This window comes from Crinia signifera, chromosome 12 (assembly GCF_055691185.1).
Source record: "Crinia signifera chromosome 12, ASM5569118v1, whole genome shotgun sequence".
Classification (NCBI taxonomy): Eukaryota; Metazoa; Chordata; class Amphibia; order Anura; family Myobatrachidae; genus Crinia; species Crinia signifera.
In genome coordinates this window covers 13,251,123-13,496,644 of record NC_139228.1, presented here as the reverse complement: position 1 = coordinate 13,496,644, position 245,522 = coordinate 13,251,123, and the positions used below count along the sequence as shown (strand labels likewise).

Below are 245,522 nucleotides of genomic sequence, written 5' to 3'. Positions count from 1 at the left end.
CTTTTCTCTTTCGTCCATCCTGGTGACACGGTAACATTGGGACGTTCACGAGCCGGTCCTTTGGGAGGGTACGCTCAGACTGACAGTTCTCATCACTGCCCGTCCGAATGAAGCGTCCTCCGACGCAAACTCATGAAACCTGTAGAATTTGGTAAAGGTGTGAACAGAGTACCAGGTGGCAGCCCTGCACAACTGCTCCGCCACAGCCCCATGGCGCACAGCCCACGAGGAAGCAACTGACCTGGTGGTATGGGAATTGATCCGTGAAGGAACAGGTCTTCCTGCCTTACAGTAGGCAAAGACAATCACTGACCTTAACTAAAGAGCAATGGTCTGCTTAGAAGCAGGCCATCCAATCTTATGCAAAACATTCAGTACCAGAAGAAAATCAGATTTGCGAATGTCCTTTACTCTATCCACGTAAATTTGCAAGGCACGAACCACGTCCAATTTCTTTAATTTGTCCCTATTCCCTCCCTCAGGAGGAGAAAAAACCGGAAGTACAATGTCCTGATTTAAATGAAAGGAAGACACCACCTTGGGTAGGAACTTAGGCACTGTTCGAAGCACAGCCCTATCATCATGAAAAACCATGTTGAAATGCCAAGGAATTGTCATGGCATCCACTGCCCAAGCTGTCGGGTCCCTTGTCCGAGAACAAAACCTTGGCATCTGACATTTGCTCCTGGACTCCATTAGGTCTACCGCTGGTAGACCCCAGTGGTCCACAATCTCCTAGAAAACGTCCTGATAAAGTGCCCATTCTCCCTCCAGCAGATCCGCCCTGCTGAGGAAATCCGCTTCCACATTCCAGATTCCCGGAATGAACACAGCAGACAACACGTGAATTTTGACTTCTGCCCAGATGAAAATCCGCAATATTTCCTTCATTGCAATCTTGCTGCGAGTTCCGCCCTGGTGGATCAGATAAGCCACTGTCGTGGCATTGTCGGACTGTACTCATAGGGGTGAGCCTTTCAGAAAATCTTCCGCCTGTAGCAAAGCATTCCAGACCGCCCGAATCCCGACTGGATTCTTCCCGGGCCAGAGATCCTTAAACCGTAGGTGAAGAACTACCGCCCCCCAACCCCTGAGACCGGCATCAGTCGTAATGACCAGCCAATCCCAGGAGCAAAGGGAATGTCCCAGCTGCAGAGTCTCCACATCTGTCCACCAGTTCAGGGATTCCCTCGACTCCTGAGACAGAACCAACTTTTCCTGCTTCATAGTCTTTGCATTCCCCGACCAACACGGCAGGATGTTCCACTGAAATATCCTCGAGTGGAATCTGGCAAACTGAAGTGTCTCGAAAGTTGCCACCATTTTCCCAAGCAACCGTACTCCCTGCCACACCGTTGGTGCAGGCACTTGTAAAATTGTCAACACCATCTGACGAATCTCCGTCGCCTTGGATTCTGGCAGAAACACCCTGCGAAGGTGTGTCCAAAATCACCCCTAGAAATTGCAGACTCTGTGTGGGTATCAAATGAGACTTGGGAAGATTTAGCACCCACCCCTGATCTCGTAAGAATTGTGTCGCGATGCTCAGATGTTCCTGAAGCTTCTCCGCCAACTCCGCCTTGAATAAAAGGTCGTCCATATAAGGTATAATTATTATTCCTTTCAGTCTGAGGGCTGCAGCCATGACCGCCATCACTTTTGTGAAGACCCTCAGAGCCGTTGCCAGACCAAACGGCAGAGCTTGAAACTGCAAATGGTTCTCTCCTATTGCAAACCGGAGTAGGGACTGATGTTCCTTGTAAATGGGTACATGGAGGTACGCATCCTGAATATCCACAGATGCTAGAAACTCTCCTGGCTCTATGCTTAAGAGCACTGAGCGCAGAGACTCTATGCGAAGGTGATCCACCCGTAGATGAAGATTTAAAATTTAGAATAGGTCTGAAAGACCCGTCTGGTTTGGGAACTAAGAAAAGGATTGAATAAAACCATTTCTTTCTCCTGAACTTTTTATAAATATTTACTACAATTTATATCTATCTCCCCCGGCGATTCCATATGGGAAAAACCAATACACATATTTGCCCAAAATGTCCTCAAGAGAATGCAGACACATACCATTGCTTGTGGGCCTGTCCTATAATCCGTTATTTTTGGCACCTCATTAGACTATATGCAGAAGCCAAATGAATCACATTCGTACCCTTTACCCCAGAATGGGCGATACTGGGGGTGTTCAATCCTAACCTTCGTATGACAAAAGAAAGTAAAAAATTACTATTAGCCCTTAGCGCAGCGGGTAAGAAGACTATTCTTCAGGGCTGGATTGAAACCACGCCCCCACAGTTCCCATTATTACTAACAAAGTTTCATTTCCTGTTTCGGATGGACTGGGTGGAAGCCATTGTGGACAGAGGTAAACGTGTGGAATCTTTTTTCCTATTTTGGGAATCTTGCATTACCACACTCCCACTTACCACCCGACAGCAGATACATACTAGCCTGAAAACAACTACATGGTATATGACTAGACTGGCTGCTCAAGACCCTCCTGTTCATTTAGATTAATATTGCGGGTATAAATTTCAACCTATCTTAGTCCCCTTTTAGTGTTTGTGGTGGTTAGACATAAAATGTTTCGCATATGTTCACTATTGACCTTATTATCTGTTATTCTGAAATATGACAAGTATATACATAATATTTCCTTTTTTCTGTGAAGATGTCTCAATAAAGGGGGGAAGGAGAAGGAAAAAAGTTGTTAATGGATGCACTCTTGTTAGCTAGAAGAAGCTTTAGCGAAACACGTGTCCTATCCTATAGGACGGATTGTAGACTGTTATGTAGGCTGTAGAAAATGTTTTGTTTGTGTATATGACCACCACTATTATAGACCTAGTCTCTGCTACCAGACCTATTCTGCCAGTCTAAAACAGATAAAAGACTTGTTTATATGCTTAACCCATATAAAGAGCCAATAGAGCAGCACCCTGAGTGACCCACGGCGTTTATAATTTAGTGCAATTTATGCACATCGCCTTACTTGGTACACACCAGCAGAGGCCGCCATTGCTCTCAAGATGTTGGAACCTGTACTATTTAGTGGCCACTACCAATCATATGTGCAGAATCTGGGCTCTCAGCCAATAATTAGATACAATCTTAAACTTAATACATTTGTATCTACATGAAGTGAAGTATCAATCTGCAGTGCTGAGCATATATCTAAGCCAACAGAGAATAATACACATTGTGGCACTTTTCAAATAAATCTATAAAACAGGATTCACTAACATCTGTTATCATTTGTCATGATCATAATGGGCAGTATTCAATGAGAAAAATTCGCCCTGTTACGGCGAATTTGTGTATTTTTCGCCTTGGACGGAGCATTTTGCTCTCCAAAAGTGAACCACCCTATTCAATGTTAAATATTCGCCGTCTTTCTAAGTGATTTTCGCTGTCTCTCTTCGTGTAGCAATTCTCCATCTTTTCATGGAGAGCTGGAATGTGAGCTTTTAAACTAAAAGGTTTTTTTTTAATTTTGGTGTAAAAAAATCAGGATTTTTTTTCTGTGAAGGGGCATGTTATTTTTATTCATGTGCTTATAGCACATGAATATATATTTAATTAAAAAAATATATATTTTTTTAATTTTTTTTTTTTTTTTTACACAGAGCAGCCAGCAGGGGGCCGGAGCACTCGAGACGCTCATTAGATATTCATATATTCACTGCATCCGATCCTTACATATGCACGATCGGGTGCAGTGAATACTTGGTCCCCCGCTGGCTATAGGGGGGGGGCAGCTTGTGCTGCCTGGGTCCCGGGGAGCCCCCTCCCCTCCACATATGTTCTGGGGCATCCAGCGAGACTTTAATCTCCCTGGCTGCCACCGTCCCACGGCTCCCTGCCAGCTCCCTGCCGTGGATGCTCGTCCGCTGCAGGGGTTAAGATTCGCCGCGAGTGGCAGCGAGTCTTAACCACATTGAATAGAGCGAGCAGGAGTGGCAGCGAGCCCTCCGGAACACGGCGAGTGCATGGCGAGAGAAAAAATCTCTCGCCATGCACGGCGAATTTTTCACATTGAATACTGCCCAATAAATACTGGCAGTATTGGTAATAAGTCATTATAGACTGATTGACACCTTCAGCCAACACAAATTGCCCCGTGTGTACATAAGCTCTTATCAAGAGCAAACCAAGCGACACCCTGAGTGTTTAATAGTGTCTACAACTTAATGTAAGTGTGGCACACCTCCATATTTGGTAACCACCAGTAGAGATTATTATAAACACTCAGGCGATCTTAATACGTGTCTCTTAAGAATTATCACTTCTCTGTGGGCAATACCTAGGCTTGAGGCCAGAAATTGGGTACAAGTCTACACTGTCCCTACACGTATAGAGAAGTACAAGCAGAGTACTAAGTCCTAGTGTAATACAGCATCAAGCCTATTAAGGCAAAATTATTTTGGGTCAGGCTAAAAATAGCCCAGAACAAAACCTACAAACACCTCACGATACCCTATGACATATACAGGTATTGGCCGTGCTTAGTGGGAATATACCCAGAGATTTCCACATTTCAGCTACATCCGCCTATATTTTAATCTTTAAAAACACATCCTTTATTTTCCTTGTATCACTAAGTGTATGTTTATTGTCAAAAATCTTTTAATTCTCATTTCGCTACGACAAGTGGGTGTCTCCGTACCCAAAGTTTAACAATAAAGATAAGAGGAGCCCCCACTTTTTTACATTCAATGCCATGATGGTTTTCCATTGACACTATACATAAAGTGTCCAACAAGAGTGCATCCATTAACAACTTCTTTCCTTCTCCTTCTCCCCATTATTCGTTGTTCATTGATCAAGTTGGCCAGGATAGCACCCCGCGATTATTGCAACATCAATAAGAAGAAGTGGCACATTGCCCGTACATTCAAGGGCACAAATTCCATTTGTGTGCAGAATCCCCACAAACCCCCTCTCTATGATTTCTCAATAAAGAAAGTAAGGCTGCATTTACACAGACCCACCAGAGGCGGCTCGTATCAGTACCCCCCTTTTGACGAGGGGTCAAGGGACCCAAATAACAGGTTTTCCACAACAAGGAATGCATCCGAAAACCTGGCATGCTGGTACAAACAACAAGATGAGACAAACAGAAACAAGCTGTGGCTGTAGCTTGTAACATAGTGGGGGAAATTTACTAAAGGAAATTTGTAAAAAAATAGGTGTATTTGTATCCAGAAATACACTCATTTTTGACATTTACTATCCCGAAAATACGGCAATTCGTATTCGTATTGATAGCACATCAATACGAATACATATTGCCGTATTTTCGGGAGAGTAAATGTCAAAAATAAGTGTCTTTCTGGATACAAATACACCTATTTTTTTTACAAATTTCCTTTAGTAAATTTCCCCCTGTGTGTCACAAACCCCAAAGAAAAGGATTAGTAATTATGATAATTCCAAGGGGAATTCATATGAAGTACTAATTTTAGTGATGCAAAGACCATCTGTGTTCATCATGCATGAAAAAAAAACATCCCCCGAGAAATTACCCTTATTTCAAAAGGAGCAATACCAGCACCTGTTCTCTGACAGTCCCAGGCTATGCCCACCCCCCCCCCCCCCCATGCCCTCTTCTTTCATCTACTATAAAGAACAAATCCAATCTGCAAATGCCCAGAGTGCATTTCCTCCGTCAGTGATGTTATGGTCTCTTGAAAACAATACAGATGTTAAACTTGTGGTTCTGCGCTTAGGCCAAGTAAACCCTGTATGAGTGGGTATGTGATAAGATATACAGGTGGTGAAAGAGGTGGTAAATAAAGCAATAATTATACTTCCATGTAATAATGTTCCATCAGTGACCAGGTAAGCAGATAAGTGCATTTTATATAGGTGCCTTTGAGAGGTGAACGCCTTTGTGACAATATGAACAGGTAAGTATAAAATAAAGATGCCAGAAAGTAAAATATGTGTGATCATTTTAAATATTGGGAGGTTTATAGATGCAATATACAAAGCTTACTGTAATAAAGTTGTATAAAAACTAAATTTTATCATAATGAATTAAATACATGAATATAAGCGATACTGCAAATTTAAACAGAACTAAGAAATTAAACTTATCAAGCAAAAGTATAACGGTCTAGGGTTACTGAGATGACCTAGTAGCAGCTTTTACAAGATCACTTCTGTGTCTTCACATCCTGGTGGCCATTATGAACTTCCTCACCAAGTCCTGTTGATTGGTCTTTATAATTAAAGAGGAATGTGAATGGAACATGGAAAGAGGTATTGCTGTAGGTCAAGATTTAAGGTCCATTTAGCCAATTTGCAGATCTTGGCTAGATCTTGTTTTTTGGGGCTGGAATTGAATTATACTGCACCCCTGAAAAGAACAAAAAAAATGACATTGCTTCTAATATTAACTCAAAAAGATATACAACCTTGCAAATGTAAAAAAAATTGCATTATTTAAAGAACCCGCCTCTTTCCCGATTCATGAAGTCGCATTGTCATAATCCGCACAAGAAATCTTTTATTTTGTTCCACCAACATGAGCAACATCTCAGGTTCTCCTACTTAACATCTAGCCCAGGCTAACTAATGGGAGATCTACAATTCCATGGTAAGGCAATTGTCCCATCAGATCCATGGACAACCCAAAGATTCATTGATTTTCCAACATGACTTTCATAAGGTGAAGTGTCAAGTTTAATGCACAGGTCTAGCAGCCATAGCAGGGGTCACTGGGGTAGCATTTATACAAAGAACTGGTCTTGATATTTGTATATAGTCATACCTCCGTGATTGTCTTTCCCCCACCCAAGATGACGTATTGGTTAAATGTAAAGATTGTCATAGTTGGTGGAAGGGAGGTGACATTTAATCTTAAATATTTAACTGTGGAGTATATCTTTACCAAAAACTCCCTTATCGACTAGTTGGGAACAGGGAATTAGACATTTGTACAATGTTAAATTTTTCTGATGGCTTGCCGAACATCACTGGCCCTGATCCAAATGGCACTGGATCGGTGGATCCAAACGGTTTGAGGAATCGGGGCATGCTGGTGAATGATATATCAGGGACTTCATTTTGCTACATTCACTGGTGGAAATATGAATTTTGGGACACCTGACAGTTGGGACTTGTCATTTGTCAACAATACCAACTAGGCGGTGGCAACACATGTGCTCAATAAGGTTTGTGCTCTCAATCTTGTAGGATTAAATCAAGTAGTGGTTCAGGTGGGGTGTGACCAGATGTACAGCATCATTAAGTGGCTACGATGGCCCTGTAATTACGGACAGGTAGCAACATATTAGGGCAGGCATGTCCAAAGTCCGGCCCTGGGGCCTATTGCGGCCCGTGCCATCATTTCAAGTGGCCCGCAGCCTCCAGCCAGAAGTGGGCGGAACATCAGAAGCAGGATGCACAGCACAGGACACTAAAGGTGGGGTCACGGAGAGCATACCTTTACCTTGCTGTCTGCAGCAGTGAGGAGGTGCCGGCCGCCACAGCGAGATGTGTTTGCCGGCTTTCGGGTGAGTATGTGTCCTACCCCTGGCATTCAGAGAAGGGGGGGCAAGCTACGGGACAGAGTGAATGGGTGCAAAGTGGGGAACATACAGTGAATGGGGGGCATACAGTGAAGGAGGGGCAGGCTGGGGGACATACAGAGAAGTATGGTCAGGCAGGGGAATATAATGTGAAGGGGCAGGCTGGGGGACATACAGTGAATGGGGGCACACTGGGGGACATAAAGTGAATGGGGGCAGAGTGGGGGACCATACTGATGTGATTAATGATTCAAAGAATGTCAGGCTGAATGTCGGCCCCCCACACATTTTCAACTCACCAAATCTGGCCCTCGTCGCAAAAAGTTTGGACACCCCTGTATTAGGGAATCTCTCTAAACTCTACACTACTTAAAGCTCCACATTGTTATATACACATCAGAGGAGGAACTATAACATAGGAAAGAGGACCGTGCATCCTAGCAGCATTTACGGTCTGCAAAGTAAAGGCTAAAGGGAAAGTAAGGCTGCAGAAACCATCCAATCCGCGATCTGCTTATAGAACAAGCCCCTGATATGCCAAAAAGTCCCAAATATCTGGGGAACCGAACCAGCCAATGAACAGGCTCTAGTGCAGTGGTGGCCAACCCGAGGCTCTTGAGCCTCATGCGGCTCTCCCCCTTGTAAAGTGCGGCTCCTGCTCCCACTGCTGCCTGCCGCCCACCGTCCGTCCCAGTCCCCACTGCTCCCGGTTTCCTGAATCCCTTCTCCTTCTGAGGGGAGGAGAGCGCGCATTGCGCATCTCTCCTACCCCTTACTGTGCATCCTTGTGACTGGGCCGTGGCCAGCAGCCAATCAGGAGCCGGCCAGCGAGCTTTGATTGGTGGATGGACCAGTCACAGGGAAGTGAGGGGGGAAGGAGACGCGCGGTGTGCTGTGCTGTGCTCTCCTCCCCTCGGTGACATGACAGGAGTCGGACTACAGGGGGACGCCAGTCCTCTCCCTGCCCGGCAGCAGCTGCAACAACGGTGAGTGCTGCTGCTGGGAAATTTGCACTGTGGGGGCATAGCAGTTTGTGGCACTGTGGGGGCATAGCAGTTTGTGGCACTGTGGGGGCATAGCAGTTTGTGGCACTGTGGGGGCATACCAGCTTTCTGGCACCGTAGGGGCATATCCGGCACCGTGTGGTGCATACCTGGCACCATGGGGGCATATGTATATATGGCACTGCACTATTGGGGGCATATTTGTATCACACCCACCCAAGGGGTCAAAATAGACTACACCCCTTTTTTTGGCGCATGCGCCTTCGGCGCGCGCATGATGTCGGCTCTTTAGCTTGACTACCGATATTTTTCGGCTCTTTACCTCTGACCGGTTGGCCACCCCTGACCTAGTGCGTGAGGACTGTATGAACAATAGATATCCCAGACACTATGGGTGAGATTTAATAGGATGAGAGATTCACAAAGTGAGAGATTTGGTGAGAAATCTCCAGTTTTTTTAAAGCGGCAATCATTTACACTGCAAAATCAAACTAATAATCTGCCATTATGATAGTTGGGGGGATTGGAGGGGGCGGTTAATATTTAAGGCGGTACTTGTTTCCTAGAACGGCCACAATCGTGAGTGATCGTGGCTCTTAATTAAGGGACACGATCCTCACGATGTGGCCGATTTTTTACATTTTTTTGCCTTTGATTGACAGAAATCGGGTCAATCGGTCGGTCGCGACCAATTAAAATCGGCCGCGATGCGACCGACCGATTGACCCGATTTTTCCATAGACTTCAATGTTAAAAAATCTTTTAACATTGAAATCGGGAGGATCGTGTCGGTCTTGTGCCATTATAATGGCACAAGATGAGATGGACTTGATTAAGTCCATCTCACATAGGGAAAATTGATAAAAAAGGTGAAATGGGTCAATATGACCCATTTCACATTTTTTATGTGCCCGCCATGACCCCACGATAGACGTGAACCCGAAGCGTGGCGAGCGCAGCGAGCCCGCGAGGGGCGGCGGTACGCGTCCTCCGACCTTTTCATTCCCCTACTATCCACTAGGGCGTGGAGTGAGAATAGAATAGTGTGGCGAGCGCAGCGAGCCACCGAGCCCGAAGCGTGGCGAGCGCAGCGAGCCCCGCGAGGGGACGCGTATACCTGTGAAGTTATACGCGTCCCCTCGCGGGGCTCGCTGCGCTCGCCACGCTTCGGGCTCGGTGGCTCGCTGCGCTCGCCACACTATTATATTCTCACTCCACGCCCTAGTGGATAGTAGGGGAATGAAAAGGTCGGAGGACGCGTACCGCCGCCCCTCGCGGGCTCGCTGCGCTCGCCACGCTTCGGGTTCACGTCTATCGTGGGGTCTAGCACACTTAGTAACATTTGGGGGGGCAATTAAAAAAAATCTGGTGAAAAAATAAAAAAATCGGGTGAAAAATCGGCAGATCGGATCGGTCGCATCGTATGCGACCAAATCGCATGCGATGCGACCGATCCGATTTTTTATCTTCCGACCACAACGATCTAAATCGTTGTGGCCGTGCTAGGAAACAAGTACCTTTAAGGCACTTATCCTTCAAAAACTCTCTTATCGACTAAAGACTTTGCCATGTTTTTGTATGTTTGCAACCACTATATCTGGTAATATCTTGCTGTATTCTAGTGTTAATGACATTTCATATATATATAAATATATTACATACTACATGATCGCCAGCATCCCGGCTTTGTATGATTGCTCCAGAGGCCTCTCTGCAAAACAATACAACTGGAAATACTATGATGTCTGTAGCATATTATTGTAGCGGGATAGGACATTGTTGCTTCCACCCTGTGTGATGGAGACAGTAGCGCAGTGCCTAGCCGTAGGCTGCATTGTCACTAAGAAAACATGTTTTGTATGTGTAAGGGATGTGGGTGATATCTCATTTCCTATTGTGCTTCTCTGCGTCTTTGAAGTTGACTGTTACAGTAAATGGAGCCAAAGAGATTATATTCTCAGCCCAGGTAACAAGCAGCCTGCTAATACTTGGGGGGGGGGGGGGGGGTATTAGGGCAATTACATTACAGAACGACAATATCTTACTTACCACAGACAGGTCTGATATCATAGGACAGGTTCCTCTCGTAATGAAATTGCACTACTGGGACCAGCAAGCTCATAGATAGTACAAACTTGGATGTCATCTGCTGCGGCCACATTATTACTTAGAGTCTTGAGAACACAATAAAAGGCATAAAGAACAGAAAGGTTATTAACAGGTGCCAAGCTGGATGGTTAAACACTATAGTCAGACAATGATGGCCAGCATATGCGTGCAGGCACAAGATAGGGTGTGCTATACTGGGGGTGCGGGCTTGTTAGATTTGGAGGCTCTGGGCAGAGTTAAGGGTTTAACATATTGCATTCATGACCCAATTTATGCGGTTTCTATATTATCTCCTATGTTACTGTAGCAGTAATGCGTCCATCTGCAGTGGCAAACGCAGGATTTCTAGAGGGGGGGGTTCCAAATGTAATACGAAATCTCCTACTATGCAGTGCATTGGAGTAAGTACGGGAGTCTGGGGGAGCGGTAACAGCCCTGAAAACTGGTCTTTTTTATACACCGGATACTGTATGGAATAGAGTAATAATATTTAACAGTACAGATGGTCTATAGTACAGGCTGTTTCAAACATTTAAATAAGATAAGTGGTCAGGAAAAGGTTAAACATATAATAAATAAACACAAACATAATAGAACCAGTACTGCACACACTAAGCTCACAACCTCCCACTTCATGGTAAGGCTCCTGTCTCTTCCTCCTGGCAGCTGCTCTCTGGTCCATTGCGATGTTTGAGGGCTCAGATCCACACGTACAGTAAATGTGGTAGAAGAAGCTGGTACACTGGGCATGTGCAGCAGCTCCGCTCTGTCCCTTACACTGCATGATGTGGTGGCAGCTCTATTGATCATACCAGTGCTATTGTCATAATTGAAGTCACTTGCCAAGAGGAGGAGGGTTTCCGGCCAACCAGATGACAACCAACATGGTGTCATCTAATGAACATATTGATGAACGGATTGCATCTGTCGGAGTGGTCGTGTATTAAATAGGGTGACAGCGAAAGTAACTCCAGAGGGTGGTAATATGATATCCTATTGGTAACCCTACAGGTGGCAATCAATATACTCATCCCAATGTACACATTTATCATACAGTGGCGTAACTATAGCACCGCAGCCCCCGCGGTCGCAGGGGGGCGGTGTGCATATGGGGTGCCGAGGGGGCTGCAGTGCTATAGTAATCCCCCCTCCCCCCATCCCCCGCATGCTTACCTGTCTGCGCGTCCCGGCTCCCCTCCTGGCTTCAATCAATGCTATGGAGACGGACCACGATAAAATGGCCGCCCCATAAAGCAGACTGTTCTCTGAAACTGTCTGCGGTATGGGGGCGGGGCGGCCATTTTATCGTGGTCCGTCTGCATAGAATTTATTGAAGCCAGGACGCGCGGACAGGTAAGCATGCGGCAACGGGGGCAGGCACGGGGGGCAGGCACGGGGGGGCAGCCGGGCGGGGAGGGCGCCCCCCCATTAACGGCGTGGGGGGCCCCCAAACAAAGCTACGCCGCTGTTATCATACCTCTCTTTTCTGGACTGTGGAATAAATTGTGATTCCTTGTTCTGGTGCTGGCCCCAGTGTTGGTGGTCTTCTTGGAGCAATCTCTGGAGGTTCTGTAAAATGAACTTAAAAATAATTGTATAGATGAATCCTTTTTGTATAGAAATATGTTTTTGCTACTAGTTACCGTTTGATCTAGCGCTGTGAGTCGTCAACTTCTAACACAATTGGCTACAGATTAGCTTGGCTATATGAGTGTTATAATACTCTGATTGGCTAGAGGTTGTCATGGCCACGTGAGTGTTATAATACACTGTACACTGATTGGTTAGAGGTGTTCCGTCTTTGTGAGTGGCCATCCACCAGTGCGATATGGCCACTTTTTATGTGATTCTGATGCATTTCTGCGATGGATCACATAAAAAGTGGCACATCGCATGTCATTTATCTGCGATTGTGATGTGAGGCGTGTTCCCGAGCGCCTCGCATCGCAGATCCTACGGGCTGCCATGAATAATTGTCACAGCCTGTAGGCCCTGCTAGGATCACACACTATACATTGTATGGAAAAGGACTGCATGCAATGTATCTGATGCGATTCAGCCTCCCGGCACCTGCCGGGTGTGGTTGCAAGGTACCGCATGTGATACCTCCCACTAGTGGATGATGGGGGCCTTAATGCTCTCTCACATCACATGTGGCATGGAGTAAAATGAATTAGTTTGTTTTTAAATAAATGTAGAAAAATGTTACAAGGAAAGTTTTGGGGAAAAAATGCTGAATGTCTAAATATTTTTGCTTTATTTGATTTTAAAATAAAGTTGGGTAACGGCTTTGAACATTAATGTGACGCATGGAGATTGCACTATAACAAACAATCAGATGTTTGATTTATTTAAAAAGGGCAGTGGAAGGACAGGAGGATTTTTGGGCCTAGATATGAAGGATCTTTCTGGTAGTTTGTATTCGCTGGCGATTCCTCCATGGACTTTAAATAAATATGCAGCATCGATGTCAGTGTGTATGTTAACGGTTAAAGGTCATGGAGGTGGAGGAGGTCCGTGGGTGTAATCAAACGTGAAAGAAAACAGCAACGGAAAAACTGACGCTTAAGAAACTTTTGACAAATTCCGGGGAAAAACTGTAATTGAATTGCATGGGATGCAGCGTAGTGGCTGTTATTAACTGCAATTGCAAAAATATTCATTTGTTGGAGATGTATAGAAACACACAATGACACATACAATGCGTAATATGTGTGCGCTATATAAGAAACTAATAAATAAATACAATGACTGAATAACAAAACTAGGTTTTCTATTGTAAAATCCCATAAGGTGCTCATTGAATTATTATGATTGACCTTTAACACTAACTTAACTCTATATTACCCTAGAAATAAATCACAGGGACACATCTTATCACTAAAAATACAGACAGGGACAACAACTGCATAAGCTAAAAGGTCACGGATATGACCGTCACAACTTCGGAAACCGCAAAATTAACTTTCTGCCTGGCCCTATAAATAGCTGACAAATCACGACAGCCTCTCCATTGGAAACAATGTTGGACCACACGACATGCACCGCTGGCCAGCTATCCTCTCCGTTGGCCTCTACTTTCAATATGAGACCCGCGCCGGTCACCCGGCCCAAATCATTCCCACCAAGGTGAACAACAACACATCCGGGCGGCCCCACCGGCGCTCCTTAGTGCAGAGCAAACTCCATAAACTGTCCCAGCTCAGGCCCCTGACACCGAACCAATGCACAGTTTGCACACGTAACAAAAAAGACGCCCCGGCAGCTAAAGGATGATCATTCTAAGCCCATAAAAGTAATGCCCAATGAACCAAACCTGAGCACGTGTTGTTGAGGACGGGGGGGTTGAAAAAGAGAACCCTAATCGGTTAACATCAGCAAAAACTGTAATGTTAGCATACACCAAAAAATGTTAGAAGGACCCAAGTGAAGGTGAAAACCTTAAAAAATCCCCAGTGGACTTGAGGGAGAGCCAATTGTAAAATTGTAATCAGTTCAGGATTTGAAGGAAAACATTTTTAAATTCCCTTCACATCCCCAATTCCTGAATGACAGATGCTGGAAGCCTGGATGCCGCAGTACTGGTGGCAGCACCAATACGGAATGATTGAGTACCGTAATCGGCCGCCTACAAGCCCAAAGCTGCTAAACAACGCTTAAACACAGCAGCAAACTGAAAGCGCATCAGAGCATCATCATGTACCAAAAACTGAGAGGCTGCAGCAGGCCTATGAGGCAAATAAGCCATAGGTAGCCAGTGCGGCTGGGCAGATGTCACTGGAAGCCTGAGCTTTCCAAGACACCCAGCGACCCTTGTAGATAACCAGCCCATCCTGAAAGACCACAAACGTGAAGTATCAGCAGACCTCTTATTAGCCACCACTAGCTGATACTAAAGGCGCCAAAAAAACATAAATGAAAATGCAAATGCACCCTGAAACAGGCCCACTTCAAACTCGCTCTCAGCAACCCCGGGTAAGCTGGTAATCAAACTACGCAGCAGCTGCAAATTGATAGGCTTGCGAGAGTCTGCAGGAAATGGCTGCTCCCTAGCCCAAACCCTCAGAGCCTTCTTGAGTATGAAAGACCTGGTAGGATCGTGTTTGGGCATGGAAGGAGATGGCGGCCAAGGCAGCCACCATGGCCACCTTGGACCTACCATGTTTGTAGTAAGCCCACACGAAAGCCAGCCAACAGTCATCGGCTTACCGTAGCCCTCCCAGGCCGTCTGAAAGGCAACCCAATTGTGCCACGCAACTGAAAAAGGCCCTAAGAGCCGAAGGGGTCTTCTTGGTTCAAAATTTCTCATTGTTATCCCTCCAGGCACAACCTTTGTTTGATAAAAAGGTATTGTTCACTAGAAACATTTATGTGCTCCTTGGGCCTGGTGTCCAAATAACACGTGGCAAATATCAAGAACCCCTTATGCCAGTGGTGAAAACTCCTGTAGAAGTTATCCCCAGAGCCTGCCGCTTTTTTAGCCTTGTCGAATTCCTTCTTCATGTCTGTAGTCAAGGTGAAGATATCAACAAATTTGCCCTTCTTAATTTTATCCTTAATCCCCTTATGCAAGACTCTAGTGACAGCTGTGTTCGCGCAATGCACCATATCTGAAGAGGGCAGAGGTTCAGCGGGATCCTTATCCCTCTAAGGGTGCTGTTACCACCAACTTTCTACACCACTTTGCGCGCAACCAACCTAGCAAACTTGCAATGGCGCTTAGGGGAGCCAGATTCCTCGCTACTGGCGGAGGAATGGGACGAAGAAGAAGAGGTAACCTCATGCTCACCAACACCAGAAAGCTCACCCGATTTCAGAGTCCTTTGATCCTGAGGCGTCCCGACTACACCAGCTTTTGCTGAGCCCACGATGGCATCACCACGAACGACATCCGCACTGGAGGCCAGTGGGGCGGCCGATGGCCGGACAGTTGATGACCCCAAAGCTTCGTGCGGTCCGGCCTGGGTACCTTGCAGAGATGACTGTGCTGCCGCGGGGTTGGCACAACCGGCTCCAACTGTGAGTTCAGGAGAAACATGGACATGAAACGGCCCGGTTACCATCCCCCACACGCCCACTTCCTGTTAATCACCGAGCAATTTGCAGGACCTGATCGCAGACGACCGTCACGCACGTGCATTGTGGTCCATGCCAATGCACAGTCTATGATTAACCGTCCACTGTGCGAACCGCGCCATCAGGTCTCAACTCAGCTTACTGCTGCCACCACCACCCACACAACTATACCGACTGGGGAGGAGGCGTCTTAGAAGTTCAGCACCTGAAGTTTGCATTTAGTTCAACACAGTTCATACTTAATTTTGTGATAGTCAGACTCAGAGGCACCCCCTAGATTTTGAGCCCCTAGGCTGCTGCCCAATGGTCGAGCTGGCCCTGTGGTGAAAATTACAGCCCGAGCAGATTACGAGTGAGCTTAATAAGTGACACCCCAGTGTGACACGTACTTACCTACTTTGCGGAGGCATACTTTCATTATGAAGACTATTGCGATAATCAGCATAATGGCAACTGCCGCAGATATAATATATATGGTCTCCATCCTCAGTGAACTCTTAACTAGAAACAAAACCGAAATCAGACAATAAAAATATTGCAATATATACAAGCGATGATAATCTATTGAATTCATAATATCACTATTAAGTGTGAGTTATGACATCATCACAACTAGAATATTATAAAGGATGATGTCACCTAGATTATTACAGATATTATAAATATGGTCATGGACTCAATAACCTGCAATACCTTTATGAATTACCGTAGTGTTTTAACTTCGGATCGGAGGTAAAACACATACGATTTGTGGGTGTCCTTACACACACCAAAAATATAATAGTAGCTTAATGGGCTTCTGATGATTGGGAATGTAGGACCTGTCGTGGTGCATTCGCAGTGTGACTTAGACGCATGTCCTGACCGCCGATAATCGCTCAAGATTGTAAGCTCCAATGGCTCAGGGTCTGATGTCATGATGTCACTGTAGCTTTTGCTTTTTCTCTGTAAGATTCAGAGGGATATGTGTAAAATGAATCCGCCCTGCCACGGTTTATAGACACGTGTGCTTGAAAAGTACAGAGGAGCTGTGGTGAGGCGGAAATCCAGATGTTTAGCACAATAGGCAAATAAGGTGGTCTGCTTAACCTGATAAACCCCCCCCCCCCCCCCCCCCCATGTGTCTTGGTCACATGACAGCTGTGTGGTTAGTGGCAATCAGCAATAATAGTAACAAGTTACCAGCTGCACCTCTGCAGGGTTAACCTTTGCCTGACTGCATTTTCCCACACACACAAAACCCATCTTCTCGCCCCTAAAATCTGGCTTCCTGTCAATCAAACTGACTACTCTGCGACTTGTATGTGTCTGGATGTTTATTCGCTAACTGCGGGCAGGCATGGTCTTTTAATAAATAAACGGATTGCAAAGTTTCTGATTAGCGAACCGTGGTGAATTAGGCACGCAGTCCTGAATATAGGCTAAGCTCCGGAAGGATCTGACTGCTTTACTGCCCCCAGAGAAACTTAATGAAAATAGGGAAGGGGGAAGTGGAATGAGTTCCGCACTGAAATCCTTTTGTTCGCCTGATAAATCTTATATCTGCATTTACATTATATTATTGTGTTTATAGATTGAAATATTTTTATTCTTGGTTCAAATATGGAAGTGGTGCTACCCGTCTCCTATCGTTAGATAGCGTAAGAAAAAAGAGAAAAAAAGTGGAGACTGTGTGGGTGCACACTGCAAATAATTCTATTAGGCGTCCAACTGATAAAGGTCACTTAAAATTTAACTTTTATTAATATTTTGTTAAAAGAGAGATGTGCTAATTACATCTTCTCATTACAAAGATAGTAGATGTGAATAAAGGTAAGAAAAAGTGATTAAAAAAATGTCGTGATATAGATGTTCTGTATTTATTGAAACTTACTGGCTCTTAAGGTCAAATCCCTTATTCTGGGAGCTTATACATTTTTGTGTGAGATTTATTGGTCAATTAATCACACTGTGTCCCTTTATTTCCGGGGACGTGCTTCGCTGTGAATTCTTACGGCGCTATTAATGCATCTTAGTAATTTTCAATTTATTAGAGGCACACAGAAAAATAAGAGTACACTTGGCTTTTGGATTTTCACACTGTTTATTGGTGTTTACCAATACATGTAGTAATTATCGTTGGAATAGTCCACTCCTTAAATATGTGATTGAATATATCAGATATACGCACTACCTAATTTTGGAATGAAAGTACACTTGACTTTAAAGTTATGCACTGTTCCTCAATATTTCTCCATATTGGTCAATGCGGATAATAGTATTTATTGGAATGATCCGCTTATCAAGCGTGCGGTTGGATATATAGGGTATACACTCTATCCAATCTTGGGGTATCAGTCCCTGCAGATTTGCTCTATTTCTTATGGCAGAATCTGTTGATTGTTATATAACGTGCGTACACACTATCCAATCTTTTAATATTTGTTCCAAAGTTGTATAGTTGTGCAGTGTTTTATATTGGGTATTAGTGGTATTCCTTCAAGTTTCTTGGTGTCTCTTATTATTAATACTGTTAGACAAACTGTGTGCCTAGTCACTGATTCCTCTTAGTGGGGATGCGCTGTTGCCGTTTAATATATCTTCTTGTGAGTATTGAATAAATGTTATCTCACTGAGGCATCCGCCTTTTATGTGTCTGCCACTTTGCTATTATATTTTCAATTAGCGGTCACTGGTTCACCTTACTCAGTGTGCGCTATTGTAGATCGTTTGCCTTCTGTGAGCACTGCTGCATAATCTATCACCGGCTTCTGCTATTATCAGTGCCGCTTGTTATGACATTTTCAATTAGCGATCACTTGCCGGTTAATAGATGCGTTATTACAGTCACACAGTGGGTTTTTACTATTATACTCGTGGTCACTGGTTCCCTTTTACTGGGGGTACATTGTTTGCAATTGGAGGTAATAATTGCACAGTACGGCAGACATCAGTCTGTATTAGCGCAGTGTATCGCCGCTACTTTTCACAATAAAGCAAACAATGAGACAAACACCAGTCTGTGTTTGTGCAATATACAGCTGCCACTCTAAGTAATTGGTAATGATATTTTTACAGTAAGGCAGGCATCAATCTGTGTAGGCGCAGTGTATCGCCGCTACTTTTCACAATGAGGCAAACAATGAGACAAACACCAGTCTGTGTTTGTACAATATACAGCCGCCACTCTCAGCAATTGGCAATAATATTTTTATAGTGAGGCAGGCATCAGTCTATGTTGGCGCAATGTATAGCACTGCTGCATAATCTATCACCGGCTTCTGCTATTATCAGTGCCGCTTGTTATGACATTTTCAATTAGCGATCACTTGCCGGTTAATAGATGCGTTATTACAGTCACACAGTGGGTTTTTACTATTATACTTGTGGTCACTGGTTCCCTTTTACTGGGGGTACATTGTTTGCAATTGAAGGTAATAATTGCACAGTACGGCAGACATCAGTCTGTATTAGCGCAGTGTATCGCCGCTACTTTTCACAATAAAGCAAACAATGAGACAAACACCAGTCTGTGTTTGTGCAATATACAGCCGCCACTCTCAGTAATTGGTAATGATATTTTTACAGTGAGGCAGGCATCAATCTGTGTAGGCGCAGTGTATCGCCGCTACTTTTCACAATGAGGCAAGCAATGAGACAAACACCAGTCTGTGTTTGTACAATATACAGCCGCCACTCTCAGCAATTGGCAATAATATTTTTATAGTGAGGCAGGCATCAGTCTATGTTGGCGCAATGTGTAGCCGCCATTTGGCACGTGTGTGAGTACAGACGCTGTCCGCATCTACCAACACTGGTGCTGCGGTGACAGCGCACGTATCTTCTCGCTCCTGTTTATTATGCCTGAATTCACAGTATTTAATGAGCACAGTAAGTATTTCAAACATTCATTTGGTACATTCCTATTATTGTTAGAACTAATCTATATCACGCGCCTATGCGCATTTCACCGGTTGTACCGGCTTCCTCAGGACAAGCCGAGTGATACCTTCAGGAAGATATTTATGCAGAGTCCCTGGTGATTGTTGCCAGGGGGCGGGTCTGAGCCCTTTATTCCGTTGTAGGTCAATACGAATTCATATCTCTTCTTTTTCTTGCTTTTTGTGCAGATAAGTCGCCTTATTTATTCCTTATAGCAGATATGATTACTCATGTTTTATTAGTATAAGCACTTTCCTGCTGTACATGTCTTGTTATTTAAAATGTTACTTGGGGACCATATTTCCCTATTATACGTGTATTCCTCATGGATTAGATTAATCCTTGTTAGTATTATTGTTATTTCTCTAATTCCACCTTATTTATTGTTTACAATAAATAAGGTGGAATTAGAGAAATAACAATAATACTAACAAGGATTAATCTAATCCATGAGGAATACACGTATAATAGGGAAATATGGTCCCCAAGTAACATTTTAAATAACAAGACATGTACAGCAGGAAAGTGCTTATACTAATAAAACATGAGTAATCATATCTGCTATAAGGAATAAATAAGGCGACTTATCTGCACAAAAAGCAAGAAAAAGAAGAGATATGAATTCGTATTGACCTACAACGGAATAAAGGGCTCAGACCCGCCCCCTGGCAACAATCACCAGGGACTCTGCATAAATATCTTCCTGAAGGTATCACTCGGCTTGTCCTGAGGAAGCCGGTACAACCGGTGAAATGCGCATAGGCGCGTGATATAGATTAGTTCTAACAATAATAGGAATGTACCAAATGAATGTTTGAAATACTTACTGTGCTCATTAAATACTGTGAATTCAGGCATAATAAACAGGAGCGAGAAGATACGTGCGCTGTCACCGCAGCACCAGTGTTGGTAGATGCGGACAGCGTCTGTACTCACACACGTGCCAAATGGCGGCTACACATTGCGCCAACATAGACTGATGCCTGCCTCACTATAAAAATATTATTGCCAATTGCTGAGAGTGGCGGCTGTATATTGTACAAACACAGACTGGTGTTTGTCTCATTGCTTGCCTCATTGTGAAAAGTAGCGGCGATACACTGCGCCTACACAGATTGATGCCTGCCTCACTGTAAAAATATCATTACCAATTACTGAGAGTGGCGGCTGTATATTGCACAAACACAGACTGGTGTTTGTCTCATTGTTTGCTTTATTGTGAAAAGTAGCGGCGATACACTGCGCTAATACAGACTGATGTCTGCCGTACTGTGCAATTATTACCTTCAATTGCAAACAATGTACCCCCAGTAAAAGGGAACCAGTGACCACAAGTATAATAGTAAAAACCCACTGTGTGACTGTAATAACGCATCTATTAACCGGCAAGTGATCGCTAATTGAAAATGTCATAACAAGCGGCACTGATAATAGCAGAAGCCGGTGATAGATTATGCAGCAGTGCTATACATTGCGCCAACATAGACTGATGCCTGCCTCACTATAAAAATATTATTGCCAATTGCTGAGAGTGGCGGCTGTATATTGTACAAACACAGACTGGTGTTTGTCTCATTGTTTGCCTCATTGTGAAAAGTAGCGGCGATACACTGCGCCTACACAGATTGATGCCTGCCTTACTGTAAAAATATCATTACCAATTACTTAGAGTGGCAGCTGTATATTGCACAAACACAGACTGGTGTTTGTCTCATTGTTTGCTTTATTGTGAAAAGTAGCGGCGATACACTGCGCTAATACAGACTGATGTCTGCCGTACTGTGCAATTATTACCTCCAATTGCAAACAATGTACCCCCAGTAAAAGGGAACCAGTGACCACGAGTATAATAGTAAAAACCCACTGTGTGACTGTAATAACGCATCTATTAACCGGCAAGTGATCGCTAATTGAAAATGTCATAACAAGCGGCACTGATAATAGCAGAAGCCGGTGATAGATTATGCAGCAGTGCTCACAGAAGGCAAACGATCTACAATAGCGCACACTGAGTAAGGTGAACCAGTGACCGCTAATTGAAAATATAATAGCAAAGTGGCAGACACATAAAAGGCGGATGCCTCAGTGAGATAACATTTATTCAATACTCACAAGAAGATATATTAAACGGCAACAGCGCATCCCCACTAAGAGGAATCAGTGACTAGGCACACAGTTTGTCTAACAGTATTAATAATAAGAGACACCAAGAAACTTGAAGGAATACCACTAATACCCAATATAAAACACTGCACAACTATACAACTTTGGAACAAATATTAAAAGATTGGATAGTGTGTACGCACGTTATATAACAATCAACAGATTCTGCCATAAGAAATAGAGCAAATCTGCAGGGACTGATACCCCAAGATTGGATAGAGTGTATACCCTATATATCCAACCGCACGCTTGATAAGCGGATCATTCCAATAAATACTATTATCCGCATTGACCAATATGGAGAAATATTGAGGAACAGTGCATAACTTTAAAGTCAAGTGTACTTTCATTCCAAAATTAGGTAGTGCGTATATCTGATATATTCAATCACATATTTAAGGAGTGGACTATTCCAACGATAATTACTACATGTATTGGTAAACACCAATAAACAGTGTGAAAATCCAAAAGCCAAGTGTACTCTTATTTTTCTGTGTGCCTCTAATAAATTGAAAATTACTAAGATGCATTAATAGCGCCGTAAGAATTCACAGCGAAGCACGTCCCCGGAAATAAAGGGACACAGTGTGATTAATTGACCAATAAATCTCACACAAAAATGTATAAGCTCCCAGAATAAGGGATTTGACCTTAAGAGCCAGTAAGTTTCAATAAATACAGAACATCTATATCACGACATTTTTTTAATCACTTTTTCTTACCTTTATTCACATCTACTATCTTTGTAATGAGAAGATGTAATTAGCACATCTCTCTTTTAACAAAATATTAATAAAAGTTAAATTTTAAGTGACCTTTATCAGTTGGACGCCTAATAGAATTATTTGCAGTGTGCACCCACACAGTCTCCACTTTTTTTCTCTTTTTTCTTACGCTACCCCAGAGAAACTTGCCTGGACTGCAGCCGCTGTCAAAAAAAGGAGGGACTACTAAAAAACTATGGGGTGGAGGGGGTGCTAAGAGGGATCCAATTGCATCATGTTCGTACTGGGTGATGCCGGCTCCAGGAGACTTGTCTGCCCATCTGGGGGAATTTCGGTATTGGTGGGACAGACTGTGGCCAGACACCTGTTTTGTCTATTCATTTCCTTGGTGGTTTCTACAAGTGGTGGTTACACGGGGCAGGGTTGCAGTACAGTTCAAAATTCAAATAAGAGAGCCACACCCCCTGCCACCAACTGCCATTCCAAGCTGACTCACTGGCCGACAACTGTGCTGCAGCCCTGCATCTGGAGCTGCCACTGGTAAGTAGTGATCCTGCCATCTCTTTGTATAAGCAAGATTGGCATAAGAAGCAATTGCCCACTTCACTCCCATCCCTAAATATTACACAGGAGACCCTTTAGTCAGTCATACCAGCCATAGCCCAACATGTGATGTGCATTGTAACTGCCCCATATGTGATCACGGGAACATTACCTTGTGCCGGGCCGCACATCTCTGCCAATCTCAGTGTTCTGGAGTCCTTGCTTACAGGGTTCTTGGCCGTACAAGTGTACGAGCTGTTAGCGCTGTCTGGGGTGATGCCAATCACTAATGTGCTGCGGTTGTGACTTAAAGTCTTCTGGTCTTGAGTCCAGCTGAAAGAGACGTCCTCTCCCGTCCTCACTGAGCAATTCATGGTGACCACACAGCTGCCGTTCTGCAAACCAGGCGTCACGCTGACCAATAACCCGGAGATCTGTTCTGTTACAGTAAATATAGGATTGGCGTCGTTACACCTTGATTTAGGGACGAGTGTCTTCTGCAGTTATACAAAGGGCTCTGCCAGCCTGTAATATCTGGTCACCTCTGTAGCAGAACTGCAGAGAGTCTGATGCTCTAGTGCAGGGGGGCCAACCAATCAGAGGCAAAGAGCCAAAAAATACAGTATGTTCTGGTAAGACAAAGAGCCAATACCATGCACAAATGAGCGTTGCCTATCTCCCGAAAGGCCACGCCCACTTTTAAAATGGGTTGTGGCTTAGCTGGCACAAGGCCATGCACTCCAAACAGCTCAATTGAATGTTATACAGGGGCGGTGCCAGGTACGGGGGAGCGCCCGCATACCCTCCCCCCCCCCCGCCGCTCACCTGGGGGGTGGTGGTGGTGAGATGCGGCCGCTGAGTCGCTCATGACAGGGGGGGGGGGAGAGGAGGAGAGTTGCGGCTGGTCGCGCTACCTCCCCCCACACACACACTACACAAGGGGGAGAGTTTACAACCGAGGAAGGGGAAAGGGAGGGAATGCGGCCGCTGCTGCCGAGTCCCTCCATGAGGGGCGGGGTGTGGGGATGGTGCGGGCGTTGCTAACTCACCAGGCTCCACGGGGGATTGTGGACGGTGCGGGCGCCGCTGTCCTCACCCGGCTCCACGGGGGGGTGGGGGATGGTGCGGGCGCCACTGCGGGCACTACCTGTGAACTTGCTCCATGAGGGGGGCTCCCAAGTGCCGCCCTCCAGTGGCCGGCGCCCTAGGCAAATGCCTAAGGCTGCCTAGTGGTGGCGCCGGTCCTGATGTTATATATATAAAATTAACAGTGTCCCAAGGAACTTAGAGGTGGCACTGAATTTTCAAATGGTCCTTTATGAATTAAAAAAATAGATGGTCACAGAAACAGGCAGGTTAACATTTCAAGGCCTGCAGGCCTCTTTGTTGGGACAGCAGCCTGTGTACACAGGAAAGTGTGGTGCAAAAAGACCACACTTTCCTGCACACACAGGCTGCTGTCTCAACGAAGAGGCCTGCGGGCCTTGAAACGTTAACCTGCATGTTTCTGTGACCATCTATTTTTTTCATTCAGAAAGGACCATTTGAAACCACTGACACCTCACTCCGGAGAGATGATTGATCATGAATCAGGCCCATAATGCCCCCTGTGTTGCTGTGAATACATATAATGCCCCCATGGTGCCGCTTATCCATATAATACCCATAGTGCCCTTTACATATATAATACCCCCTGTGGTGCCCAGTAATACAAACAATGCCCCCTGTGGTGCTGCTAATTCCTGTAATGCCCCCTGTTGTGCTCCCCTGTGGTGCTGCTAATACAAATAATGCCCTTGTAGTGCCCCTAATACATATAATGCCCCCTGTTGTGCTCCCAATACATATAATGTAATGTGTGGTGCCCCCCTGTAGGACTCTTTGTTGATAGCCTCACTGTCCCCAGCTTTCTCCTTAGTGCTGCACAAGTCTTCTGTGTGTGGATAAGAAGGGTGCTGCCGGCGGCCGGGAGGGGAGGTGCGGACACGGCCGATGAGGGGGGGGTATGAAGTGGACGCGAATGGCGGGAGGGGGGGGATTGCGGGTGCTGACATGGACGCTGGGGGGGGGGGGTACAGCCAGCGAGGGTGTGCGAATGCTGCCGGCGGGGGGGGGGGGGGGGGGTGTGGATCTTTGGTGTCACCCCACTGAAGGCCCTGATTCAACTTCACTCCGGACAGGGCAAATTCGGGCCCGTTCCGATCAGTAAGTACTATGTTTGAAGGCAGGTGGCGATGCTGAGAAGAGTTGGTATTACTATCGTGTGCTTCCATCTTCCAAACCATGCCATACTAAATTTTAGATTGATTTATAGGTTAGTTTTTTTTCCACCATGACAATGCACCGGCTCCCTCATTCGGAATTGTTGCGGCCAAATTGCATGAATTGCACTATGAATTTTTTTTTTTCCTGCGAGCCATGTTTTCAGGTATGGGGAACAGAAAGAAGTCGCAGGGAGCCAAGTTGGGCAAATACGGTGGATGCAGGAACAATTCATAGCGCAATTCATGCAATTTGGCCGCAACAATCCTGGATGAGGGAGCCAGGGCAATGTCATGGTGTGAAAAAAACCTAACCTATGATCAATCTGTAATTTGGTAGGGCGTTGTTTGGAAGATGATAGTACACGATCGTAATGCTAAATTTCCTCAGCAACGCCACCTGTCTTCAAAGACTTATTGATCCATCCGTGTACATTGTAATGTCCAATAACCTGCACATACTGTAAATGGTTAATATGCTTGCTCAATATTTATTTTGTATTAACAAGTGTCTAGCGCGTCATTTGAATTATCTGTAGTTTAAATGTTATCTCATTGGCACTCCAGGGCCACATATCCATGGTAACCTTTCCTATATAAACATCTCCTCGTTGCCAACCGGGTCCACTTTTCATAGATCTTACCGTAAACTTTGAGGTCAAACTTGCAAAACTGTTCTGTATTTCTTGACTCAACTGTTATCTCGTACAATCCTTCGTCTCCCCTCTGTACCTGGAGCAGAGTGACCCTGGCACTGCTGTCATTGTACTGGAATCTACCGTCCCCCGGATCCACCTCTTTGGTCTTGAGATTGTAATGCAGCATTCTCGTTCGTTGGTTTCCATGCTCCCTCCGAATGACAAAGCTTTTGGACCCTGCAGTTATATTCAGTTGGACCAATACTTGAGACTGTCCTAGGGTTCCATGTAGTGTGCTGATCTTATTTCCACATAGAGCCACGTTACCTTCATTTAAAAAAGACCCCCCTCCCAAAAAAAACACATAAATGATCAGTTTAACAATGTTGATTTCCAACATACAGAAGTGTCGCTCCAAGAATTTTAGAGTAGCGTCATATTCATATCACAAAGAAGCACCACCCACAGACACTGCCACCAAGAGGCGGGGAGCAAGTACTAATTTACCAGTACTGAGGCTGATGAAGGGGCCCCTGGGTCTGCTTACTGTGCCAGGTTGACCCTAACGATCCAGGTTTTAAGTATATCCATGGATGAGCACAGATAGTTAAATCAAATTGATTGCGTAATATTTAGGGAGTGTATTCAATGCGGCCGGTGAGGGGGTGGACGGCGAGGATTCCCCCAGTCCTCGCCGTGTATTCAATGCGGCCGGTCAGAGGACGGCGAGGATTCCCCCAAACAGCGAGGGTCGCGGCTAATGCAGGGAGCCCGCTTCATTTAGCCGCGAGTCTCACTGTTTTTCAGCGGCCGCATACGCTGGTTCCCCCTCGCTACAAAAACGCAGCAAATGGGAAACAGCGTATGCAGGGGGGTCCGTCGAATCCTCACCCTGCGAGCTGTGACATCACACTATTTTGTTGCCATTGTTTTAATTCCCACCATGCACCATAACACAATGTGGGAGATGTGTGAAACCTTGGAAAGAGATAAAGTATGAACCAATCAGCAGCTGACATTGTTGTAACATGGCAGTTAGATGATGGTTAGTTTGAACTTTATCTCTCCAATGTTGTATATATCTCCCTCTACAAAGAACATTTTGCATGCCAGTCCGTAAGTCCAAAGCAACGGCCTTAAGAACAATATTTGGAACCAAGACTTTTGTTTTGCTACTGATTTCATACGTACTAGTCCTATATTCAGATACGAGAATTACTAAACTGTATTTGTTTATTATTGTTCTTTTGAATACTTAATTATGCCCCAAACACGAAGGTTTATTAGATCTACCACTGGCTCTTGGTGGTAATCACCACACCGCACTTTCTTGTGTCTTATGACCCAAAGATATGAAGACCACCTTTGGGATTACATTTTAGTTAGGGTTCTGGTGAAACCATATATACAGCCTGATACTAAAATTGGCAGTCGGAACATCTGCCCAAATTCACTGGACTATACGACAAGACCATCAATCCAAGGTCATGCTACTCTTTATGAAAGTCCTACTGGCTCTAAGGAGAGTGGAGGTTGCTGTAGTGAAGGGGCCTCGGGGTTCCTTGTAAAGTACTCAGACCCATGGATAATATAATAACAATTCCGCTTACCTGAATATCCTTTGGTCACCAAGCACAGAAGGAACAAGGCATAGAACATGTTTAATAAGATTCTCCGTCACCCTCTCTCTTCTCCTTTGCAGAGACACATCCTGTTGTACATAGCACGAAGAGAGCTTAACAAACATCATTTGTGGGTTTTTCAGCCTACGGAGTAGAAAAATATATTTCCATTTAACATTTGCTGTGTAGATAAGAAAGTTTCTTATTCTATTCCGGAAATGACAGTTGTGGTTGTTCAGCTTGCCAGTTTTGAGTTTATAATGCACAGAACAGTGGTGTTCCCTTGGGTACATGAGGCACACAAATATATACCCATATACTGACACATATGCAATAAGTTCAGGATGGCTATAGCAGATACAGTACAAAAACTATGCTACAAAAATATAGCATAGGGAAACAAGAGGGTCAGAAGGGACAGGCACGACATCTCGGATCTATCACACCCGAATAAATTCGCCCGGTTGGACGAAGTTTTGGCAGAGGATAGCGACGAAATGACGGAGCTGGAGGATACTGCTCCCTCCAACAACCAGAGGAGCGGACCCTCTAGCTCAATCGGGATGACAGAAAGTGAGGTACCAAGGCAGATAGTGGTGGTAGGGGATTCTATCATCAGGAGAACAGACAGGGCAATCTGCTATCGGGACCGTGATCGTCGCATGGTCTGTTGCCTCCCGGGTGCTCGGGTACGACACATCGCGGACCGAGTAGACAGATTGTTGGGAGGGGCTGGGGACAACTCGGCGGTCTTGGTACACATTGGTACCAACGACAAAGTTAATGGTAGGTGGGATGTCCTCAAGAAAGAGTACAGGGATTTAGGTAAGAAATTAAAGGCGAGGACATCTAGGGTAATTTTCTCGGAAATATTACCAGTGCCACGTGCTAGCCCAGGGAGGCAGAGGGAGATCAGGGAGGTAAATGTGTGGCTCAAGGACTGGTGTAGGAAAGAGGGATTCGTGTTTATGGAACACTGGGCAGACTTCTCGGTCAGGCGCCATCTTTTTTTGCCGTGATGGATTGCACCTGAATTAGGAGGGGGCTGCGGTGCTGGGGGGAAGGATGGTTAGAGGGTTGGAGGAGATTTTAAACTAGGAGACGGGGGGTGGGGGTAGCAAGACATTACGGGCCCGGCAGTGAGAGAAGATGGATTGGGATCAAGAATCATCTGGGGGATGGAGAAGGGGGGGAGGTCAGAGACATAGGCAATGTCCTGGGAAATAACAAGGGTATAATCGGGGGTAACTCCCAGGGTGCATCAGGAATGTCATGTAATAACAGTCATGTTACCCCATTACAGTTCTTAGGTACAGATGACTTTATTACACAGGAAAGAGTGATGGCCAGAGGAAGTATTTCCAAAAATTTTAATAGGTTGGAGAGTGAGCATAGTGGGGAAGGCTGTAGTGAGTCCATTGAGGGGGAGGGTAGGAATGAGGAATTTAGTAACGAATGTGAATGCAAATGAGCCTAGAGGAGAAATTAAACATAAGGTTAGGGACACAACTAAAAATAAACAAATAAAATTGCCTACTGGCTAATGCAAGAAGCTTGGCGGGTAAAATGGGGGAGCTAGAAACTGTGGTCAGAAAGGACGATTACGACATCATTGGTATTACAGAAACATGGTGTAATGAGACGCACGACTGGGCAATAAGCATGGAGGGATATACTCTCTACAGGAAAGACAGGGAAAATAGAAGGGGCAGGGGTGTGTGCCTATATGTAAATAATAACTTAACATCGTGTGAGAAAAAAATTAGCACAGATACAGAAGAAGACAACTCGGAGACAGTGTGGGCAGAGATAACCGACAATAATAAAAAAACAAATAACAAAACTATAATAGGGGTATGCTATAGACCACCGAACATAAGCGAAAGGGAAGAGTCTTTTCTTTTAAATCAAATCAAACAATCATCAGATCAGGGACAGGTATTAATTATGGGGGATTTTAATTTACCAGACATTGATTGGGAAAACGAAACAGGTAAATCAGCAAGAAGCAGTGGGTTCTTAAGCTTACTTAAAGACCAGTTTATTACACAAACGGTAGAAGCTCCAACTCGTGATAAGGCATTATTGGATTTGGTATTAACAAATAACATAGATCTAGTTTCAAACACAAAAGTATTTGAACATCTAGGGAACAGTGATCACAATATGGTTTCATTGGAAGTCAATTTCAGTAAATTACATCATAAAAGATCGACAAAAATATTAAACTTCAGAAAAGCGAACTTTGAATTATTCAGGGAAGCCCTTAAAGGAATAGGGTGGGAAACGGTTATGGAGGGGAAAAATGCAGAAGAAATGTGGGATACTCTGAAAAATTTACTCGAATCATTAACTATTAAATTAAATTCCTAAAGTAAACAAGGGTAAATACAATAAAAAAAAGTAAGGTCAGCTATCAACAATAAAACAAGAGCATTTAAATTCTATAAAAATAACTTAAATGAGGAGGCATTCACCAAATACAAAGAATCAAACAAAACTTGTAAAGGGGCAATCAAAGCAGCTAAAAAATTATATGAGGAGCGCATAGCCACTGAAAGCAAAACCAACCCCAAGAAATGTTTTAAATACATAAATAGTAAGCGTATAATTAAGGACAACATAGGTCCACTAACTGATATCAGTAGAAAAATTGTCACTGAAGATAAGGGAAAAGCAAAACTGTTAAATTAGTTCTTCTCATCAGTATTTACTAAAGGAGAGCAGACTAAGGAACGAACATCTTCAACAAATGGGACAAATAAGCCTGATCTCATTGTTGATTTCACGCCCAAGGAAATAATTCTGAAGCTCAGCAAAATAAAAACAAATAAATCACCAGGGCCAGACGGAATTCATCCGAGGGTACTAAAGGAATTAAGGGATGAACTAGCTACCCCCCTACATTATATCTTTAACAATTCACTATCGTCAGGTAAAGTACCAAAAGATTGGAGAATAGCAGAGGTAGTGCCGATATTCAAAAAAGGAAAAAAGGACGATCCCGCTAATTACAGACCCGTCAGTTTAACATCAATAGTGGGTAAACTATTTGAAGGATTTTTAAGAGATGGGATCCAGGAATATCTAGACCGTCACCGTCTTCTCAGTACTAACCAGCATGGGTTCGTTAAAAATAGTTCATGCCAAACTAATCTACTAGGGTTCTATGAGGAGGTTAGCAAAAACTTTGATAATGGAAACGCAGTAGATGTGATTTTCCTAGATTTTGCTAAGGCCTTTGATACTGTCCCACACAAGAGGTTGATAAATAAAATGGAGGACCTAGGACTGGGGGGAAATATCTGCAGATGGGTAGGGAATTGGCTGTGTAATAGAGAACAAAGAGTGGTTGTAAACAGTGCCGTATCAGATACAATACCAGTACTAAGTGGAGTGCCCCAGGGTTCGGTTTTGGGGCCCATTTTGTTTAACATTTTTATTAACGATATTGGGATAGGGTTACTCAGCAATGTATCCATCTTTGCGGACGATACAAAACTTAGCAAAGTCATCAGAAGATGTCACCACGCTTCAAAAGGATCTTGCAAATCTAGAGGAGTGGGCTAAAAAGTGGAAGATGAGGTTCAATGTAGATAAATGTAAGGTTATGCACCTTGAGAGACATAACCAGTGTGCTACTTATAACCTTAGCGGAGAGGAATTGGGTACTTCAATACTCGAAAAGGATCTAGGAGTCCAAATAGACAGCAAACTGGGGTGTAGTGCACATATTAATGTAGCAACAAAAAAGGCCAACAAAATTTTAGCATGCATTAAAAGGGGCATTGAATCTAGGGACTCAAGGGTAATTATGCCACTATATAAAGCATTGGTGAGGCCTCACCTCGAGTACGGTGTACAATTCTGGGCCCCGCATTATAAAAAGGACATCATTGAATTGGAAAAAATCCAGAGACGAGCAACAAAGCCTATTAGGGGAATGGAGAATTTAAGCTACGAGGAGAGATTAAGCAATTTGGGACTATTTACATTAGAAAACAGATGTTTAAGGGGGGACATGCTCAACATGTACAAATATATCAGAGGCCAATATAAGGAATTAGCAAACACCCTTTTTTCAACAAGAGAGGAATCTAGAACACGAGGGCATGAGTATAGATTAGAAGAAAATAGATTTTGGTCAGCTAGAAGAAAAAATTTCTTTACGGTCAGAGCAGTCAGACTTTGGAACTCTCTTCCTGGAGAGGTGGTGTCGGCAGAGACACTGAATACGTTCAAAATAAGGTTGGACAATCACTTATTGGTTAATAACATCCATAGGTACAAATAAGAAATATAATCTGTCTTTACAAGTCTGCTTTCAATAAACAACCTAGGCTGAACTAGATGGACGCAAGTCTTTTTTCAGCCTTACCTACTATGTAACTATGTAATAGTTAACTATTTTTGATGAATCTGCATCTAGAAGCCCGAGACGGACCAGTAGCCCATCTGTGACCCGGAATTTTCCTAATAGCCCTCCTTCTACAAAAAAATTTAAGTTTATCACCACAATGAGCATTTTGATACCCCATTCATATCGCCAAAATAACCCATGTAATTATTGGGTCGCTGACGCATTGACCCGGGTCGAGGTGCGGTGCGCCTAATAACCCATGTATATCAACCAAGCAATTCCACCTGGTTTATAGGAAGGGTTCAACCTGGGTCACCCTCTGTATAATGGGCGACCAGCGTCTAATGTGAAAGTGCCGGAGCCAGTGCGGACCTGGGATAAAGTTCCCGGGTCTGACCCGGCATAGTGATGTGAAAGGGGTATAAGCCACTAATCTGTGACTGAGACGGGCTGGAAGTGGTCATCACTGTACGTCACAGACTTTTTTCTGACACACCCCCACCCCCAAACGTAATCTTCCTGTCAGTCAAACTGCAAATGGATTGCATTTAAGATATTGTGTCATCAGACGCTTCGCTATCCTCGGACGATGATGTGGGATAGTGTCTTCAAGTCACAACCACTTCTTATCTCCACACCTGGCCTCTATATCTTCCAGGAGGTAGGTAAGCATGGGCATTTTCATGCTGGTCAGCAAGGATACAGGGGAAATTCTTGGTGGGCCCCATGGTCCTAGGGGGTCAGGTTCCAAACTATGGACTTAAATTATACTTTTTTTACTCTATTAGAGGGTCAGTTACCTGGTGGAGCAGGACTATGGATGACCTACCACAAGACTCACCCCCTAGCAATCACACTCAGCTGTCCCGATACTCCATTGTCCTTTCAAATGGTTGGCAAGTTTATAAAATGTCTGGCCAAAACCCCTCTGGAGACTGGACACTCATCTCAAGCATGGGATCCTACCACTGAATTTCCCAGAGGGCCCATCATACATCTCATACCTTTCATATGAGGCCTACATCTAACCTCCTTTAGACATGAACACTCGGATCCATCAAGCTCCTCCTCTCATTACAGGATGCAAATTTGGCCACCCCTTGCAGATAATGCCCACTTTATGTGCCAGTCTGGGAGCATCCCATCCAACCGGGAAATGGTCAACAAAAATGCATAACTTTTTTTTTTTTTAAATATGTTTTATTGAGCCTCACCAATCACATAGTGTACAGGTAAAAAGAACATAAGACAATAATATTAGATGAGAAGCAATCCACATTTTCAAATTTTTCCAAACAAATATCAATAAAACTTAAAGTAAAGAAAAAACAATTCCAATAGAAAATTGGAAACATGATATGGTGACCTCAGTGTCTGAGTGGTAATATTAACGATATTATTATAGGATTGACAATGACAGCCGCACAAAAAAAGATGCCACCAATCAATCCTAGGAGAGGCACCATAGTATAACACGAACATGAATTAAAAAGGTAAAACAGATAGTAAAATAAAACAGATCAAAACAAAACATTCGCCCGTTCCTAAAGCTAAGCCAGCATCCCATCCATGGACCGATCCGACCATCCAGCAGGAGACGGAAGGAGAGATAAAGGAAGGGAAGAGTGGAAGAGGGAGAAGGAGAGGGGGGGAGATGAGGGTGGCATGGATATAAGTAGTTAGGTTGTAATAGGGGTCTTATTTTGGAGAAGTTGTAAATTATACCATGAGGTAGACTGGAAGAATGCTTGAATTGCCGTTTTAGTCCTAAGAGGTAAGGATTGAATATATCTGTCCCAACACTTAAACAGGGCTGGGGTCATAGATTCTTTATGAAGTGATGTCTCCAGCCAGTCCATGGTAAATAGAAAAGGTAATCTGGAGGTTCCCATTTCCAGAGAAGGGGCCAAAGTATGCAACCACTGCTGTAGGATGGCTTTTCTACCAACCGCTGAGAGATCACTAGGAGTTTCTTATCACATTTAGGGACAGAAAGTTGATCCGCGACATAGCCGAGTAATGCCCAACATTCATTAAGTTGAAAGGGTCATTTTAAGGAGGAGGAAGCGTAGGTGTGTAAGGAGCTCCAAAAAGTTTGGATGTGGGGGCAGGTCCAAAAGCAATGGTGGAGATCTGCGTCACAGGAGTGGCACTTTAGCCAGTCAGAGGTGATAGCTGTTCCCATTAAGTGACATTATTTAGGGGAGAAATATGCTCTAGAAAATATTTTGTATGACATCTCTTGGTATGAGGGATAAGTTTAAAATGTGATAAGAACATTGACAGAATGGTCTCGGGATCCAAAGTTGAGGTTTGTGAATCCCACTTGTGGAGTCCCGGGAGGTCTGTGGCAGTGTCCAGCTCAGGAAGTATGTGCGTGCATATATTGTAGAGATGGAGTGTGTGCAGGTGCGAATAACGGAGTCAAGGGTGTTTGTGATATCCTGGGGTTGCAATTTAGCTAGAACAGAGTGAAGGTAGTCTGTAGCTTGAAGGTAGGCAAATTTGTGTTGTGGGAGTAGTTGAAAGCGCGACATAGCTTCATCAAAGGTTAATGGTGTGTGAGAAGTATTTAACAGATGTCGCAAAGATAGTGTGCCAGAAGAGCGCCAAGCCGTAAAAGGAGATAGTGCTTTGCCATTTTGGAATTCAAGGTTTCCAACAAGAGGGAGGGATAAAGAACAGTAGCACTGTAAATGCAAAGATTTTCTGGCTCGCCTCCATACGAATACAGTGGAAGACAGAAGGCGGTTGTCATACTGAGTTGATTTCAATTGAGACGGTTTAGCGTGTAGAAGAAAACTAGGGGATAGGGGATAGCAGAGTTGGGAGTCAAGAGAAACGTCTGTGTAAATGTTGGAGTTAGGAATATAATCTACTGCAAAGCAGAGAAGACAGGCCAGGTTGTAGTATTTAATGTTAGGTAGATTCACGCCCCCTCTTTGAGCAGTTTGGATTAATTTATAGAGATTAATTTATAGAGATTAATTAAAAAAGTTTTTTTTTAGTTCCAAATAAATTTGGTGATCATGGTGTTGAGGGATGATAAATCAAATTTAGTGAGTACAATGGGGGTCATTTATAGAATATATAACAGTTTCGGGAAGCTGGCCATTTTAAAGAGATTACATCGCCCCAGAAAGTTAAGAGGAAGATTCTGCCAGAGATTAAGTTCCTGGGGATGCGGGGGGGGGGGGGGGGGGGGGGGGAGGACAATGCCTAAATAGGTAATGGAAGAGGGAGCCCATTTAAAGGGGAAAGGGGTGGACCATCCTAGACATGCCTGGCCATATATGGCGAGAGCCTCAGATTTATTAAAGTTAATAGAAAACCCAGCAAAAGATGAAAAACAATTGATCGTATCAATAAGAAAAGGAACAGATTGTTTAGGGTCAGATAGAAAAAGGAGGATGTCATCTGCAAATGCTACTATGCCTAGTTCCCTAGAACCTATGGATATACCTTTGAAATGAGGGGACGATGAGATTTAAGGAAGAAGTGGTGCCAGTGCTAAATTAAAAAGCTAAGGGGAGAGGGGGCAACCTTGACGGGTGCCTCTTTCAAGGTAAAATGAAGGAGAGGTAACATTGTTAACCCTCATCTGGGCCATAGGGTTAGTATAGAGGGACCTAATAAGAGCGCGGAAAGGCCCATCAAAAAGCTGACATTCAAGGACTCTATGTAAATGGGGCCAAGCAATTTGGTCAAAAGCCTTTTCGGCATCCAGGTTAAGAAGGATATTTCCATGGGTTTGATGGAGATGTGTATAAGTGATTGCTGCTACAGCGGCATGGATGCCCACTACGGATTGTCTACCTTTAACAAAGCCTAGTTGGGCAGGTGACATTAAGCGGGGTAAAAATTTTTGAATGCAGAACTTTTTGACAAAAGCAGCTACATCGTTTCACAAATGGAGATTCTCCTCAACCTCCAGTTACCATAGAAATAGAAGATAGCGCCAGGAATGGGCCACTATCAGAGAGAGGTCTATAGTATGTAAGTCTTCTATACTTACACATAGAAGACTTCTATGGCGGATGGACGATGACATATAAAATAATATATAAATTACATGGATTATTATCACTGTCCCATATACGCTGATTATAGTACAATGTACCTTCAGGGAATTATGCCTGGCCACGGGCCAAATAGGAAACTACGGACCCTTCCTGCTTTTTATTTAAAAAAAAAAAAAAAAAAAAGACAATACAGTAAGTAACAGCGGTCTTCTGTGGGGACAGACTATCTCCGCAGAGCAGTGCACTAGGACATAATGGTGTTGTTCCTCATTCTCCTGGTACCAATATGGGGTAAGTGCATCAAATTGTGACCGTCCAATGTTTGACGTAATGGAATATTGCATAGAAATGTTTTACAAAACGGAAAAATATATTTGAATCGTTAAATTGCCTTTATTTTCTCTGTGCACGTATGGAATATTTAGACGTACAGTATAAATTCATTTGAAGTTAATTCCCGTTTAAACGATTGCTAGTCTAAAGAAGACCCAGTGGGGTTTCAGTTGCAAATTTTAAGAGGAATTTACAGTAAGGGGGTCCCTTAATGCCACCCAGCCGAACCCCCGCCGCTGAATACCCTCGGTACCACGCAAGAGGATGTACGCAAATAAATCCCCTCGCATGCGGCCGAAGGGGACAGAAATCATCCGATAATCGCCGACAATCAAATGATTTATCTCCCCTTAATAAAATTCAGTCTAAACTGACTTATTTCCATCGGAGTCCACCGAAGAGGGGGTGGGTGCTGACTTCGGCCCCTTTGAGTGATCCTGAATAAGTGAATTCTGGCGGTCTTTAATTTAATGTAGGTGCCGCTTTAAATTTGCACCTGAAAGGCTGATTTCAGAAGCCGCCGTTATGTAAAGTAAATGTGACAATAGTCCAGACAACGAGATGTTAATATACATTTTGTAATATTATTGATGATGTTGCCTATTTGTCCAGTTCTGTAAAGAGCTGTCATTAAGGGCATACTTGTATAATCTCCCCATTTCTACGGGAGGCTCCCATTTTTTTAGGTAGTCTCCTGCACCTCAGAGTCACCACTCCCACATACTGCTCATTTCCTAGTGAAGTGGACAGAATAGAATAAAATAAATACAGTGAACCTGTGGTCCTGGTACAGGGGGTAGGGCCTAATGATGCACTTCTATTCAAATCATGCCATTTTATCCCCACCCCTATGAAAATACACTCCATTTTCCCAAGAGGAGGCTGGGCCTAATGACGCAATTGCCCTGACCCATCACCGACCACCTACTTTACTTCTCGGTGCATCTCCTGTTGAGGATATGATTGATGTAGGCAAGTACGCTTAGGGCTCTGATACTGAGTTGAGGACCTCCAAAGTTTATAGCAGGATTGACATGTTGCTACTGTTTGGGGAGCGGTGACCCAGTAGCAACAGGGAATGTTCCAAAAAATTGGGGCATTTTCTTGGACATGCAGAAGCCAGTGGCGCATTATCGGCTACATCAACCTGAATTCACCGGGCATCCTACTAACCTGAGGTTTACCTGAGTCATCAGAATTCAAAGAGATACCAAGGCTAGTCAGTGGAAGTCCTACTATTTTGTCATGCGTTGCCCACTGGCGGTGTACTAATTGTTTACATTTTTAGGTGGATGGCCCCTTTAAAAAATTATATATTAAAAACAAAGTCACAGAAAACAAGAGAAAGTATATTGTACCCATTATATTTTATTACAAATCCAGGAACTTTTTTACATTGTGTTCTATATTTTTTGTGGCACCAGGTGTCGCCTCGGAGGTGTCCCACCATACACTTTCTGCAACTTGCGGGGGATCCACCGTGTTCCAAGTCAACCTATCGAAACATTTAGAGGTCAACAGTGTATTTTGGATTCGCCATGCATCAGGATATAAGAGCATGTTGGCCATCGGGAAGTCGGGAAAACTTCAAGTCATTGACAATCGAGTCCGCAACCGGGCTTCCCAACAGCCGGGATTCTCGTTATGTCTCAGTGATTTGCGAGAAGAGGACAATGGTATTTATGAAGCAAAGATTTACACCAACGAACATACCGTGTATATGTATTTCCATCTGCAAATCTACGGTAAGTGAAGTTATAGGCGGAGCTAAATGATTCTCAGACCCCCATAAGATAGGTGATCTACTGAAATTTAGCATAAGCTGGGTACACGCTATACGATTTGCATGAACGATATGCATGATAACGATATTGTGTGTACCCACCATATTGTTAACGATGACTCCAATCATCTGAACATGCAATCTGACAATATCGTCAGTGACTGCATGTTCGGCGGGGGTCCCAATGACTGCGAAAAAAGACATTAGCAACCCCTCTGTATTACGTTTTTGTGAACTCTCTTTCATCGGGTAAGGTACCAAAAGACTGGAGAATAGCAGAGGTAGCGCCAATATTCAAAAAAGGAAAAAGGGATGACCCAGCTAATTCCAGACCTGTGAGCTTAACATCGAAAGTGGGTAAATTGTTTGAGGGATTTTTAAGGGATGGGATCTCCATAATTTAATCAGTATTACCCAACATGGGTTTGTTAAAAAAAAAATAAAAAAATAAAAAAAATCGCTCATGCCAAATAAATTTACTAAGCTTCTATGAGGATGTCAGCAACAACCTTGATATTGGAAATGCTGTAGACGTGGTCTTTCTAGATTTTGCGAAGGCTTTTGATACAGTGCCTCATAAGAGGTTGATAAATAAAATGGAGGATCTGGGACTTGGGGAACGAATTTGTAGATGGGTAGGGAACTGGCTGCGAAACAGAGAACAGAGAGGGGTGGTGAACGGAGCAGTATCAGATATGATACCAGTACTAAGTGGAGTGCCACAGGGGTCGGTACTAGGGTCCATTTAATTAACATATTTATTAATGACATTGGGGTGAGAATACTCAGCAATGTTTCCATCTTTGCTGATGACACAAAACTGAGCAGAGTGATTAGATCACCCGAGGATAACTCCACGCTTCAACGAGACCTTAATAAATTAGATGAGTGGGCAACAAGGTGGAAACTGATGTTCAATGTGGATAAATGCAAAGTTATGCATCTTGGGAGACATAACCAAATAAGGCCAACAGGATACTAGCAGGTATAAAAAAGGGGAATGGAGACTAGGGACTCGAAAGTAATCATGCCACTGTACAAAGCATTGGTTAGACCACATCTAGAATACGGAGAACAATTCTGGGCCCCGCACTATAAAAAGGACATCATAGAACTAGAAAAAATCTAGAGAAGAGCAACAAAGCGAATAAAGGGAAAGGAGAATTTAAGCTGCGAGGACAGGTTGAACGAATTGTGATTGTTTACACTAGAGAAGAGACACTTAACGGGGGACATGCTAAACATATACAAATATATCAGGGGCCAATATAAGGAATGGTCAGGCGCCCTTTTTACTGTAAGGAAGGACTCTAGGACATGTGGGCATGAGTTTAGATTAGAGGAAAAAAAGATTTAAATAATTTTTACGGTCAGGGCAGCCAAACTATGGAACTCTCTTCCTTGCGCGTTGTTGACGGCAGACACAGTAAATACGTTTAAAATAACATCTATTGGTTAAAAACATCCAGGGGTACAAAAAATAATCATTATCTGTCTTTAAAGATATCAGAATACGCTACGTATAACAAGGGATGAAGCTAATAGATCATACTCGCTAATGGTGGAACTCGATGGCCGCAAGTCTTTATTCAGCCTTAACTACTATGTAACATCGTTAACAATATCGGGTACTCTTTACCTAGCACGGCGCCCACGATTTTGATCGTGGGCATCGCAGGTAAAAAAATCGCGGGCATCGCGGGCATGGAATGCACTAAAAATCGGGTGCGACGCAACCGACGCGATGCCCGCGATTTCCCATAGGGAACAATGTTAAATGTCTCAATTGACCCGATTTTCCTGTTCAATGCCTCGATTGACCCGATTTTTCTATAGGAAACAATGTTAAATGGCCCACAGAGGCCAAATAGCCACCCTGAAGTGTGAAATGGCCCCCACAATTGTTAACGCCACCCCACGATCAACGTCAACCTGAAGCGTGGCGAGCGCAGCGAGCCCGCGAGGGGCGGCGGTACGCGTCCTACGACCTTTTCATACCCCCACTATCCACGTCGGCGTGGAGTTGAGGAGTTGCGAATAGAATAGTGTGGCAAAAGCAGCGAGCCCAAAGCGTGGCGAGCGCAGCGAGCCCCGCGAGGGGACGCGGATACCTTCACAGGTAAACGCGTCCCTTCGCGGGCTTCACAGGTATCCGCGTCCCCTCGCCATGCTTCGGGCTCGGTGGCTCGCTGCGCTCGCCACACTATTCTATTCTCAACTCCACGCCGACGTGGATAGTGGGGGTATGAAAAGGTCGTAGGACGCGTACCGCTGCGCTCGCCACGCTTCGGGTTCACGTTGATCGTGGGGTGGCGTTAACAATTGTGGGAGCCATTTCACACTTCAGGGTGCCTATTTGGCCTCTGTGGGCCATTTAACATTGTTCCCTATGGGAAATCGCGGGCATCGCACCCGATTTTTTAGTGCATTCAATGCCCGCGATGGGCGCCGTGATAAGTAAAGAGTACCCAACATTGCTCAGTGTTTGACTTGCGAATCATTCATTGCAGTATTGCAGGGATTCCACGGCAGACATCAAAGTTATCAGCTGCATCTTCCTTGTTCCTATCGCAAAATCGATAGCGTTAACCATTGTAGTCCATGAGTACAATTTACCAGGAGATGGATTTCCCAGATCCCTACCCTGAAGTAAGGTGATCCCTGATGCAAGCACTTTGTCTTACATATTGCTGGGATGGGCTCCGATCAGGACGCCTGACCCTCGATGTGATTTTTAATACACAATGTTTCTTGATCAGATTTAGTCTAATTGTGGTCAATCTTTTTCCAGCCAAAAACGAGTCACATCGGACCCAGTGGACGTGGAGGAACTTGCTCGGATCGATCAGTCTGGGAATGGTCACGGCCTACACAGCCACAAAGCTGTAACTGGGGACATCTCAACGCTGCCACCTGAGATGTGCCCCACTATACTGTATACAGGGCAAGAACCGAGCTCCACCAAATCAGACCTGGTGCAGAACAAATGTCCTGTAGCAGAGCGGAACCGGATTATCACTCGGTTATTACGCCATCGCTCCACCCAATGTCTCCCCTCTGCCTGTGCCCACGTTCTACACAGACCTATGTGCACCAACGTAAATCTGGTGGCAGTTACAGAATCGGGATCCACAGGGGATTCCAACGCTGCTAGTAAATGACCAGCTACATGGTAACAGGTATCCTATTGTGTTTGGTTGGGATACGGTCCACACTATGAAGGTCGAAATACATTAGGTCGACACATGAGATAGGTCGGCATTGGCTAAGGTCGACACGGTCATAGATCGACACAAGCATTAGGTCGACAATGGGAACGTCAACAGTCCAAAGGTCGACATGAGTTTTTCACCGTTTTTTTTTCGTCGACATGTGCCGACAGGTGTTATTTTACACCCTACCGTCCACTAGGGCATGGTGGGAGAATATAATAGTGTGCCAAGCACAGCGAGGCACCGTGCCCGAAGCATGGCGAGCACAGCAGTACACTGGTACGGCGTCCATGTTGACTTTTTCCATTATCGACCTAATGCCTGTGTCGACATGCTGGCCCTGTCGAACTTAGCCATGTCGACCTATGTCATGTGTCGACCTTCAGTGGCCGATTCAATGTATTTCAACCTTCATAGTGACGACCCTGTCACCCATACCCGTTTGGTTAATGTATAGAAAAACAGAAATAATAAATACGTTTATCCTATGTGTTTAAGTCATATTCTGCACTTCTTACATTTCACTAATACACTTGTCCTCAAACTCGGTCCTCAGGACCCCGCACAGTGCGTGTATTGCAGGTCTCCTCACAGAATCACAAGGGAAATAATTAGCTCCACCTGTGGATCTTTTATAATGTCAGTCAGTAATGAGCGCACCTGTGCACCTGCCGGGTGACCTGGGAAATGTGCACTGTTGGGGGTCCTTAGGACCGAGTTTGACTCATCTGACTTTCCACATCCCCAAAGCACAATTTCACACTTAAACTTATGACTAGAGTATATTGCATGTATACATAGCGTTCCTTGGAGATAGAGTCATTCACCATAGCCTTAAAACTAGAAAAAGGAGCTATGCACACTTTAGCCAAAGCACAAAAATTGTGGGCATATAATGCCTCTTAGACAGTGACCCAGACCCCTCAATCCCCAAAATACAAAATCTAGAAGTGAGCACATGCATGGGTATCCCTGAGTACCCCAGAACTGACCCGGGATTAGAACGCCTACACGGGTGGGGGGGCATTCCCATAGAAGATGCCAAAACGTACCGGCACCCGAAGCACACTTTGTGACAGTACGTGGGTACCCCAGGGCACAATCACGCCTCTGAACTTTATGTGCGATAATAAAATTGGGGTTAATAAGGGAGTCAGTATCTCAGATGGGGAAGGACGTCATGTCTGCTTTGGTGCACTAGATGCAAATTGAGAACAAATAAAAAATTACTTTTATCCAATAAAATAATTGAAAAACCAGCAAAATGTACTGTATATTAGTGGTGTACACAGCATACTGACTACATACAGTGCGTGCTTCACAGAACAACGATCACATAACACTGGTCACACAATCAATGTACAGGCAGATCACAGGTGCAGCTACAGTGGCAGACATCCTACATAATAAGAGAAATGCAGAGATCTCACATGCATACCATTGGCAAACATAGGGTAAGGGTGCCCACACGGTGCCATTCTCACACGCGATATGAACTTTTTAGTTCAAATTGCGCGGTGTGTATATTTTGCAGTATGTGCTGGCAGGTGTTTTTACTACATTTTTATACTACATCGCATCGTGTCTACTTCACACTGTGGAATCGCATGCGATATGTACTTTACATATTTAAATAATATATTGTAGTGTAATTCAAACTCTATGTACTGTAGTTCAAATAGCAGAGTGTGTGAAGTTCAATAGGTGCCCATACACTGTCAGATGCAATCTAGTTAAAAAAAGTACAGGAAGCAAATACTTTATGTGCTGTACGATGGGATGTACGCAGGAGCGCGCATTGCATCCATACATCGCACCGTGTGTGGGCGGTTAAAGAGAGTTAGTTTTAATAACCTCATGAGCTATTAATTAAGAGTCCAGTTTTACACTTTTCTTGACAGCTCCTCTGGGATGATCGGGTTACCACCAATCCCAACATGACCCTTCCCAGGAGGGACACAATGCTCTGTTCCTGGACTTCCCTGGTAATGTATGATTGCCAGCACCTGTGCTGAGCTAGGTAATTGATAAGAAAGGTGCTTTACCACAGGTGATGGCAATCAGAGCAGGGACGTCCAGGAACAGACAGTTGACAGCAATCATAAATTCAGAGGGAAAAGCAATATCAGAGCATTTTGTACCTGATAGAAGGTGTGATGTTGGAGGGTCTCATGTAGTTCTCCTGCGTGCTACAAGAATGCATAATAAACACTGCAGACATGAATGTGGCCTAATTCCAAACAACATGTGTATATTATGTGTCATTTGACTGCAGGACCACAAAGCTCAGCAAGCCACTGATCATATTCTTAGCTCAACCTAAAGAGAAAATAAAAGCTTACCCAGGGATGGGGAACCTTCGGCCCTCCAGCTGTTGTTGAACTACACATCCCAGTTTTGCTATTTAGCCATGCTAAAACTCTTGCAGCGCATTCTGGGATGTATAGTTCAACAACAGCTGGAGGGCCGATTGTTCTCCATTCCTGTTTTAAGATAACCGCTTCTGATACCAGTGGTACTACAGAGCCCAGCCAGCCACCGTTTACAGTTTCTCCTATAGATAAAGGGAGGAGTGGAGTGGCTGACACATCAAGAACCAGTTCCCCACTGGGGAGATGGAAAGTGACAGCGGATTTTAACCGTGAAGTTTGTGAGTGGTGTGGGATCTGCCACCGATCAGAGCAGTTAGTGAATAGAGGCCCACGGTTTCTATATGCAGGGAAGGAAGAGCCTTGGTTCGCAGCCACAACCCTTCCACAGAGTTCCACCCCCTATGCAGACTGCCTCACCATCGTCGTGACCAGGATCCCACTCTCCTCCCCAGCGTTGGGACTTGCCAGAGCTAAGCTTGTGAAATTCAGGGGAACACTAAACCAAAGCTGAGCATCAAGGTCCACTCTATCTGGACCCAACACAGACTGAGCTTATGCGATCCAACCTGAATTAGACCCTATGTCTAACGAACACAAATCACAGATGTACAGATGTAATCAGACCACAAGATGGCGCCAGACGCTCAGGATGAGTTTGTCACATAATGGTAATCTGCACTTAAGCTTCATCTATGGAAATGATTTGAAATACTGAGGGTCTGATTCTAAGCAGCCTTCTTTTGGGTAAACACTACCCCCCAGTACACTGACACAACCATTTGCATGTGGGCATACGCATGCAAATAAAAGTCAGTCTAGGCTGACTTATTTACCTCAGATATTGGCGGCCGTCTTTGTGGGCATGCCCAGATTATGCTGGGTGTCCCCATGTGACAGCTCCCTACCCGCCCCACAGAGCAGGTCTGCGTATTTTCATCGATGCGCAGACCTGCAAACTCAGATCTGCAGCGAATTCCGGAAAGACCGGTCTGAATTTGGGCCTGAGTTTATTATAGGATTCAGGGGCGGATTGGCCATGAAATTCACCGGGAAGTTTCCCAGGAGGCCGACCACAGTGAGGCCAAAATAAGCGGGGCTGGTGTGTAGCGCGCCTGCGCTACCCACACAATTCGGCCGGGTGCCATTACATATTGTATAGCTGAGCCGCAGCGGCAGGTTGCAGCCCATGTCCCAGCCCAGTTCGGCCTCCTCTCCTCCCCCGTGAGGCCTCGCCTCCTCGCACCCGCTGCTGAGGAGTCGAGACTTTCCTCCTCCCGCTATATATAGATAGAGACCCGAGTGTGGCTCACCAGCGCTGCACTGTGCCCCTGCCCAGTTGCCGAGCCGATCCCAGCCACATGACATCTGTCATCACCAACACGTGCTCTGTAGAGCTGGAGAGAGGCTCCACCCGCTGACAGAAGCCGGGGCTGAGTACATACAGATTCCACCAAGCCGGCCCCCACCCCCAAACCGGGCCACACTGCATCACAGCGCAGAGGACCACAGACAGCCACATCACAAGCACACTGGTGTGCCCGCCCATACCCCAGCAGCAGAGCCGGGTGCTATATCAAAGCATGCTGGAGGAACAAGTCTGTGGGACCAGGTATTCCAGGAAGAAACACCAGCACGCACCAACAACTCCAGGTCAGTGCTCCTTCCCTTCACACTGTCTGCTCATTCACCTGCCCAGTTACCCCTACTGTTACTGACTCCCCCCATCCCAGTGTCTCCCCTCCTGCCAGCCCAGTTTCTACCCTCTTCCCCCTCCAACCAGCCCACTGCACCTAGAAACTTTCCCCAAAACAGCCCCCTTTCGCGGGACCCGATGGGGCGGAGCTAAACGTGACCCTGTAGGGGGGCGGAGCTACATGGTTTGATGGATGCTGCTGCCTGTGCCAGAGGGAAAGGACTTGGAGATCCTGTGTCATTTCTATGTCACTGTAGCGCAGGGTTGCCGACTTTAACATTTTCCTCTCCGGAGAGTTTCAGCAGCCGCTCAGGGGGCGGGGGCTTACGAGTGACATCACTAAGCCCCGCCCCCATACTGTTAAAAGCAGCGAATTCAGGGATCTCCATGGAGGGGGCGGGGCTAAAATGACGCGATTGTGCCGTTTTAGCTCCGCCCCCTCCTCTGAGACCCGAGGATTGCGGCATTTTAATTCCGGGAGGGTCGGCAACCCTGCTATAGCGATTCAGTTTTTCTTTTACATAAAACCAATTGATTTGTGCTCAACAGCGCTTTTTGCATCTAAAAACACCAGCTAAGCCGGTCTAAGGTCCTGGTTAGGGCCCCCAAATTGCTGTTTGGTCCCCCAAACCATAGACTTTTTAAAAAACATTTCCGCTCCCTGTCACCTCCCTGGTATCACCCACTGTTTCTCACCCTCTCCTCTGCTGCCTGTAACCCTCTGCCTTGCATCAACCACTGCCTTTCCCTTTACCCATTGCCTCTCCTATCATCCTCCCTCTGTCCCCTACTGCTGGTCACCCTCTCACTGGCCATCTACTGCCTCTGGTATCAGCCACTGCCTCTCCCCTTTCCCCTCTTCTTGTCACACAATGCCTGTCACCCTCTCACCAACTTTATGTCTTCCTCTCCCTGACATCACCCATTTACAGTCCCTGTCACCCTCTCCAGTCACAGTTTGCTTATCTTTGTCACCTAGTGCCTCTCTGCCTCTCCCCATCATGATGGTCTCTTCCTGTCACTATCTGCATCTCCATCACCATATTTTTGTCATCCTCTTGCCCACAGCTTCTCTTTTTCTTTTTTCCTTTTTCTGTTCTCACATCTGTGGATTGTGTTATTGTAACAGGGACACCCGAAAAAAGGTGCTCTCAATGGGGTTTTAATTATGGGCTGTTACCCATGGGCCAGTCATTTTTACATGCCACACAGGCTAAAATTTGCCAGTCAGCCCCAGTGCATGTGTAATGTGCGACGGTGCGTCATGACGTCACCGCGCACATTACTACATGCAAAAACTGTGCTGGGGCAGGACGGGTGGATGCCCGCCAGACCACGTGAAAATGTCTGAGCACCCGCCGCAGCTAAATATAAAGAGTTGTGCACACTGTCTGCAGTGTGCTGGTGCAGAAGACTACCAGAGGTAACTAGTAAGCAATAAGCACTTAAGGTGAACCAGCGCTTAAAATGAACTGATAATACAGTCCTTGTAGAGGAGTAAGATGTACTCCAATATATACACTTATCAGGTAGTATAAATCTTGCAGGGACCCGATGAAGAGGAGCGATGGTCTAATGCACTCCCTGAGACAGACACTTACTTTAGTGTTCTGTCTCGCGTTCCCATAGCGTTTTCTTTATCAGGTATGCACACAGATCCCACAATGGTGTAAATATTGCAGAACCTACTTATTGTTTATATCCCGCGTTCACGTAGCAGGTACTTGAATCACAGAGTCCACGTTCCACAAGCAAAAGATTTAATGGATAAAAACATGAATACAAAACATCATAGCGATGCGGGACGGCTGGAACAGAGGGGTGATGTAGATGGTCCGGTGTCAAGCACTGCAGACGCTGTCAGCCTTCGGGCACCTCCTGGTCTCTATCACAGCTTTCCTCACCACTGAACAAACTGCCAGAGTGGGCAGTGACGTCATCAACGCGTTTCGGAAATAACTTTCTTTTTTCAAGAAATGCGCACAGTCTCCCGGGCTTCCTTTTAAAGCTGGTGTGTTTGGTCATCTGACCTTGTTCAACCAATAGGATTCCCTATAACCCGGCTTTTGTATTTTAATACATTTATACATAATACGTGTCCAATAAAATACTACATCAATGTTAAAACAGCAGTATATACAACAAGGGTAATCCAATATCGTATATATATACATAATTCATTTATTTAAAAGCAATTTTAAAACTAAATCTCTACAAAACTTTTCCGTGCATAACATATTAAGCCGGGTTTTTGTGGAGATAAAAGGAGAGAGATAAAATACAGAATTAGTATTGTATATAAAAATATAGAAACCTAGAAAAATTATTGCATGTTATAAAAACCACTTATATTCAAAGTCCAGGTTTAGACCCTCTGGTGTTAAAGTTTTTAGATCGAATATAGTTCTCATCTATTGTTGTTACAGAGTTTGATCCCACAAAACATTTTCAAAGACCTAATATCGCAACAATGTTTGTCTTTGAAATGTGAGCGGTATTCAATGTGAATACCTGCGAGGTGCAGCGAATCCTTTTTAGGATTCGCTGCACATTCGCCACGTTCCGAAGCCTCGCCGGCTCCGGTATTCAACGAGTCAGGGGCTCGCTGCCCCTGACCGGCGAATATGAGCTCCTGCAGCGAACGCCGCAGGGAGCCTGAGGACGGTGGCAGGCAGAGAGATGGAAGTCTCTCTGCCTGCCCCAGAGCGTATGTGGGGGGGAGGTGGGCTCCCCGGGTGCCAGGCAGCACAGGCTGCCCCCCGGGGGTGCCAGCAGGGGACCGCGTATATTCACTACACCCGTTCGTAACGATCGGGTGCAGTGAATATATGAATATCTAATGAGCGGCTCGGCTCCGGCGCCCCCTGCTGGCTGCTGTGTAAAAAAAAAAATAATAATAAATTTTTTTTTATTAAATATATATTCATGTGCTTACAGCACATGAATAAAAATAGCATGCCCCTCCTCAGAATAAAATTCCTGATTTTTTTACACCAAATGTAAAAACAAAACACTTTATTTTAAAAGTTCACATTCCACTTCTCCATAAAAAGATAGCGATTGCTACTCGGTGAATCATGGCGAAAAAACCTTCAAATGTATTCGCCATGTGGTCATTGAATAGGGTGATTCACTGTTTTAGTCAGAAATTCGCCAAACAGCACAAATTCGCCATAAAAACATGGCGAATCAGGCTCATTGAATACCGCCCACTGTGTAGGTCATATCCCTTTTTCACGTTTCGTAAATGCTCTGCCATTCATTCTTTTAACATACGGCTAGTGCGGCCGACATATTGCAAGCCGCATACACATTCTAATAAGTACACCACATTTTTAGATCCGCATGTTAGGAAATCCCTAATAGTATAGGAGCATTTGGTGACATTAGATGTGTAGCTAATAATTTTTTTATCAAAAGGGACCGCTTTACACATGTTGCATTGACCACATCGAAAGAAGCCCTTTGATGTGATTCTCGATGGTCTCTTATCGATGGGGATGGCACTTTTTACCAGAACATTCTTTAGATTATCAGCTTTTCTATACACAAAGCATGGTTTATCCTTCAATACTGTCTTTAAAACCGGGTCCTTGATGAGGATACCCCAATGCTTTTTGATGATTTTTTCCACTATTCGATGTTGAGAAGAGTATTTGCTGATAAACAGCACTTCTTCACCTCTTGTATTCCTAGTGGGTGCTTTACTTTTTAATAGATCAGCCCTATCTAAGATACTGCAGGTTTCCATTGTTTTATCAAGATTTGCTTGATCATATCCTCTTTCTTTAAAATTATTAACCATGTGACTGGCCTGTAATTTAAATGTATCAACATTGCTGCAGTTCCTCCTTAGTCTTTGAAACTGACTATTGGGGATGCTGCGGATCCAGTTATGATGGTGATTACTGTCAAACCCAATATATGAGTTGCAGTACGTTGGTTTTATAAAAAACTTTGTTTTAAGAATGCCCTCCTTTATGTATATTGTAAGGTCTAAGAAGTTTACTTCCATAGCGCTTATGTTAAAAGTGAGTTCTATGTTCAAATGCTTTCTGTTAAGGTAGGAGCAGAAATCCGACAATGATTGATCATCGCCGCTCCATATAAACAGTACATCGTCTATGTAGCGGGTCCAGAGGACCAAACTGGCACTCCAGGGATGCCCATCCCATACATGAAGGTCTTCCCAGTGGGCTAAATAATATAACATGCAATAAAAAATACAGACAGGGACAACAACTGCATAAGCTAAAAGGTCATGGATATGACCGTCACAATGTTGGGCCACACGACAAGCACCGCTGGCCAGCTATCCTCTCCAAGTTGGCCTCTGCTTTCAATAGGAGACCCACGCCGGTCACCCGCCCCAAATCATTCCCACCAAGGTGAATAACAACACATCAACACAAAGTGAATCACAACTGTCCCAGCTCAGGCCCCTGACACTGAATCAATGCACAGTATGCACACGTAACAAAAAAGACGCCCTGGCAGCTAAAGGATGCTTCTAAGCCCATACAATAAAGGAATGCCCAATGAACCAAACCTGAGCACGTGTTGTTGATGGGGGGGGGGGGGGGCTGAAAAAGAGAACCCTAATCGGTTAACATCAGCAAAAACTTAAACTGTAATGTTAGCATACACCACAAAACGTTAGAAGGACCCAAGTGAAGGTGAAAACCTTCATCTTAATCTCCGGTGGACTTGAGGGGGAGCCAATTGTAATTAGTTCAGGATTTGGAGGAAAACATTTTAAAATTCCCTTCACACCCCCAATTCCTGAATGACAGACGCTGGAAGCCTGGATGCCGCAGTACTGGTGGCCGCACCAATACGGAATGATTGAGTACCGTAATCGGCCGCCCACAAGCCCAAAGCTGCTAAACAACGCTTCAACACAGCAGCACACTGAAAGTGCGTCAGAGCCTCATAATGTACCAGAAACTGAGAGGCTGCAGCAGGCCTATGAGGCAAATAAGCCCTAGGTAGCCGCACTGGGCAGATGTCACTGGAAGCCTGAGCTTGCAAAGACACCCAGCGACCTTTGCTTAGTCTTGGAACGTCGGATCTTGCACATAACCAGCCCATCCTGAAAGACCACAAACGTGAAGTATCAGCAGACCTCTTACTAGCCGCCACTAGCTGATACTAAAGGTGCCAAAAAATGTAAATGCAAACTGAAACAGGCCCACAGCAAACTCGCTCTCAGCAACCCCGGGTGAGCTCGTAATCAAACTACGCAGCAGCTACAAATTGATAGGCTTGAGAGAGTCTGCAGGAAATGGCTGCTCCCTAGCCCAACCCCGCAGAGCCTTTGTGAGTATGAAAGACCTGTTAGGATTGTGTTCTGAGCGCAGTCGGGCATGGAACGAGATGCCGGCCAATGTGTAGTAAGCCCACACGAAAGCCAGCCAACAGTCATCGACTTACCGCTGCCCCCCGAGGCCGTCTGAAAGGCAACCCAGTCGTGCCATGCAACCGAATAAGGCCCTAAGAGTCGAAGGGGCCTTCTTGGTTCAAAATTTCTCATCGTAATCCCTCCAGGCACAACCTTTGTTTGACAAAACGGTCTTGTTCACTAGAAACATGAACCTTAACACATTTATGTGCTCGTCAGGCCTGGTGTCTAAATAACACGTGGCAAATTTCAAGAACCCCTTAAGCCAGTGGTGAAAACTCCTGTAGAAGTTATCCCCAGAGCCTGCCGCTTTTTTAGCCTTGTCGAATTCCTTCTTCATGTCTGTAGTCAACGTGAAGATATCAACAAATTTGCCCTTCTTAATTTTATCCTTAATCCCCTTATGCAAGACTCTAGTGACGGCTGTGTTCGCGCAATGCACCATATCTGAATAGGACAGAGGTTCAGCGGGAACCTTATCCCTCTTAGGGCGCGTCACCACCAACCTTTTTCACCACTTTGCGCGCAACCAACCTAGCAAACTTATGCTGGCGCTTTAGGGGAGCCCGATTCCTCGCTACTGGCGGAGGAATGGGATGAGGAAGAAGAGGTAACCTCATGCCCACGCCCACTTCCTGTTAATCACCGAGCAATTTGCAAGACCTGATCGCTGACGACCGTCACACACATGCATTGTGGTCCATGCCAATGCACAGTCTATGATTAACCGTCCGCTGTGCAAACCGCGCCATCAGGTCTCACCTCAGCTTACTGCTGCCACCACCACCCACACAACGATACCGACTTTCCAGAACGTTTGGAGGAGGCGTCTTAGAAGTTCAGCATCTGAAGTTTACATTTAGTTCAAAACTCACACAGCTCTCTCATACATAATTTTGTGATAGTCAGACTCAAAGACACCCCCTAGATTAGTGTCACCCCAGTGTGACACGTACTTACCTACTTTGCGGAGGCATACTTTCATTATGAAGACTATTGCGATAATCAGAATAATGGCAACTCCAAATAGAATATATATGGCCACCATCTTCAGTATCCTCTTAACTAGAAACAAAACCGAAATCAGACAATAAAAATATTGCAATATATACAAGATAATCTATTGAATTCATAATATCACTATTAAGGTTGAGTTATGACATCATCACAACTAGAATATTATAAAGGAATGATGTCATCTAGATTATTACAGGTATTATAAATATGGTCATGGACTCAATAACCCGCAATACCTTTATGAATTACCGTAGTGTTTTAACTTCGGATCGGAATCGGAGGTAAAACACATACGATTTGTGGTTTTCTTACACACACATATACACCAAAAATATAATAGTAGCTTAATGGGCTTCTGATGATTGGGAATGTAGGACCTGTCATGGTGCATTCGCAGTGTGACTTAGACGCATGTCCTGACCGCCGATAATCGCTCAAGATTGTAAGCTCCAATGGCTCAGCGTCTGATGTCATGATGTCACTGTAGCTTTCGCTTTTTCTCCGTAAAGTTCAGAGGGATATCAACAGATGTTGATGAACTACACATCCCAGCATGCCTTGCATCAGTTTCAGCATGGCCACATAGCAAAACTAATGCAAAGCATCCTGGGATGTGTAGTTTATTAACATCTGGAGGGCCATGTTGCCCAGCCCTGGTTTATAGACACGTGTGCTTGAAAAGTACAGAGGAGCTGTGGTGAGGCGGAAATCCAGGTGGCAGATGTTTAGCACAATAGGCAAATAAGGTGGTCTGCTTAACCTGATAACCCCCCCCCCCCCCCCCCCCATGTGTCTTGGTCACATGACAGCTGTGTGGTTAGTGGCAATCAGCAAGTTACCAGCTGCGCCTCTGCAGGGTTAACCTTTGCCTGACTGCATTTTCACACACACACACACACAAAACCCATCTCTCCGCCTGTAAAATCTGGCTTCCTGTCAATCAAACTGACTACTCTGCGACTTGTACGCATATGGATGTTTATTTGCTAATTGCGGGCAGGCATGCGCACGCTAAGTCTTTTAATAATCAAATGGATTGCAAATTTTCTGATTAGCGAACCGTGGTGAATTAGGCACGCAGTCCTGAATATAGGGTACGCTCCGGAAGGACTGCTTGGCTGCCCCCAGAGAAACCTCCCTGGGCTGCAGCCGCTGTCGAAAAAAAGGAGGGACTACTGAATAACTAATGTCCGGCTTGCAGCACGGTTGGAGTAGTGGTTAGCACTGCCACCTGACTACTCTGAAATCGTCAGTTCAATTCCGGGCACAGCAGCTGTACGGGGTGGAGGGGGTGCTAAGAGGGATCCGATTGCATCATGTTCGTACTGGGTGATGCCGGCTCCGGGAGACTTGTCTGCCCTTCTGGGGGAATTTCGGTATTGGTGGGACAGACACCTGTATTGTCTATTCATTTCCTTGGAGGTTACTACTTACCAGTGGCAGTTACATGGGGCGGGGTTGCAGCACAGTTCAAAATTCTAATAGGAGAGCCACACCCCATGCCACCAACTGCCATTCCAAACTGACTCACTGGCCATGGGTGTGGCTCCCCTATTTGAATCTTCAACTGTGCTGCAGCCCTGCATCTAGAGCTGCCACTGTTAATCTCTTTGTATGATCGAGATTGGCATAAGAAGCAATTGGCCACTCACATTCCCATCCCTGCTGCATATTACACAGGAGACCCTTTAATCAATCATACCAGCCGTAGCCCAATATGTGATGTGCACTGTAACTGCCCAATGTGTGATCACGGGAACATTACCTTGTTCCGGGCCGCACATCTCTCCCAATGGCAGTGTAATGGAGTCCTCGCTTACAGGGTTCTTGGCCGTACAAGTGTACGAGCTGTTATTGTTGTCCGCGGTGATGACAATCACTAATCTGCTGCGGTTGTGATTTAAAGTCTTCTGGTCTTGAGTCCAGCTGAAAGAGACGTCCTCTCCCGTCCTCACATAGCAATTCACGGTGAACAAACAGTTGTCATTCTGAAAACCAGGCTCCAAGCCGACCGATAACCCGGAGATCTGTTCTGTTACAGTAAAATATAGGATTGGCTTCGTTACAAACTCTACACCTTGATTTAGGGACGAGCGTCTTCTGCAATTATACAAAGGACTGCCAGCCTGTAATATCTGGTCACCTCTGTATTAGAACTGCAGGGAGTCTGACGCTGGGTACGCTCTAGTGCAGGGGTGGCCAACCAATCCGAGGCAAAGAGCAAAAACATATGTTCTGGTAAGACAAAGAGCCGATACCATGCATAAATGAGCGTTGCCTATCTCCTGAAAGGCCACGCCCACTTTTAAAATGGGTTGTGGCATAGCTGGCACAAGGCCATGCACTCCAAACAGCTTGAATGTTATATATATATAAAATTAACAGCATCCCAAGGAACTTAGAGGTGGCACTGAATTTTCAAATAGTCCTTTCTGAATTAAAAAAATAGATGGTCACAGAAACAGGCAGGTTAACGTTTCAAGGCCCGCAGGCCTCTTCGTTGGGACAGCAGCCTCTGTACACAGGAAAGCGTGGTGCAAAAAGACCACACTTTCCTGCACACACAGGCTGCTGTCCCAACGAAGAGGCCTGCGGGCCTTGAAACGTTAACCTGCATGTTTCTGTGACCATCTATTTTTTTAATTCAGAAAGGACCATTTGAAACCTCTGACACCTCACTCCGGAGAGATGATTGATCATGAATCAGGCCCATAATGCCCCCTGTGTTTCTGCGAATATTTTTAATGCCCATAGTTCCCTTTAATATGCTTGCTTAATATTTATTTTGTATTAACAAGTGACTAGCGCATCATTTGAGTTATCTGTAGTTTAAATGTTGTCTCATTCGGAGCACTAGAGCGCACTCCAGGGCCACAATCCCATGGTAACCTTTCCTATATAAACATCTCCTCGTTACCACCAGGGGCCACTTTCCATAGATCTTACCGTAAACTTTGAGGTCAAACTTGCAAAACGGTTCTGTATTTGTGGACTCAACTGTTGTTATCTCGTACAATCCTTCGTCTCCCCTCTGTACCTGGAGCAGAGTGACCATGGCACTGCTGTCATTGTACTGGAATCTACCGTCCCCCGGATCCACCTCTTTGGTCTTGAGATTGTAATGCAGCATTCTCGTTCGTTGGTTTCCACGTTTCCTCCAAATGACAAAGCTTTCGGACCCTGCAGTTATATTCAGTTGGACCAATACTTGAGACTGTCCTAGGGTTCCATGTAGTGTGTTGATCTTATTTCCACATAGAGCCACGTTACCTTCATTTAAAAAAGACCCCCCTCCCAAAAAAAAAACATAAATGATCAGTTTAACAATGTTGATTTCCAACATACAGAATTGTCGCTCCAAAAATTTTAGAGTAGCGTCATATTCATATCACAAAGAAGCACCACCCACAGACACTGCCAACAAGAGGCGGGGAGCAGGTACTAATTTACCAGTACTGAGGCTGATGAAGGGGCCCCTGGGTCTGCTTACTGTGCCAGGTTGACCCTAATGATCCAGGTTTTAAGTATATCCATGGATGAGCACAGATAGTTAAATCAAATTGATTGCAGTAATATTTAGGGGGTGTATTCAATGCGGCCGGCGAGGGGGTTAAATGGGGGGGGGGGATCGCAGAAAACAAGCGAACCCCCATGCCGGCCACTCACCCTATTCAACGTTCCGGGGGCGAGGTTCAGAGGACGGCGAGGATTCCCCCAAACAGCGAGGGTCGCGGCTAATGCAGGGAGCCCGCTGCATTTAGCAGCGAGTCTCGCTGTTTCAGCGGCCGCATGCGCCGGTTCCCCCTTGCTCCAAAAACGGAGCGAGAGTGAAACAGCGTATGCAGGGGGTCAGTTGAATCCTCACCCTGTGAGCTGTGACATCACACTATTTTGTTGCCATTGTTTTAATTCCCACCATGCCCCATAACACAATGTGGGAGATGTGTGAAACCTTGGAGAGAGATAAAGTATGAACCAATCAGCTGCTACTGCCCTCATACATACTAGTCATATATTTAGTTACGAGAATTACTAAACTGTATTTGTTTATTATTGTTCTTTTGAATACTTAATTATGCCCCAAACACAAAGGTTTATTAGATCTACCACTGGCTCTTGGTGGTAATCACCACACCGCACTTTCTTGTGTCTTATGACCCAAAGATATGAAGACCACCTTTGGGATTACATTTTAGTTAGGATACAAAGCTCTAGTTCTGGTGAAACCATATATACAGCCTGATACTAAAATTAGCAGTCGGAACATCTGCCCAAATTTACCGGACTATACGACAACACCATCAATCCAAGGTCATGCTACTCTTTATGAAGGTCATACTGGCTCTAAGGAGAGTGGAGTTTGCTGTAGTGAAGGGGCCTCGGGGTTCCTTGTGAAGTACTCAGACCCATGGATAATATAATAACAATTCCGCTTACCTGAAGATCCTTTGGTCATCCAGCACAGAAGGAACAAGGCAGAGAACATGTTTAATAAGATTCTCCGCCACCCTCTCTCTTCTCCTTTGCAGAGACACATCTGGTTGTACATAGCACGAAGAGAGCTTAACAAACATCGTTTGTGGGTTTTTCAGCCTACGCGGTAGATAAATATATTTGCTGTGTAGATAAGAAAATTTCTTATTCTATTCCGGAAATATGATAGTTGTGGTTGTCCAGCTTGCCAGTTTTGAGTTTATAATGCACAGTGGTGTTCCCTTGGGTACATGAGGCACACAGAGATATACCCATATACTGACATATACAGTATGCAATAAGTTCAGGATGGCTATAGCAGATACAGCACAAAAACGATGCTATAAAAATATAGTTAACTATTTTTGATTAATCTGCATCTAGAAGCCCAAGACGGACCAGTAGGATCAGTAGCCCATCTGTGACCCGGAATTTTGCCAATAGCCCTCCTACAAAAAAAATAAAAGTTTATCACCACAATGAGCATTTTGATACCCCATTCATATCGCCAAATAAACCCAGGTAATTATAGGGTCGCTGACGCATTGACCTGGGTCGAGGTATGGTGTGAAAGCACCACGCCTTATAACCCATGTCGACCAACCCAGCAATTCATGAGGCCTACATCTAATCTCCATTAGACATGAACACTCGGATCCATCAAGCTCCTCTCATTACAGGATGAAAATTTGGCCACCCCCCTGCAGATAATGCCCACTTTATGTGCCAGTCTGGGAGCATCCCATCCAACCGGGAAATGGTCAACAAAAATGCATAACTTTTTGACAACCGCAGCTACATCGTTTCACAATCGGAGATTCTCCTCAACCTCCAGTTACAATAGAAATAGAAGATAGCGCCAGGAATGGGCCACTATCAGAGAGAGGTCTATAGTATGTTAGTCTTCTATACTTACACTTAAAAGACTTCTATGGCGGATGGACGATGACATATAAAATAATATATAAACTACATGAATTATTATCACTGTCCCATATACGCTGATTATAGTACAATGTAACTTCAGGGAATTATGCCTGGCCACGGGCCATATAGGAAACTACGGACCCTCCCTGCTTTTTATTTAAAAAGAGAAAAAAAAAAGACAATAAGTAACTTTTCCAGTAAAAGAAACAGCGGTCTTCTGTGGGGACAGACGATCTCCGCAGAGCAGTGGGCTAGGACATAATGGTGTTGTTCCTCATTCTCCTGGTACCAATATGGGGTAAGTGCATCAAATTGTGACCGTCCAATGTTTGTTGGGAGTAACGTAAAGGGAATATTGCTTAGAAATGTTTTACAAAACAAAAAAATATATTTAAGTCGTTAAATTGCCTTTATTTTCCCTGCGCACGTATGGAACGTAAATATTTAGACGTACAGTATAAATTGAAGTTAATTCCCGTTTAAATGATTACTAGTCTAAAGAAGACCCAGTGGGGTTTCAGGTGCAAATTTTAAGAGGCACTTACAGTAAGGGGGTTATTTCCGTTAGCTTTCTAGGCAGCAGTCATTAGCTGCTTAGCGAGCCCCTCAACGCCACCCAGCCGAACCCCCGCCGCTGAATAATCTCGGTACCATGCAAGAGGATGTACGCAAATACATGTAAATCAAATGGTTTATCTCCCAGTTAGAAATAAAATTCAGTCTAAACTGACTTTTATTTCCATCGGAGTCCACCGAAGAGGGGGTGGGTGCTGACTTCGGCCCCTTCGAGTGATCCTAAATCACCCCCTAAGTGTATTCTGGCAGTCTTTAATTTAATGTAGGTGCCGCTTTAAATTTGCACCTGAAAGGCTGATTTCAGAAGCCGCCGTTATGTAAAGTAAATGTGACAATAGTCCAGACAAGAGAGATGTTTATACATTTTGTACTATTATTGATGATGTTGCCTATTTGTCCAGTTCTGTAAAGAGCTGTCATTAAGGGCATGCTTGCATAATCTCCCCATTTCTACGGGAGGCTCCCATTTTTTTGGGTAGTCCCCTGCTCCTGCACCTCAGAGTCACCACTCCCACATACTTCTCACTTCCTAGTGAAGTGGACAGAATAGAATAAAATACAGTGAACCTGTGGTCCTGGTACAGGGCCTAATGATGCACTTCTATTCTAATCATGCCATTTTAGCCCCACCCCTATGAAAATACACTCCATTTTCCCAAGAGGAGGCTGGGCCTAATGACGTAATTGCCCTGACCCATCACCGACCACCTACTTTCCTTCTCGGTGCATCTCCCGTTGAGGATATGATTGATGTAGGCAAGTACGCTTAGGGCTCTGATACTGCGTTGAGGACCTCCAAAGTTTATAGTAGGATTGACATGTTGCTACTGTTTGGGGAGCGGTGATCCAGTAGCAACAGGGAATTTTCCCAAAAATGGGGGCATGTCCGGCCCATTTTCTTGGACATTCCGAAGTCAGTGGCGCATTATCGGCTACATCAACCTGAATTCACCGGGCATCCTACTAACCTGAGATTTACCTGAGTCATCAGAATTCAAAGAGATACCAAGGCTAGTCAGTGGAAGTCCTACTATTTTGTCATGCGTTGCCCACTGGCGGTGTACTAATTGTTTACATTTTTAGGTGGATGATATATTACAAACAAAGTCACAGAAAACAAGAGAAAGTATATTGTACCCATTATATTTTATTAGAAATCCAGAAACTCTTTTACATTGTGTTCTATATTTTTTGTGGCACCAGGTATCGCCTCGGAGGTGTCCCACCATACACTTTCTGCAACTTGCGGGGGATCCACCGTGTTCCAAGTCAACCTAACATTTAGAGGTCAACAGTGTATTTTGGATTCGCCATGCATCAGGGTACACGGGATTCTCATTATGTCTCAGTGATTTGCGAGAAGAGGACAATGGTATTTATGAAGCAAAGATTTACACCAACGAACATACCGTGTATATGTATTTCCATCTGCAAATCTACGGTAAGTAAAGTTATAGGTGGAGCTAACTGATTCTCAGACCCCCATAAGATAGGTGATCTACTGAAATTTAGCATAAGCTGGGTACACGCTATACGATTTGCATGAACGATATGCATGATAACGATATTGTGTGTACCCACTATATTGTTAACGATGACTCCAATCATCTGAACATGCAATCTGACAATATCGTCATTGACTGCATGTTCGGCGGGGGTCCCAATGACTGCGAAAAAAGACATTAGCAACCCCTCTGTATTACGTTTTTGTGAACTCTCTTTCATCGGGTAAGGTACCAAAAGACTGGAGAATAGCAGAGGTAGTGCCAATATTCAAAAAAGGAAAAAGGGATGACCCAGCTAATTACAGACCTGTGAGCTTAACATCGAAAGTGGGTAAATTATTTAAGGGAATTTTAAGGGATGGGATCTCCATATTTTAATCAGTATTAGACAAAATGGGTTTGGTGCTAGGGCCCATTTTATTTAACATATTTATTAACGACATTGGGGTGGGTATACTCAGCAATGTTTCCATCTTTGCTGATGACACAAAACTGAGCAGAGTGATTAGATCACCCGAGGATAACTCCACGCTTCAACAAGACCTTAATAAATTAGATGAGTGGGCAACAAGGTAGAAAATATCAGATTATTACCTGGTAATATGTTTTCCTCTACTCCACCATGGCAGCCATTACAAATGGGTTCCTCCCCACTGGGTAGTGCTTCAGAAAGGGAAAAAAAAGACACCAGCCCCTATAAGAAGGCACCTCCTCCTGGCCTCAGTGTCTTTGCATTCTCCAGCTTTAAGACAAAAAAACATCATTAATCCGCATAACACATGTTAACAGTCATAACACATCGGGACAGGATATATGCTGTCATGGTGGAGTATAGGAAAACATATTACCAGGTAATAATCTGATATTTCCTCTACCTCCCCCATGGCAGCCATTACAAATGGGTAATACCCTAGCAGTTGATATGTGGGAGGGCATACTCACGAAACCAGAATTACTTCACTCCAGACTTCAAATTAAATAATAAGGTACTGCTTCAGCCTCTTTTCTTATATCACCGCACTAAGGACGCTCCTCCCGACCTTAGCATCTGATGACAACAGCACATCCACATGATAGTGCCTCGTGAAGGTATGAATGGATGACCACCCGGCTGCTTTGCACAACTCCAATACTGAGGCAGATCCTTTCTCTGCCCAGGAAGATGCAACCGCCCTTGTGGAATGGGCCTTCAGACCCACTGGAGGCTCTCTTTGCCTAATCTGATATGCTCTGCAGATACAGGCCTTGATCCATCTAGCCAATGTGGCTTTTGATGCAGCTTGACCCTTGTTTACTCCTTCCGTTAAAACGGATACATTCTTCGATTTCCGGATGCTTTTCGTATTCTGTACGTAAATCTTCAGCGCTCTCACAACATCTAATCTGTGTAATCGCTCTTCTTTCACATTCAACGGATTGGCACAAAAACAAGGTAGGATTATATACTGGTTGATGTGAAAGTCTGATACAACTTTAGGTAAAAATTCAGGGTTAGTTCGCAGCACTACCCGGTCTTCAAAAAAATTCAAAAAGGGCTCCTCCACCCAAAGTGCCTGCAACTCCGACACCCTCCTTGCGGAGGTTATTGCCACTAAAAAACTGACTTTCCAGGAAAGTAACTTAAGTGTAGCCTCTTGTAGCGGCTCGAACGGTGCTTCCGTCAAAACCCCTAAAACTAAATTTAAGTCCCACGGTGCCACTGGCGACCTAAATCTTGGTTTGATCCTTTTCGCAGCCTGGACAAACCTGCGTATGTATCTGTTCTCTGCCAGATCCCAATCTAACATTGCTCCCAATGCTGATATTTTTACTTTCAAAGTACTTACTGATAAGTCCAGTTGTAAACCTGCCTGTAGAAATCCAAGTACTGAAGCAACTTTACTCGGTATTTGTTGGTTTGAACTACACCAGGACAAGTATCTCTTCCACACTCAATAATATATTTTGGATGTCGATTGTTTCCTTGATTTAAGCAAAGTGTTGATCACTAAATCACAGAAACCTTTAGATTTTAATTTAGCGGTTTCAGAAGCCAGGCTGTCAGTTTCCATGCTGGTGGCTGCGGTTGACATACTTGGCCTTGGACTAGATCATCGGCCCATTCGGGCAGGAACCATGGTCTGTCCACTGCCATTTGCATCACTGTAGCAAACCACGCCCTCCTTGGCCAATACAGAAGTATTGCTATCACTTCCGTCTCCTCTCTCTGTATCTTTCTCAGTAGGCGCGGAATGACTGGAATCGGCGGGAAGACATGCGCTCTGGACATGTTCCACTCTGCTGTCAGGGCATCTACCTGCTCCGCTTGTGGATCTCTGAACCTTGAGAAGTACCTTGGGACTTTTTTGTTGCGACTTGTGGCCATAAGATCCACCGGTGGCCACCCCCATTTCTCTACTATCATGCTGAACAGGTTGTCGTTGAGCGCCCACTCGCCCGGTAGGCACTCTGTTCTGCTTAATAAGTCCGCAGCCAGATTATCTTTCCCTGCCAGGAAGACTGCCGAAATGCTGTGTACATGACACTCTGCCCATTCCAATAACTGGGATGTTATTTCCATGAGGCGTCGACTTCTCGTCCCGCCTTGACGGTTTATGTACGAGACTACCGCCCGATTGCCCGATCTTATGTTTATGTCTCTGGCTATCAGCTGATCCTGGAACTCCTGACACGCCATGACCACCGCCTTCATTTCCCTGAGATTGGAATGTGCGGCTTGCCACCTTGGAGACCACCGTCCTTGTGCAATGGACTGACCGCATGTCGCTACTGTCACACGCAGCCGCGACGGAGCGCGGCGGGTACAGTACTCACCCGTCCGCGCCCGCCGCCGGCTAGCGTGTGCAGGCTCCACTCTGAGGCGGGCAGGTGGGGGCAGCGCTGGGTAGAGGCGGCAGCGACGGAGCATCAGGTAGCAGCGTCCTTGACGATTGCGGCGCCGGGTGGCCGGCGGCGCCATCTTGAGTAAGGGCAGGTAGCGGATTGGGCCAGAGTAGAGAGTTCCTCCTCATCCTGCACGGACAGCCAATGGCAGCCACTCCCTGGGGATATAGTGGAGCTGCCCAGGCTGATCCGTGTCAGTGCAATGAGTCTTCTGAGTCGTTCACATCTCCGAGCTGACTCCTGGATCCTGGTTCTCTCTCCTGACTCTGGTGCCTTGCTCCCTGCACCTTATCCAAGGAAGGTTTTCTCCTGACACCAATGCTGCAAGCGCTATCTAGTGCTGGCTCCTGCTTGTTCCAGAATTCCCTTTCTTCATCATCCATCCATTCCATCCTCTTCCAGTCTTCCGGATCCATTTCTTCCATCATCAAATCAACCTCTTCCTGCATCTTCTTCTATGTACTCTGGCTCACCTAAAGACTGGTTCCAGAATTACCACTGGCAGTATATTGTGCTGGACTTATTGATTTATTCTTTTGCCACTTAAAGAAGTATTTAAGTGAACTTATTATTTATGAAACCAGTTATTAAACCTGCACGTTTCAATCCTACTCGCCCTGGTCCGTCTCCAGCTTCTGTGCACCACACGACTCCATCCAGCCCTTCTGCTGTGACAGTTTGCACTGACCCGATGGAATCGGGTGAAGCACAGGCTTCCATGACGGATGTTCTTCAAGGCATCATGGCTCGCCTGGAACAAGTAGAAACCACCCAGCGTCAAGTGGCTCACTTCCTCCAGTCCTTGTCACCACCTCAGGCGGCTCCCTCAGCTTCGGCCGCACCCACTGCTGGAGTCTCTGCCCCTCCTGCTCCTGCGAGTCCATCTGTTCCTCACCATCTACAGCTGTCGACACCCAGTAAATATGACGGGTCTCCGAGAGGATGTCGAGGATTCCTAAATCAATGTGACGTGCATTTTACCCTCCAGCCTTCCAATTTCCCTTCGCCCAAAACCCGGGTGGCCTACATCGTATCCCTACTGGCTGGTCCAGCCCTGGAGTGGGTGTCCCCCCTCTGGGAGCGTGCGGACCCTCTTCTCAATAATTATGAAGAGTTTGTGGCCTCCTTCCGTCGTATATTCGACGAGCCCGGCAGAGTGTCCTCTGCAGCCACGGAGATCCTGAGGATTCGTCGCCCAGTGGGACAATATGTCGTACAGTTCCAAACCCTGGCGTCCGAACTTCGATGGAACGAAGAGGCTCTCGTATCTGCCTTCTGGAACGGTCTGGCTGGGCGCATCAAAGACGAGTTAGCAACTCGCGATCCTCCTTCCACCCTGGCAGAACTCATCTCCCTATGTACCAAAGTCGACCTGCGACTCCAAGAACGCCAACTTGAGAGGAATCGTTCTGATCGCCTTCGTCCTCGTTTCTCTCCCAATGTTGCTCCGGGTCCCAAGGCAATTCCTTCGCCTGCTGCACCAGCTGATGAACCCATGCAAATCAATCGTTCCCGCCTGTCCCTCGAGGAGAAGTTCCGAAGACGGCGAGAGAATTTGTGTATGTACTGTGGCTCATCTGCTCACCTATTGGCTGCCTGCCCACTGCGGCCGGGAAACGACCGCTCCTAATCCCCCCGAGGGAGGTCCGATTAGGAGTATTGTTTTCATCTCCCTCTTCTACTGACTCTATTATTCCAGTGACTCTTGTGTGTCCCCAAGGCGAGAGAAGACTTCAGGCCTTATTGGATTCTGGAGCAGCGGGGAACTTCCTTTCTTCTTCTTTTGTCAACCAGCATGCCCTGCCTGTGCAACCTCTGGATCATTCGCTGGTCCTCACGGCTGTGGATGGGAGTCGAATTCGGAGTGGACAAATCACTCATCAAACCATTCCGCTGAAGTTGCTCATCGGAGCCTTACATCAAGAGACCATTCAATTCTTCATTCTTCCACAATCTTCTCATCAAATGGTCCTGGGTCTTCCCTGGCTCTCCAAACATAATCCACAAATTGATTGGACCACTATGGAGATCAAGGCCTGGGGAACAGTCTGCCAGTCTACTTGCATTCCTCAGATCCTTCCGGTCTACCAGACCCATCCACAATGTGAGGATAACTGCTCTTCATCTTCTTCAGCTCCACCCTTGTCTATACCCGTACCGTATCGTCCATTTACAGATGTCTTCAGTAAAGGAGGTGCTGACACTTTACCTCCCCACCGGCCTTGGGACTGCCCAATAGAATTGATGGCTGGGAAATTTCCTCCTCGTGGCCGCATCTATCCTCTGTCGCTACCCGAGACTGAGGCCATGTCCTTGTACATCCAAGAGAACTTAAACAAGGGGTTCATCCGACCTTCTACCTCTCCGGCCGGGGCTGGGTTTTTCTTTGTGAAAAAGAAAGATGGCGGTCTTCGGCCTTGTATCGACTATAGAGGCCTGAACGACATCACTATAAAGAATCGCTATCCCTTACCCCTTATCACAGAACTGTTTGATAAGATCAGAGGAGCGACTGTCTTCACCAAATTGGACCTACGAGGGGCCTACAACTTGATACGAATCCGTTCCGGTGACGAGTGGAAGACGGCTTTTAATACAAGAGACGGTCACTATGAATATCTGGTGATGCCCTTCGGCCTTTGCAACGCCCCTGCCGTCTTCCAACAGTTCGTGAATGATATCTTCCGGGACTTGCTGTACCATTCCATTGTAGTCTATCTAGACGATATACTCATCTTCTCCTCCAATCTTCAACATCACAGACAGACCGTGTCCGAGGTGCTACGACGTCTTCGTCAAAATCAACTATTCTGTAAGTTGGAAAAATGCGTTTTTGAAGTCACCTCCATTCCATTCTTAGGCCACATTCTCTCTGCTACTGGTATCGAGATGGATCCAGAGAAGGTGAGAGCGATCCAAGACTGGGCACCTCCCACGACACTCAAGGGAATTCAGAGATTTTTAGGATTCTCAAATTATTACCGGCGATTCATCCGGAACTTCTCTACCATCGCTGCTCCCCTCACAGCTCTTACCCACAAAGGAGTTGATCCAAGTCAATGGCCGCCAGAAGCATTCTCAGCCTTCCAACAGTTAAAGAGGGCGTTTATGACGGCACCCATTCTCCTCCAACCAGATCTCGACAAGCCCTTCATCCTCGAGGTGGACGCATCCTCGGAAGGTATTGGGGCCATCTTGTCACAAAAAGGAGAGGATCAAGAATTACATCCTTGTGCTTTCCTCTCCAAAAAATTCCTTCCGGCAGAGAGGAATTACCCCATTGGGGAACAAGAGTTACTTGCTGTCAAAACGGCGTTAGAGGAGTGGCGATACCTTCTGGAGGGTGCGCGGCATAAGATCACCGTGTATTCAGATCACAAGAATTTGTCCTTTCTCAAACAAGTTCAATGCCTCACTGCTCGTCAAGCCCGATGGGCTATGTTTTTCGAACGTTTTAATTTTCAAATTAAATTTCGACCTGGCACCACTAATATTAAAGCTGATGCCCTATCCCGTTCCTTTGAAACGACTTCTGATATAGAGATTCTTCCTCGTCCAATCCTTGATCCAGTGGTTTTTGCTCAAGTGTCCGTACAGCCAATTCCTCCTCCAGGCAAGACGTTTGTTCCTCTCGAACTGCGAAAAAAAATATTATCATGGGCACATTCCTCCCGTTTCGCAGGTCACGCAGGAATACAGAAGACCTTGATGTTCCTGTCACGTTCTTATTGGTGGCCAACCATTCGTCACGACGTCACCAACTTCATCGCGTCTTGTGTAAAATGTGCTCAGCATAAGGTGCCCAGAACAACTCCTGTTGGTCCTCTCCGTCCTCTGGCCATTCCCACAGAACCATGGACTCATCTATCTATGGACTTCATTTGCGAGTTGCCTCCTTCCAAAGGTCATACAGCAATCTGGGTAGTGGTTGACCGATTCTCAAAAATGGTCCATTTCGTCCCACTAAAAGGTCTTCCCTCTGCTCCAGTACTGGCTCAGCTATTCATTTCCACCATTTTTAAATTACATGGTCTGCCCAAAGAAATTGTGTCTGATCGCGGAGTACAGTTCGTGGCGAAATTCTGGAGAGCTCTCTGTGCCACGGTAAAGGTTAACCTCAAGTTTTCTACTGCCTTTCATCCCCAGACCAACGGCCAGACGGAACGGGTGAATCAGGACTTGGAGGCCTTTATTCGATTGTTCATCTCGTCCTCTCAAGATGACTGGGTAGATCTCCTCCCGTGGGCAGAATTTATGCATAACAACTCCTATCACTCTTCCTCCGGAACCACGCCCTTCTTTACCGTATTTGGTAAACACCCACGATCTCCAGACTTCTCAGAATTACCCTCTTCTGAAGTTCCTGCAGCGACCACTTCCCTCCAACGCTTTGCGATTATTTGGTCGGATGTCCACACCGCTCTCCTTAAATCTTCTGCTCGATACAAGAGAATGGCGGACAGGAAAAGAAGAGCAGCGCCCAGATTAAAACTCGGGGATCGGGTATGGCTATCTACCCGTCATATACGCCTCCGTCTGCCTTCTATGAAACTGGCTCCCCGGTACATTGGGCCATATGCCATCACCCAAGTCATTAATCCAGTCGCTTATAGACTTCAACTTCCTCCTTCCCTAAGGATCTCGAATTCCTTTCATGTGTCCCTCCTCAAGCCTTTAAGATTGAACTCTTATCAGAAGAAGGTTCCCAAACCACCCAAGATTAACTCCGAGAGTGGGATCGAATTCGAGGTAAGACGTATCATAGACTCTCGTCACCGCAATGCTCGTACTCAGTATCTGGTGGAGTGGGTCGGTTTTGGTCCTGAAGAGAACTCTTGGGTGGACTCCGTTGATTTGCATGCTCCAAAGCTGATTAAGCAATTTCTGCAGCGAAATCCTCACAAGGCCCATAGGCGTCCTGGGGCCACCCTGAAAAGGGGGGGTACTGTCACACGCAGCCGCGACGGAGCGCGGCGGGTACAGTACTCACCCGTCCGCGCCCGCCGCCGGCTAGCGTGTGCAGGCTCCACTCTGAGGCGGGCAGGTGGGGGCAGCGCTGGGTAGAGGCGGCAGCGACGGAGCATCAGGTAGCAGCGTCCTTGACGATTGCGGCGCCGGGTGGCCGGTGGCGCCATCTTGAGTAAGGGCAGGTAGCGGATTGGGCCAGAGTAGAGAGTTCCTCCTCATCCTGCACGGACAGCCAATGGCAGCCACTCCCTGGGGATATAGTGGAGCTGCCCAGGCTGATCCGTGTCAGTGCAATGAGTCTTCTGAGTCGTTCACATCTCCGAGCTGACTCCTGGATCCTGGTTCTCTCTCCTGACTCTGGTGCCTTGCTCCCTGCACCTTATCCAAGGAAGGTTTTCTCCTGACACCAATGCTGCAAGCGCTATCTAGTGCTGGCTCCTGCTTGTTCCAGAATTCCCTTTCTTCATCATCCATCCATTCCATCCTCTTCCAGTCTTCCGGATCCATTTCTTCCATCATCAAATCAACCTCTTCCTGCATCTTCTTCTATGTACTCTGGCTCACCTAAAGACTGGTTCCAGAATTACCACTGGCAGTATATTGTGCTGGACTTATTGATTTATTCTTTTGCCACTTAAAGAAGTATTTAAGTGAACTTATTATTTATGAAACCAGTTATTAAACCTGCACGTTTCAATCCTACTCGCCCTGGTCCGTCTCCAGCTTCTGTGCACCACACGACTCCATCCAGCCCTTCTGCTGTGACAGCTTCCCCAGCCTCCTTGGCTGGCATCTGTTGTTACCGTGACCTGGTTGACTACTGCAAACAATTTTCCTGCTTCTAGTCGTTCCACGTCTGACCACCAGGCCAAATCTGACTTTGCGGCCCTTGTTAATATTATCTTCTGAGTAAGATCTTTGCTGTTCTTGTTCCATTGTGACAGGAAGCAACTTTGGAATTTCCTTGTGTGGAACCTTGCCCATGGTACTGTCTCTAATGTGGCTGCCATCAATCCCAGTATCTCCATGCAGTCTTAGGATGACACGACTGATCTCCTCATAATTGATCCTACTTGGTGTACCAATTTCTCTTCTGGTCTCCGTGAGAGACACTCTCATGTTTTGAGTATCTATTGATACCCCCAAGTATGTAATCTTTTGAACTGGCACCAGTTGACTCTTCTTTACGTTGATCAGCCATCCATGATGTTCCAGACATTTGAGCACTAACTCTGTGTGTTCCCTTACCAGTTCTTCTGAATCTGCAACAATTAAAATATCGTCGAGATAGGGCCAGAGTTTTACGCCTCCTGTCTCAGCTTTGCTATGATCACAATCAGCACCTTTGAAAAAGTTTGAGGAGAAGTCGACAGGCCGAAGGGAAGAGTCACAAATTGATCAGTGACCCCTTGCAGACGGAACCTGAGAAACTTGTGATGGTTTGTGTAGATGGGTATATGTAGATAGGCGTCTTTTAGATCTATGGACGTCATGTAATCCCCGCATTTTAATTCTGGGATTACAGATCTCACTGACTCCATCTTGAACGTTCGGCTTAACACAAACTTGTTCAAGCGCCTTAAGTCTAGGATGGTTCAAAAACCTCCTGATGCCTTTTTTACCACGAAGAAGCGAGAAAACCATCCCTGCTTCTCTTGCTTCTTCAGAACTACTTTGACAACTCCTTATCTTAGCATTTCTTCCAGACTTGAAAATAGCACCTGTCTCCTCCATGTCGCTGGGTACTGGAGACTCCACAAAGAGATTTCCTGGAAGTCTCATAAATTCTATTCGATATCCGGACTGAATTATTTCCAGAACCCACCTGTCCGTGGTGGATTCTCGCCAAGCTTGGTAAAACGGTTTCGCCAACTCTCTGTATGACGGCGTCATTGTTGCTCCTTTCGGAAAGGAGCCTTCCCTTCTTTCCCTCTTTGGGCACGAAAGGACGCTCGAGACATCCAGTTTCCTCTCCTATAGGCCCTTCCTGGCCTATAAGCCCTGGAATCTCTGTATTCCTGATGCTGAAATCTATTAAATTTCGCTGGAACATTCTTTTTGACAGCTTTATCCTGGGGCAACCAGACTGATTTGCCCCCCGAGATTTTAGTAATTAGTTCATCAAGCTGTTTTCCGACTGCACGTCAGCCGCCCATGGTTTCAACCAAAGGGCCCGACGTGTTGCCGCTGCAGTGGCTCCTGCTCTAGCTGATAGGCGTATGGAGTCCATAGTTGCCTCACACATAAACTCTACAGCCAATTGAACATCTTGGACTGTTTTAATAAGTTCGGACCTCTTAATTCCGTCCAAAATGTCCGCCTCTAATTGCTGGCACCAGCCTCGCATTACACGTGAGGTAACAGCCATAGCAGCCACTGGCTTCTGGGATGACCCTGCCGTAATGTACTGCTTTTTCAGACCCAGCTCAATCCTACGCTCCATGGGGTCTTTGAAGATATTGACATCTTCCAAAGGAAGTGTAGTCTTCTTTGACAGTCTAGAGATAGCTGCGTCAACCTTTGGCGCCTCTTCCCATGTCGACACCTGATCCTTGTCGAATGATTACATTTTTGTTACTCTGGCGGAAACAGCCACCCTCTTATCCGGGTGTTTCCACTCCTCAGCAATGATAGCTTTCAAAGTCTGAGACAAAGGAAAACATTTCCCCTTCCTTTTCTTATCCTTGAACAACAGTTCATGTAAATTAAGGTCCTCTTGTTGATCCTCAATATTGAGGGCCCTATGGATAAACTCTAACAGATTATTGATCATATCTGGATTAAAGTCCTCTGACTTATCCTGAGGTATGTCTTGATCCTCATCCGGATCCTGACCCAGCACCTGAGCACATGTTATGTCCTCCACCGAGTCATCCGACTCGTCACTTAGGACCACATGCTTCCTTTTTCCAGACATTTTGCTCAGGTCTTCTTTTGTAACAAAAGTCCCTGCTAATGCTGTTTTCAGCATATCCACTAGGTTCGTCATTTGAGCCATGGGTAGAGGCTGAGGGGCCTTACACTCCTCACAGAGGCTGCCCACATGCTTTTCAGATAAAGCTTTATTGCATGAAATACATTTTGGTGAGTGCACTCTCTTGTGTTTGGCTTTACTCTCCTTCTCCTTGCTGGTCTCAGACCTGTAACAGCCCAAACACCATGTTTCATTAACCATTCAATCCAATGCACCATCACCTGATCACCACAAGGAAAATTCCCAAACCAAAAACCAAAACCAAAGTACCAAAAAAAAAAAAAATTAAAAACACCCAAAAATCACACTGTGGCTTACACTGATTTTTTGGCTGCCTGCCGATTTTCCTCTTCCATATTAATCCAGCGGTGCACCCTGACACTAATTAAACATAGCAATTAACTCACACCACAGCCAAGAAAATACCAGCAATGCAAACAATAATTGCTACACATACCTTGCTCAAGTGATTAACACACAATGCCTCAAGCACAATACCAATTCCCTGTATAATACAAAACACTTAATAAGCAGGGAATTTATGCACTTAGTGTGGCATGGAACTCAGGGCTGGAACCATGCCACACATAACTTTAAAACACATAAAAACAGTAGCAGCTATAATGAATAAAACAATCCAGGCTCACCAGCTGTAACGCGTATTCAAAACTGTAGCGTGCTCACACCGGCGCCATAACCCACGCTGCTGCTGCTGCAGAATAGAACGCACAGGCGCCGGCTCACTTCCGCCCTGAAGAGGACAGAAGACGTCACCCGCTGGCGCCGCGCACCGCTGCCGACGTCTGCCTGCTTTCACACAGGATCAATCCAGGCCAGGCGTACTGCGGCAACGCTATCCCGCACCGCCATTAGCAGCACGCCTGTAGACGCCGCCTGTAGCTGCCCCCGGAGGGGTCCGCATGCGGCCAGGGAGATCACATACCTCCACAAAGGGCTCGGCTTGCCCTCCCTCACTTCTGGATCGCCGGAGCTGCCGCAGGGGGACAAAATATTTCCTCTACAGCCCCCAGGGTAAGCCACCTCTCACACACTACCCGAAAGGGAAAAAAAGACACTGAGGCCAGGAGGAGGTGCCTTCTTATAGGGGGCGGTGTCTTTTTTTCCCTTTCTGAAGCACTACCCAGTGGGGAGGAACCCATTTGTAATGGCTGCCATGGGGGAGGTAGAGGAAATGATGTTCAATGTGGATAAATGCAAAGTTATGCATCTTGGGAGACATAACCAAATAAGGCCAACAGGATACTAGCAGGTATAAAAAAGGGGAATGGAGACTAGGGACTCGAAAGTAATCATGCCACTGTGCAAAGCATTGGTTAGACCACATCTAGAATACGGAGAACAATTCTGGGCCCCGCACTATAAAAAGGACATCATAGAACTGGAAAAAATCCAGAGAAGAGCGACAAAGCGAATAAAGGGAATGGAGAATTTAAGCTGCGAGGACAGATTGAACGAATTGGGAGTGTTTACTCTAGAGAAGAGACACGTAACGGGGGACATGCTTAACATGTACAAATAGATCAGGGGCCAATATAAGGAACTGGCAGGCACCCTTTTTACTGCTGTAAGGAAGGACTCTAGGACATGTGAGCACGAGTTTAGATTAGAGGAAAAAAAAATTTGTGGTGCTTCACAGAACAACGATTCACATAACGCTGGTCACACAATCAATGTACAGGCAGATCACAGGAGCAGATACAGTGGCAGACATCCTACATAATAAGAGAAATGCAGAGATCTCACATGCATACCATTGGCAAACATAGGGTAAGGGTGCCCATACACGGTGCCATTCTCACATGCGATTTGAACATTTTAGTTCAAATTGCGCAGTGTGTATATTGCTGGCAGGTGTTTTTGTACTACCTCACATAGGCCCTTATTCTGGTTGGTGCGGTAATTTCCACGTGCGTTCGTGCCGCCGATGTTTTGTGTCTGCGCATGTGCAGAGGCGTCTCTGCGCATGTGCGAGCGGGACGCACGGCCACATTCCGCATGAAATGTGTACACTATGAACAGGGGGTGGAGAGGGGTGTGAAGGGCTGTTTGGGCTCATTACCATATGTTTACACCCCGCGTTTCATGGGCGTTCCCATGCAAACGCTGGGCGTACGTATGGTAATGCGGTCGTGACGCACGTGTAGGGGGCGGACATATGACATTGCCGGATGTCAGCTGCCCGCCCAGATCCCTGATTTTGCACGGAGAAATGCCCGAGTGGTCTGAGGTTGCGGGAGCTGCCTGGCCACACGGTCCTGCATTCGATGGTCTGCGACCATCGAATGATGGGGGAGGTTCCCTGAGATGGAGGAGGTGTATTCATGAGAAATACACGTGCGGTCCGTTCGGCCAGCTTCTTACCGCGTACGGACGGAGTTGGCGATCCGTATGGAAGGCGGGGTTTAGGACGCACGGTGCTGGCCGCATATTCGGATCCGGCCGCACCGATCAGAATAAGGGCCATAGTGTCTACTTCACACTGTGGGGAATCGCATGCGATATCTACTTTACATATTTAAATAATATATTGTAGTCTAGTCCAAATTCTATAAAGTTCAAATTGCATAGCACTGAAGTTCAATAGGTGCCCATACACTGTGCGATGCAATCTAGTTAAAAAAAGTACAGGAAGCAAATACTTTATGTGCTGTACGATGGGATGTGCGCAGGAGCGCGCATCGCATCCGTACAACGCACCGTGTGTGGGCGGCAAAAGAGAGTTAGTTTTAATAACCTCATGAGCTATTAATTAAGAGTCCAGTTTTACACTTTTCTTGACAGCTCCTCGGGGATGATCGGGTTACCACCCCTCCCAACATGACCCTTCCCAGGAGGGACACAATGCTCTGTTCCTGGACTTCCCTGGTAATGTAGGGTTGCCAGCACCTGTGCTGAGCTAGGTAATTGATAAGAAAGGTGACAGCAATCATAAATTAGGAGGGAAAAGCAATATCAGAGCATTTTGTACCTGATAGAAGGTGTGATGTTGGAGGGTCTCATGTAGTTCTCCTGCGTGCTACAAGAATGCATAATAATCACTGCAGACATGTATGTTGCCTAATTCCAAACAACATGTGTATATTATGTGTCATTTGACTGCAGGACCACAAAGCTCAGCAAGCCACTGATCATATTCTTAGCTCAACCTAAAGAGAAAATATAAGCTAACCCAGGGATGGGGAACCTTCGGCCCTCCAGCTGTTGTTGAACTACACATCCCAGCATGCATGCTATTTAGCCATGCTAAAACTCTTGCAGAGCATGCTGGGATGTATAGTTCAACAACAGCTGGAGGGCCGATTGTTCTCCATTCCTGTTTTAAGCTAACCGCTTCTGTACCAGTGGTACTACAGAGCCCAGCCAGCCACCATTTACAGTTTCTCCTATAGATAAAGGGAGGAGTGGCGTGGCTGACACATCAAGACCCAGTTACCCACTGGGAAGATGGAAAGTGACAGCGAATTTTAACTGTGAAGTTTGTGAGTGGTGTGGGAGCTGCCACCGATCAGAGCAGTTAGTGAATAGAGGCCCACGGCTTCTATATGCAGGGAGGGAAGAGCCTTGGTTCGCAGCCACAACCCTTCCGCAGAGTTCCACCCCCTATGCAGACTGCCTCGCCATCGTCGTGACCAGAATCCCACTCTCCTCCCCAGTGTTGGGACTTGTGACCAAACCTTGCCAGAGCTAAGCTTGTGAAATTCAGGGGAACACTAAACCAAAGCTGAGCATCAAGGTCCACTCTATCTGGACCCAACACAGACTGAGCTTATGCGATCCAACCTGAATTAGACCCTATGTCTAACGAACACAAATCACAGATGTACAGATGTAATCAGACCAAAAGATGGTGCCAGACGCTCAGGATGAGTTTGTCACATAATGGTAATCTGCACTTAAGCCTCATCTATGGAAATGATTTGAAAGACTGAGGGTCTGATTCTAAGCAGCCTTCTTTTGGGTAAACACTACCCCCCAGTACACTGACACAACCATTTGCATGCGGGCATACGCATGCAAATAAAAGTCAGTCTAGGCTGACTTATTTACCTCAGATATTGGCGGCCGTCTTTGTGGGCATGCCCAGGATATGCTTGGTGTCCCCATGTGACAGCTCCCTACCCGCCCCACAGAGCAGGTCTGCGTATTTTCATCGATGCGCAGACCTGCAAACTCAGATCTGCAGCGAATTCCGGAAAGACTGGTCTGAATTTGGGCCTGAGTTTATTATAGGATTCAGGGGCGGATTGGCCATGAAATTCACCGGTAAGTTTCCCGGGAGGCCGACCACAGTGAGGCCGAAAGAAGCGGGGCTGGTGTGTAGCGCGCCTACGCTGCCCACACAATTCGGCCGGGTGCCATTACATATTGTATAGCTGAGCCACAGCGGCAGGTTGCAGCCCATGTCCCAGCCCAGTTCGGCCTCCTCTCCTCCCCCGTGAGGCCCCGCCTCCTCGCACCCGCTGCTGAGGAGTCGAGACTTTCCTCCTCCCGCTATATATAGAGACCCGAGTGTGGCCCACCAGTGCTGCACTGTGCCCCTGCCCAGTTGCCGAGCCGGTCCCAGCCACATGACATCTGTCATCACCAACACGCGCTCTCTAGCGCTGGAGAGAGGCTCCACCAGCTGACAGAAGCCGGGGCTGAGTACATACAGATTCCACCGAGCCAGCCCCCCCCCCCAATGTTCGCTCTAATTTTACGAAGGCTGTGTGCGGCTAAAGATTTTGGCTGTGCAACTTTGGAATGAAATTAAAAATTTTGTGCGTCACATATATAACTGGAAAATGACATTCAGCATTTGTGTTAACTTTACTTCAAAATTATATTAAACATTTAAACATTCAAAATACAGTACACAATGTAGTTAATGGGTAAAACACACATTAATTGAGTCCACAACTGCAAAAAGGGACCACTTCTGCTTTGTGCGCTCAGTTGTAATGTCTGTGCGCACGCTCCTCAAGGTGTGTGCGCGCGCACGTGCGCACAGCTTAGAGGGAACACTGCCCCCCACCCCCAAACCGGGCCACACTGCATCACAGCGCAGAGGACCACAGACAGCCACATCACAAGCACACTGGTGTGCCCGCCCATACCCCAGCAGCAGAGCCGAGTGCTATGTAAAAGCATGCTGGAGGAACAAGTCTGCGGGACCAGGCATTCCAGGAAGAAACACCAGCACGCACCAACAACTCCAGGTCAGTGCTCCTTCCCTTCACACTGTCTGCCCATTCGCCAGCCCAGTTACCCCTACTGTTACTGACTCCCCCCATCCCAGTGTCTCCCCTCCTGCCAGCCCGGTTTCTACCCTCTTCCCTCTCCAACCAGCCCACTGCACCTAGAAACTTTCCCCAAAACAGCCCCCTTTCGCGGGACCAGATGGGGGCGGAGCTAAACGTGACCCGGTAGGGGGCGGAGCTACATGGTTTGATGGCTGCTGCTGCCTGTGCCAGAGGGAAAGGACTTGGAGAGGACAGGATATGCTGCTGTGCAACCACAGTTCCAGTTCTTTCCAGAACCAGCCAGACTGCACTCTAAGCATGTTCCAAAGGTAAGAGTGAGGGTATTTGGTATGTGTTTATATTTGGGGGGTGGGTTAGGCTGAGGGGGGGAGGGTTAGGCTCAGGAAAGGGGGGTAAGTGTTAGGCTGAGGGGGGGTAAGGGTTAGGCCTCAGGGTATGAGGGTTAACCCCTTGAGTGGTGGGTTTTGCTGGGGCAGGACAAACCTACCAGGGCAGTGTTAATACAGAAAATCAACGAATCAATAAATCTATGCTTTTATTATATTGTTTTCCTGACTGCTGCTATTATTGCTGCAGATGACTTTAGCTTGTTGCACAATGTACTATTCACTGCGTATGAGGCCTTCCCTTTGCGCTGAACAGTGATAATATGTCAGAAACGGCGGCCATTTTGTTAGGCATGACTTGCATGACTTCCTTATAAAATGGCTGATCATGCAGAACAGTAGCTTAAGAATGTGATGTTGACATTATAATGGAGCAAGGACAGAAAGCTAGTCTCCACAAACTGAATATTATGGGAACAGGGCCACACATGCGTAGACCCCAAGGCCACTGAATCTTTGCCTAGTTGCAATGAAGTTACAATGTTGGGTTAATTATGACATCATGATTGAAAGCAGAGCTTTCCAATAAGACTCAATGCTTATGAGTAATTAATTAATTAATGTGATTAAGGTTTAAATATCAGAGTTAGAGAAGGAGGAGGCAGGCAGTTGAGGAAGAACAAGCAAGCACAGGGGGCTGGAGGTAACTATGAAGGAGGTTTAATCATGGCTGATCACTGTCCTTGAAAGGGTTCCATTTTGATTTGATTTAGAGTTACTGTTTAAGTATTAGCTAATCAATTTTATGTTTCTTGTGTTAGTCTGCATTTGCAAATACCTGTAATGAAGCTATTCTTTAAGTAAAGCATTCTCATACATTTTATAACAAGGTTGTGTGGGTGTGCAATCATTTCAGCGTTGCTGTTATGTCTAAAGGTAATAAAGTAAATCTATATACAAGTTTGGTTATCAATCAAATCTAAGCGCTATCAATTTGGAGGCCCCAGCGAGATCAATAATATTGGTGTCCACATTTTATCAGTAATTGAGAAAATCAAAGTTTGAAAAAAGAAAAAATTAGCTATTTAAAAAAATTTGTGTCAAAAAAATTGTAAAGTCGGTGCATTTTTTTTACCCTTATCTTTCTTTCAAATCTCTGTTAAAGTGTGGTAATCCAGATTACTTGAAGCAACTTTGCTCTTTAATTATAAAACAAATAGATCGTAATTTAAGGCATGGAAAGACAACGCTGCATTTTGCAGGCCGTCAGCTTACTAACACCCCCAACCCCCCCCCCCCCCCCCCCCTGCATCGCCCATTTCTGCTCTTAGTCAGAGAATAGATAAGGGGCGCGAGAAACTTGGCAGGAAATTTTAAACAACCTTGCTTGAATTAGGAAGAATGTTTCTTTCGTTTATTTGCAAAGCGTGCAGACTATAACAAGCATATTGATTTAGAGGTTATGCTGGCAATGATTTTCTACTTTAAAAAAAAAAATTCGGTACTTGTTTCCTAGCACGGCCACAATCTTTGGGATCGTGTACCTTTAGGTTAAGGTACACGATCCCCGTGATGGACCCGATTTCCTTTGAAATCGGGTCCATTTTGCCGGTAAAGGAAAAAAATCGGGGGCATCGCGTCGGTCGGGACCATTAACATTGGTCCCGACGCGACCGACATGATGCCCCCGATTTTGCCATAGGCTTCAATGTTAAAATATTTTTCAACATTGAAATCGGGAGCATCGCGTCGATCTTGTGCCATTATAATGGCACAAGATAAGATGGACTTGATTAAGTCCATCTCACATAGGAAAAAATGTAAAAATGTGAAATGGGCCAATATGACCCATTTCACATTATATATGGCCCCGTGGTCACCCCACGATAGACGCGAACCCGAAGCATGGCGAGCGCAGCGAGCCCGCGAGAGGGGCGGCGGTGCGCGTCCTCCGACCTTTTCATTCCTCTACTATCCACGTCGGCATGGAGTTGAGAATATACAGATGGGGCACTTCCCATCCTGGCTGGCGGATCACCAGAACGTCCCCGCTGGCGACCCGCCAGTAGCCTCGCCAGCGAATATACTGAGACGCGCGTGCGTCTCATGCGCACGCGTGTCTCAGTCTCCGTCGCCAGGGAGACAGACAGGGTTAGGGGGGATTAGGGGGGGATGCGGGCAGGCGGCGGGGACCCCGGGTTACCGCCGGTAAGCCGGCGGGGACCCGGGGGAACGGATGGAAGCGCCGTCGGAAGGGGACGCGCGCGCGTCCCCTTCTCACCATCGCCATGGAGCTGGCGGGGGATGGCGGCTGGCGACGCCAGCGCCATCCCCTGCCAAGATGGGACCTGCCCCATCTGTATAGTGTGGCGAGCGTAGCGAGCCACCGAGCCCGAAGCGTGGCGAGCTCAGCGAGCCCCGCGAGGGGACGCGTATACCTGTGAAGGTATATACGTACGCTCGCCACGCTTCGGGCTCGCCACACTATATATTCTCAACTCCACGCCGACGTGGAGATAGTAGGGGAATGAAAAGGTCGGAGGACGCGCACCGGTTATTTTGATAATTAGAGTTTCTTTGTTTGTCCAATCTATAAATTTTAAAGAAGTTGCATATATTTGTTGTAGGTTTTCCCGTGCTTATAATTTTGTGATTAGAGATAGGAGGTTGTGCATTTACATTTCTTTCTGGTTGACTGGCCGGCAACATTTGGAAGAAATGGAATGCATGATTTATCCATACCCTGTATTGTTTGGAAACCCCCGGATTGGAGGGGGATCGGAAAGGACCAGTTAAACATGTCTACTGTATATGGTTTCTATAAGAAAATGTTAATAAATAATTAAATATACGTTGCAGTGTTAGATCTAGCAAGCAGTTTGATTACAATGGAACAGTTTGAGCTAATTTCTTTATATCCATAGACAGAGGTCCGTTAAAATACAGAATTTAAAGGAGTAGATGCTAATATTGTAAGCCAAGTAACAGTTCATTTTTACTACCAGAATAAATAAAGTTAATTGGAATATTGTTTATAACAAAGAAACTAAGATCGAGTTTATCTCATTGTAAAGTTTTTTGGTCTCTTGTCTTGTGGAGATGAAGTATGTAATGTAGGACTGATGTTTTTCTGCTATGGGTTTTTGATTTAATTTTTTTGGTTTATTAAACAAAGCAGCTGTGAGTTGGGAACTCTAAAGTGATGGATTCAGTTGATGTAATGCGAGATAAGGAGTTGTCCAGGTTAGGTGAAGAAACAGGACATGATAATGTGAATTCAATGTTTTTTTCATTTAATGAGTAATACATTTTGGATAAGAAAAGCGATATATATCGATGAGATACAAGTCCAATATAACATATATTCTTAAAGGTTCATATTGATATATTAGACCGTGTTTTCTGTTGGCAATTCCTGTTGCCTATTTGCTTGATATGGATACATATATCGAAACAGATATACCTTGAGTAATGCGCAGATAAGTCCTGGGTTTTATTTTTATTCTCATGAATGGAAGGGAATCATTGATAACTGACTCAAGGCTGTGGGTTTCTTTTTTTAAGCCATTTTTGTTTATTTGTTTATTTGTGTTAATTTAATTTTGTTTGTTATTTTCAGGTTTGTTTTGAAAGGGGGAGGGTACTAAATTGATAGAGTATCTTAAGGGGTTAATACTGTGGCCACAGTTAGCTAGATAACCAAGGGAGATAGTGATCTAAGCGTGTAATGATCGCTTAGACAATGTGCAGATATGATAACAGACTGACATATTGCATATAATTTTTTTAACAAGTTGATTTTGTCCTGTGAGAGTGCTGACCGGTAGCGAGATTCACAGGGGGTATCTGCCACCTACATGCAAGGTAGAATATATTAAAAATAAAGGGTAGGGGTGGGACACGTGACTACTGATAACAGAGGACAGTAGATGAAACACCATACTGATAACAGAGACAGACAGTAGGTGGCCCACTATACTGATAACAGAGGACAGTATGTGGAAGGCGTAGGTGTGATAACAGTGACAGACACATTACACAAGGTTAGGTTTTTTTGGGGGGGACATTTTTCATTTGTTTTATTTAATTTTTTGTCTTTGAAAGAGGTAACACCTTTTTAAGCATTTGTATTGGATCACAGAAAGTTCTCTGAGTATGTGACTGGTGTGAGCAAGTGAGAAGGTATAGAAAATACTATACTGGTCATAGTTATTTGGAATTGGCGATGATGATGCACCTGCGAGGTAATGATTATTTGATGAGAGTGAACGCGCAATGGTCTGGTGACAGGTGGTGAAAGCTTCAAGAATTAAGATAGTATATCCCACTAACCCACATGTGTTTGGAAAGATTGTACTGTCCCACTGAGGGGTTAAATATGTTCAGTGAGAAGTGAGGAGAGGTGATATCTGTTTTAGAGCCTTAGTTTAGTTTAAGGGAGAAAAAAAAAGGAAAAAAAAAAAGAATAATTTTGAAAAAAATTTTTATTTTATTTTTTAATATATATATATATATATATTTTTTTTAAAAGCAGAAGGGAAGAAGTTTTTTTTCAGTGACGAGGTGAGAGGTAATATCAGAAATTGCAATGTTTGTATGGGACAGTGATCAGCCATACCCAAGGATGACATCCAGCCCCCTCCCCTTTACTTCCCTCATGTGATAATGTTGTTTTATCAACATCTGTTTAAAAACTGCCATTTTTTTTTTCAAAATGACAAATGCTAATATGATGCTATTGCTTTTGCTTGTTTTATTTAAATTAAATCCCAGCCAATAGAGGTGTGACCATTCCAGAGAAAAGATTAATTTACAAATTGATGCATTTAATTTTGCACAGAAAAAGCAAGTGTTTTAAAAAAAAAATATTATTATTATTATTACTACTGAGCCACTAGAAATTCTTTATAAAATAATATTGAGTCTGCAGGTACCTCTGCAGAATCCTTATTAGAGCCCTTATTAAAAAATATAAAAAATACAGATTTTATAGTGATTATTATAAGATGCATATTGAGTTGCGTTTTATGCTTACTGATTTATCTGATTGCACGTTGCCACTTTACTAGATCCATTGGTCATGCATATGAGCCCACAAATAAGGAATGGAGGTCACAATTAGGTGCAGCACTACTGGGTACTGCTACTTGTAATCACATTTGCTGCACAACTAATCATGCTGTTATCTCAAAGATTTATAATGATTTAATGATTATTTTTTTCTCAGAGTGGTTTGGAAGAAATTGTGTATTATTAACAGGAATCCATGAGAGACTGCTGTCAGAAGGCACTAACCAATATGAGGACCCTCATGGGGTTAGAGGATACGAGTGATGCTCGCAGGGCATTAGCAATTAGTATTTTGATGAGTTTTCAACTACTCATCCTGTCACAAGTTTCTGAACATCTATGGACCACAAGAAATAGTTTTTCCAAATTTTACAACAAAGCATATTATCTAATACCCATAGTATTTGCAACACTCTGGTATTGCAGGTTATCTACCCAATGTGATTATTCATATTATTTTTTTAGTGCAAATCAATTCACTTTATAGTTATGGAAGTATTACAGTCATCTAATCATTGGTTTATGATCTGTATATCTCTTACTATCAAATAGCAGATAGTCAGGACTTACTACATTTATTTCCAGCACAGTCCGACGCTAGGTCACACACAAGGGGCCTAATGCCCAACGCACACAAAGGGGCCTAATGCCCAACGCCACCAACCTGAGGTCCCCACGGGCCTAGAGCCCGACTATGGTCCCGCAGGCCTGGTGCCTGAATTGGGCCCACGGGCCTATTGCCCGAACACCAGGTGGTCTAGGGAGGGGACCCGCATGTGGACTTACCCGTCCTAGGGCCTTCCGCTGGACCAAGCCTGGTCCAGCCACGAGGGTGGTCAGTCTTCGCCGGAGGTGGGATGCTTCCCACCACCTCCGGGCTTCCTGCAGTCTTCACTGGGGCAGCAGGGGCCGGGGCAAGCTCTTTTGCGTTGCACTCCGCCGCACCCGGGCTTCCTCCGTCTGCGCCGGCTGTCCCCGGCACCGTGTACTTCGCCCCCCACGGGCGGCAGCGTGTAGCAGTCCTGCGCACACAGCTGCCGCCTCCCGGGACTTCTGCGGCTGTTTCTCCTCACGCTTGGGCTCTCCACGATCTTTCTCCTCTGTCGCCGAACTGCCCTTCTCGCTCCCGGCACTGGTTAGTTCAAACCAGCGCCCGGGGGCGGGGCTCGTGACGTGGCAAGCCAGGATTGGCTCGCCGCCGCCGCTTCCCATTGGGCGCCAGAGCGAGAGCCATGATTGGCTCTCCTTTGGCGCCACATTTGAATTCCTTTTGTTCGTGGGGATCAGCGGCGAAGGCTCGCCGCTGCCCCCACACCCGGCGTCATTGGAGGGTCTGCTTCCGGCTCCCTGGGGTGGCGCCAGGCCATCCCAGGCCAGGAAGCAGGCGCCAACCAGCAGCAGGGCCAGTGACAGCACGAGTACACTGGCCCTGGCTGCAGGGGGCGGCGCCATCCGGCGACGGAACTGCCCCTTCCGTCCCGGTGCTACTGCACCGGGGCGTATCTCTACACAACTCCCTGCAAAGGCAGTAGTTGTTAAGTGTCAAGCTCACATGTTATAAAGTGATCTTGTTGCACTTGGTAACAAAAATAAGATGACCACTGTTGTGAATCACACCACTATACAATTTAATGTCTTTTTAGCAGAAGTTCATAAAGCAACAAGAGTTGTGTATTTAAAAGGAATGTGCCAATGGATGATGAATGGATGCAGTCAAAAGGCTAATGGCCTATGTAAAGATGGTGGGGGCAGATCAGTAGCTCCCCAAACACCTCCTCCTGACATATACAGAAGCTACCCATGGGATGACCCATGTAAGGAGAGAGAGGGCATGTATGTTGATTTCATCTTATGCAGAGGCCCAAAAGCATCTGCAGCAGTGATGTGCGGTGAGGTCATTGCCTGGGGAGGCACTGACCTCACCGCACGTCACTGCATACATACATAGGTATGCAGCGGCCGCCCGCCGCCGGTACATGCGCACCCCACCTGCCCTCCCACCACCCGGCGGACTCACCTGTCATCTTCTCGGCGGTGACGGCGGCCGGTCCTCTCCACGGCGGTGAGTGACAACGGCAGTCTCCCAGCAGGCGCCGGACTCCCCGCTGCCCGCGCTGCTGCTGCATCCTCTCCAGGGCCCTGCATGTATGTGATTGGACAGCGGATCCAGCACTGGATCCGCTGGCCCAATCACATTTGGGGGCGTGCGTTTATACTGGTGCCCCTGTCATTGCGGCACCAGTATGAATGCCGCTTCCCCATTCAAATTCAATGGGCTTTTACAGCCCATTGCTGCACCCTGCCCCCCTGCCCACCCCTTCCCGCCCCACGCTGCCCGGAGTTTCAATGTTAACAGCGGGAGGCACCTCTCCCGCTGCCTCCCACCCTCACATGCAGCAGTGTAAGAGGGTGGGAGGCAGCCGGAGAGGGAGAAATTATGAAAATAATAAAAGAAGATATATAAATATCTTCTTTTTATTATTTTCATCATTATGACAGGGGAGGCTCTGCCTCCCCTGACTGCACGTCCCTGATCTGCAGAAGAATGAACTCAGGAAAATTATTCCTATAGAACCATCTCACATCAAGGTCCATTCCTAAGGTTAAAAATAAATTTATTTAATTTACATGCATACAAAATTGTCATTATATTTAAATGGTATCTGATATGTTATCTTGATTATAAGGAACATCCCAGCTGTCCCATGTACAGCATCCTTTACAGCAAAGAAATTTATTGAGAAATTTGTGTTCAGATATGTTATCCCATAAGGTATATGGTATTAAAAAAAAAAATCATAGGAGGTACATATTTTGACCGGAAAGGTATTCTAAGGAATAAGTCAATATATGGGTATGAAAATTTGGTTGCACTCACCACACACTAAAAGGTTTTAGTCAAAATTGAACATGTTAACAAATGCACATTGAGAACACGTTATTTAGGGTGGGTGTGGAAATTACCATGAGTTGACTTGAGGTTTTGTATAAACATTCACACTACTCCTCAGCAGCCACTGAACCTGTCCCCTTATAAGATCATTATTTTAATTTATATATACATTTTTTTGGAGAACATCAAACCCTATTCAACATCCAGCAGCAGACTTGTCACTCTAATTCTCACAGCATCTAAAGACTTTACCAGAAAAGCAAACAAGCTTATGAAGGGATGTTGTTATAAGGTCCAGCCTGGAGACTATGCAATGGTGAGAAAATTCTTACAATTAAATGTCTCTTAGATCAAAGGCAAGACCCGTCCCTGTGAAACAAACCGATTGAATGAATGCGTCTCACTGCAAGAAGGTTTCCGACCCGGTGGTGATATCAGTTGAAGGAAAAAGATACTGATGCAGATAAATATTGTGACTTTGGTTTTAACTTAATAAACTTATTTGATGATGGGCCTGTCCAGGGCCCCCACACAGACCAAGACAAGGTCCACGGAATCGGGGGGCATCCTTAGTGGTGTCCCTGCGGGTTGTGGGCAAGAAGAGGTCCACAGAATCGGGGGATATCCCTAGTGGTGTCCCTGCGGGTTGTGGACAAGGTGTAAAAGACGGATTCCCATGAGTGACCAAGTTTCCCATACACTCACTAACTGAAGAAGTCATAACAGACACACATATACATCATACTACTGATGCTCCCAGGTTTCGGTATGCATCAGAGGACGGTAAAAAAAATACTGATAGCCAATATGTTAAAGTAATTAGAAGGTTCAAAATAAATATATGAGTAATAACATAAAAGTAACTGAGAACTCCCACACCGGAACCATTGATAGAATACATCTAGTAAGGTATCAGTAAAGAAGAGGCATTCTAAGTAAGGATGGTAACAATGGTGCAAACATAATATCTATATGCAAACTGACTCTCCCCAGGTTTAAAATTGACAAAGTGTCCAAAGTAGAATCAGGAAAGTATCACATGTATTAACAAAATTGAATAACTGAACATGATTAGAGAAATGCTGTTGTAGAGAACATTAAATACACTGAATTGGTAAAGAGTGTAATAACAGGAGATATTTTTGAGTACAACAAAACATGTAGTTATCATGTGACAGAGTTGGGTGAGCTAGTAGAAAATCTAGATAAAAAGGGTACTCATTGAATTGTTTCTTATGATGTTTTCTCAAACATACTGTCTCATATGCCATGGACATTACCACAAGGATTATATTATATTTACAAACTTAAGGTTTCTAAATGGTTACAAACAAGATCTATTGTAAAAAAAATTACTTTTACTAATTAATACAGTGGTGATTCAACATGAAGATTTGACAGTAACATATGGTATATTAAAAGAAACATTTATTTACATTATCGCCAGATTATAAAATTTGATTGGGGTTGTGAACATAATTCAAATATGGTACAAGCATCACAAATACTAAACTGATGGTGACGTTAAAAGGAAAGTTGAATTAAATAATTTGGGTTGAAAAAAGAATTTAGTTTATTGAACAGGTGTGAGTGATGTGATTCCCTACAGTTGGTTTATTTGGTTGAACCCCAATAATTGGTTCGCATAAGTCAATGTTAAATATGCTTTAAGAAGTTTAATGTTTTTGCCAAAATAATATTATTGATTTTTCTGTATACTAGTGAAATGCTTCAAGAAGGTTTTCCGATGTATTAAGAGAGAAACAAATGATGCACAGTACGAGAGATATGAACTTTCTTCGGAGATATGAAAAAAGTTCTAAGGATGGAACTGTTAATACAGAAAATCAATGAATCAATAAATCTATGCTTTTATTATATTGTTTTCCTGATTGCTGCTATTATTGCTGCAGATGACTTTAGCTTGTTGCACAATGTACTATTCACTGCTTATGAGGCCTTCCCTTTGCGCTGAACAGTGATAATATGTCAGAAACGGCAGCCATTTTGTTAGGCATGACTTGCATAATAACCTTATAAAATGGCTGATCATGCAGAACAGTGCGGTAAAGGTGATTTCTCATAGAGAATTGTTTTTGGTTTTAGAAGCTTAACAATGTGATGTTGACATTATAATGGAGCAAGGACAGAAAGCTAGTCTCCACAAACTGAATATTATGGGAACAGGGCCACACATGTGTAGACCCCAAGGCCACTGAATCTTTGCCTAGTTACAATGAAGTTGGGTGTTGGGTTAATTATGACATCATGATTGAAAGCAGAGCTTTCCAATAAGACTCAATGCTTATGAGTAATTCATTAATTAATTAATGTGATTAAGGTTTAAATATCAGAGTTAGAGAAGGAGGAGGCAGGCAGTTGAGGAAGAACAAGCAAGCACAGGGGGCTGGAGGTAACTATGAAGGAGGTTTAATCATGGCTGATCACTGTCCTTGAAAGGTGTCCATTTTGATTTGATTTAGAATTACTGTTTAAGTATTAGCTAATCAATTTTATGTTTCTTGTGTTAGTCTGCATTTGCAAATACCTGTAATGAAGCTATTCTTTAGGTAAAGCATTCACATACATTTTATAACAAGGTTGTGTTGGTGTGCAATCATTTCAGCGTTGCTGTTATGTCTAAAGGTAATAAAGTAAATCTATATACAAGTTTGGTTATCAATCAAATCTAAGCGCTATCAGCAGCTTTGTCCTGCCCCAGCAAAACCCACCACAGGAATTTGGAAGCCCCCCTCCCTCACCTCTGCTCCGGCGTCCCTGCAATCGCAGTCCCCGATAGACTTTCCAGGACAGCCCGCTGCGGCAGAGCAGCTGATCCCGGAAAATCTCCGGGCATACCACTCAAGGGGTTAAGCATTTTCCTGTGGCGGGTCAGGATGGAGGGTTAGGGAGCTCATCAGTGTAATAGAACACATGCCACAAGGTTTGTCAGCATTATAGAGCGCAGATGCGGGATAATTTAGTGTGTAGTGTGCAGGGTGAGGGAGTGCATCTGTGTAATATAGCACAGGCCACAGGGTGAGGAAGCACGTCAGTGTGATAAAGCGCTGGCCACAGGGTGAGGAAGTGCGTCGGTGTGAGAGATCTCAGGCTATGGGGTGATGGAGTGCATCAGTGTGAGAGAGCACTGGCCGTAGGGTGAAGGAGTGCATCAGTGTGATAGAGCACAGGCTGTAGGGTGAGGGAGTGCATCAGTGTGATATAGTGCAGGGTGAGGGGGTGCATCAGTGTGATAGAGCTCAGGCTGCAGGGTGAGGGAGTGCATCAGTGTGATAGAGCTTAGGCCGTAGGGTGAGGGAGTGCGTCAGTGTGATAGAGCTCAGGCCGTAGGGTGAGGGAGTGCGTCAGTGTGATATAGCGCAGGGTGAGGGGGTGTGCATCAGTGTGATAGTGTGCAGGCTGTAGGGTGAGAGAGTGCATCAGTGTGATAGAGCTCAGGCCGCGGGGTGATGGAGTGCATCAGTGTGATAGTGCACAGGGTGAGGGAGTGTGTCATTGTGATATAGCGCAGGGTGAGGGAGTGTGTCAGTGTGATATTGCGCAGGCTGCAGGGTAAGTAAGTGCGTCATTGTGATATAGCGCAGGCTGAGTGTGTCAGTGTGATATGGCGCAGGGTGAGGAAGTGTGTCAGTGTGATATGGCGCAGGGTGAGTGAGTGCGTCACTGTGATATGTCGCAGGGTAAGTGAGTGCGTCAGTGTGATATGGCGCAGGGTGAGGGAGTGCATCACTGTGATAAAACTTAGGCAGCATGGTGAGGGAGGGCTTCAGTGTGATAGAATGTAGGGAGAGGGTGTAGGGAGAGGGTGTGTCAGTGTAATAGAGCTCATGCTACAGGGTGAGGAAGTGCGTCAGTGTGATAGAACGCAGGCAGCATGGTTAGGGTGTGTGTCAGTGTGATATAGCACCGGCTGCAGTGTAAGGGAGCATGTTGGTGTTACAGAGCCCTAGCCGAGGGGTGAGGAAGCACGTCACTGTGATAGAACACAGGCCACGGGTTGAGGGAGTGCGTCAGTATGATAGAACGCAGGCCGCTGGGTGAGGTAACGCGTCAATGTGGTAGATAGCAGGCCGCAGGGTGAGGGGGCGCTTCGGCGTGATAGAATGCAGGGTGAAGGTCAGTGTCATTGAGCGCAGGCCAAAGGGGCAGGGAGCCAGTTTATGTTGCAGCATGAGAAGGAATTGATGATGGGGAAGGGGGGCAGATATAACAGTGTATGGGGCCCCATTACAGTGTGTTGTTTATTCTGTAATGGGAATTACCAGTGGCGGATTCAGGGGGGGGGGGGGCACCAAGGCAAGTGCCACCCGTCATTTAGGTGATTATTTTTTTAATCTAGTTTAAGTCAGGAGCTGACACCAGAAGCAAGAGCCGAGAGCCGGAGTCTGAACCTCGCGGGAGCCAGAAGCAGACAGGTAGAGGTGGGAGCCTGACCCTCAAAGCTGCCTGGAGCTGACACCAGAATCAAGAGCCAGGAGCTGGGGTATGAATCTCGCGCTAGCCGGAAGCTGACATCTAAAAGCAGGGGGTCTGACCCTCGCAGCTGCCGGGAGCTGGCAACCAGAAGCGGGAGCAGTGCAGCAGCCTGGAGCTGCTCTCTCCCATGGTGGCCTCTCTTTCTCTCACACTCCCAGGCCTGACGGTCGCCAAGGTGGCGCGTGGGTTTTCTCCTCTCAGCCTCATGCACCCACAGTGTCATTCAGCCTGAACCCTCTCTCCTTTTCGTCTCACTCTATCCGTCTATACTACCCCTACCACCTCCGTGTCGCTGCAATCTACCGCCCCCCCTGGCCCTATCTCCCAATTTCTTGACAACTTCGCCGCCTGGCTTCCACACTTACTCTCCTCTGACCTGCCATCTGTCATTCTTGGTGATTTTAACATCCCCTTGGACAACCCCCACTGATCCTGGCACCTCCAAACTCCTCTCTCTCTGCTCCTCTCTTGGCCTATCTCACTACCTCTCCCACCCACATCCAAGGACACTCCCTCGATCTCGTCTTCTCTCGCTCTTGTTCCCTTACTGACTACACTATCTCGGCTTTTCCTTTCTGACCATCACCTCATCTCCTTCTCCCTCACTGCTTCCCCCTCTCCCACCCCCACTCCCAAGCGCATTGTCTCACGGCATAACGTCAACACACTTGATCTTGCTGCCTTCTCAAACACGCTGTGTCCTCTTCTCGCCCCAATCACCCTCATGTCCTGCCCGAACCTCGCCGCCTCCCTCTATAATGACACCCTATCTTCGGCATTGGACTCTGCCTGCCCTCCCTCCTCTATCCCCCTTCGATGCTTCAACCCCAAACCGTGGCACTCGCCTATCACCCGATTCCTTAAAAAGTGCTCTCGCACTGCTGAGCGCTTCTGGAAGAAATCACGCTCCCTTGTGGATTATCTCCATTTCAAATTCATTCTTTCCTCCTTCAGCTCTGCCCTTGCTCTGGCCAAGGAATCCTACTTAAGTCCCTCATCCTTTCCCAATCATCCAATCCCCGCAGGCTCTTCGCCACCTTCAACTCCTTGCTCTCCCCCCCTCATCCAGCTCTTCCATCCTCCATCGTAGCCGCTGATTTTGCTACCTACTTTTCAACCAAAATCTCCTCTCTCAGGACTGCCATCACTGCTGCCATGACCTCACCCTCTCCCTCCTCCCCTCCTACATCTCCACTCCCCTCCTTCCAACCCCAGTCCTCATTTTACCCCACCACTGCTGCTGAAGTCCACTCTATCCTTCAATCCGCTTCTCCCTCCACCTGCCCGCTCGATCCTATCCCCTCCAATATTATCCGTCGTCTCAGTCCGTCAGTCTGCTCTCACCTGGCTCACCTCTTTAATCTTTCCCTATCCTCTGGGATCTTCCCTTCCTCCTTCAAACACGCTCTTGTCTCCCCAATTCTCAAAAAAACAAATCTGGACCCCAACTCTCCATCCAACTACAGGCCCATCTCTCTCCTCCCTTTTGCCTCCAAGCTCCTAGAACGCCTGACCTATAATCGTCTCCTAAGCCACCTTACTGCTAACTAGATTCTAGACCACCTCCAATCCGGGTTCCGCCCTTTACATTCCACTGAAACTGCCCTGACCAAAGTCACTAACGATCTACTATCGGCTAAATCCAAAGGCCTCTTCTCTATCCTCATCCAGCTTGATCTGTCGGCTGCCTTTGACACTGTTGACCACCCTCTCCTGCTCAACACCCTCCGCTCCTTTGGCATCACTGGCACGGTCTTCTCCTGGTTCACCTCATACCTCTCCGATCGCTCCTTCTCCGTCTGCACTCCGAGCTCCTCCTCTCCTACTACCCCGCAGCCAGTTGGTGTTCCCCAAGGGTCAGTCCTTGGCCCTCTCCTCTTCTCCCTCTACACCACCTCTCTGGGCACCCTCATCAGCTCCTATGGTTTTCATTACCACCTTTATGCTGATGATACCCTAATCTATCTCTCCTCCCCCGACCTATCCCCATCACTCCTGTCCAAGGTCTCCGAATTCCTCACGGCCATCTCAGCCTGGATGACCCAACGCTTCCTGAAACTAAACATGGCTAAAACTGAACTTCTAATCTTCCATCCCCCGAACATCCCCTCTTCTCCCACTATCTCCATCAGCATTGGTGAAACCGAGATCACCTCCTCCGACCAAACGCGCTGCCTCGGTGTCATCATTGACTCCTCCCTCTCTTTCACCCCCCACATTCGTCCTCTCTCACAGTCTTGCCGCTTTCACCTACGCAACAGTCATCTCCCGCCTTGACTACTGCAACATCCTTCTCTCTGGGCTACCTCTCACCCGCCTCGCACCTCTCCAATCCATTCTTAACGCTGCTGCTAGGCTCATCTTCCTCTCCCGCCGCTCTACCTCCGCCTCCCCCCTCTGTCTATCTCTTCACTGGCTCCCCATTCCTTTCCGTGTTCTCTTTAAACTCCTCACCACCACCTACAAGGCTCTCTCCTCCTCCACCACTCCTTACCTCTCTTCACTGATCTCTATCCACACTCCCTCCCGTCCTCTTCGGTCCATCGCTGACCGCCGACTGACCTCTCACCTAATCACCTCCTCCCACTCCCGTGTCCAAGACTTCTCTCGCGCTGCCCCCCTGCACTGGAACAACCTCCCGCCACCCATCAGGCTTTCTGATTCCCTTACCTCCTTCAAGCGCTCCCTCAAAACCCACTTTTTTCAACTAGCCTATCCCTCTTCCTATTTTGATCCTCCTATCCTGCCTCCGTTCCTACTTATCCTATTGTTTTTCGTTCGTCCACCCACCTATTTTTAGTATGTTAACTCTTATGAGTAGGGTCCTCCTTCCTCACGTACTCACCCTACCTCTTTACCTCACCTGTGCTCCTGTCCTGTTCTTCCCTTCCTCTACTTCATCTTCAGTCTCCTTGACAATTTTGACACCTACTTCTGAACTGATGCTGATTTTAGTTCTACCAGCTATACCCCTATTCATACTGTACATTTCAACACACCCTGTACGTTACCTTGTAATTTGTTTTTTTTGTTTGCTATGTACGGCGCTGCGGACACTTTGCGGCGCCTTATAAATAAACGTACTACTACTACTACTTACAGCCGGAGGTAAGTCGGAGGTCTAGCGCAGCTTAGGATGTGGCAGTATGGCCCTCTACCTCACAAGCTGCTTCACACCACACTTGCACCAATGTTACATCACTCCATCTTTCTCTGTCTGACCTCTTCTCTCTCTCTCTCTCTCTATCCACCCCTCAGTGTCTCTCTTTTCCTTTCTCTCCATTCCTTTTCCCCCAATTTCTCCATTTCACTCTCCTCCCCTTCTCTCCCTCTCTTACTCTTCTTCGTCTCTCTCTCTCTTCCTCTCTCTCCCATTTCTCCTCCCCCTTCTCTATCTCTCCCCCTCCTTAGCCTCTATCTCTCCCTCCCTCTCATCCTCTCTTCTTTTGTCTCTCCATTTCCCTCTACCCCACTCTCTCTATCCCCCTCCTTTCTCTCCCTCCTCACCTTCCCCTCTATCCCCGCTCCTTCCCCCCCATCTCTTTCTGTCACCTCTCTCTGCTGTCATCCAATGCCTCTACCTGCCATCCTCTGTCACACATTGCCTTCCCCTGGCATCACCCACTTACTACCTCTTTTACTCTCTCCCTGAGGTCAAACACTGCTTCTCACTGTCACCCTTTGTCTCTCCCTGTGAATCACTGCCCATCTACTGTATATCCCACTATCCTTCCCCTTTATCCACTACATCACCCTCAAACTCTCCCTGTGTGACTGTCACTATCTCCCCATTTCCCTCTCTCTCTCCTGTTGGTCTCTGCCTTTATCAGACATCACTCTTTGCCTCCCCTTGTTACCTTTTCACTGTCCACTGCTTCTCTAAATCATTCCCTTTGAGACTACGCCAATGTGAGGCCATTGCCGCTGTTCCAGGAGCTCGCACAAATAACCTCTCCCACTGTTGTGGTGCCCTGTCACTTTGTTCTGGATCTGCCCCTGGGTATTACGGTGTGTGGCATAATGTGTAATTGGCATTACATTGTTGCGTAATGTGTATTTGGCATAACAGATGTTTTTTTGGCTGGGGGAGCACAATTTCTAGTTACGCCACTGGTAATCCTGTGTCATTTCTATGTCACTGTAGCGATTCAGTTTTTCTTTTACATAAAACCAATTGATTTGTGCTCAACAGCGCTTTTTGCATCTAAAAACACCAGCTAAACCGGTCTAAAGTCCTGGTTAGGGCCCCCAAATTGCTGTTTGGTCCCCCAAACCACAGACTTTTTTTTAAACATTTCCTCTCCCTGACACCTCCCTGGTATCACCCACTGTTTCTCACCCTCTCCTCTGCTGCCTGTAACCCTCTGCCTTGCATCAACCACTGCCTTTCCCTTTACCCATTGCCTCTCCTATCATCCTCCCTCTGTCCCCTACTGCTGGTCACCCTCTCACTGGCCATCTACTGCCTCTGGTATCAGCCACTGCCTCTCCCCTTTTCTTGTCACACAATGCCTGTCACCCTCTCACCAACTTTATGTCTTCCTCTCCCTGACATCACCCATTTACAGTCCCTGTCTCCCTCTCCAGTCACAGTTTGCTTATCTTTGTCACCTAGTGCCTCTCTGCCTCTCCCCATCATGATGGTCTCTTCCTGTCACTATCTGCATCTCCATCACCATATTTTTGTCATCCTCTTGCCCACAGCTTCTCTTTTTCTTTTTTCCTTTTTCTGTTCCCACATCTGTGGATTGCGTTATTGTAACAGAGACACCGGAAAAAAAGGTGCTCTCAATGGGGTTTTAACTATGGGCTGTTACCCATGGGCCAGTCATTTTTACATGCCACACAGGCTAAAATTTGCCAGTCAGCCCCAGTGCATGTGTAATGTGCGACGGGGCGTCATGACGTCACCGCGCACATTACTACATGCACAAACTGTGCTGGGACAGGACGGGTGGATGCCCGCCAGACCACGTGAAAATGTCTGAGCACCCGCCGCAGCTAAATATAAAGAGTTGTGCACACTGTCTGCAGTGTGCTGGTGCAGAAGACTACCAGAGGTAACTAGTAAGCAATAAGCACTTAAGGTGAACCAGCGCTTAAAATGAACTGATAATACAGTCCTTGTAGAGGAGTAAGATGTACTCCAATATATACACTTATCAGGTAGTATAAATCTTGCAGGGACCCGATGAAGAGGAGCGATGGTCTAATGCACTCCCTGAGACAGACACTTACTTTAGTGTTCTGTCTCGCGTTCCCATAGCGTTTTCTTTATCAGGTATGCACACAGATCCCACAATGGTGTAAATATTACAGAACGTACATATTGTTTATATCCCGCGTTCACGTAGCAGGTACTTGAATCACAGAGTCCACGTTCCACAAGCAAAAGATTTAATGGATAAAAACATGAATACAAAACATCATAGCGATGCGGGACGGCTGGAACAGAGGGGTGATGTAGATGGTCCAGTGTCAAGCGCTGCAGACGCTGTCAGCCTTCGGGCACCTCCTGGTCTCTATCACAGCTTTCCTCACCACTGAACAAACTGCCAGAGTGTGGGCAGTGACGGCATCAACGTGTTTCGGAAATAACTTTCCTTTTTCAAGATATGCCGCACAGTCTCCCGGGCTTCCTTTTAAAGCTGGTGTGTTTGGTCATCTGACCTTGTTCAACCAATAGGATTCCCTATAACCCGGCTTTTGTATTTTAATACATTTATACATAATACGTGTCCAATAAAATACAACATCAATGTTAAAACAGCAGTATATACAACAAGGGTAATCCAATATCGTATATATACATAATTCATTTATTTAAAAGCAATTTTAAAACTAAATCTCTAAAAAAAATTTCCGTGCATAACATATTAAGCTGGGTTTTTGTGGAGATAAAAGGAGAGAGATAAAATACAGAATTAGTATTGTATATAAAAATATAGAAACCTAGAAAAATTATTGCATGTTATAAAAACCACTTATATTCAAAGTCCAGGTTTAGACCCTCTGGTGTTAAAGTTTTTAGATCGAATATAGTTCTCATCTCTAACCTTGCAAGATCGCTCTCGGTGTTGCGAGTCCTCCAATTTTTGTTCCAGAGTTTGATCCCACAAAACATTTTCAAAGACCTTATGTTTGTCTTTGTCTTTGAAATGTGCCGACACACTGTGTAGGTCATATCCCTTTTTCACGTTTCGTAAATGCTCTGCCATTCATTCTTTTAACATACGGCTAGTGCGGCCGACATATTGCAAGCCGCATACACATTCTAATAAGTACACCACATTTTTAGATCCGCATGTTAGGAAATCCCTAATAGTATATGAGCGGTTGGTGACATTAGATGTGTAGCTAATAATTTTTTTATCAAAAGGGACCGCTTTACACATGTTGCATTGACCACATCGAAAGAAACCCTTTGATGTGATTCTCGATGGTCTCTTATCGATGGGGATGGCACTTTTTATCAGAACATTCTTTAGATTGTCAGCTTTTCTATACACAAAGCATGGTTTATCCTTCAATACTGTCTTTAAAATCGGGTCCTTGATGAGGATACCCCAATGCTTTTTGATGATTTTTTCCACAATTCGATGTTGAGAAGAGTATTTGCTGATAAACAGCACTTCTTCACCTCTTGTATTCCTAGAGGGTGCTTTACTTTTTAATAGATCAGCCCTATCTAAGATACTGCAGGTTTCCATTGTTTTATCAAGATTTGCTTGATCATATCCTCTTCCTTTAAAATGATTAACCATGTGACTGGCCTGTAATTTAAATGTATCAACGTTGCTGCAGTTCCTCCTTAGTCTTTGAAACTGACTATTGGGGATGCTGCGGATCCAGTAATGATGGTGATTACTGTCAAACCCAATATATGAGTTGCAGTCAGTTGGTTTTATAAAAATGTTTGTTTTAAGAAAGCCCTCCTTTATGTATATTGTAAGGTCTAAGAAGTTTACTTCCATAGCGCTTATGTTAAAAGTGAGTTCTATGTTCAAATGATTTCTGTTAAGGTAGGAGCAGAAATCCGACAATGATTGATCATCGCTGCTCCATATAAACAGTACATCGTCTATGTAGCGGGTCCAGAGGACCAAACTGGCACTCCAGGGATGCCCATCCCATACATGAAGGTCTTCCCAGTGGGCTAAATAATATAACATGCAATAAAAAATACAGACAGGGACAACAACTGCATAAGCTAAAAGGTCATGGATATGACCGTCACAACTTTGGAAACCGCAAAATGAACTTTCTGCCTGGCCCTATAAATAGCTGACAAATGACCACAGCCTCTCCATTGGAAACAAGGTACAATGTTGGGCCACACGACAAGCACCGCTGGCCAGCTATCCTCTCCAAGTTGGCCTCTGCTTTCAATAGGAGACCCACGCCGGTCACCCGGCCCAAATCATTCCCACCAAGGTGAATAACAACACATCAACACAAAGTGAATCACAACTGTCCCAGCTCAGGCCCCTGACACTGAACCAATGCACAGTCTGCACACGTAACAAAAAAGACGCCCTGGCAGCTAAAGGATGCTTCTAAGCCCATACAATAAAGGAATGCCCAATGAACCAAACCTGAGCACGTGTTGTTGATGGGGGGAGCTGAAAAAGAGAACCCTAATCGGTTAACATCAGCAAAAACTTAAACTGTAATGTTAGCATACACCACAAAACGTTAGAAGGACCCAAGTGAAGGTGAAAACCTTCATCTTAATCTCCGGTGGACTTGAGGGGGAGCCAATTGTAATTAGTTCAGGATTTGGAGGAAAACATTTTAAAATTCCCTTCACACCCCCAATTCCTGAATGACAGACGCTGGAAGCCTGGATGCCGCAGTACTGGTGGCCGCACCAATACGGAATGATTGAGTACCGTAATCGGCCGCCCACAAGCCCAAAGCTGCTAAACAACGCTTCAACACAGCAGCAAACTGAGAGCGCATCAGAGCATCATCATGTACCAAAAACTGAGAGGCTGCAGCAGGCCTATGAGGCAAATAAGCCGTAGGTAGCCAGTGCGGCTGGGCAGATGTCACTGGAAGCCTGAGCTTGCAAAGACACCCAGCGACCCTTGCTTAGTCTTGGAACGTCGGATCTTGCACATAACCAGCCCATCCTGAAAGACCACAAACGTGAAGTATCAGCAGACCTCTTACTAGCCGCCACTAGCTGATACTAAAGGTGCCAAAAAATGAAAATGCAAATGCAGAGAGTCTGCAGGAAATGGCTGCTCCCTAGCCCAGCCCCGCAGAGCCTTCGTGAGTATGAAAGACCTGTTAGGATTGTGTTCTGAGCGCAGTCGGGCATGGAACGAGATGCCGGCCAATGTGTAGTAAGCCCACACGAAAGCCAGCCAACAGTCATCGACTTACCGCTGCCCCCCGAGGCCGTCTGAAAGGCAACCCAGTCGTGCCATGCAACAGAATAAGGCCCTAAGAGTCGAAGGGGCCTTCTTGGTTCAAAATTTCTCATCGTAATCCCTCCAGGCACAACCTTTGTTTGACAAAACGGTCTTTTTCACTAGAAACATGAACCTTAACACATTTATGTGCTCGTCAGGCCTGGTGTCTAAATAACACGTGGCAAATTTCAAGAACCCCTTAAGCCAGAAGTTATCCCCAGAGCCTGCCGCTTTTTTAGAGCCTTGTCGAATTCTTTCTTCATGTCTGTAGTCAACGTGAAGATATCAACAAATTTGCCCTTCTTAATTTTATCCTTAATCCCCTTATGCAAAACTCTAGTGACGGCTGTCTTTGCGCAATGCACCATATGTGAATAGGACAGAGGTTCAGCTGGAACCTTATCCCTCTTAGGGCGCGTCACCACCAACCTTCTTCACCACTTAGCAACCTAGCAAACTTACGCTGGCGCTTAGGGGAGCCCGATTCCTCGCTACTGGCAGAGGAATGGGATGAGGAAGAAGAGGTAACCTCATGCCCACGCCCACTTCCTGTTAATCACCGAGCAATTTGCAAGACCTGATCGCTCACGACCGTCACACGCATGCATTGTGGTCCATTCCAATGCACAGTCTATGATTAACCGTCCGCTGTGCAAACCGCGCCATCAGGTCTCACCTCAGCTTACTGCTGCCACCACCACCCACACAACGATACCGACTTTCCAGAACGTTTGGAGGAGGCGTCTTAGAAGTTCAGCATCTGAAGTTTACATTTAGTTCAAAACTCACACAGCTCTCTCATACATAATTTTGTGATAGTCAGACTCAAAGACACCCCCTAGATTAGTGTCACCCCAGTGTGACACGTACTTACCTACTTTGCGGAGGCATACTTTCATTATGAAGACTATTGCGATAATCAGAATAATGGCAACTCCAAATAGAATATATATGGCCACCATCTTCAGTATCCTCTTAACTAGAAACAAAACCGAAATCAGACAATAAAAATATTGCAATATATACAAGATAATCTATTGAATTCATAATATCACTATTAAGGTTGAGTTATGACATCATCACAACTAGAATATTATAAAGGAATGATGTCATCTAGATTATTACAGGTATTATAAATATGGTCATGGACTCAATAACCCGCAATACCTTTATGAATTACCGTAGTGTTTTAACTTCGGATCGGAATCGGAGGTAAAACACATACGATTTGTGGTTTTCTTACACACACATATACACCAAAAATATAATAGTAGCTTAATGGGCTTCTGATGATTGGGAATGTAGGACCTGTCATGGTGCATTCGCAGTGTGACTTAGACGCATGTCCTGACCGCCGATAATCGCTCAAGATTGTAAGCTCCAATGGCTCAGCGGCTGATGTCATGATGTCACTGTAGCTTTCGCTTTTTCTCCGTAAAGTTCAGAGGGATATCAACAGATGTTAATGAACTACACATCCCAGCATGCCTTGCATCAGTTTCAGCATGGCCACATAGCAAAACTAATGCAAAGCATCCTGGAATGTGTAGTTCATTAACATCTGGAGGGCCGTGTTGCCCAGCCCTGGTTTATAGACACGTGTGCTTGAAAAGTACAGAGGAGCTGTGGTGAGGCGGAAATCCAGGTGGCAGATGTTTAGCACAATAGGCAAATAAGGCGGTCTGCTTAACCTGATAACCCCCCCCCCCCCCATGTGTCTTGGTCACATGACAGCTGTGTGGTTAGTGGCAATCAGCAAGTTACCAGCTGCGCCTCTGCAGGGTTAACCTTTGCCTGACTGCATTTTCACACACACACACACACACAAAACCCATCTCTCCGCCTGTAAAATCTGGCTTCCTGTCAATCAAACTGACTACTCTGCGACTTGTACGCATATGGATGTTTATTTGCTAATTGCGGGCAGGCATGCGCACGCTAAGTCTTTTAATAATCAAATGGATTGCAAATTTTCTGATTAGCGAACCGTGGTGAATTAGGCACGCAGTCCTGAATATAGGGTACGCTCCGGAAGGACTGCTTGGCTGCCCCCAGAGAAACCTCCCTGGGCTGCAGCCGCTGTCGAAAAAAAGGAGGGACTACTGAATAACTAATGTCCGGCTTGCAGCACGGTTGGAGTAGTGGTTAGCACTGCCACCTGACTACTCTGAAATCGTCAGTTCAATTCCGGGCACAGCAGCTGTACGGGGTGGAGGGGGTGCTAAGAGGGATCCGATTGCATCATGTTCGTACTGGGTGATGCCAGCTCCGGGAGACTTGTCTGCCCTTCTGGGGGAATTTCGGTATTGGTGGGACAGACACCTGTATTGTCTATTCATTTCCTTGGAGGTTACTACTTACCAGTGGCAGTTACATGGGGCGGGGTTGCAGCACAGTTCAAAATTCAAATAGGAGAGCCACACCCCATGCCACCAACTGCCATTCCAAACTGACTCACTGGCCATGGGTGTGGCTCCCCTATTTGAATCTTCAACTGTGCTGCAGCCCTGCATCTAGAGCTGCCACTGTTAATCTCTTTGTATGATCGAGATTGGCATAAGAAGCAATTGGCCACTCACATTCCCATCCCTGCTGCATATTACACAGGAGACCCTTTAATCAATCATACCAGCCGTAGCCCAATATGTGATGTGCACTGTAACTGCCCAATGTGTGATCACGGGAACATTACCTTGTTCCGGGCCGCACATCTCTCCCAATGGCAGTGTAATGGAGTCCTCGCTTACAGGGTTCTTGGCCGTACAAGTGTACGAGCTGTTATTGTTGTCCGCGGTGATGACAATCACTAATCTGTTGCGGTTGTGATTTAAAGTCTTCTGGTCTTGAGTCCAGCTGAAAGAGACGTCCTCTCCCGTCCTCACATCGCAAGTCACTCTGAACAAACAGTTGTCATTCTGAAAACCAGGCTCCAAGCCGACCGATAACCCGGAGATCTGTTCTGTTACAGTAAAATATAGGATTGGCTTCGTTACAAACTCTACACCTTGATTTAGGGACCAGCGTCTTCTGCAATTATACAAAGGACTGCCAGCCTGTAATATCTGGTCACCTCTGTATTAGAACTGCAGGGAGTCTGACGCTGGGTACGCTCTAGTGCAGGGGTGGCCAACCAATCCGAGGCAAAGAGCAAAAACATATGTTCTGGTAAGACAAAGAGCCGATACCATGCATAAATGAGCGTTGCCTATCTCCTGAAAGGCCACGCCCACTTTTAAAATGGGTTGTGGCATAGCTGGCACAAGGCCATGCACTCCAAACAGCTTGAATGTTATATATATATATAAAAGTAACAGCATCCCAAGGAACTTAGAGGTGGCACTGAATTTTCAAATAGTCCTTTCTGAATTAAAAAAATAGATGGTCACAGAAACAGGCAGGTTAACGTTTCAAGGCCCGCAGGCCTCTTCGTTGGGACAGCAGCCTCTGTACACAGGAAAGCGTGGTGCAAAAAGACCACACTTTCCTGCACACACAGGCTGCTGTCCCAACGAAGAGGCCTGCGGGCCTTGAAACGTTAACCTGCATGTTTCTGTGACCATCTATTTTTTTAATTCAGAAAGGACCATTTGAAACCTCTGACACCTCACTCCGGAGAGATGATTGATCATGAATCAGGCCCATAATGCCCCCTGTGTTTCTGCGAATATTTTTAATGCCCATAGTTCCCTTTAATATGCTTGCTTAATATTTATTTTGTATTAAAAAGTGACTAGCGCATCATTTGAGTCATCTGTAGTTTAAATGTTGTCTCATTCGGAGCACTAGAGCGCACTCCAGGGCCACAATCCCATGGTAACCTTTCCTATATAAACATCTCCTCGTTACCACCAGGGGCCACTTTCCATAGATCTTACCGTAAACTTTGAGGTCAAACTTGCAAAACGGTTCTGTATTTGTGGACTCAACTGTTGTTATCTCGTACAATCCTTCGTCTCCCCTCTGTACCTGGAGCAGAGTGACCCTGGCACTGCTGTCATTGTACTGGAATCTACCGTCCCCCGGATCCACCTCTTTGGTCTTGAGATTGTAATGCAGCATTCTCGTTTGTTGGTTTCCACGTTTCCTCCAAATGGCAAAGCTTTCGGACCCTGCAGTTATATTCAGTTGGACCAATACTTGAGACTGTCCTAGGGTTCCATGTAGTGTGTTGATCTTATTTCCACATAGAGCCACGTTACCTTCATTTAAAAAAGACCCCCCTCCCAAAAAAAAAACATAAATGATCAGTTTAACAATGTTGATTTCCAACATACAGAATTGTCGCTCCAAAAATTTTAGAGTAGCGTCATATTCATATCACAAAGAAGCACCACCCACAGACACTGCCACCAAGAGGCGGGGAGCAGGTACTAATTTACCAGTACTGAGGCTGATGAAGGGGCCCCTGGGTCTGCTTACTGTGCCAGGTTGACCCTAATGATCCAGGTTTTAAGTATATCCATGGATGAGCACAGATAGTTAAATCAAATTGATTGCAGTAATATTTAGGGGGTGTATTCAATGCGACCGGCAAGGAGGTTAAACGGGGGGATGGGATCGCAGAAAACAAGCGAACCCCCATGCCGGCCACTCACCCTATTCAACGTTCCGGGGGCGAGGTTCAGAGGACGGCGAGGATTCCCCCAAACAGCGAGGGTCGCGGCTAATGCAGGGAGCCCGCTGCATTTAGCAGCGAGTCTCGCTGTTTCAGCGGCCGCATGCGCCGGTTCCCCCTTGCTCCAAAAACGGAGCGAGAGTGAAACAGCGTATGCAGGGGGTCAGTTGAATCCTCACCCTGTGAGCTGTGACATCACACTATTTTGTTGCCATTGTTTTAATTCCCACCATGCCCCATAACACAATGTGGGAGATGTGTGAAACCTTGGAGAGAGATAAAGTATGAACCAATCAGCTGCTACTGCCCTCATACATACTAGTCATATATTTAGTTACGAGAATTACTAAACTGTATTTGTTTATTATTGTTCTTTTGAATACTTAATTATGCCCCAAACACGAAGGTTTATTAGATCTACCACTGGCTCTTGGTGGTAATGACCACACCGCACTTTCTTGTGTCTTATGACCCAAAGATATGAAGACCACCTTTGGGATTACATTTTAGTTAGGATACAAAGCTCTAGTTCTGGTGAAACCATATATACAGCCTGATACTAAAATTAGCAGTCGGAACATCTGCCCAAATTCACCGGACTATACGACAACACCATCAATCCAAGGTCATGCTACTCTTTATAACGGTCCTACTGGCTCTAAGGAGAGTGGAGGTTGCTGTAGTGAAGGGGCCTCGGGGTTCCTTGTGAAGTACTCAGACCCATGGATAATATAATAACAATTCCGCTTACCTGAAGATCCTTTGGTCATCAAGCACAGAAGGAACAAGGCAGAGAACATGTTTAATAAGATTCTCCGCCACCCTCTCTCTTCTCCTTTGCAGAGACACATCTGGTTGTACATAGCACGAAGAGAGCTTAACAAACATCATTTGTGGGTTTTTCAGCCTACGCGGTAGATAAATATATTTGCTGTGTAGATAAGAAAATTTCTTATTCTATTCCGGAAATATGATAGTTGTGGTTGTCCAGCTTGCCAGTTTTGAGTTTATAATGCACAGTGGTGTTCCCTTGGGTACATGAGGCACACAGAGATATACCCATATACTGACACATACAGTATGCAATAAGTTCAGGATGGCTATAGCAGATACAGCACAAAAACGATGCTACAAAAATATAGTTAACTATTTTTGATTAATCTGCATCTAGAAGCCCAAGACGGACCAGTAGGATCAGTAGCCCATCTGTGACCCGGAATTTTGCCAATAGCCCTCCTACAAAAAAAATAAAAGTTTATCACCACAATGAGCATTTTGATACCCCATTCATATCGCCAAATAAACCCAGGTAATTATAGGGTCGCTGACGCATTGACCTGGGTCGAGGTGTGGTGTGAAAGCACCACGCCTTATAACCCATGTCGACCAACCCAGCAATTCATGAGGCCTACATCTAATCTCCATTAGACATGAACACTCGGATCCATCAAGCTCCTCTCATTACAGGATGAAAATTTGGCCACCCCCCTGCAGATAATGCCCACTTTATGTGCCAGTCTGGGAGCATCCCATCCAACCGGGAAATGGTCAACAAAAATGCATAACTTTTTGACAACCGCAGCTACATCGTTTCACAATCGGAGATTCTCCTCAACCTCCAGTTACAATAGAAATAGAAGATAGCTCCAGGAATGGGCCACTATCAGAGAGAGGTCTATAGTATGTAAGTCTTCTATACTTACACTTAAAAGACTTCTATGGCGGATGGACGATGACATATAAAATAATATATAAACTACATGAATTATTATCACTGTCCCATATACGCTGATTATAGTACAATGTAACTTCAGGGAATTATGCCTGGCCACGGGCCATATAGGAAACTACGGACCCTCCCTGCTTTTTATTTAAAAAGAGAAAAAAAAAAGACAATAAGTAACTTTTCCAGTAAAAGAAACAGCGGTCTTCTGTGGGGACAGACGATCTCCGCAGAGCAGTGGGCTAGGACATAATGGTGTTGTTCCTCATTCTCCTGGTACCAATATGGGGTAAGTGCATCAAATTGTGACCGTCCAATGTTTGTTGGGAGTAACGTAAAGGGAATATTGCTTAGAAATGTTTTACAAAACAAAAAAATATATTTAAATCGTTAAATTGCCTTTATTTTCCCTGCGCACGTATGGAACGTAAATATTTAGACGTACAGTATAAATTGAAGTTAATTCCCGTTTAAATGATTACTAGTCTAAAGAAGACCCAGTGGGGTTTCAGGTGCAAATTTTAAGAGGCACTTACAGTAAGGGGGTTATTCCGGTTAGCTTTCTAGGCAGCAGTCATTAGCTGCTTAGCGAGCCCCTCAACGCCACCCAGCCGAACCCCCGCCGCTGAATACCCTCGGTACCATGCAAGAGGATGTACGCAAATACATGTAAATCAAATGGTTTATCTCCCAGTTAGAAATAAAATTCAGTCTAAACTGACTTTTATTTCCATCGGAGTCCACCGAAGAAGGGGTGGGTGCTGACTTCGGCCCCTTCGAGTGATCCTAAATCACCCCCTAAGTGTATTCTGGCAGTCTTTAATTTAATGTAGGTGCCGCTTTAAATTTGCACCTGAAAGGCTGATTTCAGAAGCCGCCGTTATGTAAAGTAAATGTGACAATAGTCCAGACAAGAGAGATGTTTATACATTTTGTACTATTATTGATGATGTTGCCTATTTGTCCAGTTCTGTAAAGAGCTGTCATTAAGGGCATGCTTGCATAATCTCCCCATTTCTACGGGAGGCTCCCATTTTTTTGGGTAGTCCCCTGCTCCTGCACCTCAGAGTCACCACTCCCACATACTTCTCCCTTCCTAGTGAAGTGGACAGAATAGAATAAAATACAGTGAACCTGTGGTCCTGGTACAGGACCTAATGATGCACTTCTATTCTAATCATGCCATTTTAGCCCCACCCCTATGAAAATACACTCCATTTTCCCAAGAGGAGGCTGGGCCTAATGACGTAATTGCCCTGACCCATCACCGACCACCTACTTTCCTTCTCGGTGCATCTCCCGTTGAGGATATGATTGATGTAGGCAAGTACGCTTAGGGCTCTGATACTGCGTTGAGGACCTCCAAAGTTTATAGTAGGATTGACATGTTGCTACTGTTTGGGGAGCGGTGATCCAGTAGCAACAGGGAATTTTCCCAAAAATGGGGGCATGTCCGGCCCATTTTCTTGGACATTCCGAAGTCAGTGGCGCATTATCGGCTACATCAACCTGAATTCACCGGGCATCCTACTAACCTGAGATTTACCTGAGTCATCAGAATTCAAAGAGATACCAAGGCTAGTCAGTGGAAGTCCTACTATTTTGTCATGCGTTGCCCACTGGCGGTGTACTAATTGTTTACATTTTTAGGTGGATGATATATTACAAACAAAGTCACAGAAAACAAGAGAAAGTATATTGTACCCATTATATTTTATTAGAAATCCAGAAACTCTTTTACATTGTGTTCTATATTTTTTGTGGCACCAGGTATCGCCTCGGAGGTGTCCCACCATACACTTTCTGCAACTTGCGGGGGATCCACCGTGTTCCAAGTCAACCTAACATTTAGAGGTCAACAGTGTATTTTGGATTCGCCATGCATCAGGGTACACGGGATTCTCATTATGTCTCAGTGATTTGCGAGAAGAGGACAATGGTATTTATGAAGCAAAGATTTACACCAACGAGCATTCCGTGTATATGTATTTCCATCTGTAAATCTATGGTAAGTAAAGTTATAGGTGGAGCTAACTGATTCTCAGACCCCCCATAAGATAGGTGATCTACTGAAATTTAGCATAAGCTGGGTACACGCTATACGATTTGCATGAACAATATGCATGATAACGATATTGTGTGTGCCCACCATATTGTTAACGATGACTCCAATCATCTGAACATGCAATCTGACAATATCGTCAGTGACTGCATGTTCGGCGGGGGTCCCAATGACTGCGAAAAAAGACATTAGCAACCCCTCTGTATTACGTTTTTGTGAACTCTCTTTCATCGGGATGACCCAGCTAATTACAGACCTGTGAGCTTAACATCGAAAGTGGGTAAATTATTTAAGGGATTTTTAAGGGATGGGATCTCCATATTTTAATCAGTATTAGACAAAATGGGTTTGTAAAAAAAAAAAAAATCGCTCATGCCAAATAAATTTACTAAGCTTCTATGAGGATGTCAGCAACAACCTTGATACTGGAAATGCTGTAGATGTGGTCTTCCTAGATTTTGCTAAGGCTTTTGATACAGTGCCTCATAAGAGGTTGATAAAAAAAATGGAGGATCTGGGACTTGGGGAACGAATTTGTAGATGGGTAGGGAACTGGCTGTGTAACAGAGAACAGAGAGTGGGTATGAACGGAGCAGTATCAGATATGATACCAGTACTAAGTGGAGTGCCACAGGGGTCGGTGCTAGGGCCCATTTTATTTAACATATTTATTAACGACATTGGGGTGGGTATACTCAGCAATGTTTCCATCTTTGCTGATGACACAAAACTGAGCAGAGTGATTAGATCACCCGAGGATAACTCCACGCTTCAACGAGACCTTAATAAATTAGATGAGTGGGCAACAAGGTAGAAAATATCAGATTATTACCTGGTAATATGTTTTCCTCTACTCCACCATGGCAGCCATTACAAATGGGTTCCTCCCCACTGGGTAGTGCTTCAGAAAGGGAAAAAAAGACACCAGCCCCTATAAGAAGGCACCTCCTCCTGGCCTCAGTGTCTTTGCATTCTCCAGCTTTAAGACAAAAAAACATCATTAATCCGCATAACACATGTTAACAGTCATAACACATCGGGACAGGATATATGCTGCCATGGTGGAGTATAGGAAAACATATTACCAGGTAATAATCTGATATTTCCTCTACCTCCCCCATGGCAGCCATTACAAATGGGTAATACCCTAGCAGTTGATATATGGGAGGGCATACTCACGAAACCAGAGTTACTTCACTCCAGACTTCAAATTAAATAATAAGGTACTGCTTCAGCCTCTTTTCTTATATCACCGCACTAAGGACGCTCCTCCCGACCTTAGCATCTGATGACAACATCACATCCACACGATAGTGCCTCGTGAAGGTATGAATGGATGACCACCCGGCTGCTTTGCACAACTCCAATACTGAGGCAGATCCTTTCTCTGCCCAGGAAGATGCAACCGCCCTTGTGGAATGGGCCTTCAGACCCACTGGAGGCTCTCTCTGCCTAATCTGATATGCTCTGCAGATACAGGCCTTGATCCATCAAGCCAATGTGGCTTTTGATGCAGCTTGACCCTTGTTTACTCCTTCCGTTAAAACGGATAAATTCTTCGATTTCCGGATGCTTTTCGTATTCTGTACGTAAATCTTCAGCGCTCTCACAACATCTAATCTGTGTAATCGCTCTTCTTTCACATTTGACGGATTGGCACAAAAACAAGGTAGGATTATATCCTGGTTGATGTGAAAGTCTGATACAACTTTAGGTAAAAATTCAGGGTTAGTTCGCAGCACTACCCGGTCTTCAAAAAAATTCAAAAAGGGCTCCTCCACCCAAAGTGCCTGCAACTCCGACACCCTCCTTGCGGAGGTTATTGCCACTAAAAAACTGACTTTCCAGGAAAGTAACTTAAGTGTAGCCTCTTGTAGCGGCTCGAACGGTGCTTCCGTCAAAACCCCTAAAACTAAATTTAAGTCCCACGGTGCCTCTGGCGACCTAAATCTTGGTTTTATCCTTTTCGCAGCCTGGATAAACCTGCGTATGTATCTGTTCTCTGCCAGATCCCAATCTAACATTGCTCCCAATGCTGATATTTTTACTTTCAAAGTACTTACTGATAAGTCCAGTTGTAAACCTGCCTGTAGAAATCCAAGTACTGAAGCAACTTTACTCGGTATTTGTTGGTTTGAACTACGCCAGGACAAGTATCTCTTCCACACTCAATAATATATTTTGGATGTCGATTGTTTCCTTGATTTAAGCAAAGTGTTGATCACTAAATCACAGAAACCTTTAGATTTTAATTTAGCGGTTTCAGAAGCCAGGCTGTCAGTTTCCATGCTGGTGGCTGCGGTTGACATACTTGGCCTTGGACTAGATCATCGGCCCATTCGGGTAGGAACCATGGTCCGTCCACTGCCATTTGCATCACTGTAGCAAACCACGCCCTCCTTGGCCAATACAGAAGTATTGCTATCACTTCCGTCTCCTCTCTCTGTATCTTTATCAGTAGGCGCGGAATGACTGGAATCGGCGGGAAGACATGCGCTCTGGACATGTTCCACTCTGCTGTCAGGGCATCTACCTGCTCCGCTTGTGGATCTCTGAACCTTGAGAAGTACCTTGGGACTTTTTTGTTGCGACTTGTGGCCATAAGATCCACCGGTGGCCACCCCCATTTCTCTACTATCATGCTGAACAGGTTGTCGTTGAGCGCCCACTCGCCCGGTAGGCACTCTGTTCTGCTTAATGAGTCCGCAGCCAGATTATCTTTCCCTGCCAGGAAGACTGCCGAAATGCTGTGTACATGACACTCTGCCCATTCCAATAACTGGGATGTTATTTCCATGAGGCGTCGACTTCTCGTCCCGCCTTGACGGTTTATGTACGAGACTACCGCCTGATTGCCCGATCTTATGTTTATGTCTCTGGCTATCAGCTGATCCTGGAACTCCTGACACGCCATGACCACCGCCTTCATTTCCCTGAGATTGGAATGTGCGGCTTGCCACCTTGGAGACCACCGTCCTTGTGCAATGGACTGACCGCATGTCGCTTCCCCAGCCTCCTTGGCTGGCATCTGTTGTTACCGTGACCTGGTTGACTACTGCAAACAATTTTCCTGCTTCTAGTCGTTCCACGTCTGACCACCAGGCCAAATCTGACTTTGCGGCCCTTGTTAATATTATCTTCTGAGTAAGATCTTTGCTGTTCTTGTTCCATTGTGACAGGAAGCAACTTTGGAATTTCCTTGTGTGGAACCTTGCCCATGGTACTGTCTCTAATGCGGCTGCCATCAATCCCAGTATCTCCATGCAGTCTTAGGATGACACGACTGATCTCCTTATAATTGATCCTACTTGGTGTACCAATTTCTCTCTTCTGGTCTCCGTGAGAGACACTGTCATGTTTTGAGTATCTATTGATACCCCCAAGTATGTAATCTTTTGAACTGGCACCAGTTGACTCTTCTTTACGTTGATCAGCCATCCATGATGTTCCAGACATTTGAGCACTAACTCTGTGTGTTCCCTTACCAGTTCTTCTGAATCTGCAACAATTAAAATATTGTCGAGATAGGGCCAGAGTTTTACGCCTCCTGTCTCAGCTTTGCTATGATCACAATCAGCACCTTTGAAAAAGTTTGCGGAGAAGTCGACAGGCCGAAGGGAAGAGTCACGAATTGATCAGTGACCCCTTGCAGACGGAACCCGAGAAACTTGTGATGGTTTGTGTAGATGGGTATATGTAGATAGGCGTCTTTTAGATCTATGGACGTCATGTAATCCCCGCAATTTAATTCTGGGATTACAGATCTCCTGATGCCTTTTTTACCACGAAGAAGCGAGAAAACCATCCCTGCTTCTCTTGCTTCTTCAGAACTACTTCGACAACTCCTTGTCGTAGCATTTCTTCCAGACTTGAAAATAGCACCTGTCTCCTCCATGTCGCTGGGTACTGGAGACTCCACAAAGAGATTTCCTGGAAGTCTCATAAATTCTATTCGATATCCGGACTGAATTATTTCCAGAACCCACCTGTCCGTGGTGGATTCTCGCCAAGCTTGGTAAAACGGTTTCGCCAACTCTCTGTATGACGGCGTCATTGTTGCTCCTTTCGGAAAGGAGCCTTCCCTTCTTTCCCTCTTTGGGCACGAAAGGACGCTCGAGACATCCAGTTTCCTCTCCTATAGGCCCTTCCTGGCCTATAAGCCCTGGAATCTCTGTATTCCTGATGCTGAAATCTATTAAATTTCGCTGGAACATTCTTTTTGACAGCTTTATCCTGGGGCAACCAGACTGATTTGCCCCCCCCGAGATTTTAGTAATTAGTTCATCAAGCTGTTTTCCGACTGCACGTCAGCCGCCCATGGTTTCAACCAAAGGGCCCGACGTGTCGCCGCTGCAGTGGCTCCTGCTCTAGCTGATAGGCATATGGAGTCCATAGTTGCCTCACACATAAACTCTACAGCCAATTGAACATCTTGGACTGTTTTAATAAGTTCGGACCTCTTAATTCCGTCCAAAATGTCCGCCTCTAATTGCTGGCACCAGCCTCGCATTACACGTGAGGTAACAGCCATAGCAGCCACTGGCTTCAGGGATGCCCCTGCCGTAATGTACTGCTTTTTCAGACCCAGCTCAATCCTACGCTCCATGGGGTCTTTGAAGATATTGACATCTTCCAAAGGAAGTGTAGTCTTCTTTGACAGTCTAGAGATAGCTGCGTCAACCTTTGGCGCCTCTTCCCATGTCGACACCTGATCCTTGTCGAATGGGTACATTTTTGTTACTCTGGCGGAAACAGCCACCCTCTTATCCGGGTGTTTCCACTCCTCAGCAATGATAGCTTTCAAAGTCTGAGACAAAGGAAAACATTTCCCCTTCCTTTTCTTATCCTTGAACAACAGTTCTTGTAAATTAAGGTCCTCTTGTTGATCCTCAATATTGAGGGCCCTATGGATAAACTCTAACAGATTATTGATCATATCTGGATTAAAGTCCTCTGACTTATCCTGAGGTATGTCTTGATCCTCATCTGGATCCTGACCCAGCACCTGAGCACATGTTATGTCCTCCACCGAGTCATCCGACTCGTCACTTAGGACCACATGCTTCCTTTTTCCAGACATTTTGCTCAGGTCTTCTTTTGTAACAAAAGTCCCCGCTAATGCTTTTTTCAGCATATCCACTAGGTTCGTCATTTGAGCCATGGGTAGAGGCTGAGGGGCCTTACACTCCTCACAGAGGCTGCCCACATGCTTTTCAGACAAAGCTTTATTGCATGATATACATTTTGGTGAGTGCACTCTCTTGTGTTTGGCTTTACTCTCCTTCTCCTTGCTGGTCTCAGACCTGCAACAGCCCAAACACCATGTTTCATTAACCTTTCAATCCAATGCACCATCTCCTGATCACCACAAAGAAAATTTCCAAACCCCAAAAAAAAAAAAATTAAAAACACCCAAAAATCACACTGTGGCTTACACTGATTTTTTGGCTGCCTGCCGATTTTCCTCTTCCATATTAATCCAGCGGTGCACCCTGACACTAATTAAACATAGCAATTAACTCACACCACAGCCAAGAAAATACCAGAAATGCAAATGCTACACATACCTTGCTCAAGTGATTAACACACAATGCCTCAAGCACAATACCAACTCCCTGTATAATACAAAACACTTAATAAGCAGGGAATTTATGCACTTAGTGTGGCATGGAACTCAGGGCTGGAACCATGCCACACATAACTTTAAAACACATAAAAACAGTAGCAGCTATAATGAATAAAACAATCCAGGCTCACCAGCTGTAACGCGTATTCAAAACTGTAGCGTGCTCACACCGGCGCCATAACCCACGCTGCTGCTGCTGCAGAATAGAACGCACAGGCGTCGGCTTACTTCCGCCCTTAAGAGGACAGAAGACGTCACCCGCTGGCGCCGCGCACCGCTGCCGAAGTCTGCCTGCTTTCACACAAGATCAATCCAGGCCAGGCGTGCTGGGGCAATGCTATCCCGCGCCGCCATTAGCAGCACGCCTGTAGACGCCGCCGCCTGTAGCTGCCCCCGGAGGGGTCCGCATACGGCCAGGGAGATCACATACCTCCACAAAGGGCTCGGCTTGCCCTCCCTCACTTCTGGATTGCCGGAGCTGCCGCAGGGGGACAAAATTTTTCCTCTACAGCCCCCAGGGTAAGCCACCTCTCACACACTACCCGAAAGGGAAAAAAAGACACTGAGGCCTGGAGGAGGTGCCTTCTTATAGGGGCTGGTGTCTTTTTTTCCCTTTCTGAAGCACTACCCAGTGGGGAGGAACCCATTTGTAATGGCTGCCATGGGGGAGGTAGAGGAAATGATGTTCAATGTGGATAAATGCAAAGTTATGCATCTTGGAAGACATAACCAAATAAGGCCAACAGGATACTAGCAGGTATAAAAAAGGGAAATGGAGACTAGGGACTCGAAAGTAATCATGCCACTGTGCAAAGCATTGGTTAGACCACATCTAGAATACGGAGAACAATTCTGGGCCCCGCACTATAAAAAGGACATCAAAGAACTGGAAAAAATCCAGAGAAGAGCAACAAAGCGAATAAAGGGAATGGAGAATTTAAGCTGCGAGGACAGATTGAATGAATTGGGAGTGTTTACTCTAGAGAAGAGACACGTAACGGGGGACATGCTTAACATGTACAAATAGATCAGGGGCCAATATAAGGAACTGGCAGGCGCCCTTTTTACTGCTGTAAGGAAAGTCTCTAGGACATGTGGGCACGAGTTTAGATTAGAGGAAAAAAAGATTTAATATTTTTTACGGTCAGGGCAGCCAAACTATGGAACTGGCTGGTAATCCATAGCTGCTAATCATAGATCATATGCTAAAGACACCATAGCAGTTATCAAAAAGATTAATTAAATGAAATAGGAAGAAAATTATCTGTTGTTAACCGCACATCATTCAACATAGTGATGGCCTAGCAGCTATGGATTACCATCTGGATAAGTATAACACACCTGAAAAAGAAAAAAAATTCATGTTGGATGGTACTAGTCTTATACTGCACAACAATTTTTTCTGGTATGAGGGTGACCACTACCTTCAGGTGGCAGGCACCGCTATGGGGGCCAAATTGGCACCGGGGTATGCCAACCTCTTTCTGGCCCACTGGGAGGACCACAATGTGTGGGCAGGGCATCCCTGGAGTGCCAATTTGGCCCTCTGGACACGTTATATAGATGACGTGCTGTTCATCTGGGGTGGGGACGAGACCACTCTTGCTGAATTTTGTAACCATCTTAACCCCTTCCCGACATTTGACGTACATTTACGTCATGGCCGGGATGTACTTCCCGACACATGGCGTAAATGTACGTCATGGCTTTAAACTGTCACCGCGTCTATAGACGCGGTGACAGTTTAAACATGTCTGCTGTCCCTGACAGCAGACATGTCCCTGCATGCCCAGGGGGGGCTGCGATGCCGCCCCCCCGTCGGCGATCGCTGTGATTGGCTGTTCAGTGTGAACAGCCAATTACAGCGTTTTCTGTGTCACCGGCGAATAACGTTCGCCGGTGACACAGGGATCGGTGGTGATTGGTGCTGTAAAGTACAGCACCAATCACCACGGGGTGTAAGGGTGACACTGGTGTCACCCCACCTCACCCCACCCGCCCCCAAAGGCCGTGATTGGTTCGTCGGACCGACGAACCAATCACAGCCATGGAGGGTGATTTAAACTAACGGTGACTGCACTGCAGACGCCATTCCGGTCTGGAATTGCGTGCAGTGCGGTCACCGTGCCTATCTGCCGCGATATACTGACCTGATCCTTGCAAACACTTACCTGATCACTGCTTGTAGCGTTCCTGGATCTTGTTACTTCTTGTGACTTCCTGTGTTGTGCTGCTGCAGTGTGTTCGAGTTATAGATAGAGATAGAGAGAGAGATAGAGAGAGCTAGTGACAGAGAGTGCTATATTTTGTGCTGCTGCAGTGTGATAGAGTTAGAGATAGAGAGATAGAGAGAGATAGAGAGAGAGAGAGATAGTGACAGATTGTGCTATATATTTTTTATATATATACAGCTGTACTGCGTGTGCAACTGACTGCTGCCCCCCCCCCCTTTTGTGCTGATCAGTATAAATTAACTGATCAGCATTTTTTGGGGGCGCAGGGTTTTTTTTATATATATACCGGTCAGTGCTGCTGCTGCAGTGTCATAGAGTGATAGATAGTGAGAGATAGAGAGATAGAGAGAGATAGTGATAGAAAGTGCTATATTTTGTGTCTGCTGCCCCCCTTTTGTGCACCCCCAGCAACTTTTTGGGGGTGCAGGGGTTATTTTTTATATATATATATAACTGTCAGTGCTGCTGCTGCAGTGTCATAGAGTGATAAATAGTGAGAGATAGAAAGAGATAGAGAGAGATAGAGAGATAGAGAGAGATAGTGACAGAGAGTGATAGAGTGCTATATTTTGTGTCTGCTGCCCCCCCCCTTTTGTGCTGATCACTATATCTGAGGTGATCAGCAACTTTTTGGGGGTGCAGAGTTTTTTTTTTTATATATACCTGCCAGTTGCACTGTCAGTTGCACCAAAGGTTGTGCACCTGCTGCCCCTCACTGGTAATCAGTGTCGCATCACTGATCACTTTTTTTTTTTTTTTGAGGGTGCTGTGGGGTCTTTTTTTAATTTTTTTTGATCAAATTTTTTTGATCAAATTCCTGTTGCCTTTGAGCGCTGTTCAGTGACGGACGTTACTGACCAACATCTGTGCTCAATTTTTGGCGCAGGACCTTTTTTTTTTTCTGCACTACATACACACTACATACTACATTGAAATAAAGTTTGTACCCCCCCTACACTATACACGTGTTGAAACATTTCACTACCAGAAACACAAAAATAAAAATGGCATCCCAAATGTCATCCCAAATGTCATCCCAGTCATCCAGAAGAATGTATTCAGCGGAGGAGGCATATGCCATGCTTGCCTCTGACTCTGACACAGCCAGTGAGGCAAGCGGGGAATTTGAAGGATTCATCTTAAGCTCCTCTTCCTCCTCTAGTGATGAGGGACCCCCTCAAAGACGCCCCCGTAGAGCAGCTGAGACCCCCCCCCCCAATAATTGATCTCGTATGGACCCCACCACCAGACAATTTTGAGCCCCAGGTTCCTGAGTTTTTGGCCATCCCAGGAATCCAATTTGATTCCACAGGTCTCAGAGAAATTGACTTTTTCAAATTATTTTTCTCTGATGATTTTATAAATTTAATGGTGGACCAAACTAATTTATATGCCCAGCAGTTTATTGCTCAAAACCCCACGTCATCATTTGCTAGGTGGACCCCTGTAGATGCAGTAGAGATGATGACGTTTTGGGGTCTGGTGTTACATATGGGCATAGTAAAAAAGCCAGAAATTAGGCAATATTGGAGTACAGATGTTCTGTACAGCACCCCACTTTACCGTATGGCCATGACCCGGACTCGTTTTGAGTTAATCCTTAAATTTTTGCATTACAACGATAATGCACAGTGCCCACCCAGAGATGATCCCACCTTTGACCGGCTATTCAAAGTCAGGCCGGTCATTGATCACTTCAGTGCCAAATTTGAAGAGATGTACATCCCAGATAAATTCATTTGCATAGACGAGTCCCTTATACATTTTAAAGGAAGGGTTAAATTCCGCCAGTACCTTCCCAGTAAGAGGGCAAGGTATGGCATAAAAATGTATAAGCTGTGTGAAAGCACCTCAGGGTACACTCACAGGTTTAGGGTATATGAAGGGAAGGATTCAAGAATTGAACCGCCAGAATGCCCCCCCTCCCTCGTAGGTGTTAGTGGAAAAATTGTCTGGGATTTAGTGCACCCCTTCCTGGATAAAGGTTATCACCTCTATGTGGATAACTTTTACACCAGCATCCCCCTGTTTAAGGCCCTTGGTTCAAGAGGTACAGCAGCTTGCGGTACTGTGCGCAAGAACCAAAGAGGCCTCCCAAAAACGCACATTGCCCAAGTAATGAGAAGGGGTGAAAGCAGGGGAATATGCACCGAAAATATGTTGTTGGTCAAATATAAGGACAAGAGGGATGTCCTTATACTGACAACAATTCACGGAGACAGTACCACCTCCGTTCCTGTACGAGGTACCAGTACCCACACCTCAAAACCTAATTGTATCCTGGATTACAATAGGTACATGGGCGGAGTGGATCTTTCAGATCAGGTACTGAAGCCGTACAGTGCCCTGCGGAAAACAAAAATCTGGTACAAGAAGCTGGCCGTGTATATCATCCAGATGGCACTGTATAACGCTTACGTGCTATTCCGTTCTACCAGCCAGAGGGGGACATTTATGCACTTTCAAGAGGAAGTCATAAAGAGCCTAATATTTGGGAACCAGCAGGCAGAGGGCCCCAGTACTTCTAGTACTGGCCCCCGTATTGTACCAGGGCAGCATTTTCCTGATGAAATCCCCTCCACTGGAAAAAAGGGCAGGACACAAAAAAGGTGCAAAGTTTGCTATAAAAAGGGAATAAGAAAGCAAACTATTTTCCAGTGTGACACTTGCCCCAACAAACCCGGCCTATGTATAAAGGAGTGTTTTAAAATATACCACACATCTATGGATTATTAGGTTCATAATTTCACCGTGCTTTGGGGGTCTTGCTAATGCCACATAGCACCCACCATTCATTCCACCAGAATCTGAGCCGCAAAATCCAAAAATCACTCCTTCCCTTCTGAGTCCTGCCATGCACCCAACTGGTATTTTTTGGTCACATGTGAGGCATTGCCGTATTCGGGAGAAATTGGGGCACAGATTTTGGGGTGCTTTTTCTCCTTCATACCTTCTGAAAATGACAAATTTTGAGCCAGAACTGCATTTTTGTGTAAAAAATTTAATTTTTCATTTTCACTGCCCAGTTGTACCACAATTGGTGAAACCCCTGGGGGTTTGAAATGTACACTATACCCCTAGTTGAATTCCCTGAGGGGTGTAGTTTGCAAAATGGGGTCACTTGTGGGGGGGTTCCACTGTATTGGTGCTTTGGGGGTCTTGCTAATGCGACATAGCACCCACCAACATTCCACCAGAATCTGTGCTGCAAAATCCAAATATCACTCCTTCCCTTCTGAGTCCTGCCATTTTTTGGTCACACATGAAGCATTGCCGTACTCGGGAGAAATTGGGGCACAGATTTTGGGGTGCTCTGTCTCCTTCATTCCTTGTGAAAATGAAAAATTTTGAGCCAGAACTGCATTTTTGTGTAAAAAATTTAATTTTTCATTTTCACTGCCCAGTTGTACCACAATTGGTGAAACCCCTGGGGGTTTGAAATGTACATTATACCCCTAGATGAATTCCCAGAGGGGTGTAGTTTGCAAAATGGGGTCACTTGTGGGGGGCTTCCACTGTATTGGTGCTTCGGGGGTCTTGCTAATGCGACATAGCACCCACCAAAATTCCACCAGAATCTGAGCTGCAAAATCCAAAAATCACTCCTTCCCTTCTGAGTCCTGCCATGCACCCAACTGGTATTTTTTGGTCACATGTGAGGCATTGCCATACTCGGGAGAAATTGGGGCACAGATTTTGGGGTGCTTTTTCTCCTTCATACCTTATGAAAATGAAAAATTTTGAGCCAGAACTGCATTTTTGTGTAAAAAAAATGTAATTTTTCATTTTCACTGCCCAGTTGTATCAAAATTGGTGAAACCCCTGGGGGTTTGAAATGTACACTATACCCCTAGATGAATTCCCTGAGGGGTGTAGTTTGCAAAATGGGGTCACTTGTGGGGGGGTTCCACTGTATTGGTGCTTTGGGGGTCTTGCTAATGCGACATAGCACCCACCAAAATTCCACCAGAATCTGTGCTGCAAAATCCAAATATCACTCCTTCCCTTCTGAGTCCTGCCATGCACCCAACTGGTATTTTTTGGTCACATGTGAGGCATTGCCATACTCGGGAGAAATTGGGGCACAGATTTTGGGGTGCTCTGTCTCCTTCATTCCTTGTGAAAATGAAAAATTTTGAGCCAGAACTGCATTTTTGTGTAAAAAAATTAATTTTTCATTTTCACTGCCCAGTTGTACCACAATTGGTGAAACCCCTGGGGGTTTGAAATGTACATTATACCCCTAGATGAATTCCCAGAGGGGTGTAGTTTGCAAAATGGGGTCACTTGTGGGGGGCTTCCACTGTATTGGTGCTTCGGGGGTCTTGCTAATGCGACATAGCACCCACCAAAATTCCACCAGAATCTGAGCTGCAAAATCCAAAAATCACTCCTTCCCTTCTGAGTCCTGCCATGCACCCAACTGGTATTTTTTGGTCACATGTGAGGCATTGCCATACTCGGGAGAAATTGGGGCACAGATTTTGGGGTGCTTTTTCTCCTTCATACCTTATGAAAATGAAAAATTTTGAGCCAGAACTGCATTTTTGTGTAAAAAAAATGTAATTTTTCATTTTCACTGCCCAGTTGTATCAAAATTGGTGAAACCCCTGGGGGTTTGAAATGTACACTATACCCCTAGATGAATTCCCTGAGGGGTGTAGTTTGCAAAATGGGGTCACTTGTGGGGGGGTTCCACTGTATTGGTGCTTTGGGGGTCTTGCTAATGCAACATAGCACCCACCAAAATTCCACCAGAATCTGTGCTGCAAAATCCAAATATCACTCCTTCCCTTCTGAGTCCTGCCATGCACCCAACTGGTATTTTTTGGTCACATGTGAGGCATTGCCATACTCGGGAGAAATTGGGGCACAGATTTTGGGGTGCTTTGTCTCCTTCATTCCTTGTGAAAATGAAAAATTTTGAGCCAGAACTGCATTTTTGTGTAAAAAAATGTAATTTTTCATTTTCACTGCCCAGTTGTACCACAATTGGTGAAACCCCTGGGGGTTTGAAATGTACACTATACCCCTAGTTGAATTCCCTGAGGGGTGTAGTTTGCAAAATGGGGTCACTTGTGGGGGGGTTCCACTGTATTGGTGCTTCGGGGGTCTTGCTAATGCGACATAGCACCCACCAACATTCCACCAGAATCTGAGCTGCAAAATCCAAAAATCACTCCTTCCCTTCTGAGTCCTGCCATGCACCCAACTGGTATTTTTTGGTCACATGTGAGGCATTGCCGTACTCGGGAGAAATTGGGGCACAGATTTTGGGGTGCTTTGTCTCCTTCATTCCTTGTGAAAATGAAAAATTTGGAGCCAGAACTGCATTTTTGTGTAAAAAATTTAATTTTTCATTTTCACTGCCCAGTTGTACCACAATTGGTGAAACCCCTGGGGGTTTGAAATGTACACTATACCCCTAGATGAATTCCCTGAGGGGTGTAGTTTGCAAAATGTGGTCACTTGTGGGGGAGGTTCCTAACTTTTAGCATCTTATGGTGCCTAGAAACCTACATGGTGCCTAAAAAATAATCTCATAAAAAGGAGGCTCCAAAATCAAGTAGGTGCTCCTTCTATTATGAAGCCTGTGGTTTGGTCAACGTGCACACTAGGGCCACATATAGGATATTTATGAAAACAAAAGAATTGGGGGAATCAATTTTTAGTCACATTTCTCTAGTAAAATCTACTGTGTTCCTTAGAAAAATGTATTAAAATTGCAAATCTGCAAAAAAACTGAAATTTTTAAATTTCACCTACACTTTGTTTTAATTCCTGTGAAACACCTAAAGGGTTAACAAACTTCCAAAATGCTGTTTTGAATACTGTGAGGGGTGCAGTTTTTGAAATGGCATCATTTATGGGGGTGTCTCACATACAAGTCCCTCAAAGTCACATCAGAACTGAACTGGTCCCTAAAAAAAAATCAGTGTTTGAAATTTTCTTGAAAATTTGAAAATTTGCTATTCATATTGTAAGCCCCCTAGTGTCCAAAAAAATTAAAATGAAGTTGAAATAATGATGGAAACATAAAGTAGACATATGGTCTATGTTAGTTATTAACTATTTTGAGTGGTATGATTATTTTTCTCACAAGCAGAAAATTTAACATTTTGCAAATTGCTAAATTTTCCATTTTTTTACGACATTTTGGTTTTTTTCACAAAAAAACACAGACTGTATCGACCCAAATTTACCACTAATTTGAAGTACAATGTGTCACGAGAAAACAATCTCAAAATCACTGGGATAAGTAAAAGCAAAAAAAAAAGTTATCCCCACTTAAGTGATACATGTCAGATTTGAAAAAAAGGGCTCTGTCAGGAAGGCAAAAACATGCTGTGTCAGGAAGGGGTTAATAAAAATACCCTGAATATATAACTCACCTTCACTGTGAGTCCAACAGAGGTGAATTTTCTTGATTTGACTATTTACATAGAAAGAGGTTCCATAAAAACAAAAAACTTTGTCAAACCTACAGACTGCAATTCTTATATTGGATTTGATAGTAATCACCATCACAATTGGATACGCAGTATACCCAACAGCCAATTCCAAAGATTAAGAAGGAATTGTAGTGATCTGGACGTTTACAAAACCCAGGCGGTATCTATGGAACAGAACTTCATAGAAAAAGGGTATGATAATTCGGCTGTAGAAAAAATGATGGAGAAATATAGTATCTCTGATAGAATGGAAATCTTGGAGAAAAAATCATTACCTAAACAGGACAATAAAGAGATCCTATTTATCACCAAGTTCTCATCTCAACATCGGATGATAAAAAAAATTGTTAACAAACATTGGGGGATTTTGATTAAAGATCCTGACCTTGCTCCCCACCTGGGCCCTAAACCCAGATTTGTGTATAGAAGGGCCGACAATTAAAAAAATCTGTTGGTTAAAAGTGCCATCCCAATTGATAAGAGACCTTCTAGAATAACCTCCAAAGGCTTTTATCGTTGTAGGCAGTGTACTATGTGCAAATCATGTAGAACTAATAATAAAGTGGTGGAATACAGGTCAAATGTTACCAATACATCATATGTTATCAAAGATTTCATTACATGTGGATCGGTTAACGTAGTGCAGGGTTGCCGACTTTAAGATTCTCCTCTCCGGGAGAAGACCGGAGAGGAGAGTTTCAGCAGCGCTCAGGGGGCGGGGCTTACAAGTGACATCACTAAGCCCCGCCCCCATGCTGTTACAGCAGAAAATTCATGTATCTCCGTGGAGGGGGCGGGGCTAAAATGACGCGATTTTGCCGTTTTAGCTCCGCCCCCTCCTCTGAGACCCGAGGATTGCTGCATTTTAATGCCGCGATCCGGGGGTCAGCGGGGGTCCCCCCTGAATCCGGGAGGGTTGCCCAGCCTTCCGGGGGCCGGGAGGGGGTACCCGATTTTCGGGAGACTCCCGGAAATTCCGTGAGGGTCGGCAACCCTGACGTAGTGTATTTATTGGAGTGCAATTGTGGACACCAGTATGTGGGCCGGACAGGCCGCATGCTGAAAGAGAGACTAGCAGAACATGTCCGGAATGTAAAAAAAGGATATGAACTGCATTGTGTCTCGATGCACTTTAAAGAAAAACATGCTTGTAACATCAATCAGCTAAAATCATTCTGTGGCATTAAATTGTGCAACAAAAATTGGAGAAAACTGAATGCTGAAAGTGACTTAGCTAAACTAGAGATGAGGACTATTTTTGACCTAAAAACACTATCACCAAGGGGTTTAAACCTCAACTTCGAATATAAGTGGTTCTTATAGGTGCTCGGTTTAAAAAAAAAATGTTTTATTATGTATTTTATATTTGTTACGTTTTTATATGACTAACCATATTTTATCTCTCTCCATTTTATCCCATGCCTGGCTTTGTACGTTTATATATATTTATATACATGAGTTTTATGCTGCTTATATTATAAATGTTTTTTAAATTTTGCATGTTTCCGTTGGTACCACAATATTGTATATACTATGATGTATAATATGAAATGTTAGCACTGTCACTTTATTTAATTTAAATGGTAACACTGTGTGGTAATCAAAGCCAGGCTACAGGTATCCCCGATTGGTCAGCTACAAGTCATGTGATCTGGGGATTTTCCTGTAAAAGGGAGACAAGGAGAAGTATTGGCAGATCTTGAAAAAGGAACAGCTGTTCCGAAACGCGTTGATCGCCGCTCCCCTGTCGTTTCAATAAGACAGTTCACCAGCAGAGAGGACGTGAAGCCCAGCTCCAAGGACTGTCTCCTTTGCGGTACAACGTCTGCAGCGTCTACCCGCCGGATCACCTGAACGATCCTGGAGTTCCTCTTCCCTGCTTGTGTCGTTTCTCATCATCTGTACATATCCCAGTGTGGTTTTTATCGTGTGTATAAATAAACCTGTTTACCCTGACTAAGGAATCGGGTCGGTGGATTAAAAAGGACTTGCTACGTGAACGCGAGACTATAAGTAAGTGTCAGCGTTCCTCAAACACCTGTATGCAGTAGAAGTTTGGCTGGTAAAGATACCCTTATGTGCACGCGGGACAGAACTTTGAAGTAAGTGTCTGTCCGCTTGCGGGATTTAAAGCCATTTGAAAATCGATTGACTGCTGACCCATACTGAAGTAGGGAGTCGGAATACCTGCAACATCAATTTTTAAACATAGCGCCAGTGTTTCCCTAAAGTTTGTATTTTCCTGTGTCATGTTGTTTTAGGAGGTTGATGGTCTCCAAGGGATCCACAGGCTGCTGATTTATCTGTATTGCGCCAGTTCACAATACCTTGTTTTGCTGTGACTACATACAGTACGTGCTTTACAGAACAACGATTCACATAACGCTGGTCACACAATCAATGTACAGGCAGATCACAGGTGCAGCTACAGTGGCAGACATCCTACATAATAAGAGAAATGCAGAGATCTCACATGCATACCATTGGCAAACATAGGGTAAGGGTGCCCACACACGGTGCCATTCTCACATGCGATTTGAACTTTTTAGTTCAAATTGCGCGGTGTGTATATTTTGCAGTATGTGCTGGCAGGTTATTTTGTACTACCTCACATAGTGTCTACTTCACACTGTGGGGAATAGCATGCGATATCTACTTTACATATTTAAATAATATATTGTAGTCTAGTCCAAATTCTATAAAGTTCAAATTGCATAGCACTGAAGTTCAATAGGTGCCCATACACTGTGCGATGCAATCTAGTTAAAAAAAGTACAGGAAGCAAATACTTTATGTGCTGTAGGATGGGATGTGAGCAGGAGTGCGCATTGCATCCGTACAACGCACCGTGTGTGGGCGGCAAAAGAGAGTTCGTTTTAATAACCTCATGAGCTTAAAATGCTGTTTTACACTTTTCTTGACAGCTCCTCTGGGATGATCGGGTTACTACCCCTCCCAACATGACACTTCCTAGGAGGGACACAATGCTCTGTTCCTGGACTTCCCTGGTACTGTAGGATTGCCAGCACCTGTGCTGAGCTAGGTAATTGATAAGAAAGGTATCACCACAAGCAATCAGAGCAGGGATGTCCAGGAACAGACAGGTGACAGCAATCATAAATTCGGAGGGAAAAGCAATATCAGAGCATTTTGTACCAGATAGAAGGTGTGATGTTGGAGGGTCTCATGTAGTTCTCCTGCGTGCTACAAGAATGCATAATAAACACTGCAGACATGTATGTGGCCTAATTCCAAACAACATGTGTATATTATGTGTCATTTGACTGCAGGACCACAAAGCTCAGCAAGCCACTGATCATATTCTTAGCTCATCCTAAAGAGAAAATACAAGTCAACCCAGGGATGGGGAACCTTCGGCCTACCAGCTGTTGTTGAACTACACATCCCAGCATGCATTGCTATTTAGCCATGCTAAAACTCTTGCAGAGCATGCTGGGATGTGTAGTTCAACAACAGCTGGAGGGCCGATTGTTCTCCATTCCTGTTTTAAGCTAACCGCTTCTGATACCAGGGGTACTACAGAGCCCAGCCAGCCACCATTTACAGTTTCTCCTATAGATAAAGGGAGGAGTGGCGTGGCTGACACATCAAGACCCAGTTACCCACTGGGGAGATGGGAAGTGATGGTGGATTTTAACTGTGAAGTTTGTGAGTGGTGTGGGATCTGCCACCGATCAGAGCAGTTACTGAATAGATGCCCACGGCTTCTATATGCAGGGAGGGAAGAGCCTTGGTTCGCAGCCACAACCCTTCCGCAAAGTTCCACCCCCTATGCAGACTGCCTCTCCATCGTCGTGACCAGGATCCCACTCTCCTCCCCAGCGTTGGGACTTGTGACCAAACCTTGCCAGAGCTAAGCTTGTGAAATTCAGGGGAACACTAAACCAAAGCTGAGCATCAAGGTCCACTCTATCTGGACCCAACACAGACTGAGCTTATGCGATCCAACCTGAATGAGGCCCCTCTGAAAGCATCCTGTCCCTGCGAAGTGCTTAGCTGGGTGCTGGGGGGGATGTATACACGGTCAGAGCAGAACCCTTTTGTCCTCGTTGACCGAACAGCCCCGCCGGCAGTATGGTCTTCAATAGGCTACGGCCATCTCAGAATGGCAGTAGCCCCGGGACCCAGTGTGATGCGGTCAGGCAGCATTGCATCCACCATAGAAATCTATGAGGGATGCAGCTGGTGGCAGAACAGGAGGGATCCCAGCAGGGAAGGTTCCTGCTACGGTCTCTGCCAGATACGGGTGTTTTGTGAGCAGCAAATATTACATAACAAACGGGCCCCTAACTCTGTGTCTCCTGTATGACCATACTGGGGCTTATTTATCATACATGGCGGTGTGCCCCTGCTATTACCAGGGTGTACCTGCTAGGTAGCAGGGTATTCTTACTTGCACTAAGGGCCTAATTCAGTAAGATTCGGTTCCCTGTGTATTCGCTGTTGCGGGTCTGTTGGCGTACATACGTATGTGCAGACCCAATTTGCGGACGCCTTCGGTGAGTATTACACTCGCCGGCAATTCTTACTGCCAGGAGAGAGGGGGCGGAGAACGGCCTGAGGTAGGGGAACGCCAGGTGTTTTATGGGCAGCAGATATTTGTTTGCCTAGCAATTGGCGTTTCAGCGCAATTTTTCGCTGCTTACTGCGTCAATAAGGGAGTGGTCAGAATTGCGGACTATAGCGACGGTTGCGCGCACGTACGTGCTGTTTCCAGATGACCCCACTGTAGGGAAGTGCACCAAAATGGCTAGAAAATGAAGACGGTACTCTTTACTTAGCACGGCGCCCATCGCGGGCATTGAATGCACTAAAAAAATCGGGTGCGACGGCCGCGATTTCCCATAGGGAACAATGTTAAATGTCTCAATTGACCCGATTTTCCTGTTCAATGCCTCAATTGACCCGATTTTTCCATAGGAAACAATGTTAAATGGCCCACAGAGGCCAAATAGCCACCCAGTGTGAAATGGCCCCCACAATTGTTAACGCCACCCCACGATCAACGTGAACCCTATGGGAAATCGCGGGCATCGCGTCGGTCGCGTCGCACCCGATTTTTTAGTGCATTCAATGCCCGCGATTTTTTTACCTGCGATGCCCACGATCAAAATCGTGGGCGCCGTGCTAGGTAAAGAGTACCATGAAGACTAATGGAAGTCCAGCTGCTGAGGATTGCTCATGCATCCTACGAGGATTTAATGCCGTAAAGGCAATGCCAGAGCGATTATGGCCAACTTGTGTTGTACTCTGCTTCAGTCTCCAAGCCACAACATGTTGCATACACAGGACAGCAGGGGGCGCAGTTCTGAATGACACTTACATAGAATTTGACGGCAGATAAGAACCATTTGGCCCATCTAGTCTGCCCCTTTTTTTTACCCTTCAGGTAAACTCAACCCTTTTTAATCCTTATTTCTTTGTAAGGATATTCATATGCCTATCCCAAGCATGTTTAAATTGTTCTACTGTCTTAAGGCCCCCATACACTAGGGCGACTTGTCCTTAGGACAAGTCGCCCCCGACTTCCCCCTGAGCTTCCCCGGCTGCTCCCCGGGGGAGCTTGATTAGATTGGCACTTGATGTGCCATTTTTTACATGTGATAAATCATCTCGATTTATCACATGTAAAAAACCCGTGGAGCAGGGGGGGGGGGGCTGCTGGTGGGAGCAGGGGGGCTGGGGACGCTGCGGGGACACAGACGCTGCGGGGGACACAGACGCTGCGGGGGACACAGGCGGCATAGAGCCGGGCAGAGGGAGCTGTCAGTGCTAGAAAAAAAAGCCTACTGTATACAATGAATGGGCATCCTGTGATTGGCTGAGCGCTCTCTCAGCCAATTGCTGACTGGCTGACTGGCTGAGAGAGCGCTCAGCCAATCACAGGCCGCCCATTCATTGTATGGGCTTTTTTTTTTTTTTATTCAGTGCTGACAGCTCCCGGCTCCCCCCGCCCGGCTCTATGCCGCCTGTGTCCCTCGCAGCGTCCCCAGCCCCCTCTGCTCCCTCCACCGCCGCGCCGCCCCACTAGGTCCCAAGTCGGGTGGTCGGACGTGCAGCAGGTCCGACCACCCGACGCAGATCCGATGCGCACGGGACCGCGCATCGGATCTGAGGGGACATCAAAACTAGCCGATTTTGGTCCGATTTCGGCCAGATCCGACTGATCTGGCCTAAATCTGACCAAAATCGGCTAGTGTATGGGGGCCTTTAGCCTCTACCACCTCTGATGGGAGGCTATTCCACTTATCCACTACCCTTTCTGTGAAGTAATTCTTTCTAACATTTCCCCTGAACCTACCTCCCTCCAGTTTCAGTGTATGTCCTCGTGTTTTATTACTTGTTTTCCTTTGAAGAAAATTTCCCACCTGTACGATGTTAAAACCCTTTATATATTTGAAGATTTCTATCATGTCCCCCCTTTCCCTTCTCTGCTCCAAACTATACATGTTAAGATCTTTCAGTCTATCCAGGTAAGTTTTGTGATGTGGGCCATGAACCATTTTAGTTGCCCTTCTTTGTACACTCTCCAATGTATTTATATCATTCTGAAGATCTGGACACGGTATTCCAGATGAGGCCGTGCCAATGACCTATAAAGTGGCATTATTACATCTTTTTTTCTGCTACTGATTCCTCTCCCTATGCAACCAAGGATCTGACTAGCCTTCCTCATTGCTTTGTTACATTGCTTTCCTGCCTTTAAGTCACTTGAAATAGTGACTCCTAGATCTCTTTCCTCCTCAGTAGTTTCCATTATAGTACCCTTGATACTATATTGAGCCTTTGAGTGCATAATTTAGCATTTTTTAGCATCAAACTGTAGTTGCCATGCTCTTGACCAATTCTCAAGTTTACTTAGATCATCAGTCATTTGATTTACCCCTCCTGGTGTGTCTACTCTGTTGCATATCTTTGTATCATCTGCAAAAAGGCATACTTTCCCTTCAATACCATTTGCAATGTCACTAACAAAGATATTAAAGAGCACTGGTCCAAGTACAGATCCCTGGGGTATTCCACTGGTAACATGTCCCTCCATAGAATGCACTCCATTTACTACAACTGTCTGTTTCCTATCCTGCAACCAGGTTCTTATCCATTTAATTGTTTTATAATCCAATCCCACACTTTCAAGTTTATTTAGCTTACTATTGTATGTTTGCAGGGTAAGCCCCCATGAATGTTCTTGTCCAGCTGATGAAGCCCACGGTCAGTGGCAGGCATGTGAAGGACTGGGAGCAGCCAAATTTTGTCTGGCCTTACTCTCCAAAGCCAAGGTCAGATCCCCCAGCGAAACGCGTAGCCAGCGATTCATTGATAACAGCGACTAAACAGACGCAGCTGTGTAAATAGGGGGGTAACACCTAAGGACAAGCACAGTATAGTGTTCACAAAGCTACATGTTAAGGAACGTAGGGTTATATTTTGTATTTATGTTATGTATTATACTGTATGGGATGTGATGAAGTGCCTCAGTTTTTGGAATGTTGAATCCAGCTTATATATGCTACGTGCTATTTATTTTTATGGAAAAATTTACGGCTGGCCAAGCATGCTGGGATTTGTAGTTACACACTAGATGGAGAGCCACCCCTCGATTTCACTTAAAACCTAGCAGCCAGCCGTCTGACTCCTGGGTCATGCGTCGGCTGCGAGTGCCAGAGACAGGAGGAGAAATCATTGGATGGTAAGTAACCCATACACATCTGTTACTGTACACGGCCACGGACGGCAAGTGTACGCTGCCTAGCAAGAGGGTCCGAATTAGGCCCTGTATGCGGTTGTCAGGCAGAGAACCTTCCATCTTATCTCACATTCCACTGCCTGTCCCTGATTACCACACACAGCCTTGGGGCTGCAATCTGCAGGAAGGGCTCCTGATAGAGGCAGATCGCTTCCAAATACGGAAAAGATGGCTATCTGTAGTAATAACACAGTGTAGCATTATATTGTGTGAGCTGTAATTACAGGGATATGCAGCATGTATACTACCATGTGTAACATGAATGCTCAAGATTCTAGCAAACGAAAATCTTTAAAAGGGCTTTCCACTGCTCAGTTCAGGCCAATGACATACTGTAACCATAACCCTCTCTCCTCACAGCCTATCCCATTTGTGGTCAAGCTGTTGGGCTGTGAGGATGAAGGGTTAGGGGGGAGCAGGGGGAGGGTAGGTACTTAACACCGGTTGGGATTCCCTAAATTGGGATGCTGGTGTCAATATATATATATATATATATATATATATATATATATATATATATATAAATAAATATAAGTCAGGAGGGGGTTGTGGCCGGCACTCCGCTACATACAGTTCGGCTGGGTGCCTTCCCTGGAGAGAGTAGATCAGTCCAATATAAAGCAGCAAACAGGTGGGTGGCACTCCCAGAAATAACGACACTAGGTCCAACGGATAAACCAACGTTTCAAATGTATTGTGACATTTTTCATCAGGGTGTACAGTGTAAACAATAAGAGCGGTATTTATACTTTACCACATCAGTGAGAAGGCATCCCGACACCTGGTCCTTCCGGCGGGCGTCAGGGGGCTGGAGCGCACTTCCGTGTCTGGCTTGACAGCGTCATGCGTCAGCGCGTCAGGCCGACGGAGTAGAGTCAGAGAACCAACGTGATCCAGCTTGCTGAGGTCACGTGGTCTCCAAAGCTTCCCCACTGCCTAGCAACGCATCGGCTTTAGTGTTTACCCGTCAGCGGTGGCTTCCAACTTGCTGGCGCTCTCACAGGGGGACCTCTGGTGATAGAGAAATATGATTAACAACTAAAAACACATCTAAGGACAATGTAAATGCCTGTAAAGAAAAACCGGCTAATCTAAGAAAGAATATTATTAAAGTGAAAAATAAAGCCCTCTAAGCTAGTCAGCTACCTTCTGTGTTTGGGCATGTGTGAGAAAGAGATGTAGTTTCACTTTCTGCCAGCAGATTGCAGTGTTTCGGGGACTCACGGACACTAGACCAGTGGTTCCCAAACGGTGTGCCGGGGCTCCCTGGGGTGCCCTGGGTTGGTGGTCCTGGACCAATTCAAATAATTTATGGACAAAACCAGTGCTGGCGAATCATAATAATATGTAGTGTTCCCGCTAGGCTTATTTTACAAGCCGCCGATTTCCGCCCTGCCCGTTTTTGCCCGCCCTGCGCCCTGTACAAGTTAATAGCTGCTGCCGCGCTAGAAGTCTCCTCCCGCTGACAGTGTAAGCTTCTAGCGCGGCAGAGTGTGAAGTGGTCACTCCTCCCTCAGCCTGACATGCCGCTCACCTCCTATGGTGAGAGGCTGTCAGCTATTCCATCAAGCATCCCTCCTCCCCATGCCACGCTGACATGCTGCTCACCTCCTCTTATGTGAGCGGCTGGCAGCTATTCCAGGGAGCATCTCTCCTCCCAGCGCACCGTCCGCGTCAACCCCCCCCCCACCCTCACCCAACCTGCCCCGCATACCTCCGTCCTCTCAAAGTTTAGTGCAGTCGCAGCTTCCCCCCCCCCCCCCCGCATAGCTGAGCGCTGTGGGTGTCAGCGCAGGAGCTGGTGTCAGTAACAGTCACTGCTCCTGCGCTGTTACCACTGTTAATAAAATAAAAAAACACAGCGCAGGAGCAGTGACTGTTACTGACACCAGCTCCTGCGCTGACAGTGTGGGGGGGAAACTTTGTGCGCACCACCAGAAGCCGCGATCGTAGCCCGGCGGGTGGACCATGCACGGAAAAAAAATCAGACATCATCTCTGCCTGTGCCGAATCAAGCCCCGCCCACCGGGCCCGGTAGGAAGGCACAGCAGGGACACCAACACCATCTTCCCCCCATCAAGCAGCCGGCGCCCTGCGCAGCTGAGCAGCAAGAAGGGAGAGCAGCGGCACCAGCATGTTTGCCATGGACAGGGACTCTGCACGCACAGCCGGCCATCCGTTACACCTGGTAAGTGCAATCCCATCTGCACTTTATGCCTTGTGGGGTCTTGTAGAGAAGGCAGTCACCGGGCTAAGGAGCAGCCATGCACATTCTGACAACAGGGGGGCCTTATAATAGGTCGGGGGTGGGGGGCGGCCAAAAATGTAGTGCCTATGGGCGGTCAGGCACTTAAATCCGGCCCTGGTTTGGGGGGGGGGGGGTTTGTCGCGGACGGTGCGCTGGGAGGAGAGCCCTACAACTTAGCACACCGCCACCGCGGTGGAGCCGTGACAGGCACTGCCCTGTTTGCTGCTGCTCTTTCCCATCCCTGTCTTCCCACCGGCGGGTAGGCAGTAGCGCGGCGCTTGCTCCTCCCACCTGCAAAGAAGGGACAGGAGCGCAGTGTCACATGAAAAGCAAAAAAGAAACGTGGGGCGCTTGGGTGAAACAAGGAATTCACAATTTATTTAAAAAACATATATCACAACAATACATACATTAATACACTTTAAAAACTGGGGTGTCACTGAGACACTGATATATGACCACTTGAATTAAGCGCTTGGATAATCTAATCCCCTTATGGTGAAGCAGAAGGGTGATTAAGATAGTATCAGTCCAATTAATTTCCAAGGTACAGTGTCCTTCTGGTTCACATGGGGTGATTCGCCGTATTAAGCTGGCTAGTGTGCACACTTTCACTTTGCTGCAGCAGAAGCGCCTTGCTTGTAAATATGGTAACAGTCACAAATTGGAAACAGGACTTCTGTCACACAAAGGTCACTGACAGTGTCCGTCCTGTTGCCAGGGATGTATCTTACCGCTCAGTAGCGTTGGCAGATATCAGGATGGTGGTGGGCTAGTGCATCTGCACTGCAGCGCCTGCTTGTTCCGTGCCTCTCGGCTGGCTCAGATGTTTGTGGAGAGCGCAGCCGGCTGTAGTACTCAGCCAGTGCCGTCTCCCTGCCGCAGTCGGTGTTATCTCCACGTGATGCTCTGCCACAGCGTCTATGATGGGGTGAGGAGTCTGCAGCTAGTGGAAGAAATTCTCCGGCTTAAGATCCATCCCTGGCAACAGGACAATAGTCACTGTCAGTGACCTTTGTGTGACAGAAGTCCTGTTTCCAGTTTGTGACTGTTACCATATTTACAAGCAAGGCGCTTCTGCTGCAGCAAAGTGAAAGTGTGCACACTAGCCAGCTTAATACGGCGAATCACCCATGTGAACCACCCTTGTTTTTTTTAAAAAGGACACTGTACCTTGGAAATTAATTGGACTGATACCATCTTAATCACCCTTCTGCTTCACCATAACGGGATTAGATTATCCAAGCGCTTAATTCAAATGGTCATATATCAGTGTCTCAGTGACACCCCAGTTTTTAATGTATGTATTGTTGTGATATATGTTTTTTAAATAAATTGTGAATTCCTTGTTTCACCCAAGCGCCCCACGTTTCTTTTTTGTTCTTGTGTAATTTTAGAGGCTAGCAACCCTCTAACGTGGTGGCTGCAGGGGGACAAGTTACACCCCTCTGGTCCCGAGCACCAAAGACTACCTTCTAGTTTACATTGCTTTTTTCTGCTTAAGTCTTGGCAGCTGGGACAATTGTGGTGTAAATATGAATGTTTCATGCTATGCGGATAGATTACAGAGGAGACAGGATCTGTTGCGTAATTATGAGAGTGGAAAGCCCACTATAAATACCCCCCATGATGAATTTTTGGAATACTCAGGCCGCGTAGGGGAATTAATTGAAATCAGAATGTAGACATTGGTGGGATAAGACATCCCTAACCAAATACATTGAGAATGGTAAAATTCCACGCGGACTGAGAATATCCAAATCTTTATCTTTTCAGGATGATCCTAAACTATTAGAAAAATGGGAGGAAATCCTGGATAAATGTTCATTTTCACTGATGCAATTGCTGGTTGATTATAGGGAGAACAAACTGAAAGAAGTTGAGAAGGAAATTAGATGCAACCACACAAGATGCATAACCTGTGAATTCGTGAGCAATAAAAGACGGACAGTTGAGGCTTCTGTCTCGGGGAAATCCTTTGAGATAGGGTCATTTATCAACTGTACCACAAGTTATGTCATTTATCTCCTTATCTGCCCATGTCAAAAATATTATGTGGGACGGACAACACGCGAACTTAAGAATCGGATAACAGAGCATAGGAGAAATATTGTGAAAAAATGTATGAATCACAGTGTTGCTAGGCACTATCTAGAAGCACATAATAAGTGATCCAAAAGGGATGCTGGTAGTCGGACTTGAACAAATAAAAGCAACAAGTCGGGGTGGGGACCGCTTCAGGACCCTGTGTAAACAAGAAGCAGTATGGATCCTAAAGGCCCCCATACACTAGGGCGACTTGTCGTAAGGACAAGTCGCCCCCGACTTCCCCCTGAGATTCCCCGGCTGCTCCCCGGGGGAGCTTGATTAGATTGGCACTTGATGTGCCATTTTTTACATGTGATAAATCGTCTCGATTTATCACATGTAAAAAACCCGGGGAGAGGGGGGGGGGCTACAGAGCAGGGCTGCTGGTGGGAGCAGGGGAGGCTGGGGACGCTGCGGGGGACACAGGCGGCATAGAGCCGGGCAGATGGAGCCGGGAGCTGTCAGTGCTAGAAAAAAAGCCTATACAATGAATGGGCAGCCTGTGATTGGCTGAGCGCTCTCTCAGCCAATTGCTGACTGGCTGAGAGAGCGCTAAGCCAATCACAGGCCGCCCATTCATTGTATGGGCTTTTTTTTTTTATTCAGTGCTGACAGCTCCCGGCTCCCCCTGCCCGGCTCTATGCCACCTGTGTCCCCCGCAGCGTCCCCAGCCCCCCCTGCTCCCTCCACCGCCGCGCCGCCCCACTTAGTCCCCAAGTCGGGTGGTCGGACGTGCAGCAGGTCCGACCACCCGACGCAGATCCGATGTGCACGGGACCGCGCATCGGATCTGAGGGGACATCAAAACTAGCCGATTTTGGTCCGATTTCGGCCAGATCCGACTGATCTGGCTGAAATCTGACCAAAATCGGCTAGTGTATGGGGGCCTTTAGATTGCAACCCCTAAAACCCCAAGGCCTTAATGATAACATAGATCTTGAGTTCATTTAACACAAATACTGTTGTAATATGGGAATATAGGGCTACCAACATGTAAGTTTTTCCATCTGGTAGGTCCATTAGAAATCCCCATCCTTTATGTCAGTCCAGTTTTGGTTTTAGTCTTTTAGTTTCGTTACTCCCCCCTGATTTGCTCTAATCCATCCTAAAATCTGATGCTCCAACAGTTGACTGGTGCATGAATATGCACACATGAAGCAATTAAGATGCATGTCTATACGAATAGGTTGATAAATCCCTATACACTTAGAGACCATACACAGCTATATGTGCTCTATATATATGAAAATGACTCTTCTCATCTTCGATATGCAAGTGCTACTTCTCGCTGTATGCATGTATGTGAACACATCAACCCCCCCTTCCTTCTATACCCTAGCTGCAAGTACTAGCAAAAGCAATAAAAATGAATAAATATAATTAAAAATCAACAACTTTCTATATTTGTATATATATATTTAATAATAAAGAATAAAATAAATAAATAAATAAATAACATAAAAAAGAACTTAATCCAGAAATCTACTCCTACATGTATATCGTATTGTCTAGTGATTACGTATGTTTTTAAATAATATGGTAGAGTAATTCTGAATAGCATTATTGTATTTGAGAAAAATATACTCTGCTGCCCGATGATGGAAAATGCGACCTGTACCTTTAAAACGGTCATCTAACCCTCCAGCGCAACTAGAACATGATGTAATGTATTAAAAATAGCGATGTGGATGGAACACTTCACTTTGGGCAGTATTCAATGAAAAAAAATTAGCCGTGCATGGCGAGAGATTTTTTCTCTCGCCATGCACTCGCCCTGTTCCGGAGGGCTCGCTGCCACTCCTGCTCCCTCTATTCAATGTGGTTAAGACTCGCCGCCACTCGCGGCGAGTCTTAACCCCTGCAGCGGACGAGCGTCCGTGGCAGGGAGCTGGCAGGGAGCCATGGGACGGTGGCAGCCAGGGAGATTAAAGTCTCCCTGGCTGCCCCAGAATATATGTGGAGGGGAGGTGGGCTCCCCGGGACCCAGGCAGCACAAGCTGCCCCCCCCCTATAGCCAGCGGGGGACCCAGTATTCACTGCACCCGATTGCGCATATGTAATGATCGGATGCAGTGAATATATGAATATCTAATGAGCGGTTCGAGAGCTCCGGCCCCCTGCTGGCTGCTCTGTGTAAAAAAAAAAAAAAAAAAATTACAATTTTTTTTTTTATTAAATATATATTCATGTGCTATAAGCACATGAATAAAAATAACATGCCCCTTCACAGAAAAAAAATCCTGATTTTTTACACCAAAATTTAAAAAAAAAACCTTTTAGTTTAAAAGTTCACATTCCAGCTCTCCATGAAAAGATGGAGAATTGCTACACGGAGAGAGACGGCGAAAATCACTTAGAAAGACGGCGAATATTTCACATTGAATAGGGTTGCCCGCTTTTGGAGAGCAAAATGCTCCGTCCAAGGCGAAAAAAGCACAAAAGTTGCCATAAAACAGGGCGAATTTTTCTCATTGAATACTGCCCAGAATAATAGAATTAAAGTGAATATAATTCTATATGCTCTAGCTGAACGTTATGCACATTTGCAATATGTTTGTGTATTTATACATTCCTATTTAGACATTGTGAACTTATCCGCATAGCAGGAAAACTAAATGATTTAATTGTTTTTTATTATCTTAGAAATGTATATAGACTAATATGTAAAATGACCACCCTCTAAATAAGCGTAAACTTGGTTTATTAACATAAAAGTGCAACAGAATATCGGTACAAAAGGACAATGAAAACTTAAACCCTTTTGAATGAGACAGGTAATACTAGAGACTGCGGTGATTACCTAACAAGAGACACCTGTACAAACAAACAGCACAGCTATTTAAGCAAGGTATGGAGACTGAGCACCATACCTGGTTGATAAAGCCGCCCAGTGTGCGGCGAAACGCGTCCCACAGAATACCCGGATCCCCTGCTGATGTTACCTGCCTACCGCTGCCAAAAAAGCCGGAGAATATCTTCCACCAGCCGCAGACTCCTCACCCCATCATAGACGCTGTGGCAGAGCGTCACGTGGAGATAACACCGACTGCGGCAGGGAGACGGCACTGGCCGAATACTACAGCCGGCTTCGCTCTCCACAAACATCTGAGCCAGCCGAGAGGCACGGAACAAGCAGGCGCTGCAGTGCAGATGCACTAGCCCACCATCCTGATATCTGCCAACGCTACTGAGCGGTAAGATCCATCCCTGGCAACAGGACGGACACTGTCAGTGACCTTTGTGTGACAGAAGTCCTGTTTCCAATTTGTGACTGTTACCATATTTACAAGCAAGGCGCCTCTGCTGCAGCAAAGTGAAAGTGTGCACACTAGCCAGCTTAATACAGTGAATCACCCATGTGAACCACCCTTGTTTTTAAAAAAAAAGGACACTGTACCTTGGAAATTAATTGGACTGATACCATCTTAATCACCCTTCTGCTTCACCATAAGGGGATTAGATTATCCAAGCGCTTAATTCAAGTGGTCATATGTCAGTGTCTCAGTGACACCCCAGTTTTTAAAGTGTATGTATTGTTGTGATATATGTTTTTTAAATAAATTGTGAATTCCTTGTTTCACCCAAGCGCCCCACGTTTCTTTTTTGTTCTTGTGTAATTTTAGAGGCTAGCAACCCTCTAACGTGGTGGCTGCAGGGGGACAAGTTACACCCCTCTGGTCCCGAGCGCCAAAGACTACCTTCTAGTTCACATGAAAAGCACATGACTTCACTTCATCACCTCACTCTCCTCTCTCCTTCCATCACCTTACCCCCTGATATGTGATGTAGGGGGTGGAGGCATAATGTGTGATGAAGGGGATCGAGGCATGATATGTGATATAGGTGATGGAGGAATAGGCAGGTATTCAATGCCACTGCGAGCGGCCGACGAGGGGGTCAAACAGCGAGGATCCCAGAAAACCAGCGATCCTCGTTGTTTAACCGCTGCGCCGGCCGGTTGCACTATTCAACGTTATGGGGAAATCCTCACCATCACAGGATGGCGAGGATTCCCCTAAACAGCGAGACCTGCAGCTAATGCAGCAAACTCGCTGTAATTAGCCACAAGTCTCGCAGCTTCTGCAGCCACATACGCCGATTCCCCCTCACTCAAAAAACGGAGCGAGGGGGAATTGGCGTATGAGGGGGGTTAGTTGAATACTGACAAGGTGAGCGGTGACAGCGAGCAGAAAGCCCTGCTCGCTGTCACCGCTCCCCCACAACATTGAATACACCCATAGGCGAATCTAGAATTATGGTAATTGGTGGTCCCAGATCTAGATATAAGTGCAGGGGGACCTTTGCGCGGCGTAGCTGCGCACCAAAAAGGGGCGTGGCCTCATGGGAATGAGGCATGGCATCACAAAAAGGGGTGTGGTATTACACTTTAGACCATACACAGTAATGCCCATTACACATAAATCGACACGCCGTAATGCCAATTACACATTAGGCCACACACCATAATGCCCATTACACATTGTGCCACACATCATGATGCCCATTACATACTATATAACAAACCGTAATGCCCATTACATATTTGCCACATAAGTGCTGCTTACCTACGTGCTCATTGCTAGGGGGTTCTTGCTTGATGGCACCATAGTACCCATTACACATGATGCCGCACACTATAGTACACATTACACACGATGCCGCACACCATAGTACCCATTACACATGATGCCGCACACCATAGTACCAATTACACATGATGCCGCACACCATAGTACCAATTACACATGATGCCGCGCACCATAGTACCCATTACACATGATGCTGCACACATAATGCCCCTTACACATGATGCTGCACACATAATGCTCCTTACACAGGATGCTGCACACATAATGCCCCTTACACATGATGCTGCACACATAATGCCCCCTACACATTAAGCCACACATTATGCGTAATACCCCCACATACCGCCACTTGTAGCGTCCATTAAGCAATGCCCCCAAAAGTGCCACTTACTGTAGATTTTTATATGAGCCTTCGCTGCTGCTGCAGGGAGAGATGGAGAGCGGTGCAGCTGCTTCTATGGGGAGAGGAGCAGAGCGCAGCGTAGAGCATGCTCCCACTCCCCTCCTGGTGTCCCCTCTAGCCGAGTGGACATTTCAAATATTGTGCGCGCTGTTGTTGTGCGTGACGTCGGGGGAGCACACCGGGCGCCGGCACCACATGATTAAAGGGGGGGCGGGCGGAGGTGAAAGCGGGGAGAATAATTGGAGCAGAAGCTGCAGGGGTGACAGTTATTGACAGCTGGGAAGAGAGCAGGGGGCTGCCCGGCTGTATTCAGAGCACTGCAGGTCACGGCTATTTGAAATAATACCCCTTTCACAACAGAAAATGCAGGGGATTTACCCGGGAATATGGTCCCAGGATCATGCAGGGACATTCCCAGGCTGACCCCTTATACACCAGCCTAGTCCCTGCATTTTCTGGTGTGAGGGGGAGAGAAAACCACTCCCCTCTCCCTACCCCCCTTTAACCAACCAGCTATATCTTTGGAACCAACTGACCCATTGACATGACACCAGTATCATATTAAAGAACTTTTGAGTTGACTTCGAATGATTTTGGTCCCGTGAAACTGGTTCCAGAGAAATCTGCCCTCAAAGAACATAAACAGTCATGAAATTACATTTAAGAAATGGAAAAAAAAAAGGTTTAACCTCAATATCCCTGGAACCAATTAACCCATATGGATCCAGCCTGGTATCAAATTGAAGGCCCAGCGATTTGGGTTTGACTGAGATCAACCTCGAGCTTCAGTGATGCCCAAGGGGGAACTGGCAACCGTTGGAACTGGGTGGGGGTCGGAATTAGCGGGTCCCATGTTATCCTATAGGGAAAACGTTCCAGTTTTGCCTGGCAGTATCTTCGGTTCCCAGGGGGCTAGAGACACGGGACTAAATCACCTAATGGGTGGTCCTGTGCACCCCCGGACCACCCCCTAGATTTGCCTATGAATACACCCCACTATGGGGCGGTATTCAATGTGAATACCGGCGAGGTGCAGCGAATCCTGTTTAGGATTCACTGCACATTCGCCACGTTCCGGAGCCTCGCCGGCTCCGGTATTCAACGAGTCAGGGGCTCGCTGCCCCTGACCGGCGAATATGAGCTCCTGCGGCGAATGCCGCAGGGAGCCTGAGGACGGTGGCAGGCAGGGAGATGGAAGTCTCTCTGCCTTCCCCAGAGCGTGTGTGGGGGGGAGGTGGGCTCCCCGGGTGCCAGGCAGCACAGGCTGCCCCCCGGGGGTGCCAGCAGGGGACCAGGTATATTCACTACACCCGATCGTGCCTATGTAACGATCGGGTGCAGTGAATATATGAATATCTAATGAGCGGCTCGGCTCCGGCGCCCCCTGCTGGCTGCGTGTAAAAAAAAAAAAAAAATGTTTTAATTAAATATATATTCATGTGCTTACAGCACATGAATAAAAATAGCATGCCCCTCCTCAGAATAAAATTCCTGATTTTTTGACACCAAATGTAAAAAACAACACACTTTATTTTTAAAGTTCACATTCCACTTCTCCATAAAAAGATAGCGATTGCTACTCGGTGAATCATGGCAAAAAAAACCTTCAAATGTATTCGCCATCTGGTCATTGAATAGGGTAATTCACCGTTTTAGTCAAAAATTCGCCAAACAGCACAAATTCGCCATAAAAACAAGGCGAATCAGGCTCATTGAATACCGCCCTATGTGTGATGTAGGGGCTGGAGGCATTATGTGTGATGTAGGGGCTGGAGGCATAATGTGTGATGTAGGCATAAGGTGTGATTTAGGTGACCGAGGCATGATGTGTGATGTAGGGGCTGGAGGCATAAGGTGTGATGTAGGGGATGTGGGATAAATGTGCTGATGGTGTGACGCTCTCAGGTGTCACAAGATGGATTATATAGCATAAATGTGCTGATGGTGTGACGCTCTCAGGTGTCACAAGATGGATTATATAGCATAAATGTGCTGATGGTGTGACGCTCTCAGGTGTCACAAGATGGATTATATAGCATAAATGTGCTGATGGTGTGACGCTCTCAGGTGTCACAAGATGGATTATATAGCATAAATGTGCTGATGGTGTGACGCTCCGGTGTCACAGGATGGATTATATAGCATAAATGCGCTGATGGTGTGACGCTCTAAGGTGTCACAGGATGGGTTATATAGCATAAATGTGCTGATGGTGTGACGCTCTCAGGTGTCACAAGATGGATTATATAGCATAAATGTGCTGATGGTGTGACGCTCCGGTGTCACAGGATGGATTATATAGCATAAATGCGCTGATGGTGTGACGCTCTAAGGTGTCACAGGATGGGTTATATAGCATAAATGTGCTGATGGTGTGACGCTCTCAGGTGTCACAGGATGGGTTATATAGCATAAATGTGCTGATGGTGTGACGCTCTCAGGTGTCATAAGATGGTTATATAGCATAAATGTGCTCCGGTGTCACAAGATGGTTATATAGCATAAATGTGCTGATTGTGTGACGCTCCGGTGTCACAAGATGGTTATATAGCATAAATGTGCTGATGGTGTGACGCTCAGATGTCACAAGATGGTTATATAGCATAAATGTGCTGATGGTGTGACGCTCTCAGGTGTCACAAGATGGTTATATAGCATAAATGTGCTGATGGTGTGACGCTCAGGTGTCACAAGATGGATTATATAGCATAAATGTGCTGATGGTGTGACGCTCCGGTGTCACAGGATGGATTATGTAGCATAAATGTGCTGATGGTGTGACGCTCTCAGGTGTCACAAGATGGTTATATAGCATAAATGTGCCGATGGTGTGACGCTCAGGTGTCACAAGATGGATTATATAGCATAAATGTGCTGATGGTGTGACGCTCAGGTGTCACAAGATGGATTATATAGCATAAATGTGCTGATGGTGTGACGCTCTCAGGTGTCATAAGATGGTTATATAGCATAAATGTGCTGATGGTGTGACGCTCCGGTGTCACAAGATGGATAATATAGCATAAATGTGCTGATGGTGTGACGCTCAGGTGTCACAAGATGGTTATATAGCATAAATGTGCTGATGGTGTGACGCTCCGGTGTCACAAGATGGATAATATAGCATAAATGTGCTGATGGTGTGACGCTCAGGTGTCATAAGATGGTTATATAGCATAAATGTGCTGATGGTGTGACGCTCCGGTGTCACAAGATGGATAATATAGCATAAATGTGCTGATGGTGTGACGCTCTCAGGTGTCATAAGATGGTTATATAGCATAAATGTGCTGATGGTGTGACGCTCTCAGGTGTCATAAGATGGTTACATAGCATAAATGTGCTCCGGTGTCACAAGATGGTTATATAGCATAAATGTGCTGATGGTGTGACGCTCCGGTGTCACAAGATGGTTATATAGCATAAATGTGCTGATGGTGTGACGCTCAGATGTCACAAGATGGTTATATAGCATAAATGTGCTGATGGTGTGACGCTCTCAGGTGTCACAAGATGGTTATATAGCATAAATGTGCTGATGGTGTGACGCTCAGGTGTCACAAGATGGATTATATAGCATAAATGTGCTGATGGTGTGACGCTCCGGTGTCACAGGATGGATTATATAGCATAAATGTGCTGATGGTGTGACGCTCAGGTGTCACAAGATGGATTATATAGCATAAATGTGCTGATGGTGTGACGCTCTCAGGTGTCACAAGATGGATTATATAGCATAAATGTGCTGATGGTGTGACGCTCTCAGGTGTCACAAGATGGTTATATAGCATAAATGTGCTGATGGCGTGACGCTCAGGTGTCACAAGATGGTTATATAGCATAAATGTGCTGATGGTGTGACGCTCCGGTGTCACAAGATGGATAATATAGCATAAATGTGCTGATGGTGTGACGCTCAGGTGTCACAAGATGGTTATATAGCATAAATGTGCTGATGGTGTGACGCTCCCGTGTCACAAGATGGATAATATAGCATAAATGTGCCGATGGTGTGACGCTCAGGTGTCACAAGATGGGTTATATAGCATAAATGTGCTGATGGTGTGACGCTCTCAGGTGTCATAAGATGGTTATATAGCATAAATGTGCTCCGGTGTCACAAGATGGTTATATAGCATAAATGTGCTGATGGTGTGACGCTCAGGTGTCACAAGATGGATTATATAGCATAAATGTGCCGATGGTGTGACGCTCAGGTGTCACAAGATGGTTATATAGCATAAATGTGCTGATGGTGTGACGCTCCGGTGTCACAAGATGGGTTATATAGCATAAATGTGCTGATGGTGTGACGCTCTCAGGTGTCATAAGATGGTTATATAGCATAAATGTGCTCCGGTGTCACAAGATGGTTATATAGCATAAATGTGCTGATGGTGTGACGCTCCGGTGTCACAAGATGGTTATATAGCATAAATGTGCTGATGGTGTGACGCTCAGATGTCACAAGATGGTTATATAGCATAAATGTGCTGATGGTGTGACGCTCTCAGGTGTCACAAGATGGTTATATAGCATAAATGTGCTGATGGTGTGACGCTCCTGTGTCACAAGATGGATAATATAGCATAAATGTGCTGATGGTGTGACGCTCAGGTGTCACAAGATGGATTATATAGCATAAATGTGCCGATGGTGTGACGCTCAGGTGTCACAAGATGGTTATATAGCATAAATGTGCTGATGGTGTGACGCTCCGGTGTCACAAGATGGGTTATATAGCATAAATGTGCTGATGGTGTGACGCTCTCAGGTGTCATAAGATGGTTATATAGCATAAATGTGCTCCGGTGTCACAAGATGGTTATATAGCATAAATGTGCTGATGGTGTGACGCTCAGATGTCACAAGATGGTTATATAGCATAAATGTGCTGATGGTGTGACGCTCAGATGTCACAAGATGGTTATATAGCATAAATGTGCTGATGGTGTGACGCTCAGATGTCACAAGATGGTTATATAGCATAAATGTGCTGATGGTGTGACGCTCCGGTGTCACAAGATGGTTATATAGCATAAATGTGCTGATGGTGTGACGCTCAGATGTCACAAGATGGTTATATAGCATAAATGTGCTGATGGTGTGACGCTCTCAGGTGTCACAAGATGGTTATATAGCATAAATGTGCTGATGGTGTGACGCTCCGGTGTCACAAGATGGTTATATAGCATAAATGTGCTGATGGTGTGACGCTCCGGTGTCACAAGATGGTTATATAGCATAAATGTGCTGATGGTGTGACGCTCTCAGGTGTCACAAGATGGTTATATAGCATAAATGTGCTGATGGTGTGACGCTCCGGTGTCACAAGATGGTTATATAGCATAAATGTGCTGATGGTGTGACGCTCCGGTGTCACAAGATGGTTATATAGCATAAATGTGCTGATGGTGTGACGCTCAGATGTCACAAGATGGTTATAGCATAAATGTGCTCCGGTGTCACAAGATGGTTATATAGCATAAATGTGCTGATGGTGTGACGCTCAGATGTCACAAGATGGTTATAGCATAAATGTGCTCCGGTGTCACAAGATGGTTATATAGCATAAATGTGCTGATGGTGTGACACTCAGATGTCACAAGATGGTTATAGATCATAAATGTGCGGATGGTGTGACGCTCAGATGTCACAAGATGGTTATATAGCATAAATGTGCTGATGGTGTGACGCTCAGGTGTCACAAGATGGTTATATAGCATAAATGTGCTGATGGTCTGACGCTCCGTTGTCACAAGAGGGTTTATATAGATGTGCTGATGGTCTGACGCTCCAGGGGGCAGTCCTTCGCATCGCACATCGCAAAGCACAAAAAGTATGTGCTGCACATACTTTTTAACTAGATTGCATCTAGTTCAAAATGCACGCTGCATTAGCACATTGCATACATTTTTAACTAGATGCGATGTGATCTAGTTCAAAATGCATGGAGCACATCCTCCATGTATGGGCACCTTAACATGAATTTTGTCTGATTCCGTGTGGCATAATGTTTATGGGGCAAGTAAAAGGCGATCTACTATGTGTTACATAATGTACATAAGAGGTACACTCAAGGACATGTCCCCTTTTAGGTGATCACGCCCCCTTTTTCTGGAGCCTTCAGTGCGCGCATAACCCCAACCTTCATTTTGCCCTTTAAAATGAAAAATGACTGAAAAATGTGCCCTCACGATTGAAAAATGTGCCCTCCCCTAAAAAAATTCTAGAGTGAACACTAATATGTGTACAATCAGAAGCAAATCCTGACCTTTAACCCCTTCCTGACAGAGCCAGTTTTTGCGTTCCTGACAGAGCCCTTTTTTTCAAATCTGACATGTCTCACTTAAGTGGGGATAACTTTTTTTTGCTTTTACTTATCCCAGTGATTTTGAGATTGTTTTTTCGTGACACATTGTACTTCAAATTAGTGGTAAATTTGGGTCGATACAGTCTGTGTTTTTTTGTGAAAAATACCAAAATGTCGTAAAAAAATGGAAAATTTAGCAATTTGCAAAATGTTAAATTTTCTGCTTGTGAGACAAATAATCATACCACTCAAAATAGTTAATAACTAACATAGACCATATGTCTACTTTATGTTTCCATCATTATTTCAACTTCCTTTTAATTTTTTTGGACACTAGGAGGCTTACAATATGAATAGCAAATTCTCAAATTTTCAAGAAAATTTCAAACACTGATTTTTTTAGGGACCAGTTCAGTTCTGATGTGACTTTGAGGGACTTGTATGTGAGACACCCCCATAAATGATACCATTTCAAAAACTGCACCCCTCACAGTATTCAAAACAGCATTTTGGAAGTTTGTTAACCCTTTAGGTGTTTTTCACAGGAATTAAAACAAAGTGTAGGTGAAATTTCAAAATTTCATTTTTTTTGCAGATTTGCAATTTTAATACATTTTTCTAAGAAACACAGTACATTTTACTAGAGAAATGTGACTAAAAATTGATTCCCCCAATTCTTTTGTTTTCATAAATATCCTATATGTGGCCCTAGTGTGCACGTTGACCAAACCACAGGCTTCATAATAGAAGGAGCACCTACTTGATTTTGGAGCCTCCTTTTTATGAGATTATTTTTTAGGCACCATGTAGGTTTCTAGGCACCATAAGATGCTAAAAGTTAGGAACCCCCCCACAAGTGACCCCATTTTGCAAACTACACCCCTCAGGGAATTCATCTAGGGGTATAGTGTACATTTCAAACCCCCAGGGGTTTCACCAATTGTGGTACAACTGGGCAGTGAAAATGAAAAATTATTTTTTTTTACACAAAAATGCAGTTCTGGCTCCAAATTTGTCATTTTCAGAAGGTATGAAGGAGACAAAGCACCCCAAAATGTGTGCCCCAATTTCTCCCGAGTACGGCAATGCCTCACATGTGACCAAAAAATACCATTTGGGTGCATGGCAGGACTCAGAAGGGAAGGAGTGATTTTTGGATTTTGCAGCTCAGATTCTGGTGGAATTTTGGTGGGTGCTATGTCGCATTAGCAAGACCCCCCAAGCACCAATACAGTGGAACCCCCCCACAAGTGACCCCATTTTGCAAACTACACCCCTCAGGGAATTCATCTAGGGGTATAGTGTACATTTCAAACCCCCAGGGGTTTCACCAATTTTGATACAAGTGGGCAGTGAAAATGAAAAATTACATTTTTTTACACAAAAATGCAGTTCTGGCTCAAAATTTTTCATTTTCAGAAGGTATGAAGGAGAAAAAGCACCCCAAAATCTGTGCCCCAATTTCTCCCGAGTACGGCAATGCCTCACATGTGACCAAAAAATACCAGTTGGGTGCATGGCAGGACTCAGAAGGGAAGGAGTGATTTTTGGATTTTGCAGCACAGATTTTGGTGGAATGAATGGTGGGTGCTATGTTGCACCAATACAGTGGAACCCCCCCACAAGTCACCCCATTTTGCAAACTACACCCCTCAGGGAATTCATCTAGGGGTATAGTGTACATTTCAAACCCCCAGGGGTTTCACCAATTTTGATACAAGTGGGCAGTGAAAATGAAAAATTACATTTTTTTACACAAAAATGCAGTTCTGGCTCAAAATTTTTCATTTTCAGAAGGTATGAAGGAGAAAAAGTACCCCAAAATATGTGCCCCAATTTCTCCCGAGTACGGCAATGCCTCACATGTGACCAAAAAATACCAGTTGGGTGCATGGCAGGACTCAGAAGGGAAGGAGTGATTTTTGGATTTTGCAGCTCAGATTCTGGTTGAATTTTGGTGGGTGCTATGTCGCATTAGCAAGACCCCCCAAGCACCAATACAGTGGAACCCCCCCACAAGTGACCCCATTTTGCAAACTACACCCCTCAGGGAATTCATCTAGGGGTATAGTGTACATTTCAAACCCCCAGGGGTTTCACCAATTTTGATACAAGTGGGCAGTGAAAATGAAAAATTACATTTTTTACACAAAAATGCAGTTCTGGCTCAAAATGTTTCATTTTCACAAGGAATGAAGGAGACAAAGCACCCCAAAATCTGTGCCCCAATTTCTCCCGAGTACGGCAATGCCTCACATGTGACCAAAAAATACCATTTGGGTGCATGGCAGGACTCAGAAGGGAAGGAGTGATTTTTGGATTTTGCAGCTCAGATTCTGGTGGAATTTTGGTGGGTGCTATGTCGCATTAGCAAGACCCCCCAAGCACCAATACAGTGGAACCCCCCCACAAGTGACCCCATTTTGCAAACTACACCCCTCAGGGAATTCATCTAGGGGTATAGTGTACATTTCAAACCCCCAGGGGTTTCACCAATTTTGATACAAGTGGGCAGTGAAAATGAAAAATTACATTTTTTTACACAAAAATGCAGTTCTGGCTCAAAATTTTTCATTTTCAGAAGGTATGAAGGAGAAAAAGCACCCCAAAATCTGTGCCCCAATTTCTCCCGAGTACGGCAATGCCTCACATGTGACCAAAAAATACCAGTTGGGTGCATGGCAGGACTCAGAAGGGAAGGAGTGATTTTTGGATTTTGCAGCACAGATTTTGGTGGAATGAATGGTGGGTGCTATGTTGCACCAATACAGTGGAACCCCCCCACAAGTCACCCCATTTTGCAAAGTACACCCCTCAGGGAATTCATCTAGGGGTATAGTGTACATTTCAAACCCCCAGGGGTTTCACCAATTTTGATACAAGTGGGCAGTGAAAATGAAAAATTACATTTTTTTACACAAAAATGCAGTTCTGGCTCAAAATTTTTCATTTTCAGAAGGTATGAAGGAGAAAAAGCACCCCAAAATATGTGCCCCAATTTCTCCCGAGTACGGCAATGCCTCACATGTGACCAAAAAATACCATTTGGGTACATGGCAGGACTCAGAAGGGAAGGAGTGATTTTTGGATTTTGCAGCTCAGATTCTGGTGGAATTTTGGTGGGTGCTATGTCGCATTAGCAAGACCCCCCAAGCACCAATACAGTGGAACCCCCCCACAAGTGACCCCATTTTGCAAACTACACCCCTCAGGGAATTCATCTAGGGGTATAGTGTACATTTCAAACCCCCAGGGGTTTCACCAATTTTGATACAACTGGGCAGTGAAAATGAAAAATTACATTTTTTTACACAAAAATGCAGTTCTGGCTCAAAATTTTTCATTTTCAGAAGGTATGAAGGAGAAAAAGCACCCCAAAATCTGTGCCCCAATTTCTCCTGAGTACGGCAATGCCTCACATGTGACCAAAAAATACCAGTTGGGTGCATGGCAGGACTCAGAAGGGAAGGAGTGATTTTTGGATTTTGCAGCACAGATTTTGGTGGAATGAATGGTGGGTGCTATGTTGCACCAATACAGTGGAACCCCCCCACAAGTCACCCCATTTTGCAAACTACACCCCTCAGGGAATTCATCTAGGGGTATAGTGTACATTTCAAACCCCCAGGGGTTTCACCAATTTTGATACAAGTGGGCAGTGAAAATGAAAAATTACATTTTTTACACAAAAATGCAGTTCTGGCTCAAAATTTTTCATTTTCAGAAGGTATGAAGGAGAAAAAGCACCCCAAAATCTGTGCCCCAATTTCTCCCGAGTACGGCAATGCCTCACATGTGACCAAAAAATACCATTTGGGTGCATGGCAGGACTCAGAAGGGAAGGAGTGATTTTTGGATTTTGCAGCTCAGATTCTGGTGGAATTTTGGTGGGTGCTATGTCGCATTAGCAAGACCCCCCAAGCACCAATACAGTGGAACCCCCCCACAAGTGACCCCATTTTGCAAACTACACCCCTCAGGGAATTCATCTAGGGGTATAGTGTACATTTCAAACCCCCAGGGGTTTCACCAATTTTGATACAACTGGGCAGTGAAAATGAAAAATTACATTTTTTTACACAAAAATGCAGTTCTGGCTCAAAATTTTTCATTTTCAGAAGGTATGAAGGAGAAAAAGCACCCCAAAATCTGTGCCCCAATTTCTCCCGAGTACGGCAATGCCTCACATGTGACCAAAAAATACCAGTTGGGTGCATGGCAGGACTCAGAAGGGAAGGAGTGATTTTTGGATTTTGCAGCACAGATTTTGGTGGAATGAATGGTGGGTGCTATGTTGCACCAATACAGTGGAACCCCCCCACAAGTCACCCCATTTTGCAAAGTACACCCCTCAGGGAATTCATCTAGGGGTATAGTGTACATTTCAAACCCCCAGGGGTTTCACCAATTTTGATACAAGTGGGCAGTGAAAATGAAAAATTACATTTTTTTACACAAAAATGCAGTTCTGGCTCAAAATTTTTCATTTTCAGAAGGAATGAAGGAGACAAAGCACCCCAGAATCTGTGCCCCAATTTCTCCCGAGTACGGCAATGCCTCATGTGTGACCAAAAAGTGGCAGGACTCAGAAGGGAAGGAGTGATATTTGGATTTTGCAGCACAAATTCTGGTGGAATGATGGTGGGTGCTATGTCGCATTAGCAAGACCCCCAAAGCACCAATACAGTGGAACCCCCCCACAAGTGACCCCATTTTGCAAACTACACCCCTCAGGGAATTCATCTAGGGGTATAGTGTACATTTCAAACCCCCAGGGGTTTCACCAATTTTGATACAACTGGGCAGTGAAAATGAAAAATTACATTTTTTTACACAAAAATGCAGTTCTGGCTCAAAATTTTTCATTTTCAGAAGGTATGAAGGAGAAAAAGCACCCCAAAATCTGTGCCCCAATTTCTCCCGAGTACGGCAATGCCTCACATGTGACCAAAAAATACCAGTTGGGTGCATGGCAGGACTCAGAAGGGAAGGAGTGATTTTTGGATTTTGCAGCACAGATTTTGGTGGAATGAATGGTGGGTGCTATGTTGCACCAATACAGTGGAACCCCCCCACAAGTCACCCCATTTTGCAAAGTACACCCCTCAGGGAATTCATCTAGGGGTATAGTGTACATTTCAAACCCCCAGGGGTTTCACCAATTTTGATACAAGTGGGCAGTGAAAATGAAAAATTACATTTTTTTACACAAAAATGCAGTTCTGGCTCAAAATTTTTCATTTTCAGAAGGAATGAAGGAGACAAAGCACCCCAGAATCTGTGCCCCAATTTCTCCCGAGTACGGCAATGCCTCATGTGTGACCAAAAAGTGGCAGGACTCAGAAGGGAAGGAGTGATATTTGGATTTTGCAGCACAAATTCTGGTGGAATGATGGTGGGTGCTATGTCGCATTAGCAAGACCCCCAAAGCACCAATACAGTGGAACCCCCCCACAAGTGACCCCATTTTGCAAACTACACCCCTCAGGGAATTCATCTAGGGGTATAGTGTACATTTCAAACCCCCAGGGGTTTCACCAATTTTGATACAAGTGGGCAGTGAAAATGAAAAATTACATTTTTTTACACAAAAATGCAGTTCTGGCTCAAAATTTTTCATTTTCAGAAGGTATGAAGGAGAAAAAGCACCCCAAAATCTGTGCCCCAATTTCTCCCGAGTACGGCAATGCCTCACATGTGACCAAAAAATACCAGTTGGGTGCATGGCAGGACTCAGAAGGGAAGGAGTGATTTTTGGATTTTGCGGCTCAGATTCTGGTGGAATGAATGGTGGGTGCTATGTGGCATTAGCAAGACCCCCGAAGCACGGTGAAATTATGAACCTAATAATCCATAGATGTGTGGTATATTTTAAAACACTCCTTTATACATAGGCCGGGTTTGTCGGGGCAAGTGTCACACTGGAAAATAGTTTGCTTTCTTATTCCCTTTTTATAGCAAACTTTGCACCTTTTTTGTGTCCTGCCCTTTTTTCCAGTGGAGGGGATTTCATCAGGAAAATGCTGCCATGGTACAATACGGGGGCCAGTACTAGAAGTACTGGGGCCCTCTGCCTGCTGGTTCCCAAATATTAGGCCCTTTATGACTTCCTCTTGAAAGTGCATAAATGTCCCCCTCTGGCCGGTAGAACGGAATAGCACGTAAGCGTTATACAGTGCCATCTGGATGATATACACGGCCAGCTTCTTGTACCAGATTTTTGTTTTCCGCAGGGCACTGTACGGCTTCAGTACCTGATCTGAAAGATCCACTCCGCCCATGTACCTATTGTAATCCAGGATACAATTAGGTTTTGAGGTGTGGGTACTGGTACCTCGTACAGGGACGGAGGTGGTACTGTCTCCGTGAATTGTTGTCAGTATAAGGACATCCCTCTTGTCCTTATATTTGACCAACAACATATTTTCGGTGCATATTCCCCTGCTTTTACCCCTTCTCATTACTTGGGCAATGTGCGTTTTTGGGAGGCCTCTTTGGTTCTTGCGCACAGTACCGCAAGCTGCTGTACCTCTTGAACCAAGGGCCTTAAACAGGGGGATGCTGGTGTAAAAGTTATCCACATAGAGGTGATAACCTTTATCCAGGAAGGGGTGCACTAAATCCCAGACAATTTTTCCACTAACACCTACGAGGGAGGGGGGGCATTCTGGCGGTTCAATTCTTGAATCCTTCCCTTCAAATACCCTAAACCTGTGAGTGTACCCTGAGGTGCTTTCACACAGCTTATACATTTTTATGCCATACCTTGCCCTCTTACTGGGAAGGTACTGGCGGAATTTAACCCTTCCTTTAAAATGTATAAGGGACTCGTCTATGCAAATGAATTTATCTGGGATGTACATGTCTTCAAATTTGGCACTGAAATGATCAATGACCGGCCTGACTTTGAATAGCCGGTCAAAGGTGGGATCATCTCTGGGTGGGCACTGTGCATTATCGTTGTAATGCAAAAATTTAAGGATCGTCTTAAATCGAGCCCGGGGCATGGCCATACGGTAAAATGGGGTGCTGTACAGAACATCTGTACTCCAATATTGCCTAATTTCTGGCTTTTTTACTATGCCCATATGAAACACCAGACCCCAAAACGTCATCATCTCTACTGCATCTACAGGGGTCCACCTAGCAAATGATGACGTGGGGTTTTGAGCAATAAACTGCTGGGCATATAAATTAGTTTGGTCCACCATTAAATTTATAAAATCATCAGAGAAAAATAATTTGAAAAAGTCAATTTCTCTGAGACCTGTGGAATCAAATTGGATTCCTGGCATGGCCAAAAACTCAGGAACCTGGGGCTCAAAATTGTCTGGTGGTGGGGTCCATACGAGATCAATTATTGGGGGGGGGGGTCTCAGCTGCTCTACGGGGGCGTCTTTGAGGGGGTCCCTCATCACCAGAGGAGGAAGAGGCGCTTAAGGCGAATCCTTCAAATTCCCCGCTTGCATCACTGGCTGTGTCAGAGTCAGAAGCAAGCATGGCATATGCCTCCTCCACTGAATACATTCTTCTGGATGACTGGGATGACATTTGGGATGACATTTTTATTTTTGTGTTACTGGTAGTGAAATGTTTCAACACGTGTATAGTGTAGGGGGGGGTACAAACTTTATTTCAACCAGGGGGGTATGTAGTGTGTAGTGTGTATGTAGTGCAGAAAAAAAAAAATACTTTATACAAAAAAAAAAAAAATGAAGGGGTTAAAAAAAAAAAAAATTGAAGGGGTTAAAAAAAAAAAAAAAAAAAAGGTCCTGCGCCAAAAATTGAGCACAGATGTTGGTCAGTAACGTCCGTCACTGAACAGCGCTCAAAGGCAACAGGAATTTGATCAAAAAGAAAAAAAAAATAGATCAACCCTGTGCCGAAAAAGATGATCAGTGATGTACGTCACTGATCAGCGCACAGCGGCCACAGGACACCCACAAAATCACAGTGTGTGTAAAAAAAAAATTAAAAAAAGACCCCACAGCACACACAAAAAAAAAAAAGGTGATCAGTGATGCGACATTGATTACCAGTGAGGGGCAGCAGGTGCACAACCTTTGGTGCAACTGACAGTGCAACTGGCAGGTATATATAAAAAAAAAAAAACCTCTGCACCCCCAAAAAGTTGCTGATCACCTCAGATATAGTGATCAGCACAAAAGGCGGGGGCAGCAGACACAAAATTTAGCACTCTCTATCACTCTCTGTCACTATCTCTCTCTATCTCTCACTATCTAACACTCTATGACACTGCAGCAGCAGCAGTGACAGGTATATATATATATATATATATATAAAAAAAAACCTGCGCCCCCAAAAAGTTGCTGATCAGTTAATTTATACTGATCAGCACAAAAGGGGGGGCAGCAGTCAGTTATATAAAAAATATATAGCACAATCTGTCACTATCTCTATCTCTCTCTATCTCTCTATCTATAACTATCACACTGCAGCAGCACAAAATATAGCACTCTCTGTCACTAGGCCTCTCTATCTATCTCTCTCTATCTCTCTCTATCTCTCTCTATCTCTCTCTATCTCTCTCTCTATAACTATATCACACTGCAGCAGCACAAAATATAGCACTCTCTGACACTATCTCTCTCTATCTCTCTCTATCTAACTAACGCTATTACACTGCAGCAGCACAAGTTCACAACACAGGAAGTCACAAGTAACAGGATCCAGGAAGCATCCAGCACACTACAAGCAGTGATGAAGCAGGCAAGATATTTGCAAGGATCAGGTAAGTATTTTGCAAGGTTCTGGTCAGTATATCGCGGCAGCTAGGCACGGTGACCGCACTGCACGCAATTCCAGACCGGAATGGCGTCTGCAGTGCAGTCACCGTTAGTTTAAACCCCCCTCCATGGCTGTGATTGGTCCGTCGGTCCGACGGACCAATCACGGCCTTTGGGGGCGGGCGGGGTGAGGTGGGGTGACACCAGTGTCACCCTTACACCCCGCGGTGATTGGTGCTGTACTTTACAGCACCAATCACCTCCGATCGCGTGTCACCGGCGAACGTTATTCGCCGGTGACACAGAAAACGCTGTAATTGGCTGTTCACACTGAACAGCCAATCACAGCGATCGCCGACGGGGGGGCGGCATCGCATCCCCCCCTGGGCATGCACGGACATGTCTGCTGTCAGGGACAGCAGACCTGTTGAAACTGTCACCGCGTCTATAGACGCGGTGACAGTTAAATGCCATGACGTACATTTACGCCATGTGTCGGGAAGTACTTCCCGACCATGACGTAAATGTACGTCAATTGTCGGGAAGGGGTTAACACATAACTGGACCTAAGAAGCACATATAAACACAATCTACTTAATTTTATATATATTCTTTTGGGCCTAGGGGTGCCATGGAAAAATTCTGACACTATAGGGTGCCGTGATTGGGAATCCCTGCACTAGACTATATACGGTTTTTGCGTAGCCCCGACGTATGCTAACGCCTACATGTTCCAAATGGAACAAGACCTGATATTGTCACACCCTCTTGCAGTATCCAACATCGCCACGTATGTATGCTTCATAGATGACATCATGGTCGTTTGGACTGGTTCGCAGCAGGCCTTGGAAGAAGTCATACTGCACGCAAATAATACAGATTCCAACATCAAATTCACGGCCGCCTACAGTGATACAAGTATCAACTACTTGGATGTCCAAATCATGAACAAATCTGGTATATTATCAACGTCGGTATATCGTAAAGACACTGATCGAAATACCCTACTCGAGGCTTCAAGCCACCACCCTCCATCAGCTAAATTGGGTTTACCATACTCCCAGATGTTGAGGGTTAGAAGAATATGCAGCAGCCCAGAAGTTGCAGCGACCGAGATGGATGACATGATCCAAAAATTTGCAAGCCGTGGATACAATTATGAATCCCTCTTACAGGCCAAGAAGAAGGCATTGTCCACCCCCAGGGAGGATACGCTGAGAGCCAAGCAGAAATCTAATCAAATTAGCCGTATTCCATTCATCAGCACGTATTCGACGGCTAGCTCCGTGTTGGTGAACACTGTCAAAAACAACTGGCCACTGGTGAGTCATGACCCTGACCTACCAGCACTCAGGGAAATGGGGGTGATGCCCTGCTATAAAAGAGGCACCAATCTGCGTGACAAACTGGTCAAAACTGATGTGACTAATTTAGGAGGCACCAAGAAAACCCACTTCCTCACCAAAAAACCCTGTAATTACCGGTGTAAGGGGTGTGTGACATGTGGGTATCTAGAACAAGGTGACACCTTCACGCATCCTTATACGGGCCACAGATCTAAAATCAAACAAGTGTTGACGTGCTCCAATAGATTTTGGTCTACACTATACGTTGTCCTTGCGGATTTATATTTGTTGGTAAAACCAGCAGAACCTTCAAAGAGCGCATGGCAATGCACCGCTCTGCAATAAAGCATGCATTGGACGGTGACCCTTCAGAGCAACCAGTAGCTAAACATTTCAGGGATTGTCGACACTCCCTGCCGACTCTGAAATACAAGATGATCGACCAAGTACCAGCTAATGTGAGAGGAGGAGATCGAAACAAGAAGCTTTTACAGCTTGAAGCGAAATGGATTTATAAGCTGAATGCTGTTGCCCCTGCTGGGCTTAATGAATATTCATCCCTCAATTGCTTCTTATAAAGCACATGCAGTCCGTCGTCCATAAGGTCGACATACAGTAGGATGTGTCATCATTGGACAGATATTCCCCCTTATGTTCCCTCTCTCTCCCCCTCCTCGCCTATGATCCTAATGATGATGTATGGCATCGCTGCATATACGGTGTGCATTTGATACCTCTTACTGTTTATAGTCACGCATCTATATACTCCGCTTTTGCATGTTTCTTTTGCTTAAAATAATGTAATTATGTACATGTTTTTCCTGCTTAAGTGTTTCACGTTTTTTATACACATTGTTTCATGTATTCCAGGTTCCCGGTGGTTCCCATAGCAACGGTCCAAGCCGTGCGGCAGTCTGTGCAGAGGACGCTGTCCAGTGACATCAGATACGTGCGCGGGCGTGGAGACGCCGGGACCTGTCACTGGTGATTTCTTCTATAAAGTAAGTGTTTTTTGCTCATATCTTTGTCTTTGAGAAAGGTAATAAAATTACCGAAACGTCAGACCTTAAGCAGTTGTTGGTTTGCAGTCATTTCTGAGATAAATCCGTTTGAGTTCCGCCCTGTTGTATCCCTGATACTTACCTGGCTATATTCCTAAGGAAGGCACCGCGGTGGCTGTTGAGGTCTGTTGGGAGTGCCGGATCCCTGATTATATATATATATATGGGTTGGGATCATTTGGTCTATTGCATTATGGTAGAAAGTCATTAGGTCGAATCCATTAGGTCGACATGCTGAAAGGTCGACATGATTCTAGGTCGACATGGGAAAAGGTCGACATGATTCTAGGTCGAAAGGTCATTAGTTCGACAGGTCATTAGTTCGACAAGGTCATTAGTTCGACATTGTCTATGTCGACATTCACAAGGTCGACATGGGGTTTTTCACTGTTTTTTTACCTGAATGTCAACACAGTCGACATGGACACAGTTTAAAGTGCACTGCATCCCCTCGCATCGCTCGCTGCGCTCGCAATGCGTCGGGCACGGTGCCTCGCTACGCTCGGCACACTATTTTATTCTCCCACCACGCCCTAGTGGATGGTAGGGCATGAAATACCACCTGTCGGCACATGTTGGCTCAAAAAACAGTGAAAAACTCCATGTCGACCTTGTGAATGTCGACATAGACAATGTCGAACTAATGACCTTGTCGAACTAATGACCTGTCGAACTAATGACCTTTCGAACTAGAATCATGTCGACCTTTTCCCATGTCGACCTAGAGTCATGTCGACCTTTTAGCATGTCGACCTAATGGATTCGACCTAATGACTGTCGACCATAATGCAGTAGACTAAATGACCGCATCCCATATATATATATATATATATATATATATATATATATATATATATATATATACCGTGTTTCCCCGATAATAAGACACTGTCTTATTTTTTTTTTTTCAGTCCAAAAACACCAAAGGGCTTATTTTTGGGGTAGGGCTTATTTTAGCTCCTCAGTCCTTCTTTTAGCTACATCATGCCCCTCAATCACCTTATACTTTAAGCACAACTGCCGCTTTCCTTTCCTTCTGCATTTTTCAGCCACTCAGCCTTTCCTCCGCCGCCGCTCTGTCACTCCGCTCCCGTCTGTGAACAGACGCCACTCAGTCCTTGAGGTGCGCTGTGACGTCACATGCACAATGCATCCCTGGGACCGCTGATGCCAGCAGAGGCTTCAGCGGTACCAGGGCTGCTACCGTAGCAGCAGCATCCATTTCATGCGGGTGGGGGGGGGGGTTTAGCGGAGCAGGGGGTTTGGCACAGGGACTGGGCAAAATGGGGATTAAGCTAGGGCTTATTTTCGGGGTAGGGCTTATTTTGGACCGTTGTGCAGAAATAAGGGTAGGGCTTATTATTGGGGTAGGTCTTATTATCAGGGAAACAGGGTATATATGTAGAAAAGGTAGATGAATCTGCGCTTATGGAAAGTCACCAACCAGAAGCGATAATAGGGTGTAAAATCCCTGAAAAGACACTAAGTCCGTGGAATAAGGACTGCAGCTTTCTCAAAATACCCAGGACTCGTGGGTCAGCAAAGGATCTGTTTCAAAAAGGAATAGAGAAGCGCTCCATAGTGTAAAACTGTATTTATTCCACCACAAACAATGCTACAGCACATAAAATCAAATTGGACTCGTACCGTGTAGGTAACCGCTGTGGGCTGGTTACCACAAGATTTTGAATAAAAAGCCACTGGCACAACTCCAACCTCCGTCTCGGTCTCAGCAGGGACACGGAAACACGCTGGACACACACTGTGTATGAACAGCACGCCGATGCTCCAGACAGGCTCAGACGTGATGGGGTAGCCGGGGCACAGGTAGAGCTGACGTCACCAACCCCGCCCTAACGCGTTTCGTATCAAACTTCAGCAGAGGGCGTGGTTGGTGACCGGTAGCTGACAGTTTGATAAATGCACAATGACCAATCATAATACGAGTTTGCCGGGGGCGTGTTTTTTCACTACGGCATAACAAATGACAAAGAATAGTTACAAAACAGGAACGCTAAACAATGTAACGTATCCATAACATCAAATGGTAACAATACATGTCGCATAAAATTACATAAAAAATCTATAAAAATATATGCAGTTACATATATACAAAAGACAATACACCAATATACTACACATCATTTTTCATTTAAAAAAAGGAAGTGCCGAAATATAGTGCTGAGGCGCATGCCATGCTTAAAAATAGGTTTCACATTACAGAGCATACAGATTTGGAACAAGGAAAAGAGCAAATATAGCAAAAAGAGAAGAGTACCAGAACAATTGTACATATTAACCCCTTCCCGCCGCAGCCAGTTTTTGCCTTCCTGACAGAGCCCTTTTTTTCAAATCTGACAGGTATCACTTAAGTGGGGATAACTTTTTTTTGCTTTTACTTATCCCAGTGATTTTGAGATTGTTTTCTCGTGACACATTGTACTTCAAGTTAGTGGTAAATTTTCGTCGATACAGTCTGTGTTTTTTTGTGAAAAATACCAAAATGTCGTAAAAAAATGGAAAATTTTGCAATTTTCAAAATGTTAAATTTTCTGCTTGTGAGACAAATAATCATACCACTCAAAATAGTTAATAACTAACATAGACCATATGTCTACTTTATGTTGCCATCATTATTTCAACCTCCTTTTAATTTTTTTGGACACTAGGAGGCTTAAAATATGAATAGCAAATTCTCAAATTTTCAAGAAAATTTCAAACACTGATTTTTTTAGGGACCAGTTCAGTTCTGATGTGACTTTGAGGGACTTGTATGTGAGACACCCCCATAAATGATGCCATTTCAAAAACTGCACCCCTCACAGTATTCAAAACAGCATTTTGGAAGTTTGTTAACCCTTTAGGTGTTTCACAGGAATTAAAACAAAGTGTAGGTGAAATTTCAAAATTTCATTTTTTTTGCAGATTTGCAATTTTAATACATTTTTCTAAGGAACACAGTAGATTTTACTAGAGAAATGTGACTAAAAATTGATTCCCCCAATTCTTTTGTTTTCATAAATATCCTATATGTGGCCTTGGTGTGCACATTGACCAAACCACAGGCTTCATAATAGAAGGAGCACCTACTTGATTTTGGAGCCTCCTTTTTATGAGATTATTTTTTAGGCACCATGTAGGTTTCTAGGCACCATAAGATGCTAAAAGTTAAGAACCCCCCCACAAGTGACCCCATTTTGCAAACTACACCCCTCAGGGAATTCATCTAGGGGTATAATGTACATTTCAAACCCCCAGGGGTTTCACCAATTGTGGTACAACTGGGCAGTGGAAATGAAAAATTACATTTTTTACACAAAAATGCAGTTCTGGCTCAAAATTTTTCATTTTCACAAGGAATGAAGGAGACAAAGCACCCCAAAATCTGTGCCCCAATTTCTCCCGAGTACGGCAATGCCTCACATGTGACCAAAAAATACCATTTGGGTGCATGGCAGGACTCAGAAGGGAAGGAGTGATTTTTGTATTTTGCAGCTCAGATTCTGGTGGAATTTTGGTGGGTGCTATGTCGCATTAGCAAGACCCCCAAAGCACAAATACAGTGGAAGCCCCCCACAAGTGACCCCATTTTGCAAACTACACCCCTCAGGGAATTCATCTAGGGGTATAGTGTACATTTCAAACCCCCAGGGGTTTCACCAATTTTGATACAACTGGGCTGTGCAAATGAAAAATTACATTTTTTTACACAAAAATGCAGTTCTGGCTCAAAATTTTTCATTTTCACAGGGAATGAAGGAGACAAAGCACCCCAAAATCTGTGCCCCAATTTCTCCCGAGTATGGCAATGCCTCACATGTGACCAAAAAATACCATTTGGGTGCATGGCAGGACTCAGAAGGGAAGGAGTGATTTTTGTATTTTGCAGCTCAGATTCTGGTGGAATTTTGGTGGGTGCTATGTCGCATTAGCAAGACCCCCAAAGCACCAATACAGTGGAAGCCCCCTACAAGTGACCCCATTTTGCAAACTACACCCCTCTGGGAATTCATCTAGGGGTATAATGTACATTTCAAACCCCCAGGGGTTTCACCAATTGTGGTACAACTGGGCAGTGAAAATGAAAAATTAAATTTTTTACACAAAAATGCAGTTCTGGCTCAAAATTTTTAATTTTCACAAGGAATGAAGGAGACAAAGCACCCCAAAATCTGTGCCCCAATTTCTCCCGAGTACGGCAATGCCTCACATGTGACCAAAAACTACCATTTGGGTGCATGGCAGGACTCAGAAGGGAAGGAGTGATTTTTGGATTTTGCAGCTCAGATTCTGGTGGAATTTTGGTGGGTGCTATGTCGCATTAGCAAGACCCCCAAAGCACCAATACAGTGGAAGCCCCCCACAAGTGACCCCATTTTGCAAACTACACCCCTCAGGGAATTCATCTAAGGGTATAGTGTACATTTCAAACCCCCAGGGGTTTCACCAATTTTGATACAACTGGGCTGTGCAAATGAAAAATTACATTTTTTTACACAAAAATGCAGTTCTGGCTCAAAATTTTTCATTTTCACAAGGAATGAAGGAGACAAAGCACCCCAAAATCTGTGCCCCAATTTCTCCCGAGTACGGCAATGCTTCATGTGTGACCAAAAAATGGCAGGACTCAGAAGGGAAGGAGTGATATTTGGATTTTGCAGCACAGATTCTGGTGGAATGTTGGTGGGTGCTATGTCGCATTAGCAAGACCCCCAAAGCACCAATACAGTGGAACCCCCCCACAAGTGACCCCATTTTGCAAACTACACCCCTCAGGGAATTCATCTAGGGGTATAGTGTACATTTCAAACCCCCAGGGGTTTCACCAATTTTGATACAACTGGGCTGTGCAAATGAAAAATTACATTTTTTTACACAAAAATGCAGTTCTGGCTCAAAATGTTTCATTTTCATAAGGTATGAAGGAGAAAAAGCACCCCAAAATCTGTGCCCCAATTTCTCCCGAGTACGGCAATGCTTCATGTGTGACCAAAAAATGGCAGTTGGGTGCATGGCAGGACTCAGAAGGGAAGGAGTGATTTTTGGATTTTGCGGCTCAGATTCTGGTGGAATGAATGGTGGGTGCTATGTGGCATTAGCAAGACCCCCGAAGCACGGTGAAATGATGACCCTAATAATCCATAGATGTGTGGTATATTTTAAAACACTCCTTTATACATAGGCCGGGTTTGTCGGGGCAAGTGTCACACTGGAAAATAGTTTGCTTTCTTATTCCCTTTTTATAACAAACTTTGCACCTTTTTTGTGTCCTGCCCTTTTTTCCAGTGGAGGGGATTTCATCAGGAAAATGCTGCCCTGGTACAATACGGGGGCCAGAACTAGAAGTACTGGGGCCCTCTGCCTGCTGGTTCCCAAATATTAGGCTCTTTATGACTTCCTCTTGAAAGTGCATAAATGTCCCCCTCTGGCTGGTAGAACGGAATAGCACGTAAGCGTTATACAGTGCCATCTGGATGATATACACGGCCAGCTTCTTGTACCAGATTTTTGTTTTCCGCAGGGCACTGTACGGCTTCAGTACCTGATCTGAAAGATCCACTCCGCCCATGTACTTATTGTAATCCAGGATACAATTAGGTTTTGAGGTGTGGGTACTGGTACCTCGTACAGGGACGGAGGTGGTACTGTCTCCGTGAATTGTTGTCAGTATAAGGACATCCCTCTTGTCCTTATATTTGACCAACAACATATTTTCGGTGGATTGTGCCCTGCTTTCACCCCTTCTCATTACTTGGGCAATGTGCGTTTTTGGGAGGCCTCCTTGGTTCTTGCGCACAGTACCGCAAGCTGCTGTACCTCTTGAACCAAGGGCCTTAAACAGGGGGATGCTGGTGTAAAAGTTATCCACATAGAGGTGATAACCTTTATCCAGGAAGGGGTGCACTAAATCCCAGACAATTTTTCCACTAACACCTACGAGGGAGGGGGGGCATTCTGGCGGTTCAATTCTTGAATCCTTCCCTTCATATACCCTAAACCTGTGAGTGTACCCTGAGGTGCTTTCACACAGCTTATACATTTTTATGCCATACCTTGCCCTCTTACTGGGAAGGTACTGGCGGAATTTAACCCTTCCTTTAAAATGTATAAGGGACTCGTCTATGCAAATGAATTTATCTGGGATGTACATCTCTGGAAATTTGGCACTGAAATGATCAATGACCGGCCTGACTTTGAATAGCCGGTCAAAGGTGGGATCATCTCTGGGTGGGCACTGTGCATTATCGTTGTAATGCAAAAATTTAAGGATTAACTCAAAACGAGTCCGGGTCATGGCCATACGGTAAAGTGGGGTGCTGTACAGAACATCTGTACTCCAATATTGCCTAATTTCTGGCTTTTTTACTATGCCCATATGAAACACCAGACCCCAAAACGTCATCATCTCTACTGCATCTACAGGGGTCCACCTAGCAAATGATGACGTGGGGTTTTGAGCAATAAACTGCTGGGCATATAAATTAGTTTGGTCCACCCTTAAATTTATAAAATCATCAGAGAAAAATAATTTGAAAAAGTCAATTTCTCTGAGACCTGTGGAATCAAATTGTATTGCTGGGATGGCCAAAAACTCAGGAACCTGGGGCTCAAAATTGTCTGGTGGTGGGGTCCATACGAGATCAATTATTGGGGGGGGGGGGTCTCAGCTGCTCTACGGGGGCGTCTTTGAGGGGGTCCCTCATCACTAGAGGAGGAAGAGGAGCTTAAGATGAATCCTTCAAATTCCCCGCTTGCCTCACTGGCTGTGTCAGAGTCAGAGGCAAGCATGGCATATGCCTCCTCCGCTGAATACATTCTTCTGGATGACTGGGATGACATTTGGGATGACATTTGGGATGCCATTTTTATTTTTGTGTTTCTGGTAGTGAAATGTTTCAACACGTGTATAGTGTAGGGGGGGTACAAACTTTATTTCAACACGGGGGGGTATGTACTGTGTAGTGTGTATGTAGTGCAGAAAAAAAAATACTTTATACAGGAATTTGATCCCAATAAAAAAAAAAAAAATTGAAGGGGTTAAAAAAAAAAAAAAAAAGGTCCTGCGCCAAAAATTGAGCACAGATGTTAGTCAGTAACGTCCGTCACTGAACAGCGCTCAAAGGCAACAGGAATTTGATCAAAAAAAAAAAAAAATAGATCAACCCTGTGCCGAAAAAGCTGATCAGTGATGTACGTCACTGATCAGCGCACAGTGGTCACAGGACACCCACAAAATCACAGTGTGTGTAAAAAAAAAAATTAAAAAAAGACCCCACAGCACCCTCAAAAAAAAAAAAAGGTGATCAGTGATGCGACACTGATTACCAGTGAGGGGCAGCAGGTGCACAACCTTTGGTGCAACTGACAGTGCAACTGGCAGCAACTGACAGGTATATATAAAAAAAAAAAACCCTGCACCCCCAAAAAGTTGCTGATCAGCACAGATATACTGATCAGCACAAAAGGGGGGGTAGCAGACACAAAATATAGCACTCTCTATCACTCTCTGTCACTATCTCTCTTTATCTCTCTCTATCTCTCTCTATCTCTCTCTATCTATCACTATCTATCACTATCTATCACTATCTATCACTATCTATCACTATCTATCACTATCTATCACTCTATGACACTGCAGCAGCAGCACTGACAGTTATATATATAAAAAAAAACCTGCACCCCCAAAAAGGGGGGGTAGCAGACACAAAATATAGCACTCTCTATCACTCTCTGTCACTATCTCTCTCTATCTCTCACTATCTATCACTCTATGACACTGCAGCAGCAGCACTGACAGTTATATATATAAAAAAAACCCTGCACCCCCAAAAAGGGGGGGTAGCAGACACAAAATATAGCACTCTCTATCACTATCTCTCTCTATCTCTCTCTATCTCTCTCTATCTATAACTCTATCACACTGCAGCAGCAGCAGGAAGTCACAAGAAGTCAGATCCAGGAAGCATCCAGCACGCTACAAGCAGTGATCAGGTGATCAGGTAAGTATTTTGCAAGGATCAGGTCAGTATATCACGGCAGATAGGTACGGTGACCGCACTGCACGCAATTCCAGACCGGAATGGCGTCTGCAGTGCAGTCACCGTTAGTTTAAATCACCCTCCATGGCTGTGATTGGTCCGTCGGTCCGGCGAACCAATCACGGCCTTTGGGGGCGGGTTGGGTGAGGTGGGGTGACACCAGTGTCACCCTTACACCCCGTGGTGATTGGTGCTGTACTTTACAGCACCAATCACCACCGATCCCTGTGTCACCGGCGAACGTTATTCGCCGGTACACAGAAAACGCTGTAATTGGCTGTTCACATTTGAACAGCCAATCACAGCGATCGCCGATGGGGGGGAGGCATCGCCACCCCCCCTGGGCATGCAGGGACATGTCTGCTGTCAGGGACAGCAGACATGTTTAAACTGTCACCGCGTCTATAGACGCGGTGACAGTTAAATGGCATGACGTACATTTATGCCATGTGTCGGGAAGTACATACCGGCCATGACGTAAATGTACGTCAAATGTCGGGAAGGGGTTAATATTCCTTAAACATAGGAAATTCTATATAGCATATGTAAGTGACGTCCATGCATATTGGAAACATCCAGAGGAACATCTAAACAACAGTCACCGATTGATAAATGGTGTAATTTCGTACCCCTCATTAAGGCCGTGCAGTGTAAGGCTGCCCAGGGTCAGGATCCAATAGGTCTCGCGTCTCAGAAGCGCGCAATCCCTATCACCGCCCCTCTTACCGACAGGTACCAATTCCAGACCCCTGATTTTGGTACCGTCAGGGTTACTATTATGGCAGTTTTTGTAATGTCGGGAGACGCTATGATTTGTAACACCATGTTTTATGTTCCTTAGGTGTTCCAATATGCGAACTTTTAATGGACGTTTAGTTTTTCCTATGTAGTTGGACCCACAAGGACATGTTAATTGATATATAACATAAGTTGAATTACAATTAATAAAATGGTCCACTTTAAAATTAGTACCATCAAGAGATGAAAAAGAGGAACCTTTCTTAACCAATGGACAGATTTTACATCTGCCACAAGGAAAGCAGCCTTTTAAGGTAAGGAAAGAGGATGAAGCGTTGGAGATTGGGGCAGGAGGGACAACCCCTAGTTGGCTCTTAGATGTCCAAGCACTGATGGTCTTAGCCCTGGTGAAAATTATCTTAGGGGTTTCGTCTATGTGGTCATCCAATATGGGGTCACATTTAACAATATGCCAGTGTTTGTTTAATATATTGGAGATTTGTCTTTCTCCTTCGTTGTATTTGGTAATAAACAAACAGTCATTCTTTTTGTCGTCACTATTTTTAATTTTGTACTGCAGGACCTCCTCACGGTCTGATCCTCTAGCCTTCACAAGTGCCGACTCCACAATCTTTGTGGGGTAACCCCTTTCTCTAAACCTCTGGGTGTAGATAAGTGCCTGCTCATCAAATATATATAAGCATATAGCCGGCACTATTCAAAACAAGCTGAAACTTGGACCCGGTGCCCACCAATCCCCCGGTAGCCAGGACAAGGGAACTTGATACAATACCAAATGCAGGTGTCACTCAGGTCAATGATAGAAACACAGACAGCGTTTGTTTATCAACGTTTCATTTTCGAAACGAAAATTTCATCAGGATACAAACCAACAAAGTGAATGAGGTGCTCACCTTATACCCCCAGGTACAGTACCTCCTGACGTCATCCCTGTGCGTCCCGGGGCCGCCTGACCGTCGTCGCCTATCCGCCGCATCACCGCTTCAGCCGTGGTCACCTGACCGATCTCAGGACCATGGTACGGGGGAGATTGAACTGTTACCTTGGAGACAATCATAAACAAAATAAACCAAAGTGCAAGTGCAAAAACAACATACGAACTACATGGAATACATTACAATTCATGGCGATTACTAGATGTTTATAAAAAATACATATCATATGACTAGGAACACGTCCGTGTCACTGATGTTATAATCATGAGGTACTAGCCAGAACGGAACTATATTAAAACTTAAAGAACAGACAATACATATATAAGGTCCTAATTCAAAAGAACCAATTACCTATGGGTTATCCGAACATATACAAGAACTGATCAGGTAAATAAACTAGCAAGTGCTGGAGATAGCAATACAGCATATACTAAAATGCTGTAGGGTCACAGTAGTAAGACTGGAAAATGGTACGCTATAACTATAGAAAAAACTGCATTTGGTAATATATATATATATATATATATATATATATATATATATATATATATATATATATATAGATAGATATAGATATACAGATACACACACACAGTTCATCTCATCTTCAAATCCAGGACATCTTGTGAAAACCTTTCAGACATTTCTTATCACTAACGTATGATTGGAGGATGGAACTCTGGGAGATTGGTCTATTTAGAAGATTTGAGTAATTTCCAGAGATAGAGAGAAGGAATAATGTGTAACACAAGTACAAGATAGCCCTGGTATTAATAATGACACAGAATGGAAAAGATGGGGACTTGCTGGAGAGGCAATTTCTGTCCAGCGAACTCGCTCTGCGCTGTTATAGGAACTGATTGGGATTCTATTTTAATCAAGAGCACAGTGCAATGTTTCTGATAAAGGGCCAGATTCTCTAAGCTTCAAAAGTGATAAAATAGAGAGTGATAAACAGCCAGCCAATCAGCTCCTGTCTGACATCTTTCTAACACAGTCTGTCACATGGCAGGTAAGAGCTGATTGGCTGGCTGTTTATCACTCCCCATTTTATCACTTTTGAAGCTTAGAGAATCTGGCCCACTCTGAGGTGAGTAAAATCACCAAATGGAAATTATGACAGGATAAAAATAAAATATCTACATTTCTCCATAACCCTAAGGTGAGGTTGTCACATGCAAACACATGGGGTGTTACCCGGAACCACCTCCAGGCCTGCGGCTGAAATCATGACCACAATAGCTATAATCTGTATTAGGGATGACCATCGGTGCAGTTGCAATTCTGCAACCAGCCATCGATAGTTACAAACTATGTGATGGACAACCATCGATAGTTTTTGCTATCGATGGACATCCATTTTCTTTGACTGAATGGCCCATAGGCCAATCAGAATGTGAGGGCAGAGTTATGCTCTGTGTCCCGGGACCTTGAAAAAACTTCTGTACCATCGATGTAGGGATACCATCTGGTTTGCCCCCATTGATGGCATAAGTATTTGACACCGGCCATAAACAATCAATGATTTTGAATCACCGATGGTCATCCCTAGACTGTATAGTTATCTGTGGCCATACCATGCAGTATTAGGGGTGGAACAGTCACAGCAGCTTTTCCTACCAAGTCTGGGAAAGGTTGGACTTGCCCACAGGTGTACAGTGAATATGCCCCGCCTCTAGGTGTCAGTAACCACGCCCTTCAGACTGCTCCATGCCTCCAATATCCAAATACCATACTGTCCATTAGTCCTTATTTTAATGGGAAATTGCACAATGGTGTGGGAAGTTATCACTGCTCCATAGGACCGCCCACAGTCCATCAGACGGTTTCCCAGTACTTCATTAGACTGCACCCCTTGCCCTCTTATCTCTCATTAGATTTAGGGTTACCACCTAGTCCCTTTAATTCCGGACACATATTAATTACACAGGTTCTGTGGCTGGCTGACTTCAAGACTCCACTTCACCTGATTTTAAACTGCCACAGAACCTGTGTAATTAACATGTGTCCGGAATTAAAGGGACTAGGTGGTAACCCTAATTAGATTGCAAGCTCTTCCACATTTTGTATCAGGTTTAGGGGGGAACCCAGTTGCGGGCAAAGTTCTCGCCCCTATGAGTTAATGCGGGACCATTTTGTTTGGACGGCTTACAAAGGTGTGTGAAATTGGGGGGGAGAGCGGTCCGCAGGAGGTGCGGGATCGTTACTAGCGGGTTAGCACTCTTTGTCCACAATTGGATTCCCCCTGCAGCGTATAAGACAGTACCGTCCTCAACAGCGGTCCTGAAGGCACACCAACAGGGCAGGTTTTAGTGCTATCCAGGTTTAGGCACAGGTGCACTCCTTGACACATTTTAAAAGATTCACAGGTGGGGCTAATTATATCACTTGTGATTCTGTGGGGAGACCTGCAAAACATGCACTGTGTGGGGTCCTGAGGACCGACTTTGAGAATCTGTGCACTACAGTGACACAATCCATGTTATTTCACACACTTATGCACTGCAATTATCTGTACAATTATACACAGACTGAATGGGAAATCTGACACAATCTCCCATAGCAGTGATGTCAACTCCGAAATTAAAAACAAACTACTAATTAATGACTGAGAAATAAGCCCAAAACAATCCTAAAAAAGCCCAACTTGTATAAATATATAATATATAAATAACAAACGTTATTGTTAAAATAAATTATTAAAATACATAATTATTTATACAATCTGCCATCAATTCCTCTATTCATGTATGCATTCACAACTGTGTTGAATGGATGAATGACTAATTACCTCTGATGGTCCAGTGGTACCAAAAAAACAAAACAAGGACCAGCCAAGAAAATAATAAGCCCAAAAAGGACAAGCATGCACCAAACAGGGGAGCGCAACACTGCGCATGCGCTCGGGGCTCTCTCCTGCACGGGTCCTGGTCCTGGATACGGCACCAGCTGTTGCACGGGGTGGTAGAGGACTGCGCATGCGCCTGCTGTACCCGGAACAGAAAAGCGATCTGTGCAGGAGGGGGGGGGCGGGGCTGTGCGGGTGCCACTCTCCAACGCATGCAGGGGGTCCGCGCGCTCCTGGGTCTGGGCCTGCTGGTGGGCGCGAGGGCGAGCAGCTCGTGCCCACGCTCGGCACTAGGGGTCGGGAACGTGCAGTGCAGGCAGTACCACCGAGCCGGGGTAGGGATGGAGGGGGGTCTCACTCTCAGATACCTCAGGTAAGTCTGGCCGGGGCCCTGTAATAGTGGGTGGGCGGGGATTTGACTGTACCTCAAATTGAAGTGAGTAGGGATGGCCATCGTTGCCTTCGATGGTAGCAACTGGCCATCGATAGTGACATACTATGCAATCGATGTTTTTACCTATCGCTGGTCATCCATTTTTTTTTTTGACTGATTGGCCATGGGGGTGGGGCGCCATGGATGTCAGGGCGGAGCTGGGCTCCATGTCCCAGAGACCCTTGGGGAAAGGGAAAACTAAACTATTCGTTTAAGCTTGACATCGATGGTGGGAAACCATCTGGTTCTCCCCCATCAATGGCAAAACTACATAAACCATCGATCATTTTCAATCCTCAATGGTCGATGGCCATCCCTAGAAGTGAGGGTGGCTGGAGAATACCTCAGGTTAGGGGTGAGCATTGTTTGGAGGGTACCTGCAGTGAGTATTGGCTGGAGGGTCCCTCAGGTGAGTGTTGGTTGGAGGGTACCTGGAGTGAGTATTGGTTGGAGGGTCCCTCAGGTGAGTGTTGGTTGGAGGGTACCTGGAGTGAGTGTTTCACCCATAGATAGTCATCCCTGTTCTTTCTGGTCCAATCACAGCATGGGGGTGGGGCTATTCTCAGTGTCCAGGTGGCGTCAATGGAGGGGAAAACATAAACAGCCGATGGCCATCCCTATACAGAGCAACTGTACACATAGACCATAAGCTGCCAAGGCCCATATCCCAGCATACAGAACCTGGGTGTACAGTCGCCCATGTCTGGAGAGTGCATACAAATACTGCAATATGAGATATTTCTGGCCATAGCGGGGACACTCTGTGTGTGGAATCCTGTCCTATTACTGTATGAGTTAAGGAGCCCATACACGGTCCGTTGTGTATGGCTCCGTTCTGTACTATGTGATGCGCACTCCCGCGCATCACATAGTATGGTACAAAAAGTATGTGCTGCACATACTTTTTGTACTAAGTACACATCGGATCGGATCGCAGTGCATGCACTAGGGATCCGATCCGGTGTGCTAATTAAGTCCCAAACGGATCCGTTAAACGGACCGTGTATGGGCTGCATAAGTATGACTACATGTAGCTGCTGGCACAGAACCTGTATTTATTGCACATCTCTCTATCAGTCAGGCGGAAGCTCAGGCCGTGGATGAGGAGCTGTTTAATGAATATAAATTCAGTGTAGATCAGTTGATGGAACTGGCTGGACTGAGCTGTGCTACCGCGGTTGCTAAGGTACACACAATAATTGCATGTATCATTCTGAGAGCTGGCTGCATGTTTCTTCTTGGGTGCTAGTTTCGGGGTCCCTGCTCCGAAGTTACCTACAACTGCAGAAATGGAAAAGGGGTACAGCGGGGCTATACCTGTAATACATTTCCTCTACCTCCTCCCACCACCAGGCCCTACACTGGCCCCATCTCCCCTTCAGGACCCGCACACTCCCCTATAAAGTTCTCACCCAGCCCTCTCCTGACATCTCTGAACTCATCCATCCAAACTCGTGCCTGTGTCCCTCAGCCAATGACTGGCACCCTTCTACCCAGCCAATGACTTTATCCCACACAAGCCTGTGCTGCTCCCTACCACAGGAATTATCTCCCTATCCGTTTATTCACCTATTATTGAAGTTTCTAACGAGTTCTCAAAACTAATTTCTTAATTAAAGTTTTCCTTCCCTTACCCACTGCTCTGCCCCACACACACTGTCTCTCTGCCCCCCTCAATAGAAACTCGTGAGTATCTTCATTATAACAATTATAGATTACACTCCTCCTAGGCCTATCCGGCAAGTTCATTCACCTCCAACTTGCCGACCGTGCTGATTATATGTGGTCCAGGGAACAACGGAGGGGATGGCCTGGTCTGCGCGAGACACCTGAAGCTATTTGTAAGTTGTATTTATTCAGAGCGCTTCCCAGCTGAGATGTTCTCTCCGATCCAATCGTTTCATGCATGCTTTCTTCTCTCATAGGGATATGAGCCGGCAATATTTTACCCTAAGCAGCCAAACAAGACGCTGTTCGAGAATTTAACCACACAGTGCAAAAAAATGGACATCCCGTTTCTGTCAGAGTTTCCACAAGAGGTGCTTTGTTTGTTTTTTTACCATATATTTATATATAAATATGAATAGCAGTTTTTACTTCCAAGTGTGTAATTCTAGCACCCTGCATCTTTTGAAATCTGGGTGCATACACACTGTACAATTTTTTTGACCAATTTGGTTGAAAGACATTTCCATTGGACTAAAGATGTTGACGAACGATATTAACAACAGATGAAAGAAGAAAGATCTAGCTACAGTTTATAGGCTCTTTTTGAAAGATATTCAAATTGAGCTGCATGCACAGTTGACGTTCAATCTTTATGAACAACTGGCGGGTATGCGTATCATCATTCATTGTTTGTTTGTTGACAATATCTTTTGTTAACATCTTTCGTCCAGGACACTGGGTTCAATGGAAATGTCTTTCAACCAAATTGGTCAAAAAAATTGTACAGTGTGTATGCACCTTTACTCTTTTCTGCCTGGGGTGGTGCTTCTAGCACAGTTTGGTCTGCATCTCTGCTGAAATACAGATAAACATGTGCTAGACGTACCACAGCAGAGAGTGACACACCAGGCCTGGAAAGAGGAACTGTGTGGGATTTGAAAGGTGCAGGGTGCTGGTATGGGTCATTGGGTCCACCTAATTTAGGTCAACATGGCTCTGGTCAACAGTATTGGATGGTCGACATAAGCAGAACAGTCGCCTCCAAACAAGTTATAGATAAAAAAAAAAAAAAAAAACCTAGGAATATATTAATTAACATTGCATCAATTACCTATATCCACCACTGTATAATTGTAACCTCTTCTGACAATGAATAAATGGATACACTGTAGAGAATGTTTCACACTTGCGCATAAAGCGATGTACAATAATAATATTCTGCTTCCAGGCCGAGGTCATCGATGGAGCCTATAACTTGGTCATTGATGCGATTTTTGGCTTCAGCTTCAAGGGGGCCGTGCGAGAGCCTTTTGGTAGCATTCTGAGCACTTTAAAACGTATCACCATTCCCATCGCTAGTGTGGACATCCCATCAGGTACAAGGAATGCCCATTTTGGGAGATGTGTAAATGTATTTTTTTCTGTTGTACTTCGTCTCCAAAGCTATTGCGGGACCGCATCGCCATCGCTCAGGGGTAGACACACGGAGCAATGGCTGCTTAGATCAAAGACCAGGATAGTTCCGTTTGTGCAGGGCTTGGTGATGGCGATGCGCGGTACCGTGTCATGTCGAATATTTAGGGTTGTACAAGGAGGATCTTTCCATATACCACATCGAGCTGAAACATGTGCCTAGGAAAAGTGTATTTCCTCTATAGTGTTCTTTATTTCGCAGTCTCTCTCTCTCCCGTGGGCATGCTACCTCAGCGGAGAGCAGAGATGGGAGACATAGAGGTAATGAGCATAATGCAGATGTTAGAACGTTGCCTTCCTCTATACATCACTGTTGTCCTGCTGTGCGGCATGGACACAGCAGCTGATTATACAGTATTCTCTCTCCTGTGTGAATGAGGTCAGCGTCTGTCTATTCTAATTCCATACTGCACGAGGCAGGCCAATAAATCCATTCATCACAGGATCTGGTGACCGCTTCTCTTTGTAAATGAGATCTCCTTTGTGGGGCGGAGTTTTTTTGGAAACAAATGTCAATTTCTGTAATATTTACCATCGTATTATTCTAATTAAGACTATAATGTACATGTTATTCCCAGGCTGGGACGTAGAGAAAGGAAATCCTGATGGAATCCAGCCAGACATGCTCATCTCTCTCACTGCCCCCAAACAGTCGGCCGTTCACTTCTCCGGGCGCTACCACTACCTGGGTGGGCGATTCATCCCCATGGCACTACTGAAGAAATATAAACTTCATCTGCCCCCATACCCCGGCACTGACTGTGTTTGCAAACTGCCTTGAGGAATCGGCATCCCGCGTGGCAATCACAGCGCTTACCGTAAAGGAGAGGGCGGAGCTTAGAAGGAGCCGACGAGGTGATTGGCCGTCGTTTCTCTCCACAATCTGCTGCTAAGTCTGTTCTTTCTCTCTTGTCTGTTTCCTAATAAACTGTTTCAGGTAAATGGTCTGTGTTCTAGAGAACTGCTTTTTGGAAAGGACATGTAACCCTATTTACCCTCATGTAAATCTGGTAACACGCAAAGCCTTCAATACATTGGGGTATTTACTAAAAGGGGGTTTATGAAAGCTACCATTCATTGGCAGCTTATGGCTGGTTAGTTTTAAAATGGCAATAGAAATGAATGTTAAGCAAGCCTGGCTTAGCGTTGGTTTCTGTTGCCATTGTAAACTGATTGGTTGATGCCGCCCATTAGTATTGTCTTATGCAGAACAATATATTTCAGTCCCTTCTGGCCGCAGCATGTGTTACAACCTGGTACAATTCAGCTGCCGCACTGGGTGGTTTTCTAGCTCACAAAAGGGCAGCAAATTACCCTTAATATCAGTAGTAAGATAATACAGTTAATTAATAAGGGACACCTAGATGTAATTTATCATCGGGCTCTTTAAACCTACATTATATAGGTACAACAAAGAAGAAAGGGGGCTGGGGGCAGCAAGAACAGTTTTTTTGTGGGGGGGGGGGGGGGGGGTCATCTGTTGTTGTTCATTATATAAACTGTACTTGAAGAATTAGTATAGCACATCTCCACATAGATACCTCTTAAGTTTTCTAGAGAGCACACTTGCACCAGACAAGGGGAAGTCAAAATATGACTTTGATCTAAGTAACTATGACTGAGGAACAATGGGTGTTTGTACTCAGGTTGTTGCCGGTTCGAGGTGCATTGTGAAAGCACCAAACCTTATAACCCGGGTCGAGCAACCCGGCATTTCTAACCCGGGTTATAAGAAGGGTTAATCCTGGGTCGCCCTCTGTATAATGGGTGACCAAGGTTTAATGTGAATGTGCCGGATCCGGGTCGTACACGTGCTTGCGATGCGAAAGGGGTTTATGAAGCTTCTGCTCTCCATGAATGTTCTTAGGACTGGTCATCGATGATGAAAACGCTTACCATTGGTTTAAGACTATTAATGATCATCACTATATCGATCATCTATCACTGATTGCCAACCCTGTGTTGTATTATGTATCCACAGCCCCACTGTTTATTCACACATTACCTATCACCACTTTCCATTATGTGCTAATATAGGGATGTGGAACCTTTGGCCCTCCAGCTGTTGTTGAACTACACATCCCAGCATGCCCTGCAACAGTGTTAGTATGGCCAAATATCAAAACTGTATCAGGGCATGCTGGGATGTGCAGTTCAACAACAGCTGGAGGGGCTGAAGGTTCCCTGTCCCAATAAAATCAGTTCCTAAGCACCAGGGCACACAAAGGGGTATGTTCATCAACAGCAGATTGGCAAAGGCAAGGTCAGATTCACAATGGGACATGTAGAGCTGCAGCTTCCGGCCGACCAGCAAAATAGGCCCAACGGGTGTAATGATTTTTACTGTTCCAGCAGCCCAACCTGACTAGAACCAGTTCAGTATATTTCATATATAATATATATCCAGGAAACCAGCACCTGTATAACCATGAGCTATGCAATTTTAGATTTATCAAGATTCCAAAATCTTGACAGTTCCTCAGCGATGATCTTTTGTCAGTTCACTATCCAGAAAAAGGTATCAAACATACATTTCCCTCAGTGCTTTCATTTTATACCGGTTTATGCTGACACCTTTTCAATGTTAATGATCAAATAAAATTAGTTTTGTAGTAAAACCTCTCTGTATCTTGTAATATTACCCCCTTCTTATGATCCAGAGGAACCTGGCGAGATATTGTCTACTATTGTCTGACACAGTCCGCACTTCATTCACACAAACTCCTTTTTATATACAGAAATAAAGACTCAGACAACTGAATTGGCGGTGAAAGGGGGAAGATTTTTATTTGAAGGGATTTTAAATTTAGTTTAAAAAAAATTGGGAATGGTGGCAGAGGAATGGCCTAATATCGGTATGGTAAATCGATTGACTGCAAAATCCGGTCAACCAGCAAACCCAAAACAGCACCCACTAATCGCACTGAATGGGCGGGACATGACTTGGTGACAGGGGACAAGGGAGGAATCCTAACTTGACTTGAGGCAAAAACGCAAAACAACCACCAGCCGGCAGAAGCCTAGATTAAAAACTGGTGGTAAAACAAAAATTCCTCAAGACCCCCACCAAAGGTGACGAGTAGCTAATCCTCAAGTTAGGATGTAGTGCCAGACCAAAGTCTGATGTATATATTATACACACCAGACTTCAATCTGCCAAGTGCCCGAATTGTGCCTATGGACCAGCCCACCGCAATAGCTGCCGTGGCGGCGCCAATGCAAAATGAGTATGATCCATAGTAGTCAGGCGAACGACTGAGCGCCAAGATGGGATGGCAGCACCCTCAATTAAAACCAAGCTTACCTGAGTTCTGGATGACGACAGCTCGTCAACCCTTCTGACTCAGATTCCTGGCCAGAAGTCAACTGGGAAGAGCCTGTTGAGATCGATGCAGCGGTCACGGCACAGGGGGCAAATGTTGTTACTCTGAAGCCATTCTGCCAAGCACGGTTCATGGAAGACGTGGTGGCACGATGTCACTGCAACTTCCTCTGTGACCTGGAACTGGGAACGGCAGATGGTGCAGATCTCGCCGGCTTCTCCTTCACCAACTGGGCGGATTCTGTAGGTGGGAAGATGAGACAAGATGACACTCAGGGCGGTGTCCAGTGCAATGCTCTCAACCATCTGTGAGACGGCTTCATATGAGCTGGCACTTGGTCCGCTTCCTGCTGTTCCTCCTGATGCTGTTCTTCCTGGGAATGCTGCTCCTGATGATCCTACTGAAGATGCTGCTCTTGAGTACGGCGTTCGTGATGCTGCTCTGGTCGATGGCCTGAGGCGTCCTGATCTCAGCCATGGCAGGTTGTTTGGTCCATCTGAAAAGATATTTCATACATTGCAGGTATAATAATCATTGGTAACAGGTCAAACATTGTTGGTATCCATCTATAGATTACATATGAATGTACATCATCCAAGCACAACATAATGTTATCGCTATCTATAGAGAAGGCTGCTGGTTGGATTGGTAACAATTAGGGATGCCAATCCCGGGGCATTTTTTCAATCCCGTGATTGGCATCCCGAATTGAAAAAAAAAAAAAACTCCCACGCATTTACTTACATACTTGGTGAGTTGGGCGGTACGGCTGGAGAGCGCATGTGCAGTCTATTCCCGGGATTGGAGATTAATATCCCGGTGATTTGGGGGTCTAAATCCCAGGATCCCCCCCCCGATCCCGGGATTGGCCACCCTAGTAACAATATCCAGTATGATATTTGGGTGTTACCAAAACATATAAAAACGCAGCCTCTCCCAGCACTAAAGGGCATGATTCAGGTTTGCAAAGCACATTTGGGACCTTATTCAGATCCGTGCGTTCGGCCGATGTTTAGGGTCTGCGCAGGAGCAGGGTGCGTGCACCCACGGCAAACTTTCGGTTTTGCCGGGTGCACTCACCCTCAGCGGGCGGGGGGGCGCGGGCCAACCCCATTAGCATATGGGAATGCCCAGCGTACCATAGGCGTTTCCATGAGAACGCTGGGCGTGCTCAGGCTAATGAGGCCGTGACGGACACGCGGGGGGCAGACAGCTCACATCACCGGGTGTCAGCTGCCTGCCCTGTCCTCGCAGTTTAGAGTCACTATATAGGTGTCTCTGAACTGCGTGCGAAGGGAGGGGGGGGGGGGGTGGCCGGCACTGGAGGTGGTGTCCGATGATCAGAATAAGGTCGTTTGCTAAAGGACAAAATCATGCTGCACTGTGGAGGGGGCAGATGTAACATGTGTAGAGAGAGTTAGATTTGGGTGGGGTTTGTACTTCAAATGGATATCTATATAGCGGTGTAAAAATAAAGCAGCCAGTATTTTCCCTGCACAAAAACAAAATAACTCACCCAAATCTAATTATCTCTGCACGTTACATCTGCCCCCCTGCAGGGCAGCATGGTTTGGGGGATTTACCAATGTATAAATCATTGTAATTCGTTTAGCTACAGATTAGCCTGATCTACTAAACTGGGACGTTTTTTCCATGACGGTGTCTGTGGGGTGATTTTTAGACAGTAAGAAACGCAGGGCGGCAAAAAAAAAGCTCTTCAATTTTTGATAAATCTCCCCCAAAAGTGATCTGCTACAGAAGATACCACAAAAGGCAGGGAGGGATCAATACTTTAGATTTTCCTGTATAGCTGTTGGGTGGATTCTTGAAAAGTCATTAAAATGCCAAACAGATACTGGGGGTGATTTGCTAAGCCTTGGAGACTCCCAGGCAATCAGCTCCTAACTGCCATGTTACATGGCTGTATATCAAAATGGCATTAGGAGCGGATTGGCTAGTAGTTTATCGCTCTCCGATGCTTAATACATCTGGAAAAGTCAAAGGCAGTAAATATGTTTTAATTTAAAACCAGTTACGTTAACCTGCAGATGGCATGGAAACCAGTTACGTTAACCTGCATTGGTGCGGCTTACCCCTGTTCTAGGGGCATTTGAGAAGTCCTATTTCCCAGCCCTTTGTCACATTCTTATCATTAGATTGGCAGGAGACACCCGACATAACAGGAGACGTTTCCCTTTTACTTCTGTCTCTTTTATATCACCTAGGGGACAACATAAGTAACATTTGCTCCTCTTACCCCTCTCTCCGCACCTCAGGCCGCTGTCACCATTCCCCCACTGCATATTACCATGGCTGGGGAAGGGCAAACTGGACTTGGACGTCATACACAGCAAACATTGTACTTACCGCGGTCTCCGAGCAGCTGGGATAATTCCCTGCGGCTCATTGTGGCCGCAGGGAATTATCCCAGTAGATGAAAAAAATAAAAAACTACCACTAGCACAGATGTGATGGTCCGGCTCTGCTGCGGTCACTGGTCGCTATCTGGAAGTGTGCGCTAGAGTACGGCGGTACAGGCTAACTCTCTCTTCCTAAAGCTCTCTCTCTATCTCTGGTCTCCTCAACAGCTTCAACTGCAGAAATGACAGTTGGAGTGCTTTGCCTGTGGTCACCTGACCACGGCAGCCAATGAGATCGCTCCGTGCGTTCAAATGTGGCATGCGGGCAGCAGTGGGTGATGGCTGTGTGTTTCTGCCCTGTATCATCTTCCCAGTGATATTACATAATGACACATGGGGGAAATCAGTGGGGGATGACCCAGAACAGGGGGAGGGGGCTAATGACACCAGCTTAGATCCACTGCTGGGGCCACTGGGCCCTAAGCAAGATACTGCTTTAGGCCCCTCCCATGTATGCAAATAGATATGTAAATGCTAATACATTTTATATAATATAGTGTGTGTGTGTGTGTGTGTGTGTGTGTGTGTAATCGCAATAATGTACTTTGGTGAATAAATAAAGTGTGTGAATATTCATTGGCAATGATAAATGTGGTGCGCAGACCTAGTCTCTATCCCAAATCTACTGCTTTGGGGTCGATCCTATTAATTGCGAAGGGTACTTGTTTCCTAGCATGGCCACTCCGATTTCCATCGGGGTGGTCGTGTCAGAAAAATTGCGTCGGTCGCATCGCATGCGATGCGACCGACCCAATTTTTAAATTGAATCAAATGTGAATAGGGTCCCTGGGACCCGATTTTACATTGGATTCAATGTAAAATATTCCCTAGACCCCCAATTTTACACCCTGAACCCCACGCCACGATTGACGCCAACCTGAAGCGTGGCGAGCGCAGCGAGCCCGCGAGGGGCGGCGGTGCGCATCCTCCGACCTTTTCATTCCCCTACTATCCACGACGGCGTGGAGTTGAGAATATAAAGTGTGGCGAGCGCAGCGAGGGGACGCGTATAACTTCACAGGTGTACGCGTCCGCTCGCCACGCTTCAGGCTCGGTGGCTCGCCACACTTTATATTCTCAACTCCACGCCGACGTGTATAGTAGGGGAATGAAAAGGTCGGAGGACGCGCACCGCCGCCCCTCGCGGGCTCGCTGCGCTCGCCACGCTTCGGGTTTGCGTCAATCGTGGGGTGACGACGGGGACATCTATAATGTGAAATGGGTCATATTGGCCCATTTCACATTGTTTCCTATGTGAGATGGACTTAATCAAGTCCATCTCATCTTGTGCCATTATAATGGCACAAGACCGACGCGATGCTCCCGATTTCAATGTTAAAAATTATTTTAACATTGAAGCCTATGGAAAAATCGCGGGCATCGCGTCGGTCGCAATGTTAATGGTCGCGACCGACGCGATGCCCGCGATTTCGCCTTTGCCGGCAAAATGGACCTGATTTCAAAGGAAATCGGGTCCATTGCGGGCATCGTGTACCTTAACTTTAAGGTACACGATGCCCGCGATTGTGGCCGTGCTAGGAAACAAGTACCTTGCGAAGTATGCGAGGTGCCGTTACATTGAGATTTCAGCCCGAATATCCGCAAAAATGGTCGCTGCCGTAAAGTGAGGCCGGTGCTGCGATGATTACCACCCCCAAATTCATTACACCGAATAGGATCGACCCCTAGGTCTGTTGTCTCTCCTCTGGTCGGCGTCTTAGTGCAGTATCTCAGGTAATCTGCTTCCTGTTCTACGGAACTAACGATTGGAAAATCTTCGGTACTTGTTCCCTATCTGGGCGCCCAGGTTTTCTACGTACGGCACCGTAATGAAATCGGATCGCATCGGATTCGGTACTCGATGATGTACGATGGCATACGATGCTATCCGATCCCATTTGAAATCGGATCGTATCGCATGCGGTGACGCGATCAACCTGATTTTTACATTGGAATCAATGTTAAATGGTCCCTGAGACCCGATTTTACATTGATTTCAATGTAATAACCCCGCAAACCCACGATTTGTATAGGAAACCCCCCCCTGATGGTTTAAAATGCGCCTCCATTGTTAACGCCACCCCAGTATTGACGTCAACCCGAAGCGTGGCGAGCGGCGGCGGTACGCGCCCTCCGACTTTTTCATACCCCCACTATCCACGTCGGCGTGGAGTTGAGAATAGAATAGTGTGGCGAGCGCAGCGAGCCACCGAGCCCGAAGCGTGGCGAGCGCAGCGAGCCCCGCGAGGGGACGCGGATACCTGTGAAGCCCGCGAGGGGACACGGATACCTGTGAAGTATCCGCGTCCCCTCGCGGGGCTCGCCACACTTTCTATTCTCAACTCCACGCCGACGTGGATAGTGGGGGTATGAAAAAGTCGGAGGACGCGTACCGCCGCCGCTCGCCACGCCTCGGGTTGACGTCAATACTGGGGTGGCGTTAACAATGGAGGCGCATTTTAAACCATCAGGGGGGGTTTCCTATATATCCTTTGGGCCAACCATAAAAGCGGGAACGAAATCGCATCGCATCGTTCAATATCGTGTATGTGCATTGGTGGTATCCGATGCGATGCGATCCGATTTTTATACGGAGAATAGCATGGTGCGCAATTAACGTAGCGGGTGCCCAGATAGGAAACAAGTACCAAATCTTCCATGGTTGCTGCGTGTTTAATGCAAGGTATTAGTGTGCCCTGTAGTAAGCCGTGCAGACATGATTTAGCCTGGTACACACGCAAAGCCTTCCACACAGAGCTAGATGTTTATGGACACAGATCATTACCAGTCGTGTACACAAGCGACTCCTATGATGTAGACACTTCCCAGATCACATTGGCTAGGATGCTGCCAACTGTTAGTATTATAGTACTGAGTAGTTGGCTGTACCATGGACATTACCCTAGCACTAGTGGGTCCTATGTCCTTATATTCATGACCTTAGTAAGTGTCCTTATGAGCTGGAACATACCGTTCCTGAAAGCCGCCATCCCTGCAAGGCTTGGGTGACGGAGCAGCCTGAACCGTTACAATCGTTCATACATGACCCAACCGTGTTATGTGGTCCATCAAGAAGCTCCAGTTATTGGGGAACATTTACTAACAAGAGGCTTATTAAAGTCACCGTCCATTGGTGGCTCTGGCAGATTAGTTCTAAAACGCAAAATAAATCAATGCTGAGAAATCTAGCTTTGCATTGATTCTATTGTCATTTTAAATCGATTAGTTAATGCAGCTCGTTAGCAAATGTCTTATGCAGAACAATGACTTCATGACTCAGACAGGTCTGCTGCAACGTGTGGATAGTTGGGTCAGAATTTGGTATAAACCAGAATACAGGCAACCTTTGACAAGGGTCTGGCTTGGTGTAATAGTGTGGCCCATTAAAACCAAATGAACATTCCTTCAATGGCAATGGGTTCTATCCAGTGCTAGAAAGGAGAACCTAACGGAGTGTATAGGAGGAACGTATTTACCAACATCGACATAATCCAACGTTCCTAAATGGCACACGTCCAGGCGGCATTACAGAGAGAGATGCGAGGGAAATCTTGTTATGTTACCACTACCATAATTACTTGATATTCTTGCACCCAGGCACTATGCTCTATTGAATCCCCCCATCACCTTAGTGGTTATTATCATTATAAATTACCAATGTTTAAAAATCAACAGGTGATGATGTCACTTGGGCAAAAATGAAGTATCAGCACAAGAGCAGTGATGTCATAGAATCGGTAAAATGCTCACGTACACCATCCGGTAACTACTCAAACACAAAGTTCCATGGTGGCATCTCAGATTTGGTTTTGTAAAGCTGCTTTTTTGTGTCTTGTCCATAAAGAGCACAGTAAGGGTTTTGTTGTTGTTATTTTTATTGAAACGTCAGTAATACCAAGTGTTACAAATATTGTAATCAAAACACAGCAACATGGTCAGACGAAGCATAAAAGTATCTATAAATCAGAGACTGAATCAGTGTTAGCGTGGTATAATTCTATATACATTGGGACAGTCCTTTAACACACAACTGTGGCAGCACATTAACCATCCTCTACTCCGCTTTATGTTTCCTTTTCCTCTTGTATGTAACACACGGTTCTGTGCTCTCCGTCACTTCTTCAGCCTCCTCTGGAGCTGCAGGATGCTTGTGCTTGTGTTTGGCTTTCTTCTTTCTGATCTTAGGATCTTCCGCTTCTGTAAGTGGCGCTTCTCCCTCAGCCTCCTCTTCATGGGTCTTTGGTCTCCTCTTTTTCTTTCTAGACTTCCTTCCCTCCTCTTCTGTGTTGTACCTTTGATTGTCGGATTCCTCTTTTTCGTGTTCTTGCTCCTCTTCTAATTTCCGCTTTTTCTTCTTTTTTGGTTTTAGGCGTTCCTCGTCTCTAGATTGATCCTGATCTTCTCTGTGGCCATCGAGCTCTGCCTTTTCCCGCTCCAACTTCTTGACCACAGTTTCCCTCTTCTTTGCAGGTTTTAAGTGTTCCTCTTCTGTAAATCCGCTACCTTCCTTTCTCTGGGCACGGAGAACCTCCTTTTTCACCATCGCCTCCCTCTTGTTTTTCTTCTTTGATGTAAAGTTCTCATCTTCTGCAGAAGGAACATATTCTTCGTCATGGCCGTTGAAGACTTCTTCCACCACCTCTGCGCTGTCTGACGCCTTCCTCCTCTTTTTCTTTGGCAGGACGATGTCAGAGGAAATGCCCTGATCTCCTCTATCCTCCATCCCAGCCCCCGAGTCTTGCATTCTCTGATGTAATTCAGTACTGGATTTGGATGGTTCTTTCTTTCCATACTTTTCCATGAATGCTCTTTCCTGCTCCTCAATTCTAGAGAGCTTTGCGCTCATGGTGAGCCCGTGTCTGGCACCTCTGGGAATAAAAGAAGCGTAAGCAGTCTTTTAAGAGAAAATACAAGGTTTAGTTTAAGAACTCCTGATGCACATGCACAGTATATAATAATATTTCTCAAAATTTAGCCTTCATCATGAGGTTCAAAGAGATACAGCCGGAGTTAACTTCCTACGGTGTGGCAATATCACAGGACAAATACTCGGGGGATTGTCCACACAGTGTTTACCACCGGTGAAATTCATAAATGCCTGGAATCATGCAGACTATTTCCTATGCATCTGTACAGGTCCCGTGAACCAGCCAAGAGTTGTGGAACTTACTTGTGAGCGGTGCGCCCTCCGCAGATCCTAATAAGATCTTCATCTGTTACCCTGGTTTGGAATAAAAACATTTTCATTAGGCTAAAACAAAAAGGACTGTACATCCGAACGTACGTCCTATGAAAACAGCAGTTTGCAATACACCTAAATATACCAACTTAGAAATAGAACTGTTTTAAACAAGCAGCTCTTATGATACAACTCGAAACGCAATCAGATCAGGAGTCACTCAGTTGGGGATCTTTCGGTCTGTACAGCTGATGCATTCCCATAGGGGAAACGTGCAAGGTGTGGTCTCCCAAAACGTGCTGTATTCCATCCAGGTGCACCACTGGTGACCACCTGGAGAGGAGGTCTTTTAAACGCCGGCATTACAGTCCAGGTTTTAAGGATATCCATGCTCGATCACAAATGACTTTATTAGTTGTATACAATTGACTGAGGTACTATATATGGGCTCAAGCATGGATACCCTGAATACCTGGGGTTTGAGAACTTCTGTTTTGGGGTAATTCCTATATTATCCCTTTCACGCATGTAGCTATATCCAGGGTTCTTGAAGGTAAATGCGCATCAACCCGGGATTTCTGCATGCGTAAAAGCAAACAACCCAGGACTAAGTCCCAGGTGCACAGTCCTGCTCCTGCCCAGGGTCATGGAGTGTAGACCCAGGAGTTTGCCGGCTTTCACCTGCAACAACCTCTAACAGGTGTGGCTGACAGTTAAACAGCAGCAGGTGTTGCTAATTAATTACCTGTGATACCGAGAGGATCTGTAGAACATTCCAGAGAACTGGATTTGGAACTCTGCTATATAGATTTATATGGCTATGACAGACTGGCCTGCTACCTCATTTCCATCAAGCATCTATCCCTGGTCATCAAGTACCGGAGGGTGAGTTATTATAATGCCTCATTTTGATTGACAAGTCGATGTGGCCAAGGAATAATGTAGAAGAGAAAAAGCGGCAACGGAACTCTGCAAAACAGCTCTCCCGGCAGACTTATCATAGTAATTAATAAACTTCAGATCGTTTTAAATTTCCAAACATGAGATATTTATCCAAAAATAGGTTACTATAGGCAACACAGTTTTACAGATGTAGTTCATAGTTGTCCCTGTAATATTTACTTTGTAGCAGAAGACAGGTCTAGCTTCGCGTCTTCGTCCTCGCTGCTGTCGCTGCTGTCTGCAGAAGACGCTTCTTCCACGGGCTTCTCCCCACCGGACAACAGTGTAGCGGACTACAGATACCACACAACAGAACACAAGCATGTGAGCGGTCCACACTGTCTGACATCATCTGATATTTTGGGCTGAAGAACGCTGTGAACATGTCTGACTGCTTCCAAACCACAACACGATCACTGCGCTTCAGTCACCATGGGGGGCGAGAGATGTACCAAGCTTGCTAAAGTGTGGAGAAATGGGCAAGTGGAGAAGTTGGCAAATACTACATTGAAGCGGATTGGTTGCTATGGGACACGTCTCCACTCTTTAGTAAGCTCGACACATCACCCCCTTATAGAACAAACTCTTAGTATTAGGAATCCTGGCGAAAGCACACCTTTACAAAGCGGCCATAGAGCATGTTGCTGTTGGTCAGTGCTTTCCGAGGCTTCTTATTGGATACGGTGGTGTTCTCTGCTGAGAGTCTCTTCACCTGGACGCCGTCCTGAAAGGATACCATAGAAGCTTAGAACAGCAGTGCCACACATGACATAAAACCCATCCAGCCGGGGGCTGCTGTCAGTATACAGTATACACAACAACTGCACACAGAGGAGAATGGAGCTTTTAATCTGTATAACCGTTTACGGTATTCTTTACCTAGAACGACGCCCACGATTTTGATCGTAAGCATCGTTAGTAAAAAATCGCGGGCATCGCATGCACTAAAAAAATCGGGTGCGATGCGACCGACGCGATGCCCGCGATTTCCCATAGGGAACAATGTTAAATGCCTCAATTGACCCGATTTTACCATAGGAAACAATGTTAAATGGCCCACAGAGGCCAAATAGGCACCCTGAAGTGTGAAATGGCCCCCACAATTGTTAACGCCACCCCACAATCAACGTGAACCTGAAGCGTGGCGAGAGCAGCGAGCCCGCGAGGGGCGGCGGTACGCGTCCTACGACCTTTTCATACCCCCACTATCCACGTCGGCGTGGAGTTGAGAATAGAAAGTGTGGCGAGCGCAGCGAGCCCCGCGAGGGGACGCGGACAGCTGTGAAGCCCGCGAGGGGACGCGGATACCTGTGAAGGTATCCGCGTCCGCTCGCCACGCTTCGGGCTCGGTGGCTCGCTGCGCTCGCCACACTTTCTATTATCAACTCCACGCCGACGTGGATAGTGGGGGTATGAAAAGGTCGTAGGACGCATACCGCTGCGCTCGCCACGCTTCGGGTTCACGTTGATCGTGGGGTGGCGTTAACAATTCTGTGGCCCATTTAACATTGTTTCCTATGGAAAAATCGGGTCAATTGAGGCATTGAACAGGAAAATCGGGTCAATTGAGACATTTAACATTGTTCCCTATCGGAAATCGCGGGCATCGCGTCGGTCGCATCGCACCCGATTTTTTAGTGCATGCGATGGCCGCGATGGGCGCCCTTCTAGGTAAAGAGTACCCAGTTTACAATAGACATTGACCCTCTGGTGTGTATTATATTAGGTGGGGAGCAGAGAAAAGCAGGAGAATGTCAGCTCTTGGGGCTAGTGGCCAGTCAATACAAAGGTGCATTTCACTGTCTGAAATCTGCTATCCTTGAATCAGCACTGGGATCTGCCCGTAGAGAGCATTTCTGCTGGTTGGACGGGGAAGGGTTAAATTGCACCTACCCAGAGTTCCACTCCGACGGAAAGCTACGAATGGCACATATGACTTTTCAAAGCAAGGTTACTGCGATTCATGTTTCGCAATCAGAACCTCCAGGCATTAAATATATTTTTTGACCTTATAATTATTGAGAATTATTTATGACACCGGATTTTTTAAATATCATTAGCTGATTTTTTCGCACTTATTTTCCTTTCTGCAATCATTATGCATAATCAGGGGTAGCAGAGAATTTTGGCATTATAAAGTCCAATACATTATTCCGAGTACAAGAAATCAGGTTGTTTATGCCTTCTGGATACCGTTCATTTTAAATCAGGGTATGAATAAAAGAAATGTTTTACAATACACCACGGTGGTCTCATCAGAATTTTAATTAATTCATTGGCATTACACAATCAGATCTGGCCTCCCAGACCTTTATATCCTGGAATTGTGGGACAGAAAAAGGGATTTTTGTAAGAACTTACCGTTCGAATCCCTTTCTCTGATATGGTCCTGGTGACACAGCTTCACATTGGGATGTAGGAGGGTCCGCAGGAGCCAGGCACCTATCCTAAAGCTTTTGGAGGGTAGGCTCCTCCCCTACTGCATCCCAGATTCCTCAGTTCAATCTTTCAAAGCCACTGGAATACATTAACTCAGTACAAACAACTGCACATATTATATGCACAATTTTAAATTTAACTTTTCAACCAATTATAACATGAAACATCATGAACACTGGCATACTTACTGAGCGTAAGGGAGGGATCGCTGTGTCACCAGGACCATATCAGAGAAAGGGATTCGAACGGTAAGTTCTTACAAAAATCCCTTTTTCTCTTTCAATGGTCCTGGTGACACAGCTTCACATTGGGACGTTCCAGAGCCGGTCCTTTTGGGTGGGTACGCTCAGGTCTGCAGTATTCATCACTGCTCGCCTGAATGATGCGTCCACCGACGCGAACTCATGGAACCTATAGAATTTGGCAAAATTATGAACAGATGACCAAGTGGCAGCGCTGCAAACCTGCTCAGCTGTTGCCCCATGTCGAACCGCCCAAGAGGTGGCAACCGACCTGGTGGTATGCGCATTAATCCTGGCCGGTACAGGCCTACCAACTTCAGTATATGCAAACGCAATAACAGAGCGCAACCACCTAGCAATGGTCTGCTTAGAAGCAGGCCAACTAAGTTTGTGTATGTCATACAAAACCAGTAAAGTATCAGTCTTTCTGACACTCTTAACTCTGTCCACATAAACGCGCAAGACGCGCACAACATCCAAATTCCTCAATTTGTCCCTTTTCCTAACAACCCTCTGGGGGTTGAAACACAGGCAGAACAATCTCCTGATTTAGAAGAAAAGCAGAGACTACTTTTGGTAAAAAACTAGGGGTACTGTCCGAAAGGCAGCCCTATCATCATGACATATAAGGGAGGAAGACTTGTAGAACAAAGCAATCAACTCCGATATTTTTTTTTTTTTTTTTTCTCTGACGCCACCGCCAACAAAAATACCAGCTTCCCTGAAAGGAAACTAAGGTCATCCGACCTTAACGGCTCAAAAGGCGCCTCTTTAAGGTACTCCAGAGCCAGAGATAATTCCCCTGGCGCTACTGGTTGGTTGTAGGGAGGTTTCAATAGATAAACCCCCTGCAGGAAGGTTTGTACTTCTGGTTCTAACGCAATCCTTCTTTGGAAAGAAAAATTGACACGGTCGAGATATGTACTCTGAGTGACTGAAGGCCTAACCCAGAGGAAAGGCCCTCCTGTAAAAAACTCCAACAATTTAGCCATTTTAAATCTCGATGTGCGTGACCTCTGTCTTACACACCACCAAATATAGGTCTTCCAGGCCTCAAAATAATTTACAGAAGACACTGACTTTCTGGCTTTCCTCATTGCGTTAACCACCGCCTCTGAGAATCCTATATTCCTCAAAATGCCGTTTTCAACAGCCAGACCGTCAAAATTAATCGAGCTGAATCCAGCTGGTTGAACGGTCCTGGTTTTAGAAGGTCTGACCTCAGAGGTAGACGCCACGAGTCCACAGAGAATCTCTGAAGACTCGAGTACCAGGATCTCCCTGGCCAATCTGGGGCCACTAAAATTACTGGAATTGTCTGGGCCTGTATTGTTTTCAACTCTCTTGCCAGCATTGGAACTGGTGGAAAATCATAAAGAAAATTCCCCTCCCAGGGGATAGTCATGGCATCCACTGCTTCTGCCAGTGGATCCCACGTCCTGTCATACAACCTGGGTACCTGATGGATGAACCTGTATGCCTTCAGGTCCCTATCCGGGGTTTCCCCCTTATTGTAATCTAGTGGAATACTTGTGGATTCAGCCTCCATTTCCCTTCCATCAGTTTCTCCCTGCTCAGGAAGTCGGCCTCTATATTCTCCACTCCTGGTATGAAGATTGCTGATAATGCTAGAACATTCTATTCCGCCCACAAGAAGATTCGGGACACCTCCCACATGGCCGGATTGCTGTGTGTGCCTCCCTGGTGATTCAGATACGCCACAGCTGTGACGTTGTCGGTCTGAATGCCTAAAAGGGAGCTCTTGTAATCTTTTCTCCCGCCAGAGAAAACCTCTTCCACACAGCCCTCAGTTCCACGATGTTGATCAGTAAGGCAGACTGTAAAGTATCAGTCTTTCTGCTCTAAAGTCCACAAGCCCTGCAGACGCAGGTCCACGACTATTGCCCCTCAGCCTCTGAGACTGGCGTCGGTAGTGACTACCAACCAGCTCCAGGACTGCAGGGACCGACCCCCCCGAAGGGAATCCACCTCCATCCACCATTTTAGGAAGGATCGAGTTTCTGAAAACAACACCATTTGTTCTGACCTCATGGTCTGAGTGTTCCCTAACCAGCCTGTCAGAATGTTCCACTGGGACACTCTAGAGTGGAACCTGGCGAACTGTAACGTCTCGAAAGACGCCATCATCTTCCCCAGCAGTTTGAGGCACCTCCATACTGCTGTGCTCTGAGACCCTAGGATCTCCTGTACCAAGGCAGCCAGATCCCTGGCCTATGCCTCTGGTAGAAACACCCAATGCAACTGGGTATCCAGACCAATCCCCAAGAATTGGAGTCTCTGTGACGGCACCGATTGAGATTTTTGTAAATTTAAAAGCCAGCCGTGAATCTGCAAAACCTGATGGTTTCTGCCAAGTGACTCTTCACTTGTCTGCTGACTCCGCTTTAAACCGCAGGTCGTCCAAAAATGGAATAACCATGATTGACCCAAGTCGAAGCACATCCGCCATTTCTGACATTATTTGGTGAATACCCTAGACGCTGTGGCCAGACCGAAAGGCAGCGCCTGTTATTACAGGAGAAGGTCTCCTATTGCACACCCCAATAGTGCCTGATGTTCCGAGTGAATAGGAACCTGCAAGTATGCGTCCTGGACCTTCATGGACGCTAAAAATTCTCCCTGGTCCCGGCTTAGCAGCACAGACCGTAGAGACTCTATTTTGAAATGGTCTACCCACAAATGGCTATTAATGCCTTTAAGTTTAGGATCAACTGAAAGACCCGTCTGGTTTGGGCACCAAAAACAGAGTGAAATAAAAAGCCTTTTTTTCCCTCCGCTCTGGGGACCGGGACTACCACACCCTTCTCTAAAAGAGAATGATCCGCTCCCAAGAGAGCTGTACGGAGTCGAGCCTCCTTTGGTAGTGGTGTAGGAATGAACCTTCTCGGTGGAAGAACTTTGAAGGGAATCTTTTAACCCTGGGTTATATTTCTAACCCAAGCGTTCAGGTCCAACAGTGCCCCTGCGTCTTTGAACAGTGACAGACGTCCCCCTTCCTTAAACATCGCCGGGCAAAACCCCTGGCAGTATGCGGAGGATTTTTCCTCTCCTTTGGTTTCTTATAAAAAGAACCCAATTTTTGACTATGGGGCCTTGCCCCTGGAGGACTGAGACTATCCCTTAAAAGACTGTTCTCAAAAGGATGCACCTCCTCTAGGGGAGGGCCGAAAGGATGGCCTGAAAACAGAAAACCTTGATGTCTGTTTGGCTGCAGGGGTAGGCAGGAAAGTGCTTTTTCTTTTCCACCTGTGGCCTGCTTATTGATCTCTTTCAGTTGTAAACCAATAACAGCTTTCCTTTAAAAGCTAATGCCTCTAAGCCTTTTTAGATTTGTTATCTGCCTTCCAAGCTATAAGCCAGAGCACTCTCCTGGCACTCCAGACACTGAGGAAACTCTGGCAGCCATTTTGAGAGCTTCCTGCTCAGCCTGAATCACATTTCTGCAGCAGCATTAGACTTCTCTGCATAGTAACAACACACAAAAAACAGTATGTCAACTAGAGCACAGGTCACTGACCCACCAATCCTGGCCTTAGCGACCCAGACTGAAGCCAATCAGAGGGCGGAGTGTAGTCCACTCTTTTAACCATTGCCTTGCTTGAAGGCTTGCACTGGTAGCACAGTGGCTTTTGACAAGTATGCCACAGAAGCCTCTACCACTGGAACTTTCTCCCAGAGGTCTGCATGATCCTCAGGCATAGGATACAGGCTTAACCCTCTATTAGGCATCTAAAGCCTTTTGTCAGGGGTTTTCCAATAAATCTTGTAAACCCTTGTCTGCAGAGAGATATCATTTCCCTCACGCTGTCTCTTAAAAACAACCTTAGCAGGAGTTTTTTCTTCACAGACAAATTCAATGCCTGTTTACAGCAGTAATCAAATCCTCCACCCCAGAGGGTGAGGACTCTTCAGAAACATCACCCTGAACCCAGGGTATGTCTGTGTACTCTCCCTCCTCATCAGCAGCTAATAATGGCACTGAATAAGACCTTTTAGGGGTCCCCCCAGAATAACCATAAAGCTTGTCAAACAAGTAATTTAAACCTGCTGATTCCCATAGCAGTATCCTGCATGACTTGTAGAAGTCAGGATCTGTCTGGGTCCGAGGCAAAGAGCTGGACGGACTGCTGAGAGAATGGCCATGGTCTAGGGAAATTACCAGCCATCACTCTTGCCTGTCCAGTAATGCACCAAAGCATTTTCCGACCTGTCTCAGGGACTTAGCCCTCGCAAGGTCCGATGCACTACCCTCTGGGGTTCACTCCCCATGGGTTTCACAGCAGCGCAACAAATACATAAGCCCCCCTTAGGGACAAATTTCAGTGTACAACCACTGCAAGCGCTCAATGCATTAAAGGCTCCCTCCCCCAAAACCACAGACTGTTGCTCAGACATGATGTTCTCAATAACACAGTCACAGCATTAAATGTACATACATTATATACAGTGTACTCAGTCACTTAGCTTTCTGTAGTCTTCAGAATGGGGAAAGCGAAGCCCAGGAAATCCAATCACTCTGTCAGGATCTGTAAGCCAGCTCAGCTCCGCTGCAAGCGTTCTGAATGGCGCCAAAACAGAGTGAGGGAAGGGACCAAGTCCCTGCTGCTGCGGGGTCTGTGACTTTTGGCGCCAACTACCCCCAGACAGCCGCTCCCATTGTAGGATCTCCTCGTTCCAGTATCTCCCCCTCAGCCGGGGACCACTCGGAACATGCCTGTAACAACACTGCTGTCCTCTCATATCAGGAGCTCAGTGTGTAAGCTCCGCAGAAAATGGCCGCCGCCATCACGGAGCGCCTGTCCCCCATGATCCCCACCTAGCGTGAAGCCGGTTTCAGAGCGCTCCGGAGCCCAGGCAGCTTCTTAAAAGAAGCTGTAAGCGCTGCACAGGGAGGCCAGACAGCGTCTCCCTCGTGCACAGGGAGGCCAGACAGCGTCTCCCTCTCATTAGTGAGGATTCACTAATGAGAATCCTCACACTGTGCCTACCTAGCTAGTGTAGAAGTTAATAAAATAATAAAAACCCTAACTAACTCTACTCCTTCGGCTGCTCCAGCAGCCCTTTAGAATAGCACCCACTCCAGTGGGCACCTAACACGAACTGAGGAATCTGGGATGCAGTAGGGGAGGAGCCTACCCTCCAAAAGCTTTAGGATAGGTGCCTGGCTCCTGCGGACCCTCCTACATCCCAATGTGAAGCTGTGTCACCAGGACCATTGAAAGAGAAATACAATATTACCGCCCGTCAGGGGGTGCTTCCGTTGTACATGTGACATGTATTCTGAGGAACAGGTGATGTCATTAAATTATTAAATTATTTGTAGCTGCAATATGGTCACAAGCGCACCCACTAACGCCTGCTAGGTCATAACACAGAAGCTCTCTGCTCACCTGATCTGGCTCAACCGAGATGCTGGAAGCGGTTTTATTGAAGACGTGATCCCACCAATGGAAGGTGAATTGCTCTGCCGAATCATGTCCCACCTAGAAGGGACGAGGTAACAGGACGCTATGGGGTGACTAATAAACAGGGAGTGCAGTCGCATGTCCTATTTGAGAGCCAACCAATGGATGAACAGATAGTGCCACTCTTAACCCCTTGAGTGGTGGGTTTTGCTGGGGCAGGACAAACCTACCAGGGCAGTTGTGTCCTGCCCCAGCAAAACCCACCACAGAAAGTTGGAAGCTTCCCCCTAACCTCCGCTCCGGCATTAGTACACCGGAGCTTGCCTGCAGTGCTGCCGCTGTCCCCCTGCCTAAGCCAACAGTCACATTCAGCAGTGACGTCGGCGGCAGGCTGGGGGATGTTTGCCAAGGCAAGGGGGACCGAGCCGATGTTGGCAGGAGCTCCGTTGCCACAGGTTGCGCGAGCATCTCTTGCGCGTGTGCCCCCTGGCGGGAGCAGGCGATGCAAAGAACAGAGCCGCTACATCTGTACCTATCATTTTCTAAACCCAACCCCTAACATGGCAGGTAGGATCTGATTGGCTGTTTATAACTCTCCATTTTATCACTTTTTGACGCTTGATACATCTGGCCCATAGTGATACATCACAATGAGAAAATCATCACATAATGTGCAATATTATTATGGTAAAGGCATAGAGGAACCATATAAATGTACAAAAGGAACCCACCAATCTGCTATTGCAGCCACATGCCTGTAAGCCTAGGTGAAAGCTAGGACCCTGGAAGATATTTTAAGCAGCCAGCAGAGATATCACTGCTAAGGCAGACTGGCTCCATGTAGGCCCCAGCAGGTTAATGTATAACAGCAGTTCCATCTTACCCCAGCTGCGTCTGACTTCACTTTCACCTTCAGAGCTTCCGATATGCCATCCTCACGTTTGCCAAGACCCTTCCCTGTAATAAAAACACCATGATTATACAAAATCGCACCAAGCACAATAATAGAACATGTGCATAAGAATAACAGCTGGACAGAAATCTCCAGCGTCACTAGTATGAGGACATCTGATTGGATCGCGTTGCACTTGTGCTTTTATTGCCATGGTTTCTCAGTCACCTCCTCCCGGCAGAGGTAGGTCATACGTCATTACCTTCAGTCCAGCCGTGTCTCTGTAGGTGTTCCACTGCAAACGTCATGCCTCTGCTCTTCACCTTAGATGGAGGAGCCATGTCACGGGGAATATACAGACCGTCTGATTGGTAAGTAGTCCTCTCGTACCTGTAACTGTGTAGGATGAGATCGGTCACTGACAACAATTCTATTCCTAGACTATGACATTCTATAGTGCTTCTAGCACAGGCGGATCTGTATTTCAGAAGAGATACAGACCAAACTGTGCTAGTACAGAGTGACGACCAAGGCGGAAAAGAGGAACTGCAAGGATTTTGAGAGGTGCAGGGTGCTAGAATGAACACTACTAAAGCCTCATAGGTCGACAAGGGGAAGGTTGACAAGAGTTTTTCGATTTTTTTGACCCGAATTTTGAAATGGACGTGGTATCAGTGTGCCCGAAGCACGGCAAGCGGACACGGTACACTATTATATTCTCCCGCCACGCCCTAGTGAACGGTAGGGTATGAAATACCACCTGTTGGCACAAAAAAAAAAAAAACTAATGTCAACCTTCCCATTGTCGACCTAATGCTTTGGTCGACCTTCCGACCCTGTCATTAGCCCTCTCGACCTAATGTTTGTCAACCTAGCGACCATATCCCGTATTGATAATAACTTGACACGACTGTTTGCACATGATGGAAGTAGTGGAAAGGTTTGACAGAAAGTCCCATGCTGCACACTTGTTAGTCAGTGGCTCTAGCGTCCAGTCACAGCCTTGGGTGCGGGGGCCAAATCTTTTAATGGTCGCCCACCATCGAGTGATTTGGAAAGAATACGCAAAACTAAGGCACTCTCTGGTGTCTTAGCTTTGTGTGTTCCTTGTACAGGAAGAGGGTGGGTAGCGGACATCCGGTGAGGTCAGCCGCCTGCGCCCGGCAGCCGTGTCACTGCCTACTTTTCATGGGAACACCCATGAAATTCTGGGCATTCACATAAGCGCATCCCCTCGCAGCCACCCCATGCCCCCACCCGCACTGGTAGGTGCGAACGGGACGGCGAACTAGCAGTTCGCCATGCCCATTCGCACCCAGCGTATGCACATGTGCAGAAGGGAAACATCACTCCCCACTGCGAACGCGCGAGGCAACTAATATAAGGCCCTATAGTTCACCCGTTTCACTTCTCTGATCTAGTACCGACTAGAACATGATAGCCCACTTCGTATTGGCTGCTAAGAATTACATCACCGCTTATCTGAAGTTCCCCGTGCGCCAGTTCTTATAAATGTCCTACATTTAATACAGATTAATCAAATTTGCCCAAATTGGTAAAACATAATATTCCGCAGAGAACCGTAGCTTCCTCATTACTCACAGCACAATGACTGCACAGGTAGGGCTGAATCCTAGTTGGAAAAAGGACCTGTCATGTGTCACAGCACAACTGGGCGAGGAGCAAGGTCCCTAAACATGGGAGTTCAAATACACGCTCACCATGATTTGGGAACGTTTACTAAAGGCAATAGGTGGTAGCATGGGTAATAACGGAGCGAGGCCACCAGCCTTGCTCCTCCCCCCTGGGCGCGAAATGTCCTTTCTCCATCTTTGTCGATCTAGCAACCACCCTGAAGGCGCCAGTATTCATGTAGTAGACCGTTCTCTAAAATATGGCAACAGGTATAAAGCAACTTATAAAGGAAGGGGGGAAGGGGATTATAAATCTACCACGTGGTTCTAATTCTGTAGAATTACAAGTCTCAGCATATCCTAAGATTAGTATTCATGGTCAGGACTCAATGTTGCTGCAAAGGCAACTGTACCACTCTAAGAAGAAGAAATCATAAGCATAATAATAATAATGTAATGGGACTCACTTCCCTGGGGTGTTTATTAAACCTGTAGTATAGAGAGATACAGACAGGGGAACAGCAGTACATAGTGAATGCAAATATCACACCTACCTCACATGCTGCAGCTGCCTCAGGTGCTGTTACTGTAATAGCAATCCTAAATCAGGGGTACAGTGCTAAATAAAATTTTATAATCCTCAGCAATCACCGACTGCCAGCACAAGCATGCACTCCGTGGGCAGCGCCATCTTGCCAGAAGTCACGCCCTTTGACGTCATTTGAGACGCCACAGCGGCCTCTAGAGGAAGAGGGGATAATTGCATCACTCATTTAGTAAAAGATCATTATTAAAGTTTGTTTCCCTGATCCTGTATCATAGTTGCTATGTCAGTATGAAACATTACCGTATGCAGGGCTATATTCAATTGGAGCAATGACCCATCTGCAAATTTCTGGTCCTTTCCTCTTCACTGGGTAGGGAACTTAGGGTAAATTAATTATATGCCCCTTCTCTCATCAGTTGGCGCAGGATGTCAGCGCTGAGATGTCGACAGAGGCGCTGGGAAGCAAGAGTTTGTACATTCTCCCCTTGTTTGAGTGGGTTTCCTCTGGGTGCTCCAGTTTCCTCCCACAGTCCAAAAAAATATATCACTATAGTAGGATAATTCGCTAACGACAAGAATTTAACTCTACTGTGTACATGTACATGGGTTTAGGGCCAACTAAATGGGCCAAATGGTTCATCACATTCTATGGGGGGGATTCAATTGTTTATCACCCCCGATTTCACTGTGTAAATTGACGAGAGTTGGCGGGATGATGTTTAATTGATGTTTCTGATCGTGGTTATTATGGTCGGGTTCATCCATGTAAATCAGGTAAACCCAACCAAAAGAATGCGTGCGACACAGAAAGTCCCGTTTGAAAGAACAAATGGGTAACTCTTCACACATTTCTGCTCACCACCCCCCCGAGCTTGGGCATCCGATTGCGCTCCAACAGGGAAACAATTGAATAGCTCCGTTGAGCGCCATGTTCTGGCTGGCAGTAGAATTCCCCCCTATGTTTAGGATACTGATAAGTAATACATTGGAATGGTGATATATATTCTACTGGTGAAGTGATTAAAAGCTCAGGCTCTAACCTTTGCCCTAAAGCCCACTTCCCGATTTTGTGGCATAGTTATATGGAAGCAACCCTTGTGGCCCAATCAAATAAACTCCAATAATAATAACAGAAGAGATGATTGGATGAGGCTAGTCCAAGCAGGGCCATTACCCCTTTCCAGTACTGTCCGGAAGTAGGAGCCACCTGGTGGGAAGAGGTCCTCAGTTACCTCTGGTCCGGCCATGGGGGGCCCAGCGAGCAGGTAAATGCCGCCCCATGGAACGCACTACCCCCACCCCTGTGCATGGCTGTGGGCGCATACGCAGTCGTGCACAGAGCGCGGGAAATTGTCCACCATCGACTGATTTTGCCCCTGCTCACAGCGCCAAGTAAGTCTAGACTCAACTTTGCTGGCTGCCTTCAGTCAAACGGCTCGCGAATGCGCACTGCGTACGTTCTATAATGGCTCAGACTGCAAATTTGCAGTCCAGTGACCGAGTCTGAATCAGGCCCATGGTGAAATTATATCAGTGCTGGGTTTAGATCAGGCATGGTCAAACTGTGGCCCTCCAGCTGTTGTGAAACTACACATCCCAGCATGACTTGCCACAGTTTTAGCATTCCCTAATTGCAAAACTGTGGCAAGGCATGATGGGACTTGTAGTTTCACAACAGCTGGAGGGCCATAGTTTGGACATGCCTGGTTTAGATAAAGATTCTGGCCAACATGTGCTGTATAATACACTATAGCAGGTCCCCTGGGGATCCCCAACGCTGAGCGCATCAGACGCCACAAGGGACCATGGAATCTGTATAAGACATTACACTGTTAAGCCCGCCCCCTGGTCTCCTGCAAAACTAGCCTATTGTTGTCGGTGGGTGGAGTTAACAGTGTGTAATGTCTTATGAGGATTCCCGGTGCCTTGCGGTATCTGATGCTCTCAGCGCTGGTGATCCCCAGGGGAAAAACTCATGTTGACCTTTTTTTCATGTGTTGACCTATTCCATGTCGATCAATGGCGGTCAACCTGTAGAATGATCTACACGTAATGATCACGTAATGATCCACGGTCGACCGGCACTGCCTTGTACACATTGCTATGCTCCCGCTGTAGTAGAAGTTATTGCTCTATTGAATACAACCCTACAGGTAAATACAACAGTTACTGGCGCGCCTGTTTCAGGTAAGAACTGGATTCATTATTTATGAAGCTCTTTACAGAGGATCTGTCAGTCATTCCCATCAGTCCCTGCCCCAGTGGAGCTTACACTCTAGAAGGAATGAAATAGCAGCAATAAATGGCTCCTTTCTTATATTAATATGTCACTCAATCAATAAATACCAGCATCTCTGGCTAACGAGGTAATTAGGTGCCGCGGTGGGAGTTAGAGGGAGAAGGTTATATGTAACATAACCCAGTCACATCGTTACTGGGATATGGGCTACGGGGATTGTCCTGATTCTTACACACATTTGTGTAATTAAAAATAACAGTCTATAAATATAAGGTTAGTCACACAGAGCATGTCCTCTATGGGGGGATGCTGAGGCGGAGCACATGACTGCGCCTGCACTTCTAGGTTCTCTCTTTCTTGTTATGCGCACCCCTGTCTCGCTGTAAGATCTCTGGGACATATGGGTATAAGGAGGCTTTATACCATCCTTGCTGTTATTAATATTCTGTGTAGGATATTTATACCATCCTTGCTGTCATTATTAATCTGTTGTACGTGAATCATATCATCCTTTCTGTTATTATTACTCCCCTTTAGGCTAATTATATCAACCTTTCTGTTATGCGATCCCAGTCTGCTCAGTGGCAGGGGAAGTGTTGTGGTGTAAGTTTTTTTTTTGGGGGGGGGGGGGGAGTTGCGGTCCGCACACCGCAGGTGTGACCGGACCATTTTCATGGAGGCTGTCAGATGAAGAATGACAGGAAGGCTGTGCTGGGGGAGGGGCTTGCCCTAGAAATGCGATTGCATTGGGTGAACCTTTACATACTGGGCGTCTCCCAGTATGCGAGAGACTGCAGTTGCAGTTTTGCTACTTTAGCAAAACTGCAACTGATGCTGAATGAGGCCCATATCGCTGTAGAATTAAATATGAATTAACTGAATATGTCAAAAACAGAATGATTTATGTTTCCACCGACCATATGCAGTTACCAACCTGATATCTCTATTACTGTTGAGAACACGACAATCACTTCTACCCCACAAGCTCGCTGTCTAGGTGTCATCCTTGACATTTGAACTGTCCTTTGTTCCCCACATTCAATCTGGCTCAAAGTGATGTTACATGCCTCTAACAAACATATCCAAGAGACGACCGTATCTCACACAAGACACTACTAAATCTCTTATCCATGCACTCAGTATATCCCGCATTGATTATTGAATAGTCTCCTAACTGGTCTTCCCCAATACAGACTCTCACCACCACAATCCATCATGAATGCAGGCAGCTGCTGGGCTTCTATGGGGCATCGCCAGACTTTTCTGGCGATGCCCCCCCGTCGCGGTAACCAGGCGGGGGATGCTTAGAGCATCCCAAAATGCGGTAAAAACCCAGATAACAGGGTTTTTACCGCATTTTTAGTTTAGAGAATCTCCCCCCAAGTCTCTTACTTTCTATCCTCCTGACCCCAGGCCAACGTTTCTGGGTCACTGTATCATACAGCCCACCAAGAGCCTCTGCAATGTGGTGGAGATAACACCTATCCTTGTGTATAATTTTCCTATAGAGTTTAAGCTTGCGAGCAGGGCCCTCCTACCTCTATTACTGTTTTATCATTGTTGTTTCCAATTGTAAAGTGCACCATTTAAGAAACTGCTGTTATTTTTTATTATTATTATTATTATTATTATTATTATTATTAATAATAACAAGTGAAATATTTTTTTACATGAAATATATATATATATATCATTTTTATTTCCTTTTTAAGTTATATTAGTCAAATACTAAAGGTTCTAAGAGAGCCATCAGAAAGCAGATTGACATTCTGCCTCGGTATAATTACTACTTAAACCTGTTCGATTTTCCCAGCTTTGAAGTCATTCATAAAACAGAATATTTATGACAGAGTGTAATTTCCTCCTTGATGTATGTGACATTTAGGAGCACTGCGCCGGGCTCTGGTGAGAGGCCGCGTATAACAGGAAATACAGAGACGGCAATGTCTTACATACTGACATGTACATTAGACTTGGCAAATAGGTCATAATGGTGGGGGAAGTGTACACTTTCCATCCTACCTACTGAGATTCCGTCTCATTGCGAGGGCCGACTTGATCATGTTGTGGATTGTGCATGTAGAATACACAGCGGATCTGGTGCTGAGTTGGACACAAATGGGACCTACAGTATTTGCTGCTATGTTGTGTGCATGAACCTGTCTGGTGTACCGTGCTGTTGCCATGCTAGGGGACGGGGTACACTGATGTCGACTCACGTTGAAATTCGGGACAAAAACATGTGAAAAACTGTCGACCTGTTAACTTTTGACCTTCCCATTGTCTACCTATTTGTTGTGTCGACATTCCGACCCTGTCGACATTAGGCATGTTGACTTAAGCCCTGCTGAACTTTAGTGGTCAACCTAACGTATGTCGACCTTCATCGTATGGACCCTATGACCCCCTAGCAGATTATGCCACGCTGGGAGGTCACATGGTACAACCAATCGGGGGGCGGTATATTCTGCATCATGTGCTCTCCCTCCTCCCTCTTCTGGCTGTGAGGTCAGGACTACCGGTAAGTGCGTTACTGGGTGTAGCAGTGAATAGGGACATTTGGGGGGGCTTGGGGCAGAACCGGCCTTGCCTAAATGATGCCCTAGGCAAGATTTTGGCTGGTGCCCCCTAGCACTGCCACTAGTTCTGCCTCTGACCCTGCTCCCCTTTGCCAGCACCATCAACCCTCATCATCATTTTGGTGCTCCTACCCCCAATATTTTAAATAGAAACAGTGCACACATCCGGGGTGTATTCTTGCTGGGAAGGGGCATGGCCACACAATAGAACCCCCAATTCACATTATGCCACACAGTAGTGCAACTTTATTCACATTATATCATGCGATGGTGTCCCTTATTCACGTTACATCACACAGTAGTACCACTTTACCTTATGTACATTACTCCTCACATTATTCACATTATACCTTTAGAAAAGAATCCTGAGAAAATATTGTATTTTAAGCACCTGCAACCCAGCACAAAGCAGTGTGTGCTGGGCAGAGGAGAAGAGCTGCAGCTGCTGCTGTCATATAAGGGGAGGGGGCCCGGGGCCCCCACTGGGCCCTTCCATCAGACTTTGGCCTGGGTAATTTTTACCCCCTTTCTCTCGGCACACAGTAATGCCCCTAAAGGCCCCCATACACTAGCCGATTTTGGTCCGATTTCGGCCAGATCAGTCGGATCTGGCCGAAATCGGACCAAAATCGGCTAGTTTTGATGTCCCCTCAGATCCGATGCGCGGTCCCGTGCGCATCGGATCTGCGTCGGGTGGTCGGACCTGCTGCATGTCCGACCACCCGACTTGGGACCTAGTGGGGCGGCGCGGCGGTGGAGGGAGCAGGGGGGGCTGGGGACGCTGCGGGGGGACACAGGTGGCATAGAGCCGGGCAGGGGAGCCGGGAGTTGTCAGAGTACTGAATAAAAAAAAAAAGCCCATACAATGAATGGGCGGCCGGTGATTGCCTGAGCGCTCTCTCAGCCAGTCAGCAATTGGCAGAGAGAGCGCTCAGCCAATCACAGGCCGCCCATTCATTGTATAGGCTTTTTTTTCTAGCACTGACAGCTCCCGGCTCCCTCTGCCCGGCTCTATGCCGCCTGTGTCCCCCGCAGCGTCCCCAGCCCCCCCTGCTCCCACCAGCAGCCCTGCTCTGTAGCCCCCCCCCCCCCTGCTCCCCGGGTTTTTTACATGTGATAAATCGAGACGATTTATCACATGTAAAAAATGGCACATCAAGTGCCAATCTAATCAAGCCCCGGGGAGCAGCCGGGGAAGCTCAGGGGGAAGTCGGGGGCGACTTGTTCTGAGGACAAGTCGCCCTAGTGTATGGGGGCCTTTACACATGACACACATTAGTAATGTCCTTATAAACATAATGCTCCTTACACATTATGACAACCTTTATTAATGCCCTTATACACATGACACACATAATTCCAATTACACATATGTCGCACATTATTAATGCATTTATACATGACACACATAATGCCCCTTACACATATGCCGAACACTATTGCACAACCCACCCGCAGACAGCACTCGCACAGCCGCTAATACTGTGACCTCTGCCTCTGCTTGGATACAGATGTTTCCTCATACATCTTGCCTCAATAGGCCATGCAGCTCCTGGCCAGTTCTGCTAACGTTGGGTGCCTTTTTTTGCTGAAAATTCATCTAATTTGCATTGTTATGTGACCAGGACACACACGGAGCTTCCGATTATTAAAATGATATGCAGCATGCCTATATTCTGAGCGACTGTGGCTGTACCTGTATACGGAATGCTATGTTACAGTGATTTCCATGAATACACTATTTCATATGCAGATACAGCCTCACTCACACATAGAATATAGGCATGCTGCATATCATTTTAATCAGCAGAAGCTGCTGGTGCCCCTAGGCATTCCAAATGCCCTAGGCCAGGCATGTCAAACCTGCGGCCCTCCATATGTTTTGAAACTACACATCCCGGCATGCCTTGCCATAGTATTGCTATTAGGGAATGCTAAAACTATTGCAAGGCATGCTGGGATGTGTAGTTTCCCAACAGCTGGAGGGCCGCAGGTTGGACATGCCTGCCCTAGGCAATTGCCATTTGACTATGCCTAGGGCCGGCTCTGGCTTGGGGTGTGGTATAGCTCAGAATGTCTAGGTCAACAGTCATACTGTCATAATGTTGACAGTGACAATAGGTCAACACATGGAAAGGTTGACATCATAAGTTTTTCATGTTTTTTTGTGTCACCTCAGCACGTAGCCGCCCTATTCGGAGTCTGCTAAAGTTACAGGTGGCATCTGGTGTAAATAGGGTCTACATACTAATTATGGCCATAGTGCCAGACAGAGCTGCTTATTCTACGTGCCCGGGGATACACCATCCAGTTACACAATGAATGGCGCATTGAAGTGTCAAATTAGGGTGGCCAATCCCTGGATCGGGATCAGTGGGATCCCGGGATTTGTCCCCAAAAAGTCCGGGATTTGAATCCTGGGATTGGAGTATCCAATCCTGGGATTTCGGGTTCGGATGTGCAGTCTAATGCCGGGCAGCGTCTGAGAACTCGATCAGGCGCTGCCCGGCTGTTCCCGACCCCGGCGTGTAGCCTGTGCAGCATGACAGCAAGAGGTCACACTGCGCAGGTAACACCGCCCACTCTGCTGCCATCCTGTGCCCGCCCACTCTGCTGCTGCTGCCATCCTGTGCCCGCCCACTCTGCTGCTGTTGCTGTCTGGCGGCGCCGCCCACCCCTTCTCCTGCTGCTGGCAGTGAGAGGCAGCCACTGCTGTCTGCCCCACTCCCAGCCGCCCGCCCACCAATATAAATAAATGTGTGGTTCTTTCGGTGTGGGGGAGGGGGATGGGGACACGCCTGCTAACTAGTGATGCCAAACCCAGGATCCCGGGAATCCCGGTATTGAGTATATTTCAATCCTCTATCCCAGGATTGAAAAAATGCCCTGGGATTGGTAACCCTATGTCAAATAAACATCTGTGCCCACTGACAGAAATGCCTGGCGGAAGAGCACTGCAAGAAGGAGGCACAGAAGGGCAGTTAGGGTATTGGGAATATCCCCATAGGCACAGTAGTAGCGGGAGCAGGGCACTAGTAACAACTTCTTATATATATATATACGTCTAGTGTCCGTGAGTCTCCGATACACTGCCATCTGCTGGCAGAGAGTGAAACTACATCTCTTTCTCACACATGCACAAACGCAGAAGGTAGCAGACTAGCTTTCAAAGCTTTTACTTGCTAGTTTACTTAGGCTTACCAGTTATTAATATCAGGGCTCGTGTCCTTTGTCTTGGTTATATATTAGGTGATCGTGTCCGTCGAGCCGAGTGTCTCTTTAAGAAATGCCGTTGGCTTTGCGGATGTAATCACCAGGGTCGGAGGCTGTACAGCTGGCACAAGGTGCAGCGTGGGCGGCTAAGTGCTTCTTAAATGGCATCTTTAAGTTTTTGGGGACTTTTAGTACCGCTCGCAAAATAAGAACTGAGAGTTTCACACAAATAACATGAGAGGGGGTAAAACAACATTTACATACCATAAGAAATACTGCAGAACTCTGATCAGTGACAGGGAATGAGGGTATAAAATGGCATCATAGAGAAACGCCAGAATGCCACTAATAGGTCAAACGTTTATGCGTGCCCCTCATTGCAAGGTTCTGATTAATACTATAATTGCATGAGAATAGATTCAGGCTCTGGGGGTCATTCAGATGAAATTGCACATGTGCCAGTATGTCCTAAATCTTCGATAACAATGATTTTTACACAATTTATTGCAGGCGCTGCGATTCTGAGACTTACTCAGTGCTGCAATGAAAAACAGGCACATCCGGGCTGAAGCTGACATCACAAACCCTCCCTGGCTTGGCACGCCTGCGTTTTTCCCGACAATTTTTCCAGCACGCCCAGTGTTTTTTCTTCCCACTGCCAAAAAAATGGTCCATTTCCACCCTCATCCCTGTCAATCGCTTTGTGACCTCCTGCAACTAGTTTTGTCTGCTGGCCGGTCATCGCAGGACGGCCTCCCGCATGTGTAAATATAATAAGGAAGTATTAATTATATATTAATAAGGAAGGGCAGATGGGCGGGAACAGTGTTTTGTCCGTGTGTCACTGAACTCATAGTAGGGTTCCAGTAGCTGGACCAGGCCCAAGGCTCTAACTGGAGGGGGTCCAAGTAAGTTCCCTTCCAGGGAATCTGGGCAGGTGGGTGGGCAGATGGCTATTGTCTTTCTAAAACCTTGGACTGCCGCAATCAACACTTACAGCCCCTATGTACCTTGGGGCTCCTCACAAGGTCGGGCCCCGTACATGTGTCCCCTTTGACTGCCCCTGTCACTGGCCCTTATGCCCCACAGTCCTCAGCAGAGGGAGCTGTTAGCGGGGCAGGGAGTGGGGTATAGATTTGACAAATCATAGCGATTACTATATAGATGTTATGTACACGTGTGTGTGTGTGTGTGTGTGTGTGTATATATATGTATATATATATATATATGTATATACTAGGTGATTCATCGTGCCCTACGGGCTCTCTTCACACCGTCGTAAGGGGCTGCGCCCCCTTAATTTGTGAACGTTTGTATTGTGAGAAATATGGTTAGAATTGTATGAAAGATGCCTGTATTGCAACTTGAGTTATAGGTGAAATGTGTTAAATAGAGAGCGTATGATTTGGAAGGGGGTGTGTATTGTTTTGTTTAATTAAAAAGCAGTTACAGAGTAAGATGTACATTGATAGTGTGGAGGGTACAGTGACATTTGTGGGTGTGGGGGGGCTGTGTATGCGTGTGGTTTAGGTGTGTGTATGTGTGTGTGCAATAGTATAGTAGGGTGTTTTTGAGTCAGCGGCTCCCCACTGGCGGAGGTCACAACACAGGAAAACAGGAGGCTGGGTAGTGATAGGGGTGTGTGGGCATAAGGGGGACTAAAGAGGAGGGTGGGAGACACAGTGCAGCTTCTGCCAGTGGGTGAGGGTCCAGCGTGGCAGCACAGGAGTACAGGACGGTGGCCCTGAGTCAGTGTCTCCTCCTACTGGGTGGGAGTTAGGGTGCATGAGAGCAGGAGGCTGGGCTATGAGGCATGATAGGGGAATGTGGGCAACACAGCGTCAGCGACTCCCCAGTGGTGGAAGTTATGGTTCAGGAGAGCAGGAAGCTGGGTAGTGATAGGGGTGTGTGGGCATACGGGGGACTAAAGAGGGGAGCAGGGGTGTCGTGAATTGTGGGAGAGGCGCGGGGGGTGCCGTGAATCGAGGGAGGGGGCAGAATTGCGGGAGGGGGGGCGCAGGTGTCGGTGAATCTCGGGAGGGGGCGGGGCTCCGCAAAGCGCAGGAGTGGGGCGTGAATCGCGCAAGGGGGGGTTGCGAATTGCGGGAGGGGGGGTCGCAGGGGGTGCCGTGAATTGCGGGAGGGGGGGTCGCGGGGTTGGGGGGGTGGGTGCCACGAATCGCGGGTGGGGGGGGGCGCGGGGGGTTGCAGCGAATTGCAGGAGGGGGGGGCGCGGGGGCAGGGGGGTTGCCGCGAATCGCAGGAGGGGGGGCGCGGGGGGTTGCCGCGAATCGCGGGAGGGGGGGTTGGCGGCGAATCGCGGGAGGGGGGGGTCACAGGGTTGGGTGGTGCCGCGAATCATGGGAGGGGGTGGTCGCAGGGGGGTGCTGTGAATCGCGGGAGGGGTCGCGGGGGGGGTCGCGAATCGCCACAAGAAAAAATCAACACAGAAAGGTCAACACATGTAAATGTTGACATGTGTGGCATTTCATTGGTGTCCATGTCGACACATGAGAATGAATATGAGAACATTCAAAAAATGAAAAATAAATCTCAAAATCTCCTGTCAACCTTAGCCATGGGGAGGGGGGTGGTTTGCCGTGAATCGCGGGAGGGGGGGGTCGCGGGGGTGCCGTGAATTGCGGGGGGTTGCCGCGAATCACGAGGGGGTGTGTTTTGCCGCAAATTGCAGGAGGGGGGGTCGCGGGGGTGCCGCGAATCACGGGAGGGGGGTCACAGGGGGCGCGAATCGTGGGTGGGGCAGTGTCTTTGCTGGGCAACATGGGGAGGCAGAGGATGTCTGGCACTGTGGGCTCACTAGGCTGGTTCTCTGTCATGTGAGTCAGTCACATACCTCCCAACATGACCCTCTCCAGGAGGGACACATTGCTGGACTTCCCTCATAATGTATGATTGCCATCACCTGTTTCACACATGTTATTAATTGATTAGAAAGGTGCTTCAACACAGGTGCTGGCAATCATTAATTAAGGGAGAAGTCCAGAAACAGAGCAATGTGTCCCTCCTGTTATACACACACTCACACACTTTGAGTGACAGATGTAGCCAAATATATAAGAGATATATACATACACTCACACACATAGAAATTAAAAGATATGTGTCAGAGAGAACAAAGGTGAGCAGCTTACTAATTAAAAGGGGTAAAGAATGTTCCTTTGTATCCCTGCTGGAGCGCACTCCATTATCCAAACAGAAAAAAAATGATGTTGTTTTTATGTATATGATTACACTAAGTACGTCTCCCAGCAAGGGAAGCGAACGCTTTCTGTTTCCATGGCAACAGCTGCCCCGCAGTATCCCAATCCTGTTTTGCTTCTTATCAAGCAATATCAACATAATTATACATATATATATATATGTATTAACCCTTTATACATGGCTCCAGCACCAGCGCTCCCACATGTCCCCGACTATGTGGCTTTTTGCAGTTCTGTAACTTGCGCTATGAGCTGGCTCTGCGCCGTTGTATTTTAGAATAATTTATTTTCTAGCAGGCATGTCCAACCATGGCCCACCAGCTGTTGTGAAACTACAAGTCCCATCATGCTTTGCCACAATTTTTCTATTAGGTAATGCTAAAACTATTGCAAGGTATGCTGGGATGTGTAATTTCAAAACAGCTGGAGGGGCAAGGTTGGAAACGCCCAATTTATAGGGAGTAATTGTTGCTCAGCCAGTGTACGTGCGCACCGTCCAACACTGGGCCTGCTTCATAGATGTGCGTAGCGCACAATTGCCACGGAAGCTGCAAATTTGTGTCAACTGTGTGATACAGATGTAGCAGCCGGCAGGATCTGCATATAGATGCTCAGCAGCGACGTCTGTGGCCAGCCTCTAGCGTACAGTGATGGCACCATCTCAGTAGCATGGTCGCTCGCTGTAAGACGCCGTTGTAACTGTGTACGTGATCGCCGTTGCAAGCTGGAACGTGCCACAAAAACATTTATTAGCGCCACTTGCACGTTACCTTTAAAAAACGCTCCCTGACTGTCAATACGATTGGATTGCTTTCGGAGAAAATGCAAATAGAAGACAATAGGTTTCTATTGGGTAACGCCATCAGAAGATGAAGTTGCTTACCAGGGCCAAGCACCGGAATGTATCGCAATCCAGGGCTTGGCGCACATGTGGTAAGTAGGGAAGCAAATCACTGGGCATTTTTCAATCCCAGAACCCGGGATTGGCTTTCCTAATTAAAAAAATTGCCCTGGCCGCCTCGCATATTTACCTTGATGGCTGGGTGCGGGCAGAACCGGGAGATGTGCGAGTGGGCAGGCGGGGCATCTGGGACCCGGGCTGGGTAGAGTTGATGCGCTGCTGGAGGTGCGTCTGGGTACCGGGCAGGCGGCTGGTGCCTGGCCGGGGAACGCTGTGCAGTTCGGGATTCTGCCGATCCCGGGATTGGCCTCCCTAGCGGAAAGCAACCAAACATCTGAAAACTGCATTTCCAGAGGTTCCACCACAAAACGGGCATTGATATGTCCAATTTTTCTTGTCTCTGTGTAAAGTAAACTTTTTGGCTAGACACAGTGTGGGCGGCCATGCTATGGCCTGAAACAATTCTTCTGATATAGCCATCTACCAGTTCACTAGAGACTAGTGACATCACTAGGGATTAGTGACATCTCTAGGGACTAATGACATCACTAGGGACTAGTGACATCACTAGGGATTAGTGACATCACCGAGCAATAAGCTTCTTAGTGCCTTTCTCACAGTCTGCTGATGCTGTGGCTGTTCTGAGGCCTTCCTGATCAATGACTAGGTAATAGAAGCAAAATCGACTAGAAAATCGAATGGGCATCAAATGGTTTTTCTACATTCGATGCAGATTCGATCCTAATGCGCGCTCCCTTGTAGTGTAAATCGAATAGAAAAAATAGTCTTGTCAGGCAAGACTATATAGTACAAATCTGTATTATGGGTGCCGGACGGGGTCCCGAAAGTCGGGATCCCGACAGTCATTAACCCGACGTCGGGATCCTGACTGTTAAAACACAGACGGCCGGGTTCCCGACGGCCGTCGGCTATTTTCCCTTGTGGGGGTCCACGACCCCTATAGAGGGAGAATAGAATAGGTGGCTCGCTTAGCGAGCCACCGTGCCCGCAGCGTGGCGCCCGCAGCGTGCCCGCAAGGGGCTTTGTTGCGCTGGTCCGGGCAGTCGGGATCCCAACGTCAGGATAATGACTGTCGGAGAAACATACCACACCCCTGCATTAAATAGTCAAATCGAATGCATTATGGCGCTGGTATTTAACATTACCTCTCTGGCATGGTCTGGCGGCATATCCAGCATGTCCTCCACTCTGCAGCTGGCAGACTAAAGTATGCCGGGACTCATCAGTACCCAGAAAGTTCCCATTGCCAGCATTTACCCATAATAGGTATATAATTGATCATTGTACCCAGTGGTGCAAGTAGAATTTTTTTCTTGGTGGTACTGATAGCCTCCACCAAAAATGGTTGTGGCCATGTGTCATGAGGGGGCGTGGTCACATAAAGCTAGAGGAGTGACTAAATGACAATAGTGGCGTGGCATCAGGAGACAGGGAATGATAAACAGGGAATGACTGGGGGTGGGTTGGCTCTTGCTTGGGCTTACAATTGTGGAGCCTGCTCTTCATGCTGTCAGCACCGCTGATGCCTGTTAGTGTGACAGGCTAAATCAGCAGTAGCCTGTAGCTGCATACAGCACCAATCATAACGCTGGGTGGGCGGGCTGCAGATGCATTATATTTAGACTTAAAATAAAAATAGAATTGACAATGGGTCAGGGGTAAGTGGTACTGCGTACCTGCAACATATTTCTTACAGGTACTCCGTACCACGCCGTACCCCCTTACTTGCAACACTGATTGTACCATACTTGCCTACTTTTGAAAACTAGTTTCAGTTATAGTTGGGTGGAATTTTGCACCACGCCCCATTAAGGAGGCGTGTCATGCTCCACCCAAAGGGCGTGTCTAGTTCCATATATGGAGGGATTGTGAAAAGACATTGTGAACGTGGCACCTAGAAGCGTGGGTGTGTACTGCTATATCTGAAGGGAATCTTAAAATGACTTATATACAAATATAGATGAGCCAGTTAGTAAGAGATACTATACTTGCTAAAGAAAAGTCACTGATACATGTCAGGGATTGTTCATTTATTGTGTTTAACATGTGGAGCCATATAAATGGCCACAAGAAATGCATGTAGCGGGATCATTGTGTTTTATCCCCAATGCTGGGAAATGGCACTGATGATTCAATGCAAAAGGTATCTATCTCTCATTCCTTCTTCTTACCAAAATGTAATAGCTACATAATGTGGGGAGAGAGGGAGATTGCTGCTATGTCAGGGAGTCTCCTGCAGAATGCAGGGGGGAGGTAACTATGATGTAACAGTGTAATACGGGCTAAGTGACATAAGGGAGATTGCTAGACTAATCAGGGAGAGAGGGAGATTGCTGCTATGTCAGGGAGTCTCCTGCAGAATGCAGGATGGGAGGTAACTGATGTAACAGTGTTATGTGGGCTAGGTGACATGAGGGAGATTGCTAGACTAATGAGGGAGAGAGGGATATTGCTGTTATTTCAGGGAGTCTCCTGCAGAATGTAGGAGGGTGGGCAATATGATTGTACCCCTAAATCTGCTAAGAACTGGTGGGCATACTTGATGGAACCGGCCTGTGCCTGGGGTAAGTCCTGTTGTTTACCATTGGCACTTTATATCATTGCAGCAGCATGGTGCTTTTGTAGTGATGCATCCTTTAATACTGGGACATAACCCAGAATATAATTTGGTCCCCTGCCAGGACTTGCACATATATCACGATGTGTGGGTGACACTCCCCCGCCACATGTTATGTCTGCTGTTCAGTCCGTCCACTTGTTTTTTGTCATATCCTCTCATATCTCACAGAGATTGCAAGCCCTGCGAATCCGCAGACTCCTGAGGTGCAGGGAGAAATCGTCTGATTCTAGGAAAGGACTTTCCGGAAAATATACCACAGTCCGCTAACTATGGAACAATTTCCAAGCGATAACGCACATATACTGTATGTCATTCACCTCAGTGCATGTCTACCACAGCATTTCAGGGATGCCATTTACTGAGAATTATATTTTTACTGACACGCTATACAAATGTTACAGTCTTGTCTCATTTTTAAATGGCGTTACTCAACAGAAGCCAATGGGCTTCCGTTCACATTGCCCTCTGAGAGGGATCCAATCAGATCCCTCCCAGTGACCTCCATGGCACGTGCATGATACAATTTATGCACAGGGGGGCTCAAGATGGCGGGACTTCCTGTTTTGTGATCCCAGATTGATCCTAGGGGGGTGCTGGGAAGGATCCGATTGGATAACTTACATTAAGCATTACGAATAGAAGCAAGTAATACAGCACAAGACAAGCCACACGGACATAAAAAGAAGCACGGTAAGCACAATGTAGCGTTGGTGCAGGCATTTTGGGTAATAACTTCCACAAGTTGTGTATTCTACCCTCACAAGGTAACAGGTGAGGGCGCCATCCTGGTCACACTGCTTAGGATTACCCTGGGTGGAATAGATTACCCCTAGAAGAGAAGGCACAAAATGGTGTTGTTGTAGTCTCCTAACGCTCAGAGTAGATTCCCAACAAACTATGTATTTTTTTTTTCATCCCATCCACAAGCTTACCGGGTGAGGCGGCCATGTTGGGAGCACTACGGTTACACTCTTGGAGGCGAGCCATAAAAGGGCCCAATGTATATTTGGGAAAACTGACACGTAAGTAAGTATTATGATATACCCTGTATGGAAAAGTCCATGTGAAGAACATCCCGTCCTGAAGTTCTCAGCCAGAGAGGTAGTAGGCCTCGTCCTGAAGTTCTCAGCCAGAGAGGTAGTAGGCCTCGTCCTGAAGTTCTCAGCCAGAGAGGTAGTAGGCCTCGTCCTGAAGTTCTCAGCCAGAGAGGTAGTAGGCCTCGTCCTGAAGTTCTCAGCCAGAGAGGTAGTAGGCCTCGTCCTGAAGTTCTCAGCCAGAGAGGTAGTAGGCCTCGTCCTGAAGTTCTCAGCCAGAGAGGTAGTAGGCCTCGTCCTGGACCTCTTATGGCAAAGGTCACATAATGACCCTGAACTTTCATTTTAGATTTTAGAGCTGTCCAAATCCAGTAAAAATTCCAGTTCTAACTGCATCCTTGAAATGCTGAGATTTGTAGTTCCACCAGTACAAGGAAGGTAGTGGATGTTGGTCTGTGCTATAAGATGTACCCTGCCGCGGCGAAGAAATATGTTCAATTAGTCTCGTTCATCGATTGCCTCTACTAAGTGCTAATTAGTCTCGCTAGTTCCGACAATTGCTGAAGCAGAAGTGAACCAGATACGAGCGGCGGAGTTAAAGAACACAAATTGGTTTCATTATAAAGTTAAATAGCTCAAAGACAATATGCCACATGAATTATTGAAACTGATCGGCAGCTAGAATGGTTTAATAAGAAGATGAACATATACCGGCTGTACCATTATTACTAATATACCAGGGAGCTACGGACCTTACCAAGCCTGGATGAGAGACGTAGTTATAGAGTATAGTCTGGGGAACCGAGTAAAGAACAAGTCCAATCAGATCCTCTGAAGAGGGCAAGCCAGAACCAATCAGCTTCCATCTAGCACTTCATAGAATGTACGGGATAAATGATAGGTGTCTTTAGTTTGATACATCACACCCAAAGTTCGATACTTAACACACATTAACACTCACATGCTCATCTAACAACAGTGCAACCTCACCTGGTTTCTCCAGCACTTTGGGCGGGATGTATCAAACTTAAATATGTGGCCAAGCCTCCGAACATGCCGTCTCCAGAGGTTTGTCCGGGTGCCGCATGTGCACCACCAAGCCCCGAAATGCTATCGATTCCGGGGCTTGGATGCGGCAGGTTCCACCATTTTCAGATGGTGTTGCCCAATAGAGGTCTATGGAATTCTATTGCACTGCCCCTTCTGGGGCAACTAGATCCCTCCCTGTATCCTCTGCAGCACAAACGGGACTCCATGTCCAAAAAAGACAGAAGTCATATCGTTGCCTGGAAAGAATGTTCGAGACGGGACAGCCAAGCTGAGCTATCGATTAGCACAGGGGTGGGCAATAAGTGGCGCTCCAGCTGTTGATGAACTACACATCCCAGCATGCCTTGCATCAGTTTCAGCATGTCCAAATATAAAAACTAAGGCAAGGCATGTTGGGACGTGTAGTTCATCAACAGCTGGAGGGACGCTTATTGCCCACCCCTGGATTAGCACAACCGTAGAACCAGAGTTACTGCATACCAGCATACCAGGTTGATAGGTATCAGGTTAATAGCTTGTTAAACAAGGTTACAGTATCAGAGGGTTTTCCACAGATATCACAGTCAGGGACCACTACAAAGCATCTAACGTAATATTACATTTCCGGCCTATCACCCAGCCACTTGTCAGCATTGGGAGCAATGACCACCTGCCCTGGACACACATATGACAGGAAGCCACAGGTGCTGCTAATCAGCCAAACCTTGATCACATCAGCTTAGGAAACCTGGACTGGATCTTCCACATTACCCTCATGTGGAAATAATGTCCCTGCCACAATATAGATAGATATATATAACTATAGTCTGGGCAATGTATATAATCAAGTCTGTTCTTCATTGATTAGAGAGCTCTGTGGGGGAGAGGTATCTGGTCAGAATGCCGACACTCAGAACATGTTGGTGTCGACCAGGAGTGCCGACTTTTCAAACCACATCCATGTGAGAAGCTATATTAAACCACTGCTAGGATAACACTCTGGCCTGTCAGGTCATGTCATACGTTCCATCCCTCCTGATTTCAGCCAGACAGTCCAGAATTCAGAACTTTGTCCCACTGCCATGATTTGGGACTACGTTGTCCTGACAGCTGGTCAGTAGGAAAGCCATGTCCGTTCTCTGATGATCTCCATCGCAGAACAGCAGGAAAAGTGGACAACCTGCACAGGCCGAGCATTGGTCCCATTGATATTGGTAAATATGGAGATAACTAGTGGTATGCCCATATCTGGTAATATTTGCAGCAGAATAAAGTTCCCTTAGAAGCAGGTTCATGAGGGAATACCTCCAGGTTGCTGTGGAGCCCAGGCCGAAATGTCCCTCTATTAGAATTCCTTACTAACGATGTCCGTTCCCCTGCTCCTCACCTGTCCTTCAGATCATTACTGAAAGCCGCATGAAACATCTCCTCATCATTACGTGCAGGAGATGAGGCTCTTGGCTTTAATCAGACTGTTCGCAGAGATAACGCTACTCATTATTATAGTATTCATTTTATCATAGGGGGGCATTGCACATAGCCTGGGTGTTACAACCCTGGTGCCATGGAGACGTATACTGAATATATGAATCAGTTAAAGTTATAATGAGAATATTAACAGGAGTTAATGGGAAGGAGGGGGTCAGGGACGGAATGGGGGGGGGGGGGGGGGGAGTTATATATTGCCAGGAACTTTTTCTTCCAGCCCAGTCGCCTCCAGTTTAGAGATTGGATAAATCACAGCTTGCAGCAATCTTTATTTCTAATTATAGCTTTGTTGTTATAAAGAACCAAGGTCGCAAATGAATAACTGGATTTGACTGTGTACGTTGCCGTGTTGTTAAAGGAAAATGGTCGCTAGTTTTTTTTTTTTAAATAAAGTTTTAAAATGAAATAATATAAATTATAGGACCATTCTAGGACAGATCCTCTTTCTTGCATGGGGTGGCGCTCTGGTACAGTCTGGTCTCTATATCAGCACTGAGATACAGACCAGGGTGTGTTATAAGCTCCAGAGAAGAAAGCAACCTCTGGCAAGAAAGAGGAACTGCACAGGTTGAGACGTCAACAGTCCTTGGGATTGGGTAGGTGGAGACGTTAATTGTGGGTTACAGTTGCTATCGGACCATTTCCGAAATATGGCCCCTCAGGAAATAACAGATAAAGGGCCAGGTGTATCAAGCTTCAAACAGTTTTTTCAAACACAGCCTCTAACATGACAGTTAGGAGCTGACTGACTGGTGGTTTATCGCTTTCCACTGTTTTTTTTTTATTTTTATCTGGAGCCCGGGTGGTGCTCCAACACCCAGTGTAGTGACCTAAATCGTGCATAGGGGGCGTACATACGTATCGGACCCTCTCCCGAGGGAGAAGGGCCTCGTTACTCCCCTTACTCCTCTCAGCCATAAGGCCCAAGGGGGAAAATAGGGATCAGTGGGTCCTCCTCGCCACAGCTTAGAAAGACCCTCTTCCCTCAATCCCCGGAAGGGTTAGGGTGGGTGGGCCCTCCGCACCAAAGTTTGAAGAGACCCTCGGTAGACTTCCCTCCGCCTTGCAACTCGGGGTCGCCCTCTGGGACCGCAGCTCTCCCAAAAAGGAGAGAGCTTTGGGACGTGGGGAAGTGGTTAGCCCATAAGGGTCGTACACACAGCCCATAAAAACATGGCAAGACTAACGAAAAACAGAAAACGTGAAAAAACAAACAAACATGAGAAGGAAATAGAAATAAATAAAGTATAGATACCCCAACCAGAAGGCCAGGGTGGGAAAATTGTCTTACACCAGCTAAAAGGCCCAGGGTAAGGACGTGCAGCGCTAACCTAAAGGGAGAGTGCACAGTGCAAGTGCCATACTAGTGCATGGTGCCCCAAGGTCCACCAGTGTAAGGTTCAGGCACAGTGCAGCCAGCCAATCAGCGTCCGACCAAGTGTTTCTCTGTTCCCACCTAGGGCACTTTCCAGCCCCTGGCATGGGAATGGATACTCCACTGGGCTTTTCCATTGACTCCCTTAGGGGTTGAGGCCCCCTCGGAAGAGCAATCTACTCAGTCTCAGTGTTTCTCCGATCCCAAGGTTAAGGTACTAAGCTGGGCCTTTCGTGGTCTCCCCATCAGAGGCTACGAACCTCTGGAACAGGAGCCATCTACTCAGTCCCAGCCTTTCTCTGCTCCTTGGGAATGGATACCAAACTGAGCCTTTCGCTGTCTCATCCTTCAGGGGCTACGAACCCCATCAAGAGAGCCACCTACTGGGCCCAGTGTTTCTCCCCTCCCTTATCAGTGGAATTATGGAAACAACACCTCCCACCATCTGGCAAGGGTGAAGGTACTCAGCCAGACTTTTCCCTGCCCCGAGCATGAGGGATCCCACACCCTCCACCCATCGGAGCAGTTACTCAGTCCAGCCTTTCTCTATTCTTCTGCCAGGGGTTGTTCCACACCCACTGATAAGAACAGATACTACACTTGATCTTAGCCAAAAGGCCGAGAACCAATAAATCCTGAATTTTGGGGGGATTATGGTGAAGTGTTCGCTTGAAAATCATCTTTGGATCCTAAAAAAGATACCTTTACGGGCAACATAGGGATCAGTCCTTAGGTGAATGTTGGTCCAATATCTGATACTGGGGGGATAGGATTGGTTCCACCCATCCATTAATCCCATTATGCCACTGATGAAGAAACCTTTATATGAACGTCACCCACATATGTGAGGTGAGTGTCTATGGGACATCAGATTGGTATAACCTACTAATCCGGATTTTTCTTTTACTGTGAGCACTCTGGGTGGAAAACGTTGAAGGAAGATCGTATTAAGACAGCGCTGAATGGAACATTTATTTCTTGTTTTGTTGTATTCTAAGGGTTGGTACCCCTAAGTGTTTTCTAGCTGCAGTCTGGGTCGCAGAAGGTTGTTTTTGTCAACATATCCTGTTGGAATATCTAGGGCATCTGCCTCTGTGCCCTGCTGGCATTGTTAAGGTGAAAGATCCCTGCGTTTCAGGTTATATCCCTGCCTGGCTCATCCACAGAGGCCCACATACACTGACAATGTCACATAAAGCGTAGACCTACATTGCGGAACGCAAACATGGCGTAGCCCAGATATTATTCGGCTTGATGACAGAGGGGAGCGTGTCGCAACGGACAGGTGGCCAGCGACCAACCCAGCCCCGCACTACATATTCACTGTGTTTTATTTTTCCTTAAAAAAATTTTTTTTTTCATATAATCCCATTTTAACCCTTCCCTCTCTGGGCTCTGCCTTTGACGGACCGCGGGCAACATTCCCGGGAAAGGTGTTTATTTTTATTAAATGCATTTAATGACGAATCAATGAATTGTAGATCAAGCACCCCAAGGGTTAACCGTCATCTTCTCCCCTTCATCCTCCTCCTCTTTTTTTTTTTTTAAAAGACAGAAAGCGTGGAGGTCTCTATTGTGTAATTTCTGTGCACATGAAAAGGTGACATCACTAGTGCGCACACACTGACACACACACACACACACACACACATGTGATGGTGAGCCTGCACGTTAAGCAGACAGAGAGCTCTCTCCTGCAGAGCTGCCAATCAACGCAACCAAGGCAAAGGTTGCAAAGACAGCCTTGGAGAACACTGCCTTGAGTGCGTGTGTGTGTGTGTGCATGCATGTGTGTGTGTCTGTGTGTGTCTCGCCCACCCACACTACTGTATCTCTCAGCTGAGAATGGGTGTTGGCATCAGGAGGGAAGATGAGAGATTTTCAATGTGAAGCTTTCTGAACCCCAGCCTCTATTACACAGGCACAAGGTAAGTGATTCCAGTTATTCTTTTTACTCATTTAAACGTTAATAATACTAATTTAGAACAAAGGGAAGCTTGCGTGTGTTATTTAGGAAGCCATGCATTATGGATCCACAGGTGCTGTAGGTAGCGTATCAGATATATGCACATGTGTTTCTCCAAGTCAGGAGCTGGGGGACGCACGCAGTATAATACTAGGACTTACGGGAAATATGTTTATGTCGGTTTCTGCAACGCGTGCTCATCGGTCTGCGTTGTCGATAATACAGATCATTATTTCGGAGACAAATAAAAAAAAGGGGACGTTAAATATGAATTGATATTCCAAACGTGTTATTAACCACCGTAGTGCCGGAAAAGTGTTCGTACTGCAGGCATCAAACAGTTTTCCGAAGACGGGGTTTATTTTGTGCCCGGTATATACAGGTGGGATGAATATTTCATTGTTGGCATTAGTTCTGAAAGCACTTTAAAGTTGTGTTACCAGAAGCTCCATACATAGTCTGCGATAAAGGCAGACGATATGCATATAGGTCAGTGTCTACAAACGAACGATAAAGATGCGCTCTCTCGCTGGGTTTATCGGTCCCCTTCCTCGCCTGTACACGCAGTCCAATTTTGCCGGTGTCGTTTATGACTGGTTGCATGTCGTCCAGTGTGTGTGAACGATAAAGATACGTTTTATTTATAAAACAAGACGGTCAATGGTAAAGCAACTGATTTATCTCTATCGTTTGAAATTGTGCAGTGCGTATGCACTATATTGTTCATTGTGTAGCTCCAGGGACTTCAAGGGAAATAGTTAATAATATTGTTGTCTGCTTTTACAGCAAAGCATATACGCAGCTTTAGTCGCGGTTAAAGTCAACGTGTATCATGAACAGGTGTTTTAAAAAATAATTGCGATATACTTGGCTGAGGGAGGATGGCGCTGAAACGGCGACACACTAGACGATTTGAACAGTGTGACGTTCCAAACATCGAGGGTGCATGTCCTACCTTAACCTTTTGTATGCCAACTTCTTTGTGAGAGATGTTCAAAATATCCAGTAAAAATCCAGCGTCGCTCACATTTGTTATAGAAATTCAAATAATAAAATGTTGTGTAAAAAAAATAAAAATATTATATTTACTATATAAGGTAACATTACAGGACTTTACGACGAATACAAAATGTTTGCTTGGCAAATTTCACACCTATTTTGACAAATTCAGTTGGCACTCAAAGGGTTAATTCTACATTTCTGCGTAAAACCATGTTTGCCGGTATTCGATCATTACACGCAAAAGCAGCCAGTATTTTCCCTGCATGCAAAAAAAAATGCATGCACTTTCATTGTAACACAGACTTTCCAGGAGCTGCTTTTCTGGATTTCCTTGTAATATATCGGGCCCAGTATTGGGTGAGGAGATATAACACATTCATCTGCTAGGAAAATCCTAAAGGACGTAAAAGACTCTGAAGGTGCGTACACACGGGGGGCGATTTTGTACAATATCGCGGGAAATATGGTCGCTAAGCGACCATATCGCCCACGATGGGAGTGTGCACCGGCGATATATCGCCGGGTGCGTGCTCCCGTTTTTGCCCCTGTGGTGATCGCTGGTCGCAGGAACATGCTCCTGCGACCAGCTGATTACCACTGCCGGGCTCCCCCGGCAGTTTCTTTTTCATCAGCTACCATCTCTGGTCGCTGATGTAAAGGAGAAACTGAGCAATATATCTCCCCCGTGTGTACGGGGCTTAAAGGGTCGATCAATTCAGTGATGCTGGCAATGTGGGGTGTACATGAGCCGTAGTGGGACCTAAATCACCTACTTTGGGGCTTCAAACTATAATGCTCAATTTAGGGGAAAAAATGATCTTGATTTTGTGCCAGCATTCCAATGCCGGACAATGGCACATAAATTAAATGACCCATCTACCTGTTAGGGGATAAAGGAATTGGATCACAAATAAGGTGACTGAAACATCGGATGCTAAAATAATGAGATAAAGAACAGTAATCTAAACGCTTGAATGTCACGGTGACCCTTCTGATATTAACCCGATAGTCGCCAAATCCTGAATGCTCTTACCATAATGGTTAGCAACATTAGAAATTGATTACCGCCTGGGTGGGTGCGGGTGATTGCGCTGCACGTTATACAACATCGGCGCACTACAATGCCTGTTACATTTGCAGTCTTACAGCTCAGTGTAGTGTATCTGCCTGTTACACTATGGGGGAGATTCTCTAAGCTAAAAATGCGGTAAAAACCCCGTTATCGGGGTTTTTACCGCATTTTGGGATGCTGTAAGCATCCCCCGCCGGGTTACCGCGGCGGGGGGCATCGCCAGAAAAATCTGGCGATGCCCCATAGAAGCCAATGGGCTTCTATCGCAACCCTCCGCCGCCCCGCGCCGCCCCCCCGCCGCCCCGCATCGCCCCCTCACCTGTGTCCGGGCAGCACAGCGCAGTGCTGCCCGGACCTGTGACCTCCTCCCTGCACTGATCCTCTTCCGGGTGCAGGGAGGAGGAGAGCCTGGCGCAGCAGCAGCAGCGCCGGGTGTGGGAGGGAGGGGGGAGCCGCCGGGACCTGCTGGGACCCGGCGACTCTCACCGCAAAGGACAGCTTTTAACGCAAGAACTGTCCTTTGCCTTAATTATCGCATATGTTACAGCATATGCGATAATTAAATATGCGATGGGCGGCAAAGGGGGGCAGAGATTCTTAGAGAATCTCCCCCAATGACAGTTATTAAGGTTTAAAAAAACAATATCTTTTTGTACAGTGCCGCCAACCCTTTGTGGCAGCATTATAAAGAAATGATTATAAAAGTAGATCCAGTGGCAAACGCAGGATTCTTAGGGCCTTATTCTAGTTCACTCTTTCTGACAAAATCCTTCTTAGATGGACAAAACCATGTGCACTGCAGGGGGTCAGATGTAAAATGTGCAGAGAGAATTAGATTTGGGTGAGTTATTTTGTTTCTGTGCAGGGTAAATATTGGCTGTTTTATTTTTACACTGCAATATAGATCTCACTTTGAAGTAAAATTCCACCCAAATCTAATTCTCTGTACTCTCTAATCTATACATCTGCCACCCTACATGTTTTTGTCCATTTAAGAAGGATTTTGTCAGAAAGAGTGAACTAGAATAAGGCCCTTAGAGAGGGTTTTCCAAATGTAATCCAAAATCTCCCACTCTGCAGCGCATTGGAGTAAAGCCCTGTATACACGGGGCAATATATCGCCAAGCGATATATCGCTCACGCTGAGCGATATATCACTCGGTGTCCCGTTTGCATCAGCGACCAGAGATGGTCGCTGATGAAAAAGAAACTGCCGGGGGAGCCCGGCAGTGGAAATCAGCTGGTCGCAGGAGCATGTTCCTGCGACCAGCGATCACTACGGGGGAGAAAACGGGAGCGTGCACCCGGCGATTTAACGCCGGTGCACACTCCCATAGCTGGCAATATGGTCGCTCAGCGACCATATTTCCAGCGATATTTGCTATAATCGCCCCCGTGTGTACACAGCCTTAAGTATGTGAGTCTGGGGGAGTGGTAACAGCCCTGAAAATTGGTCTTTTTTTACACTGGATACTGTATGGAATACAGTATTAATATTTAACAGTACAGATAGTCTATAGTATAGGTTGTTTCAAACATTTAAATAAGATAAGTTGTGTGGAAAAGGTTAAACATATAATAAATAAATACCAAAACATAATAGAACCAGTACTGCCCGTTCTAAGCTCACAATCTCCCACTTTATGGTAAGGCTCCTGTCTCTTCCTCCTGGCAGCTACTCTCTGGTCCATTGCGATGTTTGAGGGCTCAGATCCACACATACAGTAATACATCCACATTTCCCCTGGATGTGGTAGAAGAAGCTGGTACACTGGGCATGTGCAGCAGCTATGTCCCGTACACTGCATGATGTGGTGGCAGCTGTATTGATTATACTATATACCAGTGCTATTGTCGTAATAATTTAAGGCACTTGGCAGGAGGAGGGGGGTTTCCGGTCAACCAGAAACACACCCCCCCCCCCCCTGCATTTGCCTATGAGATCATCTACTTAAAAGTCTAATTTCACTGGTTTATATAAAAAAAAATGTTTCAAGGGGTGATTACATTGTGACCCCAAAATATAGCAATCAGTGATTTCCCCTGGATCGATTTACTAATTTCCTGGGTAACTTTACTAATTTTGCTTGTTGCGAATCCAAATACTTTGGACGTTCTGTGTTGGAGGGGCTTAATTGCTCTTACAGAAAATAATCCTTTCCAGTGCTGATGGTGAAGACTCCTTTCTTCTTTTCACAAATGGTTAATCACTTGTTCTCAGTATGGCCAGGGAAAGGAGTCCATCAGACACATTTTTGCATTAACCCGATATATATACATATATTTACAAATGTTACTCTTTGTAAGTGATGGTACGCACCTCCACTTCTCCAGTACCTTCCTTACAGTGTGGTGCACAATATATTCCACATGGGATCTAATACTTCCTGTTAGTGGTCTAGAACACAGGTTCTCAAAGTCGGTCCTCAGGATCCCACACCGCGATCTCCTCACAAAATCATGTGAAATAATTATCTCCACCTGTGGGTCTGTTGAAATGTGTCAGTGAGTAATGAGCGCACCTGTTGGGTGACCTGGGAAACGTGAACTGTGTGGGGCCCTGAGGACTGAGTTTGAGAACCACTGCTCTATAATATATGCATTGATTCCCATATTTTTGCATCCCATGATTTATGTGACTGATGCAGCCACCGCCTGGCACTGTGCACTGTTACTCCTCAACATTCCAGGGAAAAGACCAGATCACTGCATCTGGGACAGGCAATAAGACGGTTTGCTTTATGCATTTGGTCAGTAATGAAAAATGGGACAATTTACAGAGTCTCAAACCCAGGAAAACAGGGACAGCCAACAAATATAATGAAAGGAATACTAAATATAAGAAATCTGAAGTCAACAGAGGTGAATTTCTAAAGCAAATAGATCTATTTGGGTTAAAGGGAACCAATCTTTCTCTTTTTTTTTTTTTGTTTTGTTGGCATCATAGTCCCATAGAGATCTGATGATCAATAGAAGAATGGATCCCCCCCCCCCCCCCTTTAAAGCTCCATCACGCCTCAACTGTCAGCATGTTGTCTCACTTAGAAGTTGGGCAGGATTATGTGGGGCATCTGTGTGTGTGACGGCCTCTCTGTGTTATCTTCTACAGAAAACCTTTCCACACAGCTGCTTCCACCCGTGGGCTCATCCTGAGGGTCTTCCTATGACTGAAACCTGTTCTATTGCTCCATCCCCCCCTCACCCCCACCCATCCAGATGTCCTCTACACACTTCACTTGGCTTTGGAAACAAAAATGACTCCATTGGAAACTGGCGACATGTCAGAATTAGTCGGCCAGCAATCTACCTGCTGTCCAGTGGCGTAGCTACGTTTTGGGCGCCCCCCCGCCGTTAGGGGGGGGGGGGGGGCGCCCCCCCCCCCGCCCAGCACCCCTACCCCCCCCCTGCCCCGCTGCCCATGCAAACCCCCCCTCAATCCCCTTGAAAATGGCCGCCCCCATACAGCAGACAGTTTCAGAGAACTGTGTGCTATATGGGGGCGGCCATTTTCTGGTGGTCCTCAGCAGAAGAACGGAGCCGCCGGGACCAGCGCGATAGGTAAGTCTGCGGGGATTGGGGGGGTTAACTATAGCACCGCAGCCCCAGGCGCCGCCACATGCACAGCGCCCCCCCGCGGTGGCAGGGGCTGCGGTGCTATAGTTACGCCCCTGCTGCTGTCTGTAAAGGCTTGGAAGGTGTTCAGGGTAAGGGCACAAGAAGGCCGATGCATGGCGCCGTGGTTTATAATATTGCACCTCTCCGGTCACACCTCAAAGTGTGACGTCAAAGGGGGTAGGTTTATTAATTCTTGGAGAGACATAAAGTGGAGACATACAGGAGAGGTTTTGGAGAGTGATAAAGTGGAGTGAGATAATCTTGCAGTCAATCAGCTCCTAACGGCCATGTCACAGGCTGTGGTAGAAAAATTACAGTTGGGGGCTGTTTGGTTCGTAGTTTCTTCCCACTATCTCTCCACTGCTTAGTACGTCTACCCCATAAAGTGATTACCAACCGGCATCTGTCATTTCACAGGCTTTATTTTCAAAATCCCAGTTAGGTGCTGTTTGGTTGGTACTTTATCTCTCGTCAAGTCTTGATACCATCTCCCCCAATCAGAGAACAGACTTTCACTGGACTTGTTCCACATGAAAGACTTTGGTTTGAAAAATGATCCCATTCATCCGGTTCCTTTGAGAACTGGGATCTAAGGGGCTGCTCCTTATTATTGATGCATCTTCTGCACCCGATCGCTCCACCATTCTGTTGGATAACTGCATCTGGAAAGACCACATTAACGTCTGCTTGGAATCTGTCAATTGGTTTCTTTCGTCTCCTCAACCAATTTAGTAAGATGAGTTCACTCCTCTCTGTAAAGCAGGTCCCCAGTCCCCGGTCCCCATAGGGTGCTGTTGGGATGACACGTAAGCGTTTTGTGTGAGCATGTTACATCCGGAGGCCATCACTAGAAGGTGGTTCCAAAGCAAAAGACCCTTTACTAAAGTGACCCTGTGTACCCAGGACAATGGGTCCGATTCAGAGGTGGGTGCAGTGCCAATGCCGCAGAACAGCAATGGGCGCAGTCTGTGAATTTTAGTGGGCATTCTCAGAGGTAACAATAAATGTAAATGAAGCGTTGTCATCCGGAAGTAGCCTGCGCCTTACAACATTTCTATCTCTACATTGTCTTTGTTTGATGTAAAATTTGTCAGCTTTAACCCTTTGCGTGTCAAGTAAATTTGTCAAAATAGGTGTGAAAATTGCCATGCAAACATTTTTATTCATCATAATGACCTGTAATGTTACCTTATTTAGGAAATATATCTATTTTTTTTACATAACATTTTATTTGAATTTATATAACAAATGTGAGTGATGTTGGCATTTTTAGCGGATATTTCGAACATCTCTCCCAGAGGCACTCAAAGGGTTAAGTCTGAAGTCCTTTTCTCTCTAAAATTCTGTTACTGCTTTGCAATTAGTGCAGCTGCGAAAAATTTCCACTTAGGTTTTTATATTTATATTTATATATCGATAATGGCAGCAGGAATCGTTGATGGCACACCAATGGCAGCAAGCAATGATGATGGCACACCAATGGCAGCAAGCAATGATGATGGCACACCAATGGCAGCAGGAATCGATGATGGCACACCAATGGCAGCAAGCAATGATGATGGCACACCAATGACAGCAGGAATCGATGATGGCACACCAATGGCAGCAAGCAATGATGATGGCACACCAATGGCAGCAGGAATCAATGATGGCACACCAATGGCAGCAAGCAATGATGATGGCACACCAATGGCAGCAGGAATCGATGATGGCACACCAATGGCAGCAGGAATCGATGATGGCACACCAATGGCATCCAGCAATGATGATGGCACACCAATGGCAACAGGAATCGATAATGGCACACCAATGGCAGCAGGAATCGATAATGGCACACCAATGGCAGCAGGAATCTGTGATGGCACACCAATGGCAGCAGGAATGGATAACGGCACACCAATGGCAGCAGGAATGGATAACGGCACACCAATGGCAGCAAGCAATGATGATGGCACACCAATGGCAGCAGGAATCGATGATGGCACACCAATGGCAGCAGGAATCGATGATGGTACACCAATGGCAGCCAGCAATGATGATGGCACATCAATGGCAGCAGGAATCGATGATGGCACACCAATGGCAGCAGGAATCGATGATGGCACACCAATGGCAGCAGGAATCGATGATGGCACACCAATGGCAGCCAGCAATGATGATGGCACACCAATGGCAGCAGGAATTGATAATGGCACACCAATGGCAGCAGGAATCGATAATGGCACACCAATGGCAGCAGGAATCAATGATGGCACACCAATGGCAGCAGGAATGGATAACGGCACACCAATGGCAGCAAGCAATGATGATGGCACATCAATGGCAGCAGGAATCGATGATGGCACACCAATGGCAGCAGGAATCGATGATGGCACACCAATGGCAGCAGGAATCGATGATGGCACACCAATGGCAGCCAGCAATGATGATGGCACACCAATGGCAGCAGGAATTGATAATGGCACACCAATGGCAGCAGGAATCGATAATGGCACACCAATGGCAGCAGGAATCAATGATGGCACACCAATGGCAGCAAGCAATGATTATGGCACACCAATGGCAGCAAGCAATGATGATGGCACACCAATGGCAGCAGGAATCGATGATGGCACACCAATGGCAGCAAGCAATGATGATGGCACACCAATGGCAGCAGGAATCGATGATGGCACACCAATGGCAGCAGGAATCGATGATGGCACACCAATGGCAGCCAGCAATGATGATGGCACACCAATGGCAGCACAAATTTATAATGGCACACCAATGGCAGCAGGAATTGATAATGGCACACCAATGGAAACTAGAGTTAAGCTGTGTACACACGGGGGCGATATATTGCTCAGTGTCTCCTTTTCATCAGCGACCAGATATGGTTGCTGATGAAAGGGAACCTCTGCCGGGGGAGCTGCAGAGGGAATCAGCTGGTCGCAGGGGCCAGCGATCATAAGGGGGCTAAAAATGGGAGCGCACACGATTTATCGCCGGTGGACACTCCAATCGCTCAGGGACCATTTTGTCAGCGTGTATACGCACCTTAAGTCTCTCTAAGTAGAGCAAGGTCACAGGAGCTAGAACCTGGCCCAGCAATCAGAACAATCCCAGAGACATCCAACATTGGGCTACACAACCATAGCACTGACTACCAGGAAGTGCTGTCCCAGGAAACCTATATGCACTAGTGATGACCATCGCTGCAGATGCCATCGATGGTTGCAGTTATGCAGTTCCACGTTAAAATTACACACAATGCTGCGAATTTCGCAGCTTTGCATGTCAACCAGAACTACCTTTATTGTACAGCTCCAGGTTTGGAGCGTAGGGACAGTTTGAGGACACACATTTACTGGTATCATACCCTACAGCATCTCAAACATAAAACTAGGGAGGGGGCATGGCCACGGTTAAAAGGGGTGTGGCCCTGCCGCCTTTCCTATCCTTTCATTAGATTATATGTGAAATATAGGCACATATACTGTTACACGGGTGTGGATCATTGGATCGACAAGTATTGGGTCCACCATTGAAGGTCGACAGGCCTTAGGTCGGCACCTGAAATAGATCAACATGGGTAAGGTCGACAGGGTTGGAAGGTCGACCCCCTGTGCAGAGAGACCTCTCCTACTTATGAACTGCGGAGCGTCTCCCTGCACACAGCCCGGCCAGCATGGGGGTAGCCATAGCCTCAGAGTCCTCTTAACCAGGGGAGGGGACGCCCGAACTGACCAACCATCATACAGCCCAATCAGAGGCAGCAGCGCTGTGACAGGCACAGCACTGGCCAATCACACACACACAGAGTCACTGCCTCAGGGACTGTCCAATCATAGCATGGCGTGGGAACATAGGAGCCATAGTGAGGGCACAATTTATTTATTTATTAAGTTACTTATATAGCACACACATATTCCGCAGCGCTGTACAGAGTATAGTTGAACACTCACATCAGTCCCTGCCCCCAGTGGAGCTTACAATCTATGGGCCTTATTCAAGTTCACTCTTTCTGACAAAATCCTTCTTAGATGGACAAAACCATGTGCACTACAGGGGGGCAGATGTAAAATGTGCAGAGAGAATTAGATTTGGGTGAGTTATTTTGTTTCTGTGCAGGGTAAATAATGACTTTATAATGGCTTTATTTTTACACTGCAATATAGATCTCACTTTGCAGTAAAACCCCACCCAAATCTAATTATCTCTGCACAAGTAACATCTGCCCCACCTGCACTGCACATGGTTTTGTCCATCTAAGAAGGATTTTGTCAGAAAGAGTGAACTAGAATAACCCCCTATATTCCCTACCACATGTACACGCACACAGACATTCTAGGGTCAATTTTGTTGGGAGCCAATTAGCCTACCAGTATATTTTGGGATTCAGACCAGTTAAACGTTTTGCAGCCTCATGAAAACCGGTACAAAATATTACACTGGTTTTAGCCGGTACAGACCATAAAAAAAACGGTGCTGTACCAACTAAAACTGTACAGTTGGAGGGTGTGTAGTATGTCTGGTGGCAGGGACAGTGAATTCCACCTCCTCTCCATGACCACTTTAAGCCCTGTGAGTTTCCTTCTCATTTCAGTGGCTGCAAAGACAGCCACGGGGCCCAGGTATTAAAGGGGGCGTGGCCGGATCCGGCAAACAGACACACCTCCAGAAAAATAAGTCATTGAAAGTTCTGCACTGTACGCTGCAAATAGGGGCATCAGTCCATCTCAGCAGCTGGCACCGGGCCCCCGCAGGGCCCCCTACAGACAGAACCAGGTAATTAGTACTCACTCCAATTTCCTTCTTGAAAGGAGCTAGATGTACCTAATAATAAATATGCCTCTCACAGGGAAACGGTCCTTTGGTCTACAGCAAGTTGGTCAATAGTCATTTGGTCGACACCACTAGGAAGACATACTGAAAGGTCGGCAGGTCATTAGGTCGACACACGCATTATGTCGACAGTCAAAAGGTCGACATGGGGTTTTTCGCTGTTTTTTGAGCCGACATGTGCCGACAGGCAGTATTTCATGCCCTACCATCCACTAGGGCACGGAGGGAGAACAAAATAGTGTGCCGAGCATAGCGAGGCACGGTTCCCAAAGCATGGCGAGCCATGCGACGGGATGCAGTGCACTTAAAACTGTGCCATGCCGACTGTGTGGGATCAGCAGTCAATAGGTCAACACCAAAAGGTCGACATAAACAGACCTCACCACTTATTTGGTGTCGGCATATTGACTGTCTGTCTAGACACTGTTGTCCTTTTATCCGGGTCCCGTATTCCCGAGCTACGTTACAGAGCGTACTCTGTGCTGGCGGTCTGTCTCGTCCGCACCTGCCGCCACTTGTTCCATAATGAGTTATTTGTGCTTGGGATACAGCAGCGATACACTAGAGGAGTCTATGATCACAGATGTCACCTCACTTAGCGAAGCACGATGACGTTATACCTCACTGATAATTAAGGAATAAACATATCCTGCAAATAAGCTAATTGGCCGCATATATTTATTGCTGCAAATTAATGAAATGTAATCATCCGGTTGCACAATTCAGGATATATTTCACGATATTCGGATGATATTTAATTAGGACTCCAGATAATGACTAGATATAAATATCTCTCAATGCTCGGTCGGTAGGTGTAAATATTTCTCACTGTTAATTAATATACGTCTCTCACCGCTAATTAATAGATGTAAATATCATTCAGTGCGAATAAGAGATGAGTATCTCCCACTGCTGATTAATTCATTAAATGTGACTATATCTCCGTGCTAGAGAGCCAGGGGGAGATAAATATTATATACATACTGTACTTCTATAATCACGTCCTAATACATCATTTCTCATACTGCCCTGTACCCCTGTAACCCCCCTGCTACCCGAGGCCACCATACACCCCATTTATTTTACATTGACCCAAAAAACCCCATACTACACTGCATCATCATACCACCAATCCTCCTCATACTAGCCCATGTCACCATATACTCCATATCCCCTTATACTACCTTATAACATCTTACCACCAATCTAGCCCATGTCACCGTACACTTCATCTCACCTCAGAATACCCTGCGTCATAATACCACACAGTCCTCCTGTTACTACCCCATGCCACCATGCACTCCTTATCCTCTCATACTACCTTATGACTAAAAGATCAGATTGCAGGCATGTTTGTGGCCCTCTACATGTAGTACATGTAACCAGAGCATGTATGTGCTGGAAAACTCTGCTATATATATATATATATATATATATATATATCTATCCTTAAAATCCTTCCCCAGCCCCAGATATTTTAGCCCTGCCTCTCTTTATAGTCTTGCAAATTGCAGCACTTACCTGTGGGGAATGGTATGGTCCTCTTGCGGCACTCTTACCTGTGGGGAATGGTATGGTCCTCTTGTGGCACTCTTACCTGTGGGGAATGGTATGGTCCTCTTGCGGCACTCTTACCTGTGGGGAACGGTATGGTCCTCTTGCGGCACTCTTACCTGTGGGGAACGGTATGGTCCTCTTGCGGCACTCTTACCTGTGGGGAACGGTATGGTCCTCTTGCGGCATTCTTACCTGTGGGGAACGGTATGGTCCTCTTGCAGCACTCTTACCTGTGGAAAATGGTATGGTCCTCTTGCAGCACTCTTACCTGTGGGGAATGGTATGGTCCTCTTGCAGCACTCTTACCTGTGGGGAATGGTATGGTCCTCTTGCGGCACTCTTACTTGTGGGGAATGGTATGGTCCTCTTGCGGCACTCTTACCTGTGGGGAACGGCATTGTCCTCTTGCGGCACTCTTACCTGTGGGGAACGGTATGGTCCTCTTGCGGCACTCTTACCTGTGGGGAACGGTATGGTCCTCTTGCGGCACTCTTACCTGTGGGGAACGGTATGGTCCTCTTGCGGCACTCTTACCTGTGGGGAACGGTATGGTCCTCTTGTGGCATTCTTACCTGTGGGGAACGGCATTGTACTCTTGGGGCCCTCTTACCTGTGGGGAATGGCATGGTCCTCTTGCGGCACTCTTACCTGTGGGGAATGGTATGGTCCTCTTCCTGCACTCTTACCTGTGGGGAATGGTATGGTCCTCTTGCGGCACTCTTACCTGTGGGGAATGGTATGGTCCTCTTGTGGCACTCTTACCTGTGAGAAATGGTACGGTCCTCTTGCAGCACTCTTACCTGTGGGGAATGCCATATGGTCCTCTTGCAGCAAGATGTAAGCGGTATGAGGACATTACCATTCCCTATACAGTAACAAATAACCATACATGGCTGCCCAGAATCTGTAGAGTAATCACAACAACGCACAGAAGCCACATGTGCAAACGTGACTTCTCTGCATATACAGGACGCCCACCCGCTAATTAACAAAGAATATAAGGCTCTTATTGCAATTATTTATTTATCAGTCCATCTCACAGCAAATGATGTTGGTATAAATATATCCTGCTGCTAATTAGTAACACATTTTACGATTGCTAACAAACCCTTTCCTGGAAAAAAAAACGACTCAAATATGCTGGAAGAGATTAGGCGCATTGCTCCGTACACAGCCACTGAGGAGAACGTCAACAGCCTCCGCAAAGGCTTTGAATTCTGCCCATTGCAAGGGCAAGAACACGGCAGCCTTCATTATTTACATTCAGGCTATTCCTGTTGTGGTGTGCCAATTCCGCAGCTGCGCCAGATTCCATCGTCATTGCAGAGCTCAGGGTTCTGCGGTGGTGGGAGTCCCTTCATATGTCCCTGAATGCACAGACACTTTTATTTAGCTTTTTGTGATTACAGCAAAACCCCCCAAATGTAAATGTAACTGTAAAGCCACACAACTATACAACTATACAACTGTCGCGCCGCACTTTCCGTTTCTGTTAATATGATATCCTTAGACCGTGCTTCCATCATCATCTATATATATGTCTAGTGTCCGCGAGTCTCCGAAACACTGCCAACTGCTGGCAGACAGTGAAACTACATCTCTTTCTCACACATGCACAAACACAGAGGCAATCACAAGCTAGCAGACTATCTTTCGAAGCATTTGCTTCAAGCGGGCTTACTAGTGTTTTATAGGATGAAGATCGGGATTTATGTGAGGTTTAATTTCCATCAGATGGATGTCTACGTACCGACGAGCGTTCTGCCCGCTGATTTCCAGCATCAGTGCCAACTTTGTGTCTTTTCAGCAGGTATTATAAACAGGTTGGTATCCACAATGCTCAGAGTGCCGACGGATCCTGGTAAGTATTTTAACCCTACCCTGCCCTTCCTGCTGCCTCACTGTCCACCCCTGCAGCCTTATCCCTAAGCACCCCTGAGCATCAGCACTCTGACCCATGAGTCCTGACTGCATCCATTATAGACAGAGTGGGGAAATTTACAAAGATGGGACTTTCAGATGGGAGGAACCAATCAGATGGTGGGAACCAATGTCGTATAGAAAAATCTATCTATCTATCTATCTATCTATCTATCTATATCTATATATATATATATATATATTATTTATTTTTTGGGGGGGGTGCCCTGTGGCTTGTGACCACATTGTTTACACAGAAATTGTAGTGGCTCTGAACACACTAAATTAACTCATATTAATAAATAGTGGAGATTTAGTTCATGAATTGATCAATGCATTTAATGTAAGGTACACACCAGGACGACCCGCTCACGATGCACATCGTGAGCGGGTCGTCAGTGGCTCGTCCGACCCGCTCACGGTGACGCGGGGGGGCACGACCCGCTCACGATGTGCACCGTGAGCCGGTCCGATCCAATGGGGACCCGCACCCAGCTGTATGGTCGTCATTGAGATCCTACCTGTAGCAGGTAGGATCTCAATAACGATCGACCGAGCCGCGGGACCGCGCATCGGATCGGTATCGGTCCACACCAGGACAGAAAAGGGCCCAATCACCACACAATCTACATCCAATTGGTCGGAATTGGATCTAGATTGAGGGGATCGGGCCCTAGTCGTCCTGGTGTGTACCCAGCATAAGCCTGTAGCCCCCGTCACGGGACCCCACTTTTCTGCAGGTCCTAACACTATTGCTCAAAATGGCTACAATACACATAGCTATCCCATCAATGTTTGATTCCAGTCATGCTATCTGGTGTAAAGCTCACAGCAGACTATGGGGGTTATTTTAGTTCACTATTTCTGACAAAATCTTTCTTAAGCCCCGTACACACGGGGGAGAAATATTGCTAGCAATAAATGGCTGAGCAATATATTGCTTAGTTTCTCCTTTTCATCAGCGACCGGAGATGGTCGCTGATGAAAGGGAACCTCTGTCGGGCGGTGCCGCAGAGGTAATCAGCTGGTCGCAGGAGCAAGCTGCTGCTAGAATGGGGCTGAAAACGGGAGCACGCACCCGGCGATCTATCACCAGGGCACACTCCCATCACTGGCAATATGGTCGCCCTATCGCCTCCGTGTGTACACAGCTTTAGATGGACAAAACCATGTGCATTGCAGGTGGGGCAGATGTAACATGTGCAGAGAGAATTAGATTTGGGTGGGGTTTTACTTCAAAGTGAGATCTATATTGCAGTGTAAAAATAAAGCAGCCAGTATTTTCCCTGCACAGAAACAAAATAACTCACCCAAATCTAATTCTCTCTGCACATTTTACATCTGCCCCCCTGCAGTGCACATGGTTTTGTCCATCTAAGAAGGATTTTGTCAGAAAGAATGAACTAGAATAAGGCCCTATGCTTTTAAAGGTGAGCAGTTACCAACACACCTGTCTCTAATCATCTAGGGAAGTGGTTAACATAAGCTATGAAATAAAGGTTAAAACAGGGTGCATGAGAGAATGTGACCACAATAAGACTAATTAAAAAAATGTATCTAATAAACAATATATACACTACACATCGGCACTCACCTTTCCTAGTTTTGGGGTGCCCTATGGCCTGTGACCACATTGTTTAAACAGAAATTGTAGGGGGCTCTGCACTCACTAAATTACTGGTAACTGGAATTAATAAATAGTGGAGATGTATGTATTTTATATAATATATATATAGATAGATAGATAGATAGATAGATAGATAGATATATCAGTTAATTTAGTGAGTGCAGAGCCCCCTACAATATACATATATATATTTATTTTATTTCAATAAATTCAGGGTTTGGAGCATTTTTTTATTTATTTTTTTAACCTGCACCAAAAGCCCGTAAATGCATTCAGCTTATACAAAGTGCAAATATGGTGTGAAAACACCTTTTTTTCCCACATTATTTTAGTAAAAATATTGGGGGTAACTCAGACCTTATCGCACCGCCAAAAATTCTCACGACCAGGGTTCCGCGAAGCCATGATTTTACATCACCTGTCAGCTTATATACCTGATCGATGCCCCGCTGGATTGAAATCCCGCCTGGTGAATCAATGTGATCGCTGTGCACAATGTGTATGTCTGATTTTTACACCGGGCACCAGCCATTGCGTAGCCCTGGACCTACTCGGCGGTGCGCTGGAAAAAGGCATATCCGGCCTGGTGCTGATGTCACACACCCTCCCCTAATACAGGTATATCCGGCCTGGTGCTGACATCACACACCCTCCCCTAATACAGGTATATCCGGCCTGGTGCTGACGTCACACACCCTCCCCTAATACAGGCGTATCCTGCCTGGTGCTGATGTCACGCAACCTCTCCTAATACAGGCATATCCAGCCTGGTGCTGACGTCACACACCCTCCCCTAATACAGGCATATCCGGCCTGGTGCTGACGTCACACACCCTCCCCTAATACAGGCATATCCGGCCTGGTGCTGACGTCACACACCCTTCGCTAATACAAGCATATCCGGCCTGGTGCTGACGTCACACACCCTCCCCTAATACAGGTATATCCGGCCTGGTGCTGACATCACACACCCTCCCCTAATACAGTTATATCCGGCCTGGAGCTGATGTCACACACCCTCCGCTAATACAGGCATATCCGGCCTGGTGGTGACGTCACGCACCCTCCCCTAATACAGGCATATCCGGCCTGGTGCTGACATCACACACCCTCCCCTAATACAGGCATATCCGGCCTGGTGCTGATGTCACACACACTCCCCTAATACAGGCATATCCGACCTGGTGCTGATGTCACACACCCTCCCCTAATACAGGCATATCCGGCCTGGTGCTGATGTCACACAACCTCCCCTAATACAGGCATAACCGGCCTGGTGCTGACGTCACACACCCTCCCCTAATACAGGCATATCCAGCCTGGTGCTGATGTCACACACCCTCCCCTAATACAGGCATATCCGGCCTGGTGCTGACGTCACACACCCTCCCCTAATACAGGCATATCCGGCCTGGTGCTGACGTCACACACCCTTCGCTAATACAAGCATATCCGGCCTGGTGCTGACGTCACACACCCTCCCCTAATACATGTATATCCGGCCTGGAGCTGATGTCACACACCCTCCCCTAATACAGGCATATCCGGCCTGGTGCTGATGTCACACACCCTCCCCTAATACAGGCATATCCAGCCTGGTGCTGACGTCACACACCCTCCCCTAATACAGGCATATCCGGTCTGGTGCTGACGTCACACACCCTCCCCTAATACAGGCATATCCGGCCTGGTGCTGATGTCACACACCCTCCCCCTATACATGTATATCCGGCCTGGAGCTGATGTCACACACCCTCCCCTAATACAGGCATATCCGGCCTGGTTCTGATGTCACACACCCTCCCCTAATACAGGCATATCCGGTCTGGTGCTGACGTCACACACCCTCCCCTAATACAGGCATATCCGGCCTGGTGCTGACGTCACACACCCTCCCCTAATACAGGCATATCCGGCCTGGTGCTGACGTCACACACCCTCCCCTAATACAGGCATATCCGGCCTGGTGCTGACGTCACACACCCTTCGCTAATACAAGCATATCCGGCCTGGTGCTGACGTCACACACCCTCCCCTAATACATGTATATCCGGCCTGGAGCTGATGTTACACACCCTCCCCTAATACAGGCATATCCGGCCTGGTGCTGATGTCACACACCCTCCCCTAATACAGGCATATCCGGCCTGGTGCTGACGTCACACACCCTCCCCTAATACAGGCATATCCGGTCTGGTGCTGACGTCACACACCCTCCCCTAATACAGGCATATCCGGCCTGGTGCTGATGTCACACACCCTCCCCCTATACATGTATATCCGGCCTGGAGCTGATGTCACACACCCTCCCCTAATACAGGCATATCCGGCCTGGTGCTGATGTCACACACCCTCCCCTAATACAGGTCATATTTCTTTATTTAGAACTTGCAACAGAAAGGCATAAACATTTCATACAGGAAAACAAGTACATGCGATTATACATGAGCCCCTTTTCTCGAGTAAAAACATTGTCCATGAAAAGACCGTATAAAGTCCACTTACAACGGTCTTAGAATTTAAAAGAAAAGAAAAGCGGGCTTTTCACATGAATAATACACAATACATCAGCTGGAAACATAATACATCATACAATATCACATAACACAACAAACTTATTTACATGCGGTATTTACAACTGCATGCAAGAGGAAATGATCTGGTGCTACAGGCATATGTAAAACCGCATATTTTGTGTAATGCACATCTAAGGGAGTGAAAGGATAGCAAAGCCACAAGCCAGAGAGACTACCGTAAGTCAGCCGCCCACTCAAGGGGGCCGAAGATGGCGCCACAGCCTGGCCCATCTCCCGGCCTCCATCCGGCGTCTCTCCAGATCCCTCAATTTCCACACCTCGTGCAAAATGTCAGTAACCACCACCACACAGGGGAGGACTTTCTGCCTAATGGATACCTGACACCGTGCATTCCACGTGAAATATCTAACAACTATGCTGACTAAGAACAAAGTGGATAACTCAAACCGACCCGGACGCTTGAACGCCCCATAGGCCCACTCCGGGTAACTGAGCCCCGAAAGGCACGGGATTCCCAAGGCCCTGGAAACACCCTTGTAAACCTCCACATTGAAGGGACACCTGAGCAAGAAATGGTCCATAGTCTCCTCCTCCCCCAGACACTCCTCCCGTGGACAACCACGATCATCGGCATTTCTATGCTTCAGGTTTCCCCTCACGTAAAGCCTCCCGTGGAAGGAGAGCCAGGCAATGTCTTGATATTTCAGAGGGATCCTCCCGGAATTAACAAGGGCCAGCCCCTCTGATGACAAATTACCCGGGCAGTCCCTCAGTGACAGCTGTTCCCGGAAGTGGGACTGCAAAACCTTCTTCTCCAGCTCCCTTCTAGAAGAACCTTTGACTGTTCCCGCCTCCAGGCCCCACCGCCTTGTCACTTTCAAGACAGGAGCCACGTAGGCCGGGAGGTATCCACGGCGGACTCGCAGGCTTTTAACACACCCTCCCTCTAACCATGCGTTGAGGAAAGGAGACACCCAGACTCTGAAACCTTCTACCCATCGAGGAGGAGCCTCTAATTGGAGGCTTGACAGATGTAATTTAATAAAGGTCATCAAAAAGAATAGCACCGGGTTGACCATACCCAGGCCTCCTTCCCTCCTCGACCTGTAGGTGACAGTCCTTTTGATCAGATTTAGTTTGTTTCCCCAGAGCATCTGGAAAAACAAAGCATAAATCTTCGCCCATCTCGACTCTGGCAAAAGGCACACATAGCTGACGTACAAGAACACAGGGATCAGGTAAGTCTTGATCAGGTCCACCCTTTCCCTGAGAGACAGCTTCCACCTCTTCCAGCGCTCTACCTTCTGGCCGGCCTCTACCAGTCTGGAATCCCAATTTCGCGTGGCGTAATCGCCCGGGCCAAATTCGATGCCTAAAACTTTGATCACCTGGCTCGCCCGGGGGAGACCATCCGGAAGGTCAAATTCCTGGCCCTCCTCCCCCATCCAGAAAACCTCACTCTTGTCCTGATTGACCAGGGAACCCGACGCCAACGAGTATTCCTGGATGGCCGATACCACCGCATCCGCCTCCGATGGATCCGACAGGACGACGGTGACATCGTCCGCGTAGGCCACTGCCTCCAGCGAATGCTCCGGGCTCAGCTGGACTCCCCTCACAATGCCACCCTCCAGCCTTCTAATGAAGGGGTCGATGGCAAAAACATACAGGAGGGGGCTTAGAGGGCAGCCCTGCCGAACACCCGAATTCACTGAAAAGGTCGGACCTACCCAACCATTCACAAGAGGGAAGCTCTCGGCTTGCCTGTAGATTACCCGCAGCCAATTTACCACCCTCACTGGGAGGCCATACCTAGCCAGTAGAGCCCACAGGTATTCGTGGTTTACCCTGTCAAAAGCCTTTGCCTGATCCAACGCCAGCAGGTACTTTCCCCACTTCTCAGCCCTGCACCGCTCCACGGCCTCCCGGATGCCAAGGACAGCACTAAAAGTGCTCCTGCCTTTCACAGTGCAGTGCTGAGAAGGCGAAAGCAAAGACTCGGAAACTTCCATCAGTCTGTTAAAGAGCACCTTTGCCAGAATCTTCCTATCCGTATCGAGAAGGGCGATGGGGCGCCAGTTCTCAACACGGGACGGGTCCCTCCCTTTGGAGAGCAAGATAAGGGCAGACAATCTCATGGAAGGAGGGAGCAGGCCCTCACCCAGGCACTCATTAAACACTTCCACGAGACGAGGGGCCAAGAGGTCACAAAAACACTTAAAGAATTCGGAGGTTAACCCATCCGGACCTGGGGCCTTTTTCATAGACAAGGAGCCTATGGCCTTTTTGACCTCGTCCACCGTTATCTCCTCACCAAGGGAATCAAGAGCACTACCATGACTCTCGAGACCTGGCGTCTCCAAAAGAAACCGTTCCATCTTCTCTCTGATAGGCGGCTTCTCAGATAGAAGGTCGGAGTAGAAGGATTGCACAACTCCCAGGATGCCCTCCCGATCCTCGCGGAGGACACCCTGGCCATCATACAACCCTCTCACCTCCTTACAGTCAACCGAACTCCTGCAATTCTGGTAGGGATCAGGCGAGTGGTATTTCTCATAATCCCTTTCCAAAATCAAAGAAGCATATCGGTTGTACTGGTACTCCTTCATCTGAGCTTTCACCCGGGAGATTTCCCCACCATCACCCTGCTCAGAGATCAGGAAATCTAATTTCTTTCTCAAGGCACAGTAGACACGGTTCCTGACCAAGTTCTCTCTGGCTACGAGGTCGCGAAAAAAGCTGCGAGTCCTTTTTTTACATACCTCCCACCACTCAGACCTGTTCCAACCCGCCTCCAAAAGTGACTCCTGAGATTGAAAGAAGTCCCTGAAGGACTGTCTAACCTCTTCCCTCTCAAGGAGTTTGGAGTTCAAGCGCCAAAGGCCCCGGCCTTTCTGAGGGGACTCTGAGGCGTTCAAGGACACACACAGACAAACGTGATCGGAGAACTCTACCGGCCTCAGCTTGGGAACCGAGGTTTTCGAGCTCTCCTTAACAAAAACCCTATCTATTCTACTCCTACAACTACCTCTATGATAGGTGAACCCCGTGAGGTCTGGGGAGTGTCGAACGTGCACATCCACCAGACCCGACTGTCTAATCATACTCACTAGAAAGAGGGAGTCGTAGCCCAGAGTAGCCCTTGACCCTCCCCTGTCTTTGGGCCTAATTATGGTGTTAAAATCACCGCCAAAGACTATCTGCCGGGCTACGAAGAGATACGGTTTTATCTCTCTGAAAAGACACTTCCTGTCCCACTTAGTCTGGGGCCCATAGATGTTAATAAGCCTCAGGTCGTGCCCCTTCAGATTGACATCTAAAACCATACACCTGCCTACTTGTACCTCGATGACTCGCTGGATGGTAACTTCGGTGGTAAAAAGAATCCCCAGCCCTCCGTACGGCTCGGCAGCCAGAGACCAGAAGGACGGCCCACGCCTCCACTCGGTTTTTGCCTTGTGAATATCCGCGAGCCGCCTCAATCTGGTCTCCTGCAAAAAAACAAAATCTACATTTAAGGAATTGAAAAAATCATAAGCTAACTGCCGAGCACGTACGGACAAGATAGATGCCACATTGTGTGTGGCAAACCTTATGGGCTGGGGGGCCATCCTTCAGAGTCACCGAGCGTAGGGACCAGATCACTTCCTCTTCACACGCTTTTCTTGAAGGTCCTCATCCGACCCCCACCTCTTAACACTGACCCCCGGGCCGACATCCTCCTCCTCCACAATCGGCAGGATGTCATCTACCACCACTTCTACTACCTCGACAACCTTCTTGACTTCCTCAAGAACCCCCTTGTCAGGAACACCGCCCCCAGACATCTGAGCCAGCGATGCCCCCAGAGGTATGCCCTGAGGAGTGTTGTCGACCACCACGGGAGGACCTGGGTCGACATGAGGACCGATGAGGTTAGAGCCACCGGGATCCGGATCGGGGACAGCGCCAGACAGGGGAGGCCCCGTGACGCCTACCTGGCCGTCACCCTGTCCCAGCTGAACCACCGGTCCCGTTACCTTCTGCTCCACCAGCACATCCTCCACCTCATCTACCCTCAATTGAGGTGCCAAATCCTCCACCGTGCACACTTTTTTTTGAGCCCCAGAGGCGCCCTTTTTCAGGAAGGACCTACACTTCAGAACAAAAGGCTCTACCCCCTCGCTTGCCTTCTCCTGGACAGGACAGGGCTGCTCATCCACCTTCCTTTTCTTCCTCTGTCTCTGCCTCCTCGGCCTCAACACAAGGCTGCCGTCTGACTCTTTTACCACATCCCCCTCCCCTTCCGCCTCCTCTTCACTTGTCAGGGAGAAGAAACTATTTGACAGGCTGATCTGCTTATCCACCCTAACCTTTTTATTCTTCCCTTTCCCCTTCCCCACCAGCTGAAAAGGACCATCTTCCGCTCCGTTCTCCTGAACCACCACCCTGTCAGGCACACCAGAGGGTCCCTCCTCTACCCTCTGTGATTGGGATGTTGGGGCCAACAGGGGGCTGGGATTAGGCTGCTGGGGGCCCACGGAAAGGCCCGCCCGGACCGCATCTCCAGCCGACACCACCGACGGAGCCCCCACCAGCCCACCCTCCACCGCCACTGCCGCCCCCTCCATCTCCCCATCTAAAGAGGTGTTGTGGAAAGCCATCGGGCAGCTAGAGAAGGCATGGCCATCATCCCCACACAAATTGCAAACTATTTTGTCACAGTCTTTAGCCACATGTCCGAGACTATTACATCTTGAACACTTTTGACTTGGACAGTCACGGCTGAAGTGGCGGAAGTCCCCACACCTATGACACTCTCTAGGCTGGCCAGGGTAGAAGCACTGCACCCTATCCTTGCCTATGAATGCAGCTGATGGTATGTGGCAACCTTCCCTTAAATTTGCATAGACTGCCCATGCCCCACCCCACACATCCCTAGCCCCCGGGACCTTCTCTAGAGGGGATAAAAGCTTCGCCCCATGCCTCTGCAACCAGAAACAAATATCCGAGGGGCTCAGGGACTCATTCCGGACAAGTACATTTACTTTTACCCTTTCTTGCCTGGTTATGGCAAAGGCCTTAAATTTATTCCACCATTCGTTATATTTCACTTCCCCCCACTTGGACCAGAACTTCTGTAAGCCATAGTATGTCATGAAACTGATATCGAACTCCGGGGCGCCTACCGGGTGTATACATGCAAAGAAGTCCTCCTTCTTGAAACCCAGTAGGAAAAGCCTATCCAGGACGTCAGCAGAGGTAGGAGTTAACCCCTCTGCCACCCACTTTAACTGAACAGCATTCCTCCTCTTCGCCGGCTGTCCCCATGTAGGCTTGGGCCTGGCTGTCTCTACACGCACCGGACCCGCAGATAGAATCCCAGCGTAGGAAACCACGGGCGGCACCCCCACCGGCTTTGCGGGAGGTACCGACGCCGCAGGGGCCACGGGAGCCACTGAGGTCGTAGTGCGCACAGGAGACACCCCACGCACCGCCATACTGGGCCCACCAGCACCTCCAACTCTCCGCTTTTCACCTTCCCCTTTCTTTTGTTTTTCCTTAACAGCGACATCAGTACCTGCATCCACAACCCTAATTTTGTCCCCAAACACGGTCTCCACTGTTACCCCTTTAACTGAAGGCTGGATCTCCATCTCTACTGACTGCAATACCGGACCTGGCACAACCCCCTCCTCTAACATTCTGATGCGGTCATAGAGAGGGTTATCCCCCTCCACTCCCGTTTCCACCACATCCGATCCCTTGTTAGGGGAGAGCCCCGCACTCTCCATTACCTCCTTCCCCTGCAGTTCAGCAATTTTTAATTTCAGTGCATCCTTCTCATCATTTCTAACTTTCAACTCTGCCTGCAGCTCTTGGATCAGCGCACTAAGCACCGGTCTTTTGGTGCTGAAAGCGTTGTTCCTTTCCTTCTTTTTAATTGTAATTTTGTTCAACAGCCTAACAATCCTAGTTTCCAGAGCCAGCACTCTGGACTGCAAGTCCTGTATACACAAAGAAGTCCCTTCCACAGGTTGGTCTATGTCCATAGTAACAGCTGTACCAGCCCCCTCCTCTGTGCTGACATGCACTGTATTCACCAGCTCCCCCCCATCAGTCACTATACACTGAATGTCACTTTCCAATGTGGGCACAACACAGTTCACCATGGCAACAGCCACACCAGCCCCCCCCCCTGTACTGGTAACAGTATTCACCAGCTCCTCATTAACAGGTACTGCAGACCCAGCAACACTCCCCAGTGCAGGCACAGCGCCCTGCTGTATGACAAGTTCAGGGGACTTTACACAGTTCAGCGCAATACCTATACCAGGGGTACCCTGGGCGACCACCTCCTCCTCCAGAGCCCCCCCGTCACCGCAGACTGACTGCAGAGCCAGCACAGGGGCAGTGACGTCACCCGCCAAACAGCGCTGGCCGCCGCCATCTTTACTCACGCTGACCGGGTACTCCATTACTGCCCCACCGTCACCCGCCTTGTCGCCGGAGCCGCCAGAGCCGCCATCGACCTCCATCCCCGCCGCCTGATGTGCACAGCCGGCCGCGTCATCCTCAGGCGCCGGCGCCGGCTCTCCGACCGCTCGTTCACCCCCGCTGACGTCACCCGCCGGGACCTGCGAGCCGTCCGCATCCAGCGCTTCTCCGCCAGACAGGAGACATCCTGGGGCACCGTCCACGCCAGCCTGCGCCTCACTCTCCGCCATAGGCGCCTGGACGACCGCCACCTCGCGCCCTGAAGCCGGCACCTCCTCAGCCTGCATCCGGGCAGCAGGCTCCGAGGTAAGAGACCCCAGCACCGCAGGCTCACTGTCACCTCCGCACACAGGCTTATTAAAGTCTGTAGACGCTGGCAGCACCCCATCCTCCTCTTCCACCAGTAAAGGCACATAACCAGCAGATGTACCTTTGGGGTCACTGCTCACACCAGGCTCTTCCCCCACCATCGTGGGCCCAGCACCAGGGACATCCACCATCACAGGCCCTTGAGGCACAGGGAAGTCTTCAGCCACCGGGGGCCCTGCGGCAAAAGGGACCTTGGGCTCACCTGTCACCAGGGCCAAAACGACTGCAGGCTGTAGCCTAGGTGGGGGGATAAGCGGCCTCCCACTAGGCAGAATCAGGCTGGTTTGAGAAGCCTTCACAGTTCTTTGCCCATCCGGGCAGCTGGAGTTCTTATCCGATTCACCCTGGGGGGCCCGACACAAGCTCTCCCCCTTAGGCATCTCCAAAACCCCCTTTTGGCCACCTGCCCCCGATGGCATTGGGGCTAGGCCCGGACTGGGCCCGGCAGCCGGGGGGCTCTCCTGGGCAGCAGCCCCAGGAGGCTCCATAGCACTGGGGATAAATCCCCTAATCAAGTCCCAGGCTTTTCGGCCTACTCTGGAAGTCAGGAGCTCAGCTAACACACAGCTCCTCCCCTAATACAGGTATATCCGGCCTGGTGCTGACTGCACACACCCTCCCCTAATACAGGCATATCCGGTCTGGTGCTGAGGTCACACACCCTCTCCTAATACAGGCATATCCGGCCTGGACCTGACATCACACACCCTCCCCTAATACAGGCATATCCGGCCTGGTGCTGATGTCACACACCCTCTCCTAATACAGGCATATCCGGCCTGGTGCTGATGTCACACACCCTCTCCTAATAAAGGCATATCCGGCCTGGTGCTGACATCACACACCCTCCCCTAATACAGGCATATCCGGCCTGGAGCTGATGTCACACACCCTCCCCTAACACGCTCAGGCACATCTAGCGCTTCCCGGACACTCCCAGTGGTTTCCTAGGCACGCCTGTGTTTTTCTTAGCACTCCCACTAAATGGCGGTTTCCACCCCCGACGTCTACTTCCTGTCACTCACCCCGCGATTGCCAGTGATCAGAAAATAAGTAGCAGGATTTCGTCGCAGGACAGCCTTGTGCATGCGTACTACTAGCCGCATACATGCACAGCGTGTCGATGATCTGAATTCGCAGCCGTCCAATCAATGTAAATTACCCCAAAAATTTTCATTTTTGCTAAAATCGGGGAAAAAAAAAGGTTTGTGCCAACCCTTAGGATGCCGGAATATAATTTACAGCATCCAGAGGCTTTCATTGGTCGATGGCAGAAAGTATTCGCTGCAGACTGGAGGGTCTCAGACCTATTACTTCGTGCACTCTGCAGATGCGGCTGGATGGGTTGTTCAGCCTCTCACAAGAAGGGGTTTTGCACACAACAAAAAACCCTCTTGAAGCCGTCTGCGCCCTCCAGTCCTCTTACGGATACCCCCCACCCCATCTGTGGTCCACACAACAAAACACAGCCCACACTCAGGAACTTCAATTCCCGGCTAATCAGACGGAGCCTGGGAGGCCGTCACTTTTTCATGTCTGATATTTTTATTTATTTCATTTATGTTTTTAGATTTTTTTTTTTTTTTTTTTATTAAGCTGCGTCGGAAATGTTGCCGGCTCCGTCCTGAACTGACAGATTGGAACAGCGGTATCAGGAGACATGAGAGGCTGGAGCCTGCCATTCCGTCCCTTTGTTCTACCACACACAAAGGTTCCCAGATGATCCAGCATCCTTTTGTTCGGAGCCTTTTAACGCTCATCCCGTTCCACCTCTCACAAGGAATATGTGCATTTCATTATTTGCCGCTTTGTCCCGGCTATTACATTCTGGAGGGGCAAGGCTGAATCAAGGCCAATTTCCAAAAAAGCTTTGTGCGAAAGTGAATGGAGGGTGGCATCGACCGGGCACCCGGAGCCGTACAGGCAAAATACAGCTCCGCTGGGCAGCTAATTGCTCCGTTACCTTGAACTTGGAGATAATACATGATCGCTGCTGATTTAACCCTTTGTGGTTGCTGAAAGATGCATCTGTAATGGCCCCTAATTACGTAGAATAGCGGGTAGCCTGGCACAGCGACATGTGCCTGCTGCTGATTTAATTGCCAATCACTTCCACGGCTCTTTAAATGGAAAATAGGCCTAATACGACATGACCTTTTATAAAATAAAAGGATAACGATGCCCCTCACCTCTATGGGGGGAATTCAAGTGTTTTGCATTCCATCCCCCCCCCCCCCCCCCCCCCCCCCCCCCGGCGGCCGCTAGATGGCGCACGACAATTCAAGTGTTGCTCTGTTCGGAAGCGCACGGCCTAGGTCGATAGTTAAAAGGTTGACATGAGTTTTTAATTTTTTTTTTTTTTTATGAGCCGACGTGTCGATAGGTGGTACTTTCATGCCCTAACACCCCCTAGGGCATGGAGGGAGAATAGAATAGGGTGCCGAGCGTAACACACTTTGACGGTGTCTATGTCGACATCCGGGAAAAAAAAAAAAGGTGAAACACTCATGTCGACCTTTCAACTGTCGACGTAGCCATTGTCGTCCTAATGCTTGTGTCGACCTTAAAACCCTGTCAACCTTAGGCATGTCGGCCTATTTCATGTGTCGACATAAACCGTCGACCTTCTGTGCTCGACCCAATGCATGTCATCTTAATATCGGTCTATCCAATGACCCATACCCCTAAGGATGAGGCTAAAGTACAGAAGGCCCGAAATATCGACCTAGATGGTCACTGCCTAATCTGTGTTTGGTTCATTGGGCCGACAGTGTCTATGTCGACGTGCACAAACGGTCAAGATGAAAATGGTCAACGTGAGTTTATTGTGGTTTTTGGGGTGTCAATTTTATTTATCTTGCCGAAAATGGACCCCCTAATTAGTGTACCCCGTCTCCTTCGTTCCCAACCGTTCCCACTCGGAGTCAACCTGGAGAGTAAAGTGCGGAATAGGGAAAGAAAATGATAAACTCATTTCAGCCATATGCTGCCGACTATTATAATGTCGACAAAATGCATGTTGACCAATAGTAGTCGAGCTATTGGTCGGATACCACATAATAACTGTCGATCTAAAGGTCGGATACCATCTAATAACTGTCGTTCTAAAGGTCAGATACCACCTAATAACTGTTGAGCTAAAGTCAGGATACCACCTAATAACTGTCTACCTATTGGTTGGATACCACCTAATAACTGTCTACCTATTGGTTGGATACCACCTAATAACTGTCTACCTATTGGTTAGATACCACCTAATAACTGTCTACCTATTGGTTGGATACCACCTAATAACTGTCTACCTATTGGTTAGATACCACCTAATAACTGTCTACCTATTGGTTGGATACCACCTAATAACTGTCTACCTATTGGTTGGATACCACCTAATAACTGTCTACCTATTGGTTGGATACCACCTAATAACTGTCTACCTATTGGTTGGATACCACCTAATCGCTGTCTACCTATTGGTTGGATACCACCTAATCGCTGTCTACCTATTGGTTGGATACCACCTAATAACTGTCTACCTATTGGTTGGATACCACCTAATAACTGTCTACCTATTGGTTGGATACCACCTAATAACTGTCTACCTATTGGTTAGATACCACCTAATAACTGTCTACCTATTGGTTGGATACCACCTAATAACTGTCTACCTATTGGTTGGATACCACCTAATAACTGTCTACCTATTGGTTGGATACCACCTAATAACTGTCTACCTATTGGTTGGATACCACCTAATCGCTGTCTACCTATTGGTTGGATACCACCTAATCGCTGTCTACCTATTGGTTGGATACCACCTAATAACTGTCTACCTATTGGTTGGATACCACCTAATAACTGTCTACCTATTGGTTGGATACCACCTAATCGCTGTCTACCTATTGGTTGGATACCACCTAATAACTGTCTACCTATTGGTTGGATACCACCTAATAACTGTCTGGCTGTTTTGTTGGTGGATATCTATTAAAGCCCAGAGAGTGGAGATAGATACTGGGGTGTGGTATAGGATCCCGACAGTCATTAGCCCGATGTCGGGATCCTAACTGCCCGGACCCAGACAGCATGGTGAGCGCAACTAAGCCCCTTGCGGGCACGGTGGCTCGCTACGCTCGCCACCTATTCTATTCTCCCTCTATGGGGGTCGTGGACCCCCACGAGGGAGAATAGCCAGTGGCCGTCGGGAACCCGTCTGTCGGAGTTTTGACAGTCGGGATCCCGACGTCGGGTAAATGACTGTCGGGATCCCGACTGGCACCCGATACTGGGGCTGATGCATCAAGCAGTGAAAAGAGCGGAGAAGTGGACCAGTGGAGAAGTTGACAATGGCAACCAATCTATGATGAGGTAGCACATATCAAGTACATCTAAACAATGTGATTCTTGTCTAAAGGTCTTATGAATAAGATACATATCTAATTAAGAAGGTGATTGCTGTTTATATTGCCCCTGATGAAGTCACGGTTGTGACTAAACGCGTAAGGCCACATGCGTTCATATGTTGACCTATGACATCTGTGAACAAAAGTACTCCATTGCATTGTTTCACTGAATTTTATTAAATTCATGTTTTAAAAAACTGTTGATTTATTTAGAGCGCCCTCTGAACTTCTTTCTGCATATAATATATATATATGCAGTACAGAGGGGGTTTGCAGGTGCACTCATTACTGCTAACATATATTCCTTTTATATTTAATTTATGAGGTTGTTAGCATACATTTGGCCAAAGATATGTACCTGCCCACCACGTTAAGGTCACCTCATTACAGGGTGTGCAGTCTAGGGCCCCTATATATATATATATATATATATATATATATATATATATATATATATATATATATATATATATATATATATATATATAATGTTCGCTGAAGGTCTTGTGATTTGTACAACAAGGTTACGGCGTTCTATTTATTTAGCTTTTTTGCTCTGAGAATGGAAAGATGGAGGAAGCCTAATCATTGCCGTTTTCTTTTTATTGTTTTTTATTAATGCCATTTAAATGCATCTTTATTCTCCCAGCCGCGCCATTGTGAGGTATAGGTGTCGCGGATCCATTATTGCAACAAAGGGAGCCGTGTATTTGGCTGATGTGAGAAAGGTCGGCCATTGTCGCGTGAAGCGCGAGACGCCATATTGAAAGCTGAGGGCTCTTAGCAACTCGAAGGTCGCGGCCTTACACAAAACCAAATCGCATGGCAATTATTGCGTATTACAGGCTGACTAAATGGAAGAATCACCTTACTATTTTATCAATTCATTCTTTTTTTACCCAATTACAAGTACACACTTATTATATGCAAAAAAAAAAAGGGGGGGGGGCGCTGTTTTACCGTAATGAATAAAAGTATTATTTTTTTTTTCTATAATTGCTACATTCCAGTCAGAAAGCATCTCATTACTATTGTGCATTTGTAATTATGGCCTAATGAGTAAATGAATTATTACGGCTATTAAACTTTTTTTTTTTGTCTCGTACGAATGCTGTCAGCCTGAGCTGATTCTCTGGTACAGTCACAGAACTCCCCGGTGACTTGTAATATCATTATAACTAACAGCAGGGGGCGCAGTATCCCATCTATTAATTAATAGGACCATTTATACAACAACGCGATGGATGTGAGGGATGGTGGTGGCACACAAAGTCAAGAAACCCCATGACCAAAAAGGGAGTGTGGGTTTCTGAAAAGTTTGTGCGGCCTCACAGGAGCTCCAATGACATCACTATGGCTTAGCTGGAAATTACCTCAATAA

The 245,522-nt window shown here is 46.1% G+C and overlaps 5 protein-coding genes, 1 long non-coding RNA gene and 1 pseudogene across 18 annotated transcripts; 3 read left to right on the top strand and 4 right to left on the bottom strand.

The window, feature by feature from the left end:
- Positions 1-5,612: 5,612 nt before the first annotated feature.
- LOC146050447 (uncharacterized) lies at positions 5,613-59,953 on the bottom strand. Of its 4 annotated transcripts, none has more exons than XM_083167460.1 (8): positions 56,240-59,953; positions 54,749-55,093; positions 53,568-53,834; positions 51,746-51,850; positions 15,450-15,677; positions 12,138-12,241; positions 10,601-10,725; positions 5,613-6,373 (listed from the first exon to the last, which is right to left on the bottom strand). In XM_083167460.1, the coding sequence occupies exons 1-7, from the start codon at positions 56,349-56,351 to the stop codon at positions 10,618-10,620; spliced, it is 1,269 nt and encodes a 422-aa protein (XP_083023586.1). In that variant the 5' UTR covers positions 56,352-59,953; the 3' UTR covers positions 5,613-6,373; positions 10,601-10,617. The 4 variants fall into 4 exon arrangements, with proteins under 4 accessions (XP_083023586.1, XP_083023588.1, XP_083023587.1 ...); XM_083167462.1 differs by having other exon boundaries at positions 12,138-12,229; positions 15,468-15,677; positions 56,240-59,944; XM_083167461.1 differs by having other exon boundaries at positions 15,468-15,677; positions 56,240-59,933.
- LOC146049735 (T-lymphocyte surface antigen Ly-9-like) lies at positions 36,186-42,659 on the top strand. Its single transcript, XM_083166344.1, has 3 exons — positions 36,186-36,282; positions 37,749-38,069; positions 40,899-42,659. The coding sequence occupies exons 1-3, from the start codon at positions 36,246-36,248 to the stop codon at positions 40,994-40,996; spliced, it is 456 nt and encodes a 151-aa protein (XP_083022470.1). The 5' UTR covers positions 36,186-36,245; the 3' UTR covers positions 40,997-42,659.
- LOC146050452 (uncharacterized) lies at positions 57,299-86,267 on the top strand. Its single transcript, XR_014466314.1, has 3 exons — positions 57,299-57,500; positions 58,982-59,219; positions 85,384-86,267. It is a non-coding gene; the product is annotated as an uncharacterized LOC146050452 (long non-coding RNA).
- Positions 86,268-93,538: 7,271 nt separating this feature from the next.
- Positions 93,539-166,958, bottom strand: LOC146050450 (signaling lymphocytic activation molecule-like). 8 transcript variants are annotated; one of them, XM_083167466.1, is made up of 7 exons: positions 166,378-166,952; positions 163,545-163,693; positions 101,945-102,100; positions 100,454-100,798; positions 99,271-99,537; positions 97,453-97,557; positions 93,539-93,861 (listed from the first exon to the last, which is right to left on the bottom strand). In XM_083167466.1, exons 3-7 carry the CDS (start codon positions 102,054-102,056, stop codon positions 93,851-93,853), a joined length of 840 nt encoding a protein of 279 aa, XP_083023592.1. In that variant the 5' UTR covers positions 102,057-102,100; positions 163,545-163,693; positions 166,378-166,952; the 3' UTR covers positions 93,539-93,850. The 8 variants fall into 8 exon arrangements, 5 of the variants coding, with proteins under 5 accessions (XP_083023592.1, XP_083023595.1, XP_083023597.1 ...); XM_083167469.1 differs by having other exon boundaries at positions 93,539-94,039; positions 101,945-104,757; positions 166,378-166,951; XM_083167471.1 differs by lacking the exon at positions 101,945-102,100 and having other exon boundaries at positions 166,378-166,958.
- NAXE (NAD(P)HX epimerase) lies at positions 166,550-170,950 on the top strand. Of its 2 annotated transcripts, XM_083167464.1 has the most exons (6): positions 166,632-166,807; positions 167,945-168,053; positions 168,598-168,708; positions 168,793-168,906; positions 169,764-169,911; positions 170,587-170,950. In XM_083167464.1, exons 1-6 carry the CDS (start codon positions 166,647-166,649, stop codon positions 170,787-170,789), a joined length of 846 nt encoding a protein of 281 aa, XP_083023590.1. In that variant the 5' UTR covers positions 166,632-166,646; the 3' UTR covers positions 170,790-170,950. The 2 variants fall into 2 exon arrangements, with proteins under 2 accessions (XP_083023591.1, XP_083023590.1); XM_083167465.1 differs by lacking the exon at positions 167,945-168,053 and having other exon boundaries at positions 166,550-166,807.
- Positions 170,951-172,778: 1,828 nt separating this feature from the next.
- On the bottom strand, positions 172,779-193,217 carry GPATCH4 (G-patch domain containing 4). 2 transcript variants are annotated; one of them, XR_014466131.1, is made up of 9 exons: positions 193,060-193,217; positions 191,134-191,267; positions 190,863-190,936; positions 189,965-190,057; positions 182,489-182,596; positions 182,053-182,165; positions 180,922-180,972; positions 178,723-180,619; positions 172,779-173,827 (listed from the first exon to the last, which is right to left on the bottom strand). XR_014466131.1 is itself a non-coding variant. In XM_083165960.1 (8 exons), exons 2-8 carry the CDS (start codon positions 191,210-191,212, stop codon positions 179,806-179,808), a joined length of 1,332 nt encoding a protein of 443 aa, XP_083022086.1. In that variant the 5' UTR covers positions 191,213-191,267; positions 193,060-193,217; the 3' UTR covers positions 178,397-179,805. The 2 variants fall into 2 exon arrangements, 1 of the variants encoding a protein (XP_083022086.1); XM_083165960.1 differs by lacking the exon at positions 172,779-173,827 and having other exon boundaries at positions 178,397-180,619.
- Positions 193,218-213,265: 20,048 nt separating this feature from the next.
- Positions 213,266-213,402, bottom strand: LOC146050925 (U2 spliceosomal RNA; annotated as a pseudogene).
- Between the last annotated feature and the right edge of the window lie 32,120 nt (positions 213,403-245,522).

Bases quoted from the DNA above. Each gene is read 5' to 3' on its own strand.
- LOC146049735 (XM_083166344.1), top strand. From the start codon at position 36,246: ATGGTGTTGTTCCTCATTCTCCTGGTACCAATATGGG. The intron at 36,283-37,748 runs GTAAGTGCATCA...TTGTGGCACCAG, and splicing joins TCTCCTGGTACCAATATGGG to GTGTCGCCTCGGAGGTGTCC. The intron at 38,070-40,898 runs GTAAGTGAAGTT...ATCTTTTTCCAG, and splicing joins TTTCCATCTGCAAATCTACG to CCAAAAACGAGTCACATCGG.
- LOC146050447 (XM_083167460.1), bottom strand. From the start codon at position 56,351: ATGTACAACCAGATGTGTCTCTGCAAAGGAGAAGAGAGAGGGTGGCGG. The intron at 12,242-15,449 runs GTGAGCATGAGG...ATTATTTTTAAG, and splicing joins GGGTGAGCTTTCTGGTGTTG to TTCATTTTACAGAACCTCCA. The intron at 10,726-12,137 runs GTATGATAACAG...TGTGTTCTCAAG, and splicing joins CCACAGTCCAGAAAAGAGAG to ACTCTAAGTAATAATGTGGC.
- LOC146050450 (XM_083167468.1), bottom strand. From the start codon at position 102,056: ATGTACAACCAGATGTGTCTCTGCAAAGGAGAAGAGAGAGGGTGGCGG. The intron at 100,799-101,944 runs GTAAGCGGAATT...TTTTTTTGGGAG, and splicing joins GATGACCAAAGGATCTTCAG to GGGGGTCTTTTTTAAATGAA. The intron at 97,558-99,270 runs GTAATGTTCCCG...TTTTGTTTCTAG, and splicing joins GATGTGCGGCCCGGAACAAG to TTAAGAGGATACTGAAGATG.
- NAXE (XM_083167464.1), top strand. From the start codon at position 166,647: ATGCAGGGGGTCCGCGCGCTCCTGGGTCTGGGCCTGCTGGTGGGCGCG. The intron at 166,808-167,944 runs GTAAGTCTGGCC...TCTCTCTATCAG, and splicing joins CTCACTCTCAGATACCTCAG to TCAGGCGGAAGCTCAGGCCG. The intron at 168,054-168,597 runs GTACACACAATA...CACTCCTCCTAG, and splicing joins GTGCTACCGCGGTTGCTAAG to GCCTATCCGGCAAGTTCATT.
- GPATCH4 (XM_083165960.1), bottom strand. From the start codon at position 191,212: ATGGCTCCTCCATCTAAGGTGAAGAGCAGAGGCATGACGTTTGCAGTG. The intron at 190,058-190,862 runs GTAAGATGGAAC...CGTCCCTTCTAG, and splicing joins TGAAGTCAGACGCAGCTGGG to GTGGGACATGATTCGGCAGA. The intron at 180,620-180,921 runs GTAAGTTCCACA...TTTTATTCCCAG, and splicing joins GGAGGGCGCACCGCTCACAA to AGGTGCCAGACACGGGCTCA.